This window comes from Grampus griseus (assembly GCF_964374135.1).
Source record: "Grampus griseus genome assembly, chromosome: 1".
NCBI lineage: Eukaryota > Metazoa > Chordata > Mammalia > Artiodactyla > Delphinidae > Grampus > Grampus griseus.
The window spans coordinates 125,027,764-125,316,121 of NC_139017.1; the positions used below are offsets into that span (position 1 = coordinate 125,027,764).

The 288,358-nt window shown below is 43.5% G+C and overlaps 2 protein-coding genes across 3 annotated transcripts; one reads left to right on the plus strand and one right to left on the minus strand.

Moving 5' to 3' along the window:
- The first annotated feature begins 63,154 nt into the window (after nucleotides 1-63,154).
- On the plus strand, nucleotides 63,155-187,397 carry GNG12 (G protein subunit gamma 12). Of its 2 annotated transcripts, none has more exons than XM_082678165.1 (4): nucleotides 63,155-63,280; nucleotides 112,701-112,754; nucleotides 180,853-180,970; nucleotides 183,402-187,397. In XM_082678165.1, the coding sequence occupies exons 3-4, from the start codon at nucleotides 180,878-180,880 to the stop codon at nucleotides 183,525-183,527; spliced, it is 219 nt and encodes a 72-aa protein (XP_082534291.1). In that variant the 5' UTR covers nucleotides 63,155-63,280; nucleotides 112,701-112,754; nucleotides 180,853-180,877; the 3' UTR covers nucleotides 183,528-187,397. The 2 variants fall into 2 exon arrangements, with proteins under 2 accessions (XP_082534291.1, XP_082534292.1); XM_082678166.1 differs by having other exon boundaries at nucleotides 63,207-63,284.
- A 14,161-nt stretch (nucleotides 187,398-201,558) lies between these two features.
- On the minus strand, nucleotides 201,559-204,721 carry GADD45A (growth arrest and DNA damage inducible alpha). Its single transcript, XM_082678879.1, has 4 exons — nucleotides 204,467-204,721; nucleotides 203,833-203,934; nucleotides 203,346-203,583; nucleotides 201,559-202,238 (listed from the first exon to the last, which is right to left on the minus strand). Exons 1-4 carry the CDS (start codon nucleotides 204,508-204,510, stop codon nucleotides 202,125-202,127), a joined length of 498 nt encoding a protein of 165 aa, XP_082535005.1. The 5' UTR covers nucleotides 204,511-204,721; the 3' UTR covers nucleotides 201,559-202,124.
- Between the last annotated feature and the right edge of the window lie 83,637 nt (nucleotides 204,722-288,358).

The following is a 288,358-nucleotide window of genomic DNA, read 5'->3' on the forward strand; positions in this document are numbered from 1 at the left end:
CCCTTGATTTCTTGAGCATCAGTTTTTTCTGTTTTTTCACCTGTTCCTCTGACCATTCTCACTGTTTCTTAGGCTGCTCTAACTTTTTTTTTAAATCATTGATTTTGGAGAATTCTCTAGACTTTTTATTTTGGTCCTCTTTTATTCTTGTTCTCCCAAGTTTCTCACATCCATTATTTCAGTTCTATTAGAGAAAACTTTACTCTCCTATCCTCATGTTTCTGGATAAACATCTTTCTATTCAGGGAAGAAACAATATTGGAAAACCCCACGTGAAAGGAACCTTTTCTTCCCATGGAAGGAGAATTGATGTATGTAATTGAAGAGTGACAAAAATCTGACACTCATTTTTATACAGACCTTTATTAGGGAGAGGTTAAGATGTTGAAGCCTGTGGTTCCCATGTGGCCTGTCCTCTCTCTTTTTGTACCAGCCTCTGTGTGGAAAGGAAAAGTCCTGCTTTCCTCCATATGCTAAGCTTAACTTTTGAAGTTGCAAAGTATACAATCCTCTGGAGGATCAAAATTATTAAACATCAGAGCATTATATAATTGATGACACAAAATTGAGGAATCAAGGATGGCAGGATCTAAGGAGTCATTTTTTCCATATTCTTGATCTTGAAAAATGGCCCAGCATCCACCCAGTCTCAAGAACAGAAGATGAATGGCAAAATCTCACAGGAGCCTGAAACAGAAATCGGGAAGCCATTAAGAACCAAGACAGCTGACCTTGTCCTTTAAAACTCTTCTCATTATTCCAGGAGCTACTGCAGTGTTCTTTTCACAAGTGTTTTTCTGTTACTTCCAGTTAGAAACCCTCTGAAAGGTTTCTCCTACTTGCAACCAATATCCGATGTTTATTATGTTCTTTATACTTTTCATTTTTCTTCCAGGAAAACCTTGAGCATGTAATACTTACTTAAAGCATGTTTTTAAGTATAAAGTAACACACCCCCATATCTTAATCTGTTTGGGTTGCTGTAACAAAATACCATAAACTGGGTGGCTTATAAACAAAAGAAATTTATTTCTCACAGTGAAGACTCCAGTCTTCTGGAGACTGGAAGTCCAAGATCAGAGCACCTGCATGGTTGGGTTCGGGTGAGAAGTCTCTTCTGGATGGCAGACTGTTGTCTTCTCATATCTTCACATGGCAGAAAGCAGAGAGAGGAAGGAAGCTGTCTCGTATCTTCTTATAAGGGCACTAGTCCTATTCATAAGAGCGCCACCCTCATGACCAAATCACCTCCCAAAGGCCCTACCTCCTAATGCCATCACTTCAGGGGTTAGGATTTCAACACATGAATTTGGGGGGCCACCAACATTCAGTCTGTAACACCACACTACACTTCATTTGCTCCCTGTGATGAACTGATGGACTGACTCCCTGTTCAGCCTGCTTTCCTCCCTCCTGCTGCCAGGCCTGTCTGTACTGCAGAAATTGGAAGCCTGCATTTCCAGACTCCTTTGCAGCTAGGGTGTGGACACAAATTGTGTCTCACCAATTAGAGGCACTTGTGCAAAATACAGAAGGCATAAATTGGGCAAAGCCCTTCTCCTTGCCCCTTTCAGACTGCTTTTCTTCTGGCAAACACTATCTCAGAGACGGGAGATTTTGCTATAGCAGGGTCCCAGTGTCTGTATGAGAGGCAGGGGGGTGGGTAGCCTCTTGACTTTGGCTTCCTGATCCTTGGAAGTGCCTCTCAGATCATGCAATGCAGGGTCCTGGCTCCAGGATGGGGAGTTTTTCCACTCAAAATTTCTGGGGGTGGCCTCAGAGGTGGTAAGTATCCAGGGATTGGTCCTGCTGTTCTGTAAGAAGGATTTTGCTCCCCCTATCCTCCCAGTGACTTTTACTAGCACCTAATTTCCTTCATTAAATTCCTTCTTGAATAAATAGCTAAAGTGGCCTCTCTTTCCTGCACTGACCCCTAACCAATACACTATACTACTTTCTAGCCCCAGGAGCAGCAAGGAGTTAAAGTGAGGTATTAATGATCTTATGGCCAGGGACTCAGGAATGCCCAAATCCTGCTCCACACATCTCCCCCCTTCCACTGGAGTTCCTGAGGGAGCCATCTAAAAATGGAATAATAAGTAAAAACCAAAGTACCACTTCATTAATTGTTGTTCCCAAGCCTAAAACCCAAGTGCAAGGGCTTGATAAAGGTTACAGTGGGGCCTGGGACCTCCTGCCCTACATTTCCATCTTGATATCTTATCATTTTGGCTGAACACGGGCAGGAAAGAAGTTGAAGAGAGAGTGAACCAACAGAATTATCTAGAATTCACTTACTCATCTAGAGCTGTGAGAAGTAGGAGAGTAAGAGAAGGGGTTCATGCATTTTAAGGTGTAGTAGCCTCACCCACTAGTCACCATGGCCCAATCAGATGTCCTGGACCCTGACCACGCGAACAAAAAGCTCTCCCCATGGGGGAATTAGGCAAGGCACTGAGATAACTGGGTCAGCAGTGGGAAAAGCGGGGGATGTACGAAAAGGGAGTGGCCCGACAGAGCAGAGGGGCAAGGACTAGTGAATCTCCCTCAATGAGTGTATGGTCTCCTGCCCCATGTGAATGCTCTAAAGTAGGCTTACATCTGCTCTGTCCCTGCAAAGTCACTTGCAGAGCTAAGTCCTTCAGTTTTCATGAGCTTGTAACAAATGAGAGTGTGTGTGTGTGTGTGTGTGTGTGTGTGTGTGTGTGAAGGAAAGGAAGATAAGAGTGGTGGGGAAGCTGACCTGTGGGTAGTGGTATTAATAAAACAGGACAGGGCTTCCCTGGTGGTGCAGTGGTTGAGAGTCCGCCTGCTGATGCAGAGGACACGGGTTTGTGCCCCGGTCCGGGAGGATCCCACATGCCGCGGAGCGGCTGAGCCCTGGCCGCTGAGCCTGCCCGTCCGGAGCCTGTGCTCCGCAATGGGAGAGGCCACAACAGTGAGAGGCCCGCGTACCACAAAATAAATAAATAAATAAATAAAATAAGAAAAAATAAAACAGGAGGTATTGCTCATCATCATCAAATGTGTATGAATTTTTAAGATTGATTTGGCTTAGTGAAAATACTAGTAGAGACACTGCTAAAATACACTGATTTTTCTGGGAGGGAGACACTAAAAAGAGAAATCTTGGATGTACCTATAATAGGATGTTTGACTTAACCTATCCAGGAGGGTAATATGAACTTTAAAAAGTCCCTTTTAAAGTTTTGCACTTCTACTCTGTACTCCAAACTGGAAGCACCTCAGAGTTTTTGCAGTCTCTTAAAAGCTTCCTGAGTCAAATAAATCAACAAACACTACCCTCTATACAGGTAATAACTACCTCCTTAAAGACACCCCTGTCGATTCCCCTCATCTTTGCCTGTGCTAAAGAAAAGGATACATCTTTCTGAAAACAAAGAAGGTAGACTTTGGAATTTCTTTTTTAATTCAAATTGATCCTTTGTGAAAAGAGGCAGGAGAAAATCAGAAAAGTTATATCTGCCAGAAAATAAAATTCTATTTTGTCTATATTGTTGAAAATATTGTTTATATTGTTGAATGGTCTGATCATGAATGACTCAAGTTTACAGCCAAGCCCTTAACTATCATCACTCTGACAATATTTAAGGCTTTACTTCAATACTATCCTTGAGAATTTATCTCAAGAATTGTGTCATCTCCACCAGAGATGAAATTTCTTGGGGGCAAAAACTGTCTCATTAACACCTACATCCTTCACAGCATCTGCGTGCCATAGTAGATTCTAGGAACCATTGGATGAATGAAGAGATGGTGGGGTGGAGGATTAAACAGATGGTTGCGCAGATGGCTGGGTGGATGAATACGATAAGTTATTTTTGTTATCTCAATCAATACACTCCTTTGGAAGGGCTTCAAGAGAAATCTGTCTAATATTAAACTCTGTTGAAAGAGAGACAGGAGGAGCCAGGGATGATAGTAGAACCCAGACAAAACACAACAAAACATACTAGTATTGAAAGTTTTTTTAAAATTTACATGCTGAAGTCAATAACCCTGATTCAAAGTTTTTCTTATAATACTTTTAAATTTTATTTTTCATTTCTTATTTTTCAGTACGCTTAAATAATACCATGTCAATATGTGCTCTGAGGAGGGTGTTTGAATACAGCTATGCTCTAGTCTGGAACTCAGCTACTCAAAGTATGGTCCACTAAACGGCAGCATCCCCATGTCCTGGCACCATGTTAGTGTGGACAGGGAATGTTGCCTACCATTCCAGAAAACAAGAATCAAGCTGTCAGCCACTGCAGCTGCCCTCCTCCACCATGGTGCACCCAGAGGGGAATTCAGGGTAGAGAAACACAGGAAATGTTATGTGCTATGGATACTGGCCCTAGACAGTTAAGATGCATATCTAAGGAATAATTTCAATGAGCCTGGATTCTTGCATCTTTCTGTACATAGAAGAGCACTAAAATCATTAACTTGAGATGTCTGGTTTTTGTGATTCGCTTTAATCTTTTGATGTTTGACCACATGTTTGGTTTTTTTTTCCCCAGCAAAAAAACTTCTGTAAATCTTGGTTCCTCCCTTACCTCTCCAGAACAGTTCTTCAGAGATATCTGAGAGGCTATGCTCCCAGGCTAAAGTCCTCAATAAGGTCCCAGAATAAAACTTAACTCACAACTTTTAGATTGTGTGTTTTTCTTCAGTAGACATTAGAAATGCCGAATCTCGGGCTCCTCCCTAGACCCACTAAGCCAAAATCTGCATCTTAACAAGTACCCCAGATGATTCCCATACATAGTAAAATCTTAGAAACACTGGTCTAGATTCAAGATAATAATGAATGAAAAGCCAGGGCCTCTGGCATCAGAGACTTAGTCCAAGCAAAGTATGATAAATCCCAAGTACTGTCCTGCTGGCGTAGAAGAATGAGGTGCTGCGGAAGAGAGTTTGATATGGTGGAACATAAAATGTGAGCTTTGGAGGTGGAGAATGGAGGATGTGGGGAGGGGGGACAGTGTGTATGTGTATGGGGTGGAGGGAACAGTAGTAAAATTCATCTCCTGGAATAACAGGAACCACAGGAAATGCAGGAGGCAACAGTCAATGCACTGAGATACAATGCAAGGCCTCCCCTAGGTTGTACTGCACTAAAAGAGGATGGAAAATCCTATGGTACTCAAGTTGCCCCAAAGCACCCTGACTTCTCGGACGTCACTGCTGAGCCCTTCAGCCTCAGGGAGGGCAGCCAAGTCCATGGCCTGCTTGGGGAGGGGGACAATTGAGAATGAACAGCCCAGCCACAGCAGATTTTCTAATTTTGGCTAGAGACCAAGTGTTACTGAACCAAACTTAGGTCTGCTGGCTGGCATGCAGTCAAGTCATCTACTGACACCGGCTTATGGTGATGGAAAGTGCGGTGTTTATTGTAAGGCACCAGACAAGGAGTCCGGGACAGCTAATGCTCAAAAAACCTGAACTCCCGATGGGTTTCATGAAAGCAATTTTAAAGGCCAGTTGAGGGAGAGGAGTCACAGGGTATGAGATTAGCTCATGCACAGTTCTCTGATTGGTTGATGGTGAGGTAACAGGGCGGTGTCACAGGGGTTAACATTATCAATCCTTGGGCTTCAGGAGGCCTGGGTACTATGGGCTCATGGTCATTAAGGAGTTTACAGCTCCCATTTGGTGGGGGTTTTAGTATCTGTAAAAAGACTCAGGAAATGTACATCAGGTACTATTAACTAGGTACTTCAGAGAGGAGCTAAAGCAGAGGATATGGGGAGGGGTCTGTCCTGCTCATTACACAAGTAGCCTGCAGTATACTGGGTGCTCCAAAGAAGTAAGTCAGATGTAAGATGGGAGATCAGAGCCTAACAGTGAGGATGTGTGGCTGGTATTAATATCCTGAACTGACATATGAAGAAACTAAGGCAGATAGGTGAAGTGTCTCGTCATTCCCACTAGCTGGTTAGGTGATGCTGTTCAAATCAATTCACTTCTTAACTCTAGTTTTTGAGTTATTTTCTTAATGATTGCTCTAGGGATTACAATATACATCTTATTACAATTCATGTCATGTTAATGCTGGCTTAATCCTGGTAAAATATAGCAGCTTTGTTCCAGTGCCTTCTTCGTTCTTGGTGCTATTATTGTCATTATGTGTACACAGGTTGGTTTCAAGGCTGTCCCAGCTTTCACTTTCTACTAGGCACCCCCAGGACTTCTTGTGTGTGCACATCCTCTCAGTCAGCCAGTGATATGTAGAGAGCTTGTCTAATTTCCAAGGTCTCTCTGTTGGATTTCTGGCCACAGCCTCAGGCAGGCAAGGCTATAGGCGTTTCCTATTTGTTTTCCAATGAGTTTTCTAATTTTACGGACAGTGCCCTCCACCCCAAATCAAGTCAGTCCCCTCTGGCAGCTAAGCTGCAGGTTTTCACAGGCAGCCCCGCCGTAGCAACACTTTTGTTCCAACAGATCCGGGGCAGGGGTATGGATCAGTCCCAGGCAAGCAAGCTACAGACTCCCGTTGTTCTTACCCAAAGTTCAGCAGCGTCTCATGAATAAATGTTTATCAATTTGTTATTTGCCTTTGTCAACTTTCAGAGCCCTGCAGTGGTTGTTGGGGATCATTGTTTCCAGTTGTTTTCGAGGGATAGAATTTGTCATCTTCTTTACTCTGCATTTCTGGAAATCCTGCCTCTTATTCATTTTAATGAGCCTTCAGTCTCTCATCAATAAAATTAGGTCTCTTCCTTCCTAGCCTTGTGCTAGGGACCAGAAAACCAAAGGTTTTGAGGAACTAGAGGAGTATTAAAATATGGCATGAGATGTATTACCTAAGGTTCAGATATGAGCAACCTTGCCTGTATCTGGCTGACATATTTTAGAAGGATATGGGGCAGCTCAGAGACAAGGCTGCAATTAGTACAAATGAAAAAGGATGCTCCTTCAAATAAAAAAAATTGCTGTTAGTTTATTATTGTACAAATAAACACCATACCACCCAGGGAAAGTAGAAACCAGGCATGTAACTCTCTCATCGGTAAAGGAAGGAGAAGAGCAGGGGAAGGGAAAGGAGTGAATAGGTAAAAAGGAGGGGCAGGATTCTATCAATCAAACTTATTTTTCAAATTGGCCCAAATATATATGTCCACTCAAAATAAAGTAAAATTAAAGCCTCTTGCTTGGACACTGCTATAGTCTGAATGCTTGTGCCCCACAAAATTCACATATTGAAATCCTAATGCTATTAGGAAGTGAGTCCTCTGGGAGATGATTAGGTCATAAGGATGGAGTTCTCATAAATGGAATTTGTGCCCTTATTAAAAATGCCTCACAGAAATCCCTAATTTCTTCTACCATGTGAGGGCACACAGAAAAGTTGGCAGTCTGCAGCTTGGAAGAGGACTTTCACCAGGACCCAGCCATGCTAGCACCCTGACCTTGGACTTCAATCCTCCAGAACTGTGATAAATATATTTATGTTGTTTGTAAGCTACCCAGTCTGTGGTAGTTTGTTCTATCAGCTCAAACAGACTAATACAGACACATACCATTCGTTTTCCAGACCCTTCTAAAGGAAGTCTGCAAGGGCCCTGGCAAGCAGAAGTGGTAATGGCATGCACACATGTATGTGCTCATAGTTCTAGCTGCTCAGCCACATCCTGATACGGGAGCATACACACCCTGGCAGTAGGCACACTCCATGCCCTCAGGACTACTCCCCAGCCAAGGGGACTGTGTTTAGATGGGTAGTCTCTCAGATGTGTCAGTGCATCTGAAGGCAGTGGGGGAATGGGAGAAGCAACCTCAGGGAATACCCAGAGTTGCATAGGAATAAGACCTGTTGTGCATGTGCAGGCATCAACAAATGGACATACAGGTCTCCAAAGTGAATGTACATTCCTGGATGCCAGTGCAAGTTTGTTGTATTGAGAGCTTTCCTCTGCTTCAAGATGCAGCCAGAAGTCCCAGACTCTCCATAATCCACCCCCATTCTCACAGGAGTTAAAATAAATCCATAAGTTGAATGCTTTCCTTCTCTTAGAAATAGTGCCCTTATACAGTGCACAACATGAACAATCATACAAGGGAAAGCTGAATAACCAAATATTGAAAGCACAAGAAAAACAGCCATTTGAAAAATCCCAGAAGCAGGACACCACCACTGGGATAAATGAACTTCAACTATATTTAATTACTACATTGCTCTACTCAAGATACAAATTCCAGAGAGAAAGCATCTGATTGGCTTTTCTTGGGCCATATGTCCATACATTGGTCAGGGCAGAACAATCTGATTAACGGCTCTCTAGCACTGTATCCAAGCAAGAGGAATAGTTCCCCAGAACAAAATTAGGGTGCTGTTCCCAGAAATGACAACACATACTAAACATGTAAAAATAACAGATGGCTAACTCAGAACAATTAATTCGGGATCAGATTCTTTACTGTAGGACTTCTCAGAGCCTTTAATTAGCAAATTTTGTTTTTATTAACTTTTAATAGGAGATAAAATATGGAACATTTCTCAATTATTTTACCAAAGAACTTTTTCTTTTTCAACAGAATATTTCAGGAGACTAATAAGTGATTAAGACAGCAGAATAGGAAGACCCCGAACTTACCTATTCCCACAGGCACACCAAAATTACAACTACTTACAGAGCAACTATCTATGAAAATGACCTGAAGACTAGAAGAAAAAAATTTCCACAACAAAAGATATAAAGAAGGAGCCATAATGAGATGGGTAAGGGGGTGGAGATGTAGGCTAGTCAGGACCCATATCTCCATGTTGGTGACCTTCGAACAAGAGGAGGGATATTGTTATATAATCACAGAGGTCCTCCCCAGGGAGCAAAGGCCTTGAACCCCACGTCAGGCTCCCCAGGCCAGGGGTCCTGCATTAGGAATGATGAGCAACCAGACTGTCTAGCTTAGAAAACCAGCAAGGCTTACATTCAGGAGAGCCAGAGGGCTATAGCAAACAGAGAGTCCACTCTCTTTTTTTTTTTTTTTTTTTCCGATACGCGGGCCTCTCACTGCTGTGACCTCTCCCGTTGCGGAGCACAGGCTCCGGACGCGCAGGCTCAGCGGCCATGGCTCACGCGCCCAGCCGCTCCGCGGCATGTGGGATCTTCCGGGACCAGGGCATGAACCCATGTCCCCTGCATCGGCAGGCGGACTCTCAACCAACTGCGCCACCAGGGAAGCCCGAGAGTCCACTCTTAAAGGGCACTTGCAAAATTTCACAAGCTCTGAGTCCCAGCACAGAGGCAGTGCTTTGAAACGTTCCTGGATAGACCCACTTGCTGATCTTAGAGAGCTACCAGGAGGCAAGAGGCAGATGGGACTCACCCTGAGAACAGGAATGCAGGCAGCAGCCATTTTGGGGATCTCATCTTACCATGCTGACACTGGCACTGGCAAGAGCCATTCTGGAATCCTCCTTCTAAGCTATTAGAGCCAGGGACCTACCCCACACACAACCAGGCCCACAGCAGTTGCACGTCACCAGGCATTGCAAACCACCAAGCTGAGGCAAAGCCTCTAAGCTACTGGGCCAGGAGCCGGCCCCACTTACCAGCATGCCCACAATAGTTGACTGCACTACAACAGAAAGGCACAGGCAACTCACATAGGGGATACCTCTGGAACATCTAGCTCTGATATCCAGAGAAGAGCATAGAATGGCCTCCATAGGTTGTCCCCTACAGGGAAATGTAACCAACTTACCCGTTGCATAGAAATGAGCATAGAGAATTAAGCAAAATGAGGACACAGGAAAATATGTTCCAAAATGAAGGAACAAGACAAAACCTCAGAAAAAAACTAAATGAAACAGAGGTAAGCAATCTACCCAATAAAGAGTTTAACATGATGATCATAAAAATGCACACCAAACTCAGAAGAAGAATGGACAAATACAGTGAGAATTTCAACAAAGAGAAAATATTAAAAAGAAACAACCAAAGCTGAAGAATATAATAATTGAAATGAAAAATACTATTTAAGAGGGAATCAACAATAGATTAGATGATACAGGAGAACAAATAAGCACTCTAGAACACAGAGTACTGGAAATCACCCAAGCTGAACAGAAAAAAGAATTAAGAAAAAGAGGATAGTTTAAGAGAACTCTGGGACAACATAAAGCGTAATAACATTCACATTATAGGGATGGGTCCCAGAAGGAGAAGAGAGAAAGAAAGGGGTAGAGAACTTATTAAAAAGAAATAAATAATAGTTGAAAATTGTTCTCACCCCTGGGGAAGTAAATAGATGTCTATGTCCAGGAAGCACAAAGTCCCAAACAAGATGAACCCAAAAGGTCCACACAAAGACACATAATTAAAATGTCAAAAACTAAAAATAAAGAGAGTCTTAAAAGCAGCAAGAGAAAAGCAACTAGTTACATAACAGGGAACGCCTATAAGATGATCAGCTGACTTTTCACAAAAAAGGAGTGGCATGATATAATCAAAGGGATGAAAGGAAAAAACCTACAACCAAGAATACTCTACCTGGTAAATTTATCATTCTGTTTGTAGGAGAGATAAAGAGTGTTACAGACAAGCAAATGCTAAAGAGTTCATCACTACCAAACCAGCCTTACCAGAAATGTTAAAGGTACTTCTCTAACCAGAAAAGAAAAGGCCACAACTAGAAATAAGAAAATTATGAAAGGAAAAGTCTAGGTAAAGGTAAAGGCAAACATACAGTAAAGGTAGTAGATCACTACATATAAAACTAGTAGGGGGCTTCCCTGGTAGCGCAGTGGTTGAGAGTCCGCCTGCCGATGCAGGGGACACAGGTTCGTGCCCCGGTCCGGGAAGGTCCCACATGCTGCGGAGCGGCTGGGTCCATGAGCCATGGCTGCTGAGCCTGCGCATCCGGAGCCTGTGCTCTGCAATGGGAGAGGCCACAACAGTGAGAGGCCCGCGTACCGCAAAAAAAAAAAAAAAAATCGTAGGAATGTTAAGAGAGACAAGTAATAAAATCATCTATGTCTACAATAAATAGTGAAGGGATACACAAAATAAAAAGATATAAAATATAATGTGGAAAAAGTAAAGTATAGGTGGAGAGAGTAAAAATGTAGGGCTGTTAGAATGAGTTCTAACTTAAGAATAATCAACTTAAAAACATAGATATAGATATAGATTGTAATATATGAACCCCATGGGCTCCACAAACCAAAAACCTATAAAAAATACACAAAAATAAAGAGAAAGCAATCCAAACATAACACTAAAGATAGGCATCAAATCACAAGGGAAGAGAGCAAGAGAAGAAAGGAACAGAAGAAGAACTACAAAAACAAGCAGAAAATAATTAACAAAATGGTAATAAGTACATATCTATCAATAATTACTTTAAATGTAAATGGACTAAATGCTCCAATCAAAAGACATAGGATAGCCAAATGGATAAAAAAAAAAAAACAAGACCCATATACATGCTGCCTATGAAAGACTCAGTTCAGTTCTAAAGACACACAGACTGAAAATGAGGGGATTTTAAAAGATTTTCCATGCAAATGTAAACAAACAAAAAGTCTGGGATAGCAATACTTATATGGGACAAAGTAGACCTTAGAACAAAGAGTTTAACAGGAGACAAAGAAGAGCATTACATAATGATAAATGAATCAATCCAACATGAAGGTATAACACCTGTAAATATATATGTATACAACATAGGAGTACCTAAAAACATAAAACAAATATTATAAACATAACGGGAGAAATTGACAGTAATACAATAACAGTAGGGGGCTTTAACACACCATTTACATCAATGGACAGATCATCCAGACAGAAAATCAATAAGGAAACGCTGGCCTCAGATGACACATTAGACCAAATGAACTTAGATCTATACAGAACATTTCATTCAAAAATAGCAGTATATATATATTTCAAATGCACATGGAACATTCTCCAGAATACACCACATGCTAAGCCACAAAACAAGTCTCAGTAAATTCAAGAAGATTAAAATCATACCAAGCATCTTTTCTTTTTAAAATTTTTTTTTATTTTTTAACATCTTTATTAGAGTATAATTGCTTTACAATGGTGTGTCAGTTTCTGCTTTATAACAAAGTGAATCAGTTATACATATACATATATCCCCATATCTCTTCCCTCTTGCATCTCCCTCCCTCACACATTCCCTATCCCACCCTCTAGGTGGTCACAAATCACCAAGCTGACCTCCCTGTGCTATGCAGCTGCTTCCCACTAGCTACCTATTTTACATTTGGTAGTGTATGTATGTCCATGCCACTCTCTCACTTTGTCACAGCTTACCCTTCCCCCTTGCTGTATTGTCAAGCCCATTCTCTAGTAGGTCTGTATCTTTATTCCCATCTTGCCCCTAGGTTCTTCTGACCATTTTCTTTTTTTTTAGATTCCATATATATGTGTTAGCATATGGTATTTGTTTTTCTCTTTCTGAATTACTTCACTCTGTATGACAGCCTCTAGGTCCATCCACCTCACTACAAATAACTCAGTTTCATTCTTTTTTATGGCTGAGTCATATTCCATTTTATGTATGTGCCACATCTTCTTTATCCATTCATCTGTTGATGGGCACTTAGGTAGCTTCCATGTCCTGGCCATTGTAAGTAGAGCTGCAATAAACATTTTGGTACATGACTGTTTCTGAACTATGGTTTTCTCAGAGTACATGCCTAGTAGTGGGATTGCTGGGTCATATGGTAGTTCTATTTGTAGTTTTTTAAGGAACCTCCATACTGTGCTCCATAGTGGCTGTATCAATTTACATTCCCATCAACAGTGCAAGAGGGTTCCCTTTTCTCCACACCCTCTCCAGCATTTATTATTTGTAGATTTTCTGATGATGGCCAGTCTGACCGGTGTGAGATGATATCTCATTGTAGTTTTGATTTGCATTTCTCTAATGATTAATGATGTTGAGCATTCTTTCATGTGTTTGTTGGCAATCTGTATATCTTCTTTGGAGAAATGTCTATTTAGGTCTTCTGCCCATTTTTGGATTCAGTTGTTTGGTTTTTTGTTATTGAGCTGCATGAGCTGCTTGTATGTTTTGGAGATTAATCCTTTGTGAGTTGCTTCACTTGCAAATATTTTCTCCCATTCTGAGGGCTGTCTTTTCATTTTGTTTATGGTTTCCTTTGCTGTGCAAAAGCTTTGAAGTTTCATTAGGTCCCATTTGTTTATTTTTGTTTTTATTTCCATTTCTCTAGGAGGAGGGTCAAAAAGGATCTTGCTGTGGTTTATGTCATAGAGTGTTCTGCCTATGTTTTCCTCTAAGAGTTTGAAGGTGTCTGGCCTTACATTTAGGTCTTTAATACATTTTGAGTTTATTTTTGTGTATGGTGTTAGGGAGTGTTCTAATTTCATTCTTTTACATGTAGCTGTCCAGTTTTCCTAGCACCACTTATTGAAGAGGCTGTCTTTTCTCCACTATATATTCTTGCCTCCTTTATCAAAGATAAGGTGACCATATGTGCATGGGTTTAACTCTGGGCTTTCTATCCTGTTCCATTGATCTATATTTCTGTTTTTGTGCCAGTACCATACTATCTTTACTACTGTAGCTTTGCAGTATAGTCTGAAGTCAGGGAGCCTGATTCCTCCAGTTCCATTTTTTTTTCTCAAGACTGCATTGGCTATTCGGGGTCTTTTGTGTTTCTATACAAATTGTGAAATTTTTTGTTCTAGTTCTGTGAAAAATGTCAGTGGTAGTTTGATAGGGATTGCATTGAATCTGTAGATTGCTTTGGGTAGTAGAGTCATTTTCATACTGTTGATTCTTCCAATCCATGAACATTGGATATCTCTCCATCTATTAGTATCATCTTTAATTTCTTTCACCAGTGTCTTATAATTTTCTGCATGCAGGTCTTTTGTCTCCTTAAGTAGGTTTATTCCTAGATATTTTATTCTTTTTGTTGCAATGGTAAATGGGAGTGTTTTCTTAATTTCACTTTCAGATTTTCATCATTAGTGTATAGGAATGCCAGAGATTTCTGTGCATTAATTTTGTATCCTGCTACTTTACCAAATTCATTGATTAGCTCTAGTAGTTTTCTGGTAGCATCTTTAGGATTCTTTATGTATAGTATCATGTCATCTGAAAAAAGTGACAGCTTTATGTCTTCTTTTCCAACTTGTATTCCTTTGATTTCCTTTTCTTCTCTGATTGCTGTGGCTAAAACTTCCAAATCTATGTTGAATAATAGTGGTGAGAGTGGGCAAACTTTTCTTGTTCCTGATCTTAGCAGAAATGCTTTCAGTTTTTCACCATTGAGGACGATGTTGGCTATGGGTTTGTCATATATGGCCTTTATTATGTTGAGGAAAGTTCCCTCTATGCCTACTTTCTGCAGGGTTTTTATCATAAATGGGTATTGAATTTTGTCAAAAGCTTTCCCTGCATCTATTGAGATTACCATATGGTTTTTCTCCTTCAATTTGTTAATATGGTGTATCACATTGATTGATTTGCATATATTGAAGAATCCTTGAATTCCTGCGATAAACCCCACTTGATCATGGTGTATGATCCTTTTAATGTGCTGCTGGATTCTGTTTGCTAGTATTTTGTTGAGGATTTCTGCATTTATGTTCATCAGTGATATTGGCCTGTAGTTTTCTTTCTTTGTGATATCTTTGTCTGGTTTTGGTATCGGGGGATGGTGGCCTCATAGAATGAGTTTGGGAGTGTTCCTCCCTCTGCTATATTTTGGAAGAGTTTGAGAAAGATAGGTGTTAGCTCTTCTCTAAATGTTTGATAGAATTCGCCTGTGAAGCCATCTGGTCCCGGGCTTTTGTTCGTTGGAAGATTTTTAATCACAGTTTCAATTTCAGGGTTTGTGATTGGTCTGTTCATATTTTCTATTTCTTCCTGATTCAGTCTTGGCAGGTTGTGCATTTCTAAGAATTTGTCCATTTCTTCCAGGTTGTCCATTTTATTGGCATATAGTTGCTTGTAGTAATCTCTCATGATCCTTTGTATTTCTGCAGTGTCAGTTGTTACTTCTCCTTTTCATTTCTAATTGTATTGATTTGAGTCTTCTCCCTTTTTTCCTTGATGAGTCTGGCTAATGGTTTTTCTATTTGTTTATCTTCTCAAAGAACCAGCTTTTAGTTTTGTTGATCTTTGCTATTGTTTCCTTCATTTCTTTTTCATTTATTTCTGATCTGATCTTTATGATTTCTTTCTTTCTGCTAACTTTGGCGTTTTTTTGTTCTTCTTTCTCTAATTGCTTTAGGTGTAAGCTTAGGTGATTTATTTGAGATGTTTCGTTTCTTAAGGTAGGCTTGTATAGCTATAAAATTCCCTCTTAGAACTGCTTTTGCTGCATCCCATAGGTTTGGGTCATTGTGTTTTCATTGTTGTTTGTTTCTAGGTATTTTTTGATTTCCTCTTTGATTTCTTCAGTGATCTCTTGGTTATTAAGTAGTATGTTGTTTAGCCTCCATGTGTTTGTATTTCTTACAGATTTTTTTCTGTAATTGATATCTAGTCTCATAGTGTTGTGGTTGGAAAAGATACTTGATACAATTTCAATTTTCTTAAATTTACTAAGGCTTGATTTGTGACCCAAGATATGATCTATCCTGGAGAATGTTCCATGACCACTTGAGAAGAATGTGTATTCTGTTCTTGTTGGATGGAATGTCCTATAAATATCAATTAAGTCCATCTTGTTTAATGTATCATTTAAAGCTTGTGTTTCCTTATTTATTTTCATTTTGGATGATCTGTCCATCTGTGAAAGTGGGGTGTGAAAGTCCCCTACTATGATTGTGTTACTGTCAATTTCCCCTTTATGGCTGTTAGTATTTGCCTTATGTATTGAGGTGCTCCTATGTTGGGTGCATAAATATTTACAATTGTTATATCTTCTTCTTGGATTGATCCCTTGATCATTCTGTAGTGTCCTTCTTTGTCTCTTGTAATAGTTTTTGTTTTAAAGTCTATTTTGTCTGATATGAGAATTGCTACTCCAGCTTTCTTTTGGTTTCCATTTGCATGGAATATCTTTTTCTATCCCTTCACTTTCAGTCTGTTTGTGTCCCTAGGTCTGAAGTGGGTCTCTTGTAGACAGCATATATATGGGTCTTGTTTTGGTATCCATTCAGCCAGTCTATGACTTCTGGTTGGAGCATTTAATCCATTTACTTTTAAGGTAATTATCGATATGTATGTGACTATTACCATTTTCTTAATTGTTTGGGTTTATTAATGTAGGTCTTTTCCTTTTCTTGTGTGTCCTGCCTAGAGAAGTTCCTTTAGCATTTGTTGTAAAGCTGCTTTGGTGGTGCTGAATTCTCTTAGCTTTTGCTTGTCTGTAAAGCTTTTGATTTCTCCATCAAATCTGAATGATATCCTTGCTGGGTAGAGTAATCTTGGTTGTAGGTTTTTCTCTTTCATCACTTTAAATATGTCCTGCTACTCCCTTCTAGCTTTCAGAGTTTCTGCTGAAAGATCAGCTGTTTACCTTATGGGGATTCTCTTATGTGTTACTTGTTGTTTTTTCCTTGCTGCTTTTAATATTTGTTCTTTGTATTTCATTTTTGATAGTTTGATTAATATGTCGTGGCTTGTTTCTCGTTGGATTTATCCTATATGGGACTCTCTGTGCTTCCCGGACTTGATTAAGTATTTCCTTTCCCATATTAGGGAAGTTTTCAACTGTAATCTCTTCAAATATTTTCTTGGTCCCTTCCTTTTTCTCTTCTTCTTCTGGGACCCATATAATTCGAATGTTGGTGCATTTAATGTTGTCCCAGAGGTCTCTGAGACTGTTCTCAATTCTTTTCATTCTTTTTTCTTTATTCTTCTCTGCAGTAGTTATTTCCACTATTTTATCTTCCAGGTCACTTATCTGTTCTTCTGCCTCAGTTATTCTGCTATTGATCCCTTCTAAAGAATTTTTAATTTCATTTATTGTGTTGTTCATCACTGTTTGTTTGCTCTTTAGTTCTTCTAGGTCCTTGTGAAACGTTTTTTGTATTTTATCCATTCTATTTCCACGATTTTGGATCATCTTTACTATCACTATTCTGAGTTCTTTTTCAGGTAGACTGCCTATTTCCTCTTCATTTGTTAGGTCTGGTGGGTTTTTGCCTTGCTCCTTCATCTGCTGTGTGTTTCTCTGTCTTCTCATTTTGCTTAACTTACTGTGTTTGGGGTCTCCTTTTTGCAAGCTGTACATTCGTAGTTTCCGTTATTTTTGGTGTCTGTCCCCAGTGGCTAAGGTTGGTTCAGTGGGTTGTGTAGGCGTTCTGGTGGATGAGGCTGGACTTGTCTTTCTGGTGGGCAGGTCTGCATCTGGTGGTGTGTTTTGGGGTGTCTGTGGCCTTATTATGATTTTAGGCAGCCTCTGTGCTAATGGATGTGGTTGTGTTCCTGTTTTGCTAGTTGTTTGGCATAGGGTGTCCTTCACTGTAGCTTGCTGGTCATTGAGTGGAGCTGGGTCTTGGCATTGAGATGGAGATCTCTGGGAGATTTTCACCATTTGATATTACATAGGGCTGCGAGGTCTCTTGTGGACCAGTGTCCTGAACTTGGCTCTCCCACCTCAGTGGCACAGCCCTGACACCTGGCTGGGGCACCAAGAGCCTGTCCTCCACACGGCTCAGCATAAAAGGGAGAAAAAAAAGAAAGAAAGAAAGAAAGAAGAAGATAAAATAAAATAGTTATTAAAATAAAAAATAATTATTAAGAAAAATATTTTTTAAATAATAATACAAAAACAGACAGAAAGAATCCTAGGACAAATGGTAAAAGCAAAGCTATACAGACAAAATCACACACAAAAGCATACACATACACACTCACAAAAAGAGAAAAAGGAGAAAAAATATATATGTCACTGCTCCCAAAGTCCACCTTCTCAATTTGGGATGATTTGTTGTCTATTCAGGTATTCCACAGATGCAAGGTTACATCAAGTTGATTGTGGAGATTTAATCTGCTGCTCCTGAGGCTGCTGGGAGAAACTTCCCTTTCTCTTCTTTGTTCACACAGCTCCCGGGGTTCAGCTTTGGATTTGGACCCGCCTCTGTGTGTAGGTCGCCTGAGGGCATCTGTTCTTCACTCAGATAGGAAGGGTGGGAGGGTGGGGTACAGATGCGGGGCGAGCCTGTGGCGGCAGAGGCCAGCATGATGTTGCACCAGGCTGAGGCACGCCGTGAATTCTCCTGGGGAAGTTGTCCCTGGATCACGGACCCCTGGCAGTGGCGGGCTGCACAGGCTCCCGGGAGGGGTGGTGTGGATAGTGATATATGCTTGCACACAGGCTTGTTGGTGGCTGCAGCAGCAGCCTTAGCATCCCATGCACGTCTCTGTGGTCCGCGCTGATAGCCGCGACTCACACCCATCTCTGGATCTCCTTTAAGCGGCACTCTGAATCCCCTCTCCTCACGCACCATGAAACAAAGAGGCAAGAAAAAGTCTCGTCTCTTTGGCAGCTCCAGACTTTTTCCCGGACTCCCTCCCAGCTAACCGTGGCACACTAGCCCCCTTCAGGCTGTGTTCACTCAGCCAACCCCAGTCCTCTCCCTGGGATCTGACCTCTGAAGCCCGAGCCTCAGCTCCCAGCCCCGCCCACCCCAGCGGGTGAGCGGACAAGCTTCTCAGGCTGGTGAGTGCCGGTCGGCACCGATCCTCCGTGCGGGAATCTCTCCGCTTTGCCCTCTGCACCCCTGTGGCTGCGCCCTCCTCCGTGGCTCCAAAGCTCCCCCCGACTCCCTTCCACCTGCAGTCTCCACCCGCAAAGGGGCTTCCTAGTGTGTGGAAACCTTTCCTCCTTCACAGCTCCCTCTCACTGGTTCAGGTCCCGTCCCTATTCTTTGTCTCTGTTTCTTCTTTTTCTTTTGCCCTACCCAGGTACGTGGGGAGTTTCTTGCCTTTTGGGAGGTCTGAGGTCTTCTGCCAGCGTTCAGTAGGTGTTCTGTAGGAGTTGTTCCACTTGTAGATGTATTTCTGTTGTATTCGTGGGGAGGAAGGTGATCTCCGCGTCTTACTCTTCCGCCATCTTGAAGCTCCTCGCAAGCATCTTTTCTGACCACAAGCGTATGAAAGTAAAAATCAACTACAAGAAAAAAACTGGAAAAAACACAAACATGCGAAGTCTAAACAATATGATACTAAACAACCAATGAGTCATAGAAGAAATAAAAGAAGAAATCAAGAAAATATTTTGAGACAAATGAAAATGGAAATACAATGTTCCAAAATCTATGAGATGCAACAAAAGAAGTTCTAAAAAGGAAGTTTATAGCAATACAGGGATAGCTCAGGAAATAAGAAAATCTCAAACAGTCTAACCTTACACCTAATGGAACTAGAGGAAAAAGCATTAGTAGAAGGAGGCAAATAAAAATCAGAGCATAAGTAAAATACAGACCAAAAAACAATAGAAAAGATTAATGAAACCAAGAGCTGCTGCTTTGAAAAGATATACAAAACAGACAAACTTTTAACCAGACTCATCAAAAAAGAGAGAGAGAGAGAGAGAGCCAAAATAAATAAAATCAGAAATGAAACAAGTTACAACCAGCACCACAGATACTGCATTTTTACAACTTGAAGGTGTGTGGCAACCCTGCATTGTCAGTTGATGGTTAGCATTTTTTGGTGATAAAGTATTTTTTAATTAAGATATGTTGCACCCTTAACTACAGCATAGTGTAAACATAACTTTTATATATCCTGGGAAACCAAAAACTTTGTGTGACTTGCTCTATTGCAATATTTGCTTTATTGTGGTGGTATCTAACCAAACCTGCAATATCTTTGAGGTATGCCTGTAAATAAGTCAAGGGGATATATTGTACATCATAGGTAATATAGTCAACAATATTGTAGTAACTTTGTATAGGGACAGATGGTTACTAGACGTATCATGGTGGTCATTTTGTAATGTATTTAAATGTTGAATCACTGTTTTGTATACCTGAAACTAACATAATATTTTATGTCAATTGTATTTCAATTAAAAAATAATGACTTTATCAAATCTCAAAAAAAAAAGAAAAAAAAAAGAGAGAAAGAGAGAGTATTAAGTGTCCCCAAAACACCTTTAGGGTAATTAGACCACGTCACCTCTGTGCCCATATGTATTATAGCCCCTGAGGGCAAGAAATTGCCTGTCTTATTTACCATTCAATCTCCTATGCCTAGAATAGGCCTGGCACAGAGAAGGCACTCAATAAATGGAGGCATTGAAGGAATATGTTTATATTATCTGTGTATTTCATCCCTGAAAGTCTGAATTGCATGAGGCATTGCAAGAACCATGCTCATCAAAGGGAAATTTAGTTAGGTTAATTTTATTGTGCTCAATAAGGCCTGAGCAAACTGTTCATCCTCTACAGAGCCCCAGAGTCATATCACTAAAGGGAAAACCCTACAGTCCCTCCTACACCTTAAACTCTCTAATACTTGTCTCAGGCCTACAAGCATAAACTCTGGAGCATTAAACACACAGCTTTCCTGCGCCCCTGTGCCCCTGTGCCCCTTCTGATCACATATCCTGCATCTCCCCAACCCTCACATTAGGTTCCAGAAAAATGGCTTATGAGTCCCTAAATATGGAGGTTGTTTTACTCCTCTGTAACTTTGCAAGTACTGTTCCTATGTCTGAAATGCCATTTGCTCCTCCCCTTAGCCACTTAAAAATTTCATCTTCAAAATCCAGCTTAACTGTTAACTCCCCTGTGAAGTTTTCCCTGATCTCACCCAGCTGCTAGCCCAGTCCTTCAAATAATCTCTCTCCTCTGAACTGTGCACATTTGTGAGTTGCTGCATTCAACACACGTTGCTGTTTTTTCTTTTCTTTTCTTTTCTTTGGAGTATAGCTGACTTACAATGTTGTGTTAGTTTCAGGTGTAGAGCAAAGTGATTCAGTTATACATAGACATATATCCATTCTTTTTCAGATTCTTTCCCCATATAGGTTATTACAGAATATTGAGTAGAGCTCCCTGTGCTATGCAGTAGGTCCTTTTTGATTATCTGTTTTATATAGTAGTGTGTATATGTTAATCCCAAACTCCTAATTTGTCCTCCCCCCACCTTTCTCTTTTGCTACCCATAAATTTGTTTTCTAAGTCTGTGAGTCTGTTTCTGTTTTGTAAGTAAATTCATTTTTATCATTTTTTTAAGATTCCACATATAAGTGATATCATATGATATTTGTCTTTCTCTGACTTACTTCACTTAGTATGATAATCTCTAGGTCCTTTCATGTTGCTGCAAATGGCATTATTTCATTTGTTTTTATGCCTGAGTAATATTCCATTGTGGGTGCCCCCACTATTATTGCATTACTGTTGATTTCTCCTTTTATGGCTGTTAGTATTTGCCTTGTTTATTGAGGTGCTCCTATGTTGGGTGCATATGTAATTACAATTGTTATATCTCCTTCTTGGATTGATCCCTTGATCATTATGTAGTGTCCTTCTTTGCCTCTTCTAACAGTCTTTATTTTAAAGTCTATTTTGTATGATATGACTATTGCTACTCTAGCTTCTTTTGATTTGCATTTGCATGGAATATCTTTTTCCATCCCCTCACTTTCAGTCTGTATGTGTCCCTAGATCCGAAGTGGGTTTCTTGTAGACAGCATATATATGGGTCTTGTTTTTGTATCCATTCAGCCAGTCTGTGTCTTTTGGTTGGAGCATTTAATCTGTTTACATTTAAGGTAGTTACCAATATGTATGTTCTTATTGCCATTTTATTAATTGCTTTGGATTTGTTTTTGTAGGACTTTATTCTTCCCTTCCTCTTTTGTTCTCTTCTCTTATAATTTGATGACTATTTTTAGTGTTGTGTTTGGATTTCTTTTTCTTTTTTGTATGTATATCTAGGGTAGATTTTTGTTTCAGTTACCATGTGGTTTTGATATAGTAGTCTATATATAAAAAGGTTGTTTTAAGTTGCTTGTCTCTTAATTTCAAATGCATTTCCAATATCCTGCATTTGTACTCTCCTCATGATTGCTGGTTTTGATATCATATTTGTATGTAGATTATTTCCTACCTTTACTGTATGTTTGCCTTTACTGGTGAGCTTTCCCTTTTGTAATTTTCTTCTTTCTAGTCGGGACCTTTTCTTGTCCACCTAGAGAAGTTCCTTTAGAATTTGTTGTAAAGCTGGTTTGGTGGTGCTGAATTCTCTTAGCTTTTGCTTGTCTGTAAAGTTTTTGATTTCTCTGTCAAATCTGAACAAGAGCCTTGCTGGGTAGAGTATTCTTGGTTGTAGGTTTTTCCCTTCCATCACTTTAAATATATTGTGCCATTCCCTTCTTACCTGCAGAGTTTCTGATGAAAAATCAGCTGATAACCTTATGGGGATTTCCTTGTATGTTATTTGTTGCTTTTCCCTTGTTGCTTTTAATGTTTTCTCTTTGTCCTTAATTTTTGTCAATTTGATTAATATGTGTCTTGGTGTGTTCCTCCTTGGTTTTATCCTGTATGGGATTCTCTGTGCTTCCTGAACTTGGGTGACTATTTCCTTTCCCATGTTAGGGAAGTTTTCAGCTATTATCTCTTCAAATATTTTCTCAGGCCCTTTCTCTCTCTCTCTTCTCTTTCTGGGACCCCTATAATGTGAATGTTGGTGAGTTTAATGTTGTCCCAGAGGTCTCTAAGACTGTCCTCATTTCTTTTCATTCTTTTTTCTTTACCATGTTTCACAGAAGTGATTTCCACCATTCTGCCTTCCAGCTCACTTATGCATTTTTCTGCCTCAGTTATTCTGCTATTGACTCCTTCAAGTGTATTTTTCATTTCAGTTTACTTATTGTTCAACTCTGTGTTTTCATTCTTTATATCCTCTAGCTCTTTGTTAAATATTTCTTGGGTCTTCTTGGTCTGTACCTCTATTCTTTTTCTGAGATCTTGGATCATTTTTACTGTCATTACTCTGAATTCTTTTTTGGGTAGATACCCTATCTCCACTTCACTTAGTTGTTCTTCCGGAGTTTTATCTTGTTCCTTCATCTGGAACATATTCCTCTGCTGTCTCAGTTTGTCTAACTTTCTGTTGCGTTCTCCATTTCACAGGCTGTAGGACTGTATGTAGTTCCTCTTGCTTCTGGTGTCTGCCCCCCTGGTGGGTCTAGAGGCTGGTCTAGAGGCTTGTGCAGGCTTCCTTGTGGGAGGGACTGGTGCCTGCCCCCTGTTGGGTGGAGCTGGGTCTTTTCCCTCTGGTGGGCAGGGTTGTGTCAAGTGGTGTGTTTAGAGGTAGCTGTGGGTTTAGGAAGACTTTAGGCAGCCTGCCTGCTGATTGGTGGGGCTGTGTTCCTGATTGGTAGTGGCCTGAGACATCCTAGCACTGGAGCCTACAGGCTGTTTGGTGGGGCCAGGTCTTCGTGTCAAAATGGCAGCCTCCAGGAGAACTCATGCCAATGAGTACTCCCTGGTACCTCCACCACCAGTGTCCTTGTCTCAACAGTGAGTCACAGCCTCTCCCCACCTCCACAGGAGACCCTCTAAGACCAGCAGGTGGGTCTGGTCCAGGCTCCTACAAAGTCACTGCTTTTTCCCTGGGTCCTGGTGTGCATGAGAACTTGTATGTGCTCTCCAAGAGTGGAGTTTCTGTTTCCCCCAATCCTGTGGAGTTCCTGCAATCAAGCCCCACTGGCCTTCAAAGCCAAATGCTCTGGGGGCTCCTGCTCCTGATTCCAGACCCCAAGACTAGGGAGGCTGATGCAGGGCTAGAACTCTCACTCCTGTGGGAGAACGTCTGCAATATAATTCTTTTCCAGTGTGTGGATCACCCACTTGGTGGGTATGGGATTTGAATATATCATGAATGCACTCCTCCTAGTGACTCCTTGTGGCTTCTTCTTTGTCTTTGAATGTAGAATATCTTTTTAGGTAGGTTCCAGTCTTTTTTTGTTGATTGTTGTTCAGCAGTTAGTTGTGATTTTGGTGTTTTTGTGAGAGAAGGTGAGCTCAAGTCCTTCTGTTCTGCCATCTTGTCTCCAACTTCTTTTCACACGTTGCTGTTCTATAAGCTTGTTTGTCTTCCCTTTTAGCAGATGAGCCACTTGGGGATAAAGATCATGCTTGTTCATCTGAATAGTTGTGGTAACTAGTACCTAGTTTCATCTAACCAGGATAAGAAAAATCCCTCTAGGAGTTTCAAACAAAAGGACTGTAATGTCAGGAACTGGATACATGAGTGATAGAAGAAGCTGAGAAGCCAACCAGGAACAGTGAGCATCTTAGTTTGGGTTTCCAAGAAGCAGCCTCTGAGACAAGATTCAAATGCAGGCAATTTATCAGAAAATGCAAGGAATATAGGTAGATGGGGAGAAGTGCTACAGGAAAGGAAGGCAAGGCAACTTGCCCACAAGGGCATCTATTTAGCCAGATACCAAAGTGGGCAGCTGGAGCTTAATTCCACATGGACACTCTAGAAAATAGCACAAAATACACATCTCAGAATTATCCTCACCAAGGGGTAAGGGAGCTGGGGTATTTACACTAGTCAGTCATTGGTTAAGGGCTATCTCCTGAGGAAATGTTAATAATTCTTAGGCACTTACAGCCTGCTATACACACCAAGGGGGTGTCAGCTGCTTGGGGGTAGCTCTCCAACAAAGATACAGGCAGGAGCTTACCTTTGGAAGTCAGGCTGGCTGACTAAAATGGTAAGTGGATTCTTAGAGATGTGGACAGATCATTGATAACATCAGCTATAGTGAGGCAACTCAGAAGTTAACAGAATCAATAGCTGACCTTGATGTCCAGAGTCTGGGGCTGGAGTACTGGGTCCCAGAAGCCAGGAATACATGTAGAAGCTGGAATGCTCATTGTGGGCTTGTTCTTGTTTGGCAGACCCTAGAGCCATAGAGGGCATTTAGCCTCTCCCAAAGACTCCCACAGGAGGCAAGCAGAGGCTTCTTCCTTCCTCCTGTCCTGCAGTCCCCACCAGTGCCTCCCTTGGCCAGAACCAGCTGGAAACCACTTGACAGGAGCTTGGGAAACCAGCCTGCTCTCCAGGATGCAGAGCAGAGTGGATCAGAGTAAGAGCAAACTGGCCCCAGGACTGGCAGGCTACCGTGACACTGTGACATACAGAGCTGTGTTCCCCCCCAAACCACCAGCGTCACAATTACCTGGGCAGTTTGTTTAAAAGGCAGATTCCTGGGCCCTAGTCTTGGCCTGATGAATCCGAACCTCACTGATGAGGTTGGGGTCCCAGGAGTCTATATTTAACAGGTCTCTGAAGAGGTTCTTATACATAACTAAATTTGGGAACTACTGTAGAAGTGACTCAACAAAAATGTTTTGGAGATGTAAAAAAATTAAAGTGAATGAAATAGGTAACAAGCTGAAAATTCGATTTCTTGCCAATCCAAAAAACTCAATTAACAAAAATGGTCCTTTCCAGTTAATCTAAGTTTAACGGCTTAAAAGTAAATCTTTGATTTTCATTTTACAAAAAAGTAATCAAAGTCAAACGATACTAGAAAATATATCCGTAAAAGCCTGAGGTAGCACCAGGGAGCAGGATCCAAACGGTAGATGCTTTTGTTGACACACTTATACTATATTACTATTATCGTTGTTGTAGTTATTGTTGTTGTGTTGTCATGGCCACCTACCCTCTACTAGACTCTGAGTTGAAGGGGTGTGTCTTGCTACTTTCTGCACACCCAGCACAAAACATGGCTAATTACACAGGAGGGGTCTGAAAAATGCATGTAGAGTTGAGTTCAGAATCTAAAGCTTCCCCTTAGCCACTAACGTCTCTGAAGCTGGCTCTTTCAGCTACAGGTCAACTCAGAATGTGGCCAAAGGATTTCTTTTTTTCTTTAAATTTCCAAAACCCTTTCAGGTTTTCCATAAAATTGGCCTTTATAAATTTTTCTCTTGGTTTCAAACATTCATGTGGTAAATTTGTTCAGTGATGCATTACACCTGATATATTGTGTTTATTTTGGAATAATTAAGCAATTGTTATCATAGAAATTGCATTACTCAGTTTTATTAAGAAAAAGCTCCCCTTTCCTAAAACAGTAATATATTCAGATTAAAAAATATTCCAAGGCAAGAATCAGACAAAATAAGCATTCAAAAGCACAAATCCAAAATAAGAAAAAGATTAACTGTGTTCCAAAATGAGATGAACAAAAACAACTTATCAATTTTACTGTTTCAAGGGAGTGGACAAGAGGATGAAAACTGCATTAAAAAAATTGCCAGTACCATAAAAACTCATATAGGGACATTTATTTACAAGGAAATAAAATAGAAACACAATGCTGCATGTAAAATAGGAAGCCTGTGAGCATCAAACTAGATTCACTTAGGAGACAGTTCCCAGAAAGTAAGAGGACACACTGAAATCAGTCAGACATGGGTTGAAATCTAGGACCCAGCATAAAACACCTCCATGAAATTATAAGATCTGTACCTTAATCTTTTCAAAAATAGTAACAATAGCACCTACTTTATAGGGCCGGTTAACCAGTGAGCTGTCTCTCTATTAACTGCTGTCTCAGTATCTATAAAGTCTGGAGCTAAATAAAAATACAAATTTCCCCCATAGAATTGGCTTCTGGCCATCTAACATACCTAATGAAATAATCTGGCATGGAAAAGGAACTTCAGGGACACATGACAGTGAAGGAGCACGGGTTTGGGGTCCACCACAGAGAGACATCAACTAAGGGGCAGAAGGGACGTAGGAAGGGAAGTTATTCCCAGATCAAGCAAGCTAGGGGGCTTGAGTTTGTGTATTGGTCTATACTGGGCAGTTATAGGATAGTGATGGGGATCAGGGACTTTTAAGTTACTCTGGGTCCTAATCCTCGCTCCATCATCCACTAACCAGCTGTATGAAGTAGAAAAAGTTATATATTCTCTCTGTGCTTCAGCTTCATCATTAAAATAAAATAACGTAACTCATTGGATAGCTGTCAGAATTGTGTGATCATGTGTGTAATGTGTTTATCACAATGCTTGGCACATAATAAATGTTCAGAACATGCTAGCTAGTAGTAAGAGATGTAGTAGAGTTTGTTTCCTTGGTTCAGGAATAGAATGCCTGCTCCAACATGAATGAGAACTGAAAAGGAAAAATTACAGTCACAGTTCTACATAGACCGTGTTATCAAGGTATGCACTCCACAGATAGAGAAACAAGGTACATGTGGGAGATCAGGTCATAATAACAGGGTAGAAATGCAGTAACTAAAACTGGGACAGATAAGCAGCTTTGAACTAGCAGCAAGTGTGACACAATGGTTGGACCAAAGCTACTCACAGAGATCAAGTTTTCAGCTGGTGGTAGAGAAGACGTCTGGGAAAGGCAGACAGGCAACTCATAAACATATCAAAACTGAAGTCAGTAACTCCGTATCTATCCAGAGTAGTCTTATTCTGTAGTCTCTTTGGCTCCATAAGTAAGCAGACAAGGCTTCTGAGCAATCTTATTCATTGTCATAAAGCCCGTGGAAAAAATGCTTATCTTTTACTCATAGGAAACTTTTCATCCCCTCATTCAAACCGTGTTTACTCTTTTTGAAACTTCTTAAACTGAAGTATAGTTGATTTTCAATATTGTTTTAGTTTCTGGTGTAGAGCAAAGTGATGTAAAACAGACCCTATTTACTCTTATTTTACATGCAATTTTTTTTTAAGAATCAATTTTATTGATTTATTTATTTTTGGCTGCGTTGGGTCTCCATTGCTGTACTCAGGCTTTCTCTAGTTGTGGCGAGCAGTGCCTTCTCTTGTTGCAGAGCACGGGCTCTAGGCACACAGGCTTCAGTAGTTGTGGCACATGGGCTCAGTGGTTGTGGCTCATGGGCTCTAAAGCGCAGACTCAGTAGTTGCGGCGCACGGGCTTAGTTGCTCCACGGCATGTGGGATCTTCCCAGATCAGGGCTCGAACCCGTGTCCCCTGCATTGGCAGGTGGATTCTTAACTACTGTGTCACAAGGGAAGTCCCTTTACATGTGATTTTAATGAACATTTGTATTTGGTTTCCTAGCCCATGACAGATTTTGGGAGAAAGGGGAAATTTCTTTGGTGGGAATCCTGTCCAGAAAAAGTACTATAAAATTATGTAAACTAGAAATAGCCTTATTTTTAATTTTGTTTTATAGTTTATTTATAGCTTAAAAACTTTGAATTTGTCCCACTTAGAGTATTTTGACTAAATACTGTTTTTTTTTTTTTACATCTTTATTGGAGTATAATTGCTTTACAATGGTGTTTAGTTTCTGCTTTATAACAAAGTGAATCAGTTATACATATACATATGTTCCCATATCTCTTCCCTCTTGCATCTCCCTCCCTCCCACCCTCCCTATCCCACCCCTCTAGGTGGTCACAAAGCACCGAGCTGATCTCCCTGTGCTATGCGGCTGCTTCCCACTAGCTGTTTTACGTTTGGTAGTGTATATATGTCCATGCGACTCTCTCACTTTGTCACAGCTTACCCTTCCCCCTCCCCATATCCTCAAGTCCATTCTCTAGTAGCTCTGTGTCTTTATTCCTGTCTTACTCCTAGGTTCTTCATGACATTTTTTTTTCTTAGATTCCATATATATGTGTTAGCATATGGTATTTGTCTTTCTCTTTCTGACTTACTTCACTCTGTATGACAGACTCGAGGTCCATCCACCTCACTACAAATAACTCAATTTTGTTTCTTTTTATGGCTGAGTAATATTCCATTGTATATATGTGCCACATCTTCTTTATCCATTCATCCAATGATGGATGCTTAGGTTGTTTCCATCTCCTGGCTATTGTAAATAGAGCTGCAATGAACATTTTGGTACATGAGTCTTTTTGAATTATGGTTTTCTCAGGGTATATACCCAGTAGTGGGATTGCTGGGTCATATGGTAATTCTATTTGTAGATTTTTAAGGAACCTCCATACTGTTCTCCATAGTGGCTGTACCAATTCACATTTCCACCAGCAGTGCAAGAGTGTTCCCTTTTCTCCACACCATCTCCAGTATTTATTGTTTCTAGATTTTTTGATGATGGCCATTCGGACTGGTGTAAGATGATATCTCATTGTAGTTTTGATTTGCATTTCTCTAATGATTAATGATGTTGAGCATTCTTTCATGTGTTTGTTGGCAATCTGTATATCTTCTTTGGAGAAATGTCTATTTAGGTCTTCTGACCATTTTTGGATTGGGTTGTTTGGTTTTTTGTTATTGAGCTGCATGAGCTGCTTGTAAATTTTGGAGATTAATCCTTTGTCAGTTGCTTCATTTGCAAATATTTTCTCCCATTCTGAGGGTTGTCTTTTGGTCATGTTTATGGTTTCCTTTGCTGTGCAAAAGCTTTGAAGTTTCATTAGGTCCCATTTGTTTATTTTTGTTTTTATTCCCATTTCTCTAAGAGGTAGGTCAAAAAGGATCTTGCTGTGATTTATGTCATAGAGTGTTCTACCTATGTTTTCCTTTAAGAGTTTTAGTTTCTGGCCTTATATTTAGGTCTTAAATCCATTTTGAGCTTATTTTTGTATATGGTGTTAGGGAGTGTTCTAATCTCATACTTTTACATGTACCTGTCCAGTTTTCCCAGCACCACTTATTGAAGAGGCTGTCCTTTCTCCACTGTATATTCCTGCCTCCTTTATCAGAGATAAGGTGACCATATGTGCATGGATTTATCTCTGGGCTTTCTATCCTGTTCCATTGATCTATCTTTCTGTTTTTGTGCCATACTGTCTTGATTACTGTAGCTTTGTAGTATAGTCTGAAGTCAGGGAGCCTGATTCCTCCAGTTCCGTTTTTCGTTCTCAAGATTGCTTTGCCTATTCGGGGTCTTTTGTGTGTCCATACAAATTGTGAAATTTTTTGTTCTAGTTCTGTGAAAAATGCCAGTGGTATTTTGATAGGGATTGCATTGAATCTGTAGATTGCTTTGGGTAGTAGAGTCATTTTCACAATGTTGATTCTTCCAATCCAAGAACGTGGTATATCTCTCCATCTATTTGTATCATCTTTAGTTTCTTTCATCAGTGTCTTGTAATTTTCTGCATACAGGTCTTTTGTATCCTTAGGTAGGTTTATTCCTAGATATTTTATTCTTTTTGTTGCAATGGTAAATGGGAGTGTTTTCTTAATTTCACTTTCAGATTTTCATCATTAGTGTATAGGAATGCCAGAGATTTCTGTGCGCTAATTTTTTATCCTGCTACTTTACCAAATTCATTGATTAGCTCTAGAAGTTTTCTGGTAGCATCTTTAGGATTCTCTATGTATAGTATCATGTCATCTGCAAACAGTGACAGCTTTACTTCTTCTTTTCTGATTTGGATTTCTTTTATTTCCTTTTCTTCTCTGATTTCTGTGGCTAAAACTTCCAAAACTGTGTTGAATAAGAGTGGTGAGAGTGGGCAACCTTGTCTTGTTCCTGATCTTAGCAGAAATGCTTTCAGTTTTTCACCATTGAGGACGATGTTGGCTATGGGTTTGTCATATATGGCCTTTATTATGTTGAGCAAAGTTCCCTCTAAGCCTACTTTCTGGAGGGTTTTTATCAAAAATGTGTGTTAAATTTTGTCAAAAGCTTTCTCTGCCTCTATTGAGATGACCATATGGTTTTTCTCCTTCAATTTGTTAATATGGTGTATCACATTGATTGATTTGCGTATATTGAAGAATCCATGCATTCCTGGAATAAACCCCACTGATCATGGTATATGATCCTTTTAATGTGCTGTCGGATTCTGTTTGCTAGTATTTTGTTGCGGATTTTTGCATCTATGTTCATCAGTGATATTGGGCTGCAGTTTTCTTTCTTTGTGACATCCTTGTCTGGTTTTGGTATCAGGGTGATGGTGGCCTCATAGAATGAGTTTGGGAGTGTTCCTCCCTCTGCTATATTTTGGAAGAGTTTGAGAAGGATAGGTGTTAGCTCTTCTCTAAATGTTTGATAGAATTCGCCTGTGAAGCCATCTGGTCCTGGGCTTTTGTTTGTTGGAAGATTTTAATCATATTTGCAATTTCAGTGCTTGTGATTGGTCTGTTCATATTTTCTATTTCTTCCTGATTCAGTCTTGGCAGTTGTGCATTTCTAAGAGTTTGTCCATTTCTTCCATGTTGTCCATTTTATTGGCATAGAGTTGCTTGTAGTAATCTCTCATGATCTTTTGTATTTCTGCAGTGTCAGTTGTTACTTCTCCTTTTTCATTTCTAATTCTATTGATTTGAGTCTTCTCCCTTTTTTTCTTGATGAGTCTGGCTAATGGTTTATCAATTTTGTTTATCTTCTCAAAGAACCAGCTTTTAGTTTTATTAATCTTTGCTATCGTGTCCTTCATTTCTTTTTCATTTTTTTCTGATCTGATCTTTATGATTTCTTTCCTTCTGCTAACTTTGGGGGTTTTCTTGTTCTTCTTTCTCTAATTGCTTTAGGTGCAAGGTTAGGTTGTTATTTGAGATGTTTCCTGTTTCTTAAGGTAGGCTTGTATAGCTATAAACTTCCCTCTTATAACTGCTTTTGCTGCATCCCATAGGTTTTGGGTCATCGTGTCTCCATTGTCATTTGTTTCTAGGTATTTTTTGATTTCCTCTTTGATTTCTTCAGTGATCACTTCGTTATTAAGTAGAGTATTGTTTAGCCTCCATGTGTTTGTATTTTTTACAGATCTTTTCCTGTAATTGATATCTAGTCTCATGGTGTTGTGGTAGGAAAAGATACTTGATACAATTTCAATTTTCTTAAATTTACCAAGGCTTGATTTGTGACCCAAGGTATGATCTATCCTGGAGAATGTTCCATGAGCACTTGAGAAAAATGTGTCTTCTGTTGTTTTTGGATGGAATGTCCTATAAATATCAATGAAGTCCATCTTGTTTAATGTATCATTTAAAGCTTGTGTTTCCTTATTTATTTTCATTTTAGATGATCTGTCCATTGGTGAAAGTGGGGTGTTAAAGTCCCCTACTACGAATGTGTTACTGTCTATTTCCCCTTTTATGGCTGTTAGTATTTGCCTTATGTATTGAGGTGCTCCTATATTGAGTGCATAAATATTTACAATTGTTATATCTTCTTCTTGGATCGATCCCTTGATCATTATGTAGTGTCCTTCTTTTTCTCTTCTAATAGTCTTTATTTTAAAGTCTATTTTGTCTAATATGAGAATTGCTACTCCAGCTTTCTTTTGGTTTCCATTGCATGGAATATCATTTTCCATTCCATCACTTTCCATCTGTATGTGTCCCTAGGTCTGAAGTGGGTCTCTTGTAGACAGCATATAGATGGGTCTTGTTTTTGTATCGATTCAGCCAGCCTATGTCTTTTGGCTGGAGCATTTAATCCATTTACATTTAAGGTAATTATCGATATGTATGTACCTATTACCATTTTCTTAATTGTTTTGGGTTTGTTATTGTAGGTCTTTTCCTTCTCTTGTGTTTCCTGCCTAGAGAAGTTCCTTTGGCATTTGTTGTAAAGCTGCTTTTGTGGTGCTGAATTCTCTTAGCTTTTGCTTGTCTGTAAAGCTTTTAATTTCTCCATCAAATCTGAATGAGATCCTTGCTGGGTAGAGTAATCTTCATTGTAGGTTTTTCTCCTTCATCACTTTAAATATGTCCTGCCAGTCCCTTCTGGCTTTCAGAGCTTCTGCTGAAAGATCAGCTGTTAACCTGATGGGTATTCCCTTGTGTGTTATTTGTTGTTTTTCCCTTGCTGCTTTTAATATTTTTTTCTTTGTATTTAATTTTTGATAGTTTGATTAATATGTGTCTTGGCATGTTTGTCCTTGGATTTATCCTGTATGGGACTCTCTGTGCTTCCTGGACTTGATTAAGTATTTCCTTTCCCATATTAGGGAAGTTTTCAACTATAATCTCTTCAAATATTTTCTCAGTCCCTTTCTTTTGCTCTTCTTCTTCTGGAACCCCTATAATTCAAATGTTGGTGCCTTTAATGTTGTCCCAGAGGTCTCTGAGACTGTCCTCAGTTCTTTTCATTCTTTTTTCTTTATTCTGCTCTGCAGTAGTTATTTCCACTATTTTATCTTCCAGGTCACTTTTCCATTCTTCTTCCTCAGTTATTCTGCTATTGATCCTATCTAGAGTATTTTTAATTTCATTTATTGTGTTGTTCATTTTTGCTTGTTTCATCTTTAGTTCTTCTAGGTCCTTGTTAAATGTGTCTTGCATTTTGTCTATTCTATTTCCAAGATTTTGGATCATCTTTACTATAATTATTCTGAGTTCTTTTTCAGGTAGACTGCCTATTTCCTCTTCATTTGTTAGGTCTGGTGGGTTTTTATCTTGCTCCTTCATCTGCTGTGTGTTTTTCTGTCTTCTCATTTTGCTTATCTTACTGTGTTTGCGGTGTCCTTTTTGCAGGCTGCAGGTTCATAGTTCCCGTTGTTTTTGATGTCTGTCCCCTGTGGCTAAGGTTGGTTCAGTGGGTTGTGTAGGCTTCCTGGTGGAGGGGACTAGTGCCTGTGCTCTGGTGGGTGTGGCTGGATCTTGTCTTTCTGGTGGGCAGGTCCACGTCTGGTGGTTTGTTTTGGGGTGTCTATGGACTTATTATGATCTTAGGCAGCCTCTCTGCTAATGGGTGGGGTTGTATTCCTGTCTTGCTAGTTGTTTGGCATAGGGTGTCCAGCACTGTAGCTTGCTGGTCATTGAGTGAAGCTGGGTTTTGGTGTTGAGATGGAGATCTCTGGGAGATTTTCGCCATTTGACATTACGTGGAGCTGGGAGGTCTCTTGTGGATGAGTGTCCTGAATTTGGCTCTCCCACCTCAGAGGCACAGCACTGACTCCTTGCTGCAGAACCAAGAGCCTTTCATCCACACGGCTCAGAATAAAAGGGAGAAAAAGTAGAAAGAAGGAAAGAAAGAGGATAAAAGAAAATAAAATAAAGTAAGATAAAATAAAATAAAGTTATTAAAATAAAAAATAATTATTAAGAAAAAAAAATTTTAAAAAAGGATGGATAGAACCCTAGGAAAAATGGTGAAAGCAAAGCTATACAGACAAAATCTCACACAGAAGCATACACATACACACTCATAAAAAGACGAAAAGGGGAAAAAGTCATAAATCTTTCTCTCAAAGTCCACCTCCTCAATTTGGGATGATTTGTTGTCTATTCAGGTATTCCACAGACGCAGGGTATATGAAGTTGATTGTGGAGATTTAACCCGCTGCTCCTGAGGCTGCTGGGAAAGATTTCCCTTTCTCTTCTTTGTTCGCACAGCTCCCGGGGCTCAGCTTTGGATTTGGCCCCACCTCTGCATGTAGGTTACCGGAGGCTGTCTGTTCTTCGCTCAGACAGGACGGGGTTAAAGGAGCCACTGATTCGGGGGCTCTGGCTCACTCAGGCCGTGGGGAGTGGGTGGCATGGAGTGCGGGGCGAGCCTGTGGCAGCAGAGGCCGGAGGGACGTTGCACCAGCCTGAGGCGCGCCGTGCGTTCTCCCGGGGAAGTTGTCTCTGGATCCTGGGACCCTGGCAGTGGCGGGCTGCACAGGCTCCCCGGAAGGGAGGTGTGGATAGTGACCTGTGCTCGCACACAGGCTTTTTGGTGGCGGCAGCAGCAGCCTTAGCGTCTCATGCCCGTCTCTGGGGTCCGCGCTGTTAGCCGCCTCTTGCGCCCGTCTCTGGAGCTCCTTTAAGCCTAAATACTGTTTTGTTCTTTTGTTTAATTTTCTATTTTAGATTAGGAATAGTCTTATAAAGCATAGCAGTCTTGCACTATTCATACTAGGGCAAATTACCCCAGGTGACTCATAAACAAAGAAAGCACAGTGGATAATTTTGAGTGCCCTCATCAAAATAAACGGTATCAGCACCACCCGGCAGATCAAGCCAAAAAACCAAAAGTCACCTTCTTTGCCTAATTCTATAAATCCAATCCATCAGCAAGTCTTATCAGTCATAAGTTCAAAATGTGTTCTGGGTTTGTTCACACACCTCTCTTTACTTCCACTTTCACCACCCTAGTCTAAGCCACCACAGTCTCTTGCCTGGACCGTAGCAATGGTTCTGTTTACAATAGCCAGGTCATGGAAGCAACCTAAATGCCCATCGACAGATGAATGGATAAAGAAGATGTGGTACATATATACAATGGAATATTACTCAGCCATAAAAAGGAACGAAACTGGGTCATTTGTTGAGACGTGGATGGATCTAGAGATTGTCATACAGAGTGAAGTAAGTCAGAAAGAGAAAACCAAATATCGTATATTAACGCATATATGTGGAACCTAGAAAAATGGTACAGATGAACTGGTTTGCAGGGCAGAAATTGAGACACAGATGTAGAGAACAAACGTATGGACACCAAGGGGGGAAAGTGGTGGGGGGCTAGGGGTGGTGGTGTGATGAATTGTGTGATTGGGATTGACATGTATACACTGATGTGTATAAAATTGATGACTAATAAGAACCTGCTGTATAAGAAAATAAATAAAATTAAAAAATAAGATCAGGACTAAAAAAATAAAATAAAATAGATAAACAACAAGGACCTACTGTATAGCACAGGGAACAATATTCAATACCTTGTAATAAACTGTAATGGGAAAGAATCTGAAAAATAAAAAATATATATGTAAAACTGAAAAACAAAAACACACCATCCTGTAAGTCAGAAGTCCCACACAGCTCTCTGGGCTAAAACCAAGGTCCAGGCAGGGCTACTTTCCTGTCTGTAAGCTCTAGGGGAGAATACATTTCCTTGCTTTCTGCAGCTTCTAGAGGCTACCCACATTCCGTGACTTGTGGCCCCTTCCTCCATCTTCAAAACCAGCAGTGTTGTGTCTCCCTAACCCTAGTTCCATCATTGAATGTCTCTCTCTGACCACAATTGGAGAAGGTTCTCCACTTCTAAGGACACTTGCAGTTAGATTGGGCCCACCCAGAGCAACCAGGGTAACTCCCCATCGCAAGGTCCTTAACTTAATTAAGTACATATGCAAAGTCTCTTTTGCCATGTAAGGTAATATTCACAGGTTCTGGTGGTCGGAGTATGGACATCTTTGGAGGGCTGTTATTCTGACGGTTACATGAGATATCCCATAGATATTATCTATTAGAAGTAATGTTTTAAAATGGTGCCTACTCCCTGTTTTGTAGCTGGATTCTCCTAGTAGCTACTCAGTCATGGGAGGAAGAGAAAAATCAAAAACTTGACTTAAACAATTTTATTTTTAACTTTTTAGAAATGTATTTTATTGCATTTATGCATATCCCCAACTTGTTCTAAGAGGAATTTAAGGACCCTTAAGGGTCCTTAAGAATATGATAAGGATTATGTGTCAGGTACAGGAATGGTAGCCTCCTGTCTTTCCCTATTTTCACAGAAACCATCCTGCAAGGTAGAGCCTAACAGTTCAGAGCATAGACTCTGGGGCCAGACTGGGGCAGAGACTGGACCCATGCCCAGCTCTGTCACTTAATAACTGTGTCTTTTTTTTTTTTAACGTCTTTATTGGAGTATAATTGCTTTACAATGGTGTGTTAGTTTCTGCTGTATAGCAAAGTGAATCAGCTATACGTATACGTATATCCCCATATCTCCTCCCTCTTGTGTCTCCCTCCCACCCTCCCTATCCCACCCCTCTAGGTGGTCACAAAGCACCGAGCTGATCTCCCTGTACTATGTGACTGCTTCCCACTAGCTATCTATTTTACATTTGGTAGTGTATATAAGTCTGTGCCACTCTCTCACTTCATCCCATCTTACCCTTCCCCCTCCCCATGTCATCAAGTCCATTCTCTAGTAGGTCTGTGTCTTTATTCCCATCCTGCCCCTCGGTTCTTCATGAACATTTTTTTTTTTTTTAGATTCCATATATATGTCTTAGCATACGGTATTTGTTTTTCTCTTTCTGACTTACTTCACTCTATACGACAAACTCTAGGTCCATCCACCTCACTACAGATAACTCAGTTTCATTTCTTTTTATGGCTGAGTAATATTCCATTGTATATATGTGCCACATCTTCTTTATCCATTCGTCTGTCGATGGGCACTTAGGTTGCTTCCATGTCCTGGCTATTGTAAATAGAGCTGCAATGAACATTGTGGTACATGACTCTCTTTGAATTATGGTTTTCTCAGGGTATATGCCCAGTAGTGGGTTTGCTGGGCTGTATGGAAGTTCTATTTTTAGTTCTTTGAGGAACCTCCATACTGTTCTCCATAGTGGCTGTATCAATTTACATTCCCACCAACAGTGCAAGAGAGTTCCCTTTTCTCCACACCCTCTCCAGCATTTATTATTTGTAGATTTTTTGATGATGGCCATTCTGACCTGTGTGAGGTGATACCTCATTGTAGTTTTGATTTGCATTTCTCTAATGATTAGTGATGTTGAGCATTCTTTCATGTGTTTGTTGGCAATCTGTATATCTTCTTTGGAGAAATGTCTATTTAGGTCTTCTGCCCATTTTTGGATTGGGTTGTTTGTTTTTTTGATATTGAGCTGCATAAGCTACTTGTAAATTTTGGAGATTAATCCTTTGTCAGTTTCTTCACTTGCAAATATTTTCTCCCATTCTGAGGGTTGTCTTTTCATCTTGTTTATGGTTTCCTTTGCTGTGCAAAAGTTTTTAAGTTTCATTAGGTACCATTTGTTTATTTTTGTTTTTATTTCCATTTCTCTAGGAGGTCGGTCAAAAAGGATCTTGCTGTGATTTATGTCACAGAGTGTTCTGCCTATGTTTTCCTCTAAGAGTTTTACAGTGTCTGCTCTTACATTTAGGTCTTTAATCCATTTTGAGTTTATTTTTGTATATGGTGTTCGGGAGTGTTCTAATTTCATTCTTTTACATGTAGCTGTCCAGTTTTCCCAGCACAACTTATTGAAGAGACTGTCTTTTCTCCATTGTATATTCTTACCTCCTTTATCAAAAATAAGGTGACCGTAGGTGCATGGGTTTACTTCTGGGCTTTCTATCCTATTCCATTGATCTAATAGCTGTGTCTTAGCACATGTTCCCTAATTCTCTGTGACTTAGCCTCCTCATCCATAAAATGGGAGTTCATTCATTTAACCAGTATTTATTGAGTACTTACTATATGCCAGCATAATTCTAGGCACTGGGGATTCAGCCAGAATACACATATACAGTGTCACTTGTTATTAAGAAATTCACCCACCCTCAGCCCCAACTTCATGTCTGCCTCAACCTCTACCCCAAGACCCTCTGGACTTCCCACAATCTAGTGACTAAAAGGATGAGCATGGTAGAGGTTGGACCGTCCAGAAGCCTGCCCCAGTGCTTCTGCCAGCATCTTTGGGTACCTGTGTGGGAGAAATCATTAATTGTGTTTTAATATGGCCTCTAGATTCGACAGTGAAAAAGGAGTAGCCAAAAATGCCTTTAGGATCCTGATAGAGAAGACAGAAAATAAGTAAGGAATATAAGTGTGTCTTTATAAATAAGGCATGTAAGTGTGTGTTTATAAGTAAGGCATATAAGTGTGTGTTTGTCATATATATATCTTGCATGGTAATAAGTGCTGTGGAGAGAATTCTAGCAGGGAAGAGGAGAGAGAATGTCAAGTTTAAAATGTAGCAAGAGAAGACTCACTGAGAAGGAGACATTGGAGAAAAGACCTGAGGATGGTCAGGGAACAGGGCATGTGGGCACACGTAGGGAGGAACAGAAGAGCAAAGACTTTCAGTGAGGAGCAGGTCTGGCCTGGCCTGGGTACCACGTGCAGCATAAGTGAACCTGGAGCGATGGGAGATGAGAAAACATAACACTAGGACCTGCCTTAAAGGATAATTATGAGGATTAAATGAATTACATTTAATTAATTAATTGAATGACCCTAACCCTAACCCTTAGAGCAAGGACTGGCATATGAAAAGTTCTAAATTATATATATATATTTTAAAAACCTATTATTTTTACCATTATTTCAGAAGTATGTCCCATTGAACAAAGTTCAAATGTTTTCCTCCCAGGGCTATAAGTTCATTCCTCAAAACACCCTCCAGGGGTATTTCAGTACCTCAGGGTTCCACTGTGACATGCGTGTCCTCATTCCTGTATGGCCTCGGCGTTAGCCCGTATCTCTGGAGATGTCCAGACTTGGAGTGGCAGAGATCCTTTCACACCCAGGACCTACAACATCAGATTTTGCTTGCTCTTCCACCAAGGAGAGATTTCATGATATTTAGAAATTAAGTTTGAGTGGGAATCCTTAATAATCACCTTCCATGTATTGTCTTGGAGATTGAAGTTAAAGCTACATCTTCTACCACTCTAGTTTGCTGTTCTTGTTTTTTCTTCTTCCCTAAATATCCTGCCCACCACTCTCTATTTACTCAGGGGTTTCAGAGCTTTCCCTAGGGCTCTTTCTAGGCTGTGCTCAGCACAGTACCCTGGAATCCTCCCTGTCAGCAGTGCCTTTTCCATGATAAGAGTGGTGGCCCTTATCTCAGTCACTAGGCGGCTCCATTTCTAGGAGAGGGTGATCAGTTTGTGATGCAGATATGGGGTGTCCAAAGAGTTGTAAAATCCCAGTTGGATCCCCCAAAACACACACACACACACACACATACACACACACACACTGCAACTAGTATGTCCTATCCCACAAATTCAGAGTACAGATATGGTCACATCACCTTTCTTTTTTACGTGAAGACACCCTCATGCCTGACTAGCAAGAAGTGATATATAGGGATATTCTCAACTCTAACTAGTCCAGTGATCTCCCAGGAGCTTACACGAAGCAACAACATTCAGACCTGCCCCTCCATACCAAGTTGAAACAAGTGGACGGATGTGTCCAGAGCTGCCATGTCTTCTACCCAGTGTCACCATGGGGGCTGGTTCTGCCCATTCCTTCCCATGCCTGCCCCCTTATTTTAACTCTGAAGTTACGGGTCTTTCCAATGACACCCTTGCTCTCAGGAATTCTCTCCTATGTTCTTTTCACTGTGCTAGGATAGTTAGTCCAGAAAAGCCATTTGATGCACTGTGTAAGACCTAGCCCTGTGTCGCAGACTTTAAGGTCTTGGTCCCAGGTCATCAGCCTAGACGTCTCCTCTCCATAATGTTGATTTTATTTTAGGAATCTCATAGCCCTTCCCTGTCCTGGGTTAATGGGAGCCCTCTACCCACCCTTCTTCAGCAGCTCTACCCAACCAGACCTCAGGGAGCAGAATTTGGAACCTTGGCCTCTTGTCTTCCAAAACACCTTGGGCTCATATGCAAATCAATTGTCATCTTCACCCCAAACCAATTTCCCCAAGTAGCAGGCTTACTGGATTGACAAAATTCAGACATGCCCAAAACCCAGAACAATGGCTGCTTCTTAGCTCTATATTAAACCACTAAAGGGGCCACTCAAGAAACAGCACAGCAGACAGACAAGCCTCGCTTGCTAATACATATATATATCCAGACGTTTCAGATGAAAAAGCAAAGGCTGAGGACAAAATCAGATAATGCAGTGTGAGTTATTTGTATCTGACACATTTTTATTTGATCTGTCTAAACATCATAATACATTTCATTAATCTCCTCTTTGGTCCAATTTAGGTGTGCTCTAGAAGGCTTAAATAATTAAGATGTGCAGATAGTAATATAGATAGTGTAACTCTTCTTTAAATACGTTGGTTACTGACAGAGTTTTCAGGAAGATATTTTGATATAGAAACTCTAAACTCTCCTTGGTTAAAAATATTTGTTAAAAGCCAATTGCTGGCAGATGGAAGCCCTCAAGACCTCCTGAAGCAAGAGGAAAGCATTGCTACTGTGGGTAAATGATGCGCTAGGTCCAAAGACATCAACCTGTTTCCTCTCTGTGCTGAAAGGAAGCGATAGCAGGATGTGTCATTACTCTTGATTGAGCATCACAGCACAGAGATGTAATGCTTTAAGATGTGCAATTTGAATAAGCTGGGAGAAACACATTCCACTCAGCAGAATTGTTAAACAGTTTACGAAACAACACTTTGGGAGAGTCTGATCCCTGGCCAACAATATCCGTGGCCGTCTTAATCTTCAGATCCGTCTCTGCATGTCTTTTAGTCTGGAACTTATTGAAAAACCTCAATTTCCTCTCAGAGGGAGAACTGATTAGGAGTCAGCTCTGTCAGACTCTGAATCATGTCCGCCTGAGCCAGGGAGAGCAAACAGATTTTCATCTAAAGGGCCAACTCTGATCAATAACGGATTCTGCATCTACCTCCAGCCGACAGCCAGGAGTAATGTCTGCGTAGGCACAGGAGGGACGTGCGTAGGCTGTGGTCTGACTCATTCACCTCCGTGCTCCCAGGGCCTCAAACAGTGCGTGGCTCACAGAAGGCGCTCAGTCACAATGTGTGAATGAATAACGGATGAACCAATTAATCTATCACCTCCGGCTCCTATCTTTGAAAAAGTACAGGGTTGTAGAAATCACACTGAAATAGGAGATGTTAGTTGCCAGGCTACCAACTACCTGGTTAAGTCTCTTTACCATTGAGTCTCAATTTCCTTCCCTATAAGATGAACACAGCAGCATCTACCGTGATTAATAAGCAGTTGAAATAATGCACTCTGCTGAAAACAACCCAGCACCATTTTTTTGTAGCTGAATCCATCAATTCGCCACTTTGCCATCAACGTCTCAGAATGAACCTACCTCTTTTAGCCTGTCTGATCTCAGGACCTCCTGGAGACATGATTATCTTTCAGGCGCAGCCCCCTCTGGGAAACCAGCCTCAGAAGGATGGAGAAGGGCTAACAAGAAGAATAGGGAATTTGCAATGAATAGATGCATCGGTGATGAAATTGTTAACTCCTGCACAAAATTACATGGTGAACTTTACAATAACATAATAAAAGGAGAACATGAAAAATCTAAGTGCTACATCGTGACATTTAGATACAAGAGAAGAGGTTTCCAGAGGTATCTCCTTGACAACCAAAGGCAGAGTGGAGGGAGTATAACCTTCTGTAGCCTGTTTCTGTCAAAACAAACTATCACATCATTACACCTGTTCTAGGTTGGGGGGCCTCTCTGAGTTCCACAAAAAAAATCATAGTTATTCATTAGAGTAGATTTCATACTCTGTTTAAAGATTCAGAAATGAACATTGCAGGGACATTACAGAATCACATTCAAACTTCTTAGAGCAGCATTCCAGCTTCTTCATGATCATGCCCCATCTATCTCCCATTCTCTCTCCTCTGCTCAGATCTTCCCAAAGGCTTTCCATCCACGTGGAATAAAACCCCAAACCCTTACAACACTGATAAAGCCTGCAGAATCTGGCCAGGCATCACCTCCCTACATGCATCTGCTGCTGCATTGCCCCATACCTACTCTGCTGTAGACGTGCTATTCTGTAAACAGTGATCCCCCCTCCACATGTTTGCATGTGCTGTGCCCTCACCCTGGTACACTTTCCACCTTCCTCCTTTCAGGTCCCTGTTGATGTGTCACCTTATCAAAGAGGACTTCCCTAGCCATTCTATTTGAATTAGCAATTCCCACCCCATCATCCTTGGTTCTCTAACCCTTCTAATGTTTTTTCTTCATTGCTCTATACCACCTGACATTTTGTCATATGTGCATACATACATATGTATGTGTGTGTATATATATATATATATATGCCATCATGCACTGTTGCCCCTCCACGTAGGATACCTTCTCCCCTGTTCATCGTTCCCAGGGGGATTCTGTCTACCAGATACGAGTGGAACTGACTGGGAGGAAATGACAGAAGGTGGGAAGGAGGAGCCTGCCAGAAAAAGGTTGCAGCAGAAAAGAATTGTGATAGGAAACGCAGGGAGAATTGGAAGAATCATTTACTCTAGAGAAAGAGAAGGCAGTGAGGAGGAGAAACTGAGCAACCATCCTCACTAACATCAGCCTCGCTCCTCAGACATGCGTTTAAACGTCTGCTTTGTTGCCAGCATCTAGAATATAGCCTCTCATCTCTCCTCTCTTCCACCTTTCCATCGACAAAGATCTTTCTTTTTTTAATTTATTTTTTATTGAAGTATAGTTGATTTACAATGTTGTGTTAGTTTCTGGTGTACAGCAAAGTGATTCATATATATATATATGAATATATATAGTGATTCATATATATATGTATATATACATATATATATGCTTTTTCATATTTTTTTCCATTATAGTTTATTACAGGATATTGAATATAGTTCCCTGTGCTATTCAGTAGGACCTTGTTGTTTATCCATCCTATATATAATAGTTTGCATCTGCTAATCCCAAACTCCCAAGATCTTCCTTACCCTTTCAGGACAAATTTAGATGCCCACCCAGAGGCTCCCCTGCCCAACCCCTCAGAGTTCATACAGCCCGGAAACCTTGGTTAGATCCTCTCTCCAGCTTTAGGGAGATTTTTCTTTTTCCACTTTTTTTTTTTTCCAACCAGATAGTAAACTTCTAAGGAAGCAAAGGTGTATAGACTTTTGAGATATGTTTGAATCCTAACTCCAAAACTTAGTACTGTATTTCATTGACTCAAAACTGATGTAAGACACAGCATTATTTTATATACCAATAAAAACAAAAATACTGCCCATTAACTACAAGACACCATCAACTGTAAAATGCATCCCGATTGCAGAGATCTGAGAACGTGAAAAGTGTGCATCAAAGAATCGGTGACAGATGGAAGCTGTGAGGTCTTAAACAAGAGGCTAAACTTCTTTGAACTTCAGACTTTCCATTTGTGAAATGAAAACCAGGCTTTTTCATTTATTCAACAAATATTTATTTGTGCTTACAACTTTTTATTAAAAGGAACAGGAACTGGCTCTGGTTAACTTAAACAATTGGAGATTTACTTAAGGGAGGGTACTGGGAGCTCAGGGCACTAAAGAGAGGCTGGAGAAGCAGGACCTAGAGGAGCACGAGGCCCACGAAACAGCAACCATGGCAACAGTCTCCCACAAGGAGGGGCCTGGTTAGGACAGAGATACTGGTACTTAACACTTGCTCTTGCATTGGGTAAACTTAGGAGCCTCTGATGGATGGAGCCTGCCCCCTGGTGTAGGGGTCCTGGCCAGCTTCTGCCCATTTTGACCTCCAAAGTAGGAGACAAGCGCCTGAATTTGCCATCCTATCAAGGCTACACACAACAGGACAGAGAGAATTACCCAGAGAGATATGGGACGCTATTAGGAAGGCAAGAAAGGAGGAATGAATGCTTTGTGGCAAAACAAAAACCCAAAGAAAGATACATTTCACAATGAGTTCTTAATATGTGCCAGCTTTCACAGGAGTTACTATCCAGTGAAACAGGCAGGCATTACCATTTTTTTTTTCCCAATGGAGAAAAGAGACTGCTATGAGAGAGGATAACTCGGGAGACCTACTGCCTCATTTCACATAAATTGTCAACAGCTTTTTTTTTTTTTTTTTTTTTTTTGGTACGTGGGCCTCTCACTGTTGTGGCCTCTCCAGTTGCGGAGCACAGGCTCCGGACATGCAGGCTCAGCGGCCATGGCTCACGGGCCCAGCCGCTCCGCGGCATGTGGGATCTTCCCAGACCGGGGCACGAACCCGTGTCCCCTGCATTGGCAGGCGGACTCTCAACCACTGCACCACCAGGGAAGCCCTGTCAACAGCTTTTGACACAATTGATGACTCCCTCTCTGTGAAGCATTTTCTTCACTTGGCTTCGAGAAGATCATGTCCTTGTGGTTTTCCTCCTTCCTCACTAGCTGTTCCTTCTCCTTTGCTAGATCTTTCATCACCCCAGCCCTCAAATGCTGGCAAGCCCCAGGGTTCAGTCCTCAGACCCCTACTCTGTCTACACTCCCTTGGTGAGTCCATCTAATCTCAAGATTTTAAATAATATCTGTACACTGAAGACTGATATATTTATTTCTCCAGCCAGAACCTCTACATTGGACCCCAGACTTATATATCTAACTGATGTCTCAATATCTCCATTGAGATGTCTAATCACAGGTTAAAACCTATTGGGTCTAAATCTAATTCCTCATCTTCCCTCTGCCAAGACTGCCCATAGTCTTCTCCATTTCAGGCAGTGGAAACTCCATCCTCCCACAAACCGTGGTGTCACCTTGGACTCCTGTCTTTCTCTTATACCCCACAACTAATCCATTGGCAAACCCTACTGGCTCCAGATCCGACCACTTCTGATACCTCCACCACCACCCTGGTCCGAGCCAACCTCGTCTCTGAACTATTGTAATAGCCCCCTAATTGGCTGGCTCATTTCTGCTCTTGCCCCCCTACATTCTAATTTCAGCACGATGTGTTGAGTAATCCTTTAAAAATCTAGATCAGATCATGCACCCCTCCTCAAAATCTTGTGACAGTCCGTAAGTCCTTACACAATGTTCCTTCTAACCTCTCCAAACCTTATCCCCTGGCTCTGTCTCATTTATCCGCTCTGCTCTAGCAGGATTTCTTCCTCCAAGTTTTGCAATTGCTTGTCTACTTCCAGAATGTTCTTTCCTCTAGGTTTTCACATGGCTTCCTCCCTCACCATTTCAGGTATTTAACAAAACACAATCTCACCACCAAATTTAAAATTGCAACACCACCACCCCCAAACACACACCCACACACAACCCCGTGCCTGATTCCCCACTGGATTTCCTCCATGCCTCTCATCACTATCTGGCATATTATATATTTTATCTACATGTATGTTCCCCATTAGAATGTAAACTGTGTGAGGGTGGGGCCTTTTGCTCACTGCTTACAACATTGCCTGGCATATAGTACGCTCTCAATAAATATTCATTTAATGAATCAAGTTGCCTAATCTATCTGAATATCAGTTGAATAAATGTTAGAAATAACCCATGCCTACGATATAAGATTAACCTAAGAGGCCAGTGAAATACTGTGCCTTGTAAACTGAGCTATGCTGTATAAATGCAAGGAAGTATGAGAACCTGAGTTCCACGTGGCCACGCTTTGACACTCTGCTCATTTAGCAGCCTTTTACACGGACTGAAAACATAAAAATTGGTTTTGCTACCTGCAATACAAGTTAGAGACCAAAAAAATCTCTTCCTTCCCTCCACAAAGATATATTTCCTATCCTCTTCTCACTACACCCTCATTACCTGTCCCCCCCAAAACCCCATATGAAATCAAAAGAAGCTGACAAACACCTATAAAGCAATGTTACTGGATAATAATAATAATAATTGGTAGCATTTCTGAAAACGTGTTTTTAAAACACACAAATATTTTAGGCTTTTTAAGGGAAAGTGAAGCATCTGGCAGGCTGAGCTAGAAGAGGAAGAAGATAAATACAGTGGGGGGTGGGTGGCTGGCTGACCCCTGCCAAAGAAATATTCCCTGTAGCTGAACCACAGGCATTAGCATCGTGCTGGCTTCCTCCCAAGACAAATCGGAGCTGCATTCATATTGTGTCAGCCTCCAAACAAAACGAGTGCTTGGACCTATCCCACCTGGCAGGCTGGGAATATATAATTATAAGTCCTCTGATAGCAATTGTACATGTTTCAGTAGATTAGGAAAAGCAACTAAACAGAGAGTAATTGAATTCAATGCAGCGTGTTAGGAAGGGGCTGATTTTCTGGCATTTGTGTTCCGTTCAGGCGCTTCCTCCCTCTCCATCTTTGTGGCTTGCCTGTCCAATCAGACAAGTCAATTACAGAAGGACTCTATCTTCCTGTAAATGCAGTGGGGAGGAAGGATTATCAAAGAGGAGCACCTGCCATGAGGCAAAGCTTAAGAGGACCTGGAAGGGAGTCTACCATCTTGCTGGGACTCACGTGCTTCCGTTGTGAGTTCATGCCTGGAAGCCTGCCCATGACCGAGGCTGGCAAAGGGTAGAGCCTTGAGGGAGGGAGAGAGGGGGTAAGGGTCACTGTGGGGATAATATGATAATGATTTGTACCAGGACTGTGCTAGGCACCTTGTAGGCATGCATTATATAATCTCATACTCGCCCTAACCTAGTGAGGTTGGTACTAATATGTTCATCATTCTACAGATGAAGAAAGAGGCTGGGAGAGGTGATGTGAGGCTTCCAATGTTACTCATGTGCTAGCACTTAGGATTAAGGGACTGTTTATGATACGAAGCACCTGGTCCCAGTTAGCCCAGGTGCCGGCCCGCTCACACACACACACACACACACACACACACACGTCTTTGTCTCCTTTTAAGAGGCCTCAGAAGGATCTGCCACTGTCTGTGCACATTACTAGAAGTCAGCAGGCAGGGCTTCACTTTCAATGATTTGGACTAGACTCTGGCTCTGTGCCCCCCCCAAGAATCTACCTTGATGTAGTGGTGGCGAAGGTATGGTTTCTAAATCTGGGCTTTTATAAAGAAATATTGCCATCTGGTGGACACCTGCCCACACTTTTAAAAAATCTCCATGAAAAAAATGTCAAAAGCAAGGGGAAGGGTGAGGATGTATTTTGAACTTGAGTTGTTCTCTTTTAGCCTCAACTCTTTCAGACTCAGTTGTAGGTTTCTTGTATGTGCTATGCTATTAAATAGGCTTATTCTTTTTGTAGACACACACCAGTCTTCAGAATTCACATGCATCTAAAAGGAACATGACCACCATCCACTGCCTACCACCCCCATGCAAATGAAGTCCTCCTTTTGTTTTCACCATCTTGGTAAAGTCACCTCCATCAACCTGGAAGTTATTTTTGACACCTCCTTCCTCCTCACCTGTTCTCTCTGCCCCCCAACATACAGTCCCTCACCATGTCTTATCAATCCTATCTCCAAAATATACTTCAAACTATCTACTTCTCTCTCCATTCCCTTGGTTACAATGCTGATTCAAACCACCATCTCTTGCTTGAACTATATAGTCATCTCCTAACTGATTTTTGTGCTTCTTATCTGGGTCCTGCCTACGTAGCTAAACTCATCTCACATTACTCTTCTGCTGTTGCTCTGTATCCCTGCTGCACTTGCCTGCTTTTGGAGTTATACAACATCCTCAGCTCTTTCCTTGCCTCAGGACTTTCCCACATGCTGTTCTCATGGGCTTAGTTGCTCTTGGCCCCAAAGTACTTGAATATCACCCATTCATTTTTCAACTACAAATTGGAAATACTTGACTCTCAATGTAAATTAAGTCTCCAGTATTCTTTTTTATGACATCTTTTTTTTTTTCTTTTAGGGCACGTCATTTGTGTAATCACACATTTGTGTATTTGTTTTTTAAAAAAACTTTTCCAATTCCTCACCCACCTCATGAGTATAAGGTCCATGAAGGAAAGAGCCAGATCTGTTTGGTTAACCTTTGTATCTCTGGTGCCTAGCATAGAGTTTTATGCACAGGAGTTTTTTTTTAAAAAAAAAGAAAGATTGAAACTTATTGTGACCAATATTACTACCATTGTTAATAAAAATATCCCACTTTCCTTTAGCACATGGTTTATTTAAAATGTTGTTGCCACTTCACTGAAGAGGATATACAGATAGTGCTATGGACTGAATATTTTCGTCCTTCCAAAATTTATATGTTACATCCTAACACCCAATGTGATGGTATTAGGAGGTGGGCCTTTAGAAGATAATTAGGTCATAGGATGGAGCCCCCATGATAGGATTAGTGCCCTTATAGGAAGAAGAAGACAGTCCTTTTTCTCTCTGTCATGTGAGGATACAAAGAGAAGATGGCCCTCTGTAAACCAGGAAGAGGGACTTTACCAAGAACCCAACCATGCTGGCACCCTAATCTCAGACTTTCAGCCCCTAGAACTGTGAGAAATAAATGTTTGTTGTTTATGCCACCCAGTCCATGTTATTCTAGTATAGCAGCCTGGACTAAGACAAATGGCAAATCAGCACATGAAAAGACATTTGACATTAGGTGTTAATAATCTCTCTAACCATATCTACTCATATCTTAATTGAATTATCTTTCACAGTTTTACCAAACTACGTCTTTGTCAGCCACTCATGTCCATTCTAGTCTCTAATTCCTGTCTTATGTGTAACCAAAGGGCTCACTGAAGCGTTCTACAAATAAAAGTCGTTCTTTCTTCCAAAATTGTGTCAACAAACCTCCCAAAACAATGTTTTCAATTTGAGGGTCCCAACCCATTAGTGGGTCAAGAAACCCATTGGGTTGCAGCTAGCACTGATATAAGAATAAAATGGAAAACCTAGCTACAAGTGATGTTTAAAATAGTGGCATTTTTATCTCCACTAAACAGAAACATTGAGAAGAGAAACTATTTTTTTCTTCTCCCCACATTTCCACCTCAACCCACAGCAAAGAGAATGTTTTTTCCTGGCTTCCAGAAGAAAGAACATCTCCACCCACACTTCCAGGCCATTTCACAGTTGTCCTAAAGGAGGAAACCAGCAGGTGCTAATGCAAAAGGTTGGAGGCTAATTCACATTGGGCCACTTCTTAATGGCTGCCTGATCTGTTACCAGCATTCTCATCTACGTTGTGTGCCCTTGCATGGTGGCAGTCACACCCTGGACACAGCTGTCCCCATTGGAGGTAGGCCGAGCAATACTTGTGCTTTCTGCCCAGGTTTTTGGTCTGCAATGTGAGGGTGAGGCAGCCAGCCTTTCTCTCCTGCACAGCAGGTTAGGTGAGTGAATTAGAACCTGCTGCACTGGCCTCACCCTTCTAGACTCAGCCAGTCTCCACTTGCGGGACCAGGAAACCCCTTGTTGGTTTCTAGGCCCAACCCTCCATCACAGCTAACCAGACATCCCTGCTCTTTTATTAGATAAATCTGGTACTTTGTTTTCTAATTGGCTATTGATATGTAGTTCCCTCAGCAGGGAGCCTTAGAGGTTTGGGGCACCAAAACCCCACTTCAGATTCCTAATAAAGGACTTCCCTGGTGGTGCAGTGGTTAAGAATCCGCCTGCCAATGCAGCGGACACGGGTTCAAGCCCTGGTCCAGGAAGATCCCACATGCCGCGGAGCAACTAAGCCCGTGCGCCACAACTACTGAGCCTGTGCTCTAGGGCCCGCGAGCCACAACTACTGAGCCTGCTCACCTAGAGCCCGTGCTCCGCAACAAGAGAAGCCACCACAATGAGAAGCCCACGCACCACAACGAAGAGCAGCCCCCCTGCTCACCACAACTAGAGAAAGCCCACGTGCAGCAACCAAGACCCAACACAGCCAAAAGTAAATTAATTAATTTTTAAAAAATTCCTAATAAGGAGTACCTGTGACTTTGATAATAAAGAAACCAGATTCATTTCATGAATATTTAAAAACTTCACTCATTTACTGTTAAGACTTTAGGCAAGTTTTTAATCTCTCTTAGTCTTCTTTTTAATTAATTTTTATTGGAGTATTGTTGATTTACAATGTTGCGGAATCTCTTAGTCTTGCATTTATAAAATAAGGTGATAGAATCCAATATCTCATCCATAAAGTGGAGATGATAATATCTATCTCATAGGAGAATAGTAGAATTTCATAAGATAATGCATGTCAAACTCTTAGGACAGTGTCTTGCACACAGTAAGAACTTCATAAATGTTAGCTACTAGTCTTCCTATTACTTCCTTCCAACTTTTAAAAAAAATACTATTTTACTGTATAACAATACATATATGGGATAACTAGGAATGTAGTCTGAAGTACTTTCTCACCATGGGTATCAAAGCAAGGAAAAGGTGATAGTCAAAGATAAGGGACTTCCCTGGTGGTCCAGTGGTTAAGACTTCGCCTTCCAATGCAGGGGATGCAGGTTTGATCCCTGGTCCGGGAGCTAAGATCCCACATGCCTCACAGCCAAAACAAACAAAAAAACAAGACATAAAACAGAAGGAATAGTGTAACAAATTCAATAAAGACTTTAAAAAAAAATGGTCTGCATCAAAAAATCTTAAAAAAAAAGATAGAAATAAAAGAAAAGAAAAATATGATTTGAGGAATAAGAAAGTTGAATGAGACATGTTCTAAGGGCCAAGAGAAAAAGAGAAAGAAAATGAGCCATGATAATAGAGGCCTAGAAACAGTGTGTGATCTCATTCTAAATTCAAGCAATACAGCTTCACAGAGATGTGACTATCAGAAAATCTAAACGTGATACTGCCACCGTCCAGGGTAGCACCATTTTTGCCTGTCAAGCAAGCAATTTTATGCCTGTAGAGAAGAGCTGAGAAGAGTTGCTGGTATGTGACTAAACAAAGTTAGTCAAACACAGAATTATCTCTATTCCTTCCCAAAAGCCCCACTAAAATAATATTCAATGAAAAACAAGAAGGTATAAGTCACAAGAAAAAGGAAAATGGGAGAGAAGACTAAAGCAGACAAGAAATAGAAAGTAGATGAACAAGTGACAAGGCAACCGGCTTAGCAGAACCAAGAGAGTGGAAATCTGAATGTCTGTGAAGGGTGGAGGATGTGAACATAAAGCTGGTCCATTCCACGAAAACCTAGAAAGGCTCAGAATTGGAGCCACTGAGCACTTTCGAAGATAGGGATGTGAAAATGGGACTGAAAATAGGAGGACTGGTTGAAAGTCTTTATAAGGAGCACTTAGACCTCCAAATCCCCCCACTTCCTTTTGCAGCCACCCTATCCCCACCCCCACTCTGACAGAAGACTGGAGATGTTGTTTCTATTAGAATGTAAGCTCCATGAGGGCAGGACTTTCATCTGATTTGATTACTGGTAGATCCCAAACACCTAGGATTATGCTTGGCACAAAGTGCTAAGGGGGTACTGGGTAAATATTTGTTGAATGAATAAACGATCAGGCATCCAGAAAGTATGACATGAGTCACAGTTGAGGACAGGGTACTCAAAAAACAAGGTCAACTGAAAATCTAGATTTAAAAAATAAAACAAAATCAAAAAAAACATGATGAAACTTCCAGGCTCCTAGAATGATGGCAGCCAGGCTTAAACCTTCCCCACCCACAAGTGCAGTGTCTGATCCTTTCTGGTGTATCCGACTAGCCCAAGAAAAGGGGCCTACAGAAACCAATAGAGGTCTGTAGGCAGACAAAATAGGCAGATCTACACTACATCACCTACTCCCCCTATGCAACAAGCCCTGCACACACACACACACACACACACACACAGACGTTCTAATCAGAATCAGCTAAGGATCAGTAGACATTTGAGGAAGGCTGCCAACACAAAAGGCACAGATTTTAAAAAGGAAATAGAAATTTTTTTAAAGAGAAAAGAACAGAGACAATGAAAATAATAGAAAACACTCAAAAAAATCATTAATACTCTCAAAGAGATGAGCAGATATTGCATCCTTATAACCAAAACATTTATTATTAAAAAATAAGTGTGTATGGAAGGGGACAGGGTTGGGAAAGAAGACAGAGAATAAAAGAGTTTTTTTTTTAATTCCAAGAAGACAAAAATAACTGTCAGTAACAATGGACATAATTAGAATGTATAATTCTTAGAGGGGAAATTTATAACAGGAGATGCATTTTTGGAGAAAACTATGGCCCATCATAACATCTAATTGGAAAAACTTGTATTATTCATATATAAAAGAGTATACAATACCATTAATATACCACAGTAAAATACATGTAAAAAAAATAACAATATATATTTTATAAGGACACATACAAATAAAAAGAAACACAACAGAATTAGAATGTTTGCCTGTGAATAGGAAGGGAATGGGAGTAGGAGTAGGGTAAAAAGGGTATGAATGAAAATTCAGTCAATCAGTCAAGTAAGAAGGCCCTTGAACGATTAATGATGAGAGTAAGTCAAGAACTGAGAATTATGATTAGCTGAAGCTTCTGCACCTGAGTGAAAAGACAGAGTGTCACTGTATCATTCACAATTCTCCTGACTGGAAATGACAGAAACTCAACATGTACTAGCAAAAACAAACTAAAAGGAATGTACTGGCTCACTGCAAAATTCAGGGGTAGTTCTGCTTCAGGCAGAGTTGGATCCAGGTACTCAAATGATGTCTACAACTCTCAGCTCTCCTGTGCCAAAACTTAACAACTGAACCATTTTACTCTGTTCATAAGCTTGTATGTTAGGAATTCAGGAAAGGCTCAACTGGACAGTTCATTTCTAATCCACTTGGTGTCAGGTGGTATCTAGCCAGGGCCAGAAGTTCCTCTTCTACAATAGCCTTCTTCATTCACATGTCTGGTGTGTTGGTAATCCTTGTCCCCCCTCCTATGCACTCACACACATGTGCGCACACACACACACAAACACACAATGTGCTGGGCTTGGTTTCTACTCAGTTGCTATTTCTGTATACTTAGCACGTCTAAAGTTCATTATTTCCATCATCTCTTCAGTAATTCAGTCTGTTAACACTCACTGATGGAGTCTCGGGAAATATTCATGGCCTTGCAGTTATTGTTCTGGGTCCAGTCTCTAACTGGGCCTAACAGGCTTCATAGAGTAGAACTAATTATACACAAATCTTGGCTGAGAGCAGACCCATGTTCTGCTGAAATCAGAAGGCCTGTAGGCAAAGTTCAGTGCATTTAAAATTACGTGTTGTACAGATGTGAGGGCTTATTAACAGTTGTGGACTGAATGCGTCTCTGCATAGAAAAGCTCCCTTCTTTTCAACTGTCACTTACTATAAAAATTGTTTTCTTATATTGAAGCCATAGAACATTTGGGGGTTTTGGGTTTTGTTGTTTTTATTTGTTTGTATTGGTAGAGGAAAGGAGCACAATTAGAGGTGCCTTCTAGGAAGAGTAATCTGGCCTCACTTAGGGTGGATTGGGAGAGAGACTAGATCTGTGATCTCTAAACATTTTTATTGTGCACTCCATCAGTAAATATTTTGAGTATGCAGTCCAATATATGCGTTACTTATATATTTATCCCTGAACTATTGTACTAACAAAAGGAAAAAACACAAAATAAGTGTAGCTATAATTTCTAATTATTTATTTATTTATTTATTTATTTATTTTTGTGGTACACGGGCCTCTCACCGTTGTGGCCTCTCCCGTTGTGGAGCACAGGCTCCGGAGGCGCAGGCCCAGCGGCCATGGACCACGGGCCCAGCCGCTCCGCAGCATGTGGGATCCCCCGGACCGGGGCACGAACCCATGTCCCCCGCATCAGCAGGCGGACTCCCAACAACTGCGCCACCAGGGAAGCCCTAATTTCTAATGTTTTTATCCTGCCTCCAGCAGACTGTCTTAAAGACAAGTCAGAAAGACCAGAGGAGAGACTTTTACAATTATCATGTGAAATTTAAGAAAGTTGCTTGTCAAGCTTATTGTTAGGATACTAATTAATTTAAGGATGTTGGTAAAGATAGTACCCTAACCTTTCTCTTTTAGGAAGGAGGAATAAGCATGCTATTATGGGACAGAAGTGCTGAACACTGGTCTCAGTGATAGCAGCCTAAGAAAAAAGGTCAGGGTGGCAACTCCATTGTGAGACATAATTAATATTTGTAAAGGGCTTAGAGCCAATCAGATTAAGAGGCAGGGTCAAAGGCAAGATTCATTATGACTGCCAGGTTCCTAAGTTCCAAGCAGATTCCAAAAAATGTGACCTAATCTACCAAGAGCTTGGGCAGATTTACACAGAGAGGAGCTGGAGTGAAGTCACCAGCATTGCACCCCACAATGTCCTCAAATTGCAAATGAATAGAATTTTACTTATGTCATTCTAGTCTTGGAATAAGAGCCTCTGCTCTCAACAAAACTTGTTCAGTTTCCTTGCTGGGCATTCAAAGCCTCCCATGATCTGGCTCTGGTCTAGCTTTCATTCATTCATTCATTCATTCAGTATTTAATGAGCATTAGAATACATCAGGCAAAGTTATTATAGCTGAGGACACAACAGTAAACCAAACAGACATAGTAAGTTCCCTCATATAGCTTATGGTCTGATGAGGGAGACAGACACTAAACAAATAAATGTGCAAAATAATGTGATATAATGATAAGTGGAAAAGAAGAATAAGGCATGGTTTCGAGTGACAGGGGAGACTGCTGCTTATAGTCTAGATGGAGTAAAAAACTGGTTTTATCCTCTTACCTGAAGTAACCTAAAAACAGACAAAATATATGAAACAACAATTTGCAAAACACTGTATATCAGGTGACAAAAGGACAGTGATCCCTGAGAGATGGAAAACAAATGGAGTCTTACAAGTCCCCTAACTGACTGCTTCGAAGGAGTTTCCAGGCAAAGCAGAGACGGGGGAATTCAGGAAGAGCTGGTGGGCTCCTTGGGTCGAGGAGATGGGGATGCAAGCTCAGGGAGATCAAGGCAACTAGGATTCACTGGGAAGAGCACCAGACAGAAGAGAGCTGAACAGAAAGAGAACCCAGAGACTAGCTGAGTGTCCCCCCTGAGTATGATGATGTGTATGATGAGTAAGGATGAACTCGTGCAGGTAAAGCAACTACTCAAGGCCAGGGAAGAACCAGCTGGAAGGGTTAGATGTAACGGTACCCGATGCTGACACAGGACCAGGACCAGAAATGCTGCCTCTTCCCACCAGCCGGACTGGAAAACCTCAAGATTTAGGGATCATTGGGTAGACAAACAATTTGCCTTCAGTAGGGGGTAAAATTAGCCCTAGAGTGATAACTGCCCTAATCCTGCCGAATTATCTTAAAAGCAAGACCTAAAAGGATAAATTTGGTTCCAGTAACTTAACTATATTCCAGAACAAAGATCAAGGCTATTTATAGCCATACAAAAATATCGAGCACAATTCATCAGAGACCTCTGGAAGTAGATCCGTGCCCAAATTGGTACTAGGACCACACATGACTAATAAATACAAGAAAAGATGCTCAGCCTTCCTAGTAACCCAGGAAATAGGAAAGAAAATAACAATAAGACACCTGGGGAGTGTTTAAACAGGAGAAGAGTGTGGTCAGAACACTCTTTAAATGAATGCACCTTTATTACATTCAAAATTTGAAAGTGTATGTAATTCGCAGGGTAGTCTCAGGATAGAAACAGTTCATATTTTTATTTTTAGAAATACTGAGATAATGGAATAATACCAACAACGATGCCAGGTTTTGTATTTAAATCCTGGTATTGTTGTTGGTATTATTCCATTATCTCAGTATTTCTAGGGTAATACTGAAATACTAGAAAAAAACAGCATTTTTATCACATTTTTCTGAGATTCCCCCACACTCTGAAAAGAACATTTTAGATATTTTGACAACCATGCAGTGTAAATTGGAGTCACAGAGGTTGCAGGCTTGGTTTTTTCCATTCTCACCAGAATATAAAGCTAAATGAAATGAACAGGTCTGTTATCAGAGTGCCAGAGAAAATACTTTCCATTCCCATCACAACTTAGCTCACAGGTCCACAGCTATTAGACTGTGTCTGAATCAAAGCCCTGTAGCATAGGCTATAGATGGACCAATAATCTAATCATCTACCAGGCTGCTTCTCTTTCTGACACTGCAGGGGCTTTATATTTTCTTCAGGGAAGGTCTGGGGCGAGTGGTTGACAAAGGGAATGTTTCTGTTGAACCATTTAATTACTTAGCATCTGAGCGCATCCCACATCAGGGCCACCATCCAGCTCTTCTGGCCAAATTCTGGCAATGAGCAAGGGCCTGGCATGGCCAGACTGGCACTAGCTACCCTTGCTTGTGTGATTTCAGTAAGTGAGAGTATTGATGCTGGGTACCACTGACGGTGAAGGAGAAACATCCCAAACCTCCTCTGTGTACCTGGAGACCAGATGGATTACGCAGGAAGGAAAACTGGAGCAGAGTGTGACGGAGGAATGCGGGGAGAGAGAGAGGGGATCTGCTCCGTCCAGTTCCCAGCCTTTCCCCTTGGAGCCTGGTAGTCTCCTATCCTCCACAACTCCCCTGGCTTTTTTTCCTCCAAGTCTGGGTTGATTCTTTGGGAGCTTACCCTCCTCTTCCAGGATAGTTTATTCTGTCCAGAACTTCCTCAATCATTTTATCTTGGAGAGACCCAGCCAGAAGGAGAGAGGAACCTCAGTCCTCTACCTAGTCCTCGCTCAGGCGGGACAGTGTCTGAGGGCAAAATGGAGAACACGTTGCTTACCCTATCTCATTGGAAGAATGGGAAGGAACAGCAAGAGGAACAGACAGAGAAAAAGGGGAGCAGAAGGAAAAGAAGAAGGAAAGGAAGGAGGGGGAGGAAGAAGGAAAGTATGTGTCGTCTCTTTGCTGCGCTATCCTAATCACTACTCAGAACTGGGAGGTACTTTAAAATATACAGACCATGTTTGGGTTTTGTCAGATATGTTAAAATCTGAAGAACTAGTAAGATCTAGGCTGCAATTTGCCATACTGAAAAAGTTTTCTAGTCTAATTGTCTGCACCAGGGGTTACCACAACTCTAACGAGGCAGATACATATTTTAGGCCTTGTGACCCATAAGGTTTCTGTCATAACCATTCAGCTCTGTAAGTAGAAACAGCCAAAGACAATAGATAAATGAATGGGTGTGGTGGTGTTCCAATGAAACTTTATTCACAAAAACAGATGGCCGATGGTCTGCCCCCCTTGGCCATAGTTTGCCAACTGCTGGTCAACACAATGCCTTTTTTCTTCTTTTTATAATATGAAAAGAGATATATTTCTAGTATGGGGAAAAACCTCACATTATTCAAAGAAAGGCTATACTTCGTGGTAAAAAAAAAAAAAAAATTCATGCAATATAAAAAAAGTGTAGGTTACCCAAAACCCTACCACCTTGATAAAATCACTTTTAACATTTTGCCAAACATCACTGCAGATATACTCATACAGACATTTGTGCTTGTGTGTGTATGCTTTTTTTATACATGAGTGGGAAATTCTATTCATGGTCTTCTGTAACTTGCTTTCTATGCTCAAAAATATATTTGGGGCATCTTTTCATGTGAATATATTTAGATCTACCTCTTTTCACAGAGTGCTTTAGATGGAGGTAATATATCTCCCCTGGTGAACGTTTGGGTTGCTTCCCTTGATAACATCTACATCTCTACTTCCTAGTTGACCACTGGTTGAACCCCTTCAATGATGGGAAATTTGTTCATTCTTGAGCCCACACATTTGACCTCTATACAACAGTGTCTGGGGACTTCCATTCTCCAGAGCTAGAGAGCCTAGCTCTGTAATAAGCCAGAAAGCTAATTTTGAGTTAGTAATCAACTAACTTGAGTTAGTGACTCAATTTTGGGCCACTCCCACCCAGGCCTCTGGAGGCTTCCATCCATTTGAGGGTGGAACTGCATTGAACTAACTACTGATCTGTAGTCGCAGTTTGGGTCATAGCTCCTGCCTCTGCTGATACGTGTTTCAACAAGTTACGTGGGGATTTCCAAGACTGTGGGTGCTTTTCCCTGACCTAACTTCTACATGAGAAGATGACAGCCTCTGACTGAGCAGAAAAACCAGTTTGTGAAAAACTTACCCAGGTAACCTATTCAAAAGGAGGAAGCTCTCTTCATAACTTTTAGGGCAGGTTCAGGCAAAGAGTGTGGCCATGTGCATTAGAAGAAATAAAATCCTTAGGAAGCAACGCTGATATCCCAGATAAATTGTTGTGAAGTCTGTGGAGACCTGATCGCCAACAGACTGATTGATTTGCCTCATTTCTTTCATTCCTCTTTCCCCATCTCCTTCTGACCGAGCCTTTAGTTAGGGTGTTGTTATTGACTATTGAGTAGAAGTTCATAGAAGAAGAGCTTCACCAACGAATTGTAATTAATTTAAAAACAATCAGCTGTCCTGAGTTCTAAAACCATTTCTCTTGCTTGCTTTATAAGGGATTATATAGCAGAGAAAGCCATCTTTTAAAAAATGTTTAAATTTCATAGAATTGGGACTTTAGAGACCATTGTAAATCTCTTTATTTTAAGGACGAGCCACAGCCCAGTAGGGTGAAATGATTGCTCCAAATTCACACAGATTGTTAGTGGCAAAGCCAGGACTTAATCTCAAAGGTCTTGCCTCGTGCATAAAATTTTACTTCACGACACCGTCACTCTTTCATAAGCAACTGATTGATTGATTGATTTGTCTCGAGTGCCATGGGAGGGTGGAAGACAGTTGGAGCAGAAAACAGAAAGGGAAAGAAAAAAGAGTTTTGAAGAAGTCTGGAGAAAGAACAAATTGGAAATTAAATAGGTTCATAGTATAAAGAAGGCAAAATGCAACCAAGCATTGCCCAGGTGCTACATGGAAGACCAAGGGGTCAGGTCCTCCTGGGATGGGCTGAGAATGCCAGTTATGACTGACTATAAGCCCAAGTGAGACCTTGGAGATAACCCACCTATAGTGTATACTCTGGAGCTTCTCCCAGACCCCCTGTTCAGGGGTGACACACCTGTTCCCGAGTTGCTGGGAATATTGGTTCCTGACCACTCACAGCTGTGTCCATCAGTGCGCATTACCCTTAATGAACTGCTTTGCCTAATGCAACACCTCTTCCCAGGAGTACAGGATATGGAGATACAAAAGTCCAATACACTGGACTCAATATGGTCCATTTCTAAAGAACCACCTGCCTCCAGTCCCCCCTGGACTGCAGGTCCAGCTGTAACCATGTTGAGAGGCATCCTTGTCCTCTGCCCTATCCTGCCAGCCTTGCTTCCTTACAGGTGTATCTTTCTAACCACTCGCCCATAAGTCTTCTTCATGCAAGGTATGTTTCCAGGTAACTCAATCTAAGATACCACCCAAATTCACACTTTGTGTATCATTCCATGTCAGAATTGAGAAGAAAACCCACGTTTTCTGCCCCATCATTTGTTAACCTAAACCATTCTCAACGGCTATACCTCTTCCTGTGGCTCAAGCTCTTTTTGTACAACTTGACATGACCCACCCTTCTACAAGGTGGGCTCCCAAGGTGTGGGATGCTGACCACCAGTGTATTATACAAGATAATTTTGGTAGTACTTGAATGCGCTGGCTTTTACTTTAATAGTTGTTATCTTAGCTTGGGATTCTCCAGAAGCAGACCCTGAGATAAGAACTTAAGTGAGGGCTTCCCTGGTGGCACAGTGGTTAAGAATCTGCCTGCCAATGCAGGGGACACATGTTCGAGCCCTGGTCTGGGAATATTCCACATACCGCGGAGCAACTAAGCCCGTGCACCACAGCTACTGGGCCTGCACTCTAGAGCCGGTGAGCCACAACTACTGAGGCCTGTGCGCCTAGAGCCCGTGCCCTGAAACAGGAGAAGCCACTGCAGTGAGAAGCCCATGCACGGCAACAAAGAGCAGCCCCCGCTCGTCCATCTCAACTAGAGAAAGCCCGCTTGCAGCAATGAAGACCCAACGCAGCCCAAAATAAATAAATTTATTTTTTTAAAAGAAGAAAAGTGAAAATGACTTACTAGCATCCAGGCCTACATCGTTGTTGTGCAGCCTGTAAAGTCACACACCTGTGTAGTCACACATGTCCCCCATACTTGGTTTAATAGTTGTTGCCATCTTGAAATTCTTAATGATTTATGAGCATTTTTAAATCTTGTATCAGGCTCTGCAAATTATATAGTTGGTCCTGATTAGGATGCGTTCCTAGGTGGGGGAGTGGGAAGTAGGTCCCGGAAGGGTAAGAAGGACAAGCAAGAATGTGGCATCAGTTCCCACAGAAGTGGGAAGAGAATTTCGCTCAATCTCGTAGGGAGCCCTGTAGACAGTGGAGATTCACCCTGAAGTTGTTCCAACTGAGAGCAAAGGAACTGGCGTATTTATGTGGCCATAGTCCTTAGTCACTGGTTAAAGGTTGAGGCGGGGATGGGGGAACATCAATTCCCAGGTACTTCCAGCTGCCCTGTGAGCCAGCAAAGTAAATCCTGCAGCTGAGGGTGGTGTTCTGACAATGACATGCAGGTGCCAGTCGATTCTGTAGTCTGTGGCCAAAAGATACAAACTCCAGTGTATGATGGTCTCAGTCCCAGGTGCCAGGATCAGGTGATGGGAATGAATGCACACCTGGAGCCAGTGTGCACGAAACTGGAGAAGGATCAGAGGGGATATGGCACAACACTGACAGCAACTGCTGGTGTTAAGCATCTACTTTGATGTGATCTAGAGTAAGAGACTGATGCTGGCTCATCAAAGTCATGATTTCACAGGTGAGATTACTAACAGCAAGCATCCTATGTGTAAGAAATAACAAAAGTAAGTCAATCGAAAATATAAATTAAAAAAATCATATAGGAGGCCCAGTGATATGTAGATGAAATGTGAATGACTGAAGTTTGGACACAGCAGAGCAGAAAGAACGACTGGATGGAGGGTCGTGGGTAAAAGCACACAGTCTGGAGTCAGACCCCTTGGGTTGAATTCTGGCTGTGCCACTTTTGGATTGCATGGCTTAACCTCTCTGAGCCTACCTGCTAGGGTTGGATTAATAGAGTTAATATATGTTAAGCACTTAAAGCAACATCTGCCATGAAAGTGTTAGCTCTTATTGTTCTTGCCTTGCTCCTGACTAGATCAGTGCATCTCAAACTATCTGTGGGATTTTCTTTTCAATCTGTTGCAGGCTGATGCTTTTATCCAACATGATAAATACAAAATGGATAACGAGAAAAATGAAAGAAACATACAGAATACAAGGCCATCTTTCAACAGGCAGAAAATTACTCAAATTGCTATAAAAGTTTTTACATGCTCACCTTCAATTTCTGTGCTTATCCCATTACATATGGGTAACAGTTCCCAGATGGTCATTGTTCCGTGGACCACACTATGAATAGCACTAAATTAGAAAAGCTTCAATAAACCCCTTCAATTCTTGGTGCCTCAGTTTCCAGATGAGAATTACATACATGAAAGCATTTACTAGACGATAAAGGGCTCCAGAAGTGCAAATCAGTGGTAGGGCTATAGGAGTCGATTCTGTAGTCTGTGGCCAAAAGATACAAACTCCAGTGTATGATGGTCTCAGTCCCAGCTGGCATCAGGCTGCTCTGTTTAGAGTGTATTCCTGGAACTGTCAGTGTCTGTGAATCAGTCAAGCATTTCCTGCCACTGTACCAAGCGGGGAATAAGGAGCTCCCCTGGCAGCCTGTGGCTTGCACACCAACAGCTACCGCCATCCACAGGTTGCAAGAATCACAGTCCTGGGGCAAAGCATCCAACCACAGACTTCCTATACCCGCCGTACCCCTTCTACAGCCTGGTCAAAAGATTTCACCGAGAATGATACTTGAGCAGGGGTCAGGAGGGAAGAAAGAGTGAAGATAATGTCCTCACTGCAATCCTTGGCTCCTGGCTTCCCTAGGCCTCACTTCTCCTCAGTTGGTGAAACTCAACTCACAGGCATCCTTCACCAACGCTTTAAGACTCCATTTCAAGTCTGGACTCTGCCCACACTGGTTTTAAGTGAGCTGCTTTGGCCTTCTCTTCTCTTTTATCTCCACCCTGTCAAACAAGAAAGCAGATACCTAGGAACCTGCAAGAAGTCCACTGAGTGGTAAGATTTCTGCACATCCAACTTTTTGACTCTTGCTGGACTTTTTGAGGGTGAGTCCCCCGTCTGATTCATCTTTGTGTCTCTCCAATCACCATTATTGCAATGCTTGGCACACAGCAGGTGCTCAATGAGTGTTCGTTGAATGGCTCTATATACGAATAGTCAGAAGTCTGTGGAAACAGAAGTGGCTTTTCAAACTACCCCACCCTGAATCCATTCATTAAGCAGAACTCTACTAGGTACTGGGCGTTCGGAAACACAAATCTCACGGCGAGAGATGGAGGGGATGCACATGATGAGTGGATGTACTAAAAATTCAACAATCCGCAGTTATAGCTCCATTTTCTGGAAAGCAAAATCTCTCTGTGGCCCCAGGGCCCTTTAAATTTTACTGTGACTGTTTTCTTAAGAAATTCCTGGAGCAGAGCCTAACTTTTGTGTAGGGGGTTGGCGGCGTGCGTATTGGCGGCCTAAGGGACGGCTGGCTTAAGAGTTGCCGAGCGTTCGAGCGTTCGCACGCGAAGGAAACTTCTCAGGAGTCAGAGCGACCCGGTGGAGGGCTGTGAAGTGGGGCGGCCCGAGAATCCTTGAACTTCAAGGCTACGGGGAAGTCGGGGAAGGGAAACTGGGGGTGTCCAAGGCAGCCAGCCGTTTGCAAGACTTCAACGCTCCCAACTCTTCCCCTCTGCCGGCCCAGACCTGACGCGGGTTCGGCGGCCGAACCAGGGAACAGCCAGGGCGTCTGGGCAGGAGGGAGGAGGGCCGGGCCTGGAGGAAGGAGTCCGAGGCTGCCGCCGCCCCGCCCGTCGGGCTGTCCGCCCCGCCTACCCGAGCGAGGCGGAGCCGGCGCCCGCCCGGAGGAGCAGCAGGAGGAGAGGTCGGAGTCGTCTCCAGGAGCCCTTAGAGACAGAGTCCCCGGCAGCGGCGGTGACGGCAGGGGCAGCGCACCGGCAGGCGAGTGAGCACCGAGCGGCGGGCGCAGGTGGCGGGTCCGGTCCCCGAGGGGACAGGGGCGCAGCGCGGGGCGTCGGCTGGCCAGTTCGGGAGCCGCCTCCGAGTTCCCGGTGCTGGGAAGCGAGATGGAGGGAGGGAACGGAGGAAGGAAGGAAGGAGGAAAGAGTGTCCCGGAGGGCGGGGACTGGTCGGGGCACTGGGCGCCGGAGACCGGGATGGGGGAGGGAGGGCAAGGGACGCCGAGACCCGGAGACAGACGGCGCTCTCGCCCTCGACGGGCGGCGGTCGGAGGGCGCAGGAAGCCAGGGGCCCTGCGGGGCCAGGGCTGGGGGCGCGGCCCCCGGGACGAGGGCGGGAGTGGGAGGAGAGGTCTCCCAGCTCGCTCGCTTGCTTCCTGGTCTGCCCGCGGCCGTGCGCCCCGCACCGGGTTGGGGCTGGAAGGCTCCGGCGTTCCCCGCTCGTGCTTGCGGTGGTGCCAGGTTCGGGAGGAGGGCGGACAACTGGGGGAGACCGGGGCGCCACGCCCCTCTTCCCTACTTTCTTCCGTTCTTTCTGGGGACTAGGCGGCGTGTGCGCAGACCTGGAACCCGCTCGGCGCTGGGGGTCTGGCGGGGAAATAGCGGGTCACAGCGACGACTCTGATCACACATCCCGCGAGGGACCCCCGAGCAGTGAGTGGCCTGGAGACTGTATTTGCGGATGGTATGAGGCGGTCAAGACTCAGACGTGAGTCTTGCGTGATTTTAAAAAGTACTGCCCTGACACTTATTGCGTGGATCAGAGTGACTTTTTTTTTTTTAATTTTAACTAGGGCATATCAATTAAAGCTAATTCTAAAACGCTGTCACTGAAGTCGTCCGACACTCACTTGTCCCTCGCCTTCCGTTTGTGTCTTGTAAACTTGACTTAAACCATTCATAACTTTCGAAAAGGACCCCGTGATTCTCGTTAAAACCCCGCCGTGGAGTGAAACTTTGGGCAACTAGAAATCTGAGTGAAGGAACTGCCGAGGCCTGTCATCTTGTGGTCACCCCTGTCCGGGCGAGGTTGTATACAAACAAGTGCACAGAGAAGGAAATGGCCAAAAACCGGCGAGAAGGGAGGTCCCCCGCGCCCACGTGTCAGGGCACGTTTAATGGCTGCTTTGAGTGGAAACAAACCGGAATGTATTAGACCTTGTGGAGTTGGGCAAACTTCACATGATTAGCTTCCTTCCCATCAGTTGTTTCCTCCCCCGCCCCGCTACTGTCTTTGTGGACACTTTATATTTCCTGGGGCTGTTGTAGCTTCGTCTGAATAGACTGTCTATAAGGAATCTTTTGGACCTTGTCAGAGGTAGGGACTGTGTCTGTGTGTTCTCTACTTTAAAAGCCGAGTTTGGCTTTGTTTTGAAAGTGCTAGTCACCACACTGCACCATTGCTGGTGCTTCACAGCCCTGCGTGTAAATTATCGCAGGATGGCGGCCCTCACCTAGGAGAACCAGGAAGGCCAGCAGCGCTAGAATGACGGGGTTGCGTTTAACTGTTGCCAAAACAGTCACATTCAAGTAAGGAGCTGTTTTGATTCTTTAAAAAAAAAAAAAAGTATATGTGTCAGCAAGACCTGTTTTCAATAAACAAACATATGATTCACACATAATTTTTTAAAGTAATCAAACGTTTTACAGAGACTTAAGTGATAAAAGGACTTTGGGATCAACCGTTCAGTCTCTTTGCCTTCTCTAACGGTAAACTAACACCATAAAACCCTGGTTTAAGTCCAAAAAATGCTGAAGAATCTAAGGGCTGCGTCTTTAGGCCTTATAAAAAAAAATGCAGTTGTATTTTTACTGTTTTTAACCCAGGTAATTCAGGAAGGTGTTGAATCTGGACAGCATTTAGCTTTGTGTAGAAATACATAAAAATGTGGATCTGTGTTTCACAAGAAACCGGACAGATTAATACTCTAAAAATTTTCAATGTCACAAGCTCCAGTCTCATTTGAAAGCTCTCTAATGAGATTTGCGGTGTTGGACTTACGTTGTCACTTGTTGAAGGACGTGGGTGGTCGTCATGTTGTGACAGCAAAATCTGCGTAGTCGAAACACTTGAAGAACTGGCTAGCTAATATCAGATTAGTTTTGTTTACCTCTTTCTGAGAGAAGAAAATTTCAGATTTGGAATTATGTCATTTATTGTGTTGGATTTTTATTGGGTGTTTTTTTTTAAGTTTTATATGTCAGCTTAAGCTTAATTTAGGGAGGCAAGTTGTGGAAGTCAAATTTTTCTGGAGTCTGATTTGGAAGAGAAGCAGCCTAACAGTGGTTTGAGGTATGGTTTTGGTGTGACAGATGTGGATGGGAATATTAGTTATTTAACCGTTTTCAGTCTGATTTGTAAAATGAGGATGATAGTGGTCTCTGTCTTGACGGTTTTTATGAAAGTATATGAAACAGTATTTGGAAAACATTTTGCACCTAATACACAGATAATGTTCAGAATTATTAGATATTTTATCTACTGACCAGCAGCCGGCTATTGGATACATTAAAAGATGGCAGTTTGAACCTTCTGGAAACACTGGATAGAGCAAATAAATCAGGTAAAGAAGGTACCTGATTTTATAGATAGATGGATAGATAGGTAGGTAGATAGATTGGTAGGTAGGTAGATAGGTAGGTAGATAAAGCTTCTGGAATGCTAGAGCAATTAAATTCCAAAGAAGTTACCTGGTTTTATAGATATACAGAGCAAGATGTCTATCCATCTATCTGTCTAAAATATCTAAAATAGTTGTTTACATATGTGTGTCATGTTTCTACCACAGTGGTATGAATAATTATGATTACTGGAGTAACAGTTTTAATGCGTTTTTAGTGTGAAGTTACAGTCGTATAATATTTTTAGAGCCAGACAATCATTTCATTACTCATATTTTAACTTTGAAGAGAATTTATATTTAAAATAGTCATGCTTATTAGCCCTGGGTAGGACGTTAAACAGAAACAGAAATATTTGTCTTTTACCTAGTATGATTTTTAATTAAAGTATGAAAAAAATGTGACCTGGAGTATACAGTTATTTTTCACGTACTGATGTCCAGTGCTAACAGATAAGCCTCAAGAAGTGTTTAGGGGGACTTACCTGGTGGTGCAGTGGTTAAGAATCCGCCTGCCAATGCAGGAGACACGGGTTCGAGCCCTGGTCCAGAAAGATCCCACATGCCGTGGAGCAACTAAGTCCGTGTGCCACAACTACTGAGCCTGCGCTCTAGAGCCCACGCCACAACTACTGAAGCCCGCTGCCTGGAGCCTGTGCTCCTCAACAGGGGAAGCCACCTCAATGAGAAGCCCGTGCACGGCAACGAAGAGTAGCCCCCGCTCGCCGCAACTAGAGAAAGCCCGCATGCAGCAACGGAGACCAAAAAATAAATAAATAAATAAATATTTTTTAAAAAAGTGTTTAAGAAAGGACTAGCGGCATTTCATAAACGTATTGTAAAAGCGTTGTGACTGATGGTAAACTTTTGTGAGACTGGGTGTTCCATTAATTCAGGGAATCTACTCATCATGTCATTGACTCATTTGCAAAATTTAAAAAATGCTTCCATCTTGAAAACAAACCCTTTTAAGTGTCTGTTGTTTTCTTAATGCATGTCAGGTGCATAGAATTGGGCCAGTTGGAATCGTGGCTTGTGCCACAGATGACTTCTCATTTACTAATTGTTCCACAGGGACTCAGATCATGCTTATAATATTTTTAAATAACTGTAAAGGGTACAGTATTATTATGAATCATTTCTTGCCTATGACATTATACTCTGAAGCAGCGGAGGACTCGATTGAATAAATTATTGATTCTTTTCTCTCTTAGAACATCATAGCATAGTGATGGATTCCAGGCTCATGCTTCTAGGTGTGTAGCGTGTGGGCAAGTTACTTAATACCTCTGTGCTTCAGTGAGGTGTTGGGAGGGATAAACGAGTTAATCTCTCTAAAGCATTTAGAACAGTGCCTGACACATAGTCTATGCTCAACAAATATTAACATTAAATTGTTACTTACTGAAATTTTCTAAATGTTATGAGCATACATTACTTTTCTAACAGGAAAACAACTATATGAAATTTTAATGTTTCCCCCAAATCTAAAAAGGCTCAGTAATTTATATAGTCCTGTCAAGCAGTGCTTAAGAAGTAAGAGAATACAATCAGGCAATTCTCATTGTGTCTTTTAAATATGAAATGGAGTGCAGTGTTCATTTGTTCAACAAATTAATTCTCCTAGATCTCAGTCCCATTTTCCTTTCTTATTAGAAACTTGAAAAAAAAAATCGATAATCCATGAAGTCCACCCTAGGTTAGGTTAAGTAGGGGAAGGGTGGTGTGCCCAGTTACAGTGCATTATTACACTTACAACTAATAAAAAAAAAATTTATGGGCTTCCCTGGTGGCGCAGTGGTTGAGAGTCCGCCTGCCGATGCAGGGGACACGAGTTCGTGCCCCTGTCCGGGAAGATCCCACATACTGCGGAGCGGCTGGGCCCGTGAGCCATGGCCGCTGAGCCTGTGCGTCCGGAGCCTGTGCTCCGCAACGGGAGAGGCCACAACAGTGAGAGGCCTGCGTACCGCAAAAAAAAAAAAAAAAAAAAAAAAATTATGCATAGAAAAGAAAGTACAGACAAATGGATCGTGGGATTGTGGCGCTTCTCCCCATATTTTCGCCAATGAGCATGTATAGAAAATAAAAGATAATCCATTGGTGTAACAATTACTCAATAAAACCTGGTTTTGTTAGCTTCAAATAGCAGGATTTTGGTTTTGTTTTAGAAAAAACACCAGCTTGCATAGCAATCGAAGGTCTTTGAGTTACATGTGAGAACTATTTAGCAGTAAAAGAGAGGCCCTTTTGGAAGTTTGCAGGTTTATCTAATTAAGAGATGTTTGAAATTTGGGTTTGCCTGCAGACGCAGTTCACCAACCTTGACTTTATGGAAACTGTCACTTCCCAGATCCCTCATGTCCCAGCCCTGCATCGAGGAGCTGTGTGTATACAGCACCTGCCGCGTGTCAGAGGCCTCTAAGACAGTCACAAAGAAGACATACCTGCCATTAGTTTAATGGGAGAGTTCAATAGGTAAAAAAATATACCTTCAGCACAGTCGTGTGACTCCATTTATGGAGCTGTTCTACATCCTAGGCCCCAGTCTAACCCCTTTACATTTATGATCTTGACCAGTCCTCACAGCAGCCCAGGTGAGAAAGCTGAGGCTCCCTAAGCGGCAAGATGAGGATGTGACCCAGAGTTGTTCTGACTCCATATACTGGGCACTAAGAGCTCTGCCAGGGAGCTGCAGTGGAGGTGCTTCCAGCTAAAGGTGTTTCCTTATGGAGGAAGTTTCGTTTAGAAGCTGTAACTCAAACCAACAGAAACAGGAGGAGAGGGCTCCTCTTGGGGGTGAGATGGCCGGCCTGAGGAGTATTACCAGTGCCTTGCCATTGGGCTCATTGGGCTTCTTGCCCTCTGCAGCCATAGAAGTCAAATCGAAGCTTCCAGAATTGCCTCAGAGACCCAGCAGGCCTGAAGGGATCTGTAGAGTCAGTCTCTCCCATGCCTGGATTCCCCAAGAGGGCCTTGAGCGGAGATGGGGCCACCAGCTGAGTCCCCCACCGACAGGTCCTGTCTCCCCGCTTCTCTCTCAGGAATAAAGGGAAGAGCGGTTAGGCCAATGCTTTGGACCCAGGGCAGAGGGTGGAGGTGATTTGACTGAAGATTACTTCTAGGTGGATTATTCCATTTAGTGCCCAGTCTCTTGAAAATCATTTCTAGAGTCACTTAAATGTCTGGTTTATTGCGTCAGGCTTTATTGGGTGTCGTAAAAGTGAAATTTTTTTGCAAAATTTAAAAAATTTAAAATTTTTTAATTTAATTAAAAATTAAATTAAACCATGTCTGGTTGCCATCCCCTGACAAGGGGGGTTTTTGTCTTCTCTTAATGGGTCTGTATTTTGGAGGATTACTGTATAATAAAAACCAGGGTGTTGTAGACTGTTAAAAGACTTCTGATATTTTCACCTCTGCTGGAGAATTAGTAGCTGAAAGAAGATTTTCTTTTTGGTCTGCTTTAGTGAATCAGTTGCTAAGAGTCTTTTGTAATTTTTCACATTCATGGATTGTAAGCACGTGACTTTGGGGCCAGAGGGTCGGGAGGCCTTATATTCCATTTGCTTTCTTACAGAATAGACTACCATTCCTCTTGCAGTCAGTGTCACATAACTGACATAGTATCCCCGTGGTTGACTGAGAAGAGGAGCATAAGTTCTGATTTAACTTGGGTTGCTGTCATCACAAATGCTCCCCGGGTGGGCTCTGAATCAGTGGTCATCGCCGCGCTTGCGTGCCACGTAGAGAGCATTGCCTTCATCCCCAATGGCCGTGTGCAAACCCACATGAGCCCGTGGGGGTAGAATCTTAACTTCACCCATGTAGAATAATCAGGCTTCTACTTAGCTACAGATGCTACCAGCCAAGATGTCCCTGAGCACTGGACATGAAACCTTTAGCCCCCCTGCACTGGAGCCCTTTGACTAAGATTCCCAAGCTTGCAGTGACCTCAAAGTTTGCCTGCTTTTCAGAGACGAATGATGGCAGTTTAGCTCTCGGTGTGAGCTAAACAAATCTAAGGACGGAAAGAGGGATCAGGATCCAAAAGCTGCTTGGACTTTATCGAGGCGTAGTGAGGACTTTATTGATATGAAACCATCACACCAGGTTTATTCAACCAGAACCTCAGGCAAATTGGAAAAGTGTTGAAGCCAGCAGACTTGGTGCCTGTCCTGTACCTGAACTACCCAGACCTTTTGCAATGTTAGACCGTGACCTGCACATTAGACCATGAGGCTTCATGTGGGCGTGTAAGGTCATGATTGGCTGCTCAGACAAGTTGTCAGGGGAAGGTTGAATGTCTGGCCAAGAAGCAGAAGAGTTGGATTGTGACTTCTTGACAGGGCTGCTTTGAACTCTTGTACAGATTGTTCACTGCACAAGACTAGCTGGCCAAGGAAGTTAAGTGGGGCTCAGATCTCTCCAAAAACTATGTGTCCTGGGCTAGAACTGCCTCTGCCAGGAGGAGGGGGCACTTCATTCTGACTCCGTCAAGCCTGCAAGGCTGGTGCACTTGGAGGGGTGGCCTTTTCCTAAGTCACACAAAGGCACAATCTGGCAGCACAGATTAATAAGCAGCCACAATAACCCGCAAAATGACATGAGCTGGCTGAGTCTGGCACGTAGTAGGTACTTAATAAACGCCAGTGGAATGAAGGAATAAAACCACATTCTCTGTAGTGTGTGCCAGTGAAGTGGATGAGCCAGTGGTCTTTTTAATCAAAAGTAAAAGTGATGGTATCTACTAGGAAAGGCACATTCAGTGGTGCGTGTTCCCTGTGACAGGCTTCTTCCTCTTTAGTTCATCATTTCCTAAGGGGCGGGTAAAGCCCAGCACTTGAGGGGTCGTTGGCGTTGTTTACTCTGAGTCCAGCACCAACAAACGTGCTCAGCATTGCCTGCTACCTGCGGGGCTTCTGCAGTGGTGCCTCCTGGGAATGGACAAAGGGATCCATGGTGTTTATTGACCAGCTGTGGGCCCTCCTCTTGGGGACAGGATGCAAAGGACACTGGCTGCAGGAGCCTTTGGAATTTACCTATGAGTGGCTGCTTCTTGTGTAGAAAGACTTTTCTAGTTTAGGGTAAGAAGTGGGGAGCCTTGTTGCTAAAGCCACTGACAGCTGAGGAAGGGGGTTTGTCTGTGTCCCTTGCAGTGCCAGCTGCTGCTTGCATGCCTCTGTTTCAGGTTGATCCTTTAGAAAGCAGACTCTCAGAGTTAACCTCCTCTTGGCTCCCCTCCTGAGGGGCAATCCGCACAGCAGGTAGGATCAGCCATGTTTAGTGGGTCAAACTGCTAAGACAGTGGTTCTGTGCATAGAGGTGCTGGCTTGCACTTAGGACCTTGGCCTTCTGCTGTTTTATGTAGAGGCCACACCTTGTGAAAAATGCCCAAAGGTGCAGAAACGTGAACGCCTTTCCCATTTAGGCTGGTTAAATGCAGCTTTCTTCAGGCAAACTCAGATTCCCAAAACAGGACTAGCAGGAGATAACAATTCCTAATAAGGATTTCCCACAGAACTTCTTTCGTTCTTTATTTTGGCTGCGTTGGGTTTTTGCTGCTGCGTGCGGGCTTTCTCTAGTTGTGGCGAGCAGGGACTACTCTTCATTGCGGTGCGCGGGCTTCTCGTTGTGGAGCACGGGCTCTAGGCACATGGGCTTCAGTAGTTGCAGCACGTGGGCTCAGTAGTTGTGGCTCGCGGGCTCTAGAGCACAGGCTCAGTAGTTGTGGCACATGGGCTTAGTTGCTCCATGGCATGTGGGATCTTCCTGGACCTGGGATCGAGCCCACGTCCCCTGCCTTGGCAGGCGGATTCTTAACTACTGCGCCACCAGGGAAGTCCCTCACAGAATTTCTTGAGAGAGCAAACTTACCTGTTGCATTTATGATATGATTTGATTTTACAAAATTCCAGGATTCTCAACTTTTCAGGAATATCTCTCTGTTGAATTAAGCAGAATATTCCGGCACATGCTTTGCCCTCTTTTTTGACATAAATATTTGATGAGCAGCATGCTTCAGCCATTACTGTCCAAATCCAGAAAGCAAGTAAATGTGCCTGGCATGCTGCCTGGGAGGGAATCCTCATGTTTCTGCCTTTGCCTCCCATTCACCTCCAGTTCTCTGACTTCTCCTGCTGTAATAAATGTCAAGGGGCTCAGGGACGCCCACACCCAGCAGGTGATATCACACAGGGCAGAGACCACCTCTCCATGCGCGCCTCCTGAGCTCTGGATCCAGGTTCCTCTGATTTACTGATGCCAACGTGAGAATTCACCTGCCTCAACCCAGGTTTCCCAGAAGCCTCCTCAGCTTTGTCTCTTCCAAGCTGGGATTGTCCTATTCTTCACACTCCTGTGAAAAATGGTTTATACAACCTCTTGATTTTTAAAAAATTGGTAACGTATTTATATGGTTTACCCCCATATAAAAAGGTAAACACTGAGAAATCTTGCTCCCATCCAAGCCTTTTCCACATTCTCTGCAGGCTGCAACTTGTAAATACGAGCAAACGAGAGTGTGCATGTGTGTGTGCGTGTGCGTGTGCGTGTGTGTGTGTGTGTGTGTATGTATTTAATGCTTCCCCTTTCTTTCACAAAAAGTGGTATATATACTGTTCTGTGTCTTGCTTTTTAAAATTAGCAGTCTGTCCTGGAGATCTCTATCAGCACGCTCGTTTTCCATTGTGTAGACGTAGCATGGTTTATTCGACCAGTCCCCTAAGGCTGGACCTTTGAATTGTTCCCAGTCTTTCGCTATTACCCACGGCACTGCAACAAATAAAGGTTTCATCTTGCTTTTGTGCGGGTGGACCTAGAGGATTGATTCCCAGGAGCGGGACTGCTGACTCGCAGGGCCCTGTCAGCCCCTTGGGAAGGGTTGGCTCATTTTGCCCTCTGCTCAGCAGCGTATCAGATGGCCTGTCTCTCCATAGCCCCAACGCACGGAGGGTGTCAGCTCTTTTTATTTTTGCTAATCTCATTGATGAGAAATGGTAATTAGGGTTGGTTAAATTTTTCGAATTGTGAGTGAGTGAGAGGATTGGGGCTGTTTGTACATCTTCTCCTGTGGGCAGTCCAGGCCTGCCGATCCCCCCGTGGGCGTTTATTGACCTTTCCTCCTGAAGCTAAGCCTCTTGCCTAAACCACTGTCAGAATCTCTAAAATACAGACTTAAGAATGTGATAGCTCTTTTGGGCCCAAGGGTAGAGTGGGCTGCCAAATTGTCAGTGCAAATTCGAGAGAAGTGGAAAGTAGGGTTTTATGCCAGTTGCTAATGTCTGATTTATAAATAGTTTTCGGCTAATGGTATCATTAAACTGCGGCTTCTCCAAAACCATTATGAAGATGACCTTCTAGTCTAGAATTTCTCCCTCTCAAACAAAAACAAGAGAGATTGAGAATATATAAACTCCAATGGCATTTCCTGCAAAATCTTCTAAGAAATCTATATTTTTCCTTTCATATGCATCTCCTGAAAGGTCATACATGCCACATTTTTTTGTGTGTGTACCTGCTGACCTGCTGAATAGGGCTCCTGTTCGCCCTTTGATTTAACCATCAGAGAGCTGTCTACTCTTATTTCCAGGGTGAAAGAAAAGAGGGAAGTAAAAGTACAAGGTAAAGAGACTGGCCAGAGTTCAGGGTTCGACGAAGGGTGCAGGGTTGGAGTTCCACAGAGTCATCTTTCTTTTTTCTTTTTTTTTTTTTTTTGCGGTACGCGGGCCTCTCACTGTTGTGGCCTCTCCCGTTGCAGAGCACCGGCTCCGGACGCACAGGCTCAGCGGCCATGGCTCACGGGCCCAGCCGCTCTGCGGCATGTGGGATCTTCCCAGACCGGGGCACGAACCCGTGTCCCCTGCATCGGCAGGTGGACTCTCAACCACTGCGCCACCAGGGAAGCCCAGCCCCTTCTTTTTGAGGTGCTCTCTCAGTCAGCTCTTTGGATGCTTTTTTAATATAAAATTAATTTTCATCTTCTTAAAAATGAAATCCACCGAAAGAGAAATTTTGGTTGAGGGAAAAGATGACTGTGTGTGGCTTATTTTTTTATTTTTTGCTTTTAGAAATTCAAATGAGGCAGTCCTGTATAAAGTTAGCCTCCATCTCCATCAAAAAAAAGAGAAAAAAACCAAAACAGGCAAAACCCCAGCACCACAACAAATTCTCCTTCTCAGAATTCCCACATTTAGAAGAGGCCCATGAAATCTCTAGAAAGGACGCTATGATCTTCCACCCCCAGTGGAAGATCAAAAACCTCTCTTTTGAGCTCCAAAATGTGTGGATTATTACCTTGTGAAGTTGGGTTTTCAGCTCTCTGGATGCTTTGTTTTCTTTCCAGTGCTCCTGTCGCTGTAGTGCTGAGCTCCTGCACTGTAGTCTCAGCTCTGTAAGAACAGGCTCTTGGTCTGTTGTTCTAGCCCAGGACCTAGAAGGGTATCTGCACCTTGGAGCGCTCCATCAGTGGATAAATGAATGCTGCTGAGGGTAGCCGCCTTCTGGACCTGGCTGGGTCTTTGCGGTCAACCATGTTAGTGATCCCGTGTTAGCCAGGGGCCCGGGCTGGGGGTCACGTTAGCCATTCCTTGGCCTTTGGGCAGGATGCTCCAGCCCTTGTGCACCCTCTGACGGTGTGCGTGATGGCTTAAGAGCTCAGGCTTGCAGTCTGATTCACCTGGGCAAGTCACCTGACCTCGAAGAGCCTCTGCTTTCCCATTTGCAGAATAAAGGTAATGACACGATATTTCAACAAATCTAAGGTGCTGTCAATTATGAGATGTGCCGTTATTTTATGAGCCGCTAAGAAAGAAAAGGGAAATTGCCGCCAATTCAGCTGTGGCTCCCATTAATCCTAAGAATGTGTTCGTTTTCTATGGCTGCCATAACAGATTACCACAAATTCAGCCACTTAAAGCAACACACATGTATTATCTCACGGTTCTGACATCACAAGTCATCACGGTTTTAGCTGGTTTCTCTGCTCTGGGTTTTACAAGTCCGAAATCTTATTGGGAGGTTCTGGGAAGAATCCATTTGCAGGGTCGTTCAGGTTGTTGGTAGAATCCAGTTCCTTGCAGTTGTAGGATTGAGGTTCTTGCCTCGTTGATGGCTGTCAGCGGTGGGCCACTCTCAGCTCTCAGAGACCTCTCCTGGGTCCTTGCACTTGGACCCTACATCTCAGGTGATGAGTCCTTCTCATGCCTGGAATCTCTTTGACGCCCCCTCTCCTCCATCCCTCTGCTTCCAGCCAGAGAGAGTTCTCTGCTTTTAGGGCTCATTTGCTTCGATTGGGCCCACCTGGATATTCCAGCCTACTCTCCCTTAACTACATCTGCAAAGTCCTTTTTGCTGTGTGACATAACATTCATAGGTTTCAGGGATTAGGGCAGGGACATCTTTGGGGCGCCATTCTGACTACTGCAGTCATCCTACTATCAGGGATGTTAAAATGTGAACAGAATATGTTTCTTAGAATTGATTAAATACTATCTTTGGTTTAAAAATTAAAGAGCTACTAATGTATGTAAAGCATTCAGGGTGTCAATAGTAAGTGCTCAGGCATTAACTATTAGTATTATAATTAATAGTATGATCACAGTGCTCATATAATGCCCATCACCTTTAACTTCAGTTGAAGTTACTCTCCCAGTTAGATGCACTTGACAAACACTAATTGAGAGAGTGTAGTGTGCGGGCAGCTAATTTGATGACAGTGATGGTGATAGTTACTCCTTGAGTGACATCTATGTGCCGACATGTGCTAGGACCTTTACACACTTCTCAGGCCTTGCAGTAGCCCTCTGAAGTAGGCAGTACTGGCTCCATTTACAGGTGGGGAAGCAGGTTCAGGGAGGTTGAATACTGCTTAGGAGCTCAGCAGTAGTAAGTGGTGGTGGTATCTTGCTTTGAATCCAGGTCTGCTGGCTCTGCAGTCAGTGCTCTTTGTGGCACCATATTACCTGTCCCGGTGTCCACCAGGTGTGTGGGCTGGAGGCGGTGGCCTCCTGGAAGGGAAGGGAACACAGGGGAAGAGGCATTGCCCTGAGATGTGTCTCTCTTGTATTCAGATGTTTCTTTGCTCTTAACTGTTTAGCTTATCAAGGAGAAAGGTCCTCTCTCTTCATCCTTTTTTCCAGTTTTCAGTAAACACAAAAAAGATCTTTTTTCATGCAACAGGTATTTATCAGTTACCAACTCTGTGAGGATACAGCTGTGAACAATATTGTGACTTACAATGAGAAATATATATACGATCTTTGTATAGTTCCTGTCACAAAACTCCTGAAACCTTTGGAATTTCCCAAGTGATGAGAGCGATAAAGGTGTCTTTTGATCTGTTATTGAGGTGACTTTGGGACCACACCTAAGGATGGGGGATGTTTTCCTGGGACTTAACCATGTGATTAGAAGGGTGGAACTTTTGGTCCCACCCCTCAGACCTCCAGGGCAGGGAGAGGGGCTGAAGGTTGAATCAGTCACCCATGGCCAGTGATGTAATCAGTCGTAGCTATGTAATGAGGCCTCCATAAAAACTCAAAAGGACAGGGTTAGGAAAGCTTCCGGTTAATGAACAAGTGGAGCTATGGGAAAAATGGTCCCCTCCAAGAGGGCATGGAAGCTCCGTGCCCTTTCCCTGCACCTTGCCCTCTGCATCTCTTCCATCTGGCTCTTCCTGAGTCATATCCTTTTATAATAAACCTAGTGATCTAGTAAGTATAATGTTTCTCTAAGTTCTGTGAGCCGCCCTGAGCCCTTAACCTGTGGAATCCGATGCTATCTCCAGGTAGATATGTCAAAATTGAGACAGTCAGCTGGTGTCAAGAATTGCTTGGTAGTTTGGAAGCCTCCGCCACAAATTGGAATTGGTGACCAGAACACTTTTATATACTGTGTGTGGCTTTCAAAGGGAGGAGAGTTAGCGTTGGGGAATTTCTGCTTTTTAAACTATTTTAAGTGTAACTGGGGCAAAGGGGAAGGGAGAAGAGGAGGAGAGTGGTTTAGTAGAACTGGAGTAAAAATAGTAGCTACCTGAATGCAGTAAACTACTCTAAGATTGCAGTCTGCAGCATTTTCCCAAGACACAACTGCAGATTATCTTAGGCTCTTCTTGAAAACCAACCTCATCATCTTGCCCTCAAAGCCTGCTTTTCTTCCTGCCTTCTTTAAGTCTGTAGACATCCCCATCCACCCAGGATGCCAAGCTCTGGACCCCTGAGTCCTCTGAAACCCCTCCCTCCTCTTCCCCTCCCTCCAGCTCAGATGCCCCTGGCCTCCACCATACCCTGCCACATCCACTTCCAAACTAGTCCGCATGCCTGGTCTGCTCTCCTCTACCCCCACTGCCTCTCGTCCAGATTGTCACCGTGGCTTCCTAACTGACCTTGCCCCTGCACGCTGCCACCAGGGTGATTTTTCTAAAACATGGGTTTGAATATGTCACTTCCTGTCTGGCAGCTCCCCAAAGGCATCACAGGCTAGTGGTTAAGGCTTCACACTGTACAGGTTCATGGCTGCCTGTGCTTCTTACGTGCTCTGGAATCTTGGAAGAGTTATTTAGTTGCCTTGTGCCTCAGTGTCCCCATCTCTAAAATGGGTGTAATAAGCACCAACCTCACAGATAGGTTGTGGAATTTAAATGAGTTATATGCATGGAGCACTTAGGACAGTGCCTGGCACACACAAAGCCCTCCATGAACATTATTAACCCACAGTCCTTGATACCACGACTGTAGCTCACCTTCCCTACTGCTCTGCACCTCATCCTCCCACCCTCTCAGTGCCGCACAAAGCTTGCTGTGCGGACAGACTCTTCGCTAATGGTCCGACGCTAGCTAAGTACCCACATGGAGAGAACACATTTAGACATTTTCATAGCAAGTTTTACATCTCCTGAATCTAATGAAAAATTTGGCTTGCATTTTATATTTCATTTTTCTATCAGTTCTTTTTATTGCATCTTATAAAAGTATTGGTCGATGGTGAATTAGAAATAAAACCGAAAAGCTGATCTTTCGCCAAGGATAGTTTGAAAAGCACTTCCCTGTTCCCACACATCCCAGCTAGTTGATTCATCCTGGCCAGGTTACCCATATTCACTGTGTAGCCTTAAATCTCTCTGGATTTCTTCACGCTGTTTCCTCTGCCCAGAGTTTATTACACATTTACGCAGCACCTATAAGTGCTAGGTTCTGGGGATATAAGAGTGAGTAAGATACTGCCTCTACTTTGAGGAAGTTTCCCTCCAACTACCCAGTGAGTTTTTGCCTGTGTTTTGAAACCTAGAATAATTTTGTTCTTTCTTTCACCCATTAAGAAAACATTTATTAAATACCAGCTGTTTACGAGGCACTTGATGCATTCTGCTCCTGCCCTTAAGGACCACCAAACTAATGGGGGTGCGGGCCACGTGTGAACAGACACAAAAACAATGATAATAGGATGGGAGGGTTAGAGAGCTGTGTGAATAAAGACGTGTGAAGTACAGAGGAAGATGTGTCTGACTTTCCCTTGGCCGGGCAATGACTTGGGAGCTGGGATATGGTTTCTCAGGTACAATGGAGGAAGTGTCATCAAAAACTGAAGATCCAGGTCCTGAGGTCAAGCCCAGGTCCAAAGCCCAGAGCTACCACTCACTAGTCATGTGACTTTGAATGACTGACTCTCCGTCTGTCAGGCTGCTATAACAAAATACCATAGACTGAGTGGCTTATAAATGATGGAAATTTATTTCTCAGAGTTCTGGAGGCTGGAAAGTCCAAGATCAAGACACCTGCAAGTTCAGTGTCTGATGAGAGCCTACTTCTGGGTTCATAGACAGCAGTCTTCTCACTGTGTGGGGTCTATTTAATTTTTATTGAAGTATAGATTTACAATATTGTGATGATTGGCTTAAGGTGTAATGTACACACACGGGAGTATTACTCAGCCATAAAAAAGAATAAAATATTGCCATTTGCAGCAAAATGGATGGAACTAGAGAATATTATATCACTTGTATGGGGTCTCTTTTATAAGGGCAGCAATCCCATTTATGAAGACTTCACCCTCATGACCTAATCACCTTCCAAGGCCCCACCCCCAAATACTATTACATTGGGTTTAGGATTTCAACTTGAATTTTGAGGAGACACATTCAAACCATAGCACTCTCTGAACTTCAGATTCCTCATCTGTAAAATGGGGATAGCAATACCATTCTACCTCACAAGACTGTTTTGAGGCTCGCCTGAAATTACTATATACATAATGTGTTTAGAACTGAGCCTGACATATACAGCTCCATAAATGTTAGATCTTATCACTCTTGCGGTTACCTTTATTCCCCTACCCTTCCTACCCCTATCTCGGGGACATATTTAAACTTTCCCTTGTCTGGGTTTCCCGTGGCAGGCTTTTCAACCAGCACACTGATTATTACATTGAATTGTGTAGTTTTACCTGCATGTCTCTGCCTCCCCTCCAGAATGTACTGTACCTCTTGAAGCCAGTGACATTTTTTCCTCTGTCTATTGCCAGTGGCAGACAACGTTCAACTCATAGAAGACTCAATGAATATTTAGAGAATTTATATTGTATTTAAATTTGAGCACTTCTTGTCAAAAAGCTTTGTGAAGAGTCTGGTTGTTATGGACTAAATGTTTATGTCCTCCCAAAATTCGTAGGTTGAAATCCTAATCCCCACAGTATGAGGATATTAGGAGGAGGGGCCTTTGGGTGGTAATTAGGTCATGAGTGTGGAGCCCTCATGAATAGGGTTACTGCACTTACAGAAGAAGCCCCAGGGAGCTGCCTTGCCCCTTCCACCATATGGGGACACAGTGAGAGGATGGCCATCTGTGAACCTGGAAGTAGGCTCTCACCAGACACTGAATCTACTGGAAACTTGATCTTGGACTTCCAGCCTCCAGAACTGTAAGAAATAAATGTTTGTTGTTTAAGACACCCAGTGTATGGCATTTTTGTTATAGCAGCCTGAATGGACTAAAACACTGGGCAAACATTAGTTTCCACTTTGCAGATGGGGAAACTGAGACTCTAAAGTTTCTGTTACTTGCCTAAGGTCAGGGAGCTAGTGAAGGGCAGAGGTGAGATTAGAACCTTACGTCTCTTGTTTTCCTGTTTTGTGCTGCCTTGTCAAGTCCACCCTGTGAGCTGGGGGTATGTCTGGCTGCCGGCCAGACTCAGAAGCTCCTATCACCTGGTCCCACCTGTATCAGGATGGCTGAGTAGGCAGGAACCAGGCCTGGAGAGACCTCTAGACACACCCTCTCTCCCCACCCATCTCGCTCACTGCTGCCCCAATGGTATTTATGGGTCACACCGTTGGCAGTGAGCGTCCACCTAGAAACCTGGGGTGGAAGTGGGGGACAGAGGCAGCCTGTGGCAGGCAGGAGGCTGCTGGAGAATGGAGGAGAGAGGGAGGACCTTGTCTAAGAGTGAGTGATTTGTAACAAGGCTACAGGGATGAGTCAAGGAGGAGGAGCCCAGTGAAGTCAAGAGGTTGGAGAGTTGGGAAAACTCTTGTAAGGCTATCCAAAGGCAGTGAAGCTTCCTTAGACTTCTTTTTCCCTCCAGAAACATCTTGATGCGTCTCCCTTCACACCCTCTATGAAAGGGGCACCCTTTACGCTCTGCTGAGGAATATCTTCTGTGCTCTAATCACTTCGATTGGGTTGTAGTCTTTATTGTGGAGGCAGGGCAGGGTGGTGAATTCACAACGAGGACTCTGACCTCAAACTTTCTTGAGAAAAGTTTAAAATTTATGACTTCGTACATTTTTTTTTTATTCTTTCATTAGGAAAAAAAGGAAAAGAATTCACAAAGGGAATAGGATCTAGTGGCTCAGGTAGCCTGGAAAGCAGAAGAGCCCAGGGTCATGGTTTGCAGACTTGTCTGCATATTGGCATCAGCTGGAGAGTGATTTTTAACAATCAGAGAGGAGCCCTGGCTGCACCCAGACCTGTGAAGTCAGCCCCGCGGGCAGGGGACCCAAGGGTGGCCATTCCTGTAAAGCTCCCAGGTGGCCCCAAGTGCACAGTGAAGGGTTGGTAGGGGTGCCCCGAGGGTGGCCTTCTTGATGCCCGAGGTAAGGCTGGTTCTCTGCAGTGCGGATGATTGACGTGAGGAGAAGCCGTGACTTGGCCGTCAGTGAGTCTTACGGCCTCTGGCTCATTTCCTCATCTAACTATGGGGTCTGGGAGCAGCCTTGGCGATAAATCCTCTCTCCGCATCAGCTCGCAGAGCCCCTTCCTTGAAACACGCTGAGCTGTACCCTTGAGCTGTCTAATCCAGCTCTTCCCACTAATGAACAAATTATCGGTGTATCCTGTTAGGTGAAAACAGAAAGGAGCATCTTTGAAGGGACAGTGTCACCATTCCCATTTGGACACAGTCACCCACAGTGGAAGAGCACGGCACCTCTGGGTGCGAGAGGGCTCTCGGTCCAGGCCTCTCTCTCTGGCAAATCACACCACCCCATGGATAGTTTTCTGGAGAAAGGGAATCCGCTCAACTCATGTTACTCACGAGTCATGTTCAACGTGTGTTACTCATGGCCGGGTTCGTCACGTGGAGCCTAGGAACAATTTAGTGTTTTTGAGGAGCATATTGCAGGCTCTTGACTTTTGACTGGAAATGGCTTTAATGATCAACATTCGTTCTGTTTTATGTCCAGTAGCATATTTTATTTTTATCAGGGATTTAGTAAAGGAAAAATTGTGAGGGAAGGTGACCTGTAAAATTCACATTCACAGAAATGATTTGTGGGTTTGTTTCGCTGGATACAAATACAATTTCATTTTGAGAGAGAGGTTTTTTTGGATTGAATGTCCATTCCCCATAGATTTCCCCATTCCCCCTTGAGAGCTAGAAGCCTTCCGTATGGTAATGCTTTCCAGAAGCATCTGAAAGTGAGAGTCCCTCGGGAACTTTTATGGTCACGTGCCAAATTAAAATGAAAAATGGAATCTCAGGAGTGCTCCTTGGTTTTGAAACTAACTTCACTTTTTACAGCTTTGACAATGAGAAGGAGAGGGAAGTAACGTTCTTGTGTGCCTGCTTTTGACCAAGTGTTACAACCTTATAAAGGAGGTATAATTAGTTCACTTTACGGAAGAGGAGACTACAACTCAGAGAGGTTCAGTAATTTGTCCAAGGCTGCACAGCTCATGAGGAACAAAGCCAGAATTCAAACCTGTTTCTGTTAGACTATACCATGCTGATCTCTGGTACTAAAAAAAAAAAAAAGCAACAACAACAAAAAACGCACTTAACTCCTTAAGTGTTAATTTTCTAGTACCTTTCAGAGACTTTTCTTTTATCGTCCACAGAAGATTGTCCTGAGAAGCATATAAAACATAGAAGTGCATAAAAGCATTGTAAAACCTGAGGCTTAACAGAGTTCGCATCTATCGGAGGACAGAAAGTCCAGAGAAGAGAAAGTGGAACTGCTTCCTGGCAGGTACCATGTTTATAAAGAGCCCAGCAATCACTCATGTGAATTTGTTTTTAAACTGACTCATGACAGCTGCAAAGACTGGAATTATCAGTTCTCAGCTCAATTGTCTTTTTATTATCTGTGACTTGCCCTTGTTAAATATGGCGTTGTAATAGGTAGGAACAGCTTTGCTGATTGTTAATAGGCTTTTGGTGATGGTTGCATTGAATGCGTGCGTTTTGGTTATTTCACCAGAAAACAATGCTGAGGAAGTTTAGAGTAAATGTTGGAAAAGTGACAGAATTAAAGTGTTGGCGTTCTCCAGAATTTCTAAACAGGAAAGGCTCAGGGCTGGCAGGCTACAAGGGGTATGAGGGGACAAATCTGGAGGTTGTGTTTGCTAAACAAGAACAATTTTTTTTTTTTACTTTGCATGTTTTTCTAATGTTTTCTAAAGATGTTTTAAAATTTATACTTTATAAAGTGAGACAGTGTTTACTGTCCATATTGAAAAAAGGGTTCCTGCAGTGGCAGAGAGGAGGAGCCTGACTGGCAGAGACTAATCCCAGCGCTGCCACTTGCTACTGTGTGACCTTAAACAAGTTACTTCACCTTTCAGTGCCTCAGTTTCCTCTCCTGGAAGATGGAGATGATATTGCACCTTCTTCCTGGGGTTGTTGTGAGGCGTAAGTAAGTGAACATATATAAAGTGCATAGAACTGTGCCTGACGCTGAGTAAACTAGACGCCCAATAAACGTTTGCCATTGTTCTTTTAATTAATTGGAGTTTAATCTAATTGGAAGGTCTGAGGGAGACAGTGGTAGGGAGGGGGATGTTAAAGTTCTTCCAGGCCAGCCTTTTGAGAATCCTGCCAGAATAGGTAATTCTGTTCAGCCCGATGATTTGAAGTCCATGTTTTTAATTCTCACAGTACTCCAAATTTGTATTTCTACAATATAGTATAGTGGGAAGATCATTCAGCTATTTATTTTTTAAACGTGTTGTAATTCCAGCTGTACTTTCAAAAAGTGTTAGATGCAACCTCTGTTGAAACTGTACAGTCAGTGGGGCAGAGCGACAGCCGGAAGCTGTCAGGACCTCTGTGCAAGAGACGTCATTGATGCAGGTGCTGGGCGGAGGGGCCCCAATCATCTGTTCCTCTGAGAAACCAATACCTCGCCACCAGCTCCCCCCAAGTCAGAGTGAACAATGTAGTTTTCATTCTGTGGTGCAATGAAATGTTTTCTGGAGTTTTCTGGAGAAATATGCTTTCTTCTGGCCCTAAACGCCAACAGATTTGTCATGTAGGTCCTTACGTGAGGAACACTGGAGATAGATTCCCGAGTATCTTCAGCAGTTATTCCTGGGGAACATTTGGAGAGACTGTTCTTGTGGCCATTTCTCCTGTTAACCCTTGAAGTAATTAGAAGGATGTTATTTAATTCTCATTCAGTGACTGTGCTTCTACAAGAAATAATTAAGTCCAGGTCCATTGTTCTCTTGCTCTAATTTGATACAGGGTCAGCCAGGAGGTCCTAGGCAAGAAGAGTGGGGAGAGTTAGGAGCCTACCATCGGGAGTTTTTGGTACAGAATTAAGGAAGGTTACAGTGGAAATGGGCCATGGTGATCGTGGAACCCAACTCCTGCTTTTTACAAATGAGGAAACTGAGGGCCAGAGGTTGGCCTGAGTTTGTAGAACTAATTGGTGGCACCCCCCGGGACTCTTGGCTCCAGGTCCAGCTGCCTGGTCTACCCAACTACACACCTGTCATAAGTGTGTCCAGAGCAGCTCTGTGCAGTAGGACTTTCTGCAGGATGGAAATGTTCAGTCTGTCCAGGATGGTAGCCACCGGCCGCATGTGGTTCCTGAGCACTTGAAATGTAACTAGTGAAACCGAGTTGTATTTTTTTTTGCTTTATTTCATTTTAATTAATTAAAATTCAAATGTTTATAGCTGCATATGGCTAGTGACAACCATTTCGGACAGTCCAGCCTTGGAGACATTGAGGAGGAGAAAAAGGCCTGTCCTCACCTCCTACCTTATTCTCACAGGGCGAGAGGCTCACCTTTCCGGTGGCTCAGGTGCACTTGGTCTTGTGCCAACCCCGGAGAGTCAGCCTTCGCCAGTCACCCCCTCTTTCTGGATGAAAGGTGGGTCCTCTGTGAAGTAGTGGCTTGGATTGTATCTCCCTCCAAAGTCTCATCGTGTGCAGACGTGGCTCTCCACTGATCAGCAGTGTGACCTTTGGAAGGGTGCTTAGCCTACCTCTGCCTCAGTTTCCTCATCTATCACCTGAAGTTAGCTGCTCCCTCATCTCAGTAATATCGGGAGAGTCTTAGAGTAGGAAATCAGTGAGAAGAAATCCCTTTGAAAGTTTTCTTTTAAAAATGGTCTTTGGTGTCTGGAAATATTTTTGGCTTTGACACAAGTCGTGGGTGGGTTTTCTTTTCTCTAAGGTGCCGCAGGTGATGAACTTACTGTGTCGAGGTGATCCTCATGGCCAGAGTGGAGACAAATACCACGCAACCCCTATGAAATACAAGCTGGGAGACATTGTCCTGATGACAGATGACTGATTTGATCAGTGGGTGCTAGTTTTTCCTAATACTCTTGCTTAACGTGGCATTCCCTCATCTATCTCTGCAGAGTCAGCTGTTTCATCTGAGAAAACAAAGTGGATCCCCTCTCTTGGGAACTGTGGCTCCCCTCTCGGCTTCTCTTCCTTGTGCTCCTTTTCTCACGGCAGCCTACGTAAGCCCCGTGTGGAATATAATCGTCAGTCAATATAAACCCTCTCAGGGCTCCTTAGTGATAGCCTCTCCATCAGTGGTTCTCAAACCTTGTTCCCAGGTGGTGATTCGCCACTGGCACACCCACAGCTCACTGGCGGGCCTCGAGTCTCTTCAGAAGTGTGCCACCACATTTTGATCAAGGCATAAAATGTACTTTCGCTACCACGGGATAAGTAGGTCTTCTAGCCTGCTGTGAGTGGAGTAAAACTTGCTCTGAGTAGCAGGCAGTGAAACATGAAGCTGGGGCCAAAGAAAGACGGCTAGGTTGGTGATCGTGGGAAGTTTGCCCCCAAGCACATGAGACAGCCGGGTAGGGCCAGCAGTGCGGTCAGTGTTGGAGGGTGACTCTTGCGGGGGGGTGGGCGAAGTGGCTTAGCTGCAGATGCCGTGGAAACCCCGGGAAGCATTATTTTACTGCAGCTGGGTGTGCCTTGTGATTATGGTTGAATGGTTTAGTGTCGTGTTGAGTCTTTTAATTCTTTCAGTGGTGCCACCCAAAATTGTAGCGTCTGTAACTAAGCCAGAGACCCCTGTTTCCCGCCCCTGAGGTCCCTCGGGATGGCTGCGGTGAATGAGGCAGGATCTTGTCGGAGCTCTCCCTACCCAGAACCTTCAGAGCTGTCTCAAATATTCATATTTGGGGTTTCCCTGGTGGCACAGTGGTTAAGAATCCGCCTGCCAGTGCAGGGGACACGGGTTCAAGCCCTGGTCTGGGAAGATCCCACATGCCACGGAGCAACTAAGCCTGTGTGCCACAACTACTGAGCCTGTGCTCTAGAGCCCGCAAGCCACAACTACGGAGCCCGTGTGCCACAGCTACTGAAGCCCGCATGCCTAGAGCCCGTGCTCCACAACGAGAGAAGCCACCACAATGAGAAGCCCACACACCGCAATGAAGAGTAGCCCCCGCTCGCCACAACTAGAGAAAACCCACACGCAGCAACGAAGACCCAATGTAGTCAAAAATTAATAAATTAATACATAAAAATAAATAAATTTTTTAAAATATTCATATTTCACAAATCAACCTGCTGAAAAACCTTTTGTAGAAGGGATTCCTCGGCTTATTTTTTTTTAAGTTGAAAACCAGTACTGTAGAGCAGTGTTTCTCAAATTTTAGCACCAGAGTCACCTGGAGGACTTGTTAAAACACGTAGTACTGTGAGTCAGTGCGTCTGCATTGAAAATTGCATTTCTAACCAGTTGCCAGTTGATGCTGATGCTGCTGGTCCAGGGACCACACTTTGAAAACTGAACCACTGGTTGATTGTAGAGAACTTACGTAATCATAATAACTACCTCTTCTGTGTCAGGTACTGTGTTACATGTGATAAATTCAGTCCCATTTGAAGCTAAGAACCTTATATGACTATCCCCATTTTACGAAGGTGAAAACCAAGGCATTGCAAACTGAAGTTTCAATCACTTACCCATCATTAAATTACTGGGCATCAGAGAGCTGGAATTTGAACGGAGGTCTGGGTAATGCCAGACCCCTTCCCCATCTAGGATGTCACGTGCCTTTCTTGTAGACCACTTGTTCCCAACCTGTGGTCCAAGATGGGGATGGGGTTTGCAGATCCAGTCTGCATGGCCCGCAGACTGAATGTCTCACATATTGGATGTCTGTTGTACACATGCATTTTTGTGATAAAGGCACTGTGAAGTCATATTAAGTGTCTCAGCTGGACACAGTTAACGTGGAGCGAGCATTTTCTCACACAATGGACCCTGGAACGACAGCTACTATTACTAAGGGCCTGGGAAGTTGTTTTGTTTCTTGTTTCTGATGGCAAGAAGTCATTTAGAAAAGATTGGGAATGATTTCACTAAAGCAAGGTGTCCAGTTACCTTTTCTAAATCTGGGCCTTGGGGAAAGAGGAGGGAGACATAATATGAACAGATTCTCATTCGAGAAGATTGCTGCAGAGAGTAATGCAGTGGTGTGGATTGATTCCGCCAGGGACTTGTGCAGTCTGCCCTCAGCTGCCGGCCCCAGTGAGGACAGGATTTGTCCACTCCTTCTGTCCCCCAGGCCCTGCCCCATCACCTCCCCCAGCCCTGAACCCGCTTTCTGCGCTTCCTTCCTCCCGCCCTGCTCTGCTGCTGGAGGCTGTCACGTCCAGTCGCCTGGATTCCTTCCCCGTCAATTGTCTCCTCTCCCAATTGCGTTTTCGCTTCTCCGCTGTCTCATTCAAATAACATTTTTTTTGGTACACTCACCATGTAGCAGACACTTCTTCCCCTCTCCGCACATATGTGTCCAGTCCTGCCAGCTCTGCTCATAGTTACAATGTGTCCAACCTGGGCTAAGGACTAAACTTGCATCATTTACCACTGACCACTCATGGGTCCTTGGATAAGCTACCTACATTCTCTAAGCATCTTTAAAAATGGAACATAACTTCAGAAGGCTGTTGTGAAGATAAAAGTAAAACACTACAGGTACAGTACTTCCTGCAGGGCCTGACGTGTTTAAGTACTCTGTGGTTATAGATCAAGAGGCTTACCCACGAAGGGAAGGAGCAAAAGGGCATTATCACTGCAGTTTCCTCCACCGTTCCCTTCTGCCTTCAGTCCTTACAGGGTGCTCTCCTCTCACCCCTTTCACTGAATCACCTTCTAGATCAGTGCTTCCCAACCTTTTTTCATTATCACCCCATAGGAGAAAGAGTAAAATAAGTTTAAGTTCATTGGTTTAATTAAATTAAATATTAAGGAACACACATTTTATTATGTAGGGTTGAGCTTTAGAGGGCCACAAACCATTGTCGTATTAAGAATTTTTTACTCCCCCCCAAGAGCCAGTTTGCACCCACATTGGGGAGGGGGAGTGAGCAATACCCCTTCTGATGAGAGTGCATGCTTTAGATCCCTAATAGTCTTCTACTTGTGAAACCCACTAGCTTCCTCTGGACCTGCCATTCTTGGTCTCTCCCCACACCTCTGGCCTGTGGTATCCCGTCCTCTGCCTGCGGCTCCTCTAATGGGACCTTCTCTATCTGTTTTCCTGGCCCACTCAACCAACTGAGTGGGACTGAGCATCTGAGACTTCCAGGACAGGGTCACATCTCGGGGAAGAGACACACCTCTTTCTACTACAGCAGAAGAGTGGTGGGCAGAAGGAACAAGGTCCAGCAAACCAGCCAGGAGAGGCAAGTGTGTGGTGGGGCTCAGAGGACACAGCAGCGGGGCGGAGAGAGGCAGGACTAACCCAGGGGGTGATGAGGGAACCAGAGCTTCAAAAGTACCACTCTGAACACTGCCCTCCGTAATTGTTTTGTTTTGTAATATTACATATGTAATATTAACATATGACCTTAAAAATCACAAGTACCACTCTTCGAGAAACTATGCTTCTGGGGAAGAGCAGTGAATGCCTTTCAGACAGTGAGGACAGTGTATGAGAAGTCTGGTGGTGTGAACGCGTCAAATGTCAGGTTTGGCGGAGCGGGAGTGGCGGGCTGGAGATGGGAGAGCCTAAATGTGCCTTGCAGACAAGGGTTGGGAGCTGATGTGTGTTTTAAAGCACGTGCTTCCTTTTTGTGTCTCTGATCCGGTTTTCTCCTTTTTCCCCTTTGCCCTCATTTACCGAGCCGCATGTCCCATAGACATTAATCGATCCTTTACTCTGCCCTTCCCTGACTGTCTGCATCTTTCTTGGAAGTCTGGCCCTTCGGCATCCACAGAGCCAGCCTCCTTGGCACCTCCACTTGGATGCCCTGTGGTACCTGCCTATCAGCTCATTCTTATGGTCCCCCAGGCTTGAAACCGTAGAATGATCTTCTTTCTTATTCTCTCTTATTATTGTCTTAAGAAACCACAAGCAGGGCTTAATAGATTCTCTCTCCCTCTGGCACTGCCCACGTTCTCTTGGGCGTTCAACAGATATTTCCTTCTTCTCCCTGTTTTTTCTTCCCCTTCCTTTCCTCCCCCCCCCCCCCGCCTTTTTCCCCTTCTTCCTTCTTTTCCTGCACCCCCTCCCCCTCCCTCCCTCTCACCCTTCCTTCTTTTTTTTTTTTGTAGCTAATATGGAGCCAAGAACTGTGGTATTGCTTTGTGTGCTTCTTTTTCATTTAACACTCAAGATCACTCTGTGAAATTATATATTATTGTTGGGTTGGCCAAAAAGTGCGTTTCGAACACGTCATGGAAAAACCCGAACGAACTTTTTGGCCAACCCAATATTATTCCATTCTGCAGATAAGGAAGGTAAGGATCAAACAGGAAGAGTAACTTTCCAAATTCACACAGTTAAGTGTCAGAATTAGGTCATGCTTTTCACGTAGACCACTGAAAGAATCCTAATGTGTCTCTCCTCCTGTCCCTCTCCACTCCAAGCCTTCCCAGATCCCGCTGGGTTTGATCCTCTGCAGCACAAATGTGATCATGTAAATCCTTTACTAAAAATCCCTCAGTTCATAAACCACTAGTACTGACATCCAAGCTCCCCACAGCAGCATGGCCCTGGTTTTTATCACTTTGAAGGCATCAGGGTATGGCGAGAACAACGTGGAGTTTGGTGCCAGAAGACCTGGGTTCAGTCCTGGAGTCACCACTTTCCAGATGTGTGATCCTGAGCAGACAGTTCATTTCCCTGAGCCTCATTTGTTTATTTATTCAGTGAATATGTATTGTGTGCCTTTGATGTGCTGGTCACTGTGTGGGTTTTGAGTATTATTAGTGAAGAAGACATACATGGTTTCTGCCTTCAGAGAGCTTCCAGACTGACCTCAGTTTCCTCATCTGAACAAGGACAATGATGACACTTAATCTCACTGGGCTGTTGTGGGAGTTGACAGACATGACGGGCGTGAACATGCTTTGCTACATGGGAGGTGCTGGTCATCTGAAGTTGTATTTTCTTCTGCTTCTGTTCCAGGAAGGTTCCCTGCACATTTCTAGCTCTGAATCTTTGCTTGTACTCCTCCCAACCTTTAAACCTCCTATGTGGTCTTGATTGCCCAACTGAAAAGGTATCTTATCCAGTAAACCTTTCTAGAACCTCCCTGCTTAATATGAAGTTTTATTCATTCATCGATGGATTCAAGAATATTTAATCAAACACTTTTTAGAACGGTGTTTTCCAAGGTGGTCCATAGACCCTGAGGGGCTCCAGAATCTTTCAGGGAGTCCACAAGGTCAGATTTCTTTTTATAGTATTAAGATGATATTTGACTTTTTTTATTGTATTGACTTTTGAAATAATGCTGCAAAAGCAGTGGAGGCTAAGACTCCTTGTGCCTAATTATTAATCAAGACAGTGGCACCAAACTGTATTAGAACCCATATTCCTCACCACTACACACCCACAATAAAGAAACAAAGCAAAATGGCATTTTCACTGAAGAATGTCCTCGAAGCAATACAAATTATTATGTTTATTAAGTCTCAACACTTGAATGCATATCTTTTTAAGATTCTGTGTGACACAGAAGGGAAAATAAAGCTCTTCTGCTAAAACTAAAGTGTGATGATTGTCTCAAGAAAAAACACTTGTGCAATTATTTGAGTTACAAGCTCAACTAGCCGCTTGTTTGAAAGAATGTCTGACAAACTATGGCTATCTAGACTTGAGTATTTGGCAGATGTTTTCTCAAAAAAAGAACAAAGTCAGCTTGTCACTTCAAGAAAAATGACTGGCTGTATTTGTTGCCAGTGGTAAAATTCTAGCTTTCAAGAGAAAATTAGGATTTTTGGAAAACTTATGTCTGCCCCCATGAGCTTGACAACTTCTCAAACATACTTTTAAGAAAGTATACTTAACGACTTCCCGAATGAGATCTGTGGTAATGTTAATGAGTATTTTTTCTTGGTATTGTGTGATGAAATGTGTCAAGATATGGAAAACCTGCATAACTCAGTAAACTGATGTTTTTCAAAGTCCAGTGTGTGATGTTACAAGCCCTGTATAAAGGTCTATTCAAATGCAAGATGGACTAAGCAATTTTAATACAGCAGAACATGAAAAGTTCATTGAAAGGGTTTCGGCTAACCTTTAAGAAATCATCACTTGTGTAAGACTTGGTGTAGTCAAAAGCATCCACCATTACCTGAAAAGGCTCTCCATCTATATCCACGTGAGGCCAGACTTTCTTCATATACTACAACCAATACAGCATATCACAACAGATTGGGCTTAAAGGCAGAAATGAGAATCCAGCTGTCTTCTATTAGATTTGCACAGACATGACATTAAAGAGATTTACAAAAAGGTAAAACAGCTCTACACTTCTCACTATATCTTCTTTTATTTTGGAAAACATAGTTATTTTTCATAAAGTACTGTTTTTCTTAGGATCTAATGGATTTATCATTGTTATATTTTTAGTCCATTAATAAATATTTTCAAAATTTCCGTTTTAATTTCCAGTAGTGTATGTGTGTGTGTGTGTGTGTGTGTGTGTGTGTGTGTGTCGATAGAGTAAGACAAATAAACAAAAGCCCTTTGGTTTTTTATTTATTTTTGGCTGCGTTGGGTCTTCGTTGCTGCATGCGGCATTTCTCTGGTTGTGGTGAGCAGGGGCTACTCTTCATTGCGGTGCGTGGGCTTCTCATTGCGGTGGCTTCTACTGTTGCAGAGCACGGGCTCTAGGCACGCGGGCTTCAGTAGTTGTGGTGCACAGGCTCGGTAGTTGTGGCACACGGGCTTAGTAGTTGTGGCTCACTCAAAAGCCCTTTGTGATCCTCAGTTTTGAAGACTGTAAAGGGATCCTGAAACCAAACAGTTTCGAGAGCTGCTGAATTAGAACAGTTCTAGTCGCTGGCATACATCAGTGAAAACTTAAATCCCTCCTACAATGAAATTTATCCACGAATATCACTGTGGTTCTGGGTTTTCTGGCACGATCTAACTAGGTACAAAATCACTTCAAATAGGCATGAAATGATTAAAGACTAGTATACGGTGCTCTGTCATCCATACCATGCCTGGAATGCATGTTAATATAAGTACATTAGAGATGTGAAGAAAAGCAGTTCACCCAAGAGACTAATAAATGTGTCTGCCATGCCTACAGCTCCTTCTAAAAATTCCAGTTTCGGCTGAGGGAAGCAGCCCGGACTATTAGTTAAAAATGGGTGGCCATGTTTCTAACTAGTATGACTTCTTCTCCCCCAGCCCTTCTTCCTTATTAGCCTCAGATGATTGGATCAGGAAGAGGCCCTGATCGTAAGGCAGCCAGTCTAACAAGCATTCTGGTCTGCTGTGAAAATGTCAGCCCAGTTTAAAGGCACCATGTGCCCAATTGGGTTCTGTATAAGAATTTGTGAATGAAAGACACACAGGACTGGGAGAGTTGGCAGTTGGTACTCTAACCTGTGGCTGGGAAGACAGTCACAGAAGCCGCATCACAAGCTCTGAGTCAGCAGAAACTATGAGGAAGCAGAAGCAGAGGGGAGACCTAAGGTGCATGGCAGGAGCAATCCAAGCAGAGGAAAAAAAGGCTGAGTCATGAGACTGGGGGATCCCATAATTGCTGCCGTCAATGGAAGACCAGGGAATTCAGTCCCCAAAGCTGCCCTGGCTCCTCTCAATTCTTGAACTGCTTTTTTTTTTGGTCTCAGGGAGGCCTGTCACCCTGGTCCTTATTGTTTTGTATATCTTTACAGTAAACCTCTAATATGTGAGGTCACCGGAGGGAGTCTGTTCCTTTCCGCAGCAGAGCTTAACGTATACGCAGGTGATTGGAAGTCAGTCGGAGTGGTGGGGTAGGGGAGACGCCTTAGAGGAAATGGCATCAGCAGGGCCTGACGGGACTTGAGTGGACAGAGGGCATTCCGGGCTGGGGCACCAGCATGACCGAGAGGCATGTGTGAAGAGAGGAAGAGGATGGCAGGGGAGGTCCCCAAAGTAGAGTAAGGAAGGGATTGGTTGGTTAGTTCAAGCTGGTTAGCTCAAGTGGCCTCATGCAGACAGCAGTGGAAAGCACCAGAGGAGGGCAGACTGAGGCAGAAGGTGAGAGGGACCTCCTGTAGGTTCTTGAACAGAGGACTAAAAATGGAAGTGGGGGAAGATTAGACTGGCCTGGTGACTGGGGAAGGGTCTGAGGAGAGAGCATTTGAGTCAGGGACCCTGGTTTCAGTGCCTTTGCAGTAACCCTGTAGTGTCCGTGGACGTGCTGGTCGCCTCAGCCCTGCTTTCAATAGAACTTGAAGAGCCTGGCCTGTCTGGTCACCCGGGAAAGGTCTTGGTTCTGAGGGACTGGTTTTCTTGTTCAAAAGCCTTGTGGCCACGTGAGGAATATCCCAGAGACAGCACCCACGTTGACTGGAACGGGGCTGATCCTTCTCTTTTCCACCTCCCACCCCATTTTCTAGGTAAGAACTTCTTCAGGAAAAGTATGAAAAGTTTAATGGGGAATCATTTGAATACAATCAATTGGAGATTTTCCAAAAGGCAGAACGATGACAGCAAGGGGTCCTTGGCCCGAAGCAGCCTACTCCCGGTTGGGCTCCTTGAGATTTCAGGCGTGAAATGTTAACGTTTTATTTTTGTGTTATGTATACTTGAGTTGTTGTTGTTGTTTTTCACAGTCAATTTAATTTATGGTTTTGCGCTGCCTGACTCAACTGTGCTAATGAATTTAAGCGCCCAGCAAGCGGCAGGGCTACCTTCCTCTATCTACGTCCTCCTCTTGTATGCGGTGACATCTTAGGAGAGCATTTCATCCTTCCAGTGAGGTTGAAAGGGTAGGGGGTCCCTGCCTTTCAAGGGCCTGTATTTTAATGGAAGGACAAGCTGGAGATGAGTAGAAAAAGAATCTTAGAGATGATTCTGGTGAGCATGACTTTTTGTGTTTTGCCAGTTAGTTTTTAACTCACAAAAGTGTGATATTCCAGGCTTCCCTGGTGGCGCAGTGGTTGAGAGTCCGCCTGCCGATGCAGGGCACACGGGTTCGTGTCCCGGTCTGGGAAGATCCCACATGCCGCGGAGCAGCTGGGCCCATGAGCCATGGCTGCTGAGCCTGCGTGTCTGGAGCCTGTACTCCACAACGGAGAGGCCACAACAGTGAGAGGCCCGCATACCACACACACACACAAAAAGTGTGATATTCCAAGTTAGAATGAGCTGGCTTTTGAGTTGGGGTGAGCTGAGGCTGTGGCAGGAAGCTATTTCATTTTATTAACCTTAGCAAAATGTTAGCTACTAAGCAATTGACTTCTCTGCATCCCATCTATAAAAAGTTGATAATTATAATACCTCCTTCTTAGTGTGGACATAAGAGTTAAATGAACTAAAGTGTAACTCAACTAGTAAACAGGTATTTATTGAGTATCTGCTATATGTCATATACTCTGTGCTTGGGGTTATAGTAGAAACCAAGATTGAATTCAAGTGGGGCTCACAGGAAAGTGCTTACAAGTGTGCCTGGTACATACTAAAATGTTCAGTAAATGGTACCCATTGTTATTATTACTGTTATTGAGGGAAGTGTACCCAAGTTCAGAAATTCTTGAACAAGCCAGAGTTAGCCAGAGGAAAGGTATAGCAATCCAGGCCTCAAGCAGAAAGCATCCTGAGGGTGCCAGTCTCAGCAAAGAAGGGCTGTCCCTGCAAAGAAAAGGCTGGGTTATCTGAATGTACAGTTTGGAAAGAGTCCTGTATTATGCTTTTCACACACATACACACAGAACATTATCATGTGGCCTTCAGGCACCGAGAACAATGAATATGTTTAAACTGGCAAATAAATGGGTGTCTTTTATCACTAGGGCATTCATTTTCATGATAGGAACCCAGAAGGCATGTTTTTCAAAATTGGTCACGTGTTAAATTGTGAACATGCATTTTGTAAGAATTCTGTAATATGGATCTTAAGAAGGGCTGTGGAGATAAAATAGAAGAGCCAATTGTGAGTGGTTTTATTAAATTCTGAATCTTCCTTGGACGCTTAAGTCCTCACATTCTAGTGCCAGTTTTCCCAACGTGCGTATTTTTGCATAGTTGGGTCAGTACGTACTTCTTCTTTGTTGGTCTACTTTTGCATCTAATCTTGGTTGATGTTGCCCTTTTCTTGTGTCCTTACACTCCACCTCTTTCTCCTTGGGATGGCAGTAAAATGATCTCCTCTACTGATAAGTAGCCGTGGGTTTACCTTTGTATCCAAACACTAGACATTTGGGTTGTTGCCAGCGTTCCACAGGGAGGAACATACTTGCTATAAACAGTGTGCAGATTGCTTAGTCAACGACTTATTATGTGCCTTCTGGAATGGCACTCTCTGGCAAGGTCTTGGAAGTGATATCAGCTCATTAAACTAAGAGTCCTAAGAACTGGCACTCAGGAGTTCCTGAGACAGCATGGCTTATTTTTCTTTATATAATTAGGAGATATGTAGGGAGGACCTGTCATGTGCGATGGAGTACCAGGCGCTGGTGAGCAAGGTAGAAAAGGTCTCCAACTGATGGTGCATACAGTGGCCAACAGATGCAAGATGAGTGCTGTGGAAGCAGGTGTCATCATGGTGACATTGCCATCCTGTAAGCACAGTGTCAGACTTCAAGGCGAAAAGTGGATATTTGGTCTGGGTGGGTCTAGATACAGTATACAGTGTAACTACGTGAGATTAACTGCAGATGGTGGGGTGAGGGACAATCAAAATTGTAGAATATTAAAAAGCAATACAATGTTTTATTTCTAAATTGGGCTAACAAAGTGATGGCTAGGTTCGAAGCTGCATGGTAGAGTGAAAAGCACAAGGCCTGTGGATTCAGACAGTCTCGGATTTGACTCTGAACGCTGCCACTTGTAGACTTGTGGTTTTGGGGAAAACATTTAAAGCTGCTGAAACTCAAATGTCCTTATCTCTAAAATGGGTATAGTATTTTCTGTCTTTTGGCATTGTTTATATTTCCAGTGCCTAGTGCAGCGCCCAGCACTGGATAGAGGCTCAGCAGTTGGTTGTTGGCAGAAAAAAAGAAAGGATAGATGGATGGAGGGAGCCATTACTCTGGATTGATAAAAACTGAGAGCCTCTGTGCTAAATAATATAGGTACATTCATAACAAGTCATATTTGCCCTATTGGCTTGAGGTTTGCCAAGCAAATTTTCTCACTTCTAAGTTAGTGGGGACCAAATTTAGAAGCCATAAACCTCTCTTATGTCATCTCATGTATATTGAGGCTATAAGTAACAGAAAAGAAAACATGACTAATTGTGGCCCTAACAAGTAGGGGGTTATTTTCCACATATTCAGAAAGTGTAGACGAGGTAGTTACTTCTGCCATTTGCCACTAAAGAGCTGTGCTCTTTTCATTCATTGGATCTGCCTTCTTTGCTGTGTTGTTTTTGAAATTCAGACTTGCTTTCTCATGGTCACCGATGGTGATCACAGTTCTGTGCTTTACTACCAGTTTCAAAGTTGAGAACCAAGGAGGCACCTGGCACATGTCTCATGTCTTTCGTGAGGAGGCAAAATCCTTTCCCAGAAGACTCACAACATGTCCCCTCGGGCCTTACTGGGTGGACAGAGCACCCAGCCTCCCTTAGGCCAAGGCTCCCACTTTTCCTGAGCTCACGGCATCTCCACCCAAACAAACTGGCGTTCTGTTAGCAGGGAAATGTTGAGGGCTACGTTCATTTTCACGTAAGTGAACTGGTTAAAAAAAAAAAAAAAAAGTTCAAGTTTAATGGAGATGATTTGCTTGTAAAACTGTGTTATCTGCGCCAGGAGATTCAGGATTTGCAAGCCCCCAACTGGGGTGTAATGATTCTGCTGGTTCTAAGCTGGGTAGAAATGTTTTTGTCTCTTGGTTGTGTGTGTGAGGGTTTTTGTTTTGTTTTGTTTTGTTCTCTTCTTCCTTTTTGAGTGGCAGACGCAAAGAGGGGTAAAAGAGTTAAACTAGGAAAATATTTTCTGGAGTTAGTGCTAGGCCTCTGAAATGCTGCAACCCTGACTTTTGCCAGAAGCCCTGTGCTGAAACTGGCCAAAAAGACTGTTAACAAAATACTTCCCAACCAAACTAAGTGAAGAGAAGAAAATATAAAACAGTATTAGGGCGGGGAGGGGGGCAGATATTCTGAAAGGAGGGTTGTACAAGTGAAGCTTTGCAGGAGAGTGTAGGAATTTGAGGGTTGTACGCTAGTGTGTGGTTTACATTGGCTCTGCCCAGGTTCAGTCCTCAGAGAGCAGAGGAAGAAAGGAAACCACTTGCCTAGCCTGAGAAGGATGTAAAGACTACAGTGGGATTAAGTCCAGAGTTAAATTGCACACACACACACACATTCTAGGAATCCAGATTTGTGGTTTAAAAAATATATATATCAAAGTGTTTTTGTGGGAGCTTTTGACTCGGATGACAAAATGCTTAAGAATCAGTATCTGCCATTTTCCTCTTTGGAGAAGCCACCCAACCACTTCCATTCCTAAACAAATATTCCTAAATAAATAGGATTTCATGTCGCAGACATCAAAACTTTTCAGATTTAAAGAAGTACTCACACATGTCAATAAAAGTTCACCAAGGCTTGCATTTCATTTATTGAGGAGGCAAAGGGGCAGAACTGATACTGATCAATGCTTCCTATTTATCTGATCTCTACTCTTAGAATTTGACTGTATCCTTGAACTGTGCTGTTTCTCAAATGACTGGAGATTAATAATATCCTGTTTTTATACAAGAATTTAAAAGTCTCACATACAAAAGCTCCAGACAGATGATGCTTTAAGAAAAGGAGAAAAGACACAGTAGATAAATGCCAGTTGACTAGACTCTGAAGCTGAGGTTTGCTAAGAGGCCAAGGAAAGGAGAGAAAGGTGGAATTCAGAGAGAGATACTGGGCTCTGTGAGGTTGCATTCAAGGCCACGCTGGGCAAATGCCAGAGGGCTGGGAGAATGGCCGTCCCCTCAGAGCTAACACTGAGCACTTGGTGCCTCATCATAACTGGGGCTCATTCCTGAAGGAAACACTGTTCTTCTGAAAAGCACCCATATTGAAGAAGCAACCGGAAAACCCAGATGTATAGGAGATGCCTGGCAAGAAGGCTCTGTGCCTCCTCCTTCCCTCTGTCTCTTCCAAAGAGTTTTCTTAATATTCCACAGTATTTCCTGTGGCCGCTGGGCCCAAGCTGACTGGAAGCATACAGCAAAAGTAGTTTAGCCAACCACTTGGCACTAAAATCCGAGCCAGCCGTATTCAGAATTAACTGAAAGAGACACTGCCACTGCCATAAATAAGGCAGACAGTTGCTTTATGAGTTGAATTCTCTGAGCATTTTTTTGAAGGCAGTAAAGCATTAAGGCTTTAGTAAGAGGCAAGAGACTGTAAAACATGTCAGATGCTTAGTAAAAACTCAGGGTGCAGCCACGAGTTTGTGTACGTTGAACTGGGGGACCACACCATTGACCCTCAAGGGGATGGGACGCCCTAGCCCACCCCTGGTGCGGTGTTTCAGAGAGGGCAGACATATCAGAATCAAAAGTGCGTGTGTGTGCAGGGGGGTCGTTGAAAAATGATGTCTTATGATTCATTTGGGAAAAGGGGAAATATTTATTTTCATAACACATCCGAAAATCAAGTTCAACAAAATACTTCTGGTTAGTTGACAATATGCATTTATTCAGTAACAAAAAAAAGATTATTTTATTGAATGCCTCGTCTGTGTCAGGCGTCGCCTCGGGCACTGGGGGTACAGCAGAGAACAAACAACGTCCTTTTCTCGCGGGGTTTACATTCCAGTGGAGGACAGGGCTAATAATTCAGTAGAATAGAAAAGAGAGTGTTAAGTACTATGAAGAAAAGCAAAGCGGAGTAAGTGAAGAGAGAGCAGGGCCTCTCTGAGGAGATTACACTTGTCAGAGACCCAGAGGAAGTGAGGCCGTAGAGTGTGCAGGCCTGCGGTGTCTGTGAGAAGAAGTCCAGCAGCGGGAAGGATCAGTGTCATGGCGTATCTGAGGAGACGGGGAGGTCGGTGTGGCCAGATAGAGTGACCCGGGCTGGTTCCTGTAGAGCCAGGTAGGCAAAGGGTGGGTGCGCTAAGCCTGCTGGGAAGCCATTGGAGGGTTTTGAGCGAAGAATGAGGTCATCTGAGAGCACGAGTGCCTCCTGCAGATGGGGAGCAAGAGGGAAGCCCAGAGATAAGCATGGAGGCTGTTGATGTCCTCCAGGTGACAGATGCTGCCAGTTTGGACAAGGAAGCGGGGAGGGGAGGAATGCGGAGATGTGATAGAATTGGGGAGATGTTTTGGAGGTGGGGCTGACAGAGTGTGCTGACACATTGACCGGATGTAGAGTAGGTAAAAATGGAGCCAAAGATGACTGAGGATTTTGCCTTGAACAAGGGGCATGAATGGTGGTGTCCCACTTTTAGCCCTAGGAACCCCAGGGGAGGAGCCGTGTGAGGAGATTATTAATTTGGCTGTGGCCATTGTTACAAGTTTCAGATGCCTGATAAGGCATCACTGGGGAGATGTTAAGTCAGATAAAAGACTGGGAATGGAGATGTAGATTTAGGGAAGAGGAAAGGGGGTGAGAATGCATGTCATAGTTTCCCAAAACAACTGAGGAAGGGCACATCAAAATCTGGTTGGGGAAGGGAAGGGGAAGGCTTTATGGTTATCAGAAATGAGTGTGAGTTTTAAAAGGTTAAGAAAGACTGTCTTACATCATCAGTATCCACAGCTCTTCCTAGAATTAAGGGAGACATACATATTCATAGGAACAAAAGCCAGCTTTGCCAATAGAAGATAAATAGGAACTGAATTTCTGAATTAGCCGTTCTGTTACTCTTTTGCTAGGCCACTGTGAACATCTTAGGTATAGATAATTAGATATAAACATGTACATCTGTCTAAAAACATGTACAGATTGTTTTTTTTAGTTTATTGGAAGCCTGGGGTATGTTAAGAACTCATTCTTGTGGGAAGGAGAACAAATACCTGGAAGTTTAAAGTACAGCCTGTGCTGTCAGAAGACCTTATAGTCAAGTTGTCCATGCAGATACATGAACAAAGGAGAAGCATGAGGGTCCAAGGAGAAGGCTGGGCATGGAAATGACTAGCTTCACAGTTAGAACATTGCTGAATGCCCTGGGCTGCCTTTAAAATCCTCCCAGTGGTATAGGGAATGACAGATTTTTTTTTTTTTTCTTGGCTCTGGGTGGTGGTTGTTGGTTTTTTGTTTGTTTGTTCTGTTTGTTTTTTCCTGGTGCAGTGGGTATATATTTGTATATTTCCCTAAGGAAGGGTCAGCAGGTTGTGTCATTCAGAATGTATGTAAAATGGGAAGCTCCCTGAGAATATCTGGAGGGGGTGCAAACTAATGTTAGAATAGAGGCAGCAAAGGTGGCTTTACCCAGGAAGCAAGTGCAAGTGGTAGGTTTAAGTACAGGAAGGTTGTACCGATTTTCTTAGGCGCTATCTTCTCGTTGAATTGTGGCATTAAGTGGATTATATTGAACATAGTTGGATTTGTTTGTGTGTTTGTTTGTTTGTATAAGCTGTTCACCTCTTTCTTGACGATACAGGAAAAAGATGGACAATCCCTTAGAAGATTCTGCATGCGCAGCCTTGTTTGGGTAGCTGCAATGAAAGACTCTACTGAAACATCCAGTAGAGTCCAAGTCCCGAAACCAGGGTGATATACTTCATAGCATGTGCTCTAAGTGCCTGTAAACGTGTGGGACTTGGAGGGAGCCACTTGAGGACTACTATTCATTGCCTTCTGCCTCTGAGTCCAAGGCCTGCAGAAGTATGTTCATCCACAGCAGCGGTCTGGCAGAGTGAAAATAAAACCTCTCTCTTGTTTTTCTGACTCAGGCTCAGGGCAGTGCCCTTTGCTGCATCCTGCCCTCATTATGCTGCCTGACTCTGTGCAGCGGACATAACCTGAATATTTCTGTGATGAATCTCTCTGTCTCAGTGTCTGACGGAAAGTGTGTCATGGAAAGGAGTGTACGATTAGAGAGCTAAGCCTTGTGGACAGAATGATTATTTTCAACATAAAAGCAGAATCTCAGTTACCCAGAATGCTCCCATAAAACTGGACTTTTTCGAGGGAAACATAGTTCTAATATATATTCCTGGTGATAAATGCTACTAAATTTTACTCTTTTTTTTTTTTAAGTTTTCTGAGGCTAATAAAATTCAACTCTATTGAATAGTTTTTTTCCAAACATGATTGGATCTTAAAAATACTTTTTTCCTTGAAAACTAATCAGAAATGTGTTGGAGATCATTGTCTGTTGCCAGAAAAAGAGTCTAAGGTCATATCTTCATCCATTCCTGCTTCAGGAGTTCTCACAAAGAGCACTGAGCCTGGCTAACATTAGCTGAGCTTTGAGGGGTGGGAGGCGGGAGCAGGGGTGCCTTTGAATCAGGATTTAACGGTGGGCCCTTGGCTTTTATCACTTTGAAGTCTTTCTGCGTCTTCTGCTGACTGCAGGACACAGGAGCTGTCTTACTTATTACCCTGTTGCAAGGAAAAGAGTGCCCTTGAAGAGCTTACATTCCCTTTTATCAGACAAGAACCGTGTGCCGCAGCTGCCCGAGTCAACAGCACTGTAGCAAAAGCTCAAGGACTGCCATCATCTCATCCACAAGCCCTGGTAATTTTCTCTTCTGTGGTTCTCCATGGCCCAATTTTTTTTACCGTCAGTCATTCTATAAAGATTTATCAGCTACCCTCTGCCTGTCAAATATTGCCATAAAGTAATATCCTATTGGGCCTGTAGTTATTGGAAACTGTGTTACTATTTTTGTCTTCTCAACTTTCTTAACTCTCTATTGACCAGTAGGCATGTAAGCCATTGCAATGGATATGGTCCCTAGTTAACAAAGATATATGAAAATATGTTTACTACTCTGGATAGGTAAGTAGATTCACTTATTTAAGGATGATTTTCAGTGTTAAATTTGAAAGGTATTTGGTTAATTCTCAGTTAACAGCAAGAAGCACAGAAATTAAATTCAGACCCTCTTTTGGCTGATTACTGTTTTCAGTAAGCGTTCGGTGAGTGATTCCCTTCAGCGTGACAGCTAGTGATCACTAGGCCCTAAGCTAGTCTTTGTGCTTTGCAAATATAATTCAGCACGAATTATTGCAAATGGGACCCCCAGACAAGCCCCCAAGATATCCAGGAGGGTCCTGAAGCTCAAAAGGTCTAGGTTAGCTTCCAGGGAATTAGATCACACTTAACTTTGCACTGGTTCTAATATAAAAACCTAGGGCATACGAACTCTGAGTAGGTGACCATCCATCTTGGTTTGTATGGCACTGAGGGGATTCCTGGGACGTGAGACTTTCAGTGTTAAAACTGGAATGTCCTAGCCGTACCAAGATGAGTTGGTTTCTCTAGTCAGAAGAAGAGTCAGTTAACAGAAAGGAATATCAATAAATACTGTCTTCTAAAACCAGCAACTTATCTGTAGAATGGGGATGATTCTCTCTTCCGCATGGGGTTGTGATAAGGCCTACTCACTACTCCTCTCTGGGATAGGAGTAGGGGTTGGGTAGCTGGCTATGTGTTTTTCTTTGGAATTGGGGACCAGCATTATCTCTGACGGGCATTCTCTCTCCTTGCCCTCCTCTAGAGGCCTGTTGCCTAAGAAGGCGTTGGCTGTTCCCTCGGGGTGAGACAGTGCCAGCTGTTTCTGACGTGAGGATGCTAGAGATCCAGGATTCTTTCTGTTGTGTTTATGTTTCTCACTGTGGTTACCCCCTTTGGGTTTTACCTGCTACTGCCTCTTAGGTAATAAGGCTTCTCGCTGATTTGAAACTCTTTACTCATTTTTTTTTTTTTTAATATATGAAGTCCTTAAGTATTTCAATTTACCATATCACTTGGCATGTAGAGTTGGGTTGAGAAATGCTCAAAGAGTTTTCAGATTTTTTTCTCATTTTTTTAAAAAAAATTATTGAAATATAATTGATTTACAGTGTTTCAGGTGTACAGCAAAGTGATTCAGTTATACATATATATAAATATATATATTCTTTTCTTACATTCTCTTTCATTATAGGTTTTTACGTGACATTGAGTATAGTTCCCTGTGCTATACAGTAGGTCCTTGTTGGTTATCTATTTTATATATACTAATGTGTATATTTTAATCCAATTCGAAAAGATACATGCACCCCAATGTTCACTGAAACTCTTTACTTTTAAAATTGCAGCCCCGAGCACACACAGGTACTCGCTTCCTCTCCAGCATTTTGTACAAGCTGTGTCATCTGCCTCACTCATGCCTCCCTCCTTTCATCTTCTGGCTAACCCTGGTCACTCTTCACACTTTAGCTTGGATGCCACTTCCCCCTGGAAGCCTTCCATGATCATCCCAGACTGGTATTGGTGCCTCTCCTCTGTGCTCTCAGAGCTCCTCATACTTAGCACGATAGACTATGTGCCTCTGGAGCTGTAATTGCCTGATCAGTTGTCCGTACGACTCACTGTAGGCTCCTTGCAGAGAGGGACTGTGTTTTGTTCTCTGTTATACCCCCAGAACCTTCCACATTGCCAGGAACATAAAAGGTATAGAGAGGCTTATAAGGATCAGGATAGTGGAAGAGCCGCCAAGGAGCAGACCATCTTCATGTACAATTGGCTTTGGCTTTGCAGTGGCCCTGACTATCCTTGCAGTCCTGCTTGGGAGACATAAGCCACTCTAGATCTTTCTCAGAAGAGCTCCAGGCTCTTCATCCAGGGACCGCCATCTAATTTAGTTAGGTCTTCGTTTGCCCTGTAAGACACTGAGCACATTATGAAAACACACGTGCAGTAAGCCACCCACCTGCCCAGCACTGCATAAATATCAGTGGGGAGACATAGGACCCAAGAATATATGTAGGCTGAGAGCCTTCAATTTCATGTTTGTTTGTATATACATGACATAAAGATATCTCTACTCTCTCAAGTTTTAATAAAATGTGAAATCTTCCCCTCAGTTCTGAAGATGTGATGATTTGCAGGCTATACTGTATTAAATTGTGAATTTTGGATGTTTCGTTTCATAATGTGATCCAGATTATTTTTCTTTCTCCCTAGTGGACATTAATCGTTTCCTGTGAGTTTTCCTGATATTAGGAAACAGATGTTCCATATTTTTATCTGAGTTTTTTCCAGATGCTGAACCAGGACTTGTGCGTGTGTGTGTGTGTGTGTGTGTGTGTGTGTGTGTGTGGTGTGTATGAGTGTGTGTACGTGTACACAGTGAAGTTTTGAGGAATGAGTTATATCAGAATTTGCAAGTAAAACCATAACAGATATATCTACAGAATTGTACAGATGTGTCCAAGGCTGGAAATGCTTTTGGACATTCTGGTTAATGTAGTGTAGTATTGTTTAGCTAATGCAGACTGCTGGCTTAAGACTGCATTAGAACTATCCCATGATAGTGTGCTTGCCAAAATAACGAGTGGTGTAGCAGAAAGCACACAGTTCATGCAACCTATGATATTTTAACCGAACTGGAATTGCTTTTACCATTGTCTCTCAGCTGTATAAAATTCTTCCCCCATCTCCCCATAAAACACTGACTGAGTGCCACCTGTGTGCTGAGCAGGGTGCTAGGCTCTGGGAGATACAAACACAAATAATATATGGACCCTTGGGACCTTGTCATCCAGTAGAAGAGCTGAAACGCATTCTGAAGCATCTGTAATGACAGGTAGAAGGTGGTAAAGGTCGTAGCAATTCAAGGAGAGGAGTGGTTTCATGGAGCCAAAGAGGAAGGGAACATTTGGGGGAAGAAGTGGTACTTGAGCTAGGTTAAAAAAAATAATAAAACAACACTTGCTTTAGGTCTAAGTTATTTAACTTATTGTAACTGCATAAGAACTGTGTAAGGGTGGTCCGTTATGTAAGCCATGGTTTTGGTGGATTTGCTAAAATCATACTAACATTTCTTGAGTGCTTCCAGTGCAGCAGGCACAGGGCCCTAATGCTCCATATAAAGGATTTTTAATCAGAAACAATGTGGAATGGTGCTTTGTATAATAATTTGTTTTGCACAAAATGCATCTCTTCATTTTACCTTGTGACCTTCCTTTCACGAGGAGGCCTTGGGTTCAGAGAGCAAAGGACTGAGGCCAGTCTTGGCCAACTCCAGGATTCGGGGACCCTCTGCAAGTCACCTGGCCTGTCTGGGTCTCACTTTTCTCCTCTGTAAGGTGGGGATTGTCATTCTCCCCAGCTCACTCACAGCGTAGCTGGGAAAATCAAAGTGGGTGTAAATGGAGGATGAAAAGCAGTCAAAAGCCAAACATTTTGCCATGAAGCCATGTCATAGCTCATGAGGTTTATACAAAATACGGCTGTTGCTTATTATTAAAACACTGTATAAATGAAAAGATGGTTATCTTTAAATTGCCAAATATCAGTAATATATTTGTAGCAAATACATATACTAACTCTTGATTATCATGCACTATAAAGAACTCATGCAAATTCAAAAGAAAAATATCAAGACCCTGCTACGCGAATAAGCAAAGAATATAGACTTACTGTTTCTCAAGGTAACAAACCATTAATAAACAGGAAAAAATGTCCATCCTCACTAATAATCTTAGAAATACACATTAAAGAAGCATTAGGAATACCATGTTATGTATAAAATGTCAAGGTCTCAGAAATTCTCCATTATTTTGTTGGTGGTATTATCATACATTAATTAAAAAGCCCCTTTAAAAGCAAAATCTACTAATTCTACTGTTAGGATTTAGGGAAGCTAGGGAAATAAGTTAAAGGGATGAAAAACGCTGAAGCATGAAGGTTTCCAATGTAATCTTATTTATAGTAATAAAAACTGGCAGTAATTTAAATATCCAGCATTAGGGGAGAGATTTAGGTCCCTTAGACAGTCATTATGAATGTGTGTAGAAACACACAAAAAATATTTGAAATTGAAAGTAAAATGGAAAAAGAAAATAACAGCGTCATATATAGGGTTTTTTCCTGGTGGCTCTATCCTAGTGTCCTCCCTTTTTTTAATCCTTAGAGCAACAGTGTGCAAAAGTCATATTAGTCCTACCTTACATGTCAGAAAATTGAGGCTTAGGGGTAAATTGTCCCAGGACTTGCAGGTCATTAGCTGAGGACCCAGCATCAAACCTAGATCTGTCCAACTCCAAAGCCTTTGCTACCAATAGCATATAAACTATGGCCATAGTCATATAACACATGTCTATCAAGGGTAACAGAAAAAAATAAATAGTAGCACTAGTATGGTGGGAATATGGGTCATTCCAAAGAATGCTATCCTTTTAAAACTGCCATTGGGGGAAACAAACCAACAAAAAACTGCCATTGCCCTTTCAATAGAAAAGGAGAAACAAAATATGTGGAGTGTAATATCTCACAATTAACTGTTCAATCTGACTTCTTTATATTCTCTTAAAGTTTGGCAAACTAGGAATATATGTGTATTTTTAAAGATGTCTCACTGGCATTGACATCATGAGGATACTTTCTCTCCATCTTATCCACAAATTAGTTGAGGACATATACCACCAAGCTCCTCAATTAAAAACAAATTTTAAGTCACTAGAAGCTCTCTGAAGATTAAGAACAGTGACCAGGTGGAAGAGTTTCTCCCAGTGAACAGCCCAGACCAGCTCTTTTGACCGGGACATAGTCTCAAGGTGGGGAAAATGGTGTGGCACCATTTGGCTAAAATAGGCCAGTTCACCAGCTCCAGGCGTGCCCTTCCCAGGGACAGAAGCCTTGCGCACTAAAGGAAAATGTCACCATTTTGGTGACTGTTTACTGTCTTTTACCTTTGGGGATCAACACTTGATTCTTGATGCTTTAACCCATATGGCATTACTTTATCAAGTCAGTAGCCCTGCCAACGTGTCAAAACACGACTTTCTGTGGTGGATCAAGGCACAGGGCATATTTCTTTTGCTTTGTCTTGTCTTTATGGAACATGTGCCTTTTATGTCTACTGTAGGGTCCTTTATATGTTTCAAAGGCCCTTTTATATCTGTTTTGCCATTTGAGATAACATCATGTCAGTATTTGCAAGTGAAAACATAATAGACCTGACCAGAGAGAACAGTGGAGCCGTCTGGAGAGCTGGAAACATTCTCCAACATACTTCTCAATATAATCCATTCCAGATCACTCCCAATTTTGTAGGTGGGGAAATTGAGGCACATAGAAGTTTAGTGATTTTGCTGGAAATCACCGACAGTGAAGACAGCTGGAAGCCAGGCTTATAAATCTAGTGTTCACTCTCCTCCAGTGCCTGTATTATGTTATTTTCTAGAGAATTAAAATGAGACTAGGAACAAATATGTTCAGACAGATCATAATCCAATTGCCATTCAAAGCTAAATTAGGTCTCCGAGGACTATCATTTTGTATTTTATAATTGCAATAAGCTTTATAATAATGAAAGGAATTTAGTAGGTTATCATGTTCATTCTAGACAAGTCCTGTCCAATAGAGCTTTTTATGGTGATTGAAACATTCTACACCTGTGCTCTTCAGGACAGTAGCTGCTTCTGTGTCCACCTGACCACTTGGACGTGGCTCATGCACTGGGGGAATGAGTTTGTAACTGTATATATTTACATTTAAATCCCTACATGTGCTAACGGCTATAGTATTGGACAACACAGTTCTAGACTTCTCAGTATTTTTTTGCTATCTCCACTTGGATGTCTCCAAGTTAACAGGGTCAAATCAGAGTTCTTGATTTTCTTTCCTCTCTCAACCCGTTTCTCCCTCAAGGAAGCCATCATTGACCCAGTTGCTTGAACCAAAACCTGTCTGTCATCTCAGCCCCTTCCTTTTCCTCATTGGCCACATCCACTTCAGCAGGTCCTAGTTGTTTTACCTCCAGAACCTGTCCTGAATGCATCTGTTTCTCTCCATCTCTACTGCTACCATCCTAGGCAAAGGTACCATCATATCTCACCTGCACAATTGAGTAGCCTCAAAATTGGCCACCATTGATCCGTTCACTCACTGTTGCCTTTTTGAAACTCCTCCATTCAGCTGCCAAAGAGACATTGTGAAGCTCTCCAGGGGGTTGCATCACTCGCTGCTTGTATGAAAGAATTTGTAGAACTTATCTAGAAGTTCTCTTATTTTTCTTGTTTGTATACTTGTTTATTTTCTGTTTCCTATTAAATGTAAGGGCCCCTATGTCAGGAACCTTATTTACCTCATTCACTGCTGTATCTCCAGCACCTACAACTGTGCCTGGCCCTTAATTTGCACTCAGTAAACCTCTCAAGAATAATTAAATTACTGTTCATTGTGGAAGGAGATGAGAGAGCAAGATCAAAAATGCAGATTTACAATGTGGTTGTTAATATCTGAGAGGATGCTGACATCCATATCCGTGGGAAGTTGGTGGTCTCTTTTATATTCTGGATGCAAGTAGGAAGGGTGGGTATTATGGCTAATTGTATTTATGTCTGAGTAGGTGGGTTGGGCGCAGTCCTGATGCAGTCTCTGACATGAGCCAGAAGGAGGTCTCTTTTTCTCTAGAAGTCTATGTATGTCCTAGATCGTGAAGCTTTTTTCTTTCCTACTGTTAGAGAAAGAGGAGAGTGTCCTCCTACAAGGACTTTTATATCCATCCAAGGGAAGTGTAGGTAGTGACGGAAGGAAGCATCTTATGGAACTCTGGGGTAGAAAGTGGCACAACCACATCTGAACAGCAAAAGGAGATTTTCAACATGAGGCTGTTGTTTAATAAAAAAAAAAAAAAAAAAAGATGTTTGGAACGTACTCATAGCCAGTTATTGGAAACCAAGAAAACTTTAGGAAATAGCATTTTCTGTCCTTTTTTCCTTGAATATTGCATTTTTTAAAGGAAAGTGTCTTTTCTGGCATTTCTTTATAGTGGCCAGCCAAGGCATGTTATTACGTAAATCCATGTGCAGTGTAAGATGAAAGTGATGAACTTGTTGGGGGTATGATCAAGTTAGCCACGCCCTGGCCTGCATTGCTTCTGTTTCCTCTGGTATTAAACAGACCTAGGAAATGACCATTCCCTCAGCACAGGCTGAATTTAAAAGATGAAGTTAAAGCTTGCTTTGTTGGGCTTCCCCGGTGGCGCAAGTGGTTGAGAATCCGCCTGCCAGTGCAGGGGACGCGGGTTCGATCCCTGGTCTGGGAAGATCCCACATGCCGCGGAGCAACTAAGCTCGTGTGCCACAACTACTGAGCCTGTGCTCTAGAGCCCGTGAGCCACAACTACTGAGCCCGTGTGCCACAACTACTGAAGCCCACGCGCCTAGAGCCCGTGCTCCACAATGAGAGAAGCCACTGCAATGAGAGGCCCAGGCACCGCAACAAAGAGTAGCCCCCGCTCGCCGCAACTAGAGAAAGCCCGCGCGCAGCAACGAAGACCCAACACAGACAAAAATAAATAAATAAATAAATAAAATTTTAAAAAAATTTAAAAAAAAAGCTTGCTTTGTTCAAGTGCGTATCTGGAGACTCTTTCTCCTGGTGTGTTTTTATTAGGCCCAAGTTTGTACCCCTGACCCCTGTCCTTCCAGTGCTGTGCCAGTGTTTTCATGTGTGTGCCTTTATGGAGCGTCTGCTGTATACCAAACACATTGCAAGGTCCTGGAAAGACAAAGCTGAGTTAGACACATTCTCAACCTCCAGAGATTCTGCAGACAAGTGGACAGAGAGACCAGTAAATGAAAAACTGAAACACAGGAGCCACTTGGATTAACAGAGGGAAGTACAGGGGCAATGAGAGTAGAAGGCAGCGGGACACAGAGGGAGTCAGGCCCGGTATAGCGTTAAAGAGTCCAGGCTCTGGCACAGAAAACGAATTTATGGTTGCCAAAGAGAAAGTGAGGGGAGGTATAAATTTGGAGTTTGAGATTAACAGATACATGCCACTATATATAAAATAAACAACAAGGATGTACTATATAGCATAGAGAACTATATTCAATATCTTGTAATCTATAATGGAAAAGAATCTGAGAAGAATATATATATATTCTTTATATATACAGTATAGAAAACTGAATCACTTTGCTATACACCTGAAACTAACACAACACTGTAAATCAAATTAAGTCAACTTAAAAAAAAAGAGAGAGAGTGCAGGCTCTGGAACCAGGCTGTCTGGGTTTACAGTCTGGCTCTGCCATTTATAAGCTGTGTGACCCTGGACGTCTGCCTCTGCCATTTATAAGCTGTGTGACCCTAGGCTACTGACTTGACCTCTATGCCTCAGTTTGCTCACCTGCTAAATGGGGTAATAACCCATTTCATGAGGTTACTGAGATGATTAGAGGAGCACGCAAAGCGCTGGAAATGCTCCATAAAAGTCAGCTTTTATTATTGTCAGTAGTAGTGGCACATAATTATCAGTTGAGTTGAGTGAATACTACTTTACTGCTGTTACTGCAGAGAAGTTGCCCCTAAGCCAGCCGAAGGAGTTCACACAGGCTCCCCAGAAGTGTTGAGTTTTTAATTGAGACTTGAAGGCAGGCAGATACTGTAGGGAAAAGACGTGCTTGACAAAAAGAACACAATCTGCAAAGGTACAGAGAAGTGAGAGTGGCGGGGGGGAGCATTTAGGGACCTGTAAATAGGTTTGTGTGGGTGAAGGGCAAGTGCTCACAGGAGAGTGCCTGAGGGGCAGGCACGAGGTCACTGGGGCTTTGGAGACTGGGCTAAGGAGCTTGGACTTAATCCTACCACCTAGAGGAAGCCACTGAAGGATTTTCAGCAGGTTCGGGGGTCGCCTTGGGAGACTGGGAGGCAGCACCCCCAGTGGCCCCAACCCACAGCCTGTTGATTCTAAATGATGTCCCTCACCAGCCTCCTTCCCTATCATTTGGGCAGGAAATTCATGTGTGTGGATTTGATTTTGCTCATTGGGTATGATTTCTTTGGAGGGGGGCACAGATTAATAAAGTGAAAGGATATGTTTATGTAATTCCTTTCTACTCCCTACCCCTGCTAAGACATACAGAGATGTCTAGCTTACAGACTGATTTGAGAATCAGATGAAAGTGATAGACTCTTCCCTCAGAAAAATCACAAAGACATGATTTTCCAAAGACCCCACCTTAACCTCTCCCTGCACCCCCATCTTGGTCATCCAGAATGGCCCCCTACACGTGGTACAGTCTTTTTGACCCCAGGCTTGCCTGTGGTTTTTGTGTTCCCACCCCAAATTATTTTAAATTTAATTTGCTAGTACATCCCATCAATTCTCCATCTGCCATCAGTGCTATTATCTGACCATGTATGATGGGAGCAACCTTGGGTCACTTGACAGTTATAATTAAAACTGAAAGTAATTATCTTATTTTGACCCGTTCAAATTTAATTGAGAGTATAGTGGCTAAGGGCATGGGCTCTGGAGACCAGCTACGTAGATTAGAATCCCAGCTCTGTCAGTATCTTATAACCTTGAATAATTACTTAACCTCTTTGTGCCTCAGTTTCCTCATTACAAAATGGGAATGATAATATACGTACCTCGTGAAGTTATTGTGAGGGTTCATTAAGGTAACATGGGAGCTTGCCGAGAACACATAGCAAGTACTATACAGTATTTGCCATTATTATGTTTTTTTTTAACATCTTTATTGGGGTATAATTGCTTTACAATGGTGTGTTAGTTTCTGCTTTATAACAAAGTGAATCAGTTATGCATATACATATGTTCCCATATCTCTTCCTATTATTATGTTATTATTTCTACTAAATGACATCATGGAATGTGGTAATTAATGATGAATTCCTAAGAGCAGGAAAATAGATAAACAAAATCTCCATGTGCATTTCACTCACTTTGGATCCTTGCCAGTACCTGAAGGCCAAGGATAGGTTCCCTAGGCCCATGCTGTCTGATACGGAAGCCACTAGCTGCTGTGGCTGTTGACTACTTGGACTGCTGCTAGCCCGAGTTGAAATGTACTGGGTCTTGAAGATTTAGTATGACAAAAAAAAAAAGCAAAATGTCTCATTAATCATTTTTTATATTGGTTGCATGTTGATAATATTGTGAGTAAATTCAGTTAAATAAATACTAAAATTGTCGTCTGTTTCTTTTTGCTTTTTTAATGTGGCCACTAGAAAATTTAAAGTTATATATGTGGCTTGTGTTATATTTCTGTTGAACAGCAGGGCTTTAGGCTCACCATTATCAATAAAATAAAAAGGTGTGGTTATCTGTGATCAGGTGATCACTATTGAAAAGCCTGGTACACTCTCCTATTGCCCTTCAAGTTATACTGGACCATCCGTCTTTTAATCGGTTCCATAAAGGGAGTCATGGCTTGGTGCTAGCAGAAGGGAGTGGAGGGACCAAAGCAAGAGCAACAACCCAGGAGGCTTCCGCTGACTTGGAGGGGTTTGGACAAAAACACTACCATTTATAGTTATACTGGCCTCAGACTTTGAACACTCCCTGAAGGAGATGAGAGAATGCTCTCTGTTCAGGAAGTTGAAATATGTAGGCAAAAAACTCCCCCTATTCCATCAGGAGCCAGAAAAAGCTTTGCTAATCTTTAACTAAAAGAATAAATACTCAATGTGATGGCAGTCACTGGGATCGAAGGCACACCTTTCCAAATGTGATTTACTTACAGAATGCTTGTTTCATTCTATTTCAGATTTATTCCATCACCTAAAAACCTGGTAACGGTGGGCCACACAGAGTCTTACTGGTAAGTGCTCTTTCATTTTTAAAACAAAGTGACCGTTTGACGTCACTTTTGAAGTGATACTCACACTGCTAAGTTAGATGCATCTCTACTAGTACTATGATTAGATGTCTATTTATTTACTTTTTTTTTTTCCTCTGAAATGATTTACGATGTTTCCATGCCTTAAAAAAACAGATCAATCCATGTTCTTTTGCTAAGAACATGATCAGGGAAAAGATCTATGATTGCATGCCAAATACTATTAAAATAAAAACTTTCTTTGTGTGTTGAAACTATTTCCAGGCCCCTGTTGATAGTCTGCTTGTTTCAAACAGTATCCAAAACAACAAAGTGATATTTCAGCCAAGGAATTCAGACAGTTCCTTGCAGTGTGTTGTAATGAAGACTGGCTCATAGATGTAACATTAGCTTTCTTATTGCCCTATTTTTTCTGTCATCTCTCTTTAAACCTAAATGTGACTGTCATGAGATAACAGTTCTGTAGTGGTAGAAAACTTCCTTTAGAGCTGGGAAAGTAATGTACTTCTGAAGTGAAAAAGCTTCTGAGGCTTCAGGTGACACCGCTCCCTGATATGTGGCGATAATGTTATTTGCATTGTGTATCAGTTAGCTTTTGCTGTATAACAAACCTCTTCAAAATTCACTGACTCAAAATAGCAATCATTTCTTTATCCCATAATTCTGTCGGTTGGCGATTTGGGCTGGGCCTAGGTGTGTGATTCTTTTGGTTTCAGCTAGGACCATTCATGTGTCTTCAATCAGCTGCAGGTCCAGGTCACCTAGGCTGGGGGTCACCTGGCTGTCCGCTGGAGTGATGACAATGACTAAGACATGTGTCTCACTGTCCTGCAGGCTACCCTGAGCTTGTGCACATGGCATTTGGGCAGGGTACCAAGAGACACAGCAGATGCGTCTGGAGGCCAAGGCTCAGAACTGCCACAGCATTGCTTCCACCACATTCTGTTGGCTAAAGAAGCTATGTGGCTAGTGTAGATTCAAGAGGTACAGGAATAGATTCTACCTCTCGGTGAGACGAGCTGCGGAATCACGTTGCAGGGAGGATGGTTACAGAGAGGGGAAGGTTTGCGGCCATTTTCACAATCCACCCTACAGTGTTTATGGGTCTCACGGAAACAGCTGTGATGGGATGAAAAGTGCCTGGAGAGTGAGAGGGCTCAGGTCACGCTCCCATCTCACAGCCCGTCCCCTCGGCCCGTTCTGATCGACAGACCCTGGGATCCTGGTCTTGCTGACTGCCGCCTGGCATCCCGGTCCGTTCAGCAGCATCCTGGGTGGTCTTGCCAATACCAGCTTTCCGCTCCCAGCCTCGCTTCATGGTACGCAGCACCGCCACACCAGTCTTCCTTCAATTCAACTTTCAGGAAGTTCCTCCTTTGCTCAGAGACTGTCAGTGCCCCCATTTCATCCACCACACCAGCCTAGACTCCTCTCTGGCTTCTCCACTTCCATTATCTGGCCCAGTCCTCTCTTGTTCAGCTCCCACTATTCCTTTTCCTCTAGCCAGACTAGCCTGTTTACCGTTTCTCCCGAGGACACCTCATGCAGCTCACCCCTTCTCTGCTTGGAAGTCCTCCTCATTCTGCAGGGCCCAGTAGAATCTTCCCTTCTCTGTAACGTGGCCTTCCCTGCCTCTTCCCACCATCTGTGATCTTCTCTGCTCCGAATACTTCAAAGCCAAACACTGTCTTCTGTCACGCACCCTTCTTCAGCTTCCTAGTCTTACCTCCTCAGTACCTGTGTCAGTGCCTTGAGAGCAGAAGGTTCCATGTGTCTCCCTTGTAGTACTCAGCACAGGGCCGAGAGGACAGTGGGTACTTAGTCAGCCAGGACCCTGCACCTGGTCACCCACCAGCAGCTCCCCAGGATCGCATGAGGTACCTGTTGAAATACAAGTTCACAGTCCCTTCACTGGGCCGTCTACGTTCATTAGGTGAACCTGGGGACCTTGAAGCACTCAGATGATTCTGATGTAATAGCTACAGAGTTGGCAACCACTTGTTGAGGAAAGAACAAGAAATTTATATGAGACTGGGGTTTGAGTCCTGGCTCTGCTACTTCTTGGCTCTAGGACCTTATAAATGGGACCTTTCTGAGCTTCAGTATCCTCATCTGTAAAACGGAAATAACATTTAACTTGAGGATTGCCAGGAAGATAAAAAAGGATGATGGAAAAGGGAATGAAGTACTGATACATGTTACAACATGGATAACCCCTGAACATGTTATGCTAAGTGAAAGAAGCCAGTTACAGATGTCCACATATAATGTGATGCCATTCATATGAAAAGGCAGAATAGGGGAATCCTTGGAGACAGAAGTAGATTATTCATTGCTTAGGGCTGGGAGGTGAAAATGGGGGACGTGGGGAGATAGCTAAAGGTATAGGGTTTCCTTTTGGCGTGATGAAGACGTTCTAAAGTTCATTCTGGCAGTGGTTGCCCAGTGCCTGTAAATGTACTAAAAACCACTGAATTGTACATGAAAATGGGTGAATTGTATGGTATATGAATTATATCTCAATGAAGTTGTTTAAAAAAAGAATAAAAAGAAGTGTTCCCTCTTAAAAAAAAAAAAGGATGATGTATACGCAAGTGCTTTATAAACCATAGAATGTAATTAAAATACATTAATTGATTATGGATCTGTGGCTAGCAGTTACCTCTGTGGTGGTAGTCATGGTAGTGATAGAGGAATAGACAGTGAGTAATCCAGTGGTGGAAGGATTAATAATTATAGCAACAGTAGTCATAATTAGTGTCTACTGTTCATTGAATGCCGACTGTATGCTGGCCACTGTGGTAACTGCTTCCCATAGAATTATTGGAAATTTACAAGAAGATCCCCTTGTTCAGTTGCATCTGTATCATAATTACAGCCTATTCCACCATTAGTGATTTAGTCCTTTGATTTCTCCCTCTTCATTCCTGAGAGAAATAGTTGGTTGAGCCGCTATCAGCCATTGACAGCTTACCAGTGTCAAGTACAGGGACCTGTAGAAGTGTGATCTGCTTTGATTGGTGGGAGAAGTTGGGGAAGGGAGAGCAAGCAACAGTACTAGGGAGAGAGTAGGTGTGGGACGTGCAGGAATGGACCACAGGGCACCCAACTGCCTGAGGAAGGATGGAGTAGGGGGAGGGGAGTGCAGGAGGGTTGGAGGGCGTGGTCTGAGACATTTGCTGACGTGACAGTTTGGCCCAGGGCTGTCTCTGGTCTAAGGCCCACCACATGCTCACGCTGCTTGCTTGGAACTTCCCTGTAACAGCTATCACAACAGGCAGCATTTATAAAACTGTCCTCTGTTCACTGTCTGATTCGTTGTACATTATTTTGATTGCTATTGATCTAGTGTATGTGCCTGTCTTCTTTCAAAGAGTTTTGAGGTAGCTTTTAAATACACATATATTAAGATTCAGACAAAGAAGGAAGGAAGGAAATTTGTGGGGAAGGAAAAGTAAGGTGAAATCCGAGATTAGGTTAGGCCCCCAGTTCTTAAGTGAGAGCCTGTACGCACACTAGCAGCCCCCATGGTCTGGCCTCTGAGTTCCTGAGCAGTCAGTACTAGGAAAACGTGCTCAGTTGGGAGTTCTTGGTGGCTAGAGGATAAAAGCACTCTAGTTACTCAGAAGAAGCAAGGTTGATTGTGATTCTTTCGAGACGTAGAGTAATTGCCCCCTGGGTGCTCAGGAGGAGGACGCCACCTAAGGCAGCGAACAACATCCCTATAGAAGTGACTGATGAGGACTGCCCTCCATGTAGACCAACGATGTGTGACACCTGAGTGCTGCCCAAGAAGCGCCTTCCAGCCCAGGTGTGCATTTCTCTGCTGGCCTTGCTTCACCCAAGTATAAAATGTAACATTTTCAGGGCTTCCCTGGTGGCGCAGTGGTTGAGAGTCCGCCTGCCGATGCAGGGGACGCGGGTTCGTGCCCCGGTCTGGGAAGATCCCACATGCCGCGGAGCAGCTGGGCCCGTGAGCCATGGCCGCTGAGCCTGCGCGTCCGGAGCCTGTGCTCCGCAACGGGAGAGGCCACAACAGTGAGAGGCCCGGGTACCGAAAAAAAAAAAAAAAGTAATATTTTCCGCTGTAATAACAAGCATATATATTCATCCCTCCTCCCTCCCGTGTGATGCATGTCACAGACCGTCATGGCTCTTGATGCTGAGCCCAGACGTTTGGCTATGGCCCAGGCTTGGCACACGAGTTGAGATCTCCTTACCATCCCAGTTCTAAAAGAATAATAAACAACTTCCTGGGAAGTACTCAGTGAAAGTTATTTCTCCCAACTCCAAATCGTGCTATGCCCTGACTCAGTCTGCGGAGTGGCCTTTTGATGCACAGAATTTACACGGACCCTGTCCCCTGTGACCTGTGTGGCCCACTTCGCTTGCTCCACGTTCATCTCTCCTTCTGTTTTGAGCCCTGTGGCTCTACGTCATTTTAGGTACCAGAGTGTTCTGTACCTTTTGAGGGAACCAGGGCAGTTTGAGAAGCTCACTGGAATAAGATTAGTAGACTCCAAGGATGTATTGGATGGCAGCAAACTATAAACTGAGCTACTATTGTCCACTTATGTGATTTTCTTCTTCTAGTCGGTGACTTTAATAATTTTTGCAGCAGTAGTGTCTGAGGGGTTGGCAGCACTGGTAAGGGAGCAGAGGGTGATATGAAAGTAATGTGCATAGGATGAAAAAAAAGTTAATTCAGTAAGGATCATTGTCAGAGAGGAGCCCAGAATTCCACGAGGACTGTCCATAAATGGGAATTTCCTTTTGGGCTTTGTCTTCATTTAGATCAGGTTTCTTAGTTAGAATTATTTTGGTAGCAAGTAACAGAAGTCCAACTTAAACTAGTGTCTTGACTTAATGACTAACATGTCCGTGTTGGCATGGACTTCAGGCATGGGTGTATCCGGGTGTTCCAGAAAACATCAGGCCATTATCCTTCACTCTCTCCATCTCTTGATTCTGCTTAACTCTGTCAGCTTCATTCTTAGGCAGTCTCCCCCTCAGTACCTTGCAGAGGTAGCCATCAGCGTTACACTTCCATCATCTTCACAGCTGTGGTTCTCAGAGAAAAGAGAGTGCCTCTTTTGTCATTGTTCTAACAATAGTACCAAGGAGGTCTGGCCCAGTTTGGACTCCTTGCCTGAATCAACCTGGCTAGAAGTAGGCAGTAGACAATAAGCAGTATCTGCTTGGCCAGGGCTTGTTCATGTGTTCCTTGAAAGAGGATGAATCGTACCCGAAGCACATGGCACAGGGTCCCTAGGAAAAAGGAGGAATTTTGTTACCAGAAGAAAGGAAAGAAAGAGCATGCCAAGCAATTAAAATTTCTAGGTACCAGAGTGCACTGATGTAGAAATTCTTAATTTGGCGTCCATTAAACTTGAAAGGTTTAAAATTAGATTCAGCTTCAGTTACATTGACTACCTATTCCAAGTTTAGTATCATGATCAGACTAGCAACAGTGAGCATACTGAGAGGAGGAGTGTGGGTGACCCCACTGTGGGGTCACGTAGGCAGCTTTTGGCCTGACGACCTCAGGTCGTGTCCCTTGGATCTAGATTATTAACCTGAAGATGATGAATAGACTTCAGTGGATCTGTAATCCATTGAATGAATCAATGAATGGGCTTCTCTAATTATTTGCAAAATGCTGTGTATGTACTTTTTTTTTTTACTGGAGAAAGGGATCATGCTTCCATGATTTTTTCATAGGACTCCCTAGCCCCCTACTGCTTAAGAGAAGACTTACTCAAATTGTTTTAGATTTGGCTAGCTTAATCTTATGTGTTCATTTCTTTTCTTGGCTCAGCGAGTAGAGTTTAGCGTCCATGATAAACACAGCTCCCTATGGAACAGACACAGTGATGTCAGTGGCTGAGTATGTTGCATCAAATTGCATGTTGAGGGTTTTAGGCGTATATGTAAACTTTTCACAGTCGTAGTTGCCATTTACCTAATGCTTTTACTCTGGTGTTCACCCTGTGCTAAGTGCTTTATGTGCATTGTCTGAACTGTATATTTATACACGTGACTGTAATTCTCTGAACCTCAGGTTTGTTTTGGTACCACCTGCTGGAACCAGCTCCTTCGGCTGCCTCTCTGGGAACACAGGACACGAAGTCTGGCTTTTCCCTCTTCCCCGTGTCCTCTTTTGTGGGTCCACACCTCTCCACTCCCAACCCCCACGTGATAGAATCCTAGAACCCCAGAGTTGGAGGAGACTGCTGAGATCGTGCAGTTCAGTGGTTTTCAAACTTGGCTCTCTGCTTTTCTAGCTCAGGGACTCCTTAGAGGGAAGGATGGAAAGATCCCAAGATCCCTATCCTGCTTTTGTCATCACTGGCTGCTGAAAACTACTCATCTGGGAGAAGAGAGTCCAGAGTTCAATGTCAGACTTGTGGTTGAGTCCGAGCTACTACTCTGCTCACCTCCCTGTGTGACTCTGGGAAAGTTGCCTTACCTCTCTGAGCCACAGTTTCCTTTTCTGTCAAAGGGGTGATAATACCTGCCTCACAGAGCTGTTGGGGGCCTGGATGAGGTCATGTCTGTAGAGTCCTCGTCCCAGTGCCTGGCCCACAGGCACTGCTGCAAAGGTTAGCTGTGACTAGGACACTGTACAGCGCAGCTTGTGAGACATAATTAAGACACGGCTTTATTCTTGTCTCTCACCGTGCCTTTAAAGTTGATTCACTGGGGTGTGTCTTTCCCCATTTCCTGATAAAAACTTGATCAGGCCTATGACATTTCTGGTTACTCTTAGGTAACAAAAAGTCCTACGACCCCTATAAGTGACACACATACACACACACACACACACACACACGCCGCATACTTTCTGGAAATTGGAAATGCTCACTTTAATCTATGAACGGTCAGTGTTTACTCCAAGAGGAGACTTCCCTCCATCTTGCCCACCATTCCAGGCCTGCCCAGGTGAGGCAGAGAGGGAGGAAAGCTCTTACCTGACCACTGTTGTCGCGCCTGACACTGGGTTCTCTGAGCCTGGCTGGTGGGTGAATGGACTCTCTTTTGCTTTCCTAGCTGTTTCCATGGTTGTCCTGAGGACTCCCACACCAGCACATTCCCCCAGGACCTCCCAGGATTCGGGCAGTGCCTCTCCTTCTGCTGGTTGCTACCATCCTCCATCAGCTTCTCGTTCCCATACAGATTCTCTCTTTGGGGTTCCCTCATCCTCAGTCTGAAGCCCTGGTGGGTAGAGCCTGTTTCAAAGAGACCAGAGCTGGCATTCCTGGTGCCCTTTAACCCCCCATCGTGGGAGGGGGCGAGCAGGCCCTTTCTTCTACTCTGTCACCTTATATTGCTTCAGCTCCCTTCCCACATTTTGGTTCCTCAAGCAGGTGTCACATACCAATCCCCGAACTCGAGGAGCCCTCCAGGTACTGTCTTTTGAAACTCTTGTCTCCAGGTTTGAGATGAAAAGTGGACTCCCACCACTCCACCCACCTTGGGGAGGCCAGGAATCAAAGCATTTCTGAGGAATCTGCCCCACAAAATCCTCCATCACTTTCCACTGTCCTGAACCTGTTAATATCCTCCTTATGGACCTTTGAACCAGCTAGGTCAACTTCTTAGGAATTTCCATATAGTGGTCTGGCCCCGGCTTTGGAATTTCCCATCTGCTGAATCGTGTTGCCACAATGGAAACTTCCACTTGAGCATCTTGTTATATTAACTGTTGGCCCAGTTCGAGGAACTCCTCTGCAACACCCTGAAAAGCGGTCCTTTAGCCTGTGCTTGAAAACTGTCCAGGCATGGCAAGCTCCCTCCCTCCCTCTCTCCCTCCCTCCCAAGAAGCATCCCATTCCGATTTTCAGATGCTTGGAGTTGTTGGAAAGATGCTGCTCCCATGAAGCCACGCCTGAGTCCCTGTAACCTTGCCTTTGATGGGATCCGAAGTGTGCACGTGAGGCTCGTCTGAGTAAATCTGCCTGGGCTGCAGGGATTCGAGTGGCAGCCAGGTTTGCACCAACACTCTGTTCTCTAAAACCACAGGGAATCCTCTGACCTTGTCTCTGGGCCGGTTTTCTTTGCTGTCGCGCCAACAGCACATAACCCCAGCAGAAAGCTAGTATTGGGAAACTCTGTGCTCAAGCACCATTTCTCATGCTCATTACCCTAACTAACATCCTTTCTCTTGATCTGAGAGCTGATTTGCCTTGCTTCATGGGGCCATCTGGATCAGGAGTCCATCCACAGTTGATGAACTCCCCAAAATCAAGCCTTGCCGAATGTGCCCTACTGTCCTCCAAAGACACCCCATCCCTGCTTTTTTGCAGTTTTTCTCGTATGTTTAAGTGTCCTTTGGACTCAGCTGGTTGGTTTGCCTTCTCCCCAGCATCGTGAACTGGGCCTCTCTGCCAGGTGACCTTCTTTGTCATGTGCAAGTTGGGCCACTGTGACGGTGGATCCCACAACAAGTTGATCACTCTGTGTTTATGTTCCCCACCCCATGGTGAAGGCAGCGTCTCAGATGAGCGAGCGACATGTGCTAGCAAGCCTCTTGGGTCAGCTAAAGTTGAAGTCACTTTGGGGACAGTGGCCTAAGAAAATACTAAATGCGTTTTGGGTCGTTCCATCATGGACTGGTTCCCCTGGCAAGTCTCAACCTTACGTATCCAGATGTGAACCTGGTTTACATGCTAGTGTTACTTTTCATGCTGTCTACAAAGATGTGAGGTGCAGCTCCCTCCCTGTCTCCCCCGTCCCTGTGCCCTTCCTCCTGCCCCACATGATGCTGGAGACAGAGGCCCGGAGGGCAGAATTCATCTCCCCTAGCACTGCTCACCTGTCTTCTTCTCTTGGCATGAAAGAATATAGTGATTTTTACTGGGCCATTCAAAAATCTCTATATATGAAATAGCTTAACGGGCTGTTACTGAAAACAAACTTTCTATTAATATTTGTGTGCATTTTACAGTAGGGAGGTGGCATAGTATAAGCAGAGAGACTAGAGTTCAGACCATTCCTCAGCTGCTTGAGATGCTTTGGGCAGAGTGGTTTAGCATCTTTGCGCTTCAGTTTCGTCATCTGTTAAATGGGGATGACAGTTGCCTTGCAAGAGGGCTGTATTAAAGGAACCAATGCATGTAATGAATTCAGCACAGTGGCCTGTCACATAGTATATATTCAATAAATGGGCTGTTATCATTGTTTGCATTTGACGGTTGTGATGATTTCTAAAAAACTTTTAAAGCCTTGAAAACAAGTGTCAATCCTCCAGCAACAGTTGAGCAAGTCACTTACTCTTAAAGTCTCAAATTTCACATGAATAAGTGGAGGATAATCCTGTACCGGGTTACTGAGAGGATTAAGTGAAATAATCTATATGAAATGCTCAGCACAGGCCTGGCACATAGTAAGCACCCCAATAATGGTGGCCATTAAATGATATATTCCCATCACAATATTAGCTCCATTTTACAGATGAGAATTTGCAGGACACTTTTCTCCTTGTGATAAATGGCTTCATGAAGACACTTTTATATGTAAGAAGTTGTTCTCACTGTTTTGTTCAAGAAAGAACAAGAACATTTAGCAGCTGGTTTGCTTATAAATACCAAACTGTAGCATATATGAAAGTAAGCTATATAACTAAACCAAATGGCTTTCCAGTTTTTTAGGCTTTGCCTCATTTCCTTTTAAGTTTTGAGTAAGTGATTTTGCCACTAGATTAGGAGAGTTTATATATTATTTTTACAAGTCCCGTGGAAACATGCAAGCATAGCTATATTTAGCTAGATACTCTAAATTCACATCAATTTATTTTGTGCTCTTGCAATAAAGATGCATGGTGGGCACCTTCCTGGCATCCAGGGAGGTCTTGGAAGGGGCCATGGAGGAGAAGACAGGGCCAGACTATAACAAGATGACCCAAACTGGAGATCGCGGCTTGGTCAGGAGGGTGGCGAGCTGGCCAGGGCGGAGCAGGGATTCCTGACAGGGAGGTTTTCTCCTCTCACAGGGCAACACCTGCACTCCGTTGAGCAGTTCGTCCCTAGGGTCCTCTTGGAGCAGTGGGCAGTCCTGAGCAACAGAGCTCCTGTCCCCTTGCTTCCTACTGACCAGGTGCCCGTGCTGCACCAAGTAGCAGGTTTGCGAAGAATGATGATGACATCATTGTTTGTTGGGCTGATACTGAAGTTTGTGTCACTCATGCCTGGACACCTTCGGTGAGGAATGGTCCAGGTGAGCAGGAAACCTGTTCATAGGTTGGGTCTGACTTACTCACCCCTGCAGACAGACAGTTCAGCAGTAATCTTCCTTGATGTGGAAACTTGAAATGTGGCCGGGAAGCCAGAAAGAAGGGAGGGACGGGTAGGGGACCAAGCAGTGGGGCCACTTGAGTTGGTGGGTCAGCAAGTGTGTACGGAGCATCTGCCACGCGTGCGGGCAGGATGAAGAGGAAGCGGAACCGAACCTCCTGCCTTCTTCCCTGCCCAGCTCCGTAGCCCACTCCCTGAGGCAGGGACTGAACCAACGCACGTGGCCTTAGAGAAACCCCCCATTGCCGTTTTGTGGGTAAGGCTCACGAGAGCCCCCTGCCGCCACACATGCTCAACTCCAGGGCCCACGAAGGAGCTGATGGCGGTTATGAAGCTTAAGCCTCAGGATCTCTCATCGGCAAGGACCCCTTCTGATGTCCTGTAGCTCATTCCTAATTTTGCATTCTTTTTTTAAAGAGGCCCCCAAATTGTACAAGGCTCAGGATCCACAAAAAACTGGATCTGTCCCCGGACCTGGGAGAACTAGCGCAGCGCTCCGCGTCTTTCCCTCCACCCCATTTTGCCTTCACCAAGACACTAAAACTCCAGTTTGCTTCTGAACTCAGGAACAGGCTTTCGCCCTGTGTGTGTGTGTGTGTGTGTGTGTGTGTGTGTGTGTCCTCTGCTGTGGCTTGACCCAGCTAGACCTGAGTTCCCTCCCAGAGCTCCTAACCCCGTGAGTGAGGGGGAGGGAGGTCCAGCCAAGAATTGCTGTCTGGGCTTCTTCCTGGCCACCAGACACCCTCCCCCAGGGTGGAAAGGTCCCACCGTTCCTGCAGGAAGGCAGGGCGGGTGCTCTCAGCCCTCCCGTGGCTTTGTGGTTGCCGGGAGGGAGGCCCTGCAAAGGAGCCGGGCAGGAGGGAACCAGCCCCGTGTGAGGCATCAGCTGGCTAAAATACGCCTGGTGGAAAATTCTCCTTTAAGGAAAAAAAAAAAAATAATATCCTTGAAACTGTATCAGCTTTGGCAAAACCATAACTCTGATCTCAAGTTTTGGGAGAACGGGCCTGCCAACCTACAGGACTGTGCAGATAATGTGTGGCTGGCTCGCTCTCAGCCATAATCATGACCCTTCCCTCTCATGCCGCACAAGGGCTGGAGTGCTTTGCTAATCAGTCAGGATTAAATGTACTGAGAAGAAGCGAAAGGAGGGGAAAGGCCCTTTTTGTATGTGAGCGTCTTTCTACCACTATGCAAAAGGATACCCAAGTTTGAAAATAATTTCCTCTTTCAGTCAAATGCTGGCCAACTTCACCCCCTGGTGGAGAGATAGAGAACTGTGTAAAATGAGCCATCAGGCATCCTTGTCATGACTGATAATCTGGAAATTCTCAGCCTGTGATGAGTTAGGACAGTGAAAGGGGCTGGGTGTATAAGGTTTTGGGGTTTGGGGGTGGGTTTTTTGCCTTGAAACTAACTGTTTCTAAACTTAGGGTTAATTTTTTTTTAATATCTGTAAAGAGTGAAATGGTTAAAATGCCACTAGGTTTAAGGCTCACACCTATTAAACTGTAGTGGGCTTTTTTGCCAAAGCTCTGCCACCAGTGCTAGTTATGGCCAATCCTTACCGGTCTGTAGGCTTCTTTTACTCCTTGAGATTGTGGCAGAGACATAGAACCAACCAGAAAACAGGGGTTTCAGCCACCAACTGGATATCTATTAGTGATCCTGACTTTCAGACTCCAGCTCACCACGGCCCACGTTGACGTCTTTTGCTTTAGTGCTGCGAGTTTAAATTATTTGCCTTAGTTCATTTATACTTACTGCTAACAGCTTCCAGAAAGTCAGATTTGGGCTAACTAGGTGATAGCCATTTCACTACTATCTCCTACATATTTTTAAAAGGAAAATGCAAAACAGAAGGATAATGGTTGAAATATAAAAACCTTCCCATATATGTCATCTTCTGTTGAAATATGATTTTATCCTGACACCTTTATCAATCTTTTGTTAATTATTCAACTGCTTTTAAATACCAGAACTGACCTGACTGTTTAGCTTCTGTTGTGTCTTCAATAATAATAGCCTTCCTGATAGAATCTCATCTGCTATCTTTCGTTCACCAAGTGGTAGTTCGTGTCCCTGGTGAACGTTTATCATCTCCATTGTCCTGGATCTCCATCCCCCAAGTGGAGGATACAATCGTAGTGTTTATATTAGTAATGCTTTTAATAGTTTTTTTTTTTTTAAAAACCTTTCTCTGCTCTCAGAAACCCTTAGGTGCACTTCAGATTTGAGAGCCTGGCATTGTAAGAGGCTGTTTGTTACTCATACATCAGATTAACTGCCTTGGGGCTGTTTTTCCTCAAAAGAAAGATGTGAAAGAAAATGAATGTGCACACACACCTTGTAGGTTCATGTAATTGTTTTCAATATTTAATAGAGTTTTCTAATGATTATTGATCATATTTTTATATATATTGTCTAATTTTTTATCTCACGAAATTTTTATGTAAGAAAAACAATTTTTTGATGGTATCATCTGTTTGCTTTTTCCCCAGGTGTATGGAAACCAGTTGTCCTAAGCACTAAATAGGCATTATTTGGAGGTGGGGGGGTATGTTTCTCCCAGGATTAGTTCCTGGGAGAATCCTCTAGTTTCTTGCCTTTTGACTCACTCTGACACAACCCAGAGGAGGGAATGGGCCTGGGGAGCTGGACGTGCTGCTGGCCCAGCCTCAGGCCACAGCACAGCACAGACTGGTTGCTTTTCTTTCCTTGCTCGTGGCTGCAGCCACCACCCCAGTTGTTTGAGGAGATCACACACACACACACACACACACACACACACACACACACACACACACACACACACACACACACACACACACACACACACACACACACACACACACACACACACACACACACACACACACACACACACACACACCTCTCTTCCTGGCCATCTGTCCCCTTTCCACTGTTAAAACTGGCCATTAATCTAATGTTGAGACAGCCTGACTCATTAATGATTCCTTGATGTCCAGGTAACTGCAAGGCTGAGCAACGTCAGAATGGTTTGTAAGTTCCCTCTAATTTCTGGGCATTTTCAAGCTTTCATTATTATTCACAAATGGCCGCACCCTGAAGTTCAGACTCTGCTGACCAGGACGAACAGGAAGGAGAAGGGCACACTTTAGAAATGCATATTTGGGTTTGGTCGATCTGGGGGTTCATGTTTTTGGTAAAGGGCAGGTTTTGCAGATATTTTGAGGATAGTCGTGATAAGTATTATGGGATGGAACTGGAGAGGCTCCCTTTTTCCTCTGTGCGTCCCAGCTGCAGCCATAGCGCCTCTGTGTCTGTCTCAGAGCACCAGGCTCTGGCCTGCTCCATCTGGAGCGCCCCCTCTCGTTATTTGATACCAGGGTGTTTCATAGCCCTTAGAATAATCTGTATTACCATGTTTATTTCTTTACACGAGAGCTTGATGTCAGCACCTAGAAGAATACTAGCACAAAGCAGACACTCTGAAAATTTCAAATGAATGACGGAACACACAAACAAAAGAATGAACAAGTGAACAAACGAACACATGTATTCAGGGTCAATCATGAGAGGAGCAGTGCTGTTTGTAACCATACTTTAAGACAAAGCTTATTGAAACAGCAGTGCAATATTATTTTTTGTCTCCCTAAATTAAAATATATCTTATAATATGCCAGTGTGCAAGGCCGGTTATCAGTTGTGGGACTGCACATGGACAGCAGCATCTTAGAACAAGTTGTTAATATCATATCCTTAAATATAGAAGTGAATGGAGAAAGGCCAATGGATAGTTGGTAGGCAGAAAGAGAAAGAGCTTCACTTTGCAATTACAGCAAAATTATAAAAGAGCCCAAGATTCTGCAATCAGGAAATGCCGATGTAAAATGGAATCTTACTGAAATCATTAAAAATTATGTGTATTCACTTCTGTGGGCTAGAAGTGCAAAACCTGAATCTGATCAGGAAGAAACAGCTGACAAACCCAAATTGAGGAGCGTTGTACAACATAACCGGACCTTTACTCTTAGAAATAGCAACTCCGTGAAATATCAATACAAAGACTTAGGAACCGTCCCAGATTAAAAGAGACTAAAGAGGAAAGACGAATGCCGCATAGAATTTTAGATTTTCTTTTGCTGTAAAGGCATTATTGGGAGAATTGCCGGAATCTGAGTAAGGTTGCAGATTGGATAACGGCAGTATATTAATTGTAGTGAGGTTGTTTAAGAGAACTCCTTGGTGGTACAGTGGTTGAGAATCTGCCTGCCAGTGCAGGGGACACGGGTTCGAGCCCTGGTCTGGGAAGATCCCGCATGCCACGGAGCAACTGGGCCCGTGAGCCACAATTACTGAGCCTGCGCGTCTGGAGCCTGTGCTCCGCAACAAGAGAGGCCGCGATAGTGAGAGGCCCCCGCTTGCCACAACTAGAGAAAGCCCTTGCACAGTAACGAAGCCCCAACACAGCCATAAATAAATTAATTAATTAAAAAAGAAAAAAGAGAACTCCTTATTTGTAGAAAATACACACTGAAGTATTTAGGGGTAAAAAAACATCATGTCTCTCTCTTCCGCCCTGCCCACCCCGCCCCGCCCTCAGAGGGAGAGTGCAGGGAAATTAAACTAAATATAATAAAATGTTGACATTTGAGGAATCCAAATCTGGGTGAAGGGTATCAGAGAATTCTTTGTACTATTCCTGCAACTTTTCTCTAGGTCTGAAATTATGTCAAAATAAAAGTTTTAAAACAGGATGCTTATGAAGAGATTATAATCACTTCAGGAAATGTCACTGCTGAAAAGGAGCAAAACATAAAATTGTATAATAGAGTGTGATTTCAGCTACTTTAAAAACTCATGGAGAAAAGATAAGGAAATATAGCAACATGTTAACTTTTGTTATCTTGTATCCATGTTAATGTATCTCACACGTTTTTCTCTAAGTAGCATGCATTTCTTGAAAAATAAGGAGGAAACCAAACTTCTCAAGAAAGATGATGGCTAACTCTCAAAGAAAGAAGACCTGAGTGGATCTTGTTCTTTGTGTCTTTACCCCCATGCGCTTCATTCTGGTAGAAGGATGCTGTATATGTATGAATGTACACACATACTTTTTTAAACTTTTGTTTTTCTTTAATGACATTTCAAAGGAAATCCTATATTGGGCAGGAGCTGAAACGAAATGACCTCTTAAGCCCTGGAATTCCTTGCTCTACTTTCCAGTTCTTTGCAAGTCAGTACCTCTGCAATCCAGACAGGGTGCTGGGTACTGAGTGCATAAGGATGGGTAAGCCACCCAGTCCATATTCTGCATTCACAGTCCACAGACAGACAAACCAGTGATTTTGATCTCGGGCTAGGTACTATGGGAGCATAGCAGCTCTTATGATGGGCAGGCCTGGCTTGCGGCAGGGGTAGTGGTTGGGCAAGGCAGGCATGGATCTCTAGACCTAGAAAGTTAAGTGAGATTTTGCCATTCGGAGAAGGGTAGCAGAGCATTGCAGGCTGAACATTTCAGTGTATCTAGCGTATGTCCTCACTCTGGCCCACTGGAGTGTCATTCTGGAGACCCCGGCCAGGGAGGTGAGGGTTTTACAAAACTGGGAAGCTCCAGGTCCCACAGGGTCTGCTTTCCCAGGTTTAGGAGGAAGTGGTCCTGCTGCAGGAAGCAGGAGGAGGCTCCCTGTGGCTCTGGAGCAAAGGCCCCCCATGAACCCAGTGCCTCCATTTGCAGAATCACTGTGGGAGTTTGCCTGATCGCTCCCACTACAGATACAGCATAGATACACCAGGGAGGACAGAAAAAAGGTGATGGCAATACCATGTTGGAGAGTTTGCTGATCTCTGATGTACTCAGTGGAACTGCTGGAACGTGCTTTATTCATTTGGTATCAGAAATAAAGCCAAGGGGTCGGTCTGCCTGCACGTGGCCTCGCAGGCTCTGCAACTGTTTTTGGAGTCCCAGAGTTACGCCGAAAACAATGTTGCTGTTGAGAAGTGTGCTCCTTATTTTCCTGGACAGTAACTGCTCTTTGAACCATCTTTTGCTTGGGCCCATTTTCCATTCTAGTCCTCAGAGCCTGAGGACACCAGTACGTAAGTAATTTTAATCCACCATGTAACTAGATCAGAGACAAAATAGTGGTTAAGAATCCTACACCTGGTTTGGGTTGGAAGCTTCTCTCCATTTATCTTGGAACCTTTTTTTTTTTAACCATTTTAGATCATGATTTTTTTTTTACTCAGGTATTATTTCCATTTTAAACATATCTCATAGTTTGGAAAAGGGATTGCACGAGCTTATATTAATTCAGGATGTAACATATAGTAAGTATTTGATAACTATCAGTTATTATTAATAAGCATTGATTAGCACTGTGGATGAAGAGAAAGCCCTAGATTCTTGGTTAAGTGACATGGTTTCTAGTCTAAGCTCTACCCCGAAAGTCCTAGAAGTAAAAAGAAACAGCTGGAAGGAGGCCTTAGAAATTTTTTAGCATCTAGTCCAACCACCTCATTTTCAGAAACTTAGAAAGGTTTATTAATCATAGCTTACATGTTCTCCCACTCATTTTTTTAAAAAATATATTTTTATTTTTGGCTGCGTTGGGTCTCTGTTGCTGTGCTTGGGCTTTGTCTAGTTGTGGCGAGCGGGGGCTACTCTTCATTGCGGTGCGCGGGCTTCTCATTGGGTGGCTTCGCTTGTTGTGGAGCACGGGCTGTAGGCGTGCGGGCTTCAGTAGTTGTCTCCCACTCATTTTTAAAGCGAGAGTAATAATCAGAGAATAAGTCCTTGATTTATATCAACTAGTGTTGTCATGTTGATTCCCAGTTTTATTATCTTCCTCTCTCATTGGACTATGAAGATAGACTTGTCCTACTTGCTTACTGTCATGTCCCCACCATCTGCCACAGCAATGGGCACGTAGTAGGTGCTCAGCCAATGTCTGTTGAATGATTGAAGGAAGCATCTTGCTGAAGGTGGAATTTAGGCAAAGTCTGAATCAGAACCATGTCCTAACTCTAGGGTGCAGGTTTTCCACACTGTTCATGTTGGCTTCCTTCTCTCTTTAACTTTAGGCAACGTGCTTCATTCATTTCTCTCTTTCTTCACCTTGGATTTGATCCGTCAGGTCCCTCCTGCCGTTTGGGAAGACCTATGGTTGTGTGCTTGAATGGCCACTAGGTGGCAGGGTTGGACAAAGGGGAAAAAAAAAAAAAGGACCCGTTGCCCTACCAAGAGAATAATGGGAGTGATCTTATACCCTTATAGCCTTGGATGAGTTGGGGGAACTTACCTTGAGAGGCAGGCAGGTATCCCAGGGTTTGTGTGCATGGATTTAGGTTAGCTCTGCTCCCACCAGCGGACCTCAGACACCCTGAAACTTCCCCAGGGCCCTTGTTTTAGCTATGTCATGCGTGTAACATGCTCAGCACTTTGCCAGGGTAGAGGAAGAGCTCTGTAAGGTTAGCAGCTGAGTCTACTTCTGGTGTTTGATACCACAGAACACCACTTTGCTGTTCCCTGCCAAGCCAAGTGGACAGGCCTTAGAAGCATTTGCAGGAGAAGCACGTGTGCCTTGCTCCCTGTTTTACAAAGCCAGAATTTTAAATAGCTGCTTAAAGGGAAAAGTGGATGGCATGTCAGTATCAGGTCAAAGGGAAGCCTGGAATATTTGGAGGGACATCAGAACTCCTGAGAGAGTCACGGTGGAGCTTACTCAATACAAAGCACAGTGTTTTGTGCATAACTGGGTGGAAGGGGGTGATGGGGGGATAGTCACAAAATGTCTTTTGCTCAAATTGTTCAAAGAAAGAATTTCTTTGGTGTCTTATTTTTATAATAATTTGGGGAGGATCTTCTAGGAATAGCAATGACTAGCATTCATTACACAACTTACTATGTGCAAACTATTATGCTAAACACCATACATTCATTATTCTATTTAATCCTTACAACAGCCCTATGAGGTAGGTTTGGTTATTATGCCCATTTTATAGATGAGGAAATTGAGGTGCAAGAAGAGTATAATAAGAATAGCCAACAGGTATTGAGTACTTACTTACTAGAGGTCAGGAGTTACTCTAAGTGCTTTAAGTATCATCCTTACAACCATCCTATAAGGTAGATGCTATTATTACCTTCATTTTACAGATAAGGAAACAGGCACAGAGAGGTTATGTAACCTTGTCAAGGTCACACAGGGAGTGAGTGGAAGTCAGAACACAAACCCTGGCCCACTTGATTCCAGAGTTGTTTGTTTGTTTGTTTACCTCTGTACTATGCTGTCACCCACAATGCTTTGTATGCAGTAGGAACGTGATAAGTATTTATTGAATTGAATAGTTCTCAGACTATAATTAGCCAACACAGAGAAGCCTCCCTAAGGAAGAACTATACAGGTCTTCACACCCCCACTCAAAACCACACCGGCCTCCATTAGTATTATGGGATACATATGCAGCCCCACGAGCTGGATTTTGCTCCTGACTCTTTGTTGGTAGAAAGATACTCTTTCATTGGAACAGTGAGGAAAAGGCTATCATTGTGGCAAATGTTTCCAGGAAACACTTCCACAGGGAGCATCTCAGCGCATTTTATCTGCTTCACGCTTTTCTGGCAGGTGTTTCTTGGGCTTGTTTGTTCTGGTAGAGTGGTGTCTGGCAGCATCTCTTTAGCCTCAAAAAGCCAAGGCCGGAGGGTTGCAGGGTGTCAAGCCAGCCCTGGAGGTTGTACCATCAGTGTGTGCACCCAAGCAACCCTCGGACGGGCCCACTCCCTGGTCCTGACGCCTGGCCGGTGCCAGGGGACGTGAGCAGCTGAGGGGACCCGCTGCCTCTGTTAGTGAGCTGACCGCTGAGACCGGCCAATATTTTTGGTCATCACGGTGCCGATGAGGCCTTAGGAAGAAAAGCAGGACCCAGGCCTCATAAATTATTCTATGGTTACAATAATTCAGTCCCAGGGCTTTGCTTGCTTGTTTTTTTATGTGTCACTGCAATAGGAAACCCAAAAGAAGTTAGACTAAAACCTCCTCCTCAGACCTGTGGCTCTGAGCACGGAGACTTGGTTTTGGAACCCTCCATCCGCTGCTGCTTCTCTGTACGTGAACTGTGCCGTCTTGAGTCTTCCTCAGAACTTCTCAGCATCTCTGTGGGCATGTGTGAACTACAGGCCCCGGGTTCAACCTTCTCGAGGAAAGCAATGATTTCTCTCTGAATATTTCTCCCTTGAAATAGAAGATGTTTTTTCACTGTAACCGAAAGTATGCATGTCAAAGGAGACACAGGGAGAGTTTGGAGCTGTTGGAGGGGGAGGCGGTAGTCCGTAGAACAAATTCCCCGAGCAGGCAGAGGTGGAAGGTTGAGGGCACAGGTAGAAGGGCTCCCATCTGTCATTGCTCCTTTGGCCGCATGACTTGGCACGTTCTGGCCATGCTGGTCTTGTGCTCACCTTCCCAGGGTGTAGGTGGAAGTGGATGGATGTCTGCTGTGTGTCATTAACAAAGCTACTAGACACTTTCAAGGCAGAAGAGGTGGAAGTGAGAGGCCGAGGTGATGCTAGGTTCAAGTGGGTATTTTCCCGTCTCCTGTCTGGAGCAGTGCTTCCTGCATGTTCTCTCATAATGGCTCACCTAGAAACGTCATACCGTGGTAGGGAGGAAGATGGCCCCAGTTTGAGGCTCTGGACAGCCAGGCAGGGCATCAGCCCCAGAACCTTAACCCGGGGGACTGGCTGAGAGGCTCTCAGCTAGAGAATCGTCAACCCCCAAGTGCAGATTACCCCTGTGCTCGGTTATCCAGGACCCTTAATTTACCAAACCCTTTTGCTGCCCAAAGTTGGAAGTTCAAGGCAGGTGTTTGATTTTAGAGATTCTGAGGTCCAGCCCCTTCATGGGACTTTTAAAAAAACTGAGGGTCAAAGAGGCCTGAGCTGGGTCACTGTGTTGGGACCAGGATCGTCCCTGCGGTGCACATGACCATGGGATAGGTGTGAATGAAGGGGCATGACGTCACACACTCACGGGCATGTGTGCACACATGTACATCCATATACACACACGCCAGGTTCAACAGGGCTACTCTGCTTCTTTTAAAGTATCAGGCTCTCATATTTAATTCTAACAAAGAGTTTTACCAGCAGGTAGAAATTTTAAACCACTAGGCTGTGCCATGTTGCCTCCAACTCAAACCCATTCTCTGTCCTGAATTCAAAAGATGGGAGGCTTGGTATCCAGAGCTCTCACCCTATGGGCAACGTCCACAGCACCACAAGCTCTTAAAGACCCATGCCTGATGTCATTTGTCATCAACCTGTTTCTAGCCTGAGAGGAGACCTCTGTTATTCTGCAGTAAATTCCTGCAGTTGCCTCCCAACTGGTCTCCCGGAGTCCAGCCTTGCCTCTTGCACCCCATAATGTAGCCAGAATGGGCTTGTTGTAAACTACAAGCCTGATCGTGCTCCTCCTTTGTTCTCCTTTCTTTGTGCCCCTTTGATTAACTGGCTCCCCCGCTGCATTCAGATGCAGCATAAATGTTCCTCTGGGGGGCCTCCCCGACTCACCAAGTCTGGCCTGGGCATCCCTGTGTACCCTCTACCTAACCTCTTATAACAGTGACCACACTGTTTGGAAGTTGTCTGTTTTTCTCCACCCACCCTGCAGGTGCAAAGCCTCTTAGGACAGTGGGCCTGTCTTATCTGTGGTTGTGACCCCAGGGCCTGGCACAAACAAGATGGGCATTCAGTGCACACTCAGCAGGCACATCTGCTGCTTGCACTTTAGTTTTTGCTTCATTCTCCAATGCCTGGCTCTGCTTGTTGTTCAGTTTTAAAGCCTCAGCATCTTGGTGGGATCAAGGCTCTCATATAAACAAACAACAACTTAACCACTAGTGATGTCCCAGGACCAGGATATATTTAGCACAGTTTGTTCATAATTACTGTTCATCATTATGAGCCTAGGACACTATAAAAGTCTTAAGTGCCCTCGACTCATCAGAGGCAAATTATTCATTTAGCAAACATTTTGAGTGTCTACCTTGTACTAAGCATGTGCTCGGCACTATAAGGTGTATAAGGATGGATGAGCTAGGTTCTGCCTCCTGGAGTTGACCATAGAACTTTTGTATTTTTTGTTGAACATTCGAAAAACATAAGCAAAAACAGAACAAATTAAGCCCCTGAGGAAGGTGAGACCCATGTGAAGGGTATTGGCACCTCACAGTATGAGGCCCAGAAGACATTCAAGCAAGGAGTGGGATAACCAAGCCTGCCTTTGGGGGCTACAAGGATATATCAAATGCAAACATGGCCTTTAAAAAGCCCATGGTCTCACAGGAGAAACAAGATTTATACCTAAGTGCCTCTAAGACAAAATAGAAAGTGAAAATGCCCTAAGAAGCTGTATCTGTTTGGGCTGCAAGTAATAGAAAATCCAACTCAAAAGCGCCTAAACCAAAAAGGGGACTTAGTATCTCACCTAAAAAAAAAGTGTCCAGATGTAGGCTGTCCCCAGTTGCCCAATTTAGTGCTCATTGACAACATCAAGTTCTATCTATGTGTCAACCTCAAAGCATCAGCTAGCTCTCCTCATAGGTACCGAAAGGCTGCATGCATCCCATCCTCTCACACCAGTGCCAAAGCAGATAAAGAATGGTTTCTTATGCATCCCTGTTTAAGAATGAAGAGACCTTTCAAAAGCCACCAACCAACTTCCCATTATGTCTTCTTGGCCGGAACTGAGACATGCTCACCCCTAAATTCATCCCTGACAAATAGGATGGGGTCATTTCCGTGCCCTAGCCTAGACCCATCTAGATCTGCCCTAATCACATGAGGAAATGGTGCCTTCGTTCTGCCGCGAGGAGGAAGGGGGAGATGGCCACTGAGTGGCGGGCTGGAGGGCCTGCCAGAGGGAGTGATAAAGTAGCTCATGTTGTTCAGAGGAAAGCAAGGTGCGCCCTCGGTGGAGAAGACCAACAGGCATGCTCCTACAGGCGCCGTGGAAGCATATCATCGAGGCTTCCGGGAGGAGGCGACAGCTACGTTGGGGAAGAAGTCTGAAAAGGGGAGGACACGATCAGATTTTTCTTTCAGGAATCAGTGGCTGTGAGGAAGGGATTGATCGGGATTCGGAAGGCAGACCAACCAGCAAAGCTGTCACAGTGTTGCAGTAATCCCGTGGGGAGCTGCCCGTGGTCCCAGCCAGCGTGGTAGCAATGGGGATAAAAGCGTACCCACCTGAGAAGTATTGGGGAGGTCGAGCGAGCAGCACGAGGAGCAAGAAGCTGTGGTGCAGAGTGGGAGGAGGCCCGGGTGACTCCCGAGCGGCTGCTTGGGCAGCTGCCCGGATGGTGGATGATGACGCCACTCCCCGAGCGGATCCCGGCGGTGGGCGTGAAGGATGAGTGGTGCAGGTGGCACCCGAGCTTAGCGTGGGCGGCGGGTGGGGTCGGAAGGAGCTGAGAGGTAGTCAGCCGGAAGTCAGCGCAGGGCTCGGAGGGTCCCCCTGGGAGGCTACGCCTGATCCTCCTAAGAATCCGTGCGGAGAGGTGGTGAGGAGAGGAGGCGAGAAGACGCCGTGAGCAGTGGTAGAAAGGCCACAGCTCCGCAGGCTGGGGCAGGGCATGGCCGGTTCTCACGGGGGACGGTGGAGCGGGCTGCACAGGGACTGGAGGACAGCGGGCCGGACCCGAGGGGGATGGGGATGTGCTGGTGACAGCCCGGGGCCCCGTCCATGGGAAAGGAGAAGTGGTAACCTGCTTTTCACCTGGCACGGTGCTTAAAGGCACTATCACATTTTCTGGGTGCCGCCGGGCCTGCTGGGGCAGGTGTTCCCTCGTGAACAAGCGCAGAAACCGCGGCGCAAGAAAACTCCCCGCGCGGGAGGGGTGGGGGGCGGTCCCGGAAGCAGCTCCCTGCTCTCCCCACTCAGGCCAGTGCTGTTTTTACTAAAAATCTCTGCAAAGAATCTTTATGCAGCACTGCACAAGCATGTTAGTAAGTGCTAGGATTACAGAACTGAGGCGAACACGATCCCATTTGGAAGGCAGAGAAAGGCACACACAAAAAATTGCAGTGAAGAGTGAAGGTAGAAACATAGGAGCAGAGAATGAGGGACCGCTCAGAGGAGAGTGAGGCCAAGAGCAGATGCCAGCAGGCCACTGGGGGCTGCCCCGGACCCTGCCTCATTTCTGCCCCCACCCCCCTCCCGCACCCGCACGCCTTGCTGTTAGGATGTTAAGTAACCACCAGAGGTAGCAGTTGTCACGGATCATCTGTTCAGTGTAGAGCATGAGTTGGAGCTTATTTGAAAACAGGAGCTTTAAAAAAACACACAGAAACAAAAACATTCTTACAACATATTTATCAAACACCCACTATGAACTCAGCCACGTGCCGGGGGCTGTGCATCCAAAGGTGACTAAGACGTGGGTCTTGCCTTCATGAAGTTGAATAGAGAAGACGAAACAGCCACATGAGCTTGCTTTTGTAATACAACAAGGGCAGTGCAGTGGTGGCACTGGAGGAGGCTAAAGGGAGGCCACCAGCTCAGCCAGGGAGTCACCAGGGAAAGTTGCTGGAAGCTGTGATACAGATCAGGTTCAAGCTACCCTTGCCTGCTTTGGGATTTTTGTAAGGACACACGGACATAAGTTGGCACTTAGGCATTAAGTGTCTGGCACACAATAAACATGCAGTGACCGAGAGCTAATATTATTTGCAGCTCAGATTAGCAGAGGGATAAGCTGAGAATAGAGAGGTTGTTGCTAAAATAATGATACCTTCAGTCAACTGGTGCATTAAAGGTAAAAAATTAAAGTACTAAATCAACTAGAACAGGACTAGCTAATTGTTTGCAACTTATGTGTCACCTACAATTGATTGGAGCCGGGTGTTGAAAAGGGTATTAATTAACTCATGTCTGGGCCCAACAAGAAAGAGCACTGCGATCCATTAGTGATGTCTGCCAGGGGTGCAGGGGGGAGGGGCAGCATGCATGCCAACATCTGCCATCCTCAAATTAGAGTGATAGTTCAAATAACTGGGATCTGACTACATAAAACTTATCAATCCCACCCACGCACACTTGGCATTTTTCAGAGACAACAGTACCCTGTTCATGTGTGAAATTTTTAAGAGTAAACAATCATACTTTCAAAGTTGTCTGTTGGAATTCAGGTTCTTTCAGCCCAGTCTCCTATACTTGTTAGACAGTTGCCCTCTTGTCACTGATCAGAGCTGGAAGCAGAGCAACATCCGGAAACACCAAGGAAAGATGAATATTGGGTAATTAATCCCTGTCCTGATTAAGTTATATTTTTCCCAATGGTGGAGGAGTAGAGGAACATGTGTTAGCTTTTCTTTAAGTACTGATGTAAGGAAACGGCTGCTAATAAGAACATCCAGTTATTCAGAGCTTCCCATTAAAGGGTCAGCCCAATCAATCAATCAAGGATGAGCCAGGCGCAAAGGGGTGGAGAAGAGACCACAGTTCCTTGTGTCTTGGTAATAACTCTTGCTGAAAGACAGATGTGATACAAATGCACTGGTACTTCTCACACTTCACGGTCATTAACCTGACATCTCCGCTGTGCTGCGTTAAATGCTGATTTGGGTTAGAAAGGCAGCCGTGAATTCTGAAACCTGGGGAGAGGCACATTTAGTACGTGAGTTTATTAGCGTGTGCGGTTTGGGAGAGGTTCCTGTTTGCCTGTTGTTTTGGTTTGGCTCTTCTAGGGTGTCCACAGGAGAACCCTTTCTACCAGTCTTGCTTTTCATGCTGGAAAATCAATTAGGTGTATCTGAGGGATGCTGTCGTATGAGCACAAGGGCCAAAGTGTGGCTTTTTTGGTTACCTAAGTGTCCGGGGAATATTTTCGGGAGCAATACAACAGCAGGCATTTGATGCGTGTACTTTTTTTTTTTTTTTTTGGTGCATGTACTTTTGTACTCATGGTCCCAAACACAGCAACCCTGACTGGCTGGAAGGCCCCATCCTGGACAGAGCTGCCCCAGAGCACATTCATATTTATACAAAAACATAAATGGCCATTCTTGGAGGCTGTGATTCTTACTACAAGGGTATGTGTGTGGTTGAATGTTTGTGTATGTGTCTATGTGTGTGAATGGTTGGGTAAGTCCAGGTGGCCCAAGTAATAAGCAGTTAAAAACTGTTGAAAAAATATTTTAATACAAAAGCAAAAACACAAGTGCATGCGTCTTTTTTTAATGATGAGCAAAAATATTTCTTTCCCTCTTAATGTTATTTTTTTAAGTATCTAATGTGTTACCTGATGCTACATAAAGTGTCATATGAAATACATCCAGTCGAGGTGGGAATCTGCACAAGTCCCTGATGCTTTACTAAAATGAATCATTAAATTGAAAGAACTGAAGTTTATTCGCACAGGTACTTGCCAGTCTAATGTGAGTCTGAGGCAAATGATGTGGCTCAATAAGAAAGTCTGTAAATATGTGTAGGATATTCTGAGAAACGAGTGGGCCTAGAAACCTAACCCCCAGTTATAACACTGTTTCTATGGGAAAATATGCTCCCTAAGTGCCTTCTTTGAAACCAACTTTCGAAACCCTGCCGATTTATAAGTTGGGGATTAATGATATGAAGCGGTCACCTACTGATGTGTAGAATTCTCAGCCCGAGTCCATCATCAAGCGTTTACTGAGTAACTGCTGGGTGGATTACACTCTGATAAGCATGGCAGGGTAAAACAAAAGAAATAAAGGGGCGTTTCTGCCCTCAAGAAGCTCATACCTAGCTGGAGAGAGAAAGTATGCGTGCAGAGCAACCTGAGAGCATTCCCGGTGCCTGAGCTACAAAGCAAGGGTCCTGCAGGCGGCAGCGTGAAGGAGGGATGTGAGACCGTGTGGTTAATCAGGGAAATGTGGGGCTCCACTGGCAGAGCATGTCCCTATTCATTTGTAATCCCCAGAGGCACACCAAAGACTTTCCCATTCTTCCCCGGAGAGCCTCGCACAAGCGTGAAGCGATGGCTGCAGTGAATGTCACGTGATCCCAGGGTGCTGAGCAATTCAAAACCACAACTGGCATGTGTTGTTTCCTTATTAGGAAAGGTTTGGTCTTCTTTCCTTCTTTTTTTCTCCCTCCCTCCCTTCCTTCCTTCCTTCCTTCCTTCCTTCCTTCCTTCCTTCCTTCCTTCCTTCCTTCCCTCCTTCCCTCCTTCCCTCCTTCCCTCCTTCCTTCCTTCTCTCTCTGTCTCTCTCTCTCTCTCGAGAACATAGGTAGGCTCTTGGCAATCTGGGCAGTGGTGTACCTCCTGTGCCCCAAATTCCAGTTCGGAAGCACACCCTAGTGAATCAGAGTCTTGCTGAGATTTGGAGCCTGACTTTGTGTGTTTAGTGTGTCATTTTCTGGGAGACTCTTACACACGAGGCAGGCCTTAAGCAGTGATTCAGTACCAGCAGGCAGTTTCCTGGCCTTATTTGTGAGGCAGAGCTATTGCTTTTCATTTAGCGCCAGCCTCGAGGTCACCAAGAGGGAGAAGGGACATCAGGAGGGGGGCAAATTGACTGTAAAATTCCTGAGTCTGGGGCTGTGTTATATCCCCCTGGGAATGCTGACAGCCTGCAGAGAGGGGGCTATGGCTGAGGCCGGCCTGTCAGGTAAAGCATTCAGAGCGACCGCTGTGTCCTGATTGGAAATGCCTAAAAATAGGCCCGTTGCTCCCTTCTGTACACTTCCTCTGAGAACTGCTACCCAGGGGCTGGATCAGCAAATAATTGTACCCAAGCCTTCCTTATGGTACTGTTCTTTAGCTTTTAGAAGTGCTGAGTCCTTGCTACTCTTTATGCTTTGGGGGAAGGGGGGGTGTCATTCCCATCCAAAAGGTGTAAGTAAATAATAATAATAATACAGCAGCAAACATCTGTTGAGTGTTTACTATGTTCCAGGAACAGGAAGCATTTCATGTGCTTTGTCTCATTTAGTTCTCCTTATAGCCCTTAGCAGGGTTTTTACATTATTATCTCCATTTTGCAGATGAGAAAACTGAGGCTTAGGGAGGTCATGTAACCTGTCCAGAGCCTTACTGCTAGTAAATGACAAAGCTGAGATACAAACCCAGGTCTGTCTACCTCCACCACGATTCTTGCTCTCAGACAATTTTCTATTTACAGTTTCTTACAGATCTTACTCCTACTTAATTCTCCTGCATAATTTGGGAAGGAGAGGAACTTTTTTTCCCCAGGGTGGTGAGAAGAGGGAGAGGCCTTGGAAAAAATAAGTCAGAGATGAACTTATTTTGAAAAAGGAGGGTTTGTGAGAGAAGTGTTGAGTTGGCCGGCAGAAAGGGAGAGGCTATTCTGGACTCGGCGTGTGTTATGGAAGAATGCATGGAAATGAGTGGGAGAAACAGAAAGTAAACCAGGATAGGGCAGGACCCAACAGAAGGAAATGTGATAGTCAGCAAAGAAAGGGGCAGCCCTGCCTTCAAAAGCAACGTGTTAATGATTAGCGCTCTGTGAACGTTTCAGGCCTCACGTGCTCTCCGAGGTATGCAGAACTCCCTTGTTTGGGGGAGAGTTTTGCTCTCCAAAAAACAAAAGCATGACATTTAATTCTGAGTTTCTGCAGGGACTGGATGAAATCACCACTGGAAAAACAAGAATGGCAGCACATGTTAATTATTTCAGGAACTCTTGGAGGGTGCAAATAAAACACCCGCCATCCCAAGGAGAGACGCTGCAGCTCTTCTCCACCCTCTCTCCTTGCTGTGAGCCCCCTGCCCCACCCTTTCTTGGTTGAAGATCCCACATCCTTTGAGTTTCTCTGAAGAAGAAAAAAATGCATAAAAGAGATTTTTGTAAAGCAGACTCCATCTTCCCAGAAGCCTATGGTATCCTCCCTGGCCTTCTCTGACCTTCCTGTGGCATCGATCTTTGATTGGCAACCCGCCTCCTCACACTACTTCCTCTGCCGCCGTTGTCTGAAAAGCCAGGGATTTCTTTATTGATCTTTAACCCACTCTTAAATACCCCTCTTCAGAAGCACCATTTTGCAAGCAGAAGAGTCCTTTGAAAATTGAACTGTAGTCCACTTTGCAGGTTTTCTCCCCGTTTTTTCCTCCCTAAAAGAAAGGCTCTTGGGCTTCCCTGGTGGTGCAGTGGTTAAGAATCCGCCTGCCAGTGCAGGAGACACGGGTTTGATCCCTGGTCTGGGAAGATCCCACATGTCGTGGAGCAACTAAGCCCGTGGGCCACAACTACAGAAGCACGTGCACCTAGAGCCCGTGCTCCACAACAAGAGAAGCCACCACCATGAGAAGCCCACGCACCGCAACGAAGAGCAGCCCCCGCTCGCCACAACTAGAGAAAGCCCACGCACAGCAACAAAGACCCAATGCAGCCCAAAAAAGAAAGAAGAAGGAAGGAGAGAAAAGAGAGAGAAAGAAAAGAAAAGAAAAGAGAGAAAAGAAAAGAAAGAAAGAAAGAAAAAAAGAAAGAAAGAAAAAGAAAGAAAGGAAGAAAGAAGAGAGGAAGGAAGGATGGATGGAAGGAAGGAAGGAAGGAAGGAAGGGGACTCACTCGTCTCTGGTTTTAATATACCAAGTTCTGTAATTATTTGTCTTTTGCAGATTAGGAGACTGAAACATTGCAGCCACTCTCCGAGGGATCCCACTTGGCCCCAGTGACTAAAACTATGCCCCACCATCCTTGTCCTCATGGCCAGCAGCCTCAAGTCCCACAATATCTCTGCCTTGGCACAGGGAGCCGACATTGTTTGCATAGCGTACATTCCTGGACAATTGAACTATCCAATTTAACCTTCAGAGCATCCCTGTCGGTTTGTGGGTGTTTGTTCCGGTGAGAGGGGGAGGAGATGGTGACTTTCATGGTTCACACATGATGCTACCCACACACACCCCAAATTCCAAATCTTTATTCTCTAGAGGTTAGCTGCAAATTGCATCTCTAAAATTCACAAGTGAAATCAAACATTTAATGTACTTAAGTCTTTTTGTCCAGAAGCAGATAGCATTAATACTTGTTTCTTTATAACACTCCCCGATCACGCCTGTCCCATTATATGAAAGTCTTTTAGAAATAACCCCATTTCACGTGAAATTAATCTTCGTTAATTAAGATGCTATAATGACACATCGTTCTTGAAATATGTTCTGGTTATGATTGGTGCCTAATCAGGGAAACTTTAAAACTGTTACCCCCAAAACCAAATCTTGTACCACCCAACGTTTGGAACAATCTTTATGCTTTTAAAGGTGCATTTTTGCAGTTTTGTGTGCATGAAGTTTGCTTCCAGAAATGACGTTAGGAAAGGTATGAGTAAGTTGAAATTCACCAGTTTTTCTTCCATTTATTTTGAGTGAATTATAGGCCCTCCCCGCCCCTGCAAAAAAAAAAAAAAAAAAAAAAAACTTTTAAAATATGTTATTTGCTTTAGGGTTATCCAGCTACCTTCTGCTTTCAAACTGGAATTTAAGCCTTCTACATCCTTATCACCTTCCTCTTATCTCCTTTCACCTTTGGATTCTAAGAGAAGAAATGTTTAGAACCTTGAAATCAAAATAAAATTGCAACCTCCCTGAATTACTTACCGGTACTCACTAGGGTTCAAGCATGATCCTCTGCACATAATTTAAAAATCAAAACACCAACTGGCGGATTTAAGCCAAACCCCCTATTTTTAGAACAGTATTAAAAAAAAAAACGGCAGATTTTATTTTCGGCCACACAGCCGAGTAGCAACGGAGGAGGCTCCTGGGCATTCCTCCATCCCTCAGTGCAGAGCTGGGCTGACCACCTCCTGGCCCGGGCAGCTGCCTCTCTCCGGATGCCTTCCCCAGCACAGCTACTTCCGAGCCTCGGTTGAACTGGTTACTGGGAAGAAAGGATGTTGCGGGCTTAATTTAAAAAAAAACAAACCAAGGGAAAAAAGTGTTCTGTAACTTTCCTTTTAGTTGTAGTGGATCTGTGTGCTCCTTGAGCTTAGGGGTAACATGGGACTTTTTTTTAATTAAGAATGGAGGAGAAAAGTTTCCTTCGGTATTCTTACAATTATGCCTTTGTCAGCAGGTAGTTTATAGGGGAGTCAATTTAAAAAAAAAAAAAAAAAAAAGGAGAAGGCTGTAGCCTTTAATTATCCCAGTTGGTATTCAGCTTTACAAAGTCAGTGTACCTGCTGAGTATGTTAATTTAACCACTTTATAGTATCTTAACTCTGCCAGTCTCTCCCACCCAAATCACCTCCTCAAAGAATTCAGAGGAGTCTGGAGATACATGAGAGCTTTGTACCTGCGTATCTTTCTTTCTGTTTCTCAGTACTTTGGGCTTTAATTAAAATCTTTAGGTCGGTATTTTTTCTTTTCTTTCTGCTCCTCATGCCACTTCAAAATCATTTATTCATTGATTCATATGTTCCCACTTTCTACAAATTCAATCAAATATTTCTTAAGTGCTTACAGGGATATTGACAGAGATGTCCTGCCTTCATGGACCTTAGATTCTAGGCTGACAGAGAGACAAGTAAACAAATAAGGTGGGTTTATTCCAGGTCGTGGTAAATGATAAAATCGTTTTCACAACTATTTGTTGTGTCCATCTGCTAACCAGAAATGAGATGTTCTTGTAGAACCATCTATGGAGAGGGGCTCTCAAATTTGTTTTCTTATCTGTCTGTAACCCTGTAAAATATGGGGAACAGGTTCTGTTTTCTTCCTCTTAGAGGAAAGGAAATTGAAATTCAAAGAGACGAAGCTATATGTTGAAAGTTACAAAATTCCTATGCAGGAGAACCAGAACCCAGAGCATGTGGACCCGTTTCTGTCCCCTCTCCCCTGTGACAGGTCACCTGGTCTCCATGGGAGGAACCGAGGCCCAGAAGAATGAAATGCCTTCTCCAAGTCACATAGCTGATTCATGTCCAATCTGGGACTAAAGACTAGGACTTTATTCCCAATGTATTCTTCAGTTCAGCAATTCAGATCAAAAGCCAGCCCCACAGCCAGTGTTTGTGGTGGGCTCGCTCTGTCGGCCACTGCGAGAACTAATTTAGGTATTTCTTCCATTGATAATATATCCACCACCCCTGCCTGGTTTGTCATCTGTATATAGGTACTCACTTAAGAGAGAGATTTGCTTTTTTGTTTATGTCTCAAACACTTACGTAAATAAACATTCTACAAATATTAACTCATTCATTCCTCAATACAACCCGAGAGGACACGTGCAATTATTATTCTTATCTTACAGATGAGGAGAGAGGCACAGAGAAAATGAGTGACTTACCCTCACTTATATAGCTAGTAGGTGGCAGATCAAGCCCTGACAGCCTGTGAATGTAGCCACTGCTCCCTGCTGTTGTTTTAAATGGGATCACGTATTCCCTTAGGCGAAATGCTAGGAGGACAGAGTGTGATGCTAGAGAGGCGTAAATTCAAATCCCGGGTCTACCCCTAGCTAGGTGTGTGATTTGCTGCAAGTGATTGAACCTCTCCAGGCCTCATTCTTCCATCTGTAACATTGGACTAATGCACACTTTGTAGGGTTGTAGCGAGGAAATGAGACAGCACTTACAGAGCCCCTCAAAGACACCTGGGTCCTCATAGCAGCTGCCCGTTGAGTAGCGGTTACACATTCGTGATTCTGGAACTGTGCCTTGCCTATCCGTTTCCATAAACCTGGACTAAGATATGTGGTCTCTCTCGGCAGACCACAGACAGGCCCCCCTTCTCACGAACATTCTTTACATGTCTGAAAATCAGTTATTTAGAGAGGTGCCTGCAAGGGTGTGGGACACAGTGAAGGAACACCACGGGTAACCCCGAGAATTTCAGCTCGGACCCTACACTTGCGTACAGCAGCTGGCAGTTGCAAAACCCTGCAGCTTAACCTGGACCCATCTTGCTTAGAAGGCAGCTAAGGGACCAGCGTTGAAGAGTGAAGGTTTGGAGTCATTCTGTCTAGGGTCAGATCCCAGCACTGTGGATTTCTAGCTCCAATCTACTTAGTTTGCCCATGCCTTAGTTTCTCCATACATCCAAGTGCAGATGGTCAAGGTTCCCCCCATGGGATTAGGGTGAAGAGTAAATGAGGTAGTCCTTGTACAGCACTTAGCACAGTGCCTGCCACTTAGTAAGAACCCAGTAAACACTTTTCGGATTATTGTTAGTACTATTATCATTCAAGCAAAGCCCTTTGATGGTCCTCCACCTCCCTTCCCCACCTACACGCCTTTCTCTTTCTCCTGCCCACCACTCACACACACACACACACACACACCAAGTGGCTTCTGACATTATTATACTACTCACCATTTTCAGTACTCTACTTACAGATAAATACCATTTTTTCCATCTTGATACATTTCCAGAAAATTATTTAGCACCTGACTGATGTTCCCATGCCTCTTTGGGACCAATACCTTTGAAAAAAGCTAAATGACTGGCCTGCCTCCTAACTTATTAGCTCCTGTTTCCAAAAACAAAGAATTCAGTTTATTGATAAATAGAAATATAAAAATATCTTAAGCATCACAGCAGCCTTTATTCATTGCTCTTTGAGTTTTCTGAGGTTTAAAAAAATATATGTCATACATTCAAATAGGGCTTTTTTTTGGGGGGGGGGCGGGTGACAGGGTCAAAAAGCAAATTCAAACATAGGCAGATGTGAGGAAACCTAAATGTCTTCTTTCCCCGGGGCCTCACCTTGCAAAGTGTCTTTATATCCAAAGGCATTCTGGCCTGTTACCCTCCTTATCTAATCCAGCCATATCTAGGTTTCACTTTCATTCTGTTGCCTTAGGCCTTGTTAGCAGGAAAAAAAAACCCCAAAAAACAAAACTCTGTCATCTGCTATATAGAAACATTTGTGCCATGGGATTAGGTACAGTTTTATGGTTTGTTAACAAAAACTTGTTGCATTTTATGTTATTTAGCTGTGTTTTGACATTGTTTTGCCTACCTAGCTGACATGGTCAAGAAGAAACTTGCTTCTGCTTCAGGTACTAAGTGCAATACATACTAAATCTTGATGCTGCAAATCCAAGATTCAAATTCCTAAAATACTAGGCAGCATTTTGTTTTCACCCAGCTTCCCCCATTCCTTCCCTACTTCAGATCCCAGAAAGTAGCTTCAGTGGTAATGCTCTACCCAGAGACGCTATTGTTAGTGAATCCCATGTGGCTGTGAATTTTGCACTAAGCAATCAGAGACCTTTGTTCTTCCTGATTAATAAATAGACAGCTTATATCTTTACTCTTCTAATGAATATAAAACACCAGTATTTTGCATACCACCATCAAGAGTATTTATCGTACCTGTATATCATCTGACATCCTGTGTTTAATGTTTTTCTTTAAATCTATTTTTAAACTAACTCACTTTTTAGTCTTTTCTCAAACGATATCATCAGTAAAACCACTGGTCTGATGTATAATTATCTTTATTTTTTTCTAACAAATATTAAAATAAATACTAGCCATTATTATTAAAATGAAGAATGTTTGTCTGCATACTACCAAACATTATTGTAAGTTCCAAAGAGTTGAAAATAGCACTCTTTGATGTAGAGACTGATCAAATGGTATAATTTGCTAGCAATCTCACTGCAATGACTTTATTTATAATAAAAAATATTTCTTTTTTTTAAGTAGTGTGTGTCACTTTGCACACACTGTTCTGCACTATTTTTCTTCATTCTCTTTGGACTCTACCTACCATTTAAGACTCTAAAATGTATTCCTCTTTTGAGATAATAATCATACTTATCTCATAGAGTAATTGGAGGATGAAAGCTCTGAGCACAGTGCCTGGCACAGAGTTAGGGCTATTAGTTCCTCTCTGGTCTGTGTGGGTGTTTTCTTCCCAGCTGAATTTATCAAATCCTAGGGATCAAACAATTCCTGAATTCTTTGTGAGTATATAGTACACTGGTTTGCCTTCAGTAAATACCCAGCACATATTTATCAAATGATTAAAAGTTGAGTTGTAGAATAGTGGGGGAAATAAGCAGACACTGGGGTCATGAGGATAACGCACTTCTTGATGTAGGTTTATTAACGCACATTGTTGTGGATGAGTCTTTTTCTGTGACTACCCTTATTCAAGTCATCTCTGAAAGGGTATTAGAGAATCTGTCTCTGGCTAGTTCCCCCTCATTCATGCCGCCCCTAAGTGGAGAAGGAGAAAGAACTGAAATTCAGTCTCAGGACTTTGAGGTTTTTGATTCCTAAACTGTCATTGGTCCCATCACCCCTTGAAACATTGGAACAACTTTCCAAAAGGACGTTTACCCCACGGTCACAGACTCAGATACTGAAGGGGCCAGGCCGGCGTAGCAGTGAATGAGGCTGGGCTCTACCCCGAATCTGCATCCACATGGGAATGTGCTCTCTCTAAAAAAAGCCAGAAATCTGGGTTTTTATGTGAAAACTCCCAATATCTAAATGTTGGCTCCGTTGCTGGTTTTGTTTTTGTTTTGTTTTGTTAAATAATTCTCTGTGAGCCAAATAAAACAGGTCTGCTGCCAGCTCCAGCTCTCCAGCTGCCAGTATGTGACTTTTGACTTAGATTTTGCTTCCTTGATTGATTTGAGGGTTTATCTATAGACATACAATATTTTTTTTCAGTAATTTATTCTCATGTCAAACAGCTAGTTTAATTATTTTAAACTCTTAAGAATGCTGGAATCAAAGGAGGATTTGTAACTTTGGTGGTCAGTTTCTGTGGGGGAATCCCAGCTCCTCCAAAACAGGAGAATAAGCTACTGACCCTGAAGCCTGGGCTCCAGTCTTTCCCCTCTTTGCAAACAAAGGAAACAGATGCCAGGCAGTTAACAGCACAGGTAACTTGGTGGGAACTTTGCTTAGAATATGGTGAACGCTCTTCCAGGGTCAGTGCATTTTTATAGAGCAATAAGGAACAACTTGGAAGGAAAGTCCATGTTGGCTGCACGTGTCAATGACCTTACACCCAAGGTAGTGGCCTTGAAGTCCAGGTGTGCAATCAGTCGGAATAACCAGGAACTCTGACTTGTTTATTGTTCCCAAAAGCCAGAGAAGCTTTAAAAAGCAAACAAACAGCAAAAAAAATTTAAAGCATAAGAAACGCTTTTTCAGTTCTCAGCACTAATCTTTAACTTAAGATGCATTTCTCTGTCTCCTTTCCTCAGTGTGTATTTTATAAAAATGAATTGAAGTCCAAATTAGATAATAAACTATATGATTAATACAGGACCTTCTTATCCAAGTTGAAGCAGAAACAAACAGTAGGGAGAAGTATTTGGGGAGGTAGTTCATTTTATTTATTTATTTTTTTAAAGAACTAGTGGGTGAAAGTATAAAACAGGCAATTCCCTATTTATTTATCCATATTCATGGAGTACCTGTTAGGTTATATATGTGGTAGACTTGTGAATGGAGCCATGATTTTTCTTTACTCTAGATCAGAGGTTGACAAATATGTTCTATAAAAGGCCAGATAGTAACTATTTTAGGTTTGGTACATCATCCATTCTCTGTCACAGCTACTCAGTTCTACCATTGTAGCACAAAAGCAGCCATGGGTGATACATAAACAAGTGGGCGTGCCTATATTCCAATAAAACTTTACTTGCAAAAATTGTCAGCAGGCTGCATTTGTCCCATAGGCTGTAATTTGCAGACCCCTGTTCTAGGTAACTGAGGAAGAAGTATGGGAGGGATAATTTATTTGCTATATTCTTTTTTTTTTTTAACTTGGAAAAGTACTTTATTATTTTTAATCATTTTTTTATTAAAGTATAGTTGATTTACAATGTTGTATTAGTTTGGGTGTACAGCAAAGTGATTCAGTTATACATATATCTATATCTATTCTTTTTTAGATTCTTTTCTGTTATAGGTTGTTACAAGGTATTGACTATAGTTCCCTTGTTGTAGGTCCTTCTTTTTTATCAATTTTATATATAATAGTGTATATATGTTAGTCCCAAAGTCCTAATATATCTCTCCACCCCTGCTATCCCCTTTGGTAACCATAAGTTTGTTGCATCTATAAGTGTATTTCTGTTTTGTAAATAAGTTTATTTGTATCATTTTTGTTTTTAGATTCCACATATAAGTGATATCATATGATATTTGTCTTTCTCTGACTTACTTCACTTAATATGATAATCTCTAGGTTCATCCATGTTGCTGCAAATGATATTATTTCATTCTTTTTATAGTTTTTGCATATATATATGTGGTGTGTGTGTGTATATATATGTACAGACACAAACACACACCACATCTTCTTAAGCCAGTTGTCTGTCAGTACACATATAGGTTGCTTCTATGTCTTGGCTATTGTAAATAGTGCTGCTGTGAACATTGGGATGCATGTATCTTTTTGAATTAGAGTTTTCTCCTGATATATGCCCAAGAGTGAGATTGCAGGATCATATGATAACTCTATTTTTAGTTTTTTAAGGAAGCTTCATACTGTTCTCCATAGTGGCTGTACCAATTTACATTCCCACCAACAGTGTAGGAGGGTTCCTTTTTCTCCACACCCTCTCCAGCATTTATTATTTGTAGACTTTTTAATGATGGCCATTCAGACTGGTGTGAGGTAGTTTTGATTTGCATTTCTCTAATAACTAATGATATTGAGCATCTTTTCGTGTGCTGGTTGGCCATCTATATGTCTTCTTTGGAGAAATGTCTATTTAAGTCTTCTGCCCATTTCTGGATTGGGTTGGATTTTTTCTTTTTTTAATATTAAGCTGTATGAGCTGTTTGTGTATTTTTGAAATTAATCCCTTGTTGGTTGCATCATTTGCAAATATTTTCTCCCATTCTGTAGGTTGTCTTTTCATTTTATTTATGGTTTCCTTTGCTGTGCAAAAGGTTTTAAGTTTAATTAGGTCCCATTTGTTTATTTTTGGTTTTATCTCCATTACTCTAGGAGACAGAAACAAAAAACTGTTGCTGCAATTTATGTCAAAGAGTATTCTGCCTGTGTTTTCCTCTAGGAGTTTTATAGTATCAGGTCTTACATTTAGATCTTTAATCCATTTTGAGTTTACTTTTGTATATGGTGTTAGAGAACATTCTAATTTCATTCTTTTATGTGTACCTGTCCAGTTTTCCTAGCAACACTTATTAAGCATACGGTCTTTTCTCCATTGTATATTCTTGCCTCCTTTGTTGTATGTAGATTAGTTGACCATAAGTGCGTGGGTTTATTTCTGGGCTTTTTATCCTGTTCCATTGATCTATGTGTCTGTGTCTGTGCCAGTACCATACTGTTTTGATTACTGTAGCTTAGTAGTATAGTCTGAAGTTAGGGAGAATGATTCTTCCACCTCCGTTCTTCTTTCTCAAGATTGTTTTGGTTATTCGGGGTCTGTTTGTTTGTCTTACAAATTAAAAATTTTTTCTGTTCTAGTTCTGCGAAAAATGCCATTGGTACTTTGATAGGGATTGCATTGAATCTGTAGATTGCCTTGGGTAGTATAGTCATTCTAACATTATTGATTCTTCCAGTCCAGTGACATGGTATATCTTTCCATCTGTTTGTGTCATCTTCAATTTCTTTCATCAGTGTCTTAGAGTTTTCAGAGTACAGGTCTTTTGCCTCCTTAGGTAGGTTTATTCCTAGGTATTTTATTCTTTTTGATGCCATAGTAAATGGAATTGTTTCCTTAATTACTCTTTCTGATATTTTGTTGTTAATGTATAGAAATGCAACAGATTTCTGTATATTAATTTTGTATCCAGCAACTTTACCAGATTCACTGATGAACTCTAGTAGTTTTCTGGTAGTGTCTTTAGGATTTTCTATGTGTAGCATCATTTCATCTGCATACAGTGACAGTTTTACTTCTTCTTTTCCAATTTGGATTCCTTTTATTTCTTTTTCTTTTCTGATTGCTGTGGTTAGGACTTCCAAAACTATGTTGAATAAAAGTGTCGAAAGTGGGCATCTTTGTCTTGTTCCTGATCTTACAGGAAATGATTTCAGCTTTTCACCATTGAGTATGATGTGAGCTGTGGGTTTGTCATATATGGCCTTTATTATGTTGAGGTAGCTTCCCTCTATCCCCACTTTCTGGAGAGTTTTTAATCATAAATGGATGTTGAATTTTATCAAAATCTTTTTCTACATCTATTGAGGTGATCATATAGTTTTTATTCTTTAGTTTGTTAATGTGGTGTATCACATTGATTGATTTGCAGATATTAAAAAATCCTTGCATCCCTAGAGTAAATCCCACTTGATCACGGTATATGACCCTTTTAAAGTATTGTTGGAGTTGGTTTGCAAGTATTTTGTTGAGGATTTTTACATCTATATTCATCAGTGATATTGGCCTGTAATTTTCTTTTTTTGTGATACCTTTATCTGGTTTTGGTGTCAGGGTGATGGTGGCCTCATAGAATGAGTTCAGAAGTGTTCCTTCCTCTGCAGTTTTTTGGAGTAGTTTCAGAAGGATAGGTGTTAACTCTTCTCTAAATATTTGGTTGAATTCACCTGTGAAGCCATCTGGTCCTGGACTTTTGTTTGTTGGGAGTTTTTTTTAAATTACTGGTTCAATTTCAGTACTGGTAATTGGTATGTTCATATTTTCTGTTTCTTATTTGCTGTATTCTTAATTGTTCTTATTGCTCAAACAATAGCAAGAGTATTCATAGTCCTAGCTAGCAAATAAGTTCATCTTTCCATGTTCTGACCACTGATTTATGTACATAGACAGTTGACCCTTGAACCACATGGGTTTGAACTACACAGGTCCACTTCTTCACAGATTTTTTTCAATAGTAAACACTACAGTACCACATGATCCGCAGTTGTGCAGGGCAGAGACCTGCTGACCTGAGGTCACCGAAGAGGTGGACCTGCTGGAGGGACAGAGGTCTATGGGTCTTGCTGCAGCCCAGCTGAGCCGTCTCTCAGCTTTGCTTAGACTGTGTGCTCCCTACGAGGCCTTCCAGTGTCTCGTTTGGCACATTCCCTGAGACAGCTGATCCCATGGAGGGCTGCCCTGTGAGGTGAAGAGGGTCCCCACTGGTGTCTCTGTTTGTCTCTTTGAGCTTGATACGCATGTTTCATTCCTGAGAGGACCCCCTCAGGGGGCCCTGATGGTGGTTCAGAACCCACCCAGCTGAGGCCTAGACCCGCTGGCAGGGTCCTTGCTGGGTGCTGCCCAGCCCAAGCACGCAGCAGGGTGGCTGGTCGTGTTCCTTTGGGGCACTTCCTGTGACCCCTTCCACCTGCCTGAGGACTGTCACTCAGCCCTAAGGAGAGCTGGCCGTGTGGTCAGAGAATGGGCTGTGGAGTAAGGCAAACCCAGCGCCTCTTTATTAATAAGGGATAAAGAAGCCATCGTGAGTGGGAGCTCGCAGGACAAGAAGACAGGACTTGCAGGAGAACCTGCGGGTGATTAGACTGGCCCAGCCCCGGGGCAGCCAGGAATTCAGAGTTCCGGACCCCACAGTCACCACCAAGTCTATTTCAGGAGTTATTCCTACTTCTTCAGTAGCTGCCAGAATAATTTCTGTGATCTCCTTCTCACAGAATGCCAGGATCCCACTAACTGCAGGCCCACCCAGCAGAGTCACTGAACTACCCAGAAACACTGCCATTTCCGTGGCTTTCTTATCTCACACATGCAGCCTAAACCCTGGATCAACCCCTGCTTCACCAGTCGGTGCCTGAGACGCTGCAGACAGTTTACATACACTTTCTGAGCACATTTCATCATCTATGGAATGTTTGTATTATACACCTTGTCAGGTTAGTGTGAGGATTAGAGATAATGTGAAAACAGAAGCCGGCATATAAGACACAGTTAACGGTACTTAGAGTATTGTATCACCCAGTCCTTCATGCAACGTGTACATACCAGGCCTTGTTCTAAGAGCTGGGCAGAGAGCATTGAAAAAGACAGACCTTGTCCTCAGGGAGCTCAGATTCTGGGGGCAAAGACAGACCAAACACACGTAGACTATAATGTCATGAAGTGACCACCCCGGTTCAGAAGAAAATTGAAGCAGAATAAGGGGAAGGAAAGTGACAGGTAGAATAGGGTGTTGGCTGTTTCAGGCGTGGCAATCAAAGAATGTCTTCCTGAGCAGATGATGTGAGCAGAAACCTAAAAAAAAACAACAGAGTATTCCGTATGCACATATCTAAGGGAGGAGTATTCCAGGCCAGGGGAACAGCAAATGCTAAGGCCCTGAGGTGGGAGCAGTCTGACATATTTATGAAAAAGCAAGTAGACCTTAAGGATTGGGAGAGGAAGGTGGGATATTGGCCAGGGGCTAGATCTAGGGTGTCCTAAACCATGCTAAGATCCTGGAATTATTCCAGGAAACGATGGAAAACCACCGAAGGGTTTGAGCAAAAAGAACAATGTGATCAGATTACATTTAGAAAGCTTCACTCCAGCTGCTAATTATAAAATAAACTGTAGGGTAGCAAAAAAGAAATAGGAAAGGACAGCAAAAAAGCTGTCTCAGGCATCTAGGAGAGAGATGAGGGTGGCCTGGACCATGCTGGGAGCATGGAGGTGATAAGAAGCCACTGGGCTCAGGGTGTGTTTCTGTAGGTAAGGCCAGCAGAGCTTTCTCTGGGATTAACTGTTGGGTATGAGATGAGGAAAGGAGTTGATGCTCCAGGTATTTTAGGTCTGAGCATTTGGATGTTGCCATTTCAGAAACAGCGGAGGCTGAGAAAAGATGGATTTTGGCAGGCAGGGGGACCTAAATCTAGAGGTTGCTTTACACATGTTAAGTTTGGTATGCATTGTATCGATAGGTATCCAAGTGCAGATGTTGAGCAGGCAGGTGGATATTAAAATCCAGAAGTCCACGGGGAGGTTGAAGCTGGACATAAATAGAAGGAGGGCTCAGGATCATGGGAAAGACCTGACAGAGACCAAAGCTGTGTGAGGACAGGGACCGTGTCTGTTTCATTGAGTTCTGTATGCACAGCATGAATATTCAGTATGTGTCTGGTGAGTAAATTAATCTGTGGCTATTAAACTGTTACATGATGAATGTGGTTTCGTGCAAAACAAAAGCACTAACTGAAAATTTGCTTTATTATTCCAAACCAAAAATAGAAACCTGGTGTGTAGTTTCTTAAGAAATAATTGGCATATGATAAAATCAAAGCTTGACACTGAAAGGAACCTTTGAGGCCATTTAATGCAAAAGTTCAAAATTTGTGGAGGAGAGGGTGGTAAGGGAAGTAGATGGTTTATTGCCAAGGATGAGACAGTGTATAGGGCCTGCACACTGACAATAAACTGAATAAATAATGTCTTGACCATCAATGCACTACTCTTGTTCAAGCATATGAAGATGTTGCAATTAGTAAAATAAGAGAGAACAACATAAGCTCCCAAAGACCAACTGTCTTGGGCGGGGAGAGAATTTAGTGAGTGTTTGTACATTAGAAGGAGTCTTTGTCTTGAAATGGGTGGGAAACTCGGATCTAATCCAAGCCTTTTGTTTTACTGATACAGAAAGGGAAGGGGAGTGGGATTAAGTGATTTGCATAAATGACACAGCTAATTAATGACTGTGCCTAGATGGACTCCTAGGTCTCCTTAACCTGAGCCCAAAACTCCTTCCACCACACATGTGCTCTGAATTTCAGCACCAACTTTCTTCAGACCAGTAATTGAGGTATTGCCTTAGAACGGAACTCATTTATTTTTGGCCATGGAATTATTTTAGTGATCTATTTTGCCGGCAATTTAATATGAGAATTATAATTAGACTTTGTTTTAGCTAATTTCAAAATCCATCTACAATTCCCTAAGCATGTTCCTTTTGGCAATGCGAAAGAAATAAGTAGTCCAAGGAGGGTCGCTGAAAGTAAAATGTTTAATTTTCAATAGATAATTTACCAAGTGAGTAATTCTCATGTCGAAAAATTAAAACTTGATTTGAGCTGCAGACATCATTTTAAGGAAGCTGAGAAGCCTGTGTAGGCCTTCAGGAGGGGACACATCTGAATATCCACAACTCTCGGTTCAAATCCTGGCTCCACAGCTCAGTTACCTGTACAGACCGTGTTGGCCAAGCTAACTCACTCCTCCAAGCCTCAGTTTACACATCTGCAAAATGGGGAGGGAGACACTTCCTTTCTAAAGAGGACATTAGAAAGCACACCCATCTGATGCCTGCACGGACGAGGCCCTGGGGAAAGAGAGAAACCCTTCGAATCTTACATGTGGGGAAACTGAGGCCTGTTAGAAGTAACCCAAAGAAACCATTGTGAGTTGAGTCCGCAGTCCAATCCCCTAGCTTTTAACTAACTACCCTCCAGCTCAGTCACCGTCTCCTGATGTTCCTGGCTCCTGACTTCCTCAGGCTGCGTTTGCCAGGAAATTGCCCAGCCATACTGCCTGGACAGCTTCCCTGGCGGAGGAGTGCCCACGGGGGGCGCAGGCCCCCAGGGCTGGCATCACAGTCTGAGCCTGTGGGCTGCTCCAGCGGGTTCTGCTGAGAGGTTGCCCCGGTGGCTGCATTACTCACACATCCCTGCCACCCCGCGCAGCTGGCCCCGGCCTGAGCACAGGCTCGTTTACATTGTGGCACAACAGGAAGCAGGGCCGGTGTTCAGAGCCGCATTGGCTCACGGAGAGCCGTGGCTCCAGGTGCTCTGGGTCCTGCAGCTGTGGCTGTGTCCCTCGCCTCACGTTTGCCCCGGGGTGGGGGTGGGGGTAGCAGTCTTTCTGCGGCAGCTTGGTGGGGCTTTAGTGGGGGACGGTTGAGTGTTTTGGGGGGTGAGAGGTTGGTTTGCTTTTTGTCCGCTATCACGTGCTTGGCAGGCATGACCAGAAGGCGGGACGGGGGGGTACCTTTTGTGGAGTCAGGGTTCCTACACAGTTCTCCCACAGCGGCTGCAAGTGAAATGGCAGAGGCGTGAGTCACCCTGTGAGACGGGAACAGGAAGACATCCTGTTGATGCCAAAACATTTTCAGTTCAGTTATGAGAATTTACACCCTGCCCCCCCCAAAAAGACAAAAAAATCAGCATTCGGCATGCGTCTCCCCGGGCACAGTGGTCCGGCACTGGCTGTGTTCCCTGTGAAGGACGGCCCGGGGCCCAGCTTGGTTTAGTGCTCAGGAAATTGGCCGTGTCCTTGGTCTGCTGTGTCTGTGACGGTATCGGAGAACCCTCTTTGCCAGAGAAACTTTCTGTCTGAGGTTTTGTTTGTTTGGTTTTTGATTCTTGTTTTTATTCAAATATTTTCCCTTGTTTCTCTTCTCGGGATGGTAATGCACTGTATGGTTTCTTAGGATTTTCTTTTGTGTAAACATTTTTCATGTTTTTCTGACAGGAACTGTTGCTTATGAAGATCAACTAAGAATTTATAATATTTGAGGGATCCTCTGCTCCTTTTAATGGAATTCTCATAATCCCCTTGTTCTTAAATTATCCTTATAATAATGTATTGAATGCTTAGAGGCAGGCACCCTTTTAAAAACTTCACATCTACATTAATCCTCATAAGAGCTCCATGAGGTAGAGGGACTGTTGTTATTCCCAGTGTGCTGGGACTGAGGCTTGGGTTGAGCAATTTCCAAAGTCACAACGTTAGTTGAATGGCAAGTGCCAGCCCTTAAGCCCTGTTTCTAATCACCCTCTTGGCCAGCACTTACTCAAAGTATGGTCAGCAGAGCACTGACCTCATGAGATGTTCCTAGAAAAATGTAGCTGTGTTCAAATAATTGGAGGAAATGCTGCAAACCGTATGCCTCTTGCAGATCATAAACGTATCTTAGTGTGGGAAGACCCTGTGTAGTCCTATGTGAAAGAAGCCTACTTATCTTTGTTTGAACTAGGACTCTCCAAAATAGATGTGACATGGACCCTTATTTCCATGTATACCTATTAAGTTGTAATGCGTTTTGAGAAACACCACGCTAGCATACAAAAGCATATAGCCAGGTGATTGAGAGCTTTGGAGCCAAAGTACCTGGGTTGGAATACTGTATCTGCTACTTCCTCTTCCTCACTTTTCCCATCTGTACAATGGCAAAATATAATAGCACTCTCTCACAGGGTGATGGTGAGGACTAAATTAGTCAGTGCATCTAGAAGACCTAGGAGAGTGTTGTATACATGGAGAAGTACTCGATGTTCCAAATGTAGCAGGATGAATCAAAACATTTGCTACTACCTGTGGGGTCTGGCCGAAGCCAAAATGCTATTTCATGGTGCTTAGAAAACACATGAGACAGGAAGCATTGCCCTCCCTCTTTCCCTTGGTGCTCTCTCTAGCTTCCCTGGATTCTCTCTGCCTCTCACCATCTGGTTGGTCCAGATAGCTCAGAGCTGGGCTCAGGTCTCTGCCCTTGAGTCAGGATTAGCGTGCACTCTTGCTGGGACAGGGGACAGCTATCGGCATTAACCACATGCCTGTGGGTAGCCCCAGCAGAATCTGCAGAGAGAATGTGCTGGTAAGAAAGGAACTCAGGTTCCCTGTGTTTAAACAAGGCAGCTGCCCTTGCACACTGTTGGCTCCTGGACTTCCAGAAGGGGAAACTGTTGCAAAGCATTGCACTTTCACTGAATTTGCTGCTCCCCCTGTCACCTGCCACTAACCAGAGCAGCTTCTCCAAGGGGGTCCAACGCTGGATGAGAAGCCTTGCAATTCTGCAGGCTCGGCTTCTGGTCCTGGTGTCTCAGCACCCAGCCAGCCTGAGCTGCCTCATGCAAAGTCCTGCAGCAGACAGATAGCACTTGGTGGGGCCCGGTTCTTCCCCTCCTCTGCATGTTCCGAAGTTGGTTGTGCATTGACTCCCGGGAAGGGTCAGAGAGAAGTCCACTGGAGAGAAGTAGAGCAATTACAGGAACTTACTAGTTTTTAAAATGAACGCCGTATGTTTACATTGCCCTTTGTGATTTTTCTCTAAATTTTATTTTATTATTTTTTTAATATCTTTTATTTTATTACTTATTTATTTATTTTGGCTGCATTGGGTTTTCATTGCTGTGCGTGGGCCTTCTCTAGTTGCGGCAAGCGGGGGCTGCTGTTTGTTGCGGTGTGCGGGCTTCTCATTGTGGTGGCTTCTTTAGTTGCAGAGCATGGACTCTAGGCACGCGGGCTTCAGTAGTTGTGGCACATGGGCTCAGTAGTTGTGGCTCGCGGGCTCTAGAGCGCAGGTTCAGTAGTTGTGGCACACGGGCTTAGTTGCTCCGCGGTATGTAGGATCTTCCCGGACCAGGGCTCGAACCCGTGTCCCCTGCGTTGGCAGGCAGATTCTTAACCACTGCGCCACCAGGGAAGTCCTCTCTAAATTTTAAATGTCTCAAAATGAGAAATTCAAATTAGAAAAATGCACCAACCCTCTATGTGAGCAAGGCTGGTTGCCCGTAATATATTTATTATTGAGTGAAAAAATGAAATTTGCAGAACTATATGTAAATATGGCCCCATTTGTTTGAAAATCCACATATATGTGTACGATGTGTGTGTTTGGAAAGGCCAGAGGAAGGTGTGGAAGGAAGAAGGAAAAAAACTAGGGACAGTGGTTACCCCTTTGCCCTTTCGAGTGAAATTAGAAGCAAAGAGTTTTAACTTTTTATTCGATTCACATGCCTATAGATTGAATTTTTCAGCATATTCCTTTTGTTATTAAAAAGAAGAAGAAAATAATAAAAGGGAAACACCCTGAGGTAGACTCCAAAAATAGGGCTAGACTAAATAGTAGTGGTTAATAATGGGTGTTGTCTGCCTAGGCTGGGAGGCTTTGCAGTGAGAAGGAAGGAAACAGACCAGACCAGAAAATGGGCCAATTCCAGTCCCAGTGAGTATGGTATAGGCTCGGCTCAGCAGTGCAGTGGGTGGCTTTGGAGCCTGTGCAGTTACAAGTGGTGCTAAGTTTTGTTTTCCCTTTCCCACGCCTTCCCTCCTGTAGGCCACCCAGGCTGCCCAGGTCCTCAGGGGTTCAGCTCCCCCTGTATTGCCCTTGGCCATGATAAAGCACTTTAATCACCCAGGCCCTGACCAAACGGAGGGGCCATTGCTATCACTGGGTCACCTCTGCAGAGTCCTCACTCCCCGTGAGAGTTCCACAGCCAAACTTTGGAGCCCTGCCCAGCGGGGAAAGATGCGAGTGGGGAGAGGACCTTGACTCAAAAGTCAGGAACTGGGGTCTTTTCCCAGTTCTGAGGGGTCTTAGACAAATCAAATTTCCTTCTGCCTCAGTTTTCTCAGATGCTAGACATACAAAGTAATTTAATTACAGGGTGGTTGTGAGATGTGATAATAGGAGTGAAAGAGCTTCAAAAGGTAAAAGGTGGTGATTTGAAAAGAAAAACTGGCCCCCAGATGTTACCATTAGCAGTACTATGCTGGGGGTGGGGCAGGCAGGGTACTCAGTGCCTGAGCTGATTTCTCTCCCAACACAGCATTCACTTTCTGCACTGACTTGGAGGCAGAGCCCCTTCCTTTGCAGTATTCAGAGTACTTGCTGTCCTAGGAATCCCCTCTTTGTTGATAAGAAACACACACGAGGAGGGCCTGAGAGGGTGAATGGTCTGTCTCTTTTTCCCACCTTGCCAGATCCCACCGGAAGCCAGGGAACAGGGCCCAGGGTGAGGCTGGACTCTCGGATTCCACATTCTAGGTGCTAAGCATTTAACTGGACTGTCCTGCTTCAACAGTCACTTTATGGTGAGGGCACCTCTAACTGACTGATGTCAGTGTTTGTTGAAGAATGACACAGAGTGGGACCCCACTCCTCACATACACCTCCTCTAGGGTTTAAGGAACTTTAAACATTCTCCTTTGTGATGACAGGTTTTCCCTCCAGATGTCAGTCATTCAGTGTAGTGAACAACTGGGCCCAGACATCAAATCGTACAGGTGAATGGCACACCTGAACTTGTCCAGCTCATTTATGCTATGCCCTGTGTTTTTTTTCTGTCCCACCTTCCCACTCTCTTTCCTCACTCACTCAAAACCCATTTTAAGGAGACGTTGCATATTCATTTATTAAGTAAATTTTCTTTTCTTTTTTTTTTTTTGCGGTATGCGGGCCTCTCGCTGTGGCCTCTCCCGTTGCGGAGCGCAGGTTCCGGACGCGCAGGCTCCGTGGCCATGGCTCACGGGCCCAGCCGCTCCATGGCACGTGGGATCTTTCCGGACGAGGGCACGAACCCGTGTCCCCTGCAGTGGCAGGCGGACTCTCAACCACTGCGCCAGCAGGGAAGCCCTATTAAGTAAATATTTATTGAGTGCCACGTGCGTATGACAGTACACTAGCACTGAAACCATATCTGTCTTTCGTTAGCTGAAGTCCAGTGGGGTGAGGAGCACCAGAAGATAAGCACACAGATAACCGCATTACAAGACAAGAGGCAGTTAAGTGCCAGAGGCAGGACAGTGTGTTCTAGACCCTCAAAGGAGAAACAGACCATCTCCATCCATCTGACCTACCAAGGAGGCACATCTCTGTTCATATCAGCCCCTGCTTAAAATTTTTCAGTGGCTCTCAGGTGCCTCCAGCATAAAATCCAAACTCCTGAGCCTGGCAGCCAACCTTTTGACTCTATTCCACACCCCTTCCAGCTCTTCTTCATGGTGTCTCTGCTCTGCCGAACCTAACCGCTACCTGCCTTTCCCTGCACAGCACCAGGGCTTTCATAGCCTTTGCCCCTCCACTTGGAATGCCCTACCCTCCCAGCTCCATAGCCTGCAGTGTGGTGCCGCCTCTCCCATAAAGCCTGCCCAGATTTCTCCCAGCCAGAAGGAGTCACTCCCTCTTCTGAACTCTCCTTGTACTGACCTCTCTGTCTCTCCTGATGCAGCTTTTCTGCTTCAAGTTGTTTGTGGACGCACCAGTTTTCCCTCTGCTGGATGGAAAGCTCCCTGAGGGTTTATTTGTACATGCTCAGTGCCTACCAAAGCATCAGAGCAGCCTCCTGACAAACAGCTGTGGGATGGAGGTGGGGGGAGCTTTAGGTTGGAGGATAAACAGAGACGTGGTGATAGAGGCAACCTGACAGGACCTGGAAGCAGGGGGTGGCATCTCAACGGGGGGCCTGGGAAGGGCAAGTCAGAGTTCAATTCCAGGGGCCATTTGAGGAGCTACAAGTCAGGTTATTTTCTCCTACCTCTTTTGGGTTGTGGGTCCCCTTCGATTAATGCTCTGGACCCTCTCCCCAGAAAATGTACATACCCACAGCATTTCATAGAGGGTACCTGGACCTTTTCGGGGGAAAGAATCCCAAAGCAAAAACATAGTTGACGACTGGAAATGTAGATTACAGCCATATTGTGAAGGGTTTCTGGGCCATAGTGAAAGTTGCGTTCACTTCAACAGTTAATCGGGAACAGTTGATGTTTTTTGTTTCTTACTTTCTTTTCAAGTGTTATATCTCTCAGCTGCTGACCCAGATCGTATGCATAATGATTTTTTTCACAAGCTAAACACACACATGTAGCCAGCACTTGGAAAAGTCCCTTTGTGTCCCCTTTGCCACCTTCCCCTTCAGGAGTAACCACTGGCCTGACAGCCAACAGCATAGATTAGTTTCACCTGTTTTTGTGCTTAATGGCCTCGTATGGTAGGTACTTCTTTTGACTCTTTGTGTCTGGCTCCTTTCACTCAACATTATATGTGTGAGATTCATCCATATTGTTATACAGTTCCCTGGCGGTCCAGTGGCTAGGATTCGGGGCTTTCATCCATACGGTTGCATGTATTTGGAGCTTGTCATTTGCTATGGAATATTCCATCGAGTGAGATATTATTCTCCTGCTTGGGTCGTTGAGGCAGTTTCCATCTGGGGGCTGCTACGAACATTCTAATGCATGTCTTTTGGCCGATATAGGACTAGAATGGCAATATGTAAATGTTCTGCCCAAGTGACTATTGCCATATTTTGTGTTCCCTCCCCTCATCCAGTTGATGATTTTTGAGGGGCATCATAAGATTAGAGTTGAATTTTAGGAAGATTTATTTGGCTGTGGTATCTTTGATGTCTCTGAGCAGTGGTTTCAGAGAGCCCTGGGAATCTGCAGAGTCGCCTTAGGGGCTGCCACCGGGCAGAGAGAAGGGAGGCTGAGTTTGTGGTAGTGCTCTGAGCTCCTCGTTCACAGCCACCCTCCAGCAGAGCAGGCGCACTCGTATCTGTTTCATTAGCTTTTGCCATTATCTAGGATTACTGGTCCATGGCCAGCAGTCTGACAAGTTGACAGCTGTTGGGGGAGAGCTCAGGGAAACCAAGAAAAGTGAGGCGGTTGTAGTCATCTCCAAACACATATCGAGGGAGGGCCTTAATAAGAGGTTGATGGCAGGGGCACCAGAGAGGAAGGTGTGGATAGGAAAATAGAACCTGTAGGACTGGTCACCTATTTGGATGTCAGGGAGCAAGGGGGTGGTCTCAGAAACAGAACTAATGTTTTGAATCTAAGTTACTGTAATAAAGGTTGCTTTCTTAGCAGAGAGTTTGAGAAGCCAAGTCCAGAGAAGGGCCCCCGGGGAGAAGAAGAGGGGGAGCCTGACTTCTGACAAGTTTAAGGAACAGGCAGGCTATGTGGATGAGAGGGTCCCGCAGACAGCTCCGGGACCAGACACAGGTGTAAGAATCCTCTGCAAGGGGCTTCCCTGGTGGCTCAGCGGTTAAGAATCTGCCTGCCAATGCAGGGGACCCGGGTTCAAGCCCTGGTCCAGGAGGATCCCACATGCTTCCGAGCAGCTAAGCCCATGTGCCACAACTACTGAGCCCACGCTCTAGAGCCCGTGAGCTACAACTAGCCCGCATGTGTAGAGCCCATGCTCTGCAACAAGAGAAGCCACCGCAAGGAAAAGTAGCCCCCACTCGCCACAACTAGAGAAAGCTTGCGAGCAGCAACGAAGACCCAACGCAGCCAAAAATAAATTAATGAATGAATGAATTAAAAAAAAAAAAAGAATCCTCTGCAAGCCCTTGGAGGGAGATGGAAGGAGGGAGGACAGAGAGAGGAAAAATAAGCACACAGGCCAAGTCTTCAAGGACAGCTGAGCTTGGAGGACTCGGAGAGGGAAAGATGTCAGCCCGGGAGACAGAGCGGGACAGTCGGAGGCATGCAGACGCGCCCAGGGGAGGATCGGGGCTCAGAGACCGAGGGCAGAGTCAGGAGGGTGGGACAGTCCAGCAGTGTCAGTGTCAAAAACTGGACTTGTTCCAAGAGTTCTTCAGCTTTATCTGGAATCATGACATTTCACGGAAGTGCCTTCTTAACCATCAGTAATGTTCAGGGTTATGTGCGTCCTGTGCTGTTATCTCTGAAAACTGGCAACAGCGTGCCCTTGCACATGGTAACTCGCCCAGAAATTTCAATTCACTCTGATAGCCCTTCCCAGAACATTCTGGCTAAAAAAGCTTACTGTATTTGTGAGCATGGCTTTATTTTAAAACATCCATGAACAGTATTTTCTCCCCCATATGCTTGCTTGCTTCAGAACCCACTTGGTAAGGAAAGCTCCCCTGCCCATCCCTCCCCTATTTGGGCTGATCCCCACTTATAAAGTCTTCTGGGGATTCAGAAGCAGCTCTGTGCTGACCACACACCTCCCTCCCATGTGCGTAATTCTTTCAGGGCACTAGATTCACCTGTTCGTGTCCCTACACGGTTTACTTTAGTGACTTTGTCCCTGCCGTGATCATTATGACAATATATAAATATTAAGTGCTTAAACCAATGATCTGAGGAATTCTAAAGAGCAGGAAAGAGAGGACCACTCAGAGAGAAGCAAAGAAGAGGTGCAGAGCGTGTACATTGTTGTCCTTTGCTAAGGATGAGGAAGCTGAGACCCAGAGAGGACAAATGACTGGCCACCAGTTCGGCACATGAGGAGTCAGGGAGTCCCAGGTGTTGTGCTGAGCAGCCCTGATGTATTCTAGTCCCTGCGGCTCTTTTATCCAAATGTACATCCAGATCACCCGGAACTTTTTCAGAATGTACTTTTCCCAGGACTTACCCTGATGTTCTGATTCTGGAGGTTTGGGGGTGAACTTCAGACCTGGGCGCACTGACAGAACTGCCCAGGTGATTCTGAAAGCAACCCTGTTAGGAGTCCAACGTCTAGTCACTTTGTGGTTTCTGTGTTTCACTCCATGCTACCTCTTAAGTGCAGGTATAATCTGCATCTAAGAAAATGTCATTAAACGGGTTGTGTCTCAGAGAGGAAAAATTTAAGAAGTATACGGGGGCTTCCCTGGTGGCGCAGTGGTTGAGAGTCCGCCTGCCGATGCAGGGGACGCGGGTTCGTGCCCCGGTCCGGGAAAATCCCACATGCCGCGGAGCGGCTGGGCCCGTGAGCCATGGCCGCTGAGCCTGCGCGTCGGAACGGGAGAGGCCACAACAGTGAGAGGCCCGCGTACCACCAAAAAAAAAAAAAAAAAAAGTATATGGAATTACTAAAAGTGAATGTTACACTAAATATTAAGAAGGGAAGCACCTGATAGGCTACTAAGAAATAAGAGTCTTGTAGGGCAAAGGATTCTGATACTTTTCCGGTTATCTGCAAAAGTATCTTACCTGTTGACCATATACATATGCATGCTAAATTCAAGAAGTTCAACAAGTCCATAAGTAGAAATTAAAATGAAATTAAGTATTTAGTTGAAGCTGTCTGATATAGATGGTATATGAGAAAGCACTTCATAAATCGGGGGCATTATTGGGATACCAGGCTTACCCCATTAGAAATAGAATACCAGATTTCGACATTGGGTCGAGGCAGAAGTGACGTACAAACATATGGCAGCATCTGTATGTGACACATAGGTATGTTTCCCCAGAATTTAGCTGGGGATGGTTTTCATTTATAAATGAAGGCACAAGCATCCTGTGATCATGTGAGCACTGGGTCAGTTCATTTATCAGTGTTGACACTGACAGGTCATGGCTGCTTATAAGACTTGAATATGTTTATTTTTTCAATCGACTAAAATCAGTCTCATAATTTCTACATGTAATATAAACACGTCATTTATTTTGGCTTATATTATACATAAAATTGTTCCGAAGAATCTCATGTGCTTCTGAAAATACCCCAAGGACAAACTTTTGATAGAATCTGCTTCAACCTTCTGAAACTCGCATTTGGTCACAGACAACTAAGTGCTGATTTCTTATGATCTCTCCCAGGAATTTAGTCCCTGGACTCATTAAGTGTTAGAAAAGTTTAACTTTACAGTTAAATGCCTGAATAAATAATAGGCACTAATGTTGTCATATTGGTATTAGCATTTGCTGGAAGGTGTATGTTACTCCCAGTGCCACTCATAAGATGAATTACCCTTGGGAAGCAGCCCCCTTCCCTCCACGGTAAGCACCTGACCTGCAGAAGCAGACTTAAGCAATGGAGGCATCTGGGGGTAGTTCTTTCTTTCCACAGCTTGCAGCATCACAACTGTACTTTCCTATATTCGTCCTTAATATAAGGGGAAAAGTGCCACCGAGGCCAGAGGCCAGATAAGGAGCTGCTTCTGAAACCAAGGGTAGCAGGTAGCCTAAAACCAACATCTATGTCACCCTCCTTTCATAAGTACAGGAATGAGGAAAGTATATGCTCTAGTGTTCACTTTGGAAACTCAAGTAAAACTGTGCTTAAGACATAAGAAGGAGTTGTGTAAAATGTTATACTTCAGAGATTTTTGTTACGGTTCCTAATTGATATATAATCAGAAACAGAGCTAATACAGTGAGTTTCTCTGACTTGACCTCTTCATCCGGAGGTAACACATCTGGGAAAGTATTACCTGAAGGAATCCTTTTGTAATGTGACATGATCCGCATTTGTTTCAGAAATTCTGAGTTTTATACATTGGGTTCAGGCCCTTATCATCGCTCATCTAAAATACTGCCACAGATCCCTGTGTCATAATTTTATTGGAGAAAGCATTGAGTTCCTGCCGTGTGTCCAGCCCCAGGAATATATTGCACCTTCTGTTTGCTGAATTAGGAAAAGGAAAAATCGCGAAGCCATTGCTTCCTGCCAGGGCTATCCATGTGTCTCGTAACAAACCAAATCAGTATGTGTTTATCTTGTGTGTATTGTGTATGGAAGAAGTAGAGAACTGTGTAATATGGGGTGGCTGGCCTCAAGGGCCAGCCATCAGAGAGAGAATTAGACTTAAAGAAGGACTCTGGTGGGTGAAGTAGATGCAAAATATTTGTGAGAAGTATGATGACTGTAGTCGTAAAGCCAGCCCTTGGGACGTGTGGTCTGGTAAGTTACTAGAACACCAAGAGAAGCAGAATATTTGAAATAGTTCTGGCCTGGAAAATCTGGGGCTGAGAGTGGCCATAGAAATGCTTTATCTGGGCTTACAGGCAGCATCCTTCCCCACTGCATTCCATTTGATGTTCTCGTTTTGTGAAATTCTTGTGTTTAAGAGAACAAACCTTAACAAGCAAGCTGTTGGTAGTAACATGCTGTGTATTTAAATTGATGTCCTCTTTCCAGTGGTCTTGAGTGTCATTCTGTCATGATCGATCTTTGGCTTGATTCAGCCCTCTTTCTCAAAAGTTCTATATCTCATTGAAAGAAAAATTTTAATGGATTTGAATTAATTCATTTTTCTGAGGAATTTTATATCCCCTGTTAAGAGATATTCTGAAATTTTACAGAACTCAGTGAGCTGCAGTAGAAGTGTGCCTTTTGGGTGCCAAATTATTTAAATTGCATTGATGTTGCTGATGAGGTTTGGACCTTAAATGACTTGCCTTGGTTTCCTAGTCCATGTTTTCCCTCAAGTAACTTATTTTTTTTTTTTTTTTTGGAAAAGGAGGAAATCAACAAATTTGCTTTGGAAGGGAGAGCTCTAATCCTTTTACATAGAGAATGAGTTAGAACTACAGGAAGCTTCCTTGGGGACCCCTTGTATCTTCAGTTCTTTCCCTTTGAAAATATATGAACTTTTAGGTTCCATGAGTCTCAAAACAAACAGGTACTTTACTTGTGAGGGCCAGCATGGAAAGTTCATCTTGCTGGTCATTCCAGGAATTCGATAGACACTGCTTTTCCCCAATGCAGTTATCAAGTCCAGACATGTTGGAAAGGAGGTTGGGCATATTCCCTGGCTATCATTTCATGGGAGAAGGTGAGATGAAGAAAGAAAGAAAAATTAAGTATCCTGTTATGTAGTCGGTAGCATGTACGAGTTATGGGACCAGAGTTGGGCCTTTTTTTTTTTTTTTTGGTCAGTGAATGCAAGGAGGGTGCGAAGCTTCCTGGCAAGTTAAACTTTGGCACCTGTGATTCAGGGCCTGAGTGCCACGTACAGTGGGCAGAGGGCCCAGATCATGGCTGTTTTAATCCCGTCTGTGCCTCCTAAAAAGGCAATTAAATTACTTCCTCTGTACTGTGGACATACTTGCTAGATGGTAACCTGGAAGAGGAAACAGTAGATAATAATTAACGTATCTTCCACTCTTTCATGACAGAGCTCATCTTATGGTGTTGGTCATTATCATGTTATAGGTTATGAAGTGTTTAGGGTCATAGAATTTTACTCAACTTTTTATCCTTGAAATTTTCAAACATACACAAAAGCAGGATGCACTCCGTGTACCTGCCACCGAGCTTCAACAATTAGCAACAAATTTCATAGCCAGTCTTGCTTCATCTACCTCTTCACCCACTCTCACTACCCTTCTCGTTTGGCACCATAGATTAGTTTTGCCTTGAACCGTAAGAAAATGGAATTAGTATGCACTCTTCTGTGACTGGCGTCCTTCGCTCAGCATGATGTCTAAGGGATTTGCCCATGTTGTTGGTGCGTCAGTAGTTGGTTTCCCTTTTTTCCTCGCCTATTAGAAGGCTTTCAGCCACGTTCCTCTCATATTCCCCTGCGCTCACCATTCCTGAATCAGTGCTTCTCTCTTGGTCCCTTATCCTTCGACCTCCCTTCCCTTCACACGGTGGAAACCACTCACTCAGGGGCCCCCCCATCACCAAGTTCCATGAGCTATGCTTGCTCTCTCCTTCCTTTATCCCTGTAAAGTGACTAATAACTGCCCCTCCTCCTGGTTTTGTGAATAACAATTACTGGGATTTTTTTTTTTTTTTAATCATAAAAGCATCACTTGTGGTTGAGAGTACAGACTCTGGAGCCAGGCTGCCGGGATCGCAGCGCTGGCTCCTGCACTTACCTTTGCTCTGACCTTGGCTGTGTTCTAAGCGTCTGCCTCCCTCAGTTCCTTTAATCCTAAACTGGGAAAAACAATAGTAACAACCTCATAGTGTTGTTTTGAGGATGAAGTAAGTTAATATCTGTAAAGCTCTTAGAACAATGCTTGGCAAGTGTAAGTGCTGTACAAGTATTAGCTATTAAGAGCAAAAAAATAAAAACGTACCCACTGCAGGAGTGCATAAAAACACTGAAAATTCCCTAAAATTCTCACCACCTATCTATAGCTACATTGTGGACTATTCCAGTGTGTTATTTGGATATATTTTAACTAAACATATTTATAACTAACTGACTAAACATATTTACACAGCAGTAACGTGCCCTTCCTGCCTCTCTTCCCCTAGCTTTTGTGACGGTGTCGCCCTGCTCCTTCTCTGCTCCTTTGAAGCTGCCGTTGTCCCCCGACACACGGGGAAGGCCCAAGGGTGCGCCCTGCTCTTTTCTTCATGCTCTCCCTCCAAAGTCTAGCGCTCAGCCACCATTTCCGGGCTGTTGATCCCCATCCAGCCCAAAGAAAGAAGTCTTGTTCATTCTTACATTTCCTATCTCTTGCATCCAGCTTTTTCTTTACATTCCAATTGCCTCCATATATTTGAAACCTTATGCTCTAACTCCTAATGGCAGTAATGATGCTGATAGATAACATTGAGTGGTTTCCGTGTGCCAGGCTCTTTTCTATATGATCCCATTAAATCATTACAGTCCTATGAGGTAGGCACTCTTGTTACCCCATTTTACAGATAGAGCACCTCGGGGTTCAGTGAGGCTAAGTGGCTCATTCCACATACACACGAAGTGGCACAGCCCAGATTTGAACCCAGTTCCATCTGATCGTAAATATGACCTATACCAGGCTTCCCTGGTGGCGCAGTGTTTGAGAGTCCGCCTGCCGATGCAGGGGACACGGGTTCGTGCCCCGGTCCGAGAAGATCCCACATGCCACGGAGCGGCTGGGCCCGTGAGCCATGGCCGCTGAGCCTGCGCGTCCGGAGCCTGTGCTCCGCAACGGGAGAGGCCACAACAGTGAGAAGCCCGCGTACCGCAAAAAAAAAAAAAAAAAAAAAAAAATGACCTATACCGTATTGCCTGCCCTCTAGACCTTCCATGGAAATACTCTACTTGTCTCTCTCTGTCCCCCACTTCTATTCCATCCTACAAGAGGTTTTTGGGTTGTTTTTCTGATAACACTTCCTATGCCTGTCATTCTGGTCAGAAACCTTCAGTGGCTCCCATTTTCACATAACAGAATCAGCTTTCATCCACTCTCTACTGCTCCCCTCAATAACCGTTCTAAATTCTCCCCAATCCTTTGCCACCACCTATCCAGTTCGTATCCTTAAGGGACTGATCCATTTAAGAACTGTATCCTTCGTGCATGTGTGCTTGCTCAAGCCCTCACTGACTCTGTCTTCTCTAAGCTCCTAATGCTTGCGCTTGGCCTGCCTTATGGGCCCACTGATATTCCTTATTCATATTCAGGGCTTAGTCCATCTTGTTGGAGTCACAAGCCCCTTAATCACCAGTGTAACAGCCCACATTCATTGTTTGTCGGCCATGCCCAGCCCAGCTGGTGACTGTAAATGTCAGTGTGCTGCACACACACGTCTCAGTCCTTCTCAGCCTTTCTCTCTCTCAAACCCCCCCCCCCCCACCACTCCTACGCCTTCAAGCAGCTGTGCTGTTCAAAGCAGGAGAATGACTACTTAGTTGCTTCTTAATCGAAAATGGATGTAACGGCGTTTACCTGTTGCCTCACTTTCAGCTCTCCCGTTAGGTGTTCGGTTGTTTGTCTTAATTCGCTCTGGGCATGTAGGTGAGCTCCTCTCTGCTTAGCAGGATTAGAAAGCACGTCCTCTGCTCAAAGTCAGGGAGATGCTAGGCCTTTATGACCAGAATCCTAAATATCTCTGTTCTGCTGCTTTGTCAGCCCACCAGGAATGAGGGTGGAATGGCTGTGTTGGGGACAACAGCCCGGGTAAGGGATCTCATTGCAGACAGCATCCAGCCCTGCTCCGCTAGGGGAGGTAGAGGGGGTGCAAGGCAGATCCCTCAGGAAGGCTGATGGGGAGGAGGGGGCTTCCTCACGTCATATAGCATCGTTTGCTCCCCAAAGCAGTAAGCCCTTTGAAGGCAGGAATTCAGTCTTCCGCCTCTCTGATCATTCCCACTTCCTCTCTCCAGCCCCAGCAAGCTTCTCCTGTAGAACCTGCAGACAGATGTGATGTGTGCAGTGATGGCTAGGAACACCAGGGTTGATTTCAGCCCTGGAGAGCTTCAGTTTCCTCATCTGGAAGATGGGCTAATAACACCACCTTCACCATAACCCCCAAATATATAGTTAAAATAAAAAAACAGGGTACAGAGCAATGCATGAGATGCTCCCATCTGTATTTTTTGGAACAGGTATGTGGGTAATCACGTTTGTGTATGCGTGTGATGTCTTCAGAAGGAAACACGAGAAACTGGTAACAGTGATTACCTTGGGAAGTCTAGACTAGAAGGACAGCTAGTTTTTGTTGCCTACGCCTTTCGACTGTTTAAAATTTTGACTATGCACATATATTCTTTTCAAAACTAGTTAATGAAATGATAGTAATTTCTTTTTCAGAGGTGCTGTAAAGAGTAAGTAAGATAACTTTACATAAAGCCCTGAACACAGTGCCTGGCACAGGAAAAGCACTCTGTTAGTGTCAGCCTTTGTCTTCAGTATTAAATAGTTGTGGAATTCATCCATTCATTTATTTATTCATTCATGAATAAACAAATGGGACATGCAGCTGTCCTCAGCCAGCCACGCAGATATGAGCAAATCATTTCTCAGCCAGTCTCACTATGCTAGGTAGAGAGTAAAACTTGTTTGTAAAAGTCACTCGCAGTCTTGATGGTAAACACGTGCCTCTGCATGGCTGGACCCTAGCTCGGCATACACGGTGGGGGGAGCTGGACCCTGCACCTCTGCAGTGCACGTCAGAGAGCTGCTCCCTCGGCCCGCCTCCACTGGCTGTGAACCTGTTTGGGGCACAGTATGGGGGTGCAGAGCAGCATTGCCCTCAGAACCTGGGCACCACGCAAGTGGCCAGCCCACGCTGGAGGTGAATGTTCACAGTCCCAGAAACTGGCCCTGATCAGGTGCATTGGAGTCCCAGGGACTCCAGCCCAGCTCTTCAGAGCTGTGAAGGGTAACCTTTGGCTTGGAACAGGCAGTCTTCTGCAGGGTACATGGGGGAAGGAGCAGCAAGATGTATCCTGTTTCTAAGAAGACAAACGCTGTACACAATAACACCTCAGGGTAATAGGTTCACGCTGGCTGATGTGTTGTATTGGTTGCTATATTGAGTGTCTTAACCTAACCCAGGTATTTATTGAGGCCCCATTCTCTGCATTAGTCACTACGAGAGAGAAGATGGCATGGATAACGCACCTGCCTGGTTAAGGGCGTGGCTTTGAAGTAGGAGAGTTCTGGGTTCAAATCCTGTTTCTACCACTTTCTAGCTGTCTGATCTTGGCAAATGATTTAACCTTCCTGAGCTTCAGTCCCAATAGGTATAATAAATGTGACCTCTTACAGTTGCAGGCAGTATTAAGTGAAGTATTCTCTTTAGAGAGTACTTGACATAGTAGCTGGCACATAGTAAGTAATGAATAACTGTACTTGCTATACTATTATTATTGAGCTAAACTTCCCACAGTTTAGTGGGAAGACGATTTTCACACACAACGTCAGTTACATAACAATAAGCATTAAATAACATACAGTTAAGCATTGAAATAAATAAATGGTGTTGCAGACCCTTTTTGAGAGCTTGATGATAGCTATAAATCCTCACTTCAGAAAAAATAAACATAGGCGCACAACCGAATTTTGCATGCAGTTTTAGGGGCTTCCTTCACATCTCCCCCTGCCTCTCCATCTCATGCATGGGCCATCCCTTAGGGGTCCTTGAAACCCCTGAGCTTCAAGCATATAGCAAGAATTCGTAAGGGGAATTAGTCACTATAAGCAAAAGTATTGATAGTTAGGGAGCCCTTCCTGGAAGAGTTAAAAATGTGAACTAGCCTAAAGAAGAGAGAATTTAAATTGGCCAGGAGAAGAAGGCGGAGAACTTGGGTGGAGATTTGCAGATGGGACTTGAAAACGCAGCCCACAAAGCCAGAGGATGGGGTGACAACCCCCTGAGGCTACAGCAGTATACAGCAGGTGAGGTTCCAGCTGGGCCCCTGGAGTCAGACTGCCTGGGCTCAAATCCCAGCCAAGCAGCTTGCTAGCTGTTTGACGCTAGGTACATATTTAACCCCTCTGTGCCTCAGTTTCTTCATTTATAAAATGGGGGTGAAAATACATAGAATTTCTCACAGGGTGATTGTGAGGATGCAGTAGGATAACGTATTGACAGTGATTGGCGTATAGGCTGGTGTCTGGTGTAAGCTCTGTGTAGCAATAAGCTGCTTTTATGATTAGGATTTTTATTATGGGGCCAAAATACTAGGGAGGATCTTGACTGCAAAACTGAGCCCTTTGGACTTTTTCTGGAGTTCCTGGCGAATCCCTGGAACTTTTTTGAGCCAGAGAGAAATAAACTGAAAATGGTACTTTATCTGAGCATATGCTGGTCAGGATAGATTAGACTGGAGGAAAATAAGGGACGTAAGTGGTTATGAGGCTGTTGCAATAGCCCTCACTTGAGGTGCTGGGAGCCAAGACCGGAAAATGGGGAGAAATTTCAATGTGGGGTTTGTCAGTGTCGGAATCAAAAGAATTTAGAAAGTGCCAGAGTCTAAGGTTACGCTGTTCAGTAAAGGCCGCTGTGACTGCTGAGCACTTGAAATGTGGCTCATCCACATCGAGATGTGCCGTAAGTGCAAAACGCACGCTGAGCTTCAAAGATTTAGAATAAAATATCTCGATTTTTTTAACATTGATTTACGTTTTAATTTTGGTCATATTGGGCTAAATAAAATATATCAATTTCACTTTTTAATTTTTTTTCATGTGGCTACTAGAAAATTTAACCTCACATACGTGGCTCACATTTCTGTTGGACAAAGCTTGGTTTTAGGAATTGGAAGGAGGGCTAATGCAAAAGGATGCCTCGTGACCAGGACAACGGTGGTGTCACTCATTGAGAAAGGGACATGAGAAAGATTGGGGGCAGGCGGCTGTGTTGCATCGGGTTTTAGGTGTGTTGTGTTTGAAGCAGCTGTGCAGCATTCGAGTGTAAATTGAAATAGGCTTTTTTATTTAGACATTGGAATTAAGGTAAAGAGTCAGGGCTGTGTGCACAAGAAATGTGTTGGTCTTAGCTAAAGTCCTTAATGGGTAAGGCATCTGCCGTCACTGAGGCCACTGCAGGTCAGGCAGGTGCTGAGTAATTTACGTATGTTCTCTCTCATATCCTCCTGGTACAACCCTGTTAGGTAGGTACTATTATTATCCCTTCCCATTTTACAGATGAGGGAACTGAAGGTCAGAGAAGTGAAACAACGTGGGGTAGTCCGTGATGAGCCAGGATTCGAATTTATCTGACTCTAAAGGCTCTTGTTCGCTCTGCTACACCAGCCCTCCAGGACTGGGCCCCTGAGAAAACCAAACTCAGAAGAAGGAACAAGAGCTGTAGAAAGGAAGAGCGTTAGACAGGCAAGAACATGATGGTCTGGCGTCTCGGAAGCCAGGGAGGAGACACTTTCCAAAAGGAAGTAGCTGTTAAGGAAAACAAATTTAGACTTGAGTTACGAAGGATGTTAAATGCTAAGAACTGTTTCAGACTGAGGGAGGGTTAATCCTGTAGGTTAAGGTCATTAGAAGGAGTTAGAATTTTCCAGGACTTGTCCAGAGCTTTGAAAAGTTAAGCATAGGTAGGAAGCATAGGTAAGCATAGGTAAGCATAGGTAAGCATTCTTTTAAACTGACCTGTTCTAAGACCCAGGCAGAAATAAACATGGGTCGAACCAAGAGGCAGAGACTCTAATAATCATCACTGGTATTTCTCAGGAGGACCTGTATCGGAATCCTTTAGAAAGCTTGTAAATACAGATTCTTGGGCTCTGCATCAGATATAATGAATCAGATTTTCTTTAACAAATGCCCCAGGTATTCTAGATACACAGTTAAGTTAGGAACCAGCTGCTCAGGCTATGCAGCTCTCTCCTCTGGTTTTATTACCCAGGATTGCCTCATTCTCGTGGCTCCCTGCCAGCTTCGCTAGGGCACAGGAGGATGATGGGACCATCCTGCATCTTTAGCAGTAGTCCTACCTGGAATCTGGGGCAGTCCTTCTTTTAAATAAGAGCAACCAGCTCTCCTTCGCTTAGATCTTCTCTCAAGGCCATTGAACTCCCCACTTCTACCGTCATTGCTATGGAAACCACCTATCTGAAGGAGCAACAGGCCCTAAAGGGAGGCCTTGTCTTCTTTGTCCAGTGCTTCTGGCTGACGCTTGGCCTTGCTTTCTCCCGATTCCTTCCTTGTGTCTTTGATGTTCAGAGGCCTGCAGTAGAGAGTGGCGATGGAGAGGATGACCTTGAGAGTCAGGTGGCCCTGAGTCCCAGCTCTGCTACGTAAATCAGCGTGATCTTCGGCAAGATCTTTTAACCTCTCTGTGCTTCATCTATAAAGCAGAAATGATAAAAGAATTCATCTCTAAGAAGATTAAATGAAATGATTCTTGGAATTTACTTACCTGGCACATACTAAGTACTCAGTAAGCGGTGGTGGTTTTTTGAATTTTATCATCATAACGATAGCAATAACATCTTCATCACCATCATCATTATTCAGTGACATGTGCCCTGGATGTCAGGTAAAATCTACTAATCAAAGATACCAGACAAAGACTTCAAAGGGTTATTAGCAAGTTTAAAAGCATCTGCCTTTAGAGGAAGTGCTCTGTTGAGGTTTTGAGAGAGAATTGTTCTCTTTCTTTTTCACTGCTGATTCTGAGCCCACACATACTTCTCTTAGAAAGGAACATCACTGTCACTTCGCTGTCTCTTCCCCACCGCAAAGCACGTCTTCCACCATTCTATGCAGCCCTCTCTCATCTGTCCGTCTTATTTTCCATCCCCCCTAGGCCAGCAACTTGTTCCTTGCGCTCTGTGTTCTCGGAACTGGACAGGAGCAGGGCAGGACATGCAGCCAGCCAGTCACAGGTTCAACTACCCTTGACCTCATTGCCTGCGAGCTTTGTTTGGGGTGGGGGTGAGGACTACACCTTGTGAATTCTGGGGGATACAACTCAGCTGATAACACTGGGAGAGGTAGTTTACTTTCCCACTCCAGGAGGGGGGAACACGTCAGGGCCTGCGGGTGCTCAGAGGGCTTCCCACGGGCTGTGATCAGCAGATGCAGCTACCAAGCTCTCAGCAGGCGTGTCCTCTGTGTTTACTACACTCACATGCTTATTTTATCTGATGCCTTAACAGTCCTTTGAGATAGAAAAGTAGTATTATCCCCATTTTTCCCATGAGGAAGTTGAGGCTTAGATAGGCTACAGGTCCCGCCCAGGGCACCAAAGGTAAGAAGGGGCAGGGGCAGGGATGAGTCCAAGTCCCCTGGCCTAATCCTTGAGCATGTCCCAGGAACTAAATATCCGAGGCACAGTGTAAAGGCTGTGCCACAAGTTCAAATAGAGGGCCTGGCAGGTGTGCCTCTGCTCAGATCCAGCCCACTTGTGTAAGATTTTCTGATTTTTCCAGAAATTTTTCTTTTTAAGGTGAAATCTCTTCATTTTTCAAGTGTTGACAATTAAAACACACACACATTCTCTCTCTCTCTCTCTCTCTCTCTCTCCCCCTCTCTCCCTCTCTCTCTCCCCCCCTCCCCCTCTCTCCCTCTCTCCCTCCCTCCCTCCCTCCATCCGTACACACACACACAATTTAGTTAACCCTCTGTGGGACCCAGCCAAACACATCTGCAGTCTGCATTCAGCCTGCAGGCTCTGATAGAAAATAAGAAGTGTTCATGAGAATAGAAAACCGGTTCTTAGGGGCCTGACTGTCCACTCCCTGAACTCCTGCCAAGACCCTATCAGTAGATGTTGCTACCTGATCACATTACCTTGAAACTCTTCTTTTACTGTCTGAATTTTTCCCTTGTTTCCCACTGAACACGTGGTTTTCAGTATTAACCAGCCTGGGGGCCCAGCACTGGTTACATGTCTGTGTGTACCGGGTGCACCAGTGCCAGGCGCTCCGGTTTGTCTTTCCAACAAGCCTGTGAGACAGACTGCTGTCCCCTTTGGCAGAGAGCTGGGGTAGGACATTGATGGTTGAAGGCAGGATCAGAGGGTAAGTGGTAGCCTGCTGGCTTTTTTTTTTTTTTTTTTTTTTTTTTTTTTGCAGTCTGCTCTTTCATTACAGCCACAAGGGGTGTGTTTGCTCAGAAAGTTGGCGTCACTCCAGTGATTCAGTTACTGGCCAGGCCATGATGACTTGTGATTCAGATCCTGGGGCTTCCTGGTGCCTTCCCCGCAGAGTGTGCTCTGTGACACACTTTCCATCCCCACCCTCCTCTCCCTGCTTCAGGCCCCACTAGACAAAGATTAAAATGCCCACATTTCCCTAAAGTGACATCTTGTTCCTAGGAATTTCTAGGAAGCTGAGAATTCAGATGAATAATAGCATTAAAACCAATGCAAAGTATTTGAATAGCTAAATACTACTTATGTTTATTCAAATCTCTCAGCCACATGTAAAAGTGGAAACAAGGCTGCGGACGCAATAGCCAGAGTTTTATCAAACCTGGGTGTCTGCACAGGCAGGCACAGGCCTGGGCCCTTCTGGGTGGGTTATCCAGGGACTCCAGAAGTTGACCTCAGTCCTTGCCTAATAGCCACAGCGAGCACATTCTCACTTAGCTTATGGATATGAGAGGGGAGACCTGTCTTCCAGGGCACTAGACAGACAAGCAGATGCCTTCTGCACTGGAAGGGGTGTTGCACAAACGTGAAGCCATCAGCAAGGCCACAACCCCAGGTCATGGAGTGTCAAGGTCGCCCTTGATGAGAACCACATCGTAGACTGTTCAGTGATGTCCAGAGTGTTTGCAAATCAAATTAATTGGAATTGCATCCTTTCCTTGATACAATAGGAAGTGTGGCTTCTGGGGTGGAGAGGCTTAAAAGCTAGTTCAAGACTCTGAGCTGGATTAACTTGGAGCAAGTTTTTCTAATTTTGGTTGCCTCATCTATAAAACAAGGATGAAAAAGTAATTTACCTTTCAGGCTGAGAGTGAGGCTTCACAGACGAATGCAGATGAAAGTATGTGTGTGCTCTAAGGTTCTATACATTGGGCGCTGTTTGTCTTGGAAGCTATTTTTGGAGTAAGAATAACGCAAGTTTTTTATCCAAGTAGTAGCACAAACAAACAGCCAGACATCCGTGCATTGAGGGAAGACCAAAGACACCCTCTGAGGGTGCAGAGAGGCTCAGAGATGTTTGTGTCCCAGCCTCTCGGTCTGGTTCTGCCCCAGCCCAGCTGTTGAGGCAATGCAGAGCAGCTGCAAGTGGGGAGGACGTCCTCAGCAAGATCTCCTGCTCCTGTAAACACCACCCACCGCTCAGACGTCAAGCAGCCGTGACCCTGCTTTCGTACACGTGAGGCAGCTCAGCCCACCGAGTTCCTTGAAGAGGTTCCTTAAGTTAAAACGACATGATTTTGATTTGACTTCTCCATTGGACGCGTGTTATCATAAGTTGTTTTTTTTAATTAATTTATTTATTTATTTTTGCTGTGTTGGGTCTTCGTTTCTGCACGAGGGCCTTCTCCAGTTGTGGCAAGTGGGGGCCACTCTTCATCGCGGTGCGTGGGCCTCTCACTATCGCGATTTCTCTGGTTGGGGAGCACAGGCTCCAGACGCACAGGCTCAGTAGTTGTGGCTCACGGGCCCAGTTGCTCCGCGGCATGTGGGATCTTCCCAGACCAGGGCTCGAACCCGTGTCCCCTGCATCGGCAGGCAGATTCTCAACCACTGCGCCACCAGGGAAGCCCAAGAAATTACGTTCTTTACCAGTGGCCCAGTGTACAACTTTTTCTAGAGGGATCCCCAGCAGAAGGGAGCGGGAAGCTATCTGAGGGATAGGGAGGGGGCTCTCTGTGAAGGAGCAGGTCAGAACACAGATGTCAGAAGTGGGGAAAGCTGTAAGAGCCCCAAGCTGGCAAGCATGAACTGTGAACTGCTGGCTGTTTATAATCGTGACTATAATACAGTCAGGAAGTAAGTCGTCCGTGTACCAGATGCAAAGTTTCTCACCAATTTTAGGAGGACCTACCCAAGCATTTTATAACTAAAGCCAAATTGTGGTCTATTTCCTTACAGCTGTGTGGGTGGGAGGAGCCATGGCTGACCCAGTCCTGATACGTGTGTGAAATGTTCTGCAGTTACAGGAAAACTTGCTCAGGCCTTGGAAACTTTATGCCCTAGAGGTTGAGAAGAAGAGACTGCTTGGCGTTATTTTCCTGCAAAGGGAACATTTAGAAAGTCCTAAGGGTGCAGCCTGGAAACCACAGGCCACTCAGAAAGGGTGTCACGTTCGCATTCTGAAGGCTGGGGGCCAATCCTCAGAACCGGCGCCAGCTGGCAGGGGAGCCCAGTTTAACATGCTACAGGGAACAAAATGAGGACCAGCGCGCTGTGAATCAGGGCACTTCAAACTGTTCGCAGAAAGGCTGCCTGCTGCCTTAGACCCATTTCAAAGGCTCTGTTAACAGGTGCTTGCTGGGAGCGCAGAAGGACTGGGCCAGACCTCTGGGTGTGTGCAAAGTCACCGGGAGGAGACCCTCAGCCTCTCCTTTGGGTGGGGCAGGATGAGTGTGGAATCTGAGGAGGAGGCAGCTTGTCTGGAAGTGTGTTGTAACCGGGTCGCCCAAGGCAAGGCCAGCGTGCCCTGCCACACACTACGGCTCCTCCCAGTTTCCTGCAGGGCTTGGGCTCCCTTATGCTAGGGGAATCCTCAGAGGGCTGTTTCCAGCCATTCTATTCTGCCCTGACACCAGAGTGCAGCAGAATTGCCTGGGGCCCATGCCCACAGCCCACCCAGACCCGTCGGTCAAGACGCCTGGAGGCCCATTGACCAGGTGGAGGCAGGTAGGTACACAGAGGATTCCCATTCATTGTGCTGGGTGTGACCCCCAAGGATAAATTCAATAGCAGCTGCTGTGTATGGAGTGCCTTGGTCCTATGCAAAACACTGCATGTGCACCAGTGAATTGAATCCTCAAAAACAGTAGTATCCCTATATGACAAATGAGAAAACGGGCTCATAGAGGTTCAGTAACTGGAAGAGGTAGGGTCCAAACCAGGAACATGAAGCTTGCTGATTAGGCTGGACTTCAAAGTTCCGCACACAGTTAAAAGCACAGTTTTATTTGGGCATTTGATCCAAAGCTGCCTCTGACTTAGAAGGTACAAGCCCTACCCGAGTCCTTGAACTCAGCATTCTGAGTGCAGTAGAACTCCGTGCACACCGCAGGCGCTGTGGGTGGCTGTTTTCGGCAGCCTTGTCTAACGTAAGCCTTTATGGCAGATATGCCTTGTGCACCCGCGGCCCCTCCAGAAGGTTGAGTCAGCCTGCGTTTGCTGCTGGTGCCACGGTGCCCTCAGACGTTGCTGAGTCCTTGCCTGGCGCCGGCGAGGCACACCTACTGTCCACCTGCTCTGACTCATAAAACTGCCGGGGCTGCCAGCTCTGCGATGTCTTCCGCCACCGTGCCGAGAGAGAACTTAGCCACATATGGCAGGGGCACCGGGCAGTGCTTTTCCCCAGCCCGCCTTCCCCTTGGACTATGCCATTGGGCAACTAGACCGGTCGAAGCTCAAGGTCCGGGATGTTTCCTTTGTTTTCACCGGGAGAGAGAGGCAGAGGGCAGGCCCACGAACATGTGATGGGGGTGTGGGATTAGCCAGTGCCCTGGCCACCAGGATGAAGCCAGAGAGGTCAACGGGGTGGGGCAGGGGGGGAGGTGCTGATGTAATTCCATTAAATATTTCAGGCTTGAGGCTGTAGCCTGTGTGACTTTTGCTGTGGATCTGTCATTGAGAGTCTTTCAGCTGAAAGGTTCCCACTTTTTCCTGAATAAAGGCTTCCTTATCTGCCTAACTTTCTCCAAACGACTGCAAATCTTGATAGCACCTAAAAATGCACCCTTTGTGCAGAGTTCTCCAGAAGCACTCTCTTCTGCCCTTTTCTGTTGCCAGGATTTGTATCAGTGTAATAGTTGGGTAAGAGAGCCAAAACGAAATGAAATCAAACCTTCTATTAATGTACAGGGCAGTAATGTTAACCTGCACGTGGAGCACGGCCCGCGTTGGCCGGAGGCCTGGTAACTACCACAGATGTGTGTGTGTGTTTGTTTCCCCTTAGAAAACGCTACTTTATGCTGTATATGGGGCGCATGGATTAAACTACTAGTACTGGGTTTCTGCAGACGAAAGATTCATGAAGGTGCTCAAAAGGATTACAAGCTTAGAAACTGAGGCCGCCACTCCCATTGCGGAGGGGCTTTGTGGCAGCAGCCTCCAAGAGGCTGTGGTGACCGGGAATGCATCCTTTTCCCTCAAAGCATTATGAAGGTCTAAGCAACTTAAAGATGACTGTTCTTCACCTTTGACAAGAAAGTTCTCTTCAGATTTCAGGTGAAACCGTAACTGAAGATGTCGACCAAGACAGCCAGCACCAACAACATCGCCCAGGCAAGAAGGACTGTGCAGCAGTTGAGAATGGAAGCCTCCATCGAAAGAATAAAGGTAAGAGCCTTGAGTGGGTCAGACGTGTTTTCTGACCGGCTCCCTCTGCCCTCCCAAGGCCGGGCCACATTTCTGAGAAGGTGGATGCCATGTAATTGGGCCAGGTGCCAGGCTGTTCCCTGAGCCAGCTGAGAGCCTCCGAATCTTAACTTTCATTTCAACGTAGCACTGGCGATACAAAGTGTCTGTGTGAGGCTCTCTGTGTGGACAGAAAACCTAAAGCCCGTGACAGGATTTCCTGAGGACCTGCCTTCCCTGAGCGCACATGGTCGAGCCCCCTCTGTCACCGTGTTCTCCCTCGGGACAGGGCTTCCAGGTGGACTTTATAAACACCCTCCTCATCCCTCTGGAATGTATGAAGTGTTCTAGAGTTATCAGTGCAGCCAAGGTGGCCTTGCATAAGTCAACACCCAGGTGTCCTTTTTAGGAGAAGGTGGGTTTTTCAGTGTGTGCAGACTTGGACAACCACAGTCTGCAACCCAGGGTAAGTATCGCCAGCCTTAGTTGAGATCTGGAGGAAACCAGAAGGCATTTGTTGGGTCACCTGACTTTGACGTCTTTTCCCCCCAGACCCTCAGAGAGGGCTAGGCGGTGAGTGCCTTGGAATGTTGTGAGTAATGGCCGTCTCCTAGATACTGAAGCAGTCACCTGATAAATTCCTCTGGGCCTAGAGATAGTCACCTGTCTTCAAAACAGGAGGCTGAAAAAAAAACAAACAAAACAAAAAAAAAACAAAAAAGCTTCCCTGGTGGCGCAGTGGTTAAGAATTTGCCTACAGGGCTTCCCTGGTGGCGCAGTGGTTGAGAGTCCGCCTGCCGATGCAGGGAACACGGGTTCGTGCCCCGGTCCGGGAAGATCCCACATGCCGCGGAGCAGCTGGGCCCATGAGCTATGACCGTTGAGCCTGCAGGTCTGGAGCCTGTGCTCCGCCACGGGAGAGGCCACAACAGTGAGAGGCCCACGTACCGCCAAAAAAAAAAAAAAAACAGGAGGCTGCTTGTGCCCGTGGCCTGAGGACACTTATCTGATTATTCTAACGGGTCTCCCACTCAGACTTCTGAACAGGGTGTGGTATTTCCATTTTTAACTCATGCCGAAGCAAGGTACTGCATCTTCCCGTGCTGGCTTTGTCCCTCTTTTTATTCCCCAAAGTCCAGTCTTTACCAGTAAATCTTGAAGCTCTACTAGAATTTGGCTCTATTCTGGGTTTTGGCTCCGAGCCCATAATTCGGTTCTTTAACTCTGTTCTGCATTCTCATCGATTTGTTATTGGATAGAAACTAAGATACAGCCTTCCTTTGAATCACAGACACTTTTCTTGTTCCCCTCCCCACCCCAGCTTTTTATTTTGAGAAATTTCAAACCTGTGGAAGAGTTGTAACAAACACCCATATACTGTTTACCAAGGTTCACCAATTATTAGCGTTTTACCCCACTTGTTTTCTCTGTCTCTACACACACACACACACACATTCACAAAACTGACAATTTTTTCTTTAAATTTGTTGCAAGTTATTTGCAAACATCGTGACGCATCACCCCTAATACTTCACCATCTGTCTCCTAAGTATAAGGGCATTCTTCTGCGTAACCACAGTACAGGGATTACATTCAGATCAGCTGCTCATAGTATCTAACACATAGTCCAGTTTCGAAGATTCCAGGCCACTCACTTTTCAGAATGGCCTTCACTTTAGATGGGATTGTTTGCTGACGATCAAATTCAGGCTAAAAGTTTGGGCAGAAATACTAGCTGGCTGGTGGCAAGTCTTCTGCACTCACTCCAAGAGACATCTGATGTCAGTTTGATCACTTGGTTAAGGAAGGCCTTATCTGCCAGATTTCTCCATTTAGAAGTACCTTTTCCCTCTTTAAGTAACAGATAATCTGAGAGTGATACTTTGGTTATCCTGTTCTCCAACAGTCTTCCACCCAGTGGGTTAGCATTCAAATACCTTTCAAGTTTGTAAATATTTAAAAAAAATTTTTTTTATTGAAGCATAGTTGATTTACAGTTTTGTGCCAATCTCTGCTCTACAGCAAAGTGACTCAGTTATACACATATAGACATTCTTTTTTTATATATTCTTTTCCATTATGGTTTATCACAGGATACTGAATATAGTCCCCTGTGCTATACAGTAGGACCTTGTTGTTTATCCAACCTATATAGTAGTTTACTTCTACCAACCCCAAACTCGCACTCCATCCCTCTCCCTCCCCCCCTCCCCCTTGACAACCACCAGTCTGTTCTCTATGTCTACGAGTCTGTTCGTTTTGTAGATAGGTTCATTTGTGCCATGTTTTAGATTCCACATATAAGTGATGTCATACGGTATGTGTCTGTCTGACTTACGTCACTTAGTATGATCATCTCTAGTTGTACCCTGTAAATATTTTCTTTGTTTGCTTTGGTCTGTCTGCGCACCAGGTTTCAAAGGCATCAGCGGACCTCATGTCCTACTGCGAGGAACATGCGAGGAATGACCCTCTGCTGATGGGGATACCAACTTCAGAAAACCCTTTCAAGGATAAAAAGACCTGCATCATCTTATAGAGGAGTAGTGAAGTGGTTCCTCCCCTCTTCTCAACAAAGCAAACGATGAGCAGCTCCTTGAAAAGATTTACCTTCGGCTTATTTGGTAACCACTGCTAATAACTAAAATGCTCTTAAGTGACTTGGAATCATGGACTCTGAAGTCTTTGTTTTCCAAGTTGTCCTCTCTCTAAAATGCCCTTCAATGAATTAATAGAGAATAACAATCTTGTTTTCCATTCGTTAACTCTGGTGTCATATTGGGTTACTGCTGAAGGAAAGTTGGTCTGGCCTTTTAAAAAAACAAATATGTGAATGATCCAGTTAAGACCTAAATTACCTAAGGACTCGTCTCGATTAAAATGCCAAGAATAACTTGTCCTAAAGCCTTTCTCTCATAGTGTATTCTTAGTAGGGTTATGCCAATCTGTACAGTATAGGTGGGTGAGGAGTGTTTTGTGTATATATATATGTGTGTTTGTATATGCACATCTCAAAGCTTATTTCCCTATTAAAATGTCTCTCTCTCCTGACCATCAGTTCAACTCCAGAAGAAGTTATACCTTTATCTTGAGCTGTGTGTGGGTAGAATTAAATTCTTTTCTCGTAGTTATTGTACAAAAAGTAAAGAACACCCTGAAGACTGCATTCATTGTCATTGAGTGATGAAGGCATCTCTCTCCTCTTGAAATCGTGCTGACCTCTTAGGCTACAGTAAACTGTGCCAATTAAAATTTAAAAACTGAACTAAAAGCCCTTTTATGATATGACTATTAATTCACCAAGGGCTTTCGGGCTTCAGTGATCCTGCGTCTAGAAAAGGGGAGGAGGCCCTTGGGGAGTACCCTGGGCAGCTGTGCCCCAGGGCTCACGTTCTCTGGAGCAGGGGTAGACACCTCTGAAATTTCCACTCTAACGATGGGAGCGAGACAGAGCAGCCGTGAGCCGGGCCAAGAGAAGAGCAGGAATGCGTGAAAAACAGCTGCTCTCCTTGGCCCAACTTTGTGATTTAGCTCACTTTCTCTGCCTCCCCTCTATCTTTCCTCTGCCACCAGAGCATGTCCTCAGAGGTAATGTTCACCTCCCAGCCCCAAGTGGGCAGATCATGATGGGGAAGAAACATACATACAGAAAGAACGTAAAGGTATCAGACACTTACTTACTTAAGCTCTTTTCAAATACCTGCAGCGTCATCGTCATCCCTAGCTTGTCCTCACACCATCTGAGAGAGGCTAGGATCCAGTGGTTCGCTACCTGGGCCCACGGTTCCAGCAGCTGGGTGTTGGGCTCCTTGATTTTCCTCTGGGCATGATGGTCCTGCCACACATCCTTAGAATTTCCAGTGGCGATACCAAAAGAAGGCATCTCCTGTGGCCAGAGGGTATGTTAACTTTATCAAAGAGGAAGAGAGGGTCTTTTAAAATGCTTATTTATGGGCCCAAACCATACATTAGACCTTTGATATTTTAATTCAGCTTCAGTTCATTAAAAACAACTACTAATGAACGATTTAAAATGTTCTCAGAAAGGATCCCTCCCCAAGAAGGAATTATTTACAATGGTTTTCCCTAGTTCTGTAGTCCTGCCCTGTAGCGCAAGCCCCTTTTAAAATCTAATGTCTGAGCTTTGAGCATTATGCTGATTGTGGGTGAACAAATGCAGTACTGTTTCCAAACTGCTCAAATATATTCCGTATTTCTCCAAGTCACCTGCCTATTCAGCATTGTGAACGGCCCTCACTCTTCCAGGACCATGTGGAAATCACGCCACCGCTGTTACCCTCTTGTCATCTATGCTTAGTTCTGCAAAACGCCCAGTTTCCAAGTAAATTATAGGCACCTGTTGGAGAGAGAACGGTTTTTCCTTTCAAAAGGTGATATTTGAGATGTACATTAATAAGACAACTTTACATTTACAGCTTCACTTAATGAGACATTCTTTTTTTATAAGTATATTTTTCTACTGATAGTTTCAGAACACTAATCTTATTTTCACTCTGATTTTTACCATGTTTCTTTAAATATTTATAATGTAGCTTGTTACAAAATATTTTCGTGAAATTACTTTTATTATACTGCTATGTACACATTTTTGGTAGCAAGCGTAGTTTATGCTTTAGTACTAAAACATGTTCTTTTACCTAACAGAAAACAAATATGGTTTGCTGTATATTTGTTGACATGCCTGTAGTGGTAAGGAATGGACTTGAGGTCCCAGGAGATTTCATTTTTATTTTTGCTGGCCAGATATCATAAAGGCTACGAGTATGAAAATCATGTAACTTCCTAACCAGGTATAGGGTATGTTTAAGAAAAGTGATATCAAATCCTTTGATGCTGGACCCGAGGGGGAGAAAAATTGTAGCTAAATGTTGATTTACTTATAACTAGACATCTATGTGAGAAAAATATAATATATGTATACATATATATGATATGCAGAAGTCACTTTTATTTATCAGGCTTTATTCTACTTGTAAAGCCACAGTTCATTCAGCAGCAACTGGTTTTTGATAATGACAGACAAATGCCCAGTGTGTGTTATTTTTTCCAACTACCACTATAATGACACACCTAATCACTTACGTGCATGCAACTCCTTGCCTTCATATCTATGAAGCTATTTAAATATGTTCACTCTACTTTGTCTGTAATGCTGCTTCTGTTAACAGTGATCTCTTCTTCCATGCTTATATCTTCATTAGCGCATCGTAAATCTGTCCAATTGAGGCCTCAGGACCATGGCAAGATATGCTAGACAGAATTTCATGACTCCAAAGTATTTTACAGAAACACTTTTTTTTAACTAGAGAAACACTTTCTATACCAGGTGGTTCACAAGCTATAGGTTTTTTTCTAAATAAGAATCAGGTTTTTACATTTCTTTACCTTATTATTAAAATGAAAAGTGCCATGCTTACCCTTTAAAGGAAAGACCTGATTTGCTTTCTCCCTATTGGGACTACTTCTGTGCTTTACTAGACCTGATTTGCTTTCTCCCTATTGGGACTACTTCTGTGCTTTACTAATCTTTCAACTATCAGAAAAAAAAAATTATACCAACAATTTAGTAATTTTGAGGCATAAGGTAGTTAGTTTAGGTAGTGCAGGATGTGCCAAACTTTCCCTTCAGATTCCTTCTTCTCAGTCAGTTTGCACCTAAGAGAGTGTCATCTGAGTGATTACTCCGAATTTTAACAGCTATATAGTCCCAAGAAGTAAATCACAGTACATGTCAGTCCTTTCTCAATAAACATAATACCAGAGTGTGTTAGGACTTGTATTGACCTTTTATGGTAGCTCTGTTAATAGGAAAAAAAATACATTGAATCAAGTAGAATTATCTGTATGTTAAAATAGAACACTTACCTAGAGCTGGGTGGCCTGGATCATTCGTTGTCTAGCCAATCCTGTGTCCCTGTGTTGTGTGACTTTGAACAAGGCACTCCATCTCTCTGGGCCTCCATTTCACCATCTGTAAAACGGGGCTTGAAGTAGATGATGGCGGAGATTCCCCCTGTTCCATCCAGCAGCCTATTACCCCTCTACTGGTCCTGCCAACATGTTGGTGCTATATGCTGCTTCAAATATAGAATTGGTTTGTCTATTGTGTGTGCTCATTTAATAGCTTATGAAAGGCCTTTTTGTTATATGGCTTTTTTTTCTAGTTTTATGGACTTGATTACTGTAATAATGTCTTGTTTATAGCCATGTAACTATAAACATACATTCTCTTGATGTCTCAGTAAATTTGCATTTGGTATATAGTTGATGGAATTGTTGTTTTATAACATTCTTTGACTACTCATCTGTCCAGCATCTTATTAACCTAAACATTGTGATTATTCTTTGGAAATCTGTTCTGCAGAAAGAATAAAAGCATTTACTTGATAGCTAACGTGTTCACAGATTTGAAAGAAGTTTCATTAAAGCACTGTTCCTCTCTTTACTGGATCAGTGCCTCCTTGAATCTTCCTACTGTATTTTGCTCAATAAATTAACAGAAGACCAATTCTCTTCCCCTTTTCCTGCATTCATTCAGTTAACATTTTCTGAGCACCTGCTGAGAGCCAGGTATGGAACTCAGGCTCTGATTACACTCAGATGAATAAGGCTCACACCAGCCCGTGAGAAGCTCACAGTCTAGGGCAAGGAAGGGTGGGAATAACCAATATATAAACTATTATAGTACCGTGTGCAAAGTGCCTGAACTCACGTGAACACACAGTGCCGCAAGAGCCCAGGGGAAGGAGGGCTACCTCCGTATCAGCAAAGTCTGAGAAGGCTTCCAAGGGAGGTGGTGTTTGAGAGATGAAGAAACCCTGTATGTGTTGGAATGAAGTCTTGGGAGGGAATGACAGGAGGAGGAGAAAAGTGAGCTCAAAGCTAGTGTGCAGAGCATCTCCCATACCACTTACCCTGCAAGCAACCGGAAGGCAGTGGAAGTTGTTAAGGAGGAGTGGCGTAGTGATTCACAATGTGTGGAAGGCTCTTTCCCATCCTGAGACCCGGCTGTGACCACAGAAACAGACAACAAATGGAAAGGTCATGAGACTTGCAGACTCATATTCACCAAGTGTTTGTTGAAGGTACCCTGCCTCCTGCCCAGTCCCTTCCTCCAGAGCTGGGATTCCCACAGAGATCAAGGGAGGGACAACGTCATCCAGAAAGCCAGGGAGAAGGCAGCCAACAAGGTTATGGGCTGGGCAAGCTAAAGAGCTGCCCCCTGCTTCCGAAAACCAGCACACACACACTACAAAGGGTAGGGGCAAAAGATAGCCACTCAGCCCTTCCTAGGAAAGGACTGAAGCATTTAGACAGGTTGGTCATGAAAAACAGGCAGCAGCAACTGACCAGGACTTTCACTGGCTCAGACCAAATTACCAGAAGTCCCTGTGACTTTCAGTGGAAGACGGGCTTGGGGGTGGTAGATGGGACCTGGGTAGGGATAAGGGGATGGAGGACAGTGAAGCTGAAATGGGTAGACTAAGTAAACGTGGCAGATGAAATGGCATGCAACCTTAATGGTGTGAAACAAAGAACTCAAGCCTGCTGGTAATGTGGTAGCTAAATGTGGAGATGCAGGTCCAGCTCTCCTGGACATGCGCTGTGACCAGCTTCTCATCGGCAATGTTACACATACACATAAGGACATTCACCATAAGCCTTCTTACTTGGGGCTAGGTGGACAGTCTTTTGAGTCCCTATGTCTACATTTATAAACTTTGGGCACACGGCTCTGACTGTGTAGAACCTGTCCTGCCATCAGCTCTAAGCCATCTTTGCACAACCTGACATGACTATTGCCTATAGCTTGCTTTCAGAGCATGGCCCTGCTTGCTACTCTACCCCTTTGCCGCTGTGAGCAGCAAATAACGTTTCCCTTCAGATGCTTCCCCCATTGCTGTTTCCTTATCTGAGTCAATCATATCTATTAAAGGCCATTTAGCTATAGGCCAGTCCTGGGCAAACATATATATACAGTTGGTCTCAGGAACCCTCACCTCAACGATTAATTTTTTAAGAAACCAATATTTTCTCTGCACTGGAAGAAAATGCAGTCCAAATAAATGTATCCTGAAATGCTGTATGACTTAATATATTAATCTGTAGAAGACAACTGATGCTATAAAATAGAACTATGGAGAGAGCAGTGCTTAGCACAAAGGAGCAGAAGGTAAAGTTTGAGGTGTATTGAGAATTAATTTTACATACAAAGCATTTTTATACCCTATAAATCCTCCTAGGTAATCTATTCAATAATGAAAGCAAGTAATTGGACTGGCCGAGATATATAATGGTAAGGTCTCGAATCTGCACGTTAAATCTGCAGCTGAGACATCTATGTGCAAATTGCTACTCCTGGTCTCTAGATCCAATCATGCCATCTTCACACACACACACACACGCACGCACACACACACACACACACACACACACACACACACAGAGCTTAGTGATAGAAGAGAGAGCTCCAGCCACAAAAGACCTGAAATCTGGTCCTGACATAGGACATTAACCATGTGACATCACAAAGACCCTGTGGATCTGTAAGTTGATATGCTGGGGGCAGGGGAAAAGCAGTCACTCACTGAGCAAGTTGTGATATAAAGTTCCCTTCTAAAACAGATTTAAGTAAAAAGTAAGCCAATTTATATTTTCAAAAATGTGGGTATATAATAGCACAGCTTGTACTTGGATGTGGCAAAAATGGTAAAGAAGCTTCACAGTATATCTGAAGACAAGCATCCCTTTGGAGAATCGTCCATGTGCAGCAGATCCTTCCTACTTTTAACCTTGAGACATTTTCCCATGGCCAACGCATTAGAATTGCTTTATTGTAGATAAACCCTTGTAGATCTGACATCAATGAAGTACATTTCAATATAGCTCATACATCTGTCGATATTTACAGACATCTGTGTGAGGCCCTGGGGAAAGGAGAGACCAAACACTGACACTGGGCTGGACACTCCACATGTATCCTCCCATTTAAGCCTCACAACAACTCTTGAAAGGAAAGTAGACTTTATTTAACTGTATGCTACAGATGAGGAACTGAGGCTCAGAGAAGTCAAGTGAGTAATGCAGGATCCAACAACTAAGAAGTACAGACGCTAATTCCACACACCCGCGTCAGCTAGATTCTGCAGCCCATATAGTCTGTCTTCATAACTGTAGCATGGTTTGAATGGGGGGGGGGGGCAGCAGGGAGGCAAAATAACTTTGGGAATTTTAATTAATCAAGTGAGAAATAAAACTACCATATGACCCAGCAATTCCACTCCTGGGTATGTATCTGAAAAGAACAAAAATACTAATTTGAAAAGATACACGCACCCCAATGTTCACAGCAGCATTATTTACAATAGCCAAGATATGGAATTAACCTTAGTGTCCATCAACAGACAAATGGATAAAGAAGATGTGGTATATAAATATAGTCGATGGAATACTACTCAACCATAAAAAAGAATGAAATTTTGCCATTTGCAAGAACATGGATGGGATTTGGAGGGTATTATGCTAAGTGCATTTAGAGAAAAACAAATACTGTATGATATCGCTTATATGAGGGGTCAAACTAGTGAATATAACAAAAATGAAACAGACTCACAGATATAGAGAACAAACTAGTGATTGAGGGGGAGGGGCAATATAGGAGTAGGGAATTAAGAAGTAAAACTATTATGTATAAAATAAGCTACAAGTATATATTGTACAGCACAGAGAATATAGCCATATTTTATAACAACTATAAATGGAGTATAACCTTTAAAATTGTGAATCACTGTGTGGTACACCTGAAACATAATATTGCACGTGAACTCAATAAACAAAAAAAATTTTTTTAATTTAAATAAACTTAAGTAATGTAAAGTGAGCAAATTGGTTCCTTAGTAATCAAGAGCCTAATGTACTGGACCTTAAATAAAAATAAACAATACTAGACTCCAGGCACTTACTATGGGCAGGTACTATTCTCAGCATTTTGCATCTCTTAATTCATTTAATTCTCACAACAAACCCATGAGGTCGCTACTATTATTATCCCTACTTTACATATGAGAAAATGGAATTTCGCAGAGATCCAAAAGTGCATTCGATATGCTTTTTTTAAAAAACTGCATTTTTTCATGAGTTGTCAGTATGAAGAGAAAAAACATCTTAGACTCAGGAAATGTGGGTTCTAGTTGGACTGCCACTAATTTGCTGTGCAACCTTAAGACTTTTATGACTCCTGTTCCTGTTTCCAGAAAAAAAAAAAAAAGGAATTTTTTAAAGAAGGATTTAGGCTAGGTAATTGTTAACATTTCTTCTAGCTTTAAATCTTATACAAATATGGGAGAGGAGAGCAATTCACTTTGGGTCACTTTTTTGCCATCTTTACCCCCAATCATTTTACATTTTCCTCCTTGAATCGAAAATCAGGAGGAAAAGAACCAAAGTCTAGAGTATGGGGTCAGAGAAGGGTATGTGGGTTTGCCGAGTATAATTATAGATATTTTAAAAGATATTTTAAAAATCACTTCCTGATACCTCAGCTACTGACTCATCATCAGGGCAGGAAAGAATTTTTAAGGAAAAATGAATTGTAGAAAGGTATTTTGTATATAAGCAATTAATAGAATTAAATGAGCAAAGTTCTTCAACAAAGTATCAACAATGTCTCATGAGTTATAACTACAAAAAGAAAAATACCCCACTCAACATTAAATGTGAATAACACAGCATTTGATTTTTAGAAGCAGGACAAAGAGGAATTCATTCATTTGTTGAGCTCCTCCTGGGAATATGGTAGCTCCTACTAGCTAAGTATGTCCTAGGATAAACCCAGAAAAGACTAGGATCTCCCAAGATAGTGAGGGTGGGGATTGGGGTGGGCATTACTGTGCAATGTGATCAATGCTATTATAAGAAGTCGCCCTGCCTGAATGAGTCAAAAAAGGTTTCACAGAGGCAGCACTGTATCAGTTGGGCCTTGAAGGATGAGTAGGAGTTTGTTAGGAATAGGGAAAGGTTATTCTCAGCAGCACAAAAAGTGTGTACAAACGCTAGGTTCTAAAGAAGTCTGGGTTATCAGATAACAGATCTCTGTGTCAGGAGTATGGGGAGAAGAATGTTGATGAGGCTGGGAAGGAAGTTTGAGTAAAGTCAACAAAGGCTAAGAGTTTCTACTGATTATAAAAGGCAAGGGGAGGGAGTTGGTAGAGTGGTTTAAGCAGGGTCTTGACATGATAAGCCTTGTTTTCTTAAAGAGAGAGTGAAGAAGGAGAATGAACTAGTGGAGAAAAAGTGGCAGTAGTGTTTCTAACCTCTGCTGAGCCTCCAGCAGCATTTTATAATTCTTTTATTGGTCCTTGTTCAACTCCTCCATTCCAAACCTTTAACACCCTACTCAAACCCCCCTATTTATCTCCTTCCCATCAAGCAAATAATCCTGCCTTCCCCATCAAAAACATGCTGGGGCCATTTGGCCTGAATTCTTAAAACTTCCTACCTTTCCACATCCAAATGTCTCCATCACACCCAAGCAAATAACTTCCATCCGTCTCACAGGTGAGCAGCAAGTCCTCCAGCTATTCCTGAAGCCACTTATCCTCTTTTCTCCTTTCTTATCAAAATGTCCCAAGAGTAGTCCACCTTCCCTGTCTTCTCTTCCTCACCTCCCATCTTCTCAATCGACTGCAGTGTGGCTTTACTCACACCAACAGAGTGAAACTGATGTCATCCAATAAAACGGCCAGTGAACTCTTTTTTTTTTTTTTTGGAGGGGAGCTGTGTTGGATCTTCGTTGCTGCACACAGGCTTTCTCTAGTTATGGTGAGCAGGGGCTACTCTTTGTTGCGGTGCGCGGGTTTCTCATTGCAGTGGCTTCTCTTGTTGCGGAGCTCGGGCTCTAGGTGCACGGGCTTCAGTAGTTGCAGCACACAGGCTCAGTAGTTGTGGTGCTCAGGCTCTAGGGTGCATGGACTTCAGCAGTTGTGGCACACGGGCTCACTAGTTGTGGCTCACGGGCTTAGTTGCTCCACAGCATGTGGGGATCCTCCCGGACCAGGGATCGAACCCATGTCCTCTGCATTGGCAGGCAGTTTCCCAACCACTGTGCCACCAGGGAAGTCCCAGCCAGTGAACTCTTAATTTCGAAATTCAGTGGAACATTTCAATCTCTGCTTCAGGGACCCCTCTAACAGTGGGAATTATTCTCTCCTGTAAACTCACCATTCTGCCCCACTAGCTTCTGTGACATCAGACTCATTTTTCCCCTCTGTCTCCTCCTCCTATGTCTGCCTTCTAAAATCCCACCCTCAGTCCCAGGTTTCTATCCTTGACCCACTGCTCTCTTCTTGGAGAGCTCATCCACTCTCACTGTTAGTATACACTGAGGATTCCCAAATCCAAACATCCAGCCCACCTTTTATCCAAGCATCCAACTTACCTATTCTACTGGACATTTTTAACAGATAGTCACACAAGGACTTGAAACAAAATGTGTCCAAGACTAAAGCCATTTCCCCTTGCAAAACTTTAATTGACATCAGTATCATCGTTAAATTGCCCCAGCTGGAATTCTGAGAGTCATTCAAGAATTCCCCTTCATTCCTTACATCTGATCACCCAGTCTTGCCTATTTCATTTCCCAAATATTTCTAAAATCCACCCCTGATTTTCCTCATCAACTGCAAGTTCAGGCATGTATCACCCCTTGACTGAACTACTGGAAAATGTCCCATCTAGACTCCAGCCTCTGTGGTTGCCCCTGGTATTAGGATAGCCAACTGTTTCTGTTTACTTGGGACTGTCTCAGTTTTGGCCCTGAAAGTCTCGCATCCAGGAAATCCCTCAGTCCTACTTCTAGTTGCAAATAAAACTAAAACCCAAGTTTTAGTTGAAAATTAAATTACGCATAATAAAAAATCCATGGGGCTCCCTTCAGGTACAGCTGGATTTAGCTCTGCTTTCAAGTGTCACCTCTGCCCTTTACTCTTTAATTGACTTACTCTCCGCAGCAGGCAAGCGGCTGCCAGCAAGCCTAGACTCATCCATGAGCTTGGTGGCACTGCAAAGAGACTACAGACTTTTCTACTCTGGCAGAAAATTCTCAGGAAGATTTCTGATTGGCCCAGCTGAGTCACATTATCTATCCCCACACCAATCACCATGGCCAGGAAGATGAGCCAGGCCTATATTCCAAATCTATTTTTGAGGCTGGGGTGAGGGGTGCTAACAAGAAAGAAGGTTCATGGAAGGAAGGAGGGGAGCAGGACAGACACGAACAATGAACAGTTGTCCCTTTACATTACACTCCCCTCAAATCCCATTGCACTGATCTGGGCAATTAAATGCCTCTGAGAAGAGTAAACCATAGACGACTGTTAGCCCATTTTACTTTTCTATATAAAATCCTCGGCGTCCCCTCATTGCCTGCAGGGCAAAGCCATGCTCCTTAGAAGGACATACAAGACCTTCTATGAGCTGGTCTCTGTCTACCTTTTCAGCCTACCTTTCTCCACTCCCTTCCTTAACAGTTAATCCTGTAGCAAACACCACAGACTGAAAGAATCCCTTGTGCACCGCATTTTTCTCCCCTCTCTTCTAACCGTGCTTCATGATTCAGGTCAAGCATCACCCTTTCCTGGAAGGCTTCCTCACCACCACCACCCTAAACACACACACACACCATGCCCAAAATGCCAAGGTACCACACCACCTTAAATTCTCTGTGTCTGTCAGCTCCCTACACTAGACTGCAGGTAGAAACTGCACCATAATCATCTTTCTATAGTAAGTTCCAGCACAGAACTTGGCACACAGTTGAGCTCAATGTTTGATTTTGAACAGAAACTGCTCTGATAAACCAAATGGGTGATAAAGGACCAAATTAAGTTAATGGTAATGGAGAGGAGAAACTGGATTCGTGGAAATTAACAATTTAATTGGATAATGTCTTTCCATATTCAGTTCTGTTCAGCTATGTAGTTGGCTGGAGGGTTTCTTTTTCACTTAAGTCACCCTCTAATTTACAAACATAGAATAATGATACAAAATACATACATAACATACATGCATAGAAAATTACCCACTCGTGGGAGATGTAATTATCATGGGAGATGCAATTATCGTTAGGTTACATATATCCAGTACTTCCAGGAACTGAGCCGAGTGCTTTGCTTTCTCTGCATTGTTTCCTTTAATCCCCACAAAAAATCAATGATATAAGCCTTGTTTATTTTCCCATTTTCTGGGAGAAATAACTGAGGCTGAGAAAAGTTACACTACTTTCCCAAGCCCTAGCTGGGATCCAGGACCCAAGCTCAGCTCTTTCTGGCTAGAAAAGCCTATTGTCTTAACTGCTGAACTCTTATTCTTGATCTTTTGCCAGCTCTGTCCTTAACAGTTATACAAAGAAGCAAAAAAATCAGAAGGCTCTTCTGCAGATGAGCCGTTTTGCAGAGTGCTTATTTTGATGGTTGCAGTGTGATTACAGTGTGGTGATGTAATCAGGTATTAAGTGGCGATACTAGGGAACTTTGCAGCTTTTCTGCATAATAAGTTCTCAGACACTTATTTGTAGAAAATACGTTAGCATAAAGTACCCAAGGACACAAAAATCACTTCTTCTGTGATGAGGTTACAGGATGAAAGAGAACAATTCTTAGAATTCTCTCCTTTAGTTTTCCGAGGGCTCTCTCCCATTTACCGGGTAAGTAAAAAATTAGATGCAATTAGTTTCAGCCTCCCGGGTTAACCTGTGCTGTCTGGTTGGTGTCTTTGAGAGATGGAGTTCACAGTAGAATTTTGATTTTCACCTTCCTCTCCATGTGGCTCTGGACGGGTCTCTTGGCTTCTCTGAGCCTCAGGTGCTTTGGCAAGGAATCAAATGGATTAATAAATGTGAAAGCAGGGCTTCCCTAGTGGCACAGTGGTTGAGAGTCCGCCTGCCGATGCAGGGGACACAGGTTCGTGCCCCGGTCCGGGAGGATCCCACATGCCGCGGAGCGGCTGGGCCCGTGAGCCATGGCCGCTGAGCCTGCGCGTCCGGAGCCTGTGCTCCACAACGGGAGAGGCCACAACAGTGAGAGGCCCGCGTACCGCAAAAGAGAAAATAAATAAATAAATAAATGTGAAAGCACATTATAAGCCGGAAAGTGCTAATGGCTATAACAAAAATAGGAACTCCACTCACTCTCCGAGCTCCTTACCTTGTGCCTGATGCCGAGCAACACTCTGTACAACAGGTTGTTTTTATCATGCTGTCAGCTCCTTGTCCAAGTGCCCAGTGCTGTGTCGGGCCCATAACAGGTCTGTTGATCGGTCAGTTCAAGGCAGTGCTAAGAGCCAACCTGTTTGTGGACCTCCCACCTTTTGTAGTTCTTGTAATTTGTACAGTAATCACCTTAGTAAACTAGTAAATTCTAACTCTGTCCACACGTAGCAAATTGTTCTGGTTATACCTCTTCCCTGAGAATCTCTTCAACCTTTGCAGAGAAACATGTATCCCTCAGCTCCTGGTGGGCTAACATCAGGGAGACTGGAAACTGATGTGAAAGCTGCTCGCTGCTCGCTGCTCCCTGCCCCTGCCCCCGCACCAAACTTGTTAAGCGTGATTCTGCTCAATTTCAGCTGGAAGAACTCCAAGAAAGCAGGCAGTGTTTCTCTTCCCTGATAATAAGAATTACCTGAATTTACTTGTTAAAAAAATAAATTCTGAGAATTTTCCCAGCCCCACTTAATCTGAAGCTCCTGGGAAAGGGTCTTAAAGGTGTATTTTTAACACTATCAAAAATGCTAGGTCTTCATTATGATCGGAACAATGTGAGAAATTCTGGAGGGCAAATCCCTCACTTTACACAGGAAGAATCTGAGCCCCAGACTGAGAGATATTTGTCATTGGGGGGTGAAGTGTGGACCTCACATGCCTAAAAGGATTAGGAAGGAAAGCCTAAGTGAGTCCAGCAGGCTTAAGTTAACAATAGGGAGGGGTGAGGTCTGTGGCAAACTGGAAATCTTTGTCTAAAAGGGAGGAGCCTCCCTCAGCTGCAGCCAATTGCTGCCATGCAGAATGTGGGCCCACTGTTGCCACATACAGCAAATTTCCAAGCGACAACAGAAATAAAGATTTTTCGAAGAAATTTCTCCATGTTTAAACGTTGGCAAGTGATTCCTCCCCAAAATTGTTTTTAAACATCACGTGAGCCAAATTTCTCTTGGCTACCAGTTTCCAACCTCACATTAGGACTTTGTGAGCCACAGTTTCATCTTTTCCTAGCCCCTGTCATGGTGGTAATAGCACCCTGCCTATTTTCTCAGTTTTAAGTTTTCAAATGGCTTTCTATCACCTAATGAAAAAAAGGCTGGCTTGCAGGGCCCTTCATGGTCCTCCCTACCACCTTTTCCCACATTATCACCTGTCATTGGAGAATATGGATTCCAGGACCAGACTTCTTCAGCGTGCATCCTGGACTTGCCACTTACTAACAAACTCTGGGCAGATTTCTCTCTGTGTGTATCAGTCTCTTCACCTTCAAAATAGAGGCAATAATAGTACTGATACTTACGTCCATAGAGTTGTTGTGAGGCTAATGAGTTACCATAAGGTTCTTAGAGCTGTGCTCAGCGTGTAGTAAGCCCTATGTGAGTGGTGTGGTTGCCTCAGAAACTCGCCCCAAACATGCCTCAAACATACACTCGAGAGCTGCAGTTCCTGTCCGGGAAGACGTGCCCTTCACAGTCCCCTGGCAGATCTCTTCATCCTTTGGGTTGCACTGGTTGCATTGGATCTGGCAAACCTTCCCGACCCCCAGGAACACTTAGGCCTTGAACATAGCACATCATCTCTGATCACCCTGCATCACAGGTGTCAGTCTTCTACACTAAATTGCACACATCCTTGAAGGCAGAGACCTTATTTTTTCACTTCTGTAGCCCCGGGACCTAACACAGTGTCAGGTACATGATGGGCTTTCAATAAATAGCATTAAAGAAGTGAATGTGCTAACCTTCACAATTTCCTTATTTGATGATAAACTTCTTAAGGACAAGTGCTCTTATAGGCTACATCTGTGTATTCCCCACAGCACTTAGCAGAATTACATTCAATATTCAATCAATTAAGTAATTTGTGTGGTTGCAAAATACGATGCTAGCTTCTGATCAAAGAACTTACAGACTTTTGGGCTTCCCTGGTGGCGCAGTGGTTGAGAGTCCGCCTGCCGATGTAGGGGATGCGGGCTCGTGCCCCGGTCCGGGAGGATCCCACATGCTGCAGAACGGCTAGGCCTTTGAGCCATGGCTGCTGAGCCTGCACGTCCGGAGCCTGTGCTCCGCAACGGGAGAGGCCACAACAGTGATAGGCCCGCGTACCGCCAAAAAAAAAAAAAAAAAAAAAAGAACTTAACAGACTTTTTCTACTTGTCAAGATGTGCATGCCCCTAGTTACTTCACTAGGCTGGGAACTCCTTGAGGCCAGAGGAAGTGTCTGATTTTTCTTAGATTTCAATATAACCAGCATAGCCCCTTGCCCATAATAAGTTCTCACTAAGTACTTCTTGGTGATCTTCATGACTATAACGTTTTACACAGTTTCTTATGTTTATCTAGGTATTGTTAAAAAGGAACAAAAAAAGATTCAACTCAACTTGAGGGACACTGGCTTGGTGTTAAATCATGCCATTGAGAGTTTTGTTCATTTAAAGGAAACGCACCTCACTGCTTACAGCCTTCTACCACATATCAAAGAATAAAATTTAACCCATATAGTTGAAAATTGGGAAACTGATTTTAGAAGGGTTACAGTAAGGCATCTCAAAACAAGCTTTGAAAATACTTCCTATTAACAATATACAAACAGCTCTTTCCTAGTCATGACCCTTTTTTCTTTATTTGGGAAATAAAACATATATTATGGAAGATTAGTTACCTTCATGAGTCCTTTCATTATATAAGTTTAACTTACTGAGGGCCCTGGTGAACTGTAGGCAGGAGAAGTCAATGCTATTTACAACACTGAGGTGAAGCTGCCAGTGGAAAAAAATAGGTATTTTCCACAAACAACACACCGTAGGTAGACGAGGGGATTTTTGTCCCTGTTGTAACATTTTCACCTATTCGCAATAAGTAGGCATTTAAAGCACAACTGAAAAGTATTAGCATCATTTAGAGGCAGAATCTGCCCTGGTAATTGCACACTTGTTTACAATTAACTCAATTGTTTCAGATTGGATTTTTCAATGCCTTGTTACTTTTGGGTTATGTTCAATCAGGAGCAAATAACAATAGTTAAAACTTGAAAACCAAAACAACAACACTGAATTAATTGTTGAGATTTTTCTGAAACCAAACAACCTGAAGGATGCATACTACCACTTCATATCTCTAAGTACTATGAATTGAGAATACAGATTCAAAACACTTTTCTTAAAATATATATACCATGTTATAAGCAACAGATTTCTCTGATGCCTTAAAAGTTTTTCTATTGCTATCGCCTAAGTTTTAGTAATAGACACACTGTATTGGCACCTATCAGATGCCAGGTAGTTTGCATCTATTATTTCTAAATCATTTAGTCAACAAATTTTTTTTTTTGCCACACTATGTGGGATCTTAGTTCCCTGAGCAGGGATCGAACCCACACCCCCTACATTGGAAGGGTGGAGTCTTAACCACGGGACAGCCAGGGAAGTCCCTAGTCAACAAATATTAATTCAACACCTACTGCTTGCTGAGAAGTGTGCTAAGTACTGGGCTACAATTATGAACCAGACATTGTTTCTTACCTTCAGGGAAGTTATAGTCCTGTAGGAGTGAAACAACCCTGCAAGATGGTTAATTTTATCTCCATTCTGCTGATGAGGAAAACGGGATGCACTGGGACTGATCCTGGCTGTACCCCATGCTCTTTCCGCCAAGCAATGCTGCTTCTCCCCACTCTGCCTTCCTACTTTAATTCACTCATCTTTGCAGAAGCGTTTTTAATCAAGTAGTTGTGGGAAAGAATTGAAAATATTTTTACTTTAGTGGGAACGAAAAGAAATTCTGTTTAAAACTCACTGCTCTCAATCTTTTGATAATGTAAGAAACAAATATTAAATACCAGTTATGTTTTGGACCAGGCACTAGCTTAAATAAGATACAAGTCTAAACAAGGCCTAAAAACCCACATTTCTAGTAGATGTGAAAAACAGAAACTTAATTGCAAGGTGAAGGGCTCATGGGCCTATGTTATTCCTAAAATATGCAGAAATGTGGAGCTTTTAGTTACTGTTAGCTGGTTTTCTCTCCTCTGACTTCTACTTTTTCCTGATTGTATGTAGTCATGACAAGGGTGGGAGACAGATGGCAGGGGAGCCATGGGGGCTTATGGTTTGAGAAGGAGGCAAAGAAAAATCATGTAGACCAAAGCTATATTAGGCTTCGCCTCAGTAGGCATTTTTGCTTTCTTTGGCTGTATCTACAGGAGGTTATTGCAGTTAATTATCAAGTGACTGTTCCAAGTAAAAGATGACTGTTCTGCTGAAGCCTTTCATTTCTTTTGCTCTTTTCCTCCACCTCTCCCATCTAATTTAACCAAACCCCTCAGAACCATAGCAGACATGTTCAGCTGGAAGGCACACAGCTCTAGAAAGAGAATAAGGGTACCAGAGTATTTAGCAGGCCACTTTCCTGTTTGTTCCCTGAATATGCTTCTGCAAAATGCACAGCCTTGGACTGTTCCAGTCACTTTCTAATTGGCCTTGTTACCTACAGCCGATTATCCCAATAACCCGTCTTTCAGTCTCCAGTGTTATCTTCCTAGAACACTGATCACGTCACTCCCTGCGTGAAGGCCTCTGCAGACTGGCCAAAGTTTACAGAAGGAAGCCCAAAAGCTAAGGGTGACACAGAATGCCCTTTACAGTCTGGGCCTAATCGCCACTTACCTTTCAGCCTTTTCTCTCCCTTATCTTTCTACACCAGAGGCACACACAGAATCACTTTGTTCCCTGAACAGGTTTTGGTCTTTCGGGCCTCCACACCTTTTCAGAAACTAGTGTGCTGCTGCTAGCAATATCCTCTTCCTGTTTTAAGATCCAAATAAAATAATCTCTCTCCAGGAAAAACTTCACTGGTCTTACAGGTACCTTTGGTCACTCTCTCCCCTCTGCTTCCTTAATATGTTGCATATAATCTTATTACAGCACTAGTATCATTGAACTATAAATATTTATTCAGGTTTTGCAAGTGCAATTTCTAACACTACTGTTCCCTAACTCTAACCCCAACTCCTCTTAAATCTTCGTTTTTCTGACTTTGGATGTAGGCTAGAGCAGGGCATCACTAAAATGTCCACTAAAGAATGAATGAAAAGCAATATTATGCCCCCATGTCTGGCCCAAATGTTTAAGAGTGGAAAAGAATTATATATACATACACACACACATCTATATATACAGACACATATACTATATGTATATAATTTCACAAGGGTTTTAATTTTTCCATATTGAAAAGAAACTTCTTTAAAAGAAAGTCCAAGTTAAAAGAAACAAAACACACATAAATGATGCAATTATTCCATACCAGTTTATTGTTAAGTATTGTGTTTCAAAAAATTTATAGCATAAATAACCTTTCATGTCATAAAATAACTTAGTACAATTTATAATAAAACTTTGAGAATTTAACATCTCATCAAAATACAATAAAATATGGTTTTAAAATATGATTAACCCTTTCTGCTTTTTTCTTTTTTACTTGAGGGCATATAAACCAAAATTACCCAAACTACTGCCGCACATTTAAACTTCAACAAAGCATATTTGGTTTATTTAAATGTAACTCAACCATCCTAAATTAATACATAGTTTTGTTTTCCTTCCTGCGTGGTTCTTTGTAATTTTTGTTCCTTTTGACTTGTATTTCTGTTTCCACACAGCTTCCTTCTTCATTTTCACCTCTTTCCATCTGCAAAGTCATCTATCTCCGGGCTCCCAGAACATGTAGTTGAACTCACTCAGCCCCTTGACATCAGTTTCTGTAATCCTTGCATCAGTGTAGGGAGTAACTGCTTGAGTAACTACAAAGGTATTTCAAAACTTCAGTGCAATTTGGTTCAGTTATTTTCATTCAGATGCCATCACCGTTCAGGGAGATTAATCACTGGAACCCACTGATCCATGTAGCGACTTTCCCGGCAAAAACAAATAAGTTGACTTAAGGCAGGATCCTTCCACTGTGATGAATGTGGATTCTGGGAACAAATTTAGAAAAAATAAATTTACTATTAAAAAAGTCAGCCTTTGCTACTTATTACACCACTTTTGAGGGGAAGACACTCGAACATTCTATACTTTGGCTGTGTGACACAGAGACCTGTTACAACCATAAGAAATAAAATTTCTTCTAGGTAGTTGGGTTTCCTGCAAAATCATTCAGGGTAATTCTCTACTAAGCTGTACTCTTCAAAGTCTGAGTATAGTCTGAGTACATGAAACCCACTGAGCCATATACATATATATATGTTTTCATAATATTTATTCAGTTTTGCATGAAAGTATTATTCACAGGCTTGCCCTACCAAACTTGTACCTTGGCAGAGACCTGAGTGAAACAACTGTGAGAAATATTTCCATGCTGGGCTACCAGGAGGTGAGAGCTGCATAGCAGTTAACTAGAACTGCCACCTGTTATCCTCCCAAAAGAGACAGTAGTATTTTTTCAGGAGTAGCAAAATAATTAGGCTGCCACTTAAAGAGATCAGTCAAAAAGTAGTAAAATGTAAAAGACAAAACGATCACATTTACCTCTGTAAACACAAGTTATCTACCTACCAAAGGTTTTTATGGGGGTGGGGGGAGCTCCATTTTAAAATATGCAAGATTGCAAAGAAAAAATTTCCACTCTATCCTCTCAATACATTTCTAGGGAATTAATAAGGTCTGTCTCCCACACCATTTCTATTTTTAGCTCTGACTGGCAGAGAATGAAGCTGACTCCTTAATGAGGGTGAGCCAGGAATTTATTTGGCTTTATCTAATCTGCCCTGCTAAAGGAATTAGTCACGGGAGGTAGTGCAGATGTAGGTAGGGAGTAGCTGGGCTGACAATGCTGACTCACAAGGATCTCTTCCGCTTCTGGCAGCCTCCAACGTGCTTAGACACGTTCCGTACCAGAGAAAATCCCAAGGATGAAACTAGCACATCTCGGCTGAAAGTCCAGCCACACTCTTTGATGGGGCAAAGGCGCCCAGTTCTTGACCCTCAGCCATTCCAGATCTGGAGTCAGGCGACTTTCAGCCGTTGCGGACTTCCTGCCAGGACTCTAACCACGTCCTGCCCGCAGTCCCCTTCTCCCTTACCGTCACCAGCACGCAGTGCAAGTCCGGGGGCTGCTCCGCGCCCTCGCTCAACGCGGGGCCCGCGTCACTCTCCAGGAGCAGGAGCTCGGCCAGCCGGCCAGGGTTGCTGACGCGCAGGATGTCGATGTCGTTCTCGCAGCAGAACGCCTGGATCAGGGTGAAGTGGATCTGCAGAGCCACGTCCCTGTCGTCGTCCTCGTCCGCCGCCAGCAGGCACAGCACCACGTTGTCGGGGTCGCTGCGTGCGGGCAGGGACGGGGCTGATGAGCCCAAAGGCAAGACCCGCCGCGTGGGCGCCCGCATCCCGCGCCCACGTCCCGGGGGGTCGCGCCCCGGCCCGCTTGCTCCCCTTGGGACAAGCAACCTCAGGGCAGATGGAAAGCGGCAGGAAGTGGCACTGCTGGCCGAGGGAGCGCCCCTGGAAGGCGACCTCTCCGGGCTGGGGCGGGAAGAGAAACCACGAGGGACACGCGAGGGTTCCACTTACACGTTGAGCAGCTTGGCCGCCTCGTACACCCCGACGGTGATGGTGCGCTGACTCAGGGCTTTGCTGAGCACTTCCTCGAGGGCATCCCCCACCTTATCCATCCTACACACAGGCAGAGCAAGGGGTTCCCGTCAGCCCGCCGCCCCTCGGGGCCGTCGCGGCCCCCTCGCCCTGCGCCGCGACCCTCCCTCCCGAGTGCACGCGCCACGGCGCACCTGGGCCTTTGCAAACCCGGGGTTCCCGGCCTGTCACCCCCCCCCCCCGCCGTAACCCCTCGCACGCCCAGAGGCCGGGCGTCCAGTGAGAAGCCCCGAGAGTGCCATCCGCCACCCTCTCCTGAGGGCACTGCCAGTCCCCGGCGCTGGGCGAAGCCACAGGCTGCCGGCCGCAGGAGCCGCACCGGCAGGGACGGTCACTTCTGCCCTTTGCAAAGGCTCGAGGGGCTCGACCGGCGTGGGAGGCACGCTCTTTCTGTCCACGCACGCCTCTAGTGTCCCGAGGAAGAAAGGCGGGATAGGAAGTACCCTCTGCAAACTTTTAACCGCTCGCTCCCCGCAAACCTTGCACAGCCTGGCAGCACTGGGGTGCGCGCAGTGGGCAAGCAGAGTTCAGGGAGAAGCTCCGGCTGACTTGCCTTTCGGTCTTCTGCTCTCCAGCCGAGAATTCCTCCAAAGTCATATTGCAACTGCAGGTGCCCTACAGAGAGAGAGCGGCTTGCGGGCTGCTCCTGCCACCGTGGGCGCGCGGGTGCCTGCTTTCTGCACTCCTTCTCAGGCTCCTCCAGCGCCCGCCGCCGCCGCGCCGTCCGCCCCTCCTGCCCCTCGCTCGCTCGCCCGCCGGCTCTCGGCGCCCCCCCTCGCCACAGACCACTATAGCGACGCGGCAGCTGCCTCACAGCCACTGAAGGACAAAGGCCCCCCTCGCCGGAGTTATCCTGCCAACCCCCAGCCAACCACCACCCGCCTCATTTGCATGCGCGCAACCATTGGGCTATGCAAATCAGCCTGCTCCGACAATTTGACCTCAGCTCCTGGAACCCGGCTGAGAGGAGCGGAAGAGGGAGGGGCCACGAGGAAGGCGAGCCTGGGGCGGGGGCGGGGATGGGGGCGGGGTCCCGAGCCTACTCTCATCCTGCTGGCAGGGCGGGTAGGAGAGGAGGTCTTTGTGCGGGGAGTGGAGGGTGTCTTAGCTTGGGCTGGAGCTGGCTGCCAAGTGTTTTTCTAGTTGGTGCACGTTTGTTTTTTTTAATTGTCGTTTCATGTCTTTTGTTTTGGGGGCCTGCTATTAAAATCTATTTTCAGGGTTAATGCACCCAAGTCTAGTAATTATTAGTAAGCTGGTTACATAAAAAGAGTGTGTCCAGACCTCTGGGGCAAAGTTTACCTCAGAAGTGTTGTTTATGTAAGTCTAGGCAAAGCTGCTTATTAGTAGTAGTATTATTTCGGTCCCCTGATGGCTGGTTTGATTTATTTTTGGAAGGTTGCAAGGGTTGGGAGCTCAAAAAAAGAAAAATCAACACATTTGTGTTTGGTGGTGGCAGGGAACCAACTTGGAATCTCTTCCACAGAAAGCAGAAAGGCTTCCCACCTGCCCAGGGTAACTCTGGAAAACCGTGTGCACCAGGAGCTGGTTACCACATGTGTGTATCCTAGTGTATCCTAGCCATACAAGCCCAGTTCACCTTTCTCAGACAGCCTTTCCCGAAGGAAGATCCTTCTGCATGGCACCAGCTAAGAGACAATTGTCTGACACCCACACAAGCTACATATCTAAATTCAAAATGCTCTCAATATGCCCTCAGCTTCCTTTCATAAGGCAAGTATGTCACTACCTTCCACAGGGGGCCTGTGATCTCACTGTGAATTATTAATGTTAGATGCTGAATCATGAAGCAGCAGCTATCGGACCTTTTAGTCATATGCTAAAATTTCAGCTTTGAGATAACGGCAACTTGTGGGTATAAAGAAAGCAGTAGTTATGCATTTTTGAAAAGCAAACTTCAATGCATAGACTTTCACTGAATAGGTTGAAAGTTCTTTCCTTTGTTTCATGAGTTTATGCAATAAATGCAAAAATATGTGTTAAACCTACTGAAGTCACCAGAAATGGTAAACATGCTCCCATATGCTTGCATTCAAAACAATGCTTGCATTATTAAGGTTACTGTACAGACAAAGGTCACAGAAGTAATTTTTTGCTAAGCTACCTGGGAGTTTTTGCAAACTCCCGTATGTTTGTATCATTCTAGACCAAATATTCTCCAGCTCTCTTGATCTTAATTTAGTGGAAAAGAAAAGTGATAGGTCAGTTTTCTGGCTCATTTATTTGAGCTGCCATTTTGCACTTAATCCCTAACTGCGTTGTCAGCAAGGGACAAGGTTTGAGTAAAGGAACGGTGCTTGTCAATGCATAACTTACCCAGGAGTGTAAGGTATGTTTCATATCTATATCTTAAATTCTAACATGTAGTGTCTTTGTTAAAGAATTCCTTTACATTGAAATTTAGGGAGATGCTGAAGCCCGTTCAACTTTGCAAACAAAACCTGAATTATGCAATCTGGCCTGAGTCATCATTTGGAGATTGTTGAACTGTGTTCTGTGGAACTCCAAGGTTCTATCCACTAGGTATTTCTTAGAAGCTCTTTGGAAGGAAGTGTGATCACAGCAAGCTGACGATGAATTAGGGAATCGAGTGAGTTTCTTGACAACAGGGACTGTGACTTCATCAACTTGGTGTTCTTGGCACGTAGCACCATTTCTGCATTTAGTAGAAGCACAGTCAATGTTCACTGAGTTAAACAGAATCTGAGGGTTGAACAAAAAGATCTCCGAATCCTGCAGTCCTGTGTAATGATTGAATTCTCTCTAAGGTATTCCATATTTAAATTTAATTCAAAGAAAAAACTTCTTTGATGTCCTACAATATACCAAGGATGGTACAATTCCTGGTCCTTTGCCTTTAAAGTGCTTACCATCTAATTGGTATGTCCATGCTTGAACTGGATTTTGGGACAAAATAGTATGCACTGTCATCAGCCAGCTATGCTGAAAGTCCCATGACTTTGGTCATCTGAACAGAAACTGTAGGACAGTAGAACCCCTGTATTGTTTTTCCAATTCAAACGAACCACAGCCCTAATAATGCCCCACCCAGGTCAACTACATGCAGTAAAAATGCAGTATAAAAGGATTACTTCTTAATATAGGCCTGGTCCCTCACTCGAAAATTATACTGAATTCTATATTTGATCTATAGGGAAAGTGATTTGTTCATGTGTTGTTCGGTTGTTCCCTATGAGATAAGCCTAGCCTTCCAGTATTCAAAAATATTCATTTGTCATACTTTCTGACTCAGATATGTTACACCATTTTGCCTCATTGCTGAGTCTACCTAGACAGTTTCATCAGTGATTATTTTCAAAGCTGGTGTTTCCAACTGGAAGTAGAAGCTGAATTTAGCTACAGCTAGATTGCAGTTATACAATAGGATGATCGTAGATGATACATTTCATAAGTGCTTATTAGTCCTAGGAGAGGATGGTATCCAATGATAAATCAGAGGAATATCCCTAGATCAGTATATATGTGTATATATACTTTTTTCATGTGTTTTAATATATTTGTATTTTAAAAAATAATTCCAGCATATAAAATCATTTTTAAAACTATCCCCGGTAACTCCAGGTACTTCAACTGCACAGGACTGGAATGACCTTCTAGTAACATTTATAAGGATGCTAAATGGTTATATTTGGAAATCAGATGAAAATATATACTCAGAAATTGTTAAATTATTTTAGCACTGCTACCTGCTTTGCATATTAAAAGGCTTTTTTGATATTTTCTTCACTATTATCATACATATATTCCTACTACTGGTTCTATAGTTTAGAATGATAACTTTTCTTTCTTTCAAAAATTAGTCAATCCTTTAACATCTGAAAGAAGTATGATGCTTATTATTACAGCATTAAACAGATCATTGTTCACATTGAAGGAGATCAATTAGTCTATGATGGGTGTACTAACTACCTATCTAGAACTGTATTATATTTTATTGTTAAAGATCATAAGGTTCCTGATGTATCTTTTGTGTAAGTCTGGTGAAGTTAGTTTCTAAAGGCAGGCTCTAAATTTCCCTCAGTTTTTTTCTCAGAGAAGATCATTCAGACAAGATTGACTTTACACCTAAAAACGTGTCATTTCTTAGGATCAATACTTCCATTTTGGAATTTAACTAAACGTTTAGTTTCTTGGACTGTCTGGTGGGCATATTCTGAGATGGCCTCAATGATATGTAAACCCAGGTGTTAAGCTCTGTATAATCCTCCTTCTTTGAGTATAGGCAGAACCCATTCCTTGTTTTTAACCAATAGACTATGGTAATGGTTTTGGGCTATCACACGCATGATTATGTTACATTCTATGGCAAAGATAAAAGGACTTTGCAGGCGTAATTAAGGCCCCTATTTCATTGACTTTGAGTTACTCAAAAGGGAGATTAGGCTTGGTGGGCCTGACCTAATCAGGTGAGCCCTTTAAAAGAGGGTCTTCTCTGAAGAGAGACTGGAAGCATCAGAGACTTTCTCCATTGCTGGTTTTGAAGAAGCCAACCACCATGAAGCTGCAAGGAAATGGATTTTACCAACAACCTGAGGGAGCTTAGAAGTAGATCCTTCCCCACTCAAGCCTTCAGATGAGAATATAGCCTGGGAAACATTGATTTTAGCCTTGGAGACCCTGAGAAGAGAGCCCAACTAAGCCACTCCCAGACATCTGACCTGCAGAAACTGTGAGATAATAAATAAGTGTTGTTTGTTTGTTTGTTTTTGCAGTACGCGGGCCTCTCACTGTTGTGGCCTCTCCCATTGCGGAGCACAGGGTCCGGATGCACAGGCTCAGCGGCCATGGCTCACGGACCCAGCCGCTCCGAGGCATGTGGGATCCTCCCAGACCGGGGCACGAACCTGTGTCCCCTAGCATTGGCAGGTGGACTCTCAACCACTGCGCCACCAGGGAAGCCCAAGTAAGTGTTGTTTTAAACCACTAAGTAATTTGTTATTTGTACTTTGTTTCATAGCATCAAGGCCTAATACAATACCCTTAATGCCATCTTGTTGTGTGTTCAATAACTTCTTACCCTAAGGAAATTTTCTTTAGCTATTAATATTCATGGCAATAGCTGCGTGTTGTTGCTTTGAGCTTTAGGCTGACCTCCTTGTTGCCATCAGCTGTTCACATTTCACCAGCCGTGCAGGGGCCAGCTAGTTGAGGTGTCAGATAAAGAGACTCACTAGGGCACTTTTCAAGGACCCCCTCACTCCATTTCCCCACCTCCCCACTGAGTTAAGTGTGTGTCAGGAGGTTTCTATTGTTGTAGGAATGTTCTCTCTGTGAATGTCTCTTCTTGGTGGGCTAATCAAAGGTGAAAAAGGGCTTCCCTGGTGGCGCAGTGGTTAAGAGTCCGCCTGCCAATGCAGGGGACATGGGTTCGTACCCCGGTCCGGGAAGATCCCACATGCTGCGGAGCGGCTGGGCCTGTGAGCCATGGCTGCTGAGCCTGCGTGTCCGGAGCCTGTGCTCCGCAACGCGAGAGGCCGCAGCAGTGAGAGGCCCGCGTACCGCAAAAAAAAAAAAAAAGGTGAAAAAGATAGGTGTTTGGGGTTGGTAATTGGCCCTTTGTAGTTTGTTCTGGTACCTTGACCAGGTTTCTAAATTTTCTTTCTCTGAAATAGAAGAGGTGATTCTTTTCACCCATCTACTTCATTGTAAAGTTCTCTTCTTCCTAACTCTTAACAGCTTAGTTCTTCTCTATCTACACTCACTCTCTTGGTGACTTCATCCAGTCCCATGGCCTTAAATATTTATAGGCTGATGACTCCCAGATATACTTCCAATCTGGTCAGTCATCTCTTCTGAATCTCAGGTTTACTCATCATCTTTGTGTTGATATACAATAAGCATCTCAAACTTAAAATGACAAAGGTGGCCTCCTGATTGTCCTCCTATAGGTCAATGGCAACTCCATTCTTCCCATTGCGCAGCCCCCATGCCACAGTGCATCCTTGACTTCTTTTCTTCACAACCCACATCCAGTCCATCAGCAAACACTATTGGCTTACTTCAAAATGTAAAATAATTCAACCATTTCTCAGGGCTGCCAACACCACCACCATCATCATCTCCCACTTGGATAGCTGCAACAGCTGGTTTCTCTCTCTCTGCTTTTGTCCTTCCTCTAATCACCTCCAGCAGACAAAGTATTCTATACATTATAGAATATTATAGTACTTTATATACTATAGAGTACTATAGTACTATAGATACTATATAGTGCTATATATACTATTTATACTATTTCTATAAAAAGCAAGTCAAATCATAGTCACTTTTCTGACCCAAACTTACTAATGGTTCCTCTTTTCACTTAGAGTAAAAGCCAACATCCTTACTAAGGTTTAAGAGACCCTGCAAAAATCTGTTCACTGGGCTTCCCTGGTGGCGCAGTGGTTGAGAGTCCACCTGCCGATGCAGGGGACACGGGTTCGTGCCCCGGTCCGGGAGGATCCCACATGCCGCGGAGCGGCTGGGCCCGTGAGCCATGGCCGCTGAGCCTGCGCGTCCGGAGCCTGTGCTCCGCAACGGGAGAGGCCACAGCAGTGAGACGCCCGTGTACCGCAAAAAAAAAAAAAAAATCTGTTCACCATGATGAAAAGGTTCTAATATTGATGGTGGTGATAACTGCACAACTCTATTAATATACTAAAAACCACTGAATAGTACATGTAGGGTGAATTGTAGAGAATGTGAATTATATCTCAATAAACCTGTTATTAAAAAAATATTGAATCCCTAATCCAATCTCTTCTTTTACTATCCTCTGCCATGTGTATTACTCTCAAACCACATTGGCCTTCCTTTTGCCTCTGGGCCTTTTTACTGACTGAAAGCCAGGAATAATCTTTCTCCTGATCACCACATTGCTCGCTCCCTTCAAGTTCCCTTCTCAATGAAGCCTACCCTGCCTACTCCTGGCATTACTGATCCCCTAAACCCTGTTCTCTCTTTTTTAAAAACTTTCTAACATACATATTATATATATATATATATATATATATATATATATGTATATAGTCTGCATTATCTGGCTCCCCTATCCTACCCACTTTACTCTCCAAATATAAGTTCAATGGAGTAGGATTTGTTTTGGTCACTGGTTGATCCCCAGTAGTTAGAAGGGTGCCCTGCACAGGGTAGACACTCAATATTTATTGAGTCAGATATTGTTGAACGAATAAGTTGTACAGATTTAGAGTCGTAATTAATGAACTAGAACATAAAACTGTACATCTTCTGGTCTCTTCTTATATAGAAGAGAATAGAAACCATTATATAGAAACCACTTTTGATTGAATCATAGTTTTGTTGGTTGTACTTTTTTAATTACAGAGGGTTATACACCCTTATCTACATATTATATTCTTCTTTGTACACCTTTCACACCCACCCCAATGATTTTTTTTTTTTTTTCCAGTACGCAGGCCTCTCACTGTTGTGGCCTCTCTCGTTGTGGAGCACAGGCTCCCGACGCCCAGGCTCAGTGGCCATGGCTCACAGGACCAGCCACTCCGCGGCATGTGGGATCTTCCCGGACCGGGGCACGAACCCGTGTCCCCTGCATCGGCAGGCGGACTCTCAACCACTGCGCCACCGGGGAAGCCCCCAATGATTTTTTATATATTATTTTCAGGAGCTATAAAATGGCCCATTGTGTAACTACGGATTTGTGACCTCTACCAGTCTGTACTGTATACACCTATAAAACCCAACAGATGAAAAGGTGCTTAATTGCCAAGCTTCAAGTCTTGTTCTTTGGGTGTAGCATAAAAAGATTATAAGGATGAGGGAAACAACCTTGAAAGGTTTTTATGAAGGTGAGTTTTGAAGTGGGAGATTTAAAAGAGCAGAGATGGGGTGTTTTGTTATAGAAGCAACATATAAGAAACACAAATGGAGATGAAATTGAAAACATTGAGTAATACTTAGGATACTGCAAACAAAAGAAATAAGGCACAAAGGAAAATAAAAGCCTCCTTTACTAGTATTTGAACTTTTACCTCTTTCTCTGGCTTTAGTGCTTATAAGCATTTAATCTCTGTTCACTGGAAATTTCTGCCAGGAGAGCTTATACTCTGAAATTGCTTGTAAGATCTATTCTGTGAATAATATGCATTCTTATATTTTGCTTTGGTCCTCCTTTACTTTGGCAATGAAATGTCAGTCTCCAGGTCTGGAAGATATTAAATATTAAAAAAGGTTAATTTACGATTAAACCCTATAAGGCTGTGATCTTTTGAAGAGGGTATGGGACACAGTCTTTTGAAACACCTATTTCTGTGGGCTGGTCTGGAGGATGTCTGACAGTACTCTGTCTGGCTACTGTTTGACTTTATATTCTAAAGGTCCAAAGTAGCCTCATTTTTAGTAACCAAAGAATGCAGTAAGCACACCGTTATCTGACTGTCCATTATGAACACTTTACTCTTGTGCTTCATGGACCATATCAGTTTGTGGCAAAGTGATGGATTGTGTTTAACATTCTGTTGTTGACCTATAAGGATTTTTGCCATATGTTGTAGCTCATCCCCTTTAAGATAGAGGAGGGGGAGGCCCTATTAGTATCACTGGCCACTAAGCAGAAATGTGTCAGGGATTTTGCTTTCTCAGCTGGAATATCACCCTTGGCAAGCCGTCCTCCCTATTTTAGGGAAGTGTCACCACCAAATATAAGTCCTGTGTATAGATTCATTTGACTGTTTATATTTTATGTCTGTATCTTAGGGATGTTTTGAAGTGATGCTATAAAATTAAGATCTATGTGGCTACTTTGCATGCATAGCCAGCATGATAAATCTAACTTGATGTCCTTCTAAGAATGTGGACTGAACGCTGCACGATCTCAGGCAGGTTGTTTACCCTTTTTGTACCTCAGTTTCCTCATTTATCAAATTTTTTTTTTGGAAGAGAACTGCCTTTTCCGCAAAGTAGTAGGTATAATCCTACACATAGATAAATAAAAGCAGAAGTGTTCTGGCTGACATGGCCAGATGGGGGTGGGGCTGAGGGACAGAGGACTGCAGGTTTAGGCCTCCTCTTACCAAGGCCCCAACACCCCAGCTCAACTCACAGTCTTGGAGACACACACTGGTCACAACTGGAAACTGAAAACTTTGTTCTATAAGACCCTTCCAACCCTGACATTTTTTGCTTAATAATTTTTTTATTCTAATAATCATTCTATAATTTTCAGCAGCCACCAAAAAACGTTTAATATCTTATTTTACCACACAAAAACACGTTATTTTTCTGGGCCTTAAAAGCTTAGTCACCAGATAATCTGTCTAAAGAATTAAAAACACATTCATATCCCTCTGCTGTGGTGTCAATTTTTTAAAATCTCAATTCATTTCAATAGGTTAGTCGAGATTATGTTACAGCTTGCCTTATTAACCTTAATATATTGCCCAGTTACCAAGTGCTAACTAACCAAATGGAGTATGATTTGGCACTGTGTCTTAATAAACAGGTCGCACCTGGGAGCTAGTGGGAACTCTCCCATCTGAGAAGAAACAGCCACAGCAGATGGTAAAACGACTGAAAACCAGGTGGGGTCATTGTTTAATGACCATCTGAATTAAGTTTGGTTAATTTGGCGTGTCTCTCATTATCCCTAGCAACTGGACCCTCTACTCCATTTTATAAGTTTGGGTTTATATCTTTTACATAAACTATCAAAACAGGTCCATCTGTGATCCGGAAGCTATACTCGCCCTAAATCCAACCACAATGTAAATCCTAAAGTCTTTGGGTCTGGCTGTGGGAGCTCTTAAACGCAGGGCTTTGGCAGTACTCTGCAATTAACTTTTTCTCAAATGCCTTCTTGTCATCCATGACATGGATAAATATCCCTTTACTCTTTTCTGAGTGTTTATTGAGAAAAAGAACCTCCTCGTAACCTAAAACACTTATTAGCAAGAATTTCCAACAACCTGAGATGTCAAGATTTCAACCCATGTGCAATGCTTTAGAATTTCTCCTAAACTCTGGATGTGACAGCAAGTTGGCTTCCAGGGATGTTTCAGAAGATTTCTAACTAGACTTGTGATTTATTAATAAAAAGAGCTGCTTCGTTAAATGCTTGTCATTTGCTTGGCACTTTTTATTTATATGATATCACTTGACTCTCACGACCATCTTTGAGGTGGATACTGTCATCTTTACGTTATTGCTGAAGAAGCTGTGGCCTATTGGAGGAGAGTTAAGCTAGTTACTAGCTCAGAGGACACACAGCTAAGGGGCAGAGTCAGGATGCAAATGCACGTCTGCGAGACTCCAGATCTCACCTCCTTAGCAGCGGATCATCTTCCTCTAGAACAGCTCTCAGCATCAGAGCATGGTATTCAGAATGCACACTCTTGAGTCAGGCTTGGGCAAATCACCTAACCTGTTTTGTCTCTTTCCTGAGTAATCATAGTACCTATTTCATGAGTTTATTTTTATGATGAAGTGAGATAATATAGACACAGCACTTATAGTGTGCAGCACAGAGAATACCATAAGTGTTAATTATTTGCCACCCATTTTCCAATTCCTTCATCAAAGTAAAATGTTGTATTTTCATTTTCTCTAAACTTTGGGGCATCGTTGCTGATGGTAAAAGTACTGGGCTTCCTGGTCTTCAACTAATGGTGTGAAAAATTTCACTGAATTTTATTGTAATACAGTCACAGATGAATCCAACATACGTGTTCCTCTCTAGCTACAGAGGAAGCAAACTTTCCCCGTTTGTGCACTTTAGATCTTTATGCAGTTTTGATAGCCTGAATGATGTATTTCTGCGTGCTAAGGAACAGGGCTTGATGTTGTTCAAAACCCTCCTCTTTTGTGTGTGTATGTGTGTGCATGTGTGTGTTTTAATACAGAACAATGTGTTCCTCAAACTATAGAATACTCTTAATGTTTCTTTTATCCTCTGAGAGCTTCCTGTATTTGTGGACTCCTTTCAAACCAGCAAGTGCAGCCCCAACACCTGGCTCCTTCCTACTGCAGGGAACATAAATTAACTGGTAGCGTCCTGTAAATGTTATGAGCGGGAGCTCAGGGAGCACACAGAGGCAGGCCAGGGTGCTTTCAGTATCTAGCAGTTGGTCCTGATGTAGTGCCTCAGAACTGGTTTTAGTTGACGTCAGATAACGCTGATATGCACCAGATTGACTTGTAGTACCAGTAAAGCTGATCCCTCCCACTTCCCCTACTGCCCCTGTGCTTGCCAGGACGCTGGAGACCATTATGAACTCACAGTTGTCATTTGATCTCCATCTGGCTGCTGTCACTAAAGCTGCCTTTTATCGCTTGCCAAAAGTGTAACGCTAACGACATTTCTCTTTCTCACAGATCTTTGCTTCTAGTCCTTGCTTTTCTAATTTTCTGGGTAGTTCCAAATAATTCTCCTGCTGTCTACTATGCACCACCATCAGGAAACTAACAAAGGACACACCAGAATATTTACCCAGATGTCTTCTTGGTGAACAAGATTTAGCAATAGATTTTTTAGGAAGTGTTAGAGGTGGGCTCTGGCTTTGTTGACTTCAGATATTATGTCTTAAGTTTGATGTGGTTTGAATTTCTGATATAAATGTGAGGTTTGTGTGTATGATCTCATGCTGTGGTAAATTTCATGGAGCTGTAGATCACAACAGTCTAGCCATACAATTATATGGGTCCCTGTATTGGATTAGAATCTACACAAATTAAACAATAGATATGAGTAACATGCCATAAATTGGATCTTGTAACAGCTTAATAATCTGAGGAGGATAGAAGAATGGATCCTGAGGTGATGTTTAATGTACTTAGTTACTAGACTGTTCTTAGTTAAATGATCATAAATTTGGAACCAGCTTAAAGATTTACTGTTAGTGATCGTCTAGCAGCTAAGATTTAGCAATCTTAGCACCACAGACTGAAGAACATTCTTGGTCAAGAAACCTCTTTAGGGAGGGCCTTTCACATTCAGTAAGTGTTGCTGTTGGTGATGATGATGGAGTATCATAGGCTTTAAAAGTTTTGAAAACAAATTTAGGACCCTGATTTTTACTTAGTTTAGCAAATTAATCCTGTAAGAAGTAAATATAAAGAATCTTTTATGTTTGTTCTCAGTATACTGCTCATTAAAAAAAAACAAATCAGGAGGCACTACATTCTATATGAATCCATCTTGTGTGTTGATGTGTAAGAAATGAAATAATTTGCAAGGACATATATCACAATGTAAACACTGTTCCTCTTTGAGTGATATGATTACAGGTCATTTTGATTTTCTTATTTTTGCTTACTTTTATATGATAATGTTTCATATAATAAGCATGTGTTACTTTTTAAAAGTATTTTTAATAGAAGTAGAATTTACCTTCAGTGAAAGACACAGATCATACAACTTGATGAGTTTTGGCAAACGTACACACTCATACAGCCCAAGCAACATATAAAGTCCAATCAAGATATTACCCCAGTCAAGATATGTAACATTTCCATTGCCCCAGAAAGCTCCCTTCTAACCCTCTTCCAGTCAATCTCTGCATCCCATAAGCAACCATTGTTCTGATTTCTATCATCATAGATGTACCCGTCACTTTTAAATTAAAAAAACAGCATAATTATTTTTGTTTCTGTTTTTTAAAGAAACTTCTGTATAAACTGAGATAGGACCCCAAGAAAAGTTGACACTGTCCCCTACCTTGTCAGTGAGGAGATAAGAAAAATAATAGAGCAAGAGCTTAGGAGAGAGAATTTAAGAGTGAAATCATGTAGCTCAAGAAAACTCAGAGAAGAGCAAGATTGTATAAGATTTTATAAGATCTTAGATCCATTATTTCATTCAAGTAGACAAAGGGAGAAAGTCTACTGGACTATAAGCTCTAAGAGGTCAGGGACTATATTTATTTTGTTTCGGGTATCCTCACTGCTTTACACATTACCTGGCAGAGCTGCTGACTCAAGAATTATCTGTGAGCTGAATAAGTGGATACTATTATTCAGTTAGTCAACAAATATTTACTTACTCTTCCAACAAATATTTATTGACCTCTTGCTATGTGTCATGGATTGTGCTAAGCTCTGGAGATAGAACGGTAGACAATGGCCCTTAAAAATGGTAGAGATGGTCCCTAACTTCACAGAGCTTACAACGTGTCTTGTCAGGAAGACTGATATTAACAGAGTTCTAGAGGCAGAGAAAATGACACAAGTGAGGGATTAGAAAAAAAGGAGCTTGGTAAGCTTGGAGACTGAGAGAAGGCCAGTACAGTGAGGGGTGAGGAGGCAGGAGGTGGGGCTGCAGAGTTAGCCAAGGACCAGATGATACAGATAGGACCTTGCTGGTTGTCAGATGGATTGGGGATTTTATCCCAGGAAAAACAGGGAGCCATTGAAGGATTTTAATCAGGGGATGGACCTGATCGATTTTGTGTTTTAAAATATTATTCTGGGGACTTCCATGGTGGTGCAGTGGATGAGAATCCGCCTGCCAGTGCAGGGGACATGGGTTTGATCCCTGATCTGGGAAGATCCCACATGCCGTGGAGCAACTAAGCCCGTGTGCCACAACTACTGAGCCTGCGCTCTAGAGCCCATGAGCCACAACTACTGAGCCCACGTGCCACAACAACTGAAGTCTGCACGCCTAGAGCCTGTGCTCCGCAACAAGAGAAGCCACCGCAAGGAGAAGCCTGTGCACCGCAACGAAGAGAGTAGCCCCCGCTCATCGCAACTAGAGAAAGCCCGTGCACAGCAACGAAGACCCAGTGCAGCCACAAATAAAAAATTAAATTAAATCTTTAAAAAATATATTACTCTGGATCTTGAACAGAGAGAGGATAGCTTGGACAGAGGCAACAGTAGACAATCAAGAGGCTGTTATAATGTTGTAAGAGGGAGTTGAGGGCCTTGGGGAGGGCGGCAGTAGAGGAAGTGAAAAGAAATGGAGTGAAGGCCTATTCAGAGACAAAACTGAGCCTTAACAAGTGATTGGCTGTGATGAATAAGTGAGTAGAGGTGTCAAGAGTGACTCCAGGTCCTGGTACGAGCACCATCTTGGTTGATGGTGGAACCATTTACTTTTTTTCTCTCGGATCATTATGCAAAAGATAGCATGGTGAGGGTCAGACCTCTGTTGAGCAGAGCTCAGACCATGCATCTAAAATGTGTCCATTGCAGACCTGAGGTGCACAAGTAGTGATTTGGAATGGCTGGTGCAGGCAAAATGGTGATGGTGGAAGGATTTTGATGCCCACAACCTGTTCTCTTGGGTATCTTTTCTTGATCTTGTCCACATTCCTCCTTTTCTTTTACCAATCCTCATATCCTTTTCAGATATCTGATAATTCATCCCTGCTAAGGTGATTTCTGATAATTGTGGCTCTAAGGTGGGCCGCCTTTGTACCACCTCTTAAACCGCACATACCTTGAGTTTTTGCCTTATAAGAGTAGTGGGGAGATCGGACGGGTCACAGTGTCAGTTGTTGCCATTGTAATTTCTTAGAAAAACGAGGCTGCCCTTAGGCTGTGTAGGCTGGGCCCATCCTATTTCTCTCTATTTCCCCTATTATTTTCTTCCTTGTCCTTTTCCAGTATTTTCTTTGCACTCCCTGTCTCTCAGTTGTCTTTATTTTAGATCCTAGCTCTGTGTCTTTGGAAAGTTTACTTAAGGTCTCTGAACCTCAGTCTCTTCAACTCTAATTGGGGGATAATATCAATGTCAGTGGATTCAGTGTCTTCTACATGGCAATTTCTCACTGCTAATTGCTTTCCTCCACCACCCACTCATTGGCTCCATTGCTGGGAGCCATCAGGAAGTCACTCTCCGGTGTACCCAATTTTAATAGGCAAGCTTAAAGGTGCCACCACAGTGCATTTAGAAGGTCTTTCTTTCATTTCTATTCCCCTCCTCACTTGCCCATTACATGAGGACATGCCAGATTTGTGAGATAGTCATTTGTCTCACCAACTTGTTAAGTGTAAGCCACTGGACACTACAGTTATTAAGGGGGAGAGTATGGCTGGAACTGCACAAATACCTCCCCACCATGAGGAAAGCAATTCAATAAGTGCACTGTACTGGCTGCCGCTCACAAACATCCTTAGGTATGAAGCCTAGTCCTCTGTTCAAGGTGTACACATACGAATCAAGCAAACTAACCCATATCATGTATAACTATGAATACTATTTGTGTTTATCAGTTAACAAGGACCCAACACCCACTCATTCATTTAGTCATACGTGGTTGTTAAGCACCTACTCTGTGCAAGAGGGTGCACTGGGAGCGGGCCCACAAGTGATGAACAAAACAGAGTTCCAGTGGAATCCATGTGCTATTGAAGGAAATGCACATGAAACAACTAATTACAGGGTTAATTGCTCAATTATAATTGTGCTAAATTCTACAAAGAACCATTTACAGGTTGTTAGGCGAACTTATAGCAGGGGATCTGATGCAGTAGAGAGGTCAGGGAGGTGGGGGGAGACTTCTGGGGAAATTAATGAGCACTGAATGTGAAGGCTAGAAAGCAGTTCCTGGTAAGGAAAAAGAAGAGTTCCCAGCTGTTTGGAGGATAAAGATTCTGAGTTTCCCAGTGCTGCTGGTGGGTTGTCTCAGGTTCCACCCTGGCACTGTATTCCAGCCTTGGTGACTGGTTGGTGTTCTGAAGCTGGGATCTGTAAGGATCTTCCCACCTGGTTACACCCAAAGGAAAAAAACCTACTCAGGTATCCTCAGAACCAATCAATTAACATTGGGTAGAGAGGGAGTTCCCTGGTGGCCTAGTGGTTAGGATTCCGGGCTTTTACTGCCGTGACCCAGGGTTAATCCCTGGTCGGGGAACTGAGATCCCACAAGCCATGGGGCACAGCCAAAAATAAATAAATAAATTTAAACAAAAATAAATAAAATTGGGTAGAGAATAAAGAGATATTAAATATCACTTAATTTCCCTTACCAAACACACATACAGGCCACTCAGGAACCTCACTTTATTGAAGGTCTTTTTTGGGACAACCAATTTATACCTCCATGAGATCACTCAGTCCTCTATTAAGCTTGCAATGCAAATATAAACTCCACTTTACACCCCAGGTAACACCCAGGGTCAGGGAGATTAAATAACCTGTCTAAGATCACACCTGTACCAACCCTTGTCCCACGAAACCCCATGTCCTTTCAGCTACACCAAGCTCCCCAATTGTTGGCATATTGTCAGATGATTGCTGTCCTCTCTAGGGGCACTTAGAACATTAAAGAAACATTTTAAGTGACAGTCCTGGAACTAGAGAGTAAACCCAAGTACAATCTGCAATGTTGCCATTTTAAAAAATTGTTATTTAACAAAGATGATGATGACTCGTGAGCAGGTCCATGCTTTGACTACTTCAGTTTGTGTCTGCTGATAGTACGGTTCGCTAATTTTTATCAGCAAAGAGGTGAAAAGGAAGTTAACATGATTAGGAGAATTTCCACAAATGGGCTGAAAAACTGAATAAAAGAAAAGAGACTCAGAGGATTCAGGAGAAGCAGTGTGAACACATTAGTTCTGTGAAGCACCACCATCGTCCCAGGATCTGGGTGTTTTACTGTCTTCACGTAAATGAAACTGATATTGCTGTGTTTACGTTGACCTTCTATTTCCAAATACTAATGTGTTATTTAATTTTATCCTTATTGTATTGGAGATCACATTCAAATAGTGCCAGAAAACCAAAGAGAACTCAGGAAGATTTGGGGAACAGTTTGGCAGTTGAGAAATCACATCAGCAGGGTTCAAGGATCATTTCTTTTAGTATTTCATAGGAAAAACTTGAGTGACCCAAAAAAGCCATGGTTCTTTGGAAGGAGATCAAGAAACAAATAAATAGACTCTTCATGTGCCTCTTTGCTTGTGGGAGTTGCAGAAGTGGAAATCTGCGCAAGGATTTCATTCCTTACAGTTTGTACAAGGATTGGGGGTGTCCCTGATATAAATGATGCAAAATAATTATATGAAGCATGGCTTTCAGTGGGTCTGGTAGGCCCAAGCACAACAGTGATGTGTTCTCTTGAACCCCACTCACTTGGTTGAGCCTTTGGTCCACTCCTCTTTCCTTACAGGCTCCTTGTGCACCGGGAGTGTTAACTCCGGCCAGCTGTACCTCCTACTCATCTCTCAGATCTACCTTTCTCAGACATCCCCACTGGAAAGGCCAAGTTCAAGACCTGAGCCTCTCAGGCCCCGTATAATTGCTACTGTTGCCATGCTTTTCCTCTCATCCTCCATCTGCTCCCAATAGGAGGGTCAGAAGAATCTTTTTGCAAATGAATCCAATCTGGTGGCATCAGTGCTGAGAAGCCTTCTCTGGCCTCTTGCTAATTATGGGGCAAAGTCCAGGGTGCTTAGCAGGGCATACCGTCTGACCTCTGCTGACCTCAGTAGTGTCATTTCCTGCCTCATAAAGTACTTCTGCCCCAGGTACTTCTTGTTCCAGCAAGGCTGAAGCATTTATGGTGCCCAGCTGTCTGGCTTCATGGGCAGGCAACCTGTGCCCTGCACTTACAAGGGCTGTTTGATTTAATGCTCTGCTATAACCATTTTGAAATTCTTAATAATTTGTGAACGAGGGGTCCTGCATTTCCATTTTGCTCTGGGCTCAGCAAATTACATAGCTGGTCCCGGCACCCAAACATCACATTGTTTCCCACCTCTGGGTGTTGCGTGTACTCTTCTCTCTGCCTAGCATATCCTTCCCTTCATCTCCATCTCCTGTGCTCTTCTTAGTCTTTCAAAGCTAATTTGAGGGCTTCCCTGGTGGCACAGTGGTTCAGAGTCCGCCTGCCGATGCAGGGGACACGGGTTCGTGCCACGGTCAGGGAAGATCCCACATGACGCGGAGCGGCTGGGCCCGTGAGCCATGGCTGCTGAGCCTGCGCGTCTGGAGCCTGTGCTCCGCAACGGGAGAGGCCACAGCAGTGAGAAGCCCGCGTACTGCAAAAAAAAAAAAAAAAAAAAAAAAAAAAAAGCTAATTTGAATACCACTTCTTTAGTGAAACCTTCCCTGAACACCTGTCCCTCTACCCTGACCACATTAACCCCTCCCTCCTCTGTGCTACCCCTTTATGTTACACAAACGTCTATTATAATCCTTCCAAGCTATATGGTGATGAGTCACCTATCTGCCTGTCTCTCTACCAATCTTTGAACTCCTTGAGGACAGGGTCCATGCAGGGCCCAGGCAGTGGAACATAATGGTTAGGAACTCTGGAACCAGACTGTCTGGCTGGGGATCACCTTGGAGAGGTCAGCTGGTTTCTCTGTGTCTTAGTTTCCTCATTTCACAACAGGAGGATACTTATAATACCTACCTTGAAGGGTTGTTGCTGTGAAGTTTGAATAAGATAATCCACATAAAGTGCTTGGAACAGGACCTGGCGTATAATGATATTCAATAAATGTTTCTATTCTTATACCTTATTCTCTTTTGTGTTCCTGGAACCTGGTACAGTGGCTAGAATATTTGTTATTTGAACATTTATTGAATATCTAGCGTGCACCAGGCACCAGGCTCTGTGCTGGCTGCCTGAGATACAAAGTGAAAGAAATCATGACCTCTGCTCTCAAAGAATTTAATTTTAGTCAGGGAGAGACACAAGCAATTAACAATCACGGTCCAACGTGATAAAATCCTAGGTGAAAGTTACTTTAAGAGCACAGAAGAAAGGCATCCAGATCTTGACGTGAAGCTTGATCTGAATTGTGCAGAATGGGTAGGAGTTAGCAAACACTGAAAACGAGAAGATTATTCTAGGGAGAGGGAATAGCACACGCAAAGACACCCAAGTGTGGAAGTCTCACATGTTTAAGGAGCTACATGTCATGCGATGTGGCTGAAGCAAATGGTGTTTGGTGATATTCTGGGAGACTAGAGGGATAGATTGGTAGGACTAGCAAATAGATTTCAACTCTGGTCTATTGGTAGTGGCTGCCTGGAACATTGTATTAAGAAGGATTCTGAAGCCGTGCCCAACCTCTGTGGGAAAAAGTGATGGGATACAGTAGCTCTATGTGTTATGGGAGCAGACGAGGGGAGTGGGAGCCTGCATGTCACATATCTGCCATTGTTGATAGATTAGGTAGGGCCTCATATGCTGTATTAGGAGGTTGAATTTTATCCTGAAAACCATAGGGAATAATTGAAAGATTTTAAGTATGGGAGTGACATGATCAGATTACATAATAGGTGTTCCATAAGTGCTGGTTGAATTGAACTGACTACGAGCCCCACTTCACTTATTAATGATTTAGTGGATCAAATGCACTGAAATGATTGGAACCCAGCAAATAAAACATGTATAACTGAGCTGATCGTGCTCGGAGGCACTGTGCTAAGTGCTGAAAGAATTGGAGCAGCATCTAAAGGTGCTTAACGTGCTCCTATGGTATGGTTTACACAGTAAAACGGTCTGGTTCACACTGTAGTTTCAACAGAGGATTAAAGTGGTATTAATAATTTATGCAGCTATAATATTTCATGCTATAAGCTGGATGTTTCCCAAAAGAAAGACCTCCAGCGGGCTTTTTGCACCTTTAACCATCCTGCTGGTTACAAATCAAACAGTACAGAAATGATTGGAACAGATTGGAATGTTTTAAAATATAAATCTACTGATATATGTTTTTATACATTTTTCTAATAGGTATTTATTTGTAGCCAGGTGAAAAGGGCTCTGAAATTTGGGTTACTGTAAAAAATAAATTCCCTGACCTATTAGTCTTATTAAGAAAATAAATTAAAATTCTATAAAGTTAGCATTTGTTATTGCAATCATTGTCTTTTAACTGTGACAGGTGAAGAAAATCTTGCGACAAGAATACACAAAGAGGGGGGTTATCATCTACAAAGATAGTATAGTAGCCAAAGGCACGTATTTCTATTTATTTTTCCTTGATTCCAAAGGGGTTTAAGGTAGCATAGAATAATGCAAACAATATAGCAAGGAAAATGAATTTAAAATAACTACGAAATATAGGGCAAAGGGAATTTGAATGATTTGAATGCAACAAGATCCAATGGAGTCCACCTGTGGGATTAGAGCACAACACAAGAAAGCGTATGTATCTCAACACACTCAAACTGAGCAAAACTGGGGTTCTTATCATGGACCAAAAAGAAAACAGAAGTAAGTGACATTTCTGATTTAATGATTATAAGCAAAAAGACAAAAAGTAGATTTTTCAGATACTGCCTAGAAACGATGAAAAGAATCGATGAAGATATCGAGATTAAGAGGAAAATGTGTACCACGTTGACTCACCACGTCACTCCTTGTGTGTCTATTTGTTTTGTCTTGGTAGCTTTCTGGTGTTTCCTCCCTTTGACTTCCTATCATTATAAAGGCTGACAATGGTCAGAGATCAGTACGGGAGAGTTTTGTCTTTGTATAAATATTCTTCTCTGCAGTCCCATTTCAGGGGTTGAGGGTAAGAGGAAAGGAGTTGGGCTGCAAACAAACTGAACATGCAGTGTTATGTCTATATTAGTGGGATCTAGGATAGTTACTAATATATAATTGATACTCTATAACTGTGAGTTGAAAGAAGAAATGAAGCTTCCCAGAATTTGTCAATCCTTACAAAAATGTATAACCACTAAAGGTGTATGCCTATATGATACCTTTATCATAGCTTCCAAAACTCAGTTTTTAGTTTGTATGGTCATGTTACCTGGACATTTTGTTCTAAAAGTCTAGGCTACAATGAAGGCTTAAGAAGAAGGTACATTAGGAAGACAGAAATGGAAGAAAAAAAAAATCAAAGAGAGGGCACACAGCAATTCGTCTTCCTTGCTACTCCGTTATTTGTTGCTTCCTTTTTTCATGCTTTTGTAAAAACAGGAAGACCTTCAGGGCCTCAGACAACACTCTCCCACTCCCACCCAGCTGCCCCTTATTCTCAAAAAGGATTTTTTTTAGCTTCCTTTCACTGAGACTTTAGAACACTTGAGAGATTTGGGAAGGAAAGAAGAGAACACTTTTTTTTTTTTTTTTTTTTTGGTAGCTACTTTGTGCCAGGTGCTCCACTAAGCAATTTAGCAGTGATTATACTGTTTAATGCTCACAGAAATTTTTATAGGCAGGTATATTCTCACTTTATCAATGAAGAAACTACTGCTCACAGAGCTGTCTAGCTTCAAGCATCATAAATAATGGGATGGAGCTAGGATTCAACCACATGTCTACCCAACATCTTCCCCCTTTACTGTGCAGAAGTGCTTCTCCCACTCTCAAAACTTTCTCAGGGTCTTTCTTGTTTTAATTGTTGATCAAGATCCTCTATGCTCCATGATCATGAGGACGTAGTATTCTTCCCCTGGAATGGGCCTTAATGTTGTTTGTATTTCTAATACATTTGGCATTAACTGTTAACATAACAGATTAATCCAGTTAGCCAGGTGCTTTACAAAGATCTATTGTTTGAGTAAAGGAAAAGGAGGCCGTGGCAAGTATATAGAAAAAATACTTTCTGTACTGTCACTAACACAGTAGATCTCCCGTTCCATGAGTTGACCAGTAGAGTGTGTTACTCAAATTACCAATATGTTATAATGATGATGATGAGAATGATGGTGATGATAGTAACACTCTTATTTACTGAGCATTTAACATGTGTCAGGGATTGTTTTAAACACTACTACTGTGTCATTTAACTTTAACAATAATCCTACGAAGTAGGTGTTATTGTCCTCAGTTTACAGAGGACAAAAATGAAGCTCAGAGTTGTGACTTGCTGAGTTCTTACAGTACTAAATGGCAGAGCTGGGTTTGAACCCAGATTTGATGTTCATGCCCCTATTTTTAGTCATGAAGCCAAATAGCCTTCTACAATAACAACTGGCACTATGTTGCTATCCTTAGATTTTAGTTTTGCTTTCGTGTCTCTACCGAAATTGCATTTGCAGGACTTTTTTTCAAGTATACTTTGTGTGTGTGCATGTGTGTGTGTGTGTGTGTGTGTTGTGCGTGTGTGCATGTGTAGTATGTGGTAGTAGTTAATTCTGCCATAATGGATAATTTACTAACATTTCCACAGCTTCAAGAGTCTTCTTGGCCAGGATATGCTGGTTTTGTCAAGTAGCTTAATTTTACTATAATTTATAATTCTTATTTCCTATAATAGTAACAGTCTTCAGAACATGCTATTATATTACTTTACTTTCATACATATGTATATGTATATGTACATATGTATATGTACATATGTACATATGTACATATACATATGTACATACATATGTACATATGTACATATACTCATATACAGACACACCTCATTTTATTGTGCTTCACTTTATTGCACTTCATAGATACTGTTTTTTACAAATTGAAGGCTTGCAACAACCCTGCATTGAGCAAGTCTATAGGCACCATTTTCCCAACAGTATTTGCTTACTTTGTGTCTCTGTGTAACACTGGTAATTCTCAAAATATTTCAAACTTCCTCCTTATTATTATATTTGTTATGGTGATCTGTGATAAGTTATCTTTGATGTTACTACTATGACTCACTGAAGGCTCAGATGTTTATTAGCATGTTTTAGCAATAAAGTATTTTTAAATTAAGATATGTACATTTTTTAGACATAATGTTATTACACACTTATAGATTACAGTATAGTATAAACATAACTTTTATATGCACTGGGAAACTAATTGTATGTGACTCACTTTATTATGATATACTCTTTGTTATAGTGATCTGGAATCGAGCCTGCAGTATCTCTGAGGTATGCTTGTATACAATATGAAAGACCTGTGCATAAATCTCAGTGACATTATTTTGCCCTTAAGGTAAAATGATGTCCCCTCTCACAACCCAGCTTCTTCCACTTCTCACTCATCTAATATGTATTGAGTACCTACCGTAAGTTTGTTACTCTGCTCTATATCCAGGACACAGAGATCAAAGGGCATGTTCCTCTACTCAAGGAATCCATAAAAATTTATTCTAGTTTATGTTTAAAGCACAGATAAGGTTGATCTTAAGTCAGTGGAATAGTCCAAGTATAATTAGTGAAATATATCCTGGTTGTCCCTCTCCCCACTCTCCACAGAAACTCTTTCATGATACGGCAACAATTTATAAGGTATCTCTCTTCAGTGTGCAGAGTAAGAGATGCCCAGTAGCCTATGGATACATTCTAGTTAGTTCCTGCTCCAGAAGTTCCCCCAAAGTCCTGGAACACTAGATAGTGAAGGGGTTCCAGGAACTGAGAGATCACCTTCATAACTATTGGAAGATTCTGTTATTTTAACTCTGTTATCCAAAGCCTTGAAAAACATGCCCTATAGTTGAATACTGGCTTCTTCATCCAATCTCTGTCTCATGTTGCTGTGTTACGTAAGCCTTCCTGAGCCTCTCCATCCTTATTTGTAAAACAGATAATAATGTCTTTTTTTTTGGTTTGCTTATATATTCATTCATCCAGAAAACATTTTAAAAAATATCCACTTGAGCTAGGCACTAGATAAACAATGTCCAGCACGATAGATGCTGTTCCTGCCCTCGTGAACCTTACGGCCTGGTGAGAGAAAGAGGCAATAAATGAACTGGGTGCTATGATAGAGAATAAAGAGAGGAAACATGCTTTGGAGTGGGTGGTCAGAGAAGGCCTCTCTGCAGAGGTGACACTTAGGCTGACATCTAAAGCATACAAAGGGCATGCTTTGTAAATGGCAAGTGGCAAAACTGTCTTGGGTAAGGGAAGTAATTTGTGCAAAGGCTCTGATTTGATAAAAAGGAGTTGAGAAACTGAAAGTAGCCTAGTTGTTCGAAAAATACAAAGGAGGGCATTATCCTAAAAAGTGGATATTGTCTACCCCCAAACCCAGTAATTCTACTCCTGGGTATATATCCTAGAGAAATTCTTGCATTTTTCTACTAGGAGACACATATAAGAATACTCCTAAAAAAAAAAAAAAAGAATACTCCTATTAGCACTAACCTTTGTGATAGTACAAAACTAAAGCCATCAAAACATTGACAGAAGGAAAGAGAAGTAAATCTTGGTACAGTCCCATGATGGAATGTTATACAGTGGTGAAAATGAGTGAATTGTAGCTACTCAAACCAATAAAGATAAATCTTATAAACCCTACTTTGAATGGAGAAAACAAATCATTAAAAAATAGCTTACCGTATTATTTATTTAAATAATCTTAGAATACCCAAAATATTTAAAAAATTTTATATACATATTATATTGTAAAAGTATTTTTAAAAAGCAAGGAAATTGAAACTTTTGTTTCTAGCCAAGGTGTTGGAATGGAGAGTAAATTTACCTTTCTGCCTTAAACAACTAGGAAACTAGAAAATTATATGAAACAATGGTTTTCAGAAATTGGACAACAGCAAAGCAGGGCTGTAATGCTTGAATGAAGGAAAACAAACAAGGTGAGCTCTGTAATTGTACCAGCTATCCCCTGGAAGGAATTGCCATGTGGTAGCACAGAAAGGGGAAACCCAAGCAGAGCCTTGTTGAATGGGAAGCAGAGACTGGAGTTAGGGGAGAGCAAGGCAGCCACAACTTGCTGGGCAGAGTACTGCAGAGGAGGGAGCTGTGCAGAAAGAGAGCTCCAGAGATCTGTAGAAGGGTCAGCTAAATGTCTATGGCTGAGTACTTACCTACGCTTGAGTGAGACAGACTTATCCGAGGCCAGGGAAAGACCACTCAGAAAAGAATAGGCAGAGCAATTCCTGGACCTAACAGGACTGAGAAAAGTTCTTGCTCCCACAAGTAAGAGTGGAAAGATCTCATAATATGTGGGGCATCAGGTAGGAACCTTAAAGATCAAACATCTTAGTAATGGGTCTAAAACTATACTAAAGGCTGCTGTGGACCCATAATAAGAAGCTTAAAAGCAAGCTTGGAGAGATCCAGGTGTGATCCAATAACTTAACTGTGTGTCAGAAAAAATATAATAGTACTTAAAGCAGTACAAGAAAATCTAGCAACCAACAACATAAATTCACAATATCTAGTATCTAATAAAAACAAAAAACACTATAAGACATGCAAGACAAAAAAAAACAATCAATAGAAACATAGACAAAAATGATCTCAATGATTGAACTAATAGATAAGAACATTAAAACAGCTACTATAAATATGCTCCAAATGTTCAGAAGGTAGAAGAAAAGCCATGTAGCCATAATGAGAAGAGAATTTGAAGATATGAAAAAACCCCAAACAGAACTTCTGGAGATGAAAATTATAATATCCAAAGTGAAAAATCCCCTGGATAGCATTTGTGTCATTGAATTTAAAGTGCATCTCTGGTAGAAAACAGATACTGAATCTTGCTTTTTAAAGTATTATCTGGCAATCTCTGACTTTTGGTTGGGGTATTTAGTCCATTTATATTAAATGTAATTATCAATATGGTTGGATGAGGTAGGCCATTTTGCTATTTTTTTCTATTCATCTCATCTTTTTTTTTGTTTTTGTTGCTCTTCTGTTCCTCCTTTACTACTTTTTATGCTTAAAAAATATTTTTTGTATTCCATTTTAATCCCTGTTAACTTAATAGCTATATTTCTTTGCCTTATTTTTCAGTAGTTCCTCTAAAGATATAATATATATATATATAAAGACATAATATGCATCTTTAACTTAGCCTAATCTACCTCAAATAAACACTTACGTACTTATGTACTACTGATAAAATATAAGAACTTATCACAAGTCTAGTAGCATGCCCCTCCCTTTTGTGCTATTGTTGCTATATATATCACATTTATATATGTTGTGAACCCTACAATAAAGTGTTAAAATGTTTGCTTTAAAGAGTCATATGACTTTTAAAGAAACCAAGAGAATAAAACAGAAAATATATAAATATGTATAATCTTTCATATATGTCCAAATATTTACCAATTCCCATGTTTTTCATTCTTTCCTGTGGATCTGAGTTACCATCTGGTGTCATTTCCCTTTAGCCCAATGGACTTCCTTTAGCATTTCTTATAGTGCAGATATGCTAGCAACAAATTCCGTCAGATTGTTTACTTGGAATTGTCTTTATTTTGTCTTCATTTCTGAAAAATAGTCTAGATATAGAATTCTTGGTTGAGAGATTTTTCTCTTAGCTTCTGAATCATCATTCCAATGTTTTCTGACTTCTATTGTTTCTGAGGAGAAGTCAACCATTAATTGCATTGTTTTCACCCTTTATTTATTTATATATGTTTCCTACCCCTTTCTCTTTCTTCTCCTGGAATTTCAACTACACGTAGGATAGACTGCTTCACATGATCCACACAACTCTGAGATTCTGTTCAATTTTTATTTATTTTTGTTTATCTATTTTTTATTTTTGGTTGCGTTGGATCTTGGTTGCTGCGCACGGGCTTTCTCTAGTTACGGCGAGCAAGGGCTACTCTTCGTTGCGGTGCGTGGGCTTCTCATTGTGGTGGCTTCTCTTGTTGTGGAGCACGGGCTCTAGGCACGTGGGCTCAGTAGTTGTGGCTCACAGGCTCTAGAGCGCAGGCTCAGTAGTTGTGGCACAGGGGCTTAGTCGCTCCGCGGCATGTGGGATCTTCCTGGACCAGGGCTCGAACCTGTGTCCCCTGCTTTGGCAGGTGGATTCTTAACCACTGCGCCACCAGGGAAGCCCTCAATTTTCTTTCAATCTTTTTCTCTCTCTATTCTTCAGACTTATAATTTCTATTTTAAAGCTTGCTGACTTTCTTCTGTCAGGTCAAATCTTCTGTTGAGCGCATCTAATAAATATTTCCTTTCAGTATGATACTTCTTAGCATTTCTCTAGAATTTCAGCATTCTTTAGAATTCCCACTTGGATCTTTTTTATAGGGTCTGTTTCTCTGGTGTGTTTCCCTATTTTTTCACCTTTTTTTTGTTTGTTTGTTGTTTTTTTTTTTGTGGTACACGGGCCTCTCACTGTTGTGGCCTCTCCCGTTGCGGAGCACAGGCTCCGGACGCGCAGGCTCAGCGGCCATGGCTCATGGGCCTAACCACTCCGCGGCATGTGGGATCTTCCCAGACCGGGGCACGAACCCGTGTCCCCTGCATTGGCAGGCGGACTCTCAACCACTGTGCCACCAGGGAAGCCCCACCCTTTTTTTTTTTTTTAGCATATTTTCTCTTAATTATTTGAATACAAATATTTTTAAAATCCTTAGACATATTTACATAGCTACTTTGAAATGTGTGTGTGTGTGCTAAACCTAACACCCAGGGCAATTTGGAATTATTTTTTATTGACTGGTTTTCATTTCCTGTGCATGGATCATACTTTTATGTTTCTTTGCATATCTCATAATTTTTTGTTGTTGTTAAAAAGCAAAGATTGTAGATAATATGTGTAGTGATTTCAGATTTTGTTTTATTCTTCTTATTATTGTTATTTTTGGTTTCAGTAGGTAACTAACTTGTCTGCCCTCAAAATTGCAAAGTCCACTTCCCTAAAGTGTGCAGCTGTTGATGGCTCTGCTCAGTTTTGCTGTTTTGTTTTGCTTCCCGGAGGAGGACTACTGGCTCCCGAAGGTCTCTCCCACACCTACATAACTTATTGGTACACCAGTGATTTGGGCAGAGGTTATGTTTAGATACCTCAAGCCAGCAAGGCCTTCACTCTCTGCTGTCTGAGTTGTGGGTAGGCCAAGGAGCACATTTAAAGGTACAGCAAATTCACAGATTTCTCCAGACTTTCCATTTTCACTGGGTTCTTTGGGGTGCATATGTAGTTTGGCACCCATCCAGACTTATGTGATTTTATTATGTCAGCCCTTCTATGGCTCTCTCGCTTCTAAAATTTCCCCATATTAGTCCTTCTGCCATCCTCCCTAAACCAAGACAACCATTTTATCCAGCAGATAAAACTGTAGGCTTTTGCTACTCAACACGGGAGTGGTGCATGGGAATGCCTCCTGCCCCCTGACCAGCATGAAGGCCACAAACTTGTTCTTATTTAATATGGTGAAGTTTTCGTTAGCAAGACTTCTTAACATTGCTGCCTGAGTTTGGTCATCTTCCAGGGCTATGAAGTGTTTGTTAATCATTTTGTTCAGTTTTATATACTTGTTCTCTCTGGAGAGGAACTTCTCTAACTCTTCTTCATGCCACAATTATAGAAAGTAGAGTCTCCAAACTGGCTTTTTTAAAAAATAGAAACTGATAAGTTTATTCTAAGATTCATATGGAAATGCAAAGGATCTAAAATAGTTAAATAATTTTTAAAAAGTAAAAGAAACCTACTCTATATGACTCTGAGACTTATTATACAACTCATGTGGTATTAGCACAAGAAGAGGAATATAGATCAGTAGAAAATAGACCCGCTCATATATGGTCAATTTGTCTTTGACAAGCGTGCTGAAGGAAGGGACCCAACAAATGTGCTACAACATTTGGCTGTTACCTCACAACACACACAAAAATTAACATGAGATGTGTCATAGACCTAAATGTAAGAGCAAAAACTATTAAACTTAGGAGAAAATCCTTGTGACTCCAGAGCAGGAAAAGAATTTTTAGATAGGACACAAAAAGTATAAACCATAAAAGAAGAAAATTGGTAAATTGGATTTCATCAAAATTAAAAACATTTGCTCTCTGAAAGACATTGTTAAGAAAATGCAAAGGCAAGTCACCAACTTGGAGAAAATTTTGCAAAGCATATATTTGATCAAAGACTTGTATCCAGGATATATAAAGAATTCTTACAACTTAATAATTAGAAGACAAAACCAATTTAAAAAATGGGCAAGCAATATGAATAGATATTTCACCTAAGAAAAGATATGGGTGACAAACACATAAAAAGATGTTCAACATCATTAGTCAGTGGAGAAATGCAAATTAAAACCACAAGATACCACTAAATACCCACTGGAATGGCTAAAGTTAAAAAGATAGGTCATACCAAGTGTTAATGATGATACGGAGCAACTGGACTCTCACATAGTACTGGTGGTGATGAAAAAGTGGTGCAACTTCTTTGGAAAAAGCTGGGCAGTTTCTTATAAAGTTAAACGTATATTTTCCGTAGAATCCAGAAATTCCATCCCCGGGTATTTACCCAAGAGAACTGAAAATGTATGTTCACACAAAAAAACCTGTACCTGAATGTGCAAAGCAGCATTAATCACAGTAGCCAAAACCTGGAAACCACACAAATGTTCCTCCATTGGTGAATGGATAAACACATCGAAGTATAGCCATACAATGAAATACTATGCAGCACAGGAAATAAACAATTTATATATATATATATATATATATATATATATATATATATATATATATATATAACAACATGGGTGAATCGCAAAAGTATTATTCTAACTGCCAAACACAGAAGACTACATATTGTAGGATTCCATTTACATAAAATTCTAGAAAAGGCAAGACTGTATTACAGAAATAAGTGGCTGGTAGAGGCTGAGGGTTGTGGTGGAGGTTGACTGCAAAGGGAAAAGAGAGAACTTTGGGGGTTAAAAAGTGTGTTAGATCACGATTATGGTGGTGGTTACATGACAGTGTATATTAAGCAAAATGCACTGAATTGTACTCTTAAATTATGTGAATTTCATTGCACAAATTATTTGACAGCATATCCGATAAAGAAAAAAGCAAGGGAAGGATAAAAACAAAATTCAGATAGTGGTTACCTTTGAAAGGGATGCAGGGAGATGGAATATGAGGGGTGCACATAAGAACACTGAATGGTGGTGATTTTTTAATAGTTCTTCTGTATATTAAGTTAAAATTAAAAACAATAGGGGGGATGAGTGAATAGGGGAGAAGAAACGTGGACACATATGCAGACAACTTTAGAGAATTAAAGCAGTGGCTACAGAAGAATGTGATGTCAAAGCTTTTTGGTTGTTGTTTATTTTTAAATATATGACACACTAGAGCATGTTTTTACACCAGTGAGAATGACTCACTAGAAAGGGGGAGAATAATGATGCAAGAAGAAGGGAACAAAGAAGGAGCAAAGTCCTAAGGGGAGGGCAAGATGGGATGGCTTCTGGAGCCAAGTGGAAGGATTGGCCTTTGGTCATGGAAAGGTCTCTTCCTCCATGGTAACAAGAGGGAAGAAGATGGGTACAGATTCAGCTAGGCTTAGGAACTTAGTGGTGGAAAGATGAAGCAATTTTCTTCTGAAAATGTCTATTTTCTCAATGAAGTATGGTTAAGACCGTCAGCAGAAGTGGGGAGGAGCAGGAAATTTGAGGACAGCGTTTGAAATGGCCAACTGGAGAGTGCACTGAGGATCCCACCATGAAGTATATGTTTAATGCCTGCTATATACACCTCTTCCTGCTGCATCGTGTACCCACTTTGGCTAGACTCTGTGCCTCCATTGGGTGAGGGATATTTACTCCTGTGACTGTGGTCTGGAGGAGAGAAGTGCTCAGTAATGAGTAAGAGTCAGCAGAGGAAGCAGCTGCCCTCCTGGCACCCTCCTTGTCCTGGATCTGTAGTCGAAAACATTGCTAGAGATCTGTTTATAGCCTTTTGCAATCCATGGAGGGTGAGGGAGTCCTCTTCTGAATGTTTTGCTTGCTAATCTAATGTTTCCAGCTAGGCCCCTGCTAAACAGAATGTTTTCTAGGGTAGTTTTTGTTTTGGGCATTTGTACATGGTATTTTTGCTGTGTACTGAATCAATCAGGTGATTTCTCCTTCTGTTATGTTCCCACTCTCCATATTATACTATAATATAGATTATACATATGTGTGTATATATGTTGTATGATATACTATAATAGTATTTCCTACTTAGGATATAACTTACACTTTGCCTTTCTGCCTGTCTGACACTGTACACATTCAATAAATGGGGAATGGACTAATCAATCAATCAAAATGTATTTATTGAATATTTATTGCAGTGCCCTGCGAGACAGGCTCTAGTAAAAAATGCAGACAGACACTGCCCTTATGTCACCTACAATCCGGTTGGTAAGACATATACTTGTTAAGGCGATGGCATAATATAATATCAAGGTACAGAATTTGGAGTTGAAGTCTACAGAAACCAACTAAATTTATGATTTGGGGAAAGTTGCTCCACTTTCTGGGTGTCAGTTTCCTTGTTTATAAAAAATGGGGACTTGGATTTTTGTGAGAAATAAATAAGATAATGTAGGTAAACTGACCAGCGTGGTACCTGAGTGTAGTCAGAACTCAATAAAACTAACCCTGCCATGGTGGGGCTCATATATCTAAGGCCTTAGAAGGGACAACTGGGCTGATTCGGCTCAGCTTCACACGGTCTCTCATCCTCCAAGAGGCTAGCTTATGCTTATTGTCATGACAGAAGTAGGCGTTTCAAGTAAGAGTAAAGGAACATAAAGTCTGTTGAGGACCAGGCCCATTACTAGTCCACCATCACTTCCGCATTTTAGGTGGTAAGGCCAGCCCAGATTTAAGAGGTGGGTATACAGGCACCATGTCTTGAATAGAGGAGCTGTTGAGTCACATTTTTAAAAATGTGGACTCAGAGGGGCTTCCCTGGTGGCACAGTGGTTGGGAGTCCGCCTGCCGATGCAGGGGACACGGGTTCGTGCCCTGGTCTGGGAGGATCCCACGTGCCGCGGAGCGGCTGGGCCCGTGAGCCATGGCCGCTGGGCCTGCGCGTCCGGAGCCTGTGCTCTGAAACGGGAGAGGCCACAACAGTGAGAGGCCCGTGTATCACAAAAAAAAAAAAAAAAAAAAAAATGTGGACTCAGAGAATGGGACATTTGTGGCCACTTCTGTAAACAGTCTACTACAAAGTATTACAACCATTCATCCTACACTTCCTTGTTTTTTTAGGACCTTTTTCTATTTTAACACTAGTTAATTTAAAAATATATATGTAAATTGTGTTCCTGTTTATCCAGATTTGAGAAATGGATCTAAGTGCCAAGAAGTCTATTAAAAGCCAGATTTTTTTATTGCTAAAAAAAAGCAAAAAAACTAACCCTGCTGCATGAAATTATCTTGTTAATTAAACGCCACCTTAAAGGGCAGACAGTTGTTTTCTCATCTGTAAAATGGAGACTATAGCAGCATATACTTCTCAGGGTCATTATGGGAATTGTGCTACAACAATATGGAGTAGATTACCTGTAGCATTGCATTTGGTTCTTCATAGTAACTCTATGAGGTGGGAGGATTCTTATGACTACTTTACAGATAAGGAACTAAAATATAGAGAGATTAATTAATTTTCCAAAGAACATACAACTAAAACATGGTAGAATCAAGGGACACAAACCCAGGCAGTCTTTTAACTACAGGCTAATAACAGTAATGGTAAGGGACTTCCCTAGTGGCGCAGTGGTTAAGAATCCATCTGCCAATGCAAGGGACACGGGTTTGAGCCCTGGTCCAGGAAGATCCCACATGCCACGGAGCAACTAAGCCCGTGTGCCACAACTACTGAGCCTGCACTCTAGAGCCCGCGAGCCACAACTAGAGAAAGCTTGTGCACAGCAACAAAGACCCAACACAGCCAAAAATAAATAAATAAATAAATTTATTAAAAAAAAAGAAAGAAAAACAGTAATGGTAATATTAGAACGAGCGGTACTATCAGTAGGAGTAGTAGAAGTAAGAGTAAAGAGAGATCACTTTGAAGGGAGTGGGCACAAAAGACCTCTTGGCAGTGGGATCTGAGATTGGCTTTTAAATATGGCAAGATTTCTACAGGCAGAGAGGGATAAAGTCTTCCCAAAGCAGAGGGCAATTGCCAGCAAAAGCTTAGAGTCTGGGCAGGAGCAGACTGGCTCGTGAAATTAGGCCCTTTTGACCCCTGCGAAGGGTCTGCCTTACAGGGAAGTAGTGTAAAGTGAGGCCAGAAAAGATGGTTAGGGTCCGATATGGAGAGAACTCAATACTGAAATAAGACATTTGCTGGTCAGTTTCTGTGTGTGCCAGCCTGGAATTCCGGACACAGGCTAGGGGAGAAATAAAGATTTGGGATTTGTGTGCCCAAAAGTGGTAAAACTATAGCTTACATTTTCACAGAGCTTTAGAGTTTGCCTAGTGCTTTCACACCCCAGGTATTTGCTAATGCTCACAATAACCTTATCCTTGGGGTGGGCAGATAACTCCCATTAAGTGCATTACCATGTGTGAAATGCCTACTTTAAAGTGGGTGCTTAATTAAGGTCACTTCCTTTTTTTTCTTTTAACATCTTTATTGGAGTATAATTGCTTTACAATGGTGTGTTAGTTTCTGCTTTATAACAAAGTGAATCAGCTATAGGTATACATATATCCCCATATCCCCTCCCTCTTGCTTCTCCCTCCCACCCTCCCTATCCCACCCCTCTAGGTGGTCACAAAGCACCGAGCTGATCTCCCTGTGCTATGCGGCCGCTTCCCACTAGCTATCTATTTTACGTTTGGTAGTGTATATATAGCCATGCCACTCTCACTTTGTCACAGCTTACCCTAGGGGTAAGACAGGAATAAAGGTCACTTCCTTTTGATAGACAAGACAATGAGGGTCAAAGACGTTAAGCAACTTGCCCAAGTTCACAGAGCTAGTACTGTTGGAGCTAGGACTGGAACACAACTTCTTTCTCCCAGCTTATTCAGTTTTCCAGTTTACGTTGTCAGCCCAGTTATCAGTTCTGTATAATTCATCCGACAAACAGTTGAGCACCTATTGTATGTCTCATAAAGTATCAAGCTATAGAGATGCAAAGACAAATATGTGTCATGCTCGCAAACCATTGGGGAAAATAGACTTAAATTTTTTTAAAAAAGCAATTTGACAAGTGCTGAGATGGCAGTGGGTGCACAAGTGTTACGGAAGGGGTTGCATGGGGGAGAATGGCCTCACAGAGAAGACCAAGTTTGCGCTGAGCCACGTATCCAAATTATGGTCTCACAGATGGTCTGAGTCTTGCACTTAACCCTCATAGAATGTCAAGTGCTAGTGGACCCGCCAGAACCAGGGAGCCTCCAAGGGGAGGGACGAGAGAGTAGAGGATGTAGCAGCCAAGGGAGTGCACCCTCAGATCTCCCTCCAAGAGAACAGGATGTGAGGACAACACAGCCGACAGCTCCCAGCTGCTGCATCCCTGTCCCCCGGGGGTGCACGCAGCATTCACATGGAGGTGACATTTCCCGGGCTGCTCCCTGCTACTGTCAGAGTATGGCAAAGGTACTACAGCCAGGACATTCCTGCCCAACACAGCAATCCTCCAACAAATCCTCCAGAGCTCAGAGCTGCACAGCAGCAGCCCGGTCCTCCTTCCTTCCTCTCTGCCTTTACAGGTGTCAGACCTGCATCGTGCTATGTGCTACGAGGCTCTCCCACCTGATCCCGTTCCCTCTCCTTGAACTGACACACTGAGTTAGACAGGAAGAGACACCAAGGGCAAAACGATTGGGAAAGGCCTTCATCTTGAGCAAAGAGAGGAGGAGAATGAAGGAGACCATGGAAATAAGAGGAAACCCAGCAGAAAGCCCTGTGACCAAGCCTCAGAGAGCAAATGTCAAGAGGATGATCCCCAGTTGTATCCTGAAGAGAAAATAAGACTAGTGAGAAGACTCATAGTTGCCTGCCTGGTACAACAGTCTAGAAGAGTGTTGACTGAGGGCTTCCCTTCCCTGGTGGCGCAGTGGTTGAGAATCCGCCTGCCGATGCAGGGGACACGGGTTCGTGCCCTGATCCGGGAAGATCCCACATGCCGCGGAGCGGCTGGGCCCGCGACCCATGGCCGCTGAGCCTGCGCGTCCGGAGCCTGTGCTCCGCAACGGGAGAGGCCACAACAGTGAGAGGCCCGCGTACCAGGAAAAAAAAAAAAGTGTTGACTGAACTTAGTGAATAGAAACGGAGAACTATCAAGGTATTTAAAGTCAGCAGCTGCAACAGAAAAATCCCCAATTCTCAGTTGGTTTAACCCCATAAAGGTTTGTTTTTCACTCACAGCAAGACGGGTGCTGTGGTTTGTCCACGTAAGGCAGGAGTTGCTGGTGATGCCAAGAAAGGTGGGGTGGGGGGATTTTTGAGGGTCTGACTTCGGAGTGGCTGGCGTCACTTCTTCTTATACCCCGTTTGCCAGAGCCCAGGTGCACGGCCCCAACCTAACAGGAAGCGGGGGGCAGCGGGAGCGCGGGGTGGAAGATCTGTTCCTGAGCGCCTGGGCAAACCCACAGCGTGATCCAGAGATGATTCCACGTGGAATATGCCAGTGTTTGTCAGTTAGGAGCTCATCAGAAACCTTCAGAAACGTGAGTGCATACACGAGGGGCGGGGCAAGAAGTGCCCGGGGCATTTAAACCTGTGAAAGGTTTTAGCAGAGTGAGCAGACAGTCCAATTGCAAGGAGTGAGTGAAAGGGGGAATGGGTGTGAGGAAGTGGAGGTAACTCAGTGCTGCCTCCCAGAATACTTCTGCTCACCTCCACCCTCCCACCCCAGGGTTGAGAGCTGCCCTCTCATCTCCCACGCACGTTTTGCATCTGCCCATCCTGCAGGAATTCACTTCAATGGGCCGAGAGCTCTGTAAGGAGCGGTGGTGTGTGCTGCGTGTCTGGACTCGCAGCCCCTAGCATGGTGCCTGGCACAGAGTCACTGTCTGTTGGATGAATGAGAAGTGTTCTCCACCTGGAGATTCTGACATCGGGCATCTGGGCTGGAGAAACGGCATCCTTCCTTTCATTATTATTATTTTATAAATTGTGGTGAAATATACATAAAATTTCCCATTTTAACCATTTTTAAGTGTACAGCTCTGTGGCATTAAGTACATTCCCACTGTTGGGCATCCATCACCCCCAGCCATCTCCAGAACTCCTTTCATCTTGCGAAACTAAAACTCAATACCCATTGAACAATAACTCTTCCCCCTCCCCGCTTCCCCTGACAACCACCATTCTACTTTCCGTTTCTATGACTTTGACTATTCTAAGTACCTCATATAAGCAGATTCATACAGTATTTGTCCTTCTGTGGCTGGCTTATTTCACTTAGTGTAATATCCTCAAGGTCCATCCATGTTATACAGCTTATGTCAGAATTTCCTTCCTTTCTAAGGCTGAGTAATATTCCATTGTATGCGTATAGCACATTTTGTTTGTCCACTCAGCTGTAGACGGACTCTTAGGTTGCTTTGACCTTTACTATTGTGAATAATGCCGTTATGAACATAGGTGTACAAATATCTCTTCAAGATCCTGTTTTCAATTCTTTTGGATATATCTACACTTTTTTAAGGTGGTTCGGGTGATCTGAAGTACAGCCAAGGTGGAAAACCTTTCTTTCATGCAAAAGAGGAGAAGAGGGTTAAAGAGAATGATGAGGAATGTAGGAGTTTGGGAGAATGAGTGACCATGCAAGAGTCAGGAGGAGATGGGCACGGGTAGGATCCTGGCTACAGTGGAGGAGTTTATGTGGCCAGGAACCATGGGAAGACAAGGAGGAGAGTCACAGGACTCTGGAGAGGAGAGGATGTCAGATGACCTAATTCCTTAAGTACAGGTGATGTCATTTGCTGACTAGAGCAGGAACGGGGAGTGAAAGTGAGGCTGGGGCTGGAGGAAAGAAAAGATTCATAGCCATCGTGGAGAGGAGTGCAACTGGGAGATGATACAGGAAGATGAACAAAGGCCAGAGACAAGGAAAGGACCCAATGGCGTGTGTGTTGGAGGAGAGGGGCTGCAAGTATCAGGAATTCCTTTTTATTAAAGGCAGGGAGTGAAGAAAGTTGGTGGCAAGTGTGCTCAGAAACAGAGGAGAAATCTTTAGAAGGATGGCAGGATGTCTGTGAGGCAGATGGACATATGGCAGGCCAGGTCACATGGTAGGCTCAGGGATCCAGGGCAAGGTGGAGAAAATGGATCATGGAAACCATCCAGGTTTGGAACCCGGCCAGAGGATGTGGCAGAAGGTCAAGGGAGGCTACACGCCAAAGAAGTGCTGAGCACTGCATACCTAAACAGGCCCATGCTCTTACAGAGGCTTCCTGGTACAAATAAGGAGAGTCACTGTCACACACACAGACAATATTATTTAATCTTATCCCATGAGATCTGTCGCAATGCCCCGCAGAGCCTGCCTTTGAGGAGAGCCCTCTCTACCCCTAGACCGACCGTCTTCCTAAGCAGTGAAAACTTGTCGCATAGATCAAGGTCCTCCTGGCTGCATTCGGGAACCAGAGTTCTCCCCTTGTGCCTGCCTCATTGCTCCGTCACTGCAGCCAGTGGCCTAATCTGGGGCTACCAGCAGTAGATATCTAAGACCTCAGGGAGTCCCCTCGGTGAGTCAAGACAGTGACTTTGCACTTCTAGAAGCCCTTGCCCTTTTACTATGGCAGCTGTGGGCTGCTGTGACAATGTCCCCAGTGATCTCATTTTGAGCTCATCATTGTAAAAAGGAAAAAAAATCAGAAGTTTTCTAAGCAATTGTACTAGAAAATCCATTCCCACCCTCCTCCCTTCCTCCCCCTCCCTTCCTCCTAGAGGACCCAATCTATCTTTTTGATCTGGAACTTTCTTTATCTGGTATCCTATGGCACATAGGAAGCTTTGTTCATATTTCCCTCTGGTGCCCCCATTTACCCCCACGTCTTTGTCGGCATTGTTCCATCTCTTTCCCTGCTCTGTGCGTCTCCGCTTCATCCCTGTGTAATTGCTCAGACTTCCCCCCTGCCTGCCCCGAGAAACCGTCAGTTGCTGCCTGCTGCTTGCTGTCTGTTATCTTTTACTTGCTCCACTGGGCTTCTGGCTGCCCTCTGGACATGGCCGCTGTTCTAGGATCAGATATGGATGTTTGTTTTTCTAAGCAGTCTCTTATATGAGCATTTTGCTGTCCACATTTTATAGCCTTTCTCCCTTTTTTCCCCCCCCTTCTTGCCTATTTCCTGTTGAGAGCAGGCATGTAAGAGGCTCTCCGGGAGGCAGGCAGCCTCGGGAAAACACTGTCCTACTGAAGTCCTTGGACGTGTCCAAAGGGACAGTGTCCTTCAATTGCAAATGTGTAGGCAGCCTGGCAAGTGTCCTGTCGACTCTGGTCCAACCCAATCATCAGACGGTATGGAGGGAATAAACATTGTTTAATAAATAGAATAGCCAGACAAAGTTACCTCTAAAAGATGTGAGGCTGGGAAAGGAAAAAGATGAAAAGGAAGTGTCCCTTCATTCTTCTGTGTGTAGCATGAGGCTTCTGATTGATAATGGGAAATGAGGCCCCTCCAGGCTCTCTTTGAAATGCCCAGGACCCTCTTTGCTCCATTTCTAGCTTGCTTCTACTTCTTTCCAGCTCCGGCAGAGCTGCTGAAATTTGACCTTTCTGTTTGCCTCTAGAAACTAGCGCTGGCCCTTGGCTTCCTCTGTTTGTACGGACAGCATGCCCTGGGGATTTAGGCTGTTTCAATTCTTGGTTCTTCAGGCAGAACATCCCACACTAATTTTGGTCCCATTCTAACCTAACACCAGGTGTTAGAGTCGGGCTTTCCCTCTCTGTCCAGGCCTTCAGAGGCTGTCAAGTTCGGGAAGCAGACGGGGTGGTGGAACACAGTTCACAAGGAAAATTTTTTTTTAATAATTAAAAAAAATTTATTTATTTATTTTATTATTTTTTTGGCTGTGTTGGGTCTTTGTTGCTGCACGCAGGCTCTTCTCTAGTTGTGGCGAGCGGGAGCTACTCTTTGTTGCGGTGCACAGGCTTCTCATTGCGGTGGCTTCTCTTGTTGTGGAGCACGGGCTCTAGGTGCACGGGCTTCAGTAATTGTGGCATGCAGTCTCGGTAGTTGTGGTGCACGGGCTCAGTAGTTGTGGCACGCAGGCCCTAGAGTGTGCGGGCTTCAGTAGTTGTGGCTCATGGGCTCTAGAGCGCAGGCTCAGTAGTTGTGGCGCACGGGCTTAGTTGCTCCATGGCATGTGGGATCTTCTCGGACCAGGGATTGAACCCATGTCCCCTGCATTGGCAGGCGGATTCTTAAACACTGTGCCACCAGGGAAACCCCCAAAAGGAATATTTGAAGGATGCCCTGCGTGGCAGAAATGTGAGAGGAGAGAGTTTCAAGAAAGGAGTGGAAAGAGGTTTAGAATAAGTTCTTTGCAATATGAGTAAAAGAAATATAGTGGAAAAAATTAGAGCATCAGTCAAGTGGTTAAGAATATCATGAATACAAAATTGGCAAAGGCCTTAAGAAATATGGATAAATATTAAGTCAAACATTTGAGTTAAATGTAAGAATCTGTATAAGAATCAGATCTGTGTAAAATGTAGTAATAATCATCTAGACCATCAATTCACAACTGGCTTACACCATTTAAGTTAATTACTGTACCACTGCACGATCAACAAAGTGAGGATACCTGGCTTTGCTCTTTTGTTCTTTCACTGACCTATTCTACAGATTTTTTTCTGAACACCAGCCAAGTGCCTGCCTGGTACTAGATGCTATGAGAGATACAAGAAGTATAACACCTAGTGCATGCCCTTAAGATAGCTAGATGCATATAAATTTAAGATAAAAAAAACAAAAGGTGCTGCAAGAGAATATAATTATCTATTGGAGAAGTACCATAAGTCCTCATAAGGAAGCATCCCTGGGGGTTGGATGGAATCACAGAGGTTTCCTGGAGAAGGTGAGCCTCACGGGACCTTGATGAATAGGACTGATAAAGGAAAAGCGGAATCCTTATGCTTGGTGACGATTTACTGAGTTCTCATGATATATGGCAAACTATAGAAGAGCTGTCTCAGGTTAAAATCAACAAAGGACATCTTTACTATCTTCCAAGACCTAAAAGAAGAGAAAGCGAAGAAAACTCAATGGCGAACACCTGCTATCTGGTTGTTGGGGTGACTGGTCGGGCGTGTGTCTCAGAGGCTGTATGCTATCTTCACCATGGTACACACCTGGAAAGCACGTTCTGTAATGTGGAGAATACATGTTTAGAATGCATTCAGCTTCCAGTAACAGGATGCTTGATTAACAGTGGCTTCAATAATAAAGATGTTTAATTATCACACAAAACAAGAGGTCCACAGTTGCTATAGCTGCCCACATATACCCCGAGGGGCCCAAGGTTTTTTTTTTTCTTACTCTGCCATCCTCAGTGAAATTGTTTTGCATGTCCTTAGGCTAATTTCCCTATGGTCACACGATGACAGCTGTGACTCCCACAGAACTTTATTCCAAGCGTGAAGAACGGGGCAAGGGCCAAGGATGTTCTCCTCCTGAGGCTTCCATCTTTCCAAGAAAAAAGTCTTTGATAGAAGCTCTTCATCAGATTTTCCCTGATATCTCCTTGGCCAGAGCTGAACCATATGCCTATCTCTGTAGCCACTTACTGGCAAAGATTTAAGCCACTCATGATTCATCTCCTTGGTCTGGGGTAGATGCCCGTCTTCCATGAGATTAAGAGATCTCTACTCACTTTCTGAATAGACCCAGACTTCTCTTTGGCAGAGAAGGGAGTGAAGATGGTGTATAAACAGACAGTCATTCAGCAGCATTAAGGGTCTCTGGCCCAAGTGTCTGCTCCAGTGGCTACGGCCAGCTTCCTGCTTTGCTAACAGCCAGACTTTGACCTTGGCCTTCATTCACAACTCTGAATTTTTTCCCACTTGTTGAAAATTATTGTTCTTGCACAATAGATCTGACTGATCACCACCAACAGGGATGGTAACTCAAAACTCCAAGCAGCAAACCCTTATTCAGAGAAAACCTCTTGACCATATCCCATAAAATTGCTGAAAGAATGTACTTTCATATGTTTTAAATTTTAAAAATGTTAAAGTTAGGTAACACTCTCACAACTCCCTCCTTTACTAGACTGGCTACAATGGAACCAGCCAGTCTGTAGACCCAACTGCTTTAGATAACAGGGCTTCTCATATTGTAATTGTTAGGGGTTTTTTTGCCTGAATTCCCTCCTGGATTGAAATCTAGAGGACAGGATTCAACGTCAAACAAGTCTGCACCCCGAACCTTAGAACTCTGTAGTCCAATACAGTAGCCACTAGGCACACATTTGAAATATGACTAGTTTGAAATGAGACAGAGGAACTGAATGTTTAATTATATTAGACTCTAATTAATTTAAATTTAAAACTGAATTCAGTAACTGGAGAACTTTTAAATATGCTGGGAACAATTCAGGAATGTGAAGCTACTTTTGCAACTGTAAATTTAATGAAATCTGGATATAGATTGACTACTTCCAATGAGAACATAGCATCTGAATTGAGAGGTGCCCTAATATAAGACATATACCATATTTTGAAGACTTAATATGGAAAAAAGGATGAAAAAATGTTACAAATAATTTTTATATTGATTGTGCAATACAATGGTAATATTTTGAACATATTGGGTTAAGTAAAATACGTTGAAATTCATGTCACCTCTTCTTTTTACTTTCCTATAGCCACAGCTAGAAAATTTTAAATTACATGTGTGACTTCCTTTAGATTTCTCTTCGACAGTGCTGCTCTAGGACACAGGGATCATTGGAATGTTCCCCGAGTGAATACATGAGTTCAGTGACTTGACCAAGGTCACTCAGAAAGACTGAGAGTGGAGTCTTGGGTTCCCTGGATCCCCACTCCCTCTTTCTTCCTACCGCTCGCTGTAGCCTCCTTTTTCCCACTCCGTGCTTGTGGCGCACATTCTCATGCCACCTGTAGGACAGAAACTTTCCTCGTGGGACTGAACTTTGCAAACTCTGAGGACGGGGAGGAGCATCTGTGTTGAGGTCCTGTAAAGGCAACAGCTTATGGGAAGCAGAGCCCTCTCTGATGGAGAGAGGTCAGTGATCTAGGACGCCAAATCTAGGAGAACCCTTTTGTTTCATATTGTGCCATTTCTGGCTATCTTTTCTGAGGTCGCCAGGCATCTCAAGGTACCTTTTCATTCTGAAATTTCTTTCAGTAGAAGGACGGCTTTATACTTCTGGGCAGATCGCTTACCATCCCCAGGGCTCTGGTGACACAAAACAGGCAGGAGTAACACAGGCTGTGTGCACACAACTGGAGAAGACCAAGAACTTCGGCCATCCACCCTGCTCGCCAGAGAAGCTCAGCACTGCCGTGGGCGGGAGAGCGGGGCTTTCTCAGAATCTGTGCCAGATGATTGGCTCCAGCTCCTCTGAGTCCAGTCCATCCTCCGACTGCAGTCGCTACGGAACGGCGCTTCTCCCGCAAAACATGCACAAAGCCGCCTGGGCCTGCGAATCATACACCGAAGTGAGAGCACTGTAATTCCACATTTTCAGTTTTACGTCCTCATGGTCATGCTGGAAATATCTTTATTTATAAAAGATTTCATTCAGTAGACATTCATCCAACAAATATTTATTGAATACCTGCTATGTGCCAGGCAATGTGAGTTGCTGAGATAAAATAACACATACGGATTTACTGGTCGGAACTATACAAAAATTACTTATTTAGCTGAACTATAAATAAATTGTGTATAAATTTATGTGAGCTATCAGAGGCACAGATAATTTTTAAGGGCATAATCCAAAGATGTATCTTTACATAAAATAGTGTACTCTCCATCCTGATTTAAAACCAGAATCTCTCTGAATGAATTTTTTGTCTCTGACAGTGACATTAAAACATTTGGTGTACTCCTAGGAATCTATTCTAATGAAATAATTAGATACATGGTCGAGATTTATATACCTGGGTGGATATTACACTGTTATTTAAAGGAGAAAAAAATGCAAACCCTCTAAATGTTGAATAAGAGAGGTTTGATAAAATTTGGGCCTATCTATATCATGACAAGTCATTACAGATCAAGTTTTAAAGAATATTTAGTGATGTGAGAAAATGTTTCCCTTATATACTAAGATTTAAAACTCAGGATATTAAAATATACATGGTAGGGCTTCCCTGGTGGTGCAGTGGTTAAGAGTCCTCCTGCCGATGCAGGGGACACGGGTTCGTGCCCTGGTCCGGGAAGATCCCACATGCCGTGGAGCGGCTGGGCCTGTGAGCCATGGCCGCTGAGCCTGCGTGTCCGGAGCCTGTGCTCCGCAACGGGAGAGGCCACAACAGTGAGAGGCCCGCGTACCGCAAAAATAAATAAATTAATTAATTAAATATACATGGTAAATGTTTTCAGTTTGGAGGAAGATCTATAAACGCAGGGAAAAATAAAAGACTGGAAAGATATATACTGAAATTAACAGGGTATCCCTGGGGGTGAGATTATGCATGGATTTTATTTTCTTCTTTACACTCTATATTTTTAAACTAGTCTACATAATTGTTTATTATTTTTGTAATGAGAAAAAAGTAAACTTTTAAAAGAAATTTGGTGTAGTAACATTATTTTCCTCTATGGAATTAATTTTTAAATATAAAAAAAATACTATCCCTCTAACATTTCTACATTTTCTTAAATATTCATTCTGGATCTGGCATGCTTATCTCTATTAAAACTTTTGAGTCAATTTGTAACACTGTGACAAATTGTGTTTATGACACATCCTATGGCAATTAACTCCATAAATTTACTTCTTGCTATCACATGGTATAATACCAATTACCTTCCTGGGCTATTGGGAAGACTGGATGATACAAAGAATGTGTGGAACCTCACCCAGTGTCAACGCATAATGAGCCCTCACCACTGGTTCCATCCCCCTCTGCCTGGATTTATTCCCCTCACTACTCTCTGCCTTGTACAGTGTTAATTTTTTAATAATGACTAATTCACTTCTTTTATCATTGTGGTAAAATGTACATAAAATAAAATTTACCACTGTAATCTTTTTCTAAGTATACAGTCTGAGGCATTAAGTACATTCACATTGTTTTACAACAATCACCGTCATCCATCTCCAGAACTTTTTTCATTTCCCCAAACTACAACTCTGGACCCATAAAACGAATAAATAAATAACTTCCTACCCCCTTCTCTCCCCAGTCCCCAACAACCACCGTTCTACTTCCTGTCTCTATGAATTTGACTACTGTAGGTACCATATATAAGCAGAATCATAGAGTACTTGTCCTTCTGTGACTATTTCACTTAGCATAATGTCCTCCAGGTCCACCCATGTTACAGAGTGTGTGTCAGAATCTCCCTCCTTTTTAAGGCTGAGCAATGTTCTACTGAATGTACATAGCACATTTTCTTTATCCATTCATCCTTTGATGGACACCTGGGTTGCCTCCACTTTTTGGCTCTTGTGAATAATGCTGCTATGAACATGGGTGTGCAAATATCTGTTTGAGCAATTCTTTCGCTTGAAGTAGAGATTGCTGGTATGGCATTTTAAAATTCCATTTAAAATTTTTCATGGAATGGCAAACTGTTTAGTTTTGTTAGTGGCTGCGCCATTTTACGTTTTCTAGTGTCATTTTTATTCATGTTTCTTCCTCAGATTAGGTTGATATCATCCTGCGATCAAGTGCATTCACATCCAAACCACCAGGAGCAACTAAAAAATTGCCTCGAGCTTTGTAGATACTCAATAACTACTTGATGGGCTCACAGATACAAAGAACAAACTAGTGGTTACCAGTGGGGAGAGGGAAGGGGGAGGGGCAAGATAGGGGTAGGGGATTAAGAGGTACAAAGTTCTTTGTATAAAATAAATAAGCTACAAGGATAAATTATACAGCAAGGGAATATAGCCGATATTTTATAATAACTTTAAATGGAGTATAATCTATAAAAATATTGAATCACTCTGTTGTACACCTGAAACTAATATAATATTGTGAATCAACTGTATTTCAAAAACAACTTACCATTAAAAAAGCTTTTTTTCTAACTTCTAGAAACTCATTTCCATTCTTAATGTGTTCCTTCTTCTCTTCCTCATCCTTCCGTCAGCTCTCACGTACTGTGATTGAGTAGACCTCTGCTAATAATTTCCATATCCTTAATGATTTATAAACTTTGGTCATGTTGCTCCTTCTTTTAGTATCATTCAGCCTTTAAAACCTCAGACAAAGGAGTGAGAAAGACCTGGCCACAAGTCCTGGCCTTCCCACTTACTTATAAGTTACATGACCTTGGACAAGATGATAACCTCTTGTTTCAGATATTTATTGCTGTGTAACAAAACACTCTTAAGACTTAGTGGTTTGAAACAGTAACCATTTCATTATTCATTTCAATTCTGTGGGTCAAATTGGTCAATTCTTGTACAACACGGTGGTGTCCGCTAGGATCACTCACACGGCTGCATTCATCAGTGAGCTGGGCTTGGGTTCAAGTGACCAAGAGCGCCTCACTCAGATGTCTGGCACCTCAGCTGGGGTGGCTAGAATCGCTGGGGGCTTGGCTGGGCCTTTCTTTCTTCATAGCTTCTCATAAAAACTGGCCCCTTTTTCTATGAGGCCTTTCTCTCTCAACAGGGCAGTTAGACTTCTTTCCATGGCAACTGGCTTCCAAAAGAACGACGACACACATTGCCAGCTGTCTTAGAATATGGGCCAGAATCAGCCCATTGTCACCTCCAATGTATTCTAGCCATGACGATAGCCACGAGCCAGCCGAGACTCAAGGGGAGGGGAAATAGACTATAACACTTGGTGGGAGGAGGGCCAAGTGTGTCCTGGGAGGGGAGGAATTGGTGGCCATATTGGCAAAAACCCATCTCTAAGTCTCTGTTTCCCCATCTGTAAAACCGAAGATACTAATAGATGCTATCATCATAAGATCATAGTGAACATTCAACGTGATATTGCATGCAAGATGTATGCTAATCATGACTCCAATCATTATTATTATTATTGCTATTTTATTCCAATCAGGGTGGAAGTTGTTCAGGCTCATTCTGAAATTCACTTCTCTTTCTTTAATAAGATCAACACCATACTAATCATCACCACAAAGAGGACTGAAACCAACATAAAAGCCTCTATCCTCCCTGGCACAACTCAGACCTCCCTGGGAATCTTCAGCGTTTCCCAGTCTCCACGCCTGCTCCCCACTTCCCTCTTGCGGTGTGGCTCTTGGAGTGAAAGGTCATCAACATTTTGGGGGCCCACTTTCAAAATGCAACAGCTTCTGCCATTTATTTTTATGAAATCAGCATTTTGCTTCTTGGAAGATCTTAATGCCTTTCTCTCTTTGAACTCTGAGATTTCATTATGTACTTTCATGAAAGAAAAATAAAAAGCAGAGGGTAGCACAAAATGCACTGACTTCATAACTCAGATATTCAAAGAAACATGTCATTTGCATGCTGATTTGGTGTTCCTCACCAAATCGTATCCATTGGTGAGTGGGAGGAAAGATTCACTCAAGAGTGGATCTGAGTTGAAGAGTAGTCTAGTATGATCATTTAAACAGTTCCTTTTAGATGGGGTACCATGTCTCTTAGACACTCTTTCCCTCCTCCTGGTTTCCTCCCTAAACTGATCCCATATAGATATTGAGCCTTCCTGGACAAATGGAAGAGCCAAGGAAAAGAACTTACCCATAAGCTTTTTGAGGCTGAGGCCCTTTGCGGGGGCTGGAAGAAGGAACATTTTTAAACAAATATTTATTTATTTACTTATTTGGCTGTGTCGGGTCTTAGATGCGGCATGAGGGATCTTCGTTGTGGCACGAGGGATCCTTCGTCGTGGAGCAGGCTTCTCTAGTTGCAGTGTGTGGGCTTCTCTCTAGTTGTAGTGCATGGGCTCCAGAGCGTGGGCTCAGTAGTTGCAGCACGCAGGCTTAGTTGCCCCATGGCATGTGGGATCTTAGTTCCCCAACCAGCGATCGAACCCGCGTCCCCTGCATTGGAAGATGGATTCTTAACCACTGGACCACCAGGGAAGTCCCAAAAGGTACATTTTTAATAGTTCAATTTCTTCCATGGTTATAGGTTTAATGTTTCGACTTCTTCTTGGACAAATTTTGGTTACTTATATTTTCCTAGAAAATCATCCATTTCATGTGGGTCTCATATTCATTGGTATAAGTTGTTCATAAATGTTCCCTTTAAAAAGTATCCTCTATATGTGTACATTTCATATCTTTTCATGGCTGATGTTACCTATCAAGTATTTTCTCTTTTTCATCAATCATTCTAGCCAAATAATTTTTAACCTTAAAAAAGCAAACCTGTGGCTTTATTGATCAAGTTTGCTGAGTTTTCTCCATTTCATTATTTCTTCTTCTATATTCATTAATTCATTTCTGACCACTTACTTTGGCTTCATTTTGTTTTTCTTTTCAATCTTTTTTTTATGTTCTAATAAATAAATGTAGGGCTAGCGTTTTCTTCTGAAAATTGCTTTGGCCATATCCCATTGGTTTTGATGTGTGTTTTCATTGTGGTCCAGTTCCAAGCAGTTTACTTCCTCTTTAAACCAAGAGATCCTTAGAAGTGTGTTTTTATATCTCAGGAGTATAGATTTTTTTTTGTTGTTGTTGTTCCCTGTTTGTTAATCTCTAAATTTATTGAATTCTGGTCAATGAATGTGGCCTGGATAATAACAGTTTTTAAAAGTGTGTTGTTATTTCTTTTGGGCAAAGAACAGAGTCAATTTTGGTGAGCTCCGCATGTGTGCTTTTAACTAAAAAAAAGGGCTTAATATTGCATTATTTTTACCTTCCAGTATTGTCATAACTTCTGAGAAAGGCAACAATTTAGTTGCGTTGATAGCATTGGACTCATTTGTTCAACAGATCTTCACTGAGTGCCTGCATATTCTAGGCACCATAGGCTTTGGGAGACAGAAAGATGAGCAAAAACAGACGCAGTCCACACTTGTGAGTTCATGGTCTAGTGGGAGAAGCAGGTATGGACCACAGAGTCCCTTTAGTGAAACAGTGAGCCAAAGAAAAACACATTTGGTTCTGTGAATGCATATCACAAAAGATCCTATCCTAGGGAAAGCTCTCCTGATATTTGAACAGAGAGCCAAAAGGGGAGTGGAAACTAACAAGGATAAGGACTGGGGAAGGGAGAGGAAGAAGAGTGTGTCACAACGCTCTCTGTGGAATGTGATCAGGTATATGTGGTGGGGACCTGGGAGTAGGCCAGGGTGGCTGCAGCACCCATGGTGCAACGCAGTGGCCGAAGCTGAGAAGTGGTGTGTGTGTGTGTGTCTGTGTGTGTGTGTTTGTGTGTGTGTGTGTGTGTGTGTGTGCGCACGCGCTGGCAGGAGGGGGTGCAGACCATATAAGGCCTAATAAAGAATATTTATCCTAAGGGACTTCCCTGGTGGCGCAGTGGTTAAGAATCCGCCTGCCAATGCAGAGGACATGGGTTCGATCCCTGGTCCGGGAGGATCCCACATGCCACGGAGCATCTAAGCCCATGCCCCACAACTACTGAGCCTGCACTCTAGAGCCCGTGTGACACAACTACTGAGCCCGTGTGACACAACTACTGAGCCTGTGTGCCACAACTACTGAGCCCATGTGCCTAGAGCCCGCAACAAGAGAAGCCACGGCAATGAGAAGCCCACTCACCGCTACAAAGAGTAGCCCCTGCTCGCCACAACTAGAGAAAGCCCGTGCGCAGCAACAAAGACCCAACGCAGCCAAAAATTTTTTTAAAAAAAGAATATTTATCCTTAAGAAAAATGGGAAGTCAGTAAAAGAATTTAGATAGGCTTATGGGACCTTATTTGTGGTTTTAAGAGATATTTTGTAATGTTTGCTCCAGGAGTTTTTTATTCCTTGATGTTGTGCATATAGGGGTCCCACTTCCCTTCTTGCCCTTTAGCAACATTGATCTAAATATAGTTAAGAAAACTAATCCCCAGGTGCATTTTCTATTAGAGGCCTGCAAGTTACCCTGTACCTTGGGAAACAAGTCTGTACTGGTAGTATAATAGATTATAATAATCATAACAATAAGAATCATATAATAATAGCTACCGTTTTTTGAGCATTTGGTCTGTGCCCTAGTTCTGTGCTAGGTCCTCTACAAGTTTTATCTCATTTGATCCTCACAACAACCTTATGAGCTTTTATTTTTTTTTTACCACATATGTTAATCACCATGTCTGTCACCCTTTTTAAGGGAAACTCCCTGCCTACAACCTTCCTTGAATGGGGGATGCCCTCAGTGGTTTTGATTTATCTGATGTGATTATCCTCAAACACACACACACACACACACACATACACACACACACACACACACACACACACACACACTCATTTCTGATTGGATCAGGGGTGAGCCTGGGACCCAACAGCAACAAATCCAATGGCCAGCCAGCAGTTTTTAGGCCTTATCTAAATAGATTCTTGCTTTTAGACATTTCAAGTTGGGATGTATAAAGCAAATCAGTTAATTGCAGAAACTGAAGTTGAAAGATGAAAGGCCAGCGAGGCCATGATGGGCCTGAGTAAGTTGAGGGCATAAGTAATTCAAAGGTACAAAGAAGCAGAAGCTGGAAAAACTGGTTCATAGAGGGAAGAGAAGTAGATTCAAGAAGAAGCCAACTCTTGGACAACAGCTGAGCCACGTGAATGATGGGCACTAGAGAAAAGATCCACACATTCTTGCCTTGGCATCCAATTCCAGTCTCTGAAGCCCAGCTGCAGTGTGGTTCCTCCTCCCAGCTGTTCATGAGATACCTGCCTCCCCTGTCAGGCATCCCCAGAAGCTCATTACCAGAGTGCACCTGGAGGAATCTCCGCTCCATGAAACACGAGAAACTCAGCATTCTCGGGTGCAGATGAAGAAACAGAGGCTCAGAGAGGTTAAGTAACTATCCCAAATTGCCACAGCACATTGGCAGAGCAGAAATTCGAACTGAAATGAGCGTGACTGTAAAGCCCTCATGCTTAAGCATAGTACTGTTAATATTATAGCAGCAGGAATTATCTGCTTAAAAATATTTGCTCAGACCTTTAGCTGTTTACCTTGACAATAAACACCGGGGGTACACTACTCTCAAATTAGTAAACTAAGTGACCTGGCATTATTGGCCTATTGTTAAGTACCACAGCTTAATAATATTTAACATGAGATGATCATTGCTTTTGAGTGGACTACACAAAAGCAGTGTTTTGACCTAGTCAGCTATTTGGAGAGTGGGGGCTGGGGGTGGGGGAAGGGACACATCAAAAGATGGGTTTATAATTTCTCTTCCAAGAACTGTTTAGAGTCTTGCAGGTCTGAGACCTGATGATCCATTTAACTGGGGAGTGGCCATGTAGAACTGGATCATGTGAAAGAAACTTCTAGCAATCACTGAGAAGCAGACAGCTGCTAATCCAGTTTTTGGTTGTGGAGGAACAGAGCTGGGCACCCAATCAATCCTATTTGTGGTCCTCTAAGTGGAATGTCCTCTTCCTTGTAAAAGGGTTTCCAGGTGAAGTGGCAAGGGGAGTGAGTCCACAATGAATTTACTGAGCGCCTAGTAAGGATGAGGCGTTGTCTTCAAGGAAAAGTTCAGAGTCATAGGTCTGCAAAGCCTTAAGTAGGTCACCTTTGCTGTGACACAGCAGGAACTCTCTGAGATTGCAGCCTTCTGGTAAACCACCAACACATTCTCTCCCAAGACTCTTCTCGCATGTGTGCACTGACCCAATTGCCTCTCCAGATGGTCCCAGGTCCCGTGCTGAGGGCCGTGGAGATCTTCCTCTTTGGTGTCCCTTCTCAGCAAGGCCTTATGTGTCCTGAGTTAATTGCAGTTGAAAACATTTCCTTTTCTGACCTTTGCCAAACCACCTTTTACCTAATTCCTGGTGTTTACCCCTGTCGAGAGGGGGTGTGGCCAGAACCCAGAGACCAGACAGACCCACAGAGGCAAGAGAGATTAGGAAAGTCCCAGTGGGATGCCGCAAGCCCCAGCTACAGGTCCCATGAGTGTCAGCCAACAAACTGAGTCACAGAATCCAGTGGCAAAGATCAAAACCAAGCCTTGAGGGCAGCCACCGGATTCCACAGATTGTCCCTCGGGTCCACCTTCACTCATCTTTCCTTCTCCATATACCAACTATTACTCACCAAATGTTTTTCTTTTTAAAATTCATCTTCATCTTTTATTTTTTTAAATAGGCAATCACTTTTATTTATTTTTTTAATAAATTTATTTATTTTATTTTTGGCTGTGTTGGGTCTTCGTTGCTGCATGCAGGCTTTCTCTAGTTGTGGAGAGCAGGGGTTACTCTTTGTTGCGGTGCACGGGCTTCTCATTACGGTGGCTTCTCTTGCTGCGGAGCACTGGGTCTAGTTGCGCAGGCTTCAGTAGTTGTGGCACTCGAGCTCAGTAGTTGTGGCACACAGGCTTAGTAGCTCCGCGGCATGTGGGATCTTCCCGGACCAGGGCTTGAACCCGTGCCCCCTGCATTGGCAGGCAGGTTCTTAACCACTGCACCACGAGAGAAGCCCCTAAAAGTCATTTTTAAACTTAAATAAGTAAAACTGTATATCAGTAGGATAAATGAAGAATGAAGGTCACTTGTCAAAAATAAAAAAGGAAGCCTTAAAAACAGATTTAACTATCAAGGTAGAAATCATCTGTCCACGTTTTACCTAAAATTGTAGGTCATGGCCATGGCAGAGTGCCTGCCTCACCTTGGCCTGCCTTGGGCTGGAGTGTCCAGGCCTGACCCAGAGTCAGCCTTGCACATGGGGCCTGTTTCCACCACCTGTGGTTGACAGACTGAAGTGACTTCAGCTAGCTGGACCTGTTTCCTTCCCCATCAATGGGGGACCACAATAGTACCTGCTTTGTAGGGCTATTGCAAAGATTAAATGAAATAATGCAACGAAAGCTCTTAGCACAAGACCTGGCACACATTATACACTCCACAAATGCTGTCTATCTTTTCCAGAGCTCTCCCTATAAGTGCACTTGTGATTTTCAGACCGTTCATCCCAATGTTTGTTTGGGAAGCATCGTTTTTAATCAGTAAGACCAAAGTTCAACTTGAAATAGAAGGCATCTAAGTTATGAAACAGCGAGAAAAGTGTAATTATAGTGCTGTTATTGCTCAGGATGAGAAACAGTAAACTAGAACAATGGCTCACGAGGAGCAATTGGCCAAGATTAAACGCATCTTTATGAAGGCGGTCAGGACAGCCTCCAACAGAAGGGGCTGGCCCCGCCCCCTGGCTCCACCCCCTCACCCAAACAGCCCTGTGGCGGAACCTAACCCTGGTTTCTTGGCAGCACTGGGAGCGAATCAGGTCAGCCTGAGTCCAGAGTCCTGAGCCCCACTTGGCACAGCTTCAACCACAGGTCTGGGGTCACAGTCGTGCCCGCTCCAGACTAGAAGCGCGGCTCCCTGCACTCAAGGTGCCTCTCAGCTCGGAGCAAAGGGACACAGCTGCGGCTAGTTCCCAGCCTCCAGCACAGCAGCTTCCAGACATTCTGCCACAGAATTTTCCCAAATGAAACTTCCCCCCTTCCTGTACAGCTTGGCTCTGGCCACCTTGAACTCCTCTCACTTTCAACCACTTCCTTTCTTTCTCAACACGAGCTTCCCTCCACATGCCCTGAGTTTCTTCATCATGTCTCTTCACCCACCTTCCAGGACACTAATCTACCTTCCTCCCCTCCTCTCCTCTCTCCCCTCTCATTCTCTTATTCTTTCTTTTTCACCCTACCTTCTCCTCCCCTCCCTTTCTTCTTTCCCAAATGTTTTGAGAGCATTTACTAATGGGCTAGGTATCGTGTTAGCGATTACTGTGGTAACAGGATCCTTGTCCTTATGGGATGCTTTCTCTAAAAGGAAAGACTAACACTAAAAAATAATTTCTTGAATAATTATTTAATTACACCCATAATAATGCTGAAGATAAGGGATCCAAGTGGACCAGATCGTACAGACCTGACTTGACATTGTCCACAGCCAGCTGGCATATCTAACGTGCTAGACGGGGACTGCCCTGTAGGGCAAAGATTATGTCTGCTTCACATTGTATCTCCAGGGTCTAGTACAGAGCCTGGCACGAACATAGTAGACACTCAACAATTACTTGTGGAATCAATGAATAAAGTGCTTTTAAGTATAACCTGTTAGTGCTCATTTACACATGGGAATCATGAGGGAAAGTCCCCTTTCTCAATCCCATCTCCTCCCCTCACCCTATCAACAGACAAGTAATTAATAGCCAATTTGATGCTAAAGGACTGAGGTGTCAAGGAATAGAGGAAGGCCAAGTGTTCTCCTAGATTCTCTGCCCTCAGCTCTCCCACTGAGGAAAAGGTACCCAGAACCTCCCTTCCAGGAACCCCCAGCTTTGGGGACACAAAAAGGGCAATGCCTCTGCCTGGCTTCACAACGTCTTTGGTGTGGAGTCATTTCGACTACCCTCACCATGGCCAAAAACGTGTCTTTCAATTCACATCCGCTTTGGGACTTGTTATTCCGACTGCCTCAGTTATGTAGGAAGCAGTGGGTTACTGAAAATCATGCTAATGTGAACAGCTATGAAAAGATATTAATCCAAAACGAGGGGCAGGGTACAACTTCCAGTAATAAGTGAAAGGAGAAAATATCCAGAACACGTCTACTCCATCACAGTTTCACTTCAAAGTGGAAAATAATAATAAGGTGTTAAAAGATGGGAGGAAACAAACTGACGAAGTAAACAAACCGTCCCATTACAGCACAGGCACCACTGAGAGGAGGGCAGAGTACCACTGTGAGCCTCAGGCCCTCAGGGAGATGTGTGGAGGTCACGATGTGTGAGAAGGGAGGAGATGGGTCATGGGGCAAGAAATAACCAGCCTTGGGCTTGACCCGAACTTGACCTGCCTCTGATAGGAATCCGTCCAACTTGGCAGTGATGTGACAGTAAATTCCATGGATTTGAAAGCACAATTCACAGCGAAAAACTTGATTGCATTTTGGACAGAATTATCCTCGTTGTTACTGAGCTGGACAAAAAAAAATGTGCAAGAGATGCAGCATCTCTAACTGTCTGGCCTGGGACACAATTGGCCCCTTTCTCGCTGGTACCCAGGGGAAGTAGGCTGATAGAAGGGCTGGTGAGGTCACCTTCAACGCACCGTGTGTGCCGACAGGCACGTCAGTGCGGAAGGGAGTGCTCAGCCCACTTTGGGACAAGCAATAAGCTCAGCCTGCCTGCTTCATAAACTCAGAATTTAATAGCTGTAAAGGATGTTAGAAACTGCCCAGTCCAAAAGTCCTGAAGAAGTTCAACCCCATTGTTTCCAGGGTGAGACTGAGGTCAAGACACAGGAAATGACTTACTCAGAGAGCATTGCTAAATTGGTAGCAGAGCCAAGACCTGCTCACAAGGTGCCTTCTTCTACTTCAATTTCCTCATGTGGTAGAGGTCAGTAAATGTTAGCCATCATCACCTCTGTTACTGTTATATGCACTTTGCACACCCTGTGGCAATTAGATTGTATCTTCCTGCCTTGTGAAGGCAGAAACTGAGAGGCACACAGCTAAGGAGGAGCAGCCCTGGAACCCTGGTGCTCGGATTCCACTGCTATGCTCCCCCTGGTCCTCACACTGTCTCCGTGCACGCTGTGTCCCGTGATCCGTAAACTGCGAAGCTCTGAGCCTAGAAAGACCCTGTGATTGTTGGTTCTAGAAAATCGCTCTGCTAACTTTGTCTGCACAGCGGCTGGGCTGTTGGGATGCTCCCCAATGGGGACAAACGAACAACCTCTTCAGGATGACTCTTTTCTTTCTGGTGAGTGTACAACTGGGGACCGTGCCAGAAAGCAGAAGCAGTTCAGACAGGATGCTGGAGAGGCAGACAAGCAGTAGATCCCAGAAGGGCCCTGTCCAGCTTAGGGTGCTTGGATTTTAGTTTACCTATGGAAACGCTGGTGCGGTTTAGCGATCAGATGCCGTGGCAAGATCTGTGCTCGAGGTATTTCGTGCTGGCGGTTGGGCGAAGGATGATTTTGAGAGGGTTGGGGGAGCGGTGGGGAGATGATGGCTGTAGGGGAGCAGTGGAGGGGCAGACTGAGACCAAAAAGGGTGGAGTCGGGGTGAGCCTCCAGTTTGCAGCTTTGATGGCTGAGTGGGATGAGGGAGGAAGACACATGGCACCGGGGGGAAGACTAAAAGTTTGGATTTAGACAGTTTGAGATAAAGATGCCCAAAGGATATCTGAGCCTGGATTCCTCCAAAGCAAGGCCTGGCACACAGATTTATGCACTGGTTGTTTATTTCAGAAGTGATCTCAGGGAACAGGAGTGAGAGACCGGGGAGGCTAATATAAGACAGGATGGAAAGTCAATCAAGGATGTGTATCGTGTTGGCCCCTCCATGGGACACTAGCACTGGATCCTCCCAGGGCTTCCTGGGGGAACTTACACTACATCTCAGGATTGGCCACCAAAGAGACAAAAGGGAGAAGCATTATCCACTGGTTCTTGTACCTCATTGGTCCAGGGCTTCTCCATGGAATGTTAATGCCCGCCCTCTGCCCCCATATCTGAGTTGCACATGTGTAAAGGTCAAGCACTTCCACAGGTGGCCGGGATGAATGAATAGGTGTCCAGGGGCATCAGAGAGGCTCCAAGGCAGGAAGCAAAGTGTAAGCTACTTGCTGAGGTCAGTCACTATGTGAACTAAATCAAAGCCAGGGCAGACTGCCTGCCAGAGCTGCTTCTAGACTTGGAGGTGAGACCAAGGGTCTGTGAGATGGTGCACAAGAGGCATCCAATTCATGAGACATCTAGGTGGGACTGTCCAGTGGGCAGATGCATAAATCATCTAACCACTTCCCTGGTGGCGCAGTGGTTAAGAATCCGCCTGCCGATGCAGGCGACACAGGTTCAAGCCCTGGTCTGGGAAGATCCCACATGCCGCGGAGTGGCTGGGCCTGTGAGCCATGGCCGCTGAGCCTGCGCGTCTGGAGCCTGTGCTCCGCAACGGGAGAGGCCACAGCAGTGAGAGGCCCACATACCGCAAAAAAAAAAAAAAAAAAAAAAAGCGATGCACTTTTAGACTGGGGGAGCACATGAGCTAGAACTGGCCATTTTTCTTTTCCGACTGTGATCTTCACCCCTGAGGATCACAGGAAGAGTCTGCTCTAGCACTTAGTTATTGCTATTAGTCAGTTAGTATTTATGAAGCCTCGTGAAAGTAACTGAGGACAATACAAGAGTGACTGTGATCCCGTCCCTGCTTGTCAGGAGCACTCAAGCTTAGAGCGTGGGAATTAGCTACACTCCAGAGGAAGTTAGAAACTGATCTGGGGTCCAGGAGTCTATTCATTCTTTCAACAAATTTGCTGAGGGTCTACGATTGGCCAGGCCTGATCTAGGTGCTGAGAATACATCAGACAACCAAACAGACCAAAATCTTGCTCTCGTGGACCTTATATCTTAACAAGATGTATTAGTCAGAAGGGTCTGCAAAGCATCAGTGGCTTAATCAAGCAATGCTTCATTTATTTCTCCTTCACACGAAGTCCACTGTGATTCTCCAGGGCAACTGTCCTCCAGGCAGTGATTCAGGGGCCCAGAAGGCTTCACCAACTCAGTCTGAGGTTCCTTGGTTGCTATGGCAGAGGAACAGAGGAGAGACGGGAACCTGCCATGGGCTGGTCAGTACAGCAGGAAACACCCACCACACTTTCCTTCAGGACTCGTCACATGGCCTCACCTAATGACACACAGGCAAGAAATCTGGAGGAGCAAATGGAATAACTGGTGAGCCCTATCATTTCTGCTCCTTGCGAGGAGACAGCCTATAGACATAATAAATAAAGAAGTTATACACTATATAAGAAGGTGGTTAAGTACCACGGGAGGAGAGCAGGGTAAGGTGGATGGGCAATGTCTGGGCTGGGGGGGAGCATTTTTAAAGAGGGTATTCATGGTAGGTTTCATTGAGAAGGTGGCATTTGAGCAAAGCCTTAAAGGAGGTGAGGGAGCCATTTGAATATCTGGGAGAAGAGTGGCCTCAGCAGAGGGAACAGTTTGTACAATGGCCCTAAGGCGGGAAGATGTCTTGGGGAGGAGACAGCAGTAGTAGGAAGTGAGGTCAGACGGGTAAGGGGTGGGGGGCGGACGGAGGAGAGGAACAGTGTACAGATTGGGTAGGGCCTTAGAGGCCATTTGTCAAAACTTCGAGGGGAAAGGAAGCCACTTACAGGATTGGAGCAAAAGAGCGTGAAGCTTTAACGTGACCCCTCTGGCTGCTCTTTGGAGAATAGGCTGTAGGGCAGGGAGGCTTCCGGGAAACCAGATAGAAGGCCGTGCTCGTCACCCAAGCGGGAGACAATGGTGGCTGGGGCCAGGAGGGTAGCACCGATGAGAAGCAGTTCAATCCTGGACATATTTGGAAGTCCGAGCCATGGGGCGGAGTTTCCGGAGCTTTTGTGCTTCATCAGCTCTGACTGTGTACGTCACAACAATCCAGAGTCCCCGAGGTGAAAGTGAGTCCGGGGGCGGGGAGAGCGAAGGTGGAGGGAGGGGTTAGGTAGGGAGTCCAGTGACAAGGCTGAGAACTAACTGGACTCTAAGCCACGCCCTTCCCTGCGCAGCGAGCCTGCGGAGGGATTTGCCTTACGAGCTCACGGAACCTGCTGACTGGATGGTCATGTCCATTTCCCACGAGACCCAGCCCTGCAGTCTGGCCGCTTGTCAGTTATCACAGATACACGTTAAAGAGCAAGGCGAAGAGCCTGAGGTCTGCACAGTCAAGATGACCTTAAAAGCCAGAGTCAGAGTCAGAAAAGGAACGCTGGTGCCCTGCCTCCGGGCTTAGTGCAGCTGCTTCCTTCTCCTGCTCTTTTCTCTTTTACCCATTTTTACCAAGGTCAGAAGAATTGGGGCAGCGGGGAGAGACGATCAGAGCGAGTCTTTCCGACCTATCCTCTCATCCCACCTCACTCCTCTGCACTTGGCACAGGCTTTGGGAGTCCCCGCACCAGCAGAATGTTCAAGTCTAGCCCTGTGAGGTGGATGGAATGTATCAGGAAACACAGCAAAACAGCCGCAGTCTATGTAGTGGTTGGAGGTGAAAAGCAAAACTCTGGTATTAGAACTGGTTCCAGTCCTAGTTTTGTCACCAGTTATGGTACCTGGGACAGTTACTTTAGCTTCAGTAAGGTTCAGTTTCCCTATCTGAGAAATGGGGATAAAAGCTATGTCATAGAATTGTTATAACAGACATTATTATATGTAAAGTGTCTGGCTCAGAATAGGAGGATATGACAGATCCAGTACGTTGGTTCACTCAAAATCTTTTCTCAAACATCTTCTGCCTTCCTCTACTAGAGAGGGTAGAAGAGGGACAATACTCAAACTCCCAGCTCTTCTGTAGCTAGGGGTGGCCATAAAACCCAGTTATGGCCAATGGGATGTAGGTAGAAGTCCTTGACTTTTCCAAATAAAAAGTCAGGGCTTCCACGCAGCAAGTCCTTACTCTTCTCTCCACCTCCCTCCCCAACCTTCTTGCCTGGAACTCAACTGTGAGAGTGGAGGTACAGCAGCCATCTTGCAGTCATGAGGTAACAAGACAAGAATCATAAGCAAATGATGATGGGGTGGCAAGACAGAAAGCACTGGGTACTTGATGACATCGTGGAGCTTCTATTTTAGTCCATGGCTACCTGCCCAGAAATTTATTGTTGTGCGAGACAAATACCTCCTCACTGGTATTCACCAGTGTTTGGTGGGGTTTCTGCTATGTGAAGCAAACACAATATCAATAGCTATCATCATTATCATCTCTGTTCTCCTGCGTCTATCACAACTTCCAGTCACAGATTTAGATTTTATTATCTAATTGGGGAGTCAATTAGGGTTTATTAAATGAACCTCTAAGGTATCATTTCCCAGGGAGTATTCCAAGAAACATTGGTTCTTCCAGATATTAATAGGTGTTCTGAGAAAAGAAAACTCTCTACTGTCAAGTGAACAAATGGTGGTACCTGTCAGAGATATTTTAACAGTGATTTCAAGTCGATGTACTATCTGAGGGCTTTCCAAAGGATATGTGTAAAAAAAAATTATTTTAGAGAATCCGGTTCAGATCCTCAACTACCATAAGTACTCTTTGCAAAAATTAATATGTCTAAAGACTCCTTATTAGGGTTCCTCTCTCCCTCCTGTCTTTTCATCACGTCCATCTTCCCACCTTACAAGAGAAAGGTGCATCTCCTGCCCGGCCAGAAACTACCGTTGCATTGCACTAGAGTTGTAGAAAGCTCTGTGCCACGAAGAGACGATTCCGAATACTGCTACTTAACTGGATTCTAATGGCCAGGTCATCCTTTTGCAAGCCTTGTGGTTCCCAATTCTTTGCTTTCAACAGAATTGAAGGACACCCTAATTGAATTGTCAGCTGATAAATCATTAAAATCTTTTCTTAATGATGAATCACCATGTGATCTTCATTTTATATCTTTGAAATAGTGCAGACGTGAGTGGCAATGCTATTAAATCTATTTTCACCTACTTATTTATGTGAACACAGTTTCTCAATGCCTATATCTGTAAAAATAATAAATAGGAATAGAATGGATGCTGCACCCTGTCTCATTCTAGCAATAAATAACTCACCCATGGATACAAAAAACAATTGAGAAAAAGGGATACTCAGCTTATTAATGAATGCAATTCCAATAAAAATTTATTTTTACGTTTAATAATTTTGTATCATAATGAATTGTAATATTTGTCTGTTGTTTTGACTAATTCTGTGCTAATGATAACTAAGTCCAGAAGAAAAACTTTTACAACACTTTGTAGCCCTCGACTTACATTTGTGTGTGTGTGTGTGTGTATGTAGGTACAGAAGTATGGTAGAGTGACCAGTAAAGGCCTTTAAACATTTAAACATTATTTTAGAATAAAATTCTGTGGGAGGGACTTCCCTGGTGGTGCAGTGGTGAAGAATCTGCCTGCCAATGCAGGGGACATGGGTTCGAGCCCTGGCCCGGGAAGATCCGACATGCCGCGGAGCAACGAAGCCCGTGCGCCACAACTACTGAGCCCGCGTGCCACAACTACTGAAGCCCACGCACCTAGAGCCCGTGCTCTGCAACAAGAGAAGCAACCACAGTGAGAAGCCCGCGAACCTCAACGAAGAGTAGCCCCCGCTCGCTGCAACTAGAGAAAGCCCGCGTGCAGCAACCAAGACCCAATGCAGCCAAAAAATAAATAAATGAATGAATAAAAATTAAAAAAAAAAATTCTGTGGGAAAAGTGGAAAGGAGAAAAATGGTGACCATGTGTATTAAAGAAAAGCTTGTTCATGTACTTTTAAACTAGATGGTGGTGGATATCAAATTCTCGTAGCCGGTGTCAAATTGCTGTGGTATTTAGAATTCCTTGGAAAATATTTAAGAGAGCAATGTAAGAGCTTTATTTTTAAATGGCAATATTTATAATGTCAGAAATCATATCCTTTGCAACTATTTAAACTTATTGTGAAACTTTTTAGATGTTTATTTTTAAAATGGATGGGGGTATACAGTTTTCAAAATTTTGGAGGAGTATACAGGCAAAAATTTGAAGATCACTGCCTTAGAGGATCTGCTTTCATGGATAGATTAAAATGCCAAGTATTAAGAATGATATTGTGGAACTAGTGCTTCTACAATCATTTATCCTTCTGAAAAAGGCTAATTATGATCACTGCCTTGCATATTATACTGTACCCAGCATCCTTTACACATAGATAATGCAAAGCTAAACTTTACTCCTCTCTCTCTCCCACTTAATCACAAAAGACAGCTGTTTGGAATCCAAAGTTATTAATCTATTAATAAGATTTCATCTAAATTGTGAGGACAAGAATATAGTCTACAATCAAGTAGCTTAAAAGAGAAATACATTTGGAGGACAAAATACCAAAAAAAAAAAGAAGATAGGATTCATAACAAAAAGCAAATTAAATATGTTGTCAGTGAGAGCTGAGTAGGAAAAACAGGCAGTGCCAAGGGATGAGAGTTAACTGCTCTGCCCCAGCTGTCTTTTGAAGAATGTATTGTCTACTTTTATGGGATGCATATGTTGGGACCCAGTAGATCTAGAAAGAGATGGAAAAGGCAAAGAATAGCAATCAAGAACAATGAAGATCTGATTTTATTGAAAGGCCTAGATTCACTTTAAAGTAGTTAACTTATTAAAAGATTTATGTTTCTGTCTAAATATAACAGGAAGTCAAATGGTAACCCAGGGGATGTTTTAGAGTCAAACCTCTCAGAAGAAGGGAATTACTTAGGGTGTATTAAGCATACATTAATATTTTTTTGAAGGGATATTTGTTTTGGTAAAGAATCTTTGGTGATCAAAATTCCTGCTTAGATTTCTTCCACTGTATAAAAGGAAAAATGGGATAAAAGTGAAGAAAATAAAACTTCAGATTATCACAACTATTGTAAGATGATAGAATTGTAGCTTGAATCAATTCTAATAACTAAAGCCAACTTTTGGTTAATAATCATAAGAGATGCTATGAATAATATTAACTCAATTTATTGGTTATTAACTAGTACTTATAACTGAATAAATTATTGTTTCATAACTAATTGTCAAGCTTCATTTAAGCCAAAAGTCCTAACATCTCCTCTGGTAGAGGTGTCAAAATGATCTAAAGACAGGAGAGATGTAGAAAAGACCTGACTGATTCACAGTAGGGACTCTTGACATCTGAAAATAAGGAGCCAAGAGAACAGGGCTGTTCTTGCCAGCCCACCCAGGAGAGAACAGAAGGCCTGCTTTTAAGAAATCAAAACAACAACAAAACAATTCTCTCATTTTCAGTCCACTCCAACATCACATATCAAGTGTTAGTTATTTTGGTATGAAGAATAAGACTTTTCCCCAGTGAATTTGCTCCTTCTCCTGCATTGCCTTGCTCATTGTGAGTCCACAACCTGTACACCTGCACATGGCAGCCTTGATTCACCATCTACCATTCTCCCACACTAGAAACCTGGGAATCATCCTTGGTTTCCTCTAATATTTCCTTCATCCACTTCTCTCCATCTATCTGTCTCCTAGCAAAGAACTCAAATATGTATGGAATAAATGACCTGATTTAATATGATCTATGATTGATCTCTTTCTTCAAGGAGTGCTCTGTGAAAAATGAGGAGATGGATACAAAAACCCCTTGCCCTTTAGCTCTTTGGGTGCCACCTCCTCCAGGAAGCCTTCCAGATCCCCTTCCACCAATCAGACTCGGGTATGTGACCCTCCTCTGATCTCCCAAAGCACCCTGTGCTTACATTTGCCGAAGAACTTATAATTCTGTCTTGCAACCATTAATTTACTTGCCTGAGTCCCCCACTAGTTAGGAACTTTTATACCTGGATCCCCAGTGCCTAGAAGAGTATCTGGTACAAAATACAAAGAAAATGAATGTTGTTGAATGAATGAATGAATGAATGAATGATACAAGGAATAAGTGCAATAAGAGGTAGCCACAAATCAGTCCTATGGGGAGACATAGGAAAGAGCAGCTAATTCTGCTATTAGGGTGAGTCAAAATATGAGTTGGAGTTTCCCTAGTGAATAAGGCAAGGAAAGGTGTTATAAGCAGAAAGAATAGCATGAACAAAAGCATGTGGGCAAGAAAGCACATGAAATATTTAAGAAAATGGGAGCCTGGCAAAGCTCAAGAACAGCTTTGAGTGGGAGGAAATGGGGCAGATGTGGCTAGAAAAGTTGTTTTAAACAAGTTGTAAAAGATCTGGAAGAGATATCAAGGGGATTGAAAATTATAAAGTAGAAAGTCACTGAAGTTTTTAAGCAGAGTAATAACATGATCAGATCTCTAAAAGAGAAAAAAATACTTTGTTTCCTTTTTGGTAACTAAAAGCCATAGATCTACCTTCCTCCATCTTTATATTTCTTGCTACTTCATGAAAGTAAAAAAACAAAGCCCAGCTGAAGCAATTCCTTGCCTGGTCTGAACTAGGCACTTTTTTTTCTTTTCCTTGTTTTCTGACCAGTTGCTTGGTGAAGTGAGTGCATCATACAGCTGGGAAAACACGAGCTTCTCGAGTTTGTTTGGCTTCAGAGCTATGTGGGTGAGTGTGAGTCTGGGCAGTGTGTCAGCTCCTTCCTGAAAGTCTGGGTCAAGGAAGTCCACGACACAACCTTGTTTACTTGATTTTGCTTTCAGTGTTGAGAACACTGGTTCTGATGACTACAAAGGTGTATGTGGTCGCTGTTGGCTCACAAGCCTGCAATTCCTTTGAAAAGATGATCTGATTGGGACAACTGTGACCTTATTTTAATACCTCAGTTCCTTTTGAAATGCCCAGATGGAACTCGATGCTTTATTTTCCTAGTGGATTTTGTTCCTGGCTAACCATCATAGTTCAGTGGGTCATTGGGAATAATTCTTCGGGACTGAATAGCTGGGCTTGCAGATTTGGAGGTGGGGGACTCCCACTTTGAGGGACCAGTCTGCTAGCCCAGATATACGGAGTTACAGTTAATTGACAAATGTTCACTGAGTGCCTGCTTTGTGCCAAGCACTGGGATCCCAAGACAATGAAACAGTTTCTACCAGAGTCCAGTAACTAGACTGAAAACTCATCAAAGGTAAAGCCAACTCTTATTTCTCTTATATCTCCCAAACTGCCTAGTGCAGTTAACTCAAGGCAGAGCCTCAGTAGAAACGAAGGTCTTAAATAAACAGGTATATTTCAATTTTGCCCAAAAAATATTTACTAAGAACCTACTGTGGGCGAATATCATGTTAGGTAGTGGAGAGACAAAGATGCCTTTACCCCCAAACTGCTCACGGTCTGGCGGGGAAGACAGACATTAAAACAATTATTCAGCCTATTTGAATCTGAGCCTCCAAGGAACCCCAAGGCCCCTAAAGAACCTTTTGCCACCTTGTCCCTCCTCTGGAACCCCCAGGCCTCCCTACAAAAAGGCTGGCCGGGATGCTGGCCAGCACAATGTCCAGTCTGATACTTTTGCCTTTTCAGCTGTTGTTTTACTATCATTCCTACAGGCAGTAATAGAGGCACAAGCCTCTCTTACTTGGGGCTCAGAGGAGGGAACAACTTGACAACACGACATGAGACGAGAGCCTGATTAGATCTAGAAGGGGATTATGCAACCTCCAGCAAAACCCAACACAGCAGGTGATGTTTTGCTTCAAGGAGTCTACTCAAACCAAAAAAAACCCCTACTCCCCCAAGCATGGCTTGTGCAATCCAGATAGAAGGGCACCTGACCATTATTTCATGTTGGAAATGATGGATTCCAGATACAGAAAATCATTTTGAAATGGTATTATAAAACATTTTAGTTTAAAAAGTTAATTTAAATAGTCATGTCTTCCGATTCTACACCCAACATTATCCACAAGCCTGGTTTTGTAGCCATCTTGGTTCAAATAATCTTGTTACCTGCTGAATCCTTAGACTCACTCATGAGCCATCATGATCCGGAGAACCTTCCAAGGACCAGTTTAAGAATCTCTAGAGCTAATCCTCCAGGCAGAGGAGAAAGGAATGCTTTTGTTTCCTTTTCAGCCCTTGCAAAGCTGATATTTAGAGCCTAGAAATGTGGAACCTTCAACATTCTGAAAAACGAAAAGAAAGAGATGGAGAGAGAAGGAGAAAGGAGGGAAAGAAAAAAGGAACGAAAGAGGGAGGGAGGGAAGAAAAGAGAAAGGGAGAGAAAAGAAGGAAAACCATTTACCCAAACCTCTCCTCAGATTTTCAAAATATAAATTCATAAAATCCTAAAGCTGAAAGGGCCAATTTCCCACTTGTAAAAGCATCAAACATCACCTGAGCCGGTTTTTCAGTAAGAACCACAATCATTCTACAGAAACATGTCAACAGTTCTCTGCTCAATTTTATGAGCAAAAAGCAATGAAGCGAATTACACTTGTCTGTGTTCTATAGAATTTGGCTTCTTAAAATTCAGGTGTTGGGGGTTTCCCTGGTGGCGCAGTGGTTGAGAGTCCGCCTGCCGATGCAGGGGACACGGGTTAGTGCCCCGGTCCGGGAAGACCCCACATGCCGCGGAGCGGCTAGGCCCGTGAGCCATGGCCGCTCAGCCTGCACGTCTGGAGCCTGTGCTCCGCAATGGGAGAGGCCACAACAGTGAGAGGCCCGTGTACCGCCAAAAAAAAAAAACAAAAAATTCAGGTGTTGGACTGTTGAGCAGAACATGCTAGTTCCTTTGTTAATGCTTTTGTTTTTACCTCCTTTCACCCAAAGCAAGATTTCATAATTGGATTATTTAAAAATAAATTACTGGCACAAGACCAGACTAGTCTCTCGTCACTTTTCCAGCTTCATCTTTCTCCACTTCTTGCTGTGCCCACAAACTAGAGCTCTCGATTCCCATGCAGACACCACACCATTTCACCTCCAGGCATTACCCACATCCCCTCTCCACGAATGGCCTCTCCTGCAGTTCTCCCTGCACGCATGGGCTTCTCCAGGATGACCTTCCTCCTTGCCCTTCCTTTGCGCTCCTCTCTCACGCTTAGTGCATCTTCACCATCCCACTTACCACCTGGCATTGTAAGGACCACATTTGTGCACACACCCCTCTCCCCCTCTCCCCAAACACGGTGACTATGCATCACTTATTTGTCACGCTCTTATGGCCTAGCATACTATCTGAAAATAGTAGGTACTGGTATCAGTTCTTTATTGCTGCCTAACAAATTGCCTCCAAACTTAGCAGCTTAAAGCAACAATATTGATAATCTCACTTTCTGTGGGTTAGGAATTCAGGTGCAGTTGCAGCTTAGTTGGGTGATTGTGGCCCAGGGTCGCTCACGAGGCCACAATCAAGGTGTCAGCCAGGCTGCCATCATCACAGGGGTTACTGCAGGAGGGCTCTGCTGCCTAACTCGCTCCTCAGGCTGTTGGCAGTCCTCAGAAGATTGACTTCCAAGACAATCACATGGCTGTCCTGCAGGCTTTAGGTCCCTCTGGGCTGTCAACTGAAGATATTATTTCCTTATCGCGGGAGGCTCTCCGCAGAGTTACTCAAAACATGGCAGCTGGACGCCCCCAGAGTAATGGCTCAGAGAGAGACAGAGACAGACAGAAAGACAGAGAGTTCACGTGCGTTAGAGCACGTGAGCAAGATGGGAGTCTCTGTCTCTTTGTAACCTAATCTCAGATGAGACATTCCATCACTTCTGCTGTGTTCTATTTGTTAGAGCCCAGTCACTAGGTCTAGCCCACGCTCAAGGGGAGGGGATTGAACAAAGACGTGAATACCAGGAGGTATCAGGGCCGACCATAGTGCTTAGTAAATATGTTGAACAAATCGATGCATCTCTCTAGTCAGAATGAGTTTTTCCCTCCCTGGAGATGTACAGCATTGAATCTATTTATTAAGGAACACAGCACAGTGTGTGTGACTTTTTAACTGAGCATATGCTCATACGCATCAGTGGATTATAAGTAACTGCATAAAAACAGTGCCAAATATATGGCTGAAATGAAATAAATAATTATTGATCGGGTGAGTAAGGGCAAGAAAGGTTGACAGAGACTAGTATGTGTCCACCAATATTTGTTCTTCAGTAAAGGAATTGTCTTCCTTTTAGCTGGGCACATAGGTGTTCCACCGGAGACTATATTTCCCAGTGTGCCTCACAACTAGAGATTGGCCATGTTACCAGTTTTTGGCTAGTGGGATATGAGTGAAAGACTGGGTGAGCACTTTTCTTCCTTTCTTCCCCTGCTGACGGGGGAAGACAGAGGTTTGGGTGGGTTCCTAAGAAAGAAGATAAACAATGAGGGTGGCAGGACCACCCTATCAGACAATTTCCCTATGGACTAATACCTGAAACAGAACTAAAGTTTTACCTTATAAAAGCTATGTGCTTTATACATATATATATTACTCAGCCATAAAAAAGAATGAAATAATGCCATTTGCAGCAACATGGATGAACCTAGAGATTATCATACTAAGTGAAGTAAGTCAGACAAAGACAAATATCATATGATATTACTTATACATGGAATCTAAAAAAAGTGATAAAAATGAACTTATTTACAAAACAGAAACAGACTCACAGACTTAGAAAACAAACTTGTGGGTACCAAAGGGGAAAGGTGGCGGCAGGGGTAGAGATAAATTAGGAGGTTGGGATTAACACACACACATTACTATATAAAAAATAGATCATCAACAAGGACCTACTGTATAATACAGGGAACTCAATACTCTGTAATAACCTATATGGGAAAAGAATCTGAAAAAGAATAGATATATGTGTATGTATAACTAAGTCACTTTGCTGTACACCTGAAAGTAACACAACATTGTAAATCAACTATACTCCAATATAAAATAAAAATTTAAAATAAAATAAGAACAATGTACTTTAGGGTCTTGCTGTTGTATCAGTACAGGCTATTACCTGTCTGGTACAGTCTTTAAAAAATCCAAAAAGAAGTCTCCCACGACCCCGTCCCCTACCCCAGAGCTTGCCCCATGCTTTAAGCACGCTCTAGGAACTCCACAAATATTTCTTTGATCAAATTGTGCCCGAAGGCCCACTGGGCTGTGCTGGTGAATAAGAGAGGAGTATTAAGGTCACCACCTTTCCCTATAGTCAGGCAAGTACAGGCTTCTTGGGTCAACTCTTGTAAAATTCAGGGGCTATGAGGCTTCTCAGTGAAGCAGCTAGAGCAGCATGGAGTGGCCTGAACTTTCAAAGGCCGGAGGCAGAAAGCCAGCAGGGAGAGGCTTGCGTCAAAATGGATTCTTCTCAAGGAAAATCTGTCCAGATTGAGGTTTCCTCACAGGATGTTGATTTGCTTTCCCCAAAAGGAGAAGAGTTCTCAGCCCAGCTCCTGCAGAGGGCCAGGCCAGCAGCTCCTCCAAACCCCACAGCCATCAAGGGCAGGTGTCCCACTGGGCAGCAGCGGCACTGTCAGCCTTGCTCCCCCCTCTGCTCTTGGAGAGCCAGCCAGCTCTCCCATCCTGGAGGAACAGGGCCTCTGCCTTAATCTGGAGCTGGAAAGGATCCGTGGCCTCGAACTGAATGTTTTTGTTCGGTTTGTGTTCTTTTACAGTATATGGACAGAAGGCTCCAACCAACACCATCCGCAGATGCCAAAATAAAATGCTCACCTAGCCAAATCATCTCTGCTGAGGCTGGCTCAGGGAGATGACAAACCCTTGTTAAAATACAGGAGGGGGAGAGGAAGGAAGTGGGATACACTTGCCTGGATTGAAAATCTGTTAATAAGATAGCTATGTGCCAAGCGCAGAGTAATTTGAAGCTATTTCTCTTTTATGGGAAGGCAAATTGGAGAAACCAGAAGAGGAAGAAGGGCTGAGGAACTTCAGGTTGAAGTCTACAGATTCAATGGTCTTGGAACATGGGGAAGCCTTAAAGAAGCATTCAGGGTGCTAAAGATGACGGCCAGGTCCATTACCGAAGGTGATTCCGAGTGGGCAGATGTTTTCATGCTGTTGTTCTCAGAGGATGGAGACAGTCAATCTGACCGAAGGGTGGTTTTATGCAAGGGGACTGAAGGGACTCACCCTTGAAGGATGGTTAAGGTTCTCCAGGTGGTCACTGGCATGCAGTGGAGGGCATGTCAGGCAGGGAGAGGCTTGAACCACACTCCAGAGGTCTCAAAGGGCAAGGTGTGTTTCTGGAATTCCCCATAACCTAAGAAGGTAGAATCATAGGACACCTGAATTAAGTCTTTGCTAAGAAAGAATAGAGATGACTTCAATTAAAAATATGGAGACTATATATAAAATAGATAATGAATAAGGACCTACTGTATAGCACAGGGAATTCTACTCAATACTCTGTAATGACCTACGTGGGAAAAGAATCTAAAAGAATCTAAAAAAGAGTGGATCTATGTGTATGTATAGGTATAGGTATAACTGATTCACTTTGCTGTACAGCAGAAACTAACACAACATTGTAAATAGACTATATTCCAATAAAACTTTTTTAATGTTAAAAAATATGGAGAAAATAGTGCAAAGGAGATGGGAGGGGATGAGGAAGGGTTAATAGAGCAGAGAGAAAAGAGAGACGGAATCCATTCCCTAGGATCCAGCTATAACAGGAGTAGGTTTAGCAAAATGGTTGTAAAACTTGGTAGTTTAAAAGTCACAGGCTCTTGAGTCAGCCACTGCGTTAGTGTCCTTGGGCTGCTGTAACTACGTACCACACACTGGTGGCTTAACCATCAGAAACTTATTGTCTCGCCGTTCCAGAGGCTAGAAGTCCAAGATCAAAGTGTTGGCAAGGTTGGTTCCTTTTCATGCCTGTGAAGGAGAATCTGTTCCATGTCCCTCTCCTAGTGGTGGTTGGCTGTCAATCTTTGGTGTCTCTTGGCTTGCAGCACCCTGTTCTCTGTCTTCACTGTCACACAGCATTCTCCGGGTGTCCATGCCTGTGTTTGTGTCCAAACTTCCCCCTTTATAAGGACACAGGCCTTTGGATCAGGCCCACCTTAATGACCTCATTTTAACTTGATTACCTCTGTAGAGACACTCTCTCCAAATCAGGTAACATTCACAGGTACTGGGAGTTAGGACTTCAACATCTTTGCAGGGACGGGGCACTCAATTTAGCCTATCACAGCCATCCAGGTTTGAATCCCAATTCTGACACCTCACTGGCTGGGTGGTCTTACAGAAACTCTTATTAGCCCCATTTTATGGGACTGAGGGCATCCTCGGTGCAAGGATGAGCACGAAGCAAGTGCCTGACCAGCATCAGTGGTTACTACCGCACACCCTGAAGGACCACATACGCAGGTCAAGCCCTGGCATCCTTCTACTTCAGGAATGGAGACTGAGGGGCCACAAACAGGCCCCTATTTTACTCAGTACTTTCCCCCCACCTCCACTGCCTATCCTAGTGCCTGGAATCTTAGGGGCTCAGTAAATACTTTCTGCAGTTTATGACTCTCTAACTCAGTTTAAATTTTGAGCCACTGTACCCCCAGGGTGACAGTAACAGAACCGATCAATCTGGGGTTTCCCTCTCCTTTTTCTTGGGATTGTGGCTCCATTTCAGTGAATCCCACGGTGCCGGGACTCAGGACAGAGGCGTGGGAGCTCGTTGTTGTCTCACTGGTCCACCAGGACTCTGAAGAGGCTCGGTTTGTCCTGGTTGGTCCTACAGCAGCAGTCTGCACAGGCCTTGGTCCCATCTGAATACCCCAGCCTCTCCCATGCCCGGCCACCATGTTTCCTCCATACCAGCCCAGAACACAGAAGTCTTTCTGAGTCTGTCTGAGGCTTCATCTCTGCAGCCACCCACTCATGGGGCCTCCGTTTCCCCCAGGCAGAGCACTCCTGCCCCCGGGCTCCCCAAAGTTTCCTGAGGACATGCAGCCCCCCGACCCTGCGTCCTGGGACCCCCCTCCGCCACCAAGGCCCTCATTAACCCTCCCTCTACTGTCCCAAAGCCAGCTGGACTGGAGGAATCTTTTCTCTCTCTTTTCTGTATTGTCCACAGGCATTTTGGGGATACCCCCCCATCTTCTCCGTCCACTGAAGAACTCGGGTTTGGAAAGCAAAGCCAGGAAGAGACCTGCAGGCTTCCTCCCCACTCACCCTCCCAGGCATGGACCCAGACCAGTCTATTGACTCAAGAGGGAAATACCAGGAAAGGGGGAAAAAAAATAAGATTGAAAAAATATTATCCAAGCTTGTTTTGGTGAATCAATAAATGAATACATGGCACGGGCCCACAGAGCTTGGGGGAGATCCTAGGCCAGCTTCATGAAAATCCTCTCTCCTGAGGCTCCACTGAGGCCTCTGTTCCCAACGAGAGGGCCCAAACCCCCTCACAACTCTCCCACCCAGAGGTCTCAGCTCAGGGCTGAAGCTTCTACGGCTGAGGTGCTGCCTGGCCACGTGCCTCAGGCAGAATCACAGGTTTCTTCCCCCCTGTGCCCAAGTGTGGCCGGCAGTTCTAATGAGCACTTAGCCCTGCTGCCTGGTATTATCACAGTTAATATTTGACATGGCTGACCTCCTTGCTACCTGGAACCGGTTCTTACTCAACCCATGCAGCAAAGTGAAATTCTTGCCACTTACTACCCAGGTGACCCTCTCCCAGCCTCATTTTCCTCATAGGTAAAATGGGGATAAGAACTCCCACCTGCCGGATTGCTGTGAGGATTAAGTAACGTTACCTAAATAAAGCCCCAAGCCCATGGCCCTCTAGGCGATGTCTGCTGCTGCGAATCACTGTGGTTGTGGCTATGGCTGGCTTGACCGGGCTCTCCTGTACCTCACCTGTGCGGAGAGCGAGGGATGGTCAGGCTACCAGTGTTACCACAGCACAAGGGGCCCTGCCTGTGGACTTCATCCAACAGAAGGGCCATCACTAAAACCCACTCATGCCTTAAACCACCCCAGATTAAGATCAGCGTTGATCCACTCAATAGCTAAGCCCTTATGAAACATCAACTATGAGCCTGGCACTTGGATACATCTGAAAAAGGGCTCCACAGGGAGATAGATACACATGGGCAGAATAATAATGAAATGAGCTAAAACAACTGGGTTTAAATGGAGGGAAATCATTTGTTTGCTTGTGGTCATTGATTTATTCATACCACCTTCGGAGCCTCTTGTGTTTCCAAAAAGGCTGTAAGGAGGCCTGGGAGAAATAAGGAACTTTACCCAGGAAGTCGTCTGTGAGCTTGGCCTGGAAGATTGTCACTGGATAGCAGTGAGAACAGAGATACTCTGGAAGCAGCAAGTGCAGGGACGTGGCTGTGTGGACACGCCAGGCCCAAGATGCTACTTTTCCCGGGAAGGAAGCAGACTGCTCATCCTCAGATGCCACACACCTTCTCCCTCACCTCCTTCAGGTTTCTGCTCAAATGTCACGTTCTCTACCAGGCCTTCCCAAATCACCAGCGGCATGCTGGAGCCGGCAAGTACCAGCTCAGAAGAGCTGACTTAAATGTTCAGGAAACTTGCAAGCTGGTTAGTATACACGGTGATTAATGAGAATTAAATTATGTAAATGTATAATTAAATGAATTGTATTCGAGATCAAGATTTAAAATATCCAAACTCATCACTTCTTAATATTTTTTGGTTCGTTTATGCCAACAAACAGTATTCTTTACATATATATATACATATATATATTCTTTTTCAGATTCTTTTCCATTATATTGAATATAGTTGCCTGTGCTATACAGAGGCCCTTGTTGTTCATCTATTTTGTATAGAGGAGTCATCACTTATTAACTATCTTACTATTATCTCTACTCAAAGTTATTTATATCTACTATATTGGTTTGGTAGAAATTGTGTATAATATTGTACTACTGTGCACTTCTTCCCAATTTCGTGTTTAATGATGTCACATTCATAGCATGCAATCTGCCATGACAAGAATATTTACACCATTGAAACTGGCCATCGCTACAAATCAGGACTTTTTCCACCCGGAAAGCCAGGTATTAGACATTTCCCAGCACCCCGCTGTTGGCCACCTTCCCGCTTCCCACTCCCAGCTGCATTTGCTCTGATTTGTTGTTTCCATCGACCGTACTATTTTTTAACATGTTGCACAATTTGCTCGGTATCATTATTTTCTATCTCACCACATCAGAATTAAGCTCCATGAGGGCAAGGATTTTTCTTCTATTGTGTCCTTCACGTATTTCCACACCCAAAGAGTGCCTGCCACCTGGCTGGTGCTCACTAAATCTGTATTCAATAATGCTGGTGAATGCCGGACTCACCGTGGGGTAAGATGGGTGGGCATGGGGCTGTGGATGGGGCAGGAGCCCCTTCTACCTCTCTGCCTTCGCCCAGCAGCACACAGCCACTGTTTTCCTGAAACTCAGGCTGACCTGAGTTTCGGAAGCTCTCTTTCCCTCCCTCCATCCCTGCAGTCCCTGTGCTGCCTGCAGCCTGAGGTGTGTCTTATGTAAATGTGTCTCCCAAGGGCCCAAGTCTGAGGATTTCTCCCCCCCGCCAGCTCTAGTCACAGGCCAGAAGGTGCTCAGCACATGTTCCTTAGTGCTCTGGAGACCAGCGCTTTGCCACCTCTAGGGCAGTGGTTCCCAAGTGGCCCCAGGCCAGCAGCATCAGTAGCACCTCATTGGAAATGCAAATTCTGAGGCCCCACCCCAGACATTTTGAGTCAGAAGTTCTGGGGATGTGGCTGTCTTAGTTCGTTCAGGCTGCTAGAGCAAAATACCACAGCCTGGGCGGCTTATAAACAACAGGAACTTATTTCTTCGTTCTGGAGGCTGGAAGTCTGAGATCAGGGTGCCAGCGTGGTGGGGTGAGGGTCACAGACATTTCACTGCATCCTCATGTGATGGAAGTGGCAAGGGAGCTCTCTGGGGTCTCTTTTATGAAAGCACGAATCCCATTCATGATGGCTCTGCTCTCAGGACCTAATTGCCTCCCAAAGGCCCCACCTCCTGATACCAAGAGGGTTAGGTTTCAACATATGAACTTTGGGGAAACACATTCCAACCCTAGCAGAGGCCCAGCGATTTGTGTTTCCAAGATTCCAGTGCAGTGGCTTGAGGACCACTGAGCTAAGCCTGAGTTCTCTAAAGCAGTGGTTTTCAAATGGAGCTATGTTTTCATCTGCCCTCCTCCCCACCGAGGGGACATTAGGCGTGTCTGGAGACATGTTTGGTCAACAAACTCTGAGAGTCGGGGTTCTACTGGCATCCAGTGGGTAGAAGCCAGGGATGCTGCCCACCCTCCTACAATGCACAGTCCAGTCCTCCACAACAAGAATTATCTGCCCAAAAGGTCAATTGTGCGGGGGTGGAGAACACTGCTCTAAGGTAGCCTCACTCCCCCATATCCATCCAGCCCTCCTTTGCTTCTTTCCTATCACATGTTCCTAGCACCCAGCAGCTGATTAAAACCAAGATGCCAGCCTCTGACAGGCATCTATGAGGAAGACAGATGAGACTGGGGACCTGCTTCATGCAGAGTCCCTGCACCAAGGAATACAAGCACTGCAGCTGACCTTTACAACCCAGCATGTAAGTGTTATGATCAGAGAACTATCAAGGAGATGCTCCCAACCCGAGCTTGGAGCATCAGGGAGGACTTCCTGGAGAAAGTGGCTTCTGTGCTGAGACTTAGAGTTAGGATTCATCAGGGAGGGATGGATGGGGGATAGCTTTCCTTACGGAGAACTTACTATGTTTCAGTCACTATGCTGTGTGTTTTATTATCTCATTTCATCCCTGAAACACTCTCCAAGGTTGATACTATTATTATCTCCATTTTATAGATGGGGACACTGAGGTCCAGCTACACTAAATAACTTGCCTAAAGCCACAGAGCTGGGAAACATTGAAGCAGGGATTTGAATCCAGGTCTGTAGATTTTAAAGCCTGATGATTTAATCACCTGATGTCAGGTGATTGCCTGACAGAGGGCAAAGAAGGTAGACTGGAAATTTTTTAAAAAAACACCACTAACTCTCGTGTTAAGGAGTGAACTCTGTCCCTCCCACTGCCCCAAATTCATATGCTGAGGTCCCAACGACCTCTAGTACCTGGAGAAAGTGACTGTATTTGGAGATAAGGTCTTTAAAGAGGTGATTTAGCTAAAATGTGACCATTAGGGTGGGCCCTAATCCAATATGATGGGTGTCCTTACAAGAAGTAGAAACCTGGACACAGAAAGGGACATCAGGGACATGCATGCACAGGAAAGACCCTGTGAGGACACAGCAAGGCAGTCGTGCACAAGCCAAGGAGAGAGACCTCAGAAGAAACCAAACCTGCTGACACCTTGATCTTGGACTTCCAGCACTGTGAGAAAATGAATTCTTTTGTTGAGGCCCCCAGTCTTCTGTGCCGGCAGCCCGAGCAAACTAATACACTTTGTTTCCTCTCTGGGGACATTGCTTTGAGGGTGGGAAAACTTAAGGCATGTTAAATCTTTTTGTGTTTTCTGTTGTAAGATAAAAGAGAAGGAGAAATCTAGGTCTGTGTCCCCTTCTCTTCCCAACCTGACCCATGCGTCCCCTGCCACAGGGACATCTGTTCAACCAAAGCGGCTAGGAGACACTTTCTCTCTCTGGCTTTTGTTAAGAGCCAACATTCATTCATTGAGGAGACTGTGCAGAGCGTCCTAGCAGGGGAGGAGAGCTGGGAGGGTCTTAAGTGGCAGAGGCAGATTCTCTGAGGTGAAGAGGTGATAGAGATCTGAGGGTGCCCCCCAGGGGGACCCAAGCCCATTTCCTTGCAGTACCGCAGGGAGTGGCCATTGGGCAGCTGGCATGGCAGACCAGGCCTAAATTCTCATGCAACAGAGCACTGGCACCTCAAGGCATAGAGCATGGACGTCTCAGCCGCAGCCAGGGTAGATCCAAGACTGTAGACAGGGACCGTAGGAAGTTTTCTTTCCGGTTGTGAGCCCTAGAACTTATACTGCTTCTGAAGGATGTGGGGTGCAGTCAGCACCAACACAAGCTGAGATCGAGTCTTCCATCAGCCCAGAGGGATGGAGGGCCCGAGTTAGACTGAGATGAACTTAAACGTGATATTTTTGCACATCCAAACTTGTGCGTTAAGATCCAAACCGACTAAGCTTTATTTTCAGAATTGGGATACAGAAAAGCAGGGCAGAAGCCAATTCAAGGCAAACTGAAAACACTTCTGTCAGCAGGAGAGACAGTGAGCCAGAGGGGAGGAGTAAGCGACCCAGTGTTTTTCTTCTGGCTCTGCCGCTGTCTCCTGGCTCTGTTTTGTCTCCTGACTAGACCTAATTACGCTTGTCATCCGCATCAGAAGGATGGGGCTAAGATTAACAAGTTAATGTGGGTAAAAGCTCTTGGAGCTCAGTAGATGAAAGGAGATCTAATTAGCAAGGCCAGCAATGACCGCAGGCAGGCTGGCCAGGGTGGGCTCCACCCCTGTACTCACCAGAGAGCTGGTTATAGCTCCTGGGAGGGGCTTCTGCAAATTCCACCCAAGCCTTCAGCACTGAGAGAACTTTCTGCACTTTCTTTTCTTTTCTTTTCTTTTTTGAATTTTATTTACTTTTTTTATACAGCAGTTTCTTATTAGTTACCTATTTTATACATATGAGTGTATACGTGTCAATCCCAATCTCCTAAATCATCCCCCCACCTCCCCACCACTTTCCCCCCTTGGTGTCCATACGTTCGTTCTCTACATCTGTGTCTCTATTTCTGCCTTGCAAACCGGTTCATCTGTACCATTCACACTTTCCTTCAGCCCTAGAATTCTGTGACTCTTCATGGGTAGAGGCAAAAATGTGTGCACCTCTCTAAACTGACTGAGACCAGGAAAAGGTACAACTCTCATCCTTCTTTTTCCTCAACATGGGCTGATCTGCCTGAACAGGCGTTAATGATTGCACAGAGGTCGAGTGAGTTCTGTGAGGGGCGTCAGAGGGGTGTGGGTTCAATCCCCATTGCCATTTACTAGATACGAGCATTTTGGCAAAACACTCAATACCCTCGAGGCTCTGGTTCTTCCCTTGCCCAAATGAGGGTAATACTTCCTACCGCAGAGTCGCGAGGCTTAGATTTGTTCATGCTGGACCCAAATAAGTGCATTTTTAAAAATTAAAGTTAATAATAGTGGTGCCTGGAATATAACAGCTGCTTGAAATATTGGTTGGCGTTAACTCTTTCATTCAACAAAAACTTGTTGAATTATCTATTACGGGCCAGGGAGAATGGGCATTGTATATCCTGGGTGTACAATGATGAGCCCCAGAGATGACTCTGCCCTCACAGATCGGAGGTGTGTATCAGACAATAACCTCCATAAACTCTCAAATCTTCCCCCAGTGCCTTGCTTCTACTCTTAAAAGGCATCACTTGAGAACTTTTTTAAATTAAAAAAAATCCTAAAACCGGCTCACAGGTATATCTGCCTGAAAGAAAAAGACAATGGATTCTACCCTAAGAATTAAAGGGGATGATTACTTTAAAATACCCCAAATTACCCAAGAATTTTTAAGTGTAAATGCTGGAGCAAACCTTGTAACCTTTCCCCTTCAGCTGCATGATGTGTTACCCAGAGTTTCACCTGTTATGTAAATGGAAGCCTGGCAGGCTTGGAAATGGGGGAAGAGTTTGTCCTTTGACTGTGAAAAGGACTGGTTCCCACTGGTCTCTCTCCTTCTGGGCACTCACTTATCACCATTGCTGCAGAGCACAGGTCTGTGTAAATATTTAGTTAATGGCTGTCTCCCCCACTGGCCAGTGACCTGCAGGAGGGTAGTGACCCTGACTGGGGTTCCTGGTTGAACCTCCTGGGCCTGGTGCTACCTTCTACACCTGGGCTCGGGGCAGGCAGTATTCCCTGAAGTTCTCCTGCAGGATCCTTATGAACTGGTACTCTTATCAGGTACTTTTTGCACATATAGAGTAATGTGGCATAGGAGGATTGCTGACTTGCTAGCAATTCTACAGCTAGGGAGGGGCAGAGCCACGAATCAGAGCATACAGGCACGCTCACCCACTCCACCATGCTGACAGATATTAGGTGGACATGTGTAGGATGGGAGGAGGGGTGTGAGGGCTGTCTGGAGCGCTGGGTGCTCAGGTGCAGCAGGACCCAAGAACATTATGTGGTGCAGGCTAGTCTCTACCCATTAGCTGAACAACCTTAGGAAAGTTACCTCGTATTTCGAAGCCTCAGTTTCCTGTTTGCATAATGGCAATTTAAAAAAACAAACCAGGGGCTTCCCTGGTGGCGCAGTTGTTGAGAATCTGCCTGCTAATGCAGGGGACACGGGTTCGAGCCCTGGTCTGGGAAGATTCCACATGCCGCAGAGCAACTAGGCCCGTGAGCCACAATTACTGAGCCTGCACGTCTAGAGCCTGTGCTCCGCAACAAGAGAGGCCACGACAGTGAGAGGCCCGCGCACCGCGATGAAGAGTGGCCCCCGCTTGCCACAACTAGAGAAAACCCTCGCACAGAAACGAAGACCCAACACAGCCAAAAATAAATAAATAAATAATTTTTTTAAAAAACAAAAAAACCCCCAGCAAATCACAAGCAAATGAGATACTACCTCACATTCTTTGGGATGACTACTATTAAAAAAAGAAAAGGAAAAAGAAAAAGAACAAGTATTGGCAAGGATGTGGAGAACTTGGAAATTTTGTGCACTGCCAGTGGGAATGGTGCAGCCACTATGGAAAACAGTTTTGGCATTTCCTCAATAAATTAAAAATAGAATGACCATATGATCCAGCATTTCCACTTCTGAGTATATACACAAAAGAACTGAAAGCAGGCTCTCAAAAAGATATCTGTACACCTATGTTCATAGCAGCATTACTCACAAGAGCCAAGAGGTAAAAGCAACCCAAGCGTCCATCAAAGATGAGTGGATAAACAAAATGTGGTCTATACATACAATGGAATATTATTCAGCCTTAAAAAGGAAAGAAATTCTGACACACACTACAACATGGATGAAAACTCAGTACACTATGCTAATTGAAATAAGCCAGTCACAAAAAACTAATACCATATAATCCCATTTATATAAGGTACATAAAGTAGTCAAATTCATAGAGACAGAAAGTAGAAGAGTGGTTGCCAGGGGCAGGGGACAGAGGATGGGGCATTGTTTAGTGGGTACAGAGGTTCCGTTTTGCAAGATGAAAAGAGTCCTGGACATCTACAGTGTGAGGGTCCTTAACACTACTGGTCTGTACACGTAAAAATGGTCAAGATGGTACATTTTATTTTATGTGTATCTTACCACAATTTTAAAAAGAAAGAACGAAAACAGAAACAAGCCTGGAAATCTACCTGGGAGGAGTAGATGAGTCTAGCACATCAACTATCTGGAATGAAGAGGTTAAGGGCCCAGATACCTTAGGATCTCCCTCAGACTGCATTTTAAGAGAGAGTTTCTATACTTTTAGCCCTAAAGAAGTGACGAGCACTGCAAGACTTTCATCCGGTGTGGCGGGCCACACAGAGAGGTTTATTGTTGGTGGTTGTTTGGTTGTTTTTTTTAAAGCAGAGAGGACTTTGGGGGCAACTGCCAATTACAAAGCAGACACCTCTCACCATCCGCAGCCCACAGGCCTAGGGAGGGTTTGGAACTAGCCTCCAGACAGGGTAGGGCAAGCACAGGGCCTGACGGGGTGAGGTCCCATTTTTATGTCTCTGCCAGACACTGGTGCCAGGTTGCTACCAGCTGCCGGCATCTTTCAGTGCTGCCAATAAAAGTTTCAGCAACACTCACTGAGCCAGAACTGCCAGGCCTAGTGCCCCGGTCAGCACCCAGCACAGCCGTCTGCACTGACGCTGCACTGTCTCTCTCTGCAGAGCAGGAACAATAGATTCCATTTACAGAGCCCTGGTGTTTTGCATATATGATCTCATTTAATCTTTATAGCAACTCAATAGGGTGTTATTATATTCACTTTTTAGGTGTGCAAACTGAAGTTCAGAGAGGTAAAGTGACTTGCCCAAACTAGTAGGTGGAAGAAACTAGACTTAAACTTAGGTCTGGGGACTTCCCTGGTAGCGCAGTGGTTAAGAATCCGCCTGCCAATGCAGGGAACATGGGTTCGAAGCCTGGTCCAGGAAGATCCCACATGCAGTGGAGCAAATAAGCCCGTGCGCCACAACTACTGAGCCTGCACTGTAGAGCCCGTGAGCACCACTACTGAGCTCACATGCCGCAACTACTGAAGCCCGTGCGCCTAGAGCCCGTGCTCCACAACAAAAGAAGCCACTGCAATGAGAAGCCCATGCACCACAACGAAGAGTAGCCCCCGCTTGCCGCAACTAGAGAAAGCCCACGTGCAGCAATAATGACCCAACGCAGCCAAAAATAAATAAATAAATAAATTTTTAAAAAGCTAAAGAAATGGCCAAAAAAAAAAAGAATCCTAACCAGTTTCCCTGCTTTCAGACTAAGTCCTCTCCACAACAACACCTACAAATCTATTCTTTTAGATTGATTAAATAGTTTTAAAAATTATTTTTATCTCTTTACTAGATAGGAAATTATGCACTTTTTTTTTTTTTTTTTTTTTTTTTTTTTTTTTGCGGTACGCGGGCCTCTCACTGTTGTGGCCTCTCCCGTTGCGGAGCACCGGCTCCGGACGCGCAGGCTCAGCGGCCATGGCTCACGGGCCCAGCCTCTCCGCGGCATGTGGGATCTTCCTGGACCGGGGCACGAACCCATGTTGCCTGCATCGGCAGGCGGACTCTCAACCACTGCGCCACCAGGGAAGCCCTGCACTTTTTGTTTTAATGGTTATCTTTAAAATTTTAACATGCTTACTTAACAGTGTCTAAAGTTTATTAATATTTTTAACTTCTCAATATTAAAAAAAACTTAAAATGCTTATATTTAATCACTCCCCTTCCATCTTGATATTGTTACCAATATTTTATTTCACCTTGTTTTGTTACCAGAAATTAGTAATTACTCATTTTTTAAAATATATATCCAAAAAAGATAAATAAATTAAATAATTAATTAAAAAAAAATAAACTTAGGTCTGTCCAAAGCTGCCATCCATTTCATTATGCTACATTGGAACAGTGCGAATGAATGGATGAATGAGTGAATGAGAATGAAAGAAAACTGTAGGGGTTATTTCCAAATGTCTTTCAGCTGAGGATTTCAAAGCACTTCTCAAGAATTCAACAGTGATTTGTTGAATATCTACTCTGCAGGCACCTCAGAGCGCTGGATTTATAAAGTCAGGCCATGGTTGTGCTTGTCCTCAGGGAGCTTGCAGCCAGCTAGAGAGACAAACGTGTGATAACTAGTAATAGCTAATATTTATTGACATTGCTGGGCTAGCTTTCACAGGGGTTATTTTATTCAATCCATACCAAAAATAGCCTATGAAGGAGGAACTGTTATAACTCCATTTTTCAGATGAGGAGACTGAGGCTTTGATGGGCTAATAAACTTATTTCTGGTCCTATAACTCAAGGCTACTCAAACGATTGTCCTTGGCCCTAACTGCTTATCAGTGATCAGCTACAAAATTAGTACAGAAATAGAGTATTAGTGTATTGTATCAATCTAATAGAGCAATTTTATGTCTGCTGAATAAAATACTTTTTAAAAGTTGGTCTTGTATTTCATATATTCATTTCTTTTTATTTCATCTCATTTGTAATGAATTCCCCTCAGTATTTGAGGAGAATTGGCTCTATGACCCCCAAAGATACCAAAATCCACAGTTGCTCAAGTGCCTTATATAAAATGGTGTAGTATTTGCATATAACCTACACACATCCTCCCATAAATCATTTCTAGACACCTAATACATGTAAATGCTATGTAAGTAGTTGTAAATACAATGTAAATGCTATGTAAATACTTGCTGGCATGTTGTAAATTCAAGTTTTGCTTTTCGGAAATTTCTGGAATTTTTTTTCAAATATATTTGATTCACAGTTGGTTGAAACTACAGATGCAGAACCCACAAATACAGAGAGCCAACTGTACTTCATTTCATTCTGTTTTACAAAAGCACTGATCTACTATGGACTGAGGAAAAACAACTGCTCCTTTGCCAGAGGTAGCTGGAGAAGCAATGAAACAGTTAAGCAGTAGCAGACGTGGGATTTGACTTGTGCAGTCTAACTTCATAGCCTATGCTTGTCCTCAGGGTTGAAAGATGGCTGCCGCGCCTCCAGGCTCTGTATCTGCATTCCAAGGAAGAGAAAGGAAAGAGAAAGGGAAAAGGCACATGCCAGCTAAGTCACATGGCTCCTTATCGTTTGTCTGTCAGGCCAAATTTATTCCCTAACTCATGGCCTTTGTTCATCGTATTTCTCCTCTCCAGATATCCACATGGCTTGCTCCTTCACTTCATTTCCCATCTGCATTTGAATGTCACCTCCTAAGAGAAGAGGCTGTCTCTGGCCGACCTGTCTAAAATAAGGCCACTGTCCATTCACTCCCTAGCTCTGTGCTGTCCAATACCATAACCACCTGTGCCTAGTGAGCACTTGAAATGTGGTTGGTCCAAACTGAGATGAGCTGGAAGTGTAAAATACACACCGGATTCAAAGGCTGTTTAAAAAATAGAATTTAAGAATCTCATTAATAACTTTCATGTTTACTACATGCTGAAATTATAATATTTTGAACATACTGTACTAGGTTAAATAAAATATGTCATTAAAAATGAATATCAGGGCTTCCCTGGGGGCGCAGTGGTTGAGAGTTCACCTGCCGATGCAGGGGACACGGGTTCGTGCCCCGGTCCGGGAGGATCCCACATGCCGTGGAGCGGCTGGGCCCGTGAGCCATGGCCGCTGAGCCTGCGCATCCGGAGCCTGTGCTCTGCAATGGGAGAGGCCACAGCAGTGAGAGGCCCATGTAACGCAAAAAAAAAAAAAAAAAAAAAACTGAATATCACCTGTTTCTCTTTACTCTTTTAAATGTGACTACTAGGAAATTTGAAATTGCAAATTGTAAACATGTGGCTTTCATTATATTTCTATTGGATGGAGCTGTTCTAGCCCCATGCTGCTTTATTTCCCTTCATAGGCGTTATTACCACCAGACGTTAGATGACGTATTTCTATTTCGTTTATTGTTAGTCTCTCCCACTGGGATGTAAGCTCCGTGATGTCAGTGACCTTATTTCCTGTTCATCACTCTAACCCCAGTGCCCAGAACAGTGCCTGGTGCAGAACAGTTACTCCAGATCTGTTATATGAATGGATGAGAAATGAACAAAACCAACTAGACTAGAGAGTCTCTCGGGCCCTTTCATCTTTGTGATTGTATCATTTGTATGTCTGACAATTGCTTAAAAATATGTTTTTGTAAAAAGTGGAATCCATGTGTGTATTCTAACTTTAATCTATACCCTCCAAGTGGTTAGATAATATTCAGTGTCCTACTTAGAAATCCACACTCTAGTGGAGACTGCTTAAGCTTTTCAAATACAGAAATCTGTATCAGGGGTTTCTTAATTAGCATCAGGAATGTCAAAGATAATTACTCATTGTTGGAGAAAGAGCAGCGCTCCAAGTAGCTTATCTAGAAAGACTATACAGTCCAACTTGCTTGCAGAACAAAGTAGAAGAATCAGCAAGTTTGGCAGCATTGTACCATGCAGCGTGCTTGTGGGATTCACCCCTCCTACCTCTCAGAAGAATTGATTGTGCCTAACTTGCTAATAAATACAAGTCTGGCAGAATTTGGTCTCAGACCTGCTTTCATAATAGCATACCCCTTGGTAGCAAGGTAAGGGGGATCAAGAGTATGCCCCCAATCCCACCCCGTCTACCTCTGATCCCTGGGGGCAGCTGACATTTATGAAAAGAAACTGACGGTCGTTAAACCAACAGACTGGCTTGGGCCTGGTAGTCAGAGACTGTTAGCCCTCATCCCAGATGCTTCATCTTCAAGCTCTCCCTCTGAGTAACAGAGCCCTGACCCTAGCTCAGACCATGCCTATCTGCACTTTGGCTGCAGTGCTTCTGGTCTCTTCCATGCCTGTTGCAACAAGCTGCTGCCAGGGTGGCAGGCAGCACGTCCACAGCATCAGAGGTCAGGGTGAGTTGCTCAATCTGAGCTAAGTGTTTAAAGGCAGCCGACATTCACATGGCCAGGCCTCTGGAATTAGCTGTGGGCCTTTATTCCCCCTTTGGTGAACACAGCTTCAATCTGTATTAACTCGGGGTAGGCCTGGCTCCAGGTTCCCAGCCCATCTCAGGGTGTTGCAGGTGGGCTGTGAATACACACACACACACACACACACACACACACACACACACACACACACACACACACACACACACACACACACACACACAGCATTGTCCAGGGGCTAAAGAAAACAATATGTTTCTCCCAAGCATTTACCATATTTTGTATGCATATAGATAAATACGTTTCCTTTTGATTGTGTTACTGACTTCATAAAAATTTCTCATCAATATCTAATCCATAGATCCTAAAGGAACAAATGCTATCCCTCAGGGTCCCCAGTACTCAAAGGCTGGGTGCTACTGAACTAATGATAAACTTTTGAGCTGGAGGAGAGTTTAAAGAGCGAAAAAGTCAGTGATTTTCAAAACTGGGGGGCGGGGGGCGTGGGGGTGGGAGGGAGGCAGCATCTTTTATAAAAAAACTAAAATACAATTTTAAAAAGAGAAAGAGAGCAATGAAAGTCCCAGAAATCTCCTACACAAGCAGGTATATAGGGGACGGGCTTACCCCAGATGTACCCTTGCAGATCTGAGCTGAGATGTCCTGTCACTCATGCACCACAAATGTCTGCGAACCCTGCACCCCTTCAACATGAGGTCCGCTACCTATCGCTCTGGAGGAGCCATCGTTCATTCCATCACTCCACCAACATTCATGAGCACCCTGTGTGTGCCAGGCAGAATGGTGGGCCCCAAGAAGAGACTGGCGTACAAGTCAGCAAGGTTCATCAGACAAGGGCACAGTGGTGTCATGGTGGAACAGGCAGCCATAGGAGTACAACGACAGAGCCTGTGACCCCTCAAGGGAGGCAAGGAAAAGAAAGGATTTCTTAGGTGACCCTGGAAGGTGGATGAAGGGAGAGGAAAGAGTGGGGATGGGGGCAGCAAGGATGGTGTGAGCTCTCCAGGCCAAGGGAATCACATGCAGAGGAA

Excerpts from the sequence above, each read along its gene's own strand:
- GNG12 (XM_082678165.1), top strand. The coding sequence starts at position 180,878 with ATGTCGACCAAGACAGCCAGCACCAACAACATCGCCCAGGCAAGAAGG. Across the intron at positions 180,971-183,401 it reads CCTCCATCGAAAGAATAAAG|GTTTCAAAGGCATCAGCGGA; the intron begins GTAAGAGCCTTG and ends TCTGCGCACCAG.
- GADD45A (XM_082678879.1), bottom strand. The coding sequence starts at position 204,510 with ATGACTTTGGAGGAATTCTCGGCTGGAGAGCAGAAGACCGAAAG. Across the intron at positions 203,935-204,466 it reads GGAGAGCAGAAGACCGAAAG|GATGGATAAGGTGGGGGATG; the intron begins GCAAGTCAGCCG and ends GCCTGTGTGTAG. Across the intron at positions 203,584-203,832 it reads GCGGCCAAGCTGCTCAACGT|CGACCCCGACAACGTGGTGC; the intron begins GTAAGTGGAACC and ends GCCCGCACGCAG.